The 212,141-nt window shown below is 41.0% G+C and overlaps 1 protein-coding gene across 2 annotated transcripts; it reads left to right on the top strand.

Annotated features, from left to right (window-relative positions):
• The first annotated feature begins 30,848 nt into the window (after positions 1 to 30,848).
• DAAM2 (dishevelled associated activator of morphogenesis 2) lies at positions 30,849 to 203,244 on the top strand. 2 transcript variants are annotated; one of them, XM_061470897.1, is made up of 26 exons: positions 30,849 to 31,182; positions 83,065 to 83,267; positions 104,691 to 104,780; positions 126,179 to 126,253; positions 132,668 to 132,762; positions 138,301 to 138,634; positions 145,080 to 145,190; positions 146,190 to 146,293; positions 148,439 to 148,505; positions 149,423 to 149,540; positions 150,807 to 150,945; positions 152,370 to 152,428; positions 152,825 to 153,009; positions 153,969 to 154,286; positions 160,940 to 161,047; positions 163,847 to 163,879; positions 168,060 to 168,166; positions 176,385 to 176,469; positions 177,871 to 177,977; positions 178,688 to 178,776; positions 179,527 to 179,695; positions 181,437 to 181,544; positions 182,579 to 182,639; positions 187,147 to 187,278; positions 195,306 to 195,476; positions 197,398 to 203,244. In XM_061470897.1, the coding sequence occupies exons 2-26, from the start codon at positions 83,094 to 83,096 to the stop codon at positions 197,611 to 197,613; spliced, it is 3,255 nt and encodes a 1,084-aa protein (XP_061326881.1). In that variant the 5' UTR covers positions 30,849 to 31,182; positions 83,065 to 83,093; the 3' UTR covers positions 197,614 to 203,244. The 2 variants fall into 2 exon arrangements, with proteins under 2 accessions (XP_061326881.1, XP_061326882.1); XM_061470898.1 differs by lacking the exon at positions 163,847 to 163,879.
• Positions 203,245 to 212,141: the final 8,897 nt, after the last annotated feature.

Below are 212,141 nucleotides of genomic sequence, written 5' to 3'. Positions count from 1 at the left end.
TGCCATCTAAAAATTGATCCTTCAAAGGAGAATTACATCTTCAAACTTTCTTTCATTTAGAAGACCAGGTTTCATTGTGTGTGGAAAGAAAAAAATAATGAAAGTATCTGCAGTCCAGTGGCTTTCTATTTTATCCTGGGAATTGACCAATTTCTGTAGGCTCTTGGGCAGGTGATAGAAGCATATGTTGACAGTAAATGTGTGTGTCACATGAGAATATTTCTTCATTTCTGGTATTTAATAAGTACAAAGGAGACAAAATACCTAGATGTTATAATTTATTTTTGTTTTGTTCACTTGTTTTGTTTCTTGTGTTATTAAGAGTATGAAATGCTTCTCAACATTTTCAGTCAAGATCCTGTGCTCTTAGCCTGTAGGCAGGTTGTCTTAATTCCTTCTTCTGCAGGTGAGATATCTTCCAAGAATACTTGTACCAAGTCTTTGTGCCTATGTCCATAATACCATACCATACTTCAGAAGCAGACTCAAGAACTTTCTTATGTTTTCCTGCCTAAGGAGAAACTTGTATATGTCATGGTCAAACTTCAGCTGCCATATCAAGCTTCACAAGAGGAGAGCAGTATGGTGACATGACTCTCTGTGTTCAGGAGACTTTAGGGACTATGCTGACATATCATAAATTCAGTAGGATTACATGTGCAAAGTTTTGAAACTGGTACTTTTTTCTTTGGTTAGCAAATAACACAGAATAAACAACAGTAAAGAGCATAAGCATTGGTAAACCAAAGCGCATGAAAGTTTGGAAGTGTAAATATTAAAGCACCAGCTCTGACTGTGTGCTGACATTTTATAGACATCCCATGGACCAGGCTCACATCAACTGTGGCCAGAGCTGCAAGGAAAAAGGGAGTTGTTTTGAGCTAAATATTTTGAACTGGCATGGCAATGCAGGTAGCTGGGTACCATCCTATCCACTGCCATATGGGTAGTGGATAAACATATCTGTATCATAATGTGTTCAATTTCTGTCATTTTTAGTAACATTTGATTTGACAACCTTGGTATCCTTTCAATGTTATTAAAAATGTAATGTAATTAGCTGTAGATCATTACTCCTTTCAGGTTAACTGGTTCAACGCTGTAGGCCAGTGCTGTATTTGCATCCATGCCCACAGGAGAGATTTTCTGAAAAGTTGTTTTAAACCATTCTAGGAAGTGACTCAGGATAATTGCCTGTCTAATAGGCTCTCTTGGCTTCCTGGAGTCTTTTAAAAATAAATCCTTTGCAAGAAGAGAGAATGTCTAGGAAAGAAAAGCAAAAGATTATACCAGTCAAGACACTTAAATCTGATACAGTCCACATAATTTACCTCTCCTTCCAACCCAGACTCCCCTGATGTTTTGTAACACATGATGATTGCTGTTAATATTATATCATTGGTGGCATTTCTGCTTGTATGATTGTCTACTGTATGCATGAGATTTTTCCTCTCCAAGTCATATCTCTGGCTTCTTCAAAGCATATGTGCTTTAACAGTTGTCAATCCAGTATGTATGTGAAAGAAGCTAAGAAACTGTTGTCCCACAAAGCTCTCAAAGGACCTTGGTTAACCTGAATTCACTATATAGTTTTTGGTGTAAAACAAAATAAATCTAAGTTAGCTCTGGGAATAGTTAGGCTGTGATATATTACAAAAATGTTTTTTTATTCTGATATTATATATCCACAGAATAATTTTAGTTTACAATTGTCCAAGTAGTCTGGCCTACTCAATTGTCTCTAGTCTAGCTGACTGCTGCAAAGGAGTCAGAGCCTAGCCACAACTCCTCATGTGGGACAGAACTCACTCTTTCCTACCTCTTCTTCTGCCAGTGGTGGATGCAGGGTGTCTTCAGCCTATATGCCTTCTGTCTACCCTTATCTATGAGTACTGTCCAGCAAGGCTAAGCCTGTTGCTAAATTTAGTTCAGTCTGTCCCTCAGTTTCTGAGTTCAGTCAGTGTACTGCAGAGATACTCACTTTGTAAGTCTTACTCTTTAACACCGCGCTACGGTTAATTGAAAGTGCTCCTTCATCTGTGTGAGGCTTTTTCTCACCTTTTATTAACTTTGATACTGGAGGAAACTGAGTTTAGAGTGCTGTCACTTCATTGCCTAGCTTAAAATACAGGTTTATCCAGTGACATCTACTGATTAAGATACTCAGACACCATCCTCTGCATGATCCTGTGTGGCCAAAGGGACATCGCAGGTACACTGTGATAGAGCACCAGAAATTGATTCCTCCCCCTTTCCTGTTATGCAGGGTACAAATGCTTGCATGGGAAAAAAATATGGCAGTGTCTTAGAATGATCAGGCTTGCTGGCACATGTATATCTGCAGCTGATCACCAGCTTGCCTTCCCATCACTTAAACCATTTACTAGCACTTGGTAAACCATGGTACTGCTTCAGGCCTCAGAAATGAAGCAAGCTGCGAGATCTGTAAGTGGTTTCACTCTGGTCAGTACAGTAGAGAATTCAATCTGGAGGCTAAAAGTCCACAGAGAATAGAATTCTGTCATGCAAAATGGAAAGAAAATCACTGGGTGCATTTTAAAACTATGCCCAAGGCTGTGTGCATCTGAGGACAAAGATAGGGACCTCTGCATGCTTTGGTGTGTATTATTCTTTTGAACATATGCCATAACTTTGCATTTTCTGACTTTAGTGGATTAGAAAAAATCCTGGCATGTTCCCAAAACTGAAATATATGCAGAAATAACATTCATAGCAATACCAGTGCAAGGGAAAAAAAAACCAGCATCTGAAACAACCTCATGCTTGAGGGTGTAAACTGATCAAGTGTGGGGTTCAAGGAAGAATTTCTCTTCCCTCTTTACCTCCCACTTCTTATATAATATTCCAGCCCACAGCTGGCTGAATGTAGTGTGTTTTCCGTTCTTCGTGCTCTGAATCATCAGGTATCTAACCACTGCTTGAGGCACTGTACTAGACTAGGGAGCTGAATGGTCTGCTCCACTATGGCAGCAAGAACAGTATTTTAATATGGTTTCATTTCCTTTACTTGATTATTTTGTTATGTAGCATTAAGGAAGTGACAACTGGGCTGCTATAGTTGCTCATGTAAATATGTGTTGAGACTGATTTGAATTGGAGGAGCACATATTCTCTTGTTTTGTCAGTCATGCACTAGTGATGCAGAGTCTCACTCTGTTCCCTGTTTTTTTGCTGAATACTGCGTATGCTTGTGTTGGTCCAGTGCACAAGGTTGATTTTCACCTTCCAAAAATGGCTGCCCCTAGTATCTTTTGGGAGAAGTACTGTTTTAAATAAATCATGTTTAAAATGGAGGAAATTGTGCTCCCACATACACACTCCCAGCCTAATGGAAAGGGTTCTCCTGTATAAGAAACAGGAGTACAGATTGCCCACAGATGGGTTCTTCATACTCTTCATATCGTGGTGGTGTGTTCTAAAAAGGGCTCCTGTTGCATCCTGTTGGAAGTGAGTCTTATGTGATTCAGTGCAGAGGTTATGAATATACAACAATGCAGCTGGCTATTCTCATTTCCATAAAGAAATGCAAAAAGTTCATAGTGAAACCATCTTAATCCATAGTAACTGGAAATGTATAGCACTTCTGACAGGATGGATGTTTCTATTTTAGTAACTACGTGTTAAGAGGCATATCCCTTCAGGACAGAAATTAAATGTGTTACTCTGGACACGGGCTAATAGCAGCTTTCACTGTCATTATCCCTGTCATATATGGGTAAAAAGAGCATTTGTCTTAGCATTTCATTCTTTCTGCATTTTTTTTTAAATGAAGGAATCCCATTTGTGCTTGGGCCACACTATTGTTATTTGCACTTTACTTCTGTGTGGTAATCAGGATGTCCATGTTCTTCTGTTTCCACTCTTCAGGGAGAAGGTCTAATATAATCTTTAAACAGAGAAAGCAGGAGTCATGGATAGCCATCTCATTTTCAATGAATACCAGGAGCCTTTACCATGCTTTAAAGAGTTTATTAACCACAGGAGCTTAGGCATTGAAAGCTGGTAGGAGCTGGAACTACCCATAAAGAACAGCTCTGCTATCTTACAAAGAAACCCTGAATCACTCTACCCTTCAGAGTCCCAGGCAGATATCTATGGGACAAGCTGCCAACAGGTAGCAATGTAGTGCCAGGGTTGGTCTTCAATAACAGTAGTATGCAGCATGGCAGGATGGGGCCTCACGCCCTGAATTATCGTTGTTGATCTTAAGTAGACAAGTGACAAATCTGTTAGCCAGATGGGCCAACATCACCACTTGTTCAGTGATTGGATTACCTTGTCAAGACTGGGTTCTTTTTGTTATTTTTCATTACATATGAAAACATTTTACTTCCTTTGCTGAACAGAATTACTGCTTTGGACCTGGGAATATTTTCTTGTTCCTGCATCTGCCAGATTCTTAGACCCATCTTTTAAGTATAAAAATGGAAACCTTTTCAAAGAGACACCATTTTCTTCTGGAATTTATATCAATCAAGGCTTTTGGCCATATTAGTGTTTATATGGCAATGTGTGGTGCTAGCTGCCATTAGAAAACTGTCAGAGCAAACTTTATTTTAAGCCTTTTGAATTTGATCAGATGATTATTATTGATTTCAAAGAGCCCTGGTTCATGGCCAAAGGGGATGATGGTAGAGCAGAAAAGAGAAAGTGTATGTATATGAAAAAACTAATCCACACAGCCCCAAATGGTATTTTTTTTTCTTCCAGTAAGTTGCACAGAAAAGAACCTTGGCTTTACATTTTGAAATAGCACTCGCACCTCCAAAAGTGGTACCAAGACATATACTTCTTATAATTGTTTACAAATGGAAATGATGGGGTATAAAAAAAACCCCAAACAACAGTTGCTTATAATAGCAGCACATTTGTAGACTCCTCCAGAATATGCTGAATGCGTTTTGAGCTTCGTAAAAAGGTATGTATTTGGGCAGGGCTCAGTCAAAGACTTTCAACCTACATCACTTCACCTTCAGACTTCAGTTTCCTCATCTCTTAGATGGGACTACTGATACAGGCTTCTAGGCAAGCTCAGCTCCTAAATGCAAAACAAAGAGGTCTTAGCAGTCCAAATTTATCATCACTTACCTCAGCAGGATTACACCATGAGAGCATTTCACTTTTAAAGTACTGTTTAACATTAATGCTAATACTCGTGCTTCAGTTTCTGTTCTAGCATCTCTTCTATGTAACACTGTAAGTGGCTTTCAGAGCATGTCAGACTGTACAGTACTAAAGAAATAATAGAGATGCAAATAGGCAGAACATAATGGAGGTTGAAGATCAGATTAATTTTCTGAGCTTGTATTCATCTGAGATAGACGCTTTTAGAAGGTATTTTGAAGTTAGGAGGGAAGCTGGCCCACATGCCTGAACAAACATTTCAGTTGGAAGGGGGTAGTGCAAAATGGAAAGAGGACATGGACAAGATGCTTGGAAGGGCTGTTTCACTCCTGTTATAGTTAAATCCAGTCAAAGCCTGGACACAGCAGAGGTCTGGGCTAGGAGTGCATGTGTGAGACCTCTTTGCCAGACTTGATTCAAACACTGTTTTGGCACAGCTGAGAGACTGGAAAATACAGCTTTCCAAATGGGGATTTTCATGACAGCTAGTTACATCCTGGGTGTGGATATAATATACCATGGGCAGAAAAGTACAGAGGTTCTCTTTTCCAGGGACTTACACAACCATATCTGTAGTTCCCCACCATTTCCTTTCTGCCCCCCCTTGGAGTAGTTTTCTATCCAAAAGTCTAAAAATTGCAAATCCCCCAAAACTGCAATCTGAGCTCTACCTAGAGAACTAGATTGTTCATTCCATAAATACCTCTTAGGGGATGTCTGACTTGGAGGGAGAGAGGCTGAAAACAGCAGCAGTTCCAGTCTCACTTCAATAGCACTGGCAGCTAGAGGAGCAGCGCCGGCATTTCTCTATGTGGATTACAGGACTGCAGAACAGGGTGGAGCTGTGCAGAGGCACAGCCACTATGGTGTAAGTGCAGCTGCAGCAGCCAATATTCTCATGTTTTTGCTTGTTTTCAAGAACAAATCCCTGCAAGTACCACTTGCCTTTCTTTTCTTTCTCCTCTGAAATATTGTGAAGCCAGCTTGGCAGCACTCTGATTCAGGTTTAGCAATAGCTTCTCCCAAAGCTGTGCAGAGGGACTGATGGTGCAGGCTTTTGCACTCTTCGATACGTGGATAGGGGTGACAGGGGATGAGTGAGGTAAAAGGAGAGGGAGGACAGGATGTATCTTTGAAAAACAATAAAATTAACTGAAATTCAGCTCCTTCATGTCCTGGTAGCAGGACAGCAAAATCCCAAATAAGCCCTAGGCAAAACCCAGCTTCCTTAGGCAACTCCACAAGGCAGGGATTTCTTTTTTAACCCTTTAGTCCCTTGTGCAGCCAGCAGTTCCTGTTTTATGAGGATGACAGGCAATTTCCTGGCTCCCTGAGAATGAAGTCCTGTTCTGCTCTGTTTGCTACACTGCTAACAGATCCTTGCAAAATCTGATGCATTTAACACCTTGAGCCTGTACTTGCTTAATATTAAGCACTCTCCAAAAAAACCACTTCTTTGGCAGAGGAAAGACATGTCTCTCACAGCCAAACCCTAGCTGTAATAGGGTCATACTTGAAGGAAGCAGCTACTATGAGGAGAATCTCCCCATGAAAAACCTGCAGAGGTACTGCTACAGACACATAGTGTAAGTCCCAATGATTCTTAATAATATCTTTTTGTTATTATTTTTATCTCAGCATTTCAGATATTCCCAAGCCCTATCCCTAAGAAGGCAGTGTTCCAGTGGGATGCTCAGCTGCATTTATTTACAATTAAAATTCAGTGCTGCATTCATGTAATTTACCTTATCTTCCCCCATCTCACACCTGGATGTCCCATCTTCCTTCCCCAAGCAGAGATGGGAGCAGTTCTGGGAGCAGCTGTGGAGGCAGCTGTCCTCTTCACTGGCATCTTTTCTAATGAGACCCATGACACAAACAGCTCATTTCCACAGGCAGGTGCAAGAGTTTAATGCCTCCTGTGTGAAACTTACCTACATAGCTAGCACTTGCAGCTTTAGAAAGTTCTTTGCCAGTGAGAGAGTGGTTGGTCCAATTGCAGTTAGGAGGGATGACGCCCTTGAACATAAACACGAATCTGGGCTGAGAAGCAGAAGCTATGTGAATTGCACAATATAATACTCTTAGTAATTGCTTTCAGCCAACAAGCAGTCACAAGAAAGACCATTGTAATTCAGCGCTCCCTGGGCTGAGTTCTTTTGCTAATGGAGTAAGTCTGCAAACGCTTTTCCTCTTGAGAGTGTCAGAGCAGGTTGCTGGGGCAGGGAAAGGGAAGTAAAGGAAGAAAGGTGAGGATTGGGAGGGAGTTGTGCAGCAAGCTCCCCTGCAAAATGAAGTAGAGCGAGTCTAGTTAGCTGTGCTGAGTGCAGCAGCAGGTTGATGTAACTACTGTGCTGGCTAACGTAATGGGGGTGGCCTTTACTGGGCAGATGTTCAAGATCTAATCCCCACTAAAAGATGCCACGCCATGCCATGTAAAGCAAGCTAGGCTGAGCTGGGGAAAAAGCAACCATACTGACTGCATGTGTAAGGGAGCATGTGTTCTCAGAGCTAGATCCTGCAGGAATGTACTTTGGAGGTGAAATCTCTAGACTTGGAAGGAATCATTTTGGATCTGATCTGCTTTACCATGACATATCAGAATCCTTTTTCTCTCCCCCATTCGTTTCTTATTATACTTTGTTTCCAGTAGCCTAACAGCTCCTTTCCCAAGAAACTGCTTTATTTTCTTAGCAACAGCCTAATCACATTGGCTGGCAATGTGAAAGAAAATAAATCCTTGAGAAATATAGTGACGTGTTAGAAACCTGTATGCTCCAATACAAGCTTAAGAGCTGTCAGCCAAGACAAGTGTCTGGAAGCCACAGACACTTTTACCTGCTTCAGCAGTTAGTCTGTCTAAAGTGCATGGGGCAATGCAAAAATAATACATACAGAACTGCTGAAAGCTGAGAGGGTGAGAAGAGGAGCTAAGGGAGGAGATAATTCCAGATTTTGGATGTTTTAAACTGCCTGCTTTCTTTCTGTCTCATGATTCCTCTCTCTATCCTCCCAGTAGTGAGCGATACTACCTGCAAGGGATTTGCAAGCCTGGCTTGCAAGGGCTCTTAGTCATGGTTCAGGAGGAAAGTTGCACACTGAGTGGAAGGGTGGGAGGAGGAATGGCGAAGGAGATAAATCTAGGGTTTCATGAGAGTGCATGGGTCATCTCTCAGCATCCTTGAGTTTGGATGAGGCTATACCAGCCAGAATATTGCTCGTTCTTTTGCTGGTGGATGCTGATCCTGGAAGCAAAAGAAACACACTATATGGACAAGACAAGCATCTTTTCACTTTTGCTTTGTGCAACAGAAAGCAATTCCCTGTTGGAGCTTATGACAGTCACAATGCAACCCTGAAGTTTTAAAAGTCTATATTATGTATTATGAAGTGCAATCTTATAGTTTCATAGAGCTGAGTAAGTAAATTCTCTAGATATCCTAGTGGTCTTACCACGCTGTATCACTTAGCTGCTGCTATTGCTCTGTTTATTTCAGTTGTGCTCCGTAGGTGTCACGGAGATCATTTGGTGCATCTTGAAATCAGTTGCAAAAATTTTTCTTACCAAGTCCAGACGTGGTGTGCACTGACTGTGTTTTATTGGCAGGGAGGCATGGCAAGACCTGAACAGCATCTTGAAGGCATCTCCCAGATAGTTTGGTTTTGCTCCATCTGCCTTAGTTGACATAAAATTCCCCCAAGGTCCAGTGGAATCCCAGAAACCCAGCTAATCCCTTCAGGCCAGCCATCTGACCTAGCAATTGGGCAATCAGGGGACACCATTTCCTGACACTTAGGGGAAGGATGTGTGGGAGGTTTGGCTCTCAGCACTTTAATCATTGTGAATTTTCAAACCTGGGTCAGTCCTATGGAGAGCTGACCTTCTCTCCCTTCCCTGCCCTTGAAGCCCCCAGGCAAGCACAGCATGTTCCTGAATTAAAAGAAAGCTGACTGCTCAAATTTTTATTGGATGAAAGAATTTACGTGTATTTTCCAGTGCTTTTTGATGTGTTAATGATTGACAGTAGTGTCTCTCATGGCTTTTCCATTTACTAGTTGTGTTCACACTCATTTGAACTGAGGCATTTGCAGAAAATTGGTGACAGTATGCAGTAGATCTGATTAATTTCTCATCTTTCTGCAGTTCAGTTTAACAGTGGAGTTACTTTGGTTTGGCACTACTCAGTCATTATCAATCAGTCTGAGGACTTGTCATCTTCCAAGCTCTCTGTAGGCATTAAATTTCATGATGCTATGTAAATTAGTTAAATGGGATTTATTGTGTTGGATTCTCAGCCAGATCAAATAGGAGTGAGGGGTCCACTGTAGCTATGACAAATGTATTCCAGCTGAGGATTTGGCCCAGTGTCTTCAGAGTTGTAATGAGTGACCTGAGGCACAGACAGTGCAAGTCTGCTCTCATCTGTACTAGCGAAAGTTTTTTGTAGCTTTGTATTGTTCAAGAAACTTATTCCAGGCTTCAATTACAAGTAAGCTCAAGTAGCATCAACATTTGGTCCAGAGAAACTGAGACCCAAGTTGTGCAAAGTAACCTGTAATTTTGGCTCTTTATTTTTAGTGTTTTGTTAAGGCACCAAGACACTCAAAAATTGAGACAGCCAAAATTATAAGCTGCTTTTGAAATGCTGGCTGACTTGAACAAATCTACATAGTGGATATGATTCTTCTCACATACTTTTTACAGCAGTGTGACCCTCTCTGAGGGTAAGTAAAGCTACTGCTGTTTTATAGCAGTAAAAGTCACAGAGGAATGCATCCTATGTTGCCGTAAGCTCCCATGAGCTTTGGTATATCTGTTCTGTACTCACATTCTGTTTCCCTTGACATGTCCAGAATGTACACAGCTTTGATTTGCTGAGAACCACATAGCCACATGCCCACAAACAGATCACATGCTGAGCAGTAGTGCAGCCTCAGGCTTTCTGAGTGTTGTGTGTTAAATGTGTACCTGCTGATGGTCAAACAGGCTTTTCCTTCCCTTAAGCTTTGTGCCCAGTTTTTATGTTGCCCACAGTCCATGTTCCATGTCAGATTTATATTTTCAGTGTTCCACCTCAACACTTGAGATTTTGGCTTCTCTTGTGATTTCTATGATGTCAAGTAATGTCTTGGGACAACATGGAGTAACATATCTGACAAGGAGAAGTTCATGAGTTTTACATTTTGTATAAAAGTTATTCTGAGAATATTACAGGCTTATTTGAGTAACAAGGTTTCTGTGGAGTTAGGAATTACAGAAACTTAAGGTGGAAAGAAGGAAGTAGATAAGAAAGGGAGGAGATCAGAAGGGTTGCAGGAATGCAAGGAGTGGGAGCTGGAGATCAGAAGGATGTGTTTAGACTGCATGAAAATGTTAATAGGGGTAACCTTGAGGAACCGAGTAAAACTTTGGCAGCAAGAAAGGAACAGTCTCCCTCCCTGAATAACAAGTGCTTGCTCACTTCCCAGTTTTGCTGGCTTTAAAGTAGTAATCACTGAAGTTGATATTTCTGCTCATGAGCTTTGAAGTTCACATTTGTTTTTGTTGAAGAGTATTTTTCTCTTCCCTGTGTCCTAAGATGACTTAAATTCAGGCAGTGCATGTGGAAGCCCAGCTCTTCTTTGAACTGGGGAAAAAGCTGATATGTGAGACCCAGCAACTCTATTCTGCTTCTTTGGTGTATTATCTTTTTTAAGGAGGCATAAACAAGGACTAATTTTTACTGTTATGGCTTTTATTATTCAAGATAGTGAACAAGCCTGATTTGGGGGACTTTGTATTTTGTTTGATGTTTGGAGGGACAATTATTTTATCTTCTTGAAAATTGAATTAATGAGCCGTGAAGTCTTAAGAGATGGAAATCTACACAGTGCTCTCTTCATCCTTGAAGAAAGTGCTCAGATCCAATTTAACTTTTTAGATCAGGTTGGAAGAGGTGTTCCCAGGACATTTTCATAAATTAAATACACACACACTAAAGGAGGAGGAATGTTTCTGCCAAGGAGCACAATCCAGGTTGGATTTCATTGTCAACAAGTCATGCAAAGATACATTTCAAGGGTTTCATTTCACGTGGCAAGATTCCCTTCTCCCAAGACAAATCTGTGGGAAGAAAAATCTTGGAGGATGGGTCTACTGGTAGCTATTAAACATGATAATTTGGCTGTACTCCCATCTCCAAGTCCTAAACAACTAAAAGGATTGAGCAGGGGTAGGATCAGACTATATATGGTATATTTATGTGCTTCCCCTAACCATCTGCAGCTGACCATTACTTGGAGATAGGGCACTGGTTTAGACAGGCTTCTGATCTGACTCTATGTGGTCATTTTTTTATTCCTGTGGTCTTCGAGAGAGAAAACACTGTAAAGATCCTCTGATGTTTCAGCTATTCTGCAAGAGAGAAACAGTTGTAAGATGTGGCCTGAAGAACCTGACGAGGTACATTAAAAAACTCCAGAGAATTATTCACATTTTACAGTCCTTTAAGTGTCAGAAATGCACATGAAGAAACTACCTTCATTTTTAGAACTGTCTGTCTCCTTGTCAGTGAAAAAAGTGACCAGCATCTCTCCTTGTTCCCCAGTTCAGAAGTAGATTACAGTGACTTTTTTTTCATAAATGATTTAATTTCTAGCTCCCTCCAGTTATTTTTAGAAATGTTTTGCGTTTTCCTTTGCGTTTAAATATTTCTCTAAATCTGAACATTTCAAGCAGGCTTACTCATCAATAATATCATTGCTGCTAATATTTTCATAAATAACAGATATTTTGAGTGCTTCAATTTTCCAGGAAAGCTCTGTGCTTTTAAAAAAGGGCTATTTTTAGGTGTTTCAGGCTGGTCTTGAAAAATCATTAATCTCTTTGCACGATCTTGGTCCTGCACTGTCATCTGTTTTCTTTCAAATCTCCAGAAGGCTGTGAGAGAAATACATGGGAATTCCATATTGCTCTGCATCTGCCTGCCAAATCTGCTCCTTTCCTTGTCAGGTTGAAGGGAGCAACCTTTCCAAGAAGAAATGAAACAACTGTGGAGCTGTATAAGCATCTTTGCTTCTGCTGATCTGTGAGTTGAAGTTTCCTGGACTCTTGTAGAACTGTAAGATTTCCTTCTAATATGGCTGTTTTTTTACCCAAGAATGTTGTAACAGTCCAGTCCCTCTGAAAACATGCAATCAATAAATCTTCAGCCTACAATACTGAAAATTCTGTACTTCCAGTGGTTTAAGATCAAGCCCTGATTACTGTGGGTATCATATGCTCATTAGACACATTGTTTCTGATAAAACTGGGGTGATCTCAATGGACAGTTCCTATTTAACTAGTAAGAGTTAAATGAGCAGAATATTTTCTAGTCTTCAATCATACACTGTATAGATATGTGAGGATAAGTCACATATATATAGTTAAAGTTAGCAATCTATTCTTTGCATCCAGTGCTTTCCTTTGGAAAATTTCCAAGCACTTTACAAATATTAATGGATTTAGCATTTGGGGAAACTGAGGCACAACTTTCTTAGATGCCTGCAACCTAATGGTCATCTGTACTGTCATATAAATAATCTCACTGCAGGTGGGCTAGAGACCTGTATTTTTGTTTTTAGCTATCTTTATGTCCTCTGAAGTGTTAGTTTACCAAAATCATAACAATTAAACTAAAATATTATAACAACATCTTTATAATTGGCACATGTAGCCTTGTGCCTGATAGAGAAGCCATATATTCACCAACATCATTCTTCTCCCAGAATGCAAGTATATGACCCTACTGCAGAGTGGGTACTCCTCCCATTTCTTTCTCCCTCCCCTGTATCTTCCCAGAGCCTGTAGTTATAATCCCCAATTCTTCCTACTCTCCACCTTCATTTAATTTTTTGTCTACATGGAGAATATGAAACTTCGGTACTGATGACAATGATTTTAAGAGATCTGCCCTAACCAGGTAGAATGGATTTATTTGCTAGATTAAACAGAAGACATCTCTAGAGAAGTTTTGCCAGGATATCATTCTTTCTTATGAATGTTGTCAGGAATGGGGACCATCCGCTAGTGCAGACAGTCTTGGTTTTCTCACTGAGTCACTGACCATTAAGATGGGATGTCTGGATTGTGAGTGCCCTGCTTGAATTCATTTGGCAGAATCCTGAGCCCCTCTAGGCAGGTGACCCCAATCAGCATCTGCACAACAGATGAAAGAAAGCAAAATCTTGCCCAAACATGAGGGGACTTCAGTCCTTTGCTACTTTTGCAGCCAAGTATACAGCGGGAACCAATTAAACTGTTTCTAACAAACAGCTGAATGCACAGAGAGGCGGTTTTGTTCTCGCCTGTGCTCTGATCTGTCAGCATCCTCCTGCACTGTTATGCAGGGATAGAGTAATAACCATGCTAGGGCCCTGCCAATATGAACTGTCTTCCAACTGTGCCCTACTGAGATATGAACTTGCCCTCATTGCTTGTTTCATACTTTTACTGCCCTGTAGGTCAGGCATCCCAATGAGTGAATCTCTCTAGTTCTGTTGTAGAGGCTCTGAAATGTGTTGCCAATGACAGAAGTACAAAGCTTGACCTTAGCCTTTCATCGTCAGCAGGTTTCAGGCAGTCTGTGAATGTTAAAAAGTCTTTGCCACTCATCATTACTAAGTTATAGGGAGAAAAACAGATGCATTTTCTGAGTAGGTGAAGTTTTCCTTGGGGGACCCATGAACTGTTTTCCAGCTGTGTCTGGGCTTATCTAGAATAGTTTCACGTACCTGCTGGGGGACATGTGTTAAGCTATAAATGTCCTACTGTGCCCTTCATGACACATTTTATGTTTAAACAGAGGCAAAATTTAGCAACCAACTCCTCACTGCCTTATCCCCTGCTTACTTGCAGTGGTGATGTTTAGTGCATTCACATCTATCAGGACATCTCCAGAGGCCCATAGTCTTTCTGATTTACACATCTGTTAGTGTAGCTGTGCTACTGAGAAATGGGAGCCTTATCTAAGAATATACTCACTGTAAATATAAGCTGAAGTTGACCTAATGTAATATATTAACATTTTCATGTGGTGTCACTGTACTTCAAATAAAAAACAGTTTAAGAATGCCACTTCATTTCTCTTGAGAGTCAATTTTTAAATTACCAACCTCTATTTTTGCAAGATATATCAACATACAATTCAGATTACATACATGTCAGTATTTTTTCTCACTTTGACTTTAAAGATGCTATCTATAGCTATATGTATTTTTATCTACAGAACATCAATATTCAAGTAAGAGTGGACTAAATTATAACTGAATTATGATCTCTAGAACCAGATATCAGAGGTCAGGGAGATTATATATTCTGTGCAATTAAGTAATTTGTCATTGTCAACTTCTTTAAGTGTAAAAATGGCTGCTTCACATCAGACTGGAAAATTTATCTAATTCTGCTTCCCACTGGTCCTTGAAAAGTCTGGTTTTCATGTGTGACAGTATTGCAATAAATGTGCTGTGGAGTCTACTGGACTATGTGTCTATTATGCAGTTGTCTGTGATTGTAGGAAACGGGACATGATGACCTTATAGTCCTATACTCCCATGAATGCACACGACACAGAATTCAATTGACCACCCTACAGGCTCTGGTGACATGTGAGAGTGCAGCAATTTAAAATGAAAGCAGATGGTGAAAAAGTCCCCTCTGTGTTTTGCCTTTTCTTTCGGTGTGCTGCCTTAAGTCTTTGATTCAAACAGCCTGCTGAGGAAATATGTCTCTGAGCTATGACGAAACAACACTAGGTGTGCTGTTTTCAATTCTGGTTGCTGAATGCTAAGTGGTTACACAGTGATGGGGAGAGATAGGCAACCTTCGTTTTTCCTTTGAGCACTCATTAGTCATGGTCTCTTGGGATTCTTTAGCTCTTTCAGGAATACACTTAATTCACAAAGAAGCTAGAGGGAGCTGGGCAGTTTGATGCCAGACTGGGCAATGCCTCCAAAGAATAGGAAATAATCTTTGACTTCCATTAGAAATTCTCCCATTGTTAACCTTGGGCTTGCTTCTGGAGGTTGGCCAGTGCCATTAACTATTTGCATGACTTGGGGTATGTGCTTTCCAGCGTGCTTCTGTCTGTCTATCTATTTACCTATCTACCTACCTGTTTGTTTGTTTGCTTGTAATGAAATGGCCCAGGTCATGTGGATGTATAAGCCTTTTTATTTTCTGTTTAGATTGTGTGACTGTAAGTCCATGAGCCTTCTAGGTTCATGCATTTGTGGTGTTTGGACTTATAAATCTGAAGTTCTCACTAGCATTTTGGAGGCTTTTGCCATTTGAGGTGGATCATACACACTGCATTTTGTGATGCTAATCTTGTGGGGAATAATGGGCTCTGTAGTCACAGTGAAGCTGCCTAAGAAATTCAGTCATAGTATGGAAGTAGTTTTCTCAGTTCTGTGATGTCTAGAAGCAGTCTAAAAAGTCTCCATGTAAAACAAGATACAATGCTGGATTTTTGTGTCTCTCAACTTCAGCTGTGTTCTGAGTGTCTCATGAAGCCTTAGGTCACAGTGAATGTGGTACTGCTCCCAGGCAAATGTACCCAGTCTTGAGTTTTTGCAGTGGTCATTCTGCATGGTTCTTAAAACAACAAGCTCATTTTTACCTACTCACTGAGCAGTGACATAGTAATCACTGCATTATATTAACATCTGTATATCTGACACACCCAATGATTTGTTTGCAGATTTTCCCACACACTGAGAGTTGCCACTTCTTAGTTTGGGTCATTTTTACCATGGCTGTGTCAGATGTCATTTTCCCTCCAAATATTTTTGGGTGTAGCTGATTGCAGTAGAGAGAGAGGACAACACAAGCCTGCCTTTTGCAGCTCACCTGAGTTGCCTCATTAGAGATCATTAAAACAGGCAGTTGGACTAGGTGATCATCATAGGTCCCTTCCAACTGAACTGTCCTATGCTATACATGTTTATGGGTGTCTGGTTTGCTTTCCTTTTTTCTGTGATGTACCTTCTATCCATATGGTTTTTGCTCCCCATTCTTTACCCAGCAGAGGAATACAATAGTCCTGGAATCTCATATGGTCCTAAGTAGATGTCACCACACTGAACCACTGGGCCAAAAGAGGCATTTCATTTTTTTATTGCCATTTGGCTCAGTAAGAGTATTTTGTTATGCTTCTGTTTCATCGGGCCTGTCGGATGTGTCAAAAAGCCTGTGGTTATGTTTATCAATGTTTCATGATTTTTTCTTTTGCCTGTGTCAACTATTGGAGGGCTTCTGCTGTAAAATTCATCAGAGCTAAGTGGCCCCTTTTCCTGCCCTCTTTGCTAATTGTGCTGAGCCAAGTAGGAGCTATTGAATACGCAGGCATAGAAGGTGAAGAAGAGTTTTGTTAACTCAAGGAAAAAAATGAGTTGTAGATAGGAGCTATTCTGATGGTTTGGGCAATAATTATAGGCTGTAGACTTCACAGGTTCCAAAAGCTAAGCAAGCTCTACCTTGCTTAATGCTTGGATAAGATAGATAGGCTTTAGCCTATAAAAAACTGTGCTGGTCATTCAAAGGCATGTATCAATTTTGATTTGAGCGCAAGACCAAAATCTGTGGAATTTGACATTATAGGGTATCAGAGTTTCTTGCCTGTGTTCCTCAGTGCTTTTGAGCACCTAACTAGTCTTAGAAGAAGGGATTCAAGAGTTCCCTTGAATCTTCAAGAAAATTCAAGAGTTTCCTGATAAGAAACATAACTTACAGAATAAAGTGGTGATTTTTGTCAGTACTTTACCTGGTTCAGTAAAATGCATCATCCTCAGATACTTATCATTAGCTGCACTGAGTATGGGACACAGCATAATATAGCTGTCTTTGATTTCTGGTTTCTCTCTGTCTTCTGGCTGCTTGCTTCTGACTCCACACAGACCCTTAGTAAACTGTCTTCTTCCTCAAAGTGTTAATATAGATGGTCCCTTGGACTGCAACCCCCTGTGTCTGAGAGTTATGTTGGGCCAATTACAGAACCCCATTTACAAAAATATTCATTAGCTGTGAATGCTTCAGTTTTTGTTTTCGAAATCTATATAATTTATGATGTGACCCAAAGCACCTCAGCTCTAGAGACTTTGGCTTTGACCTGTAGGGCTTGTTTATTCAGAATTGTTGAGCATCCACCCTACCAGTGGACTTCAAAAGCAGTTGTGGGTACAAAGGCATTCAGTCACTTGTCCAAGGTCACAGTGATGGTCATGATCAGAGCCCCACAGAGCAGTTCCTGGATCCAAGTAAATAAACACATATGACAAACTGGTAGAAAATTCTGAGCTGTGCAGGGATCCTGTGTAGCTGCATTTCCAGAAATGGGTCCTGCCTTTCTTAATAAAATTTAAACAGCTACAGCTGCATAATAAGTATCGCCACCTGTGCAGCAACAGTGACTACCAGTTGAATGGGAGCTATTGTCCACTACTGAATATATCTCTTCCATTATAGTGATTGTTTTTAAAATATCACAGCTTAGGAATTGCTTGGAATGTCCCTTCTAAGGGACTAAGCCAGTGCTTTTTGGTTTTATTTGACTTGACATGGTTGTCTTTTTGCCAAAGAGGTGGGTGAACAATGCAGCAAGCTCTGATTTTTCATACCCACTGCAGTAAGTTTAAGGTTGCCTGGAAGATTCAGCAGCCATAGAAAGCAGCAGGTTGGAGTGGTGCCACAGCCTCATCCTTCCTCACAGTGTCAGCTGAACTGGCTAGGGAGTTCTTGCTGCACCTTTTCACAAAACCAATAATTTCCCTGAGCTCTCATTAGCACATTTCAGTGATCAGGGTGCACCATGCTGTGCAAAACTTCCACATACCTCAGGAATAATGTAATCTAGGTTTTTGTCTAAGGTCTAAGCATGATTTGACTAATGGTGATTCAGAGCTGAAATAGAAGGAAGGCTGGAGAAGTGGGCTAAACATTGTTCTCATTTAGCTGAGTTGTCTAAACACTGGGTCTTAAAATGAGCTTATGCAGAGCCTTCTAACACTGATTCTGAGTCAGGTGTTATTATCCCTCTTTTAGAGACTACAGAATCAGAAACAAGAATTGGCTTGCCCATGCCCACACAGAAATGCACAGCTATTGTCAGCATTACAACTTGGTTACTCAGAAGCACACAGATGTTCAACATGTATCATACTTCCCACCTCTACTTGCTGTAAAGACTTCTTGCAAGGGATCAGATGCATACTCTTTGTTCTCTTGCTGTCTTTGGGAGTATAGTTGTTGTCTTCTGGTATAATTTCCTTTTTAATATAAAAGTCTTAATGAGTAAAGTAGTGCTTTTCAGTGACTATGGTTTCATGATGACTGTAAAAATACAGCTCTTTGAGTCTGAAAAAGTTTGTACCTTTCTGTTGTTGACTCTCATGGTTAAACTGCTACACACTGATGCAAAGCAAGAGAGGATATGAAGATTTCGAAAAGTGGCTGAAGGAAATTTTCCTGGACACAGCAAAGCACAACACTGAAAAACACAATCAATTTCACCAAAACCAGTAAGTTCTAAAAGGTTTAGAAAACTTCAGGTTGATGCTGAGGTTGAGACTTAGGTTTCCTCTCTGTTGACAATTTATGAATGCCTTTGCCCTCCGTAGATGCTGGGCACAACTGTGTCGGCTTCCCTGCGGCCTGGAGCAGAACCTGCAGGCCCTTTCCTTTAAAGCCTTTGGAATTTACATAACCCTGCAATTGTAGCAATGCAAAATGTGGCTCTGGTTACAATAACAAGGGTTTAGGGAACGCAGGGAGAGATTGTAGCAGCAGAGGCATAAAAGCAAAACAAAACAAAACCCTACATGCTGTTTCAATTTTCAGCAGCCACGTGAGAACTGTCCTGCAGTTCCTGGCTATAAATAAATCTCTGCCGTCATAGGAAGACAAAACCCAAAACAGTTCACATTCCTCCAAAATTTTCTTAAGGTTAAAAGCAGTGTGTGTCTTTGCTGAGGAATGTCAAGTTATTACTCAAGGGGGTTGATATTTGCATCAAGTGAAAGAATTTGGCATTAAGCCTCCCTTTCCCTGCTCTGTCTCTGCCAGCTCTTTTGAGAAAACCACTTAGGACTGCATACGGATAGTGTGCCTGGCAATGCTTCGTAAAGCCCCAGGGCCTTAGTGTCAGCTGAGGTGGGAACTTTCTTTGAGATGAGCAAGGACTACTCAGAAGCATGCCTGTTGCTTCTTGTCAGACGTTACATCCTAGTTCTCCTACAAGTTGTGTTGGGAAGATGGGGATGAGGATTGCTTCATTGAATAATGAGATGCTGTGGCACTGACAAATGCAGACATGAATGCAAGATCAAACAGCCAGTGCTCCATACCAAAAGTAGTGCTATAAAAATAAGCAGGCCTGATTGATAAGTAAGCTTATAGTTATACATGGGGCTAAATAAAGATTAGGTCAGCCATTCAAACCCAGTTTCAGTTGATCTGATTGAAAAATTGTTACAATTGCAAGTGCCATAGGATAAGCTACCTTATGTTTAAACTTAACGATGAGAAGATGCAGTGCCATGTGAACTGCATAACTAAAGATAGGTCTTTAGGGAATATAAGGACAAACTGAATAATGAAGTGGTAACATAGGGAATGAGTGGAGATAATCTTTACCAGAGAGCCCTAGGGTAACCAGGACCATGTGAGGGTTTCTCTACATTAATGAAATAGAAAGATTCAGTTAAAACTTCTTTCTGGGAAGGAAAGGTCCAAGTCTTAAAATGTGGCCTGTTGTGTCTGTGTGGTGAGATCCCAGGCCGCAGCACTGGAGATTGGGAAAGAAATATCAACACCAACAAACTGGGAAGGAACTGCAGTTTGCAGGGAAATGGATGGGTTTAAGTTGATCTTGTACTGTGGTGTTGCTTTGAATGGGCATGAGGCCTCCCCAAATGGGGTATCTTTGAATTTGTGAGTGTTCCCTGAAAAGCACAGGAAGGACAATCACACTCATATTTGGAGGCACCTCAACAGGAATCTCAAAATTCACCAAAAGGAAATGCCGAGGCCTGTTGATGGGGAGGAATAACTTCATGCACCAGTGCATGCTGAGGACAACTAGCTGGAAAGCAGCTTTGTGAAAGAGGACCCAGAGTTCTGGTAGGCAACAGGTTGAACAAATCTGAAATTTACCCTTGTGGTAAGGAAGGCCAACAGCATCTAGACTGTATTAGGTAAAACACTGCTAGCAGGTCAAGAGAGGTGATCCTTCCTCTCTTCTCAGTGTTGGTGGAACACAACTGGAATCCAGTTTTGGGGTTCCCCAGTGCAAGAGAGAGATGGACATATTGGAGAGAGAGGGCAATAAAGGGCCACAAAAGTCATTAAAGGGCTGGTACGTCTGACATATGAGGAGAGACTGAGAGACCTGGCACTGTTTATTCTGCAGAAGAGAAGGCCTGAGGGAATCTTATCAATATGTATAAATGCCTGACAGTGGGGAGAGTGAAGAAGATGGAGCCGGAAGCTTCTCAGTGGTGCTCAGTGGCAGGAAAAGAGTTTATGGGCACAAACTGAAACACAGGAAGTTCCATTTAAACGTAAGAAAAACTTTTCTAATGTGGGCATGATCAAATACTGGAAAAGGTTGCTCAGAAAGGTTGTGGAGGCTCCGTGTTCAGAGTTATGCAAAACCTGACTGGATGGGGCCCCAGGCAACCTTCTCTAGTTAGCCCTCCTTTGGGAAGTGGGTTTGGAGCAGGTGACTGCCAACAATCTCTCCCAGCCTTGACTGTTCTGTGTTCTATGGTATCTTAAGCTATTTTTTTTTTTTCATGACTGAGCCAAGAACACCTCAAGAACTGTGATCACAGCTGGCACTTACTATTCTGGGCCAAGCACTACTTGGGATGTGCTATCCCATGTGCTCTTAAAATAAATTATGCCAGGACAAAACTCAGGAGCTGTGGTGAAAGTTTTGAGGGGAGCAGTGGAATTGCTTCCTGTGTTATATATAATTTGAGGTTGGGTAGAAGGCTTCACTCTCTCCTGTTTCTAATGTGGTATCTTTCACTAGTAGCAAATTCTTACAGAAATGTTAAAAAAAAAAAAAAAAGAGGCCTGAATTTGCCCAGTGTTGGCAGACCTGTGTTAAAGTTAATATTGTTACTTCAGGGGAAAATGGGGTTAAGGAAGGGAAAACAAGGCCCTGTGTTTCTGTATCCCCAAAAGACTACAGTTTCTATGAATAATCTTAAGGCAACCAGGGAAGAACTGACAATTTTACTGATGTTTCTTTTAAAGCATCTTAGTTAAATGCCATGGGAAGAAAACAAGGTAAAGGTCACTTTAATGATATTTCCTATTTCCTAAAATGACAGTACAGCAGCATTTGTGGAATGTCCTGGAGCACAATCATTTGGCTTTAATAAAAAATAATGAAGTAACCCCAGCAACAAGAAAATTAGCTGAATGATAAAAGTAAATAATTCATAACAGATTTCCTCCTAAATCCTGGAAGTCATCTGTCTAGAGCAGCTGATAGAAAGAAGCCAAAGCCAATAGTTCTGTATCAGCTGAAAACCATTGTTGTATATGTTAATTACATGCTGTGCAGATGAATTAATTTCTTTTTCTCTGTCAGTGATCACTTATGATCCCTATACTCAAAGTTAATGTGTAAATAATCAACAATTTGTCTGCAATGCAGCTGCAATAAGTGTTGAAGGTGTATGTATATGTGAGAGATGAGTACATGTGAGATACACATATTGGGTTTGACTCTAGAGTATAGTAAGAGTTGACTGCTTCAGTACAGAAGCCTTTAAGTGTTTTCTTGTCTTTACATGCCCAAATAGTATCTACAACCTGCACCTTCTCTTGCTTTGTGTGCTTCATGCACACTAAGCGTGTACTTCAAATCATTCTGGTTTAAGACAAAGTAATTTCATTGAAACACTGTAAAACTCACAGAGACCCGCTCTGTTAACTTGTACTGAAGTTAACAGAGACCATACAGGAACCTTTGTACATATTTGTTCTGTAAGTTCTTTTGAAATTGAAAAAATATTGGAAATGCATTTTATACTGATAGAAAACTAACAGGAACTATTCATTTGAAGTTGTTTCCACAGAAGTCCACCTCTACAGTCAAAATAGCTGTACTAACTCATACATATGAAGGTGGGCTCTCTCTAGACAGTGAGGACCTGAACTGAACACAGAGACCTACACAGGAGAGAAGAGCAAATCAGAAACTATAGAGATCATCCACATTAGTTCTAATTTGCATGTGGGGAATGGGAGATGAATGGATTCTCAGGGAACAGCATTTTAGCTATCACTTTTGTTCTCTTAAAGTTCTGTGGTGTTACCTACATTCACCAGGCAAGAGGAATCTTCTACCTATTGAAAAGCAAAATAACTATAGAGCAAAATTACAGCAAGCAGGGCCTCCCTATACCCAAGACAGGTGTGTTTAGAAACAACATATATCCTTAATGGCATAAAAACTGTAACCTTTATTCCATCTGTTCCCTTTACCCCATCACCATTTCAATAGAACAGAACTTGTGTCCAGGCTGCACTACAAGTGTTAGTCATGCTGTTACTCACTTTAAGGGCCAGCATATTAACTTGGTTTTGATTATAATTGTAGTCTAAACTGGAGGCATTTCTTGTAAGCTAGTAAATATGCTTATTGGAAATGATAGTTTAGTAATGTTCTGGATTTTCTGTTCTATTTTTCCTCTTTCTTTCTTTATTCTTCCTTTACTCTTCTAGAGTGGCCACCAATTAGAAGAAAACCTAGTGTCAGCATCTTTCTCCTTTTTGCAATTTAGAATCCTTCAGGGTTTTAGTCTATTAAGAAGGCCTTGTGCATTCAATTTGTGCATGAAGCCTAATTACACCTGGTGTCTCATAATTTTTGGTGTCCTTACTATTTCTCCTGTAGTGCTTGCAGAAATCACTTACAGCAACAAAATAACGTGAAACCTTTTCTTCCTAGCATGGTAGTTCACTTTACAGGATCTGAAATGCTGTGAAGCCATGTGACCCAGCTCCCACTGCCGCACACTCTGCAGCATGAGTGCAGTGCAAGTGTAAAGTGTGGCTGGGTTAGGATGGTTTGTGCTTCATGCTGATGCAAATGAGTACACCAAGCTGCAGGGCAGTAGTGAATCAGTTGTTAGGGCTCAAGCTTAATTGTACGTCTGCTGAATTGAGCAGTAAGTTTCCTGTAATTGTCTCCATAGGCATGATTCTGCCCTTCTGTCCATATCCTAAATATTTCCCAGAGCTGTTAGAACCTCACAGACAGCCAATACACAACATACAAATGCTAAACTTCAGATTCTATTATGTGGAACAAAGGATGAAGTTTTGTTCACAGCTCCAGTTCTCTAGCTGTGTATAAATATGTATTCAAGAGGAACACATTTACTCCCCATAATTTTAAACAATTACCATTTTACATCTTTGAAGTCTTCTGGAAAACTGACTGATTTGTCCTTGATTAGCTACATTCCTTGAGGTGACCAGTTTCCTGTCCGGCATGTGCAGTGGTTCAGGAGCAAACAATGATTTTAGTGCCCAGTCTCTGTTCATGAATTATCTTGTGCAGAATCAGGGCCACTACCTAGTTAAATATGTCCTGCTCTCTTGGCATAGCCCAGGTCTCCTTCTGGCTCAGACTGCCACGATGGAATCAGGCCTTTCAGAATCTGGTGTGTCCCTCTTTGTATCCCAGTCAACTACTATGGAGAGAGAGTAATGTATTTTTTGCCTCCAGAACAACTCAGTCTTACTGGTAATCACACATCTACTACTTAGCACCCCACTGGAACATTGGTACTCTGCGTTCCCAGTGAACTGAACTGTCTTGCCAAGTACAACAAAGATGGCTTAAACATTTTTCTTCCCTCTCCTCACCCTCATGTCAAGCAGATTTCCAAGAGAGCAGTTCAGCATCCTTTGCTTAGAAGTAAGAAGCCACCTTTCCATAGGAACTTTGTCCCATTTCCAGGACTCCTAAGCATAGGAATTCCTGTAAATAAAGCCAAGTATTCTGCAGGAAAGCATGTGTCACAAAATAGGAAAGATTCTCTGTGATGGAAGTTACGTCTAAGAAAAGTCAGGGTGGGTTAACAGCGGTGTAATGGAGGGGAAAAAAACCGACAACAAAACACCAAAGCCCTAAAAGCCAGAGTTAAAGAGTTTGACTATCAAGTACTAAAACTAAATGTCATTTGCAATTAATTGCTATAATAGGGTCAGCTGTCTTCCTAATTGATTTCAGTTTTTAACTAAGAGATCAGTGCTGCTAGTTTGCATGTAAACTTCAGAGGACATGAATAATCCAAGTTTAGCAAGCCACACCAACTGTAACTAATCCTTCTAGCTCTTCTGCAAAGAATACACAGTAAGCAAACATTGTCCCCTGCCCAGCACCACAGATACAGCCAGGGCTTGTTGTTCCAGCTATTTTTTTCCACTGAGATGCTACAAAGCACTCAGAAGCATGGAGAACTGGCAACCTTGAAGTCACTTTTGAAGTAAATGGGTAGAATAGGAATAGTATGATAGCTCTATAACCAGTACTGTAAAGAAGTAAATATTTAGCTGGAGCTCCCTGCCTGCTAAGCAGCTGTTTCTTTATCCATGATAGCCAAGATTCATTTACAAAACCCCAAGGCTGTTCTAAGTTGGCATCAGTCTTAACATACCTTGAGCAGCTTATTGACCACAAAGTCACAAGGGCAGTTTAAAAACTGCCATTACTTCTTCATTCTGTTTTTGTGCTAACCAGAAGTCAACTAGAGTAAAACATCTAGCCTAGACTCTGTATCAGAGTAAGAGGGGGAACCGAGCCTTCCCCTTCGCCTTTCCCTCTTCCTTTGTACAGATGTTGCTTTGATTTTCCTGGAAGTCACTGAGGTCTGTGCATTCACAGCTAAAGACTAGGAACTGACTGTATTAGTAACCTACTCTTGGTTGGAACAAAGCATGCTGATTTAGATCATTGCTAATTAAATGGTGGTCAGTAGAAAATCAGGCGTTCCTTAAACACTTCCAGAACTTAAAAAGCCCATATGCCGCTCCCCACTATGCAGCTAAACAAATCCATGCACGTAAATCAGGGAAAGAAAAGGAAAAATCTCCCCAGACCATTTAGATCCCAACCTAATTTTAAAATTATTATTAGTGAAATCCTGTGTTACAGTGCAGCCCAAGGTGGTCTTTGGATTTTTTTCAAAGAGGAGGAAAAATCCTTGAAATGAAAAATGTTGAAGAATATCATTATACAGACTTTTGTTGGAACAGCTGCCTAAGGACAAGCTAACTCCAGCCCTCCCTACTTCAGATATGTAGTATATCTAGCCAAGAACACGTGGTTACTAATGTTTGTGATACAGATCATCTGTCTGCGTACTGCACCTTTCTGTAAGGTGACCGTTTATTGGAACATAGCTTTTTGTTGGTTGTTTTTTGTTTTATCTTTGAATGATTCCTTCTGAATATAAGAAGATATACACAGAAATAAGCATTAAAAATGATGGGGAAAGCAGAGAAGGACTCCATTTTACAAATCAGTGCCCTCTGTTTAGCTAACTGAAAAGCAGAAAGAAACAGAAAGAAGTTCAGCTGGTCTATTATCCCTGAGAAAGTATCATGAATAGGTTCAAAACATTCATAAGGTGTTAGTTGTGAACACAACCCAAGTTTCTTCAAGGCAGGCAAATGAAGTCACAGTGAAGTTGGTGGTTACAAATGTTTAGAGTAGTCAGAGACTGCCAACTGCCTTTAATTGCTGGCAGATGATTGATGTTTTAGTGGCAGAAAATTTAGTCTAATTCTGGTTGATTCTGTGTCCTTTGCCTTCAGGGATCTGGGTTTGAGCTGGGCTGTTATCTGAAAACATAGTTGCACTTTCAAGATGTTTGAGAAATACCAAACAAAGCTAAAGGGAGAAACAGGACAATTCCTGTAGAATTTCCACAATTTTTTCTTTTTTTCCTTCAGTTGGAGTAATCTCTGACTTTTGCATTCCAACACCTTGTAAAGCTTTTCTCCTTTCTGAATGGCAAATGCCTTTTTCCTCTTTCCATAGCTGTTGTCTGAGTTGCAGCAAATACTGATGGCTTTTCTTTCAGGCTTGCGTGTTCCCTTGTCAGCAAACAACCTGTGCAGACCACTCACTAAATCTTAACCAATACAGGAGAAAGAGTTATAATGGGCTTGGGAAGCCAATGAAAGAGAAGCAGCTGTATACAGGAAAAACACAGGGAAAAGGATGAAATTGGAATCTATCATCTCCAGGATAGTCCAAACTAACATCTTATATCTTATTTTGATGGATACAGATTTTAATGTAGTTGTAGTTGACTAAGTTCTGTGGCATGGACATTTTATAATGGGGGAAAAAAAACCTTTTAACTTAAAAACAATTGGCAGAAGTATTTTGAGAGCTAGTATATTGATTGAAGGCATTGCTGAGGAATGTTATCTTCATGTTGAAGGCTATAACTTTCATTACCTGCACAAATCCTACAGATCTGATAAGGCTTAAGTTTAAGGAACAAATTTATTTTCTTTCAACCAATTTGTTTCTTTTTGCTGAGAAAATAAGCCCACTAAAAATAAACATTTGTACTGGGTTTGTAGTGGCAGCTAACTAAACCATTTTTCCATGGTGTCAGGAATGCTGCAGAAAAAGTACACCAGCAATACATCAGATGCAAGCTAACCTCAACAACAGTAAATTCTGCTGCAGTTTCACTCAAACATCTGCATGCATGCACATGTATAAATGCATACACTCACATGCAGGTATGTACACACATTGTGATTCATCAGGTGGAAAACAATCTTGTGGCACTAATAGTTTTAATTTTTAATTAAGAATGAACATTATTTCAGATGAGCATTGTCCAGATCCCTACTTTTTTAAAGTTCAAAGCAATTTCGTTCTCAAGCTGCAGTACTAGCACATTAAAGATGTGGGTAAGGACTGAAAAGTTTTAATCTGAAATTTATATACCCCTGAATTGGAGTATGTTTTCATCCTTCTTCATCAGGAAGTCAGTGGGAGTGGAATCTAGCCCTTAGATCTGATGGTGTGGTTTGAGCCCAAAGATAGAAATAATTTTAGAAGAATTATATTACCTAAAGGAGCGTATATGCATGTCTGTGTTGAATTGACCATATATGCCTCATTTCAGCCCCTCAGCAACAGGGGACAGAATTTCTTGTGGCTCTTTGATATGTAAGGATAGTGATAAGTAAAGATAATGTTAGTATATAGTGGTAATACTGCTCTGCATGTCAGACTCAAGAGATGCTCAAAGTGTTGTGTGGTATTTTGGAGACTGGGAGACATGCAGAAACAATCTCTGTAAGGAGGCTGTGAAAGCCTTGCTAGTTCTGTAGCCTGTGGTGGCTGAGCTGCAGACACTATAGCTTCCCTGGCTGGTGGTGTCAGGCAAGGCATGTGGCCGAGTTCACAGAGCTGTGGTGTTTAATCTCATTGTCAGATGGACCAGGCAGCCTGGCACTGGGTCTCCTCTCACAATGGGCAGTTTTGTTGTTAGATTAATATACCCGTGTCCTTTTGTTTTGACAAGGGATTTGACAAACAGTTCATAGCTCCAGAGGTGGAGCAACATCTCACAGAAGCTTTTGCTTCTGCGGTCTATAAGGAACCTGGTTTTGAGCAGCAAATAATCTATTTGGTTTTGTATTTGCCTTTCCCCTTGTCTTTTCACTCTTTACTATTAGGCACCCTTATACACCAATAATACCCTAGCGTTTTGGTCTTGACCTTGGTCATCAGAGCCTAAAAATGCTTATAGAAATAAGCAGGTGATTTCTTTAATGGTCTTATTCCCAAACTCAGAAGGAGCTGCCTTTGTGGGTACGTTTATGCTGTCTTGGGATGTAGACCTTACATGATACACTGTCCAGAAAGAGAAACATACCTTCTATCTTTCTTGGTAGCTTTGGAATGACTTCTGGTTTGCTGCCCCACATAAGCTAAGACACCAAAATAGCTCCTATTAAATATCACATCTTGTGCAAGGGGATTGCTCTGCAGAATCAAACATTTTTGCAAACTTACAACACTTTCCAGTTTTCACTGAGGTATCTGCATTGCAGTATTTAATAACAAAAAGCTGGCTTCTCTGTCATCTTTTGGCCCAAGCTGTTACTAATACAAGTATTCAATTATATAACACCACAGTTTAATGGACTTTTTTTGTTATTGGGGAAACAGTCACAGAAAGAATCAGTGATTTATCTAGTTTCATTTACTGCTGACTAAATATTGAAGCATGCAGCAGAACCCAATTTCTATGTCCTTTATTTTATTTAATATACCACACATTTCTCCTACAGCCAGTAATAGAAACCAGGAGTTGTGCTGTAACCATTAGACAGTGCACTGTCAATGGAACATCCAGATGTTGCGGGGGTGGGGGTGTGTGTGTGGTGTGTGTGCAGCTTTCACAAGGGATTATGAGCAGAGTAAGGAGCAACGTATGTAAGGAACAGTAGATGCTCTTTTTTACCTTAATATTTATGGTGGTTAGATCATTCTGGTCCAGTGGCACAAGCCTGTTTCCTGCTGGGCATATTTTGGTATTCTGTATGTTCTTGTTTTGTGTACCTGCAGCAATGGAGCATGGCTTTAGCTACCCCAAATCCCCATTTCTCTCCATTATTGGTGTCTTTGCCATTCACTTCCCCATCCACTGTAGCACCTTACCCTGTTTTCTTGTAGGTAGACTCTGACTGTTTTGAACATACCAGAATAACTTTAGCTGAGGTATCAAATGGATGATCAGCTTTGTCTTAAAGACAAACATTCTTTTAACTTTTAACTAATGGACAAGATCCATTTGTCTTGGTTACACTGTATCGTAATAAATGGTACAGTGTGCTAAGGTGAGAAGGGAGATGGTGTCAGTAATGTGAGCCTATCTAACCCTTGTCCCTTGGCCTGCTGCTGCAGGTTAGTTAATTTCTAGGGCTTGATACAGGTCTTTGTCTCCAGAATCTTGGCTGGAGGAAGGAGAGGGAAGCAAGAGAAGGAACTGGTTAATCATTCTCACCTCTTCTTTCAGCTCTTCTTTCCTCTTCCAATGAGAAACTGAGAGGATGGTGGCAAAATGGGAGGACCAAGAATGTTAGGGGGAGCTCAAAAAATGGAGATCAGCTGCAGAAGTACCTGGCATGCAGAAGGGGCAAACAGGGAATAAAGGGACAGGGGCTTGGAGGTTAAGATGAAAAAAGTAAGCAGAGATGTGAGTGGAAAGTGAAGAGTAATAGACCAATGGAAACATGTGAACAGACGGAAGGATTGATGTAATTTAGAAGATCACTTCTATTGTGCATCACATATAGCTTGTATGTGTAAATCACAGAAAACTTTCCCAGGCTTTATGCTGAGAAAGGCAGGAGCACACTACAGCTCATGCTAGAGGAATATTTATGGGTCCCTGTGGTTTAACACAAGGTTAATAATGCTGAATATTATAATTCAGTAACGTGGCTAAATGGCTACTTAGCTTACAGGGTAAAATGCATACATGCTGGCAGTTAGCGGGTAGCTACTGAGCCAGCTTGTGAAGGACCATTAGCATCAAAAGGGCTGGATTCAGCTTCTGGTTTGTACCCATGTTGTTATACCAAAGGAACAAAGAAGCTGAAGGACATTATAGCTTGCTAACATTTGCACCCATTCCGTGCACCGGTGTGTGTGAAGGCAGAGAGGACAGGACAGTGTTGGCTCGGTCTCATCTTGTTTGGTTTGGCCTGCCAGTTTGAAGGCAATCTCTTTCCCCTGTAACTTACTTTCTCTGTTTGTGCCATTACATATATACATATTTGTGTATATGTATGACTTTCCCTTGTGATATGTGTTGATTGGTGTTGTCATCATGAAAGTTCAGTTATTGTAATGAAAACAAATGACTTACACATACAGAGAGCAAACCATATATTTCCATGAGTTAAAAAAACAGATGGTATTACTATCTCCAAATTTTAGCGTTACTGTTTGACATAAAATGTGGTTTCTTCCAGTGCAGACAGCAGCACATGAGTCAGGCAACTCCCCCATATTAATCTAGCTATTAATATTATTAGATACATTTGAAAGTGAAGTCAGAAAACAAGCTAGAAACAGGGGTTTACACGGGATTAAAGCTATCCAGAGAATGACTGAAGAGGAAAAACTGGGAAATTAGGGCTTTTATTCAGTTAAGTCAGACCCTCTCTGTTACGGGGAATAAAATCCATTCAGGTCGCAATGACCCGGGTTGCCAGGGGATATCCCTCACCCTAGTACCGCCGTGGGCTGTGGGAAGGGAGCGGTGCCCAATTGCAGCACCGGGCACGGGGCTGGAGGGATTGCACCAAGCCCCACAAGGGGCCCCGCACTCGCGGTCCAGGGAAAAATGCGGCCGCTCCCGCTGCTGCCGTCTCCTCCGCGGCGCGGTGATTCCCGCCTAGCTGCAGAAGGTGCGAAGGAAGCAGAACTAGCATAAAAAGTAAAACCAAAACCAACGCAACACCTGAGAGCCTTTAATGAAAACTCTATAGAGGAGCGTTGGCCCTGTTGCCAAGGCGCGTAGGAGCCAAGCCTATCCTGCAGTGGTTACGCCCGGGCTGGAAAGGGCAATTACCCCCGGCTCCAGGCGCCGGCCCGGGCAGCCCTGGTGGCTCCTGGCCGGCGGCGGGCCGGAGCTTGTCCCTTTAAGAAAACGCAGCACAGTAGCAGGGGCCGGCCCTGCCTCCCGAAGCCTACAGCGCCGAGTGGGGTTGGGGAATGGGAAGCAGTTCCTGATCTGGGGCCGAGAGAGCGCACACGGCAGCAGTAGGAGCAGCAGGAGCAGCAGCAGGAGCCGCCGGCACAGCCACCCCGACTCCACTCGCTCAGCAGCATCAGCGTGGGGATCAGCCCTCTGCCTGGCTCCCTCGCACGGGGTGGACGGTCCTGAGCACGGAGCTCGGCTGCTGTAAAAAAAGCAAGTAGGAAAGTATACAGCTGGATAAAACTGGTAAGTCAAACTAAAGTTACATCCTCCTCCTTGGGCTGCAGTTTCCCAGTCTCTGAATTTGTAATAGTTTTTTTTTTGTCTTTTTTTCAGTAGGTTTTTTTTGGTGGTTTTTTTTTTTTTTAATTGTCTTGTAAGCAGAGCAGCTGAGAAAACATGGAGGCAAAATAAAAGTGTAAAAAACCCTGAGGATTTGTCAGTGTTCGTGCTATTTTTAAATCGTCTTTCCACACTGACGCTTTGCTGCAGGAGTGGGGAAGGGGAAACCAGCAAGTGCTTTTGTATGTGGAGGGAAAGCAAGCTGCTAAGAGTTGTCATTGACTTTTTCAAGGAGAGGATTAAAGAAGGGGGAGCCCACAAAAAAAACTTTCAAGAAGACTGAAGTGACTTGTCATTTACTTTTCCAGAGTGAAAACAAATCTCGTGTTAAACAGTTTTAAAACCGACTGGAATGTGTGCAACAGGAATAAGAATCTGTTTAAAACTGTGCTATCAGTGAAAATCTGGATGCCAAAGTATTGCCGAGCGAGTGTCGTGTATGTTTGTTTAACTAAATACACGGGCAGCCCTGGACTAGCAGAGGCAGTAAATGCCATTTTATTTGCTTCGGACAGAGGGCGACGTTGCTGCACCTGGGATAACCCTCCCTGGGACAGGGAGCTGTTAAAAACTCAAGTGAAAGATCGACTAGCGATACTTTAAATCATTAAAGCAGAATTTGTTCACACATGCCGAATGCTGCAGCATTAGCATTAGCATCCAGTTAGTCGATGTCTTTAATTTATATCTCCTTAAGTTGTAGAGGTTGTTTGCTTAAGAGATTATCTGAATTATAAAGAAAAAAAATCTAAATAATATTAATCAGATCTAGAAATTAAAGCCTGGTGATGACCCTGTTATCTTTTCTGGAATGTGTTGTGGGGTCAGCATGGATAGAGAAAGGCAAGGAAAGCATGGAATTGCTTGACAGACACATTACTCGGTGTAGGAGGTGAAGAAAAACTCTCAATGTTGATCAAGTTGCAGGCAATCCAACTGTCAAGTTAGACATCTGATATGGGAACATATTCCTTGTATCCAGTATGGATATGTAGCAGAGATTGGAGATTTGTAAGCTGAATAGTAAAACCTGTAAACCCTAATGACTGAACAGAACATTGTGAAGTAGTTTGGGGAAAGGGAAGGGGCAGACATGCAGCTTTCTTCACGGAAATCCCAGTACCACTACTGGTACTGATAGAGGCTGATAGAGGCTGATAGTTGTGGCATATTTTGCCCATATATAAAAAAGAGTTAGAGAATACAGCAATAGACTGTCCTTACCTCTGCGTGTGTATTTTTGCTTATGCATACCCTGTTGGGTATAAGAACATTCTGCCACTTTGTGGAGTAGGAACTTAGGTTTCAAAGGCTTTGAAAGGAATGAAAGTATTATTTTAAGTGGTCCAGTTCTATTGTAAGTGGAGAAGGATCAGAGCTGTTAAGTTCCTGTCTGATACAACCACTACAGAACTTGTTTCTGTTCTGACTTGGGGCTCTGGTTGTGCCTTGAACAACAAGGTGTTTCTGTCTGGCTTTATTCCTGTAACTGACAAACCACATGCAGAAAGATTTGCAGGTTTTGGGCCCTTAATGGACATGCTGGGCAAAGCAGATTAGGAGAGCTGAATGGCCATATGGAATGTAGTCATTCAAACTCCCAATTATTGATAATTTTCCCACCTCATTGAAAAGTTTAGACTGCTACTATCTCTGCTGAATCAGTGGAGTATGTGAGCGGAAGTCAGCTTAGTTGCAAGAGTCAGTTACACAGTTATGAGGGAGTGCATCTTTGGGATATTAATAGGTTTTGAGGATAAAAATAGCCATTTCTTTGTACTCCTTATAGTCCATTTGACATCCAGGTATCAATGATCCTTTGAAATGATTTTCTAGATTAGAGGAAAGATTCCCCTCTTCAGTTCGTCTTTGAACTAGCAGGCACTAGACAGATGTCCAACTCCTGCTTCTGTAATTTACTGAGGACTCTCTTTCACTTTCCTATAAACAGACTACTTGGGATTACTTAGCTGTCCCCCGTGTGCTGTGCAGGACATGCTGAACCCCTGGGCAGTGGAGCAAGTGCATTGAGAATCATAGAGCTATCATCATCTATGTGCCCTGCAACAGTTTTGTACCTAGCAGATGATTGTCCTGGTTACAAGGCTAATTTATTTACTGAAAAGTGTGTCTCCTCCACTGTCACTGATGTTCAGCTAAGCTCTATCAGTTACATTTCCCAATCTATTTCATGTCTGCATGACATGTTTAATATGGTAGAGTGATTTTAGTTCAGTTCTACTTGCTGACGTTTCAAATTAAAAACTTTGCTTCACAAATGGAAGAGACAGTTTGATGTGTCTGATCCTATTTGTACTATGTTGTTTGGAAATTCACTTTAATATGCATTTTATTTTGCTCCTGAGTGTTTTTCTTTGAGTTACTTTGTACCTCAGAATCCACACTGTAAGTCTGTCTGTGGCTGATGCTGAGGTCATGCACTTAACTCCTGCAGAGTCTCCAAAATGTGAGCTTAATATGACATGTGTGTGATATTTAAAATGTGAAGAAATCCTCCATCTATATTTGTGTCAAGTTAAAGAAATGGAGCTTTCTTGAATAGCTTTTTTCATTAGAGACTGTTCTTTCTATCTGCCAGGAGATAACTTATGATGTTGGCAGTACTATTAATTCTGTGCATTGGAGCACTTGTCTACAACTTGCTTACACTGACACTGCCCTCTGAGAGAGTCTTGCTCTGGCAAGACTCATAGTTACTCAACAGATTACTGACAGGTCAGTTTCTAATGTTGTTTTTGGTCTTTTGCAGAACTTCACGTTCTTGTTAGTTCATCTTTGAGCATCTTATATAGTCTGCTTCATAAAGCCTATTGCAAAATCATTTCCCTGAGGAAGTTTCTGGCTTCATGTAGTGCAGGATGGCTTCATCAAGGGTTATGAAGGCCTGTGATACTCACATAGTTGAGCTGAATGTGGTCTTATTCTTTGTTGTATATAAGGCCTCTTTTTGCTTTATATAACAGAAGCAGAATTCCAACTTAAAACCTCAGTTTCATATCAAATGCTCACTGTGCTGACAGTATAGTAACCTGACTTGTTCTTTCATAACAGCTTTCATGGACAATTTTTTTACACTGAAAAGTGATAGATCTGTTTTTATGTCTGATTTATTTTCCTGTCTCTACTTTTGCAATCATTTGGAATGCCACATTTTCCATTACACAAAAGATATGTTTATCAGGATAAGTGGTGATCTCTCAAGTTGCTGTCCTGTGCAACATCAAAAAATGTTGACTTTCAGGGAAGGTGAAGAAGAGCAAATAAGACTTAATAGCTCTGAAGCTGGAAATGGAAATGAATTATTGCAGGAATGTGTTCCCCAAAGAACAATTTTGGTGGAGTACATCCCTGTATGCAGCTAGTCCCAACTCTTCCAGACTATTAGCCGATGCTCATTTGCATGAGCATCCTCCAAGGAATTAATTTCTTTCTGTCTTCACATATATACAGCTGTCATCTTGTATCTGAGAAAGTTGATGACTGAGTTGTTCCTTCATCTTACCTGTAGTTACAAAGTTCTTTTCTTAACCAGATTAATCAGAATCCGTGGAAAACTTCAGTCTGTCTCTGATCTCAATCCATTATTGAGAATATTATTTCTTAAATGTAAAAAATAATGAACAAGAAGGCTGTATAAAAAAAGCCTAAAACTTTTAGTCACTCTACCAGTTTAATTATACTTATAAAAACATGGTAGTGACCTAATATATCATTAAATAATCAAATTTAAATACTGCACTGACCTTGCCAGCCAGTAAATCAAAGCAATGGTGAAATCCCTTTTGTTCTCTGCTACACCCTGAAACCTGTGAAATAATCTTCTGAGCACTGAGCAAAAGTATGTATCAAGTTGCTGTGTTTTGGAGCATGAAATGGGGAAAAGAGGTAGGAATTTCTAGATTCTTAGGGACTAAAGAAGGCCCTGCTGAGATTCCCCCTTCTTTTTTTTTATGATTGGATAAATTCAAGAGGCCATGGATTTTAAATGTACCATATGAGAAGAAAAGACAGTGGCTGCTGGCAGCACTGTTATTTAGTATGGGCTGCACTTTTGTGTGCCTTCATTGGAAAGGTTAGGTTTTATACTCAGGTCTGCTGCTTACCATCCTGTCAAATATTCCTTTGGGGAGGCGTGGTAGGATAGTTGATTCACAGTGCAACTGCTGACTTTTAAAGTGGAGTATAGAGCAAAACCTGTTCTGAAGTCTGCATCATTTTTAGCTTCCTGCTCTCATGCATTGTTTTATTTGAGAAACCTGACATAGTGAGAAATGTGGATGAGCAGGAGCATCAAATAATGAACTTTTATGCCATGTGGTGTATAACACAACATCCAGGTGCACCAGGTAGGCTACGGACACCCTTTGCAACTGCCTTTTCAGTTCTTTTCGCTTACATTTCATGTTTGGTTTGGGGGTTTGTTTTTCTTTAGTGGGGTGTTGTGTCATTTTGCCAACATGAAGCATTAGCCAGATTGTGTGTCTAGCTCTGCAGGCTCTTTCTAGATGTATCAAGACCTATAACTTTACCTATATCTGTCTGCTAACTGGCATGATCATATAGTTGTTTTTATTTTGAAATCCACAGAAAGTATATGGAGAAACACTAATTTCATTTCTCCAAGAGAATCTTTTCCAGCAGTTCATGAAACCTGAGCTTGTGCCAAATGAAAAGCTTTTGTGTTACCATTTTCAGTTAATTAAACAAATAAACACCAAATCCCTTACAGCAGCAGTTTTATAAATATTGTGTATGTGCATGTATGTGCATGCCTACACTGGTGCTACACTGTCATGTTGACAGCTTGGGCCTTTTACAGAAGGCTGGGCATTAGTATACACTTTCAGCTACAGGATGGAAAGATGCAGGGATGCAGGGGATGAATGATGTTTTGTTTTTCTTTTTTTTAAATACATCTTAGTGCAGCTGAACTGACACAAAATAAACTAAAAGCTTCAGTATTTGCATCAAAATGATAATTTTTTGTTAGGGTACTTTTTTGAAGAAAACATGCTAAAGGCTCAATTTTTATCTTCTGGTAAGCAAAACCCCTGTTTTTCTGGCAATTTGGTACTTTCATAAAATGAACAGTAGTTTGATGAAATGTGCGCAATTTGCGTGTGCTAAAAGGCTGGGTTTTCATGAATAGAAAGGTACACTGGCAACTTGGGCTGAGCTACCTCTTGGCACCCACATCTCTTTATTAACCACAGATCTCAGTAAGCTGAAGGATTATTATCTTCTAAAAATCCTGGACAGCTTCCTTGATGCGTTGGATTTCTTTTGTTTTCATTTTAAAAAAGCCAAATTCATTTAGTTTGGGTGAAAGCTGTTAAACTGACAGCCCTGGAAGACCACAGTCCCTTTGTTCAGCCACAGAACAAGTGATGCCTTGGGCCATGGCTGAGTTGGCTTCCCCAGTGCTGCTCTCTAGCTGTGTGTTTTGGTTGGGTCAGAGGATCAAACCTCTGCAGTTTGTCCAGCATCTTTCTGTTAGACATCTCTTTTTTTTTTTTTTTTTTTGGACAGCATTGTCATATTACTGACAAGGGCCTGACTGGTTAGATTTGGGGTGGCGTATTCTGTAATCTGTTTATGCCAATAGAAGCCCTTGTGATGTTTTTTTTTTTTAAGTGACAAATAATAATATGGCAAATGTGCTCACTTGTTAGGACAGCCTTGATCAATTCAATTCACATGAGCAGCCATGAAATGGGAATGGTTTTGTTGGTTAACCAGAATGGATACAGCCTAGTGACCTGATGGGAAGGCATACTGTAGACTATTACCAGCCCTGTGAATCATTCAATCACCTGATGCGGTTTTCAGTACCCCACTTGCATTACACAAGTCCTGTGCTTTTAGGCTCTGCGTTCCTTGCCTGATTCACAGGCCCTTTGGAAAATTGCATGCTTAATTTGCATTAAGCTCATCCAGAAGTCAAAGACTGAACTGCAGATACTTCCTTTGAGAGTGGGAGGTGGAACAGAGGGACCATATGACAGCGGTACAGAGGTTGTGATAGTACCTGCAAGGATGTGTAATAACTTAAACGCAGACTAAACTCGTTTTGGCAGGATGTTGTATTTAAGAAAACGAATGAACAAAACAAAAAAACAGCTAAACAAACTGTTTTTAAACATTATACAAACTTGTATTTTCATGTTTGCATATATGTTTTTTCCTGAGATTTAAACTGTCTTTTAAGCAAATTCTGTAGAAAAAAAATCTTTTATTTCTGTCTATAGAGCACTTGGTTATAAAAGTATATATTTGTACTGGAAGCTGTTTTTCACTCTTTGTGCTGGCTATTTTTTAATGACACACTACTCAGGTTATAGAGTGAAACTTGGCAAGGTAGTTCTCACTTTCTGTTTCTTGTTCACTTCTCTAACAGTTCTTTCGTCGTCTAATACTGTGCAGCATTTGGGTTGGAAGCCCTTCAGGGAATTATTCATGTGGAACAACCTTTTATTTTTATTTTTTTTTTTCCCACTTAAGAAAACTCCTGAAAACAAATGGCGAGTTAGCTTTCAGTCAATAATATGCTCTTGCCAGCCATCCTGTGTCATGCTTAAGGTGGCTGACTGGTAGGTGAAATTAAAATGGAAAAATGCAAATATATATATATATATATATATATATATATATATATATATATATAAAATCCAGTCATGTTATTTTTTTCCTCTGATTCATTTATCTTTTCAAGACACCTTAATTAGCTGTAAAGAAGGCAACGACTGCAGAGCTTTGACTTTGAGAGTAATAGAGAAAGAAGAAGAAAGTGTGACTGTCAGGGTTTGGAGACTTAAGCCCATGCTTGCTACTTTGACTCCTTTCATGTCCCAAGGCCCAGACAGTCAAAATAGCTCAGAGCTGCATTTTCACTTTCTCAGACTGAGAACCAAATGGTATTAATAGCCAGGCATTCAATGTGCAAAATTCTTTAGGAAAATACAGCATCTCATACCTCAGCAATATTTGAACTCTCTTGAAGGACTTGTCTCTCATCTTTACTTGGCGGTTAACAGGAACCTTTCCATATTTCAAATAGATTTGCTAATCTGCACAGGGTGCTGTAAATGCTTTATTAAAGGAAGCTGTTTTTTAATGCCCTTGCACATTTTCAAAATATTTCTTTGGGAACCAGAGCAAAGATCAGACTCAGAACTGGAGTTCCAGTAAAGGCTACTTGCAATATGGCTAGTTTTCCAATCCAGCCTTTAAGTTGTGGGTTGTTATTTTTGCCCTTCAAAATATTTACTTAATTTATAAACTACTTTGACTCTAAAAATATGCTAGACCGACAGGGGAACCACTGTATCATTCTCAGCACTTAGAGTTTCTTGTGGGATAATGGTCACAGGGAACTGGTGGGTTACTAAATAGGTCTAGTGACTGCTTCCAAGGACCACCTTTTGTGGAGCACAGCTGAAAAACCACCAGAACAAGCCAGCACCAAAGGAATGTTTTTGCATTAAAAATTTGTGTTCTCTTCTGCTCCATCAAATGTAAGAGGTCAAGACTGATAAACAGTCTTGGTGTGTGTGTGGACAGGGTTAGATAGTATTACTGTACAACAGTATGTAGTAAACAATATAAAATATAAAATAAATATATATTTGTGTGAATAATGGTACATGGATACATGTAGGTAGGAGAGTGATCGTTGCTCTGTAGTTGTACGGTTTGAAGGGATTTGGTTCTTCACATGGCTATGTGTGTGGAAGGGATATATATGAACTATTCTATGATTCTATGAAGTTATCATGCTACTTGGTTTATCGAGTCCCTTATCCCACTGTCTGAAGCTGTGATTTGTAATGCTGTGATGTGATTCAAAATAGAACCACAACTCACTGTAGCAGGTTCTTTCTATCCTCTGGGAATGTTTGTCTGGCTTAAATGCATGAGAAGTGTAATACAGAGCTGCAGCTTATGGATCAACACTGACTCCATTTGTGGGAATGAATAACTGATATTTGATGTGCTATAGGAGAGTTCACAGATGACTTCTTATGTTATAGTACTATATTTTTCATGCTTTTTCAACTTCATGTGTTTTGCTTTTTCTTCTGTGTGTAGAATAGGGTGGTACTATCCTGGACTTTTTAATATAGAAATAGAATGTGAAAAGATTTCTCCCTCCTGACTCTTTTTAATGGTTTTGAGACTTCTTTTCAGTAAAACTTCAGTCAAGTCTGAAAAAGACACGATTGTTTCTATACCCACCTGCACATGTCAAATGAAACTTCTTTGTTTAACTTGGATTCTTCATGAATGATTTGCTGTTTTAATTTTCTCACTTATCTACCCCCTTTTACAGTTTCTTTTGACAGCTTTGCCCCTGGATACAGGTCTGTGAATATAACTTCTCACAGTCTAGTCTAATGATTGCGTGATCGGTGGGAGGTTTCACCTCCATACTGCTCATTGCAGGTGGTCATAGGTATATAGATTGTTCCTGATTCAGTCTTCCTTATGATCCAAATTTTCACCCAAAACTACCAAAGTCCCCACAGGTAGACAAACTCCATTTACAAAACCACCATCAGTTTGCTTAATAAAGAAAGCAGACTCACCTTGCTAAATAATCTGGCTTTATTGCACCTCGTCTCTGGATTCTATGTATTTATTTATTTATCCTGTCTTGGCTCAGCAGAAGATGAGCCGTGCAAGACTGAAAGAGATCTCCTGAGTCACGGAGTACAGCGTTTCTGTAGTTGCAGGAAATTATGTTGCAGGATAATTTACCTTTTGTAAATTTACCAATCTCTGCCTCAAAATTAAACGCCTTTGCTTCTGTTGCTTCCTATTGGGAAGCCATTCAATTACCATGATCCTGTGATGTTTAGAAATGTGCTCCAAATTTCCAAACTAAATTTGTTCGTAGCCAGTTCATGCCCATTTGGTTTTGTGCTAATACTGGTCTGTAACAGTTCTTCCCCTTTCTTACAATTTTCCTATGATCTGAGAAGATTCTTGACTTTCTCACCTTCTGTTTTTCCCTAAGAAGGGAAGATAATTAAAATTTTGCTCCTCTTCCCAATATTCTTCATCATCAGTGTCATTGTGCCTTGGATTGATAAATTCTTTAGACTCTGGAGCATTTTAGTCTTTCCAGTCAATTCTCAGACAGACAGAAGCAGGAAAAGGTGGCCATTCGCATTTTCTTAGATAGGCAGAGATTATGTGTAACTTTCCGGTAACTCTGGGGACAGGAAGGTGAGTTGGGGAGAAGGAGAAAGTAGCCTGCATGTTTATGTGTTTGCACCTGTAAAAAGCTTTCACTGAGGACTTTGTGAAGAATGACTTGAGTCTGAGGATATGGTGCCTGCGATAGCTAAAGGCATTCATCCTGTTCTTTCATCCAGTCCAGCTCTCCCATCCCTCTGTAAAAATCTGCTTTAAATGAGCCAGCTGATAAAGCTTTTGGAGGGAATGCAGCTCACAAATGAGTTTTTGAGGGCAACTTTGCAGCTGTTTCCTCAGAAGGAATGAGGCAAGCGGCTCCCAGAGCCCCAGGCAAATGCCTGGGATCTCTCTTCTTCAAAGTGCATGGAGGGTTCCTGAGAAGAGCTGAGAGTCCAGGGACTGATGGAGAGACGAAGTCAAAGGCCTGTCAGTGGGAACCTCCTGCTGTCAGGATCCCACGCTAAGCTGTAGTTGAGGGCAGGCATGGAGGGGAGAGAGAGCTGAGTAAGGTTTGCTGTGACCTTGATATGTTCCGATGCAGCTTCCCTCTCTGGGCAGTGCTCAGTGGCATAATTTACAAGATTCCTCAAATGCCCTTAAACTCAGTAGGAAAAAATGTAAGGTTCATTCAGCATGCTACTGTACTTTATGCTAGACTTATCAGCATGCTGCTGATTTAAAGTGGTATGATTAAGGTTGGATGTCTCTTATAAGACAGTTTTTTGTTTAACAGAGTGTATCAAAACCAGCACTTTTTGTAGAGAAGTACGAGTCTCAGGTAAGCTGTCTGAGGTTCAGGGTAGAATTCTGGGGCAGGAGGACAAAGGGTGGAGAGGAGGGAGAGCCAGCACTTTTGTGGTCTGGCTCCTGGATTAGAGTGGATGGTATGTAATAGATAGGTAGAGCAGATAGTGTGAGAAAAGCGGGAGTTCTGTTTGGATTCATCAACTTTTTTAAGGTTTTGAGCTCTTCTGAAGTTGGTGTCTGTATTTTACGATGCATATAGATTTCTTTTTGATTAGCAAAGAAATTTAAACATGTTTTTCTTTTATAAATATCCCCTCCTTCTCCCCCTTATACAAAGGCAGGGGAAAAAAAGTATTTGTCACCCAGTTTTAAGTACAGCAGCTACATTCCAAGAAAAAGGTGTTGCAATATACTTTTAAAATTCAGCAGGACTGTAGCTTTGATAGCTCTATCCAAAGCATTTTTACTTCTATATCCTGTTTGAACAGTTTTAATCATTTGTTGCATGAGGTGCTGCTGATTTGATGACTATAAGTAAATACATTTTAAATAACCTTTGTTTGACTCTATGCAAAGAAGCAGAACCAGTCTTTTTCTTTTCAGTTCCATCCTAATGATCTCCAGCAGGAAGAGCCTAAGCTTACACCTAAAGTATGTCTCTAGTCAGTGCCAGCAAAGACTAGCTGCATGTGCCTTGCACCTACTAGATTTTTCAGAATCCAGCATACTCTTCTGTTTTATGACAAGCCCCTTGTAGTCACTCATTGATTTTGTTTGTTTATGAAATATGAATGGTAATGATTGGCCTTACTTATCTAAGGAAATAGGCTTGCTGAAATTTTTTTTTTTTTTTTTTTTACTTGGAGTATATCTCTGGTATTGTGTTTTCATTTTGTGATGGTTCTCCTAAGAAGGAGGAGTGACATTAGTTGTACTGTACGTATACTTATGTTCTCTTGTTGGAAATGTGACAGGATTGGCAGAGGATGCCTGACTAGACTTCCTGTGTTATCTGGGCACTCCTCCCATGGAGGTAATGCAAGTTCTGTGTGGTTCAGTTCAGAAGGTGCGGTAAGGTCTCAGCCCTATGTGCAGGGAATAGGTGCTGAAGGAGTTCTCGGGACCCTAAAAAAGAGGAGGATCCGTATACTTGTTGGTGCTTGGTCAGCCCTCACAAGGACTTAGGAGGCTGAAGTTTGGCTGCATGCCCAAATGTGGCTTCCTTGGGACTCTAATCAAGCATTAATAAACAGTCCACCACTGTTTTCTTTTTGGTTCCTCTCTTGTACAGAAACTGAAGAAGAGGGTCATGACAAGCAAACGTTGCTCTTCAACTCCTGCTGGTGATTGTTGTTAGAGTTCTGCGATCAGGATCAGTTGTACAGAATCCTGGGGAGAGTGTTCATACAGGAGAGGCAGAGCCAGAAATAAATATACTTTTAAAAGGCCATATAATGTCCATAGAAGGAAACAAGTGGCTGGATTCAGCTTGCAGAACAACAAAATTCTTTGCTATTACCAACCCCCTCTGCAAATGTGATATTGAATACATTTAACAGGCTCAAACTTTGAGGGCCTGATGCTGAGCATTCCTCCCATGTTTTCTTTAATTTCTTAGTAAATATATACATTTGTGATACACTAAGCATACTGTGCATGGTACTGTAAGGCTCACTTGGTAATGCAGCTCACAGCTGCCAGTCATTCATAATGCCAATACGAATGACCAAAATTATCCTTTTCCAGTGAGGCAACACTTCCACAAAGAAAAGACATACCTGAAAGTTCCTAGGCAGCACTAATGCTGGAGTCTCTTTTCTCTCTTGAAAAAGTGGTAACAGACTGCAGACTGCTCCAGCACCTGGAGCACTTCCTCTCCTTTTTCACTGACCTTGGTTTCTGCAGAGCTGTTTTTGTTGCATATTCTCATTTCTCTCTTTGGCTGAAGTTGCTCTTTCCCCCCTCTTCTTAACTAAGTTATCCCAGAGGCTCTACCACCGACACTGGTGGGCTCAGACCAGCGGCAGGTCCCTCCTGGAGCCGGCTGGCATTGGCTCTGTCAGACACATGGTAAGCTTCTGGCACCTTCTTACAGAACCCCTCCTTGTGCCCCCCTGCTATCAAAACCTTGCCACACAAACCAAACACAGAGTCTGACATTCAGACCTTCTTTTGCTTGAATATATTTTTACAAGGAACCTTGAGTTTGCTGTAAGCACTTAATACCTAAGACAAGGATCTGGAAAATACATGGGCAACAGTGTTATGAAATGTCTCTAGCCTGGGCACTATTCTGATTTTTCTTGTGAAGTAGGAATATTGGTAATTCTGGAAACAAACATGATGCTATTTTAGCATTGTGCAGATGGGTACAATTTCCTTAATTAAGTTCTCTCATAATCAGCATGCAGTTCTGCCTTTGATCTTATTTTCCTCATTACCAAGTCTTAATTTGTAAAGAGTTTCCTTTTTAAGTGGTTTTAAATGGAGTTCAGCTTTCCTGAGGCGGGCTGCAGTGCCACTTTCTGGGCAATGTTTACTGGGTCTTTATCAACATGAACTATACCCTGCTCAATCTGTCTAAACATAGTTTGATTCTGGGTGTGTTCTGTAACAAGAGAAGTGAAAATTGATGGTACTTTAACCTTTCCTACAAATGAATAAATATCTCTTGGTGGCATCTCCTAGGCCCAACCAGGGGAAAAAGAAACAACCCTGTCTTATCCTAGTTCCTTTGAGCAGCCCAAAAGCAGCTCTTCTTAAGCCGCTTTTCTTCCTTCCCCCCTGTTTTAACTTCAAACGTAATTTAATTATGAACATGTTCTTTTATGCAGGCAGAGATAATGATAAGTAACAGATGGTAACCTAGTCTTCCCTTTCCAATACAACTTGCACAAGAAACTGTCTTACTGCACTTTAGTTATTCTCCAGGAGAACAGTAGAGTCTCTTGGGAATCATGACCTACTGACTGTATTCTTGGGTTTGGGATAAGGCAGGAAAAAATACAGTTTACCACTTACAGCAGAGGATGGATAATGGATTTCTGGATTATTAAGTGCTTGTCTGTGTGGTATGGAAGAGCAGTGTCTGATTCTGAAGACTGACTTGCTGCCAAACTTAGGTAATTTGCCAAGATGTTCTGGGTGGGATCCAGGCCTCATCACAGTTGGTGCCAGCACCCTTATTTTGGCTTCTCAGAAAGTCTGTTATTTCTCAGTGACATTGATTTCTATGTAATCATCTTTTTTGGGGGGCTAGATTTTTTTATGACTTGGTCGTCTTGGCCCTATGTGTCACAGATGCATGTGGTATTTTCCAAAATTTGTCAGTCTGTTAACATTTGTTTTTCTGTCTCCTTCTGGCTCCCTGCAAGGGTGGGTAGGCTTAAACTGTTGAACTCAATTGAATTAGGCAGAGTCCCTAGGATGAAAGAAATATAATACAGCAGTAGAAATGGTGAATGAGTTTGAAAGCTTCCTTCCTAATGAAAATAAATTAAATCCATCTCTCACATTCTTTTATGTAATGATAAGATTCTATGTTTAGGTTGGGAGATTCAAACTTTCATTCATCCTCACTTTTTTTTTTTGATGGATACACATGTTCACATGCACATACACACACAGATACACAGGCTTTCCCTCCTCACAGATCATGTACAATTACATAACCTCTTCAAACCATGCTGTACAGGAATGTGCTTCTCCTACTTTTCGCTGTGCACCTTAGCTAGAACTTAAGCAGCTGAGTTGTCCAAAATGAAAATTTTTGGGTAGTCAAAATATGCTCCTTGCTTTTTGATGTCTTCTAACAAAAAAAAAAAAATCAAATCAGAAAAGCTTCCATAAACCCCAGTGTCTCAGTATCACTTTTTCCTCCTTCACTTTTTTAAAATTTGATTTGTCAGGTTGATGGAATTGGTGCATGGAGTATGTAGAAGTGACCTGGGCAGACCTTTTCCTTCTCCGTTGACTTCTTTGTATATTCCCATTTCTGTTGGACTTAAGTTTCATTTAAAGTGACCTCACATTCTCTATAGCTTTGAAAAATCTTGAACTAGGTATTTTGCCTTGTCATGTCACAGACATCATTTTGCCTCTGTGGCATTTTTGTCTTGAGCTACCCTTTGCTGAAGTTTCACAGGTGTCAGATTCCCTGCCAAGTAATGGGAGAACGGTCTTTGGGAGCTCTCCCTCTGAATGGTACCACAGCCTTCTCAGACAATGCTGCTTGTCTGAATTTTGCAGCCTTAAAATTTATATGAATCTCCTGCATTTTTTTCTGCTGAACTGTTTTCTCTTGAGTTCCATATTTATCTTTTCCTGACTGACTCTGCCTGTCATTGCCTTATGGTTTGTCTTTGGTTTCATTCTCTACTTTGAGCTGTCTGTTCTTTTCCAGGGTTTGTCATTCATATGAACTTGAATAGCTACTGATTTTTGCTTTTCTACATTTAACCTTCTGATTGGGCCCTCTTGAAATATTTGTCCTCCCTGAATTTTTGGCTTTGGTTAGTCTTCTTTTATCACCTTTCTTCTTTTTCTTCCCTATTTGCTATTTTTCCCATCTTATTCTTATCTGTTTGTGTATTCAGGCCTCCTATCTCTACCTTCCATGTAGAGGAATAATACAGATTTCCCAGAAGTTCATTCTTCCACAGGAAGAAAATGCCCCTTCACAAGTCACCTTCACACTACAGTCTAAGGCAGTCTGTGATACAGCAGCTGAGAAATATCACTGCTTTGATGTCCTACCAAGAATGAGTTTGAATAACGAAGAACTCCTGAGAGCATTATTTGAGAGGATGAATTTACAAATCTTGACAATTTAGACAGGCACTAGTGAATAGCACTGTAACATAAGCAGTAATCTCACTCTTGGCCATTTACTTTTCATCCTGAGCTACTTTACAAACACCCAGTTAATGTGATAACATCACACTTTTTTCTGTGAGATGGTATTACTGCCACTGTACTGAGGCAACACATGTTGACTCTGTGTCATGACAAAGACTTACAGTACCTTACAGTCTCCTTTTTCTTCCATTTCTAACCATTAGTATGCATGTTAGCTGATGGTGAAATGAAATTATGGAAAGCAGCAGCAACATACCAGTGTAATGTTGCTGCACCACTGCTTAAGACAGAAAATGCATGATGCACACTGACAGGCCTGAACTAACTTTAGTCTGGGGAGTTTTGAAATAATTGGCAGCTGTGGTGCCTTGAACTTCAGAACATGCTAGCCACCTGGGTAATTAACCTGACTTTTAAGCAGGCTTAGATAGCTACTACAAAAACCTCTGCTGTGATCCCTCAGTGCTGTTTTACTCAAGAAATTTAAATTTAGAAGGCCATAGCTTCATGTGGCACAATCAGACCTTTAGTTAAGCTAGAAACAACAATGATTTCTCATATAGTAAGTGGGTTTAAAAATACCTCACTGCCCCATTTAGGTGTATGACATATTTCATATGTCTGTCCTCATATTCCCTTGCTTTTCCTCTGCACAAAGTCTAGTTCTTCCTCACCTCAGTTCTGTATACCAGTATTTGTGCACCTCTTTGTACCTTGAAGCTTCAGAGACATGAATGGCTATGGTCAGCTGGGGCATAACTCCTTTGCATTAGCCTAGCTACCATTTGCCAACACTTGACACCTTCATCTAATGACTCCAACCATCTCAGCTTCTCTGTTGACAGCAGGAAATGCGTGGAGGAGGGTTAGAAGTAAGTCACTAGAGGCCAGCAGAACAAAGGGGTGTTCTACATAAACTTCAGTGGTCTAGACTTAAAAACTGGCAACTGGAAAGCAATACATGAAATAACAAGTGTGCTTGTTTGGCTCCAACTGCAAAGCTAAAAATCATAATATTACAGATACTATTGCTGTGCAAGTAGAAGATCCAAAGCCAACAGTAAAGCTGAAAGAGCATGGACAGCACAGACATAAATGCCCAACCAGTCCTATAACCACTAAGTACTTCTGGTGTTACTGCTGGACAAATGTCACATTGAAATCCTAACAATGGCATAAAATCAACTGCATATCTTTTTGACAATGTTGGTCCATATAGGTGGCTTTCAGAAAGTAGAATCTAGAGTGCACTCAGCTGGATGTTAAACCTCAATTGCTTTAAACAAATCCTCAGTTGAATGGTCATAGATACATGACACAGCCCATGTTAGAAAGAACCTTGAAAAAAAAAAATCATCTGATCCAGCCTTTTATGGGAAAGGGAGACTAGATGACACTATCTAGTATCCTGTCCAGTTGCATCTTGGAAACCTGCAGTGATGGGGACTCTACTGCATCCCTGGGAAGTTTGTTCCCAGTAATTGTTTTCACCGTAAAAAAAAATTCTTTCATATATCAGAAAGTATGGGTCTTTTGTTTGTATTTAAGGTACGATTCTGGTAAACTTTAGGGATCTCAGTGAGTCTCTAGACATGTTCTTTTCTTCTTCTAAACATCTTTATTCCTGCACAGCTCCCTTTCGCTCTCCCTTTCGCTCTCCCTTTCGCTCTCCCTTTCGCTCTCCCTTTCGCTCTCCCTTTCGCTCTCCCTTTCGCTCTCCCTTTCGCTCTCCCTTTCGCTCTCCCTTTCGCTCTCCCTTTCGCTCTCCCTTTCGCTCTCCCTTTCGCTCTCCCTTTCGCTCTCCCTTTCGCTCTTCCCTCTTTCATTTTTTTTCTTTTCATTTCCCAGTACTAAGAGTACTGTTCCAAAGCTGCCATCCTCTGTAGAAGCTGCATGGAAGCGATTACATGGCAGGGGTACAAGCATTAAAAATAGCATGACCCAGGGATCATTCCTCTTTTTCTGCGGCATCTGAACTTGAAAAATTGTCTGGATTATTTGAAGTCCACAGGCTTCAGAATAAAAGGGAGTTGTGTGCTTTGTCCTGTAAGCAAAGCAAAAAACAAATGAAAGTGCCACTTGTGTGCCTGAAACCATTGCAGCAAGTTGGAAAATCTGGTGAAATTGTTCTTGTGTTTGGTGTTGCTCTCAGTCTCTTGATAATGTGTTCTTTGCCTCTCTGTACATGTGACTAAATCTATTTAAGAAGGAATATCTGTCATCAGTCTGCACTTTTATCTGAACATTTTGGTGGCACTGTAACCCTGACAATGAAAAAGTTTCCAATAACATATCTGCAAGACTGGTACAAGTATTATTTGATGCATCTTTGTTTCTCAGTGTTTGAGGCAATACATAGCGTTTCTTTTTGATTTCAGCCTATGCCACCAAAACCCATCAAAATACCAACCCAGTAAGCAGTGCTGATTGATAAATATCATCCTTTAGCTGGTTTGACAATAAGGAGTCATAGCTTCAGAGAACCTTTTCTTCCCAGCTTCTGAGGTATGCCAGTCTAATGCCCAGGGTGTAAGATGTATCAGTATTTGTCAGTGGTAGGGTTCTGTAACGTCCGATTTCTTCTGGTAGTTTCTTGCCTGGTCAGAATTGATAGAGATGACAAAGTCATTGTGTCTTCCCACTGCAGAACATTTGTTAGCTGGAATAATTTCTTGTGGCTACCAGCTTTTAATTCTCTGCCTGGAATTCCAGTGGCGCCTGCTGTCCACAGCTTTAATGCCTGAGGCTCCTGTCATGCTGTTGATGTGTTAGAAGCTGAAGGGACAGGATATGGATCCTGTGGCATGGCTTTGTGAAACTGGAGAAGATAGGTTCTGTGGTTTTAGAGTCACTGAAGATCTTATATTGGTAGCAGCAGTGAGCAGGCAGAGTAGCTGTTCACGTTTCTGATCCTTTGTTTTATTAGATGGTCTAGAAAGCTCTAGAAAATAATTAATGTCTGTGAAGGAAGACACATCACAGAAAAGCACTGTTTAGGTTCCAATTGAAGCAGTCAGTGGCTTAAGCATAGAGAAGCCATCCAAGACTCACAGCACTGCTTCAAAGCCTCAGTTGATGCTGTCATAAACAGGGAAATATACATAATCCTCCTGTTTTTATCAGAAATGACTGGATTTCATTATGAATGTCAGAAGTCCCAGCTTATTAATACAGTGCAGGCAAACTGGATAAGAGCCTGCAGAAGCCTCTGTCTTCTTCCACAGTCATCAAATGACCTCACTGTGGTTTTGACTCTGCTGGTGTTCACAGGAAAACAGATTCCCAAGATTTCTCTTGGAGGATGGTTGTCCTGCGATTAAAGCATCTACATATCTTTCAGGGTCTCAGTATTCATGTTTAAGCCAATTTTGGTAAACTTGCCATTTTTCCTTCTTTAAAAAAAAAAAAAAAGGAAGAAAAAAATCTCCTAGAGCTGTTCCTGGAATATGCTATGACTTCATGTCAGCATGAGGTGCCAACATGTACATGGAATGGAAGAGCAGCAAGAAAAATGTCTTTTGCAGCTTGGGTGGTATTTTCTACATGAGAAACATCACATTCTTCTGACTGCCAAGTTATTGCACTCAGGCTCTAAATCTGTGTTTTGTACACAGAGCTGCATATGTGCAAACTTGTGTTTCTGCCTTCATCCTGCCTGATCAACATGCGTATGCTTGAGTATGTAAGTAGGCATGCAATCGCATGCTTTTGTCCTGGGATACATGAACACATGCTCATGATCTTCATCACAGAACTGCAAGCTTCCTAGCATGATGCTGTGCATGCATGTCATTGTACAAATCCACAACCACATCCAACTCTCTCTCCTTCTAAACAGTGGGAACAGATACTTTTTATTTTGAGGAGAAATCATGTATCTGGGCCCTTACACACTTTGATGTTTTTTCTGTTTTTAAAAATCCTTACTCAGCTGCTGTGTTGTGAAATGCAGCTCTGTAAGAATCTCCTGACTGTGAAATATGAGGTTTTTTTTTTGTGCTGGTCAGCAGTGGGATTTTTTTGACCTCCAATTGATATCTGTACAGTACATCTTGTATGTGTGCATGAGTGAGACAGCACGGTGCCTCCAGGAAATGCATGCTTTTGCAGTGGGCCATATGAGTAGCTTTGCATTTTTATGATGAAGATGGGAAGATAAGGTTTGTTGCTTGCTTTTTTAACTTTCTTAAAACTCTTTTATTGTGTTTTGTCCCTGCACTTAGTTGAGGCATCCTAAAAAGCATGCCTGAGATAAAGCAGAGCTTAGCCCCTCAAGCAGCATTCACAACAGACTGCTACATTTTTCTGAGGTGGCTCCCTCAAAGACTAGTTCTTCAGTCTTGGCTATTGTTAAAAAATTAATAGCGAACATGCCAGCTTAACCTCAACAGGCAGGGAGTTGAAGTAGTTTTCAACTATATTAAGATGGTGCTAAAGCAAATATGAAAAACTCGCCCAAGTAGTCTTTCTATCCAAGTATATGCAGGCACTTGTCCTGTGTTTCTGGCATGATCTTAGGATATCAACATGAAAATTATAGGCTTCTGTTCCTTTAGATAAAGGAGGAACTTGGCTAGTTACTTCATCCTACTGAAACAAATCCAGGTGCTAGAAGGAGAGATATGTTCATGTGCTAAGCCATTATGTTTCAATAGGAAATGGGGAGCGTATGCAGAACTTGGACAGTCTTCCTCCAACTCGGGGGAAGTAATTAGTATTGTAATAGTGCAGAAGGCTGTTTCTGGCCTGTATCATACAGATACTATCAACTGTCATTTAAAGATAGGGAAAAGGACTACTCCATGAGCAGATAATACAGAGAGGATCAGGTTATACCAACTTTAAGAAGAAAAGAATCTGAGATCTTTGGTGCTGTTTCTAAAGTCTTCTTGCCTGACAGCTAGCTGCCCATCTTAAGCATACACCTGCATAATTTGGAGACCATTTTGTTCCTCAATTATTTCAGCCTCACTTTATTCTCCTTCAGATTTTATTTGCCACAGAGGAGCTGCTGTCCCCAAAGTAACAGTCAGGCTCTCAGTCTCCTACTTAAAGTTGGCTGAATAAGAGCTAAATAAAACCCTTCTTTATTTCTGTATCCTTGCTTTCCCATCCATGTCCCAAATGGTATTTTGCAGCCGTTCTCCTTAAAGGAGCAGTGTTTACATCTATCTCCAGCTACCTAGAAAAACAAGCTGTGACTTTGTTGTTTTAGGTTTTTTTTTTCTCCCCAGTTTTACAAAGAGAATCTTTTCAAACCATGCATGAAGTGAACACAAAAAAACAGAACTCCTAGTTCTCTAAGACATCCCTGTTTTCCTTATTGAGAGATTTTATTACAGTTGACAATACAGGACATTTCTTGAGACATATTCACAAGTTGCTTGTACAGCCAAGTACAGTAGTCTTCTCTGTGTTTTCCTTAACCCCTCCCTGGTTCCACTGTACCTTCTTTTCCTTCTGACTGTGATGGAGCGCCGTGTTTCAGGGCCTTGCGTTAGCAGCAGCTTCAACAGAAATCAACATTCAATGTGTGCAGACACAGCAAGGTTAGAAAGTCCTGTTGAAGTAGCAAAATGTAGCAGTTTAACAACTGTTGTGCCAAGAGGGACCAAATAATAATTCTGGATGGAATCTTGTCTCTAATGTAAGCCAGTGCATACCCCTCTGCGTTCTTTGCACAAAGTACAAGGGAAAATGTCCCTGCTCTCAACTTCTGATCAACTTACATCTTGAAGAGTAATGACTTGGGCAAGGCAAATAGAAAAGCATTATGCTGAGGGAAGTATGAGTGAAACTTCAGAGTGTTACATGTTCTTCATCATACACAAATCACATGGTTTGAGATTCCCGTATTTCATACTTATTGGTAGAGATAGTGTTTTCTGTGCTGTGTTCTGGAGCAATTCAACACAGTTCCAGTCTAAAGGAAACATTTCCTTTTTTTATTCCCTGCCTCCACCCTCCAAGTTAAGAAAGGTGATAAGAGAGGACATACTCTTCCTGACTCCTGTCAGAGGTTACCTTACATCCTGAAGGTTACAAATGCAGTTATTTGTAGTTTTTTATGCTAGTTACAGTGTCTATCTGATGTCTCTAGATATTCTTCTTTCCACTGTGTACCTGTAGTGCATGCAGGGTTTCCTTGACCCTGGAAATACTTGTCTGTGGTAGAGATCACAAACAGTTTGTACGAAGCACAGTGAAGAAGCCTACTTGCTGTTTCTAAGAGAAGAAACTACATCATTGCTTAATAGGATTCAGAAGGCTAGTACCAGAGTGCTTAGATTTATTCAAAAGCAAAGTGGAGGAAAAGACTGTACCTTTCTCAGAACATTGAATAGGGTGTTAGGATCAGCCTGGAAGATGAGAAGAATCACCTGAACAGATCAAAAGGAAAGCTACTGAGTTCAAGATGGGAACAAAATAATGGCATCATAAAAATTAATGGGAATTGTGGGTGGTAGTTGGGTCTTAGTAACTGTAGGCAATTTTGAGACAAGTTCTTGGCTTGTTTACATCTTGCATCCCACTGGAGGCCAAGGGTACCTTTGAAATACTAGGAAAATCCTGCTGAAGGCAGATATATCTTCTGTTCTATGACTTAGCAGAGAATTTGGCCAGAGGCATCAAACTTGTTTCTTAGCTTTGGGGTAGTGTATATGGTCTTTCTATTACCTCAGTCACAAATACTACTGGACTGGGATGAAAATTTTATTTGAGTAGGATTCCTAAATGTTTTTTTTCCCTGCAGCATTTAGGAATCACAGCTGTCTAGATCTGATCAACTGCAATTTGGTAATCTAAATCTACCAGTAGATGTTTGCTAGTCTGTAGAAAGAAGTCTTGAGGTGAAGCTTATATCCTACAGATTCGAGGCTGTGTTACCTTTACACAAAGGCAGGAGACATCTTAGAAGCACTAGAGTACAATGAAATTTGAAGTAGTATGGAGGGTTTCTTTGTTTGTTGGGTTTTTTTTAATTTTCACCTCACTGCTTCACCCTCTTCCCCTGCTCCTGAAAGAAAAGGAAAACCAACAAACACCAGCAAAACCAACCCTGACTTGACTCTTGGATCTTGTTTCTCCTTTAATGTTTAGAAGCTTTAGTGCCCCATGCTAAAAGACGTGCTACTTTCTTTATAACTCAGCAGTCCTACCACACAGTTATACATATTACTGGGTAAAACTCTGTAACCTTTTTCAGTGATGGACAAATTCTGGGTTTTAGGGAAGGATGTGGGAAGGCACTTGAGAGGGCAAGCTCTCTTTGTTGTTGTGCAGTGTAGCGTAGGTCACAGGCTGTCCCTTCTGGACTCTTTTATGGAAAAGAATAAAAGAATAGCTTTCTGCATTATCTGATTAATTTAAACGAAACTGCTGTACCACAAATGGAGTTGATCTTGAAAATAGGATGCTTACGTTCTGCTTGTAGCTCTACAAATACCACTGTGTACAACTGTAGTTTTCTGATTTCTAATTCTGTTTCTATATCTATGAAACAGGGAAAATAAGCTCCTTTAAGGCATAACCTGAGACTGAATTCACTGATGCTAGTAAAGCAGTTACTGCTCCTTGGGTAAGGAAGGTCAAATGGAAAGATTGATCCAGAATTCAAGTGATTATCAAACATAATTTGTTGAAGTGTCTTTCTTTGGCTGTTAAGAGACACATCCTGGACTTCTGTAGATGCTAGTTAGAAAAAGGAATAATTGTACCATGCAGTGCCAGATCTGTTTCCACCTCTATGAGAGATAGGATCATAGAATCATAGAATAGCTAGGGTTTGAAAGGACCTTAAGATCATATAGTTCCAACCCCCCTGCCATGGCCAGGGACACTTCACACTAAACCATGTCACCCAAGGCTCTGTCCAACCTGGCTTTGAACACTGTCACGGAGGAACGTTCACAGCTTCCCTGGGCAGCCCATTCCAGTGCCTCACCATCCTTACAGTAAAAAACTTCTTCCTTATATCTAGTCTAAACTTCCCCTGTTTAAGTTTTAACCCGTTACCCCTTGTCCTATCACTACAGTCCCTAATGAAGAGTCCCTCCCCAGCATCCCTACAGGCCCCCTTCAGATACTGGAAGGCTGCTATGAGGTCTCCACACAGCCTTCTCTTCTCCAAGCTGGACAGCCCCAACTTTCTCAGCCTGTCTTCATACAGGAGGTGCTCCAGTCCCCTGATCATCCTCATGGCCCTCCTCTGGACTTGTTCCAACAGTTCCATGTCTTTTTGATGTTGAGGACACCAGAACTGTACACAGGATAGTGAATGAGAAGTTATTACGTGAGATTCTGCAGTTTGTGCTCTGCAAAAGGTCAGGTTTGGTGATCATAATGGTCCATTCTAACCTTCATCTTACATGAGTATCTTTCCATTGAGTGCTAGGGAACGTGGGCTGTGCATTTATCCATAAAGCTTAGAGCTGTGTTGGTGTGTGAAACAATCTCCTGAACATTAATGAGAACACTTGAAGGGAACCTTTAGACTAGACTTGAGGGTGAAGAATGGGTTTTACAAGGGAGTCAAATCCAGAAGAGGAAGTACAGATATTTTTCTGTGCCTGGCTTTGCTCTGCTATCTGTGCTACAGTGTTTAGATTCGTGGAATGGAGGACCCTGTAGCATAAACCCCTGTGTGTGCTGATATTGTAACCAGTAAGTAGCAGTGCTAGTCTGGTTTGGTGAAGGTGGTGCCTAGTAATTGGTATGAATTAAGTTTGTTCATCCCATTATCTACTCGTTCACTGTGATACTATTCTCCGTGGTCCAGTGTGAGCAGTGTTTTGGAAAAGCATTGCTATGACTGTGTGATCATAATCAATGGGTTCAAAAGCAAACTCATCCCTCTGAAGTGAACTATGGCTGTAACTAAGAATGCAGAGCAAGCACAGGAGAATATATTTAAGGTCTGCAAATTTCTGACGCTTTCTCTGTGCTTGATACTTGGCTATCGAAGATGTTGCTAATGCAGATTTGACTATTATTCTTCGTAGCTAAGCTCTAATGAGGAGCAAGAGGAGAAGCTGCCACTCCTCCAAGGAACTTGAAGTATAAACAAGCTGAGGAACTGATACAGGAGAATTTGTGGGAACAGTACTAGTTCTGTTGCCTTTTATTCAGGGGATGTTAACACTGTTTTGAGGCTTGGAGGAGGAAAGGTCTAGTGTTTCACGAGCCTTGTCCAGGTGGGATTTCAGGCTGGACAAGGCATTACTGTGAGTTCCCCAAACACTTTCTATCTAAGAAGACTATCCTGGTGCATAACTGTTCCAAGACACTGCTTTGGTGGAACAGAAGGTTTAATTCCAAGGTAGACACTTGCTGGCTTCCACTTTCCTGAGGAAAATTTTTTTCATTCAACACTGAATTGCAGTTTACCCCTAAGTTCAATAGGAAGGTGGAGGGCAATACTTTGCCAGTCTCATTTGCCAGGGCTGAAGGCAGACATGCCACAAATGAATGCCTACCCTATCTTCTCAAACATACAGCCCTCTAACTGTAGAAACCAGGGATAAATGAAGCCTGAGTAGTTTCACTTTGGAATATGCATTAGGGCAGTGGCATGCAAACATAAGCATATATTCATTCAGGGGTAAACTCAAGATATATAGTTTTAGGATGTCTGAAGCAATGAGCTTTTGAATTGTCTTAATACCTGTTATTGGTGATCAATCCAGAATTTCAGTGGTTACCATGAAAGCACATGATATCAAAAGTCAATGTATTGCTGTGATACTTCAACCTGCACTCTTGTAGAAGAATCCACCAGAGGAGTGTGTGTGGGTTGCCTTGTGTAAGGTAGCTAGAAGGTAATTAAATAAGGACTATTTCCATTTGAAAACAATGGGAAACACAAGGAAGGGAGCCAGATGTTGAATCCATCTGCAGTTTTCTAAACGCCATCTGCCACTGCATTTTAAGAAATTAAAGGATCCCAAGCTACTATAAATGTTCTAGCACCCTAATCTTCCTCGCAGTTAGACGTGTTCTAGTTTACTCAGTCACTGCATGGACCTCTGGTGCACTTACCTTTGCCTGTGTCTCTACCTCCTGTACATATAGTGCTGGTTTTGGACAGCTTATTTTATTTGCTTTTCTCCTCTGTAAAATCTCAGTTCATAAAACAAGCTGAAGAATGTTAAGAAGGGATGCTTCTCTGACAGCTGTGTGATATGCTGCTATCTTACATGTGAGGTATATGCATAAAGTCCTTCAAAGTTTGCCTAGACACAATCCATGTGCTTTGTGAAGACACGGGGGAATTATGCTATATGCCTCACTTTCCAGGAAAAATAGGATATAAGACCAGGCTAAACTTCTGCCTTACTGGCTTTATGTTCTTCTCATGGCTTTCATCCTCATAATACCTAAAGGAGATCTTAACTGGAAGTTTTGGTCTGTACTTATTAAGCAGTTCCAGGGGAGAGATAAAGGAGCTGTAGCCTGAGAAGAGAGGGAGGAAAATAGTATCCAGCAAGTATGGCAAAACACATTTTGGTTACAATACATTGTGTTTATTTTGTAATTAGACTGGAATACTAATAGATTTGGGTTTGGATGTCCTCTGTTCAGACTTGGACAAACAGGGCACTAATCAGAAAACAGATAGGTGTTCTTTGTGCTATCTAAAAATGTTTTCAAGTTACTCTTCTGTTTACTTTGCATGAATCCATGAACTGCTAAAGCTTTCCCTGTAATCATACAGAAAGTGGGGGTTGGGTAGTCCGGTAGTCCAGGCTTAGTTGTTTAGGGAGCTGGAGAGAGCTGCATGTGGCTTTGACCCATGCTTGTGAAATGTATCTTATAATGCTGCTGGCCACAGGAATTTCTGTGAATAAATAAGATTTCTGTCTCAAGGGCTGTCCATATGACCCCTTTCACCAGCACTGATTCCACTTAGATTAACTACACAGCACGAATATGGGTCAAAGCCTGGATTGTTGGGAGAATGAGTTCCCACTTGCAAACTGCTTCCCACAGAAGTACTTGTCAGCAGCTGAGATCATAGTGCTCACACTCCTCACAATAACCTACTTTGAAATGTATTTAGAGAGGAGCCTTGGCAGTCTGCTTGCTGTTTTTTTCATACAAAGTGCAGGCCTTGGTTTGTAATCCCAAACAGCAAGTCAAGGCATTTGCTGCCGGGCCATCCTCTCCCCTCTGATTTTATGTAGCTCAAGGCATCTGCGTTTCAGCCAGCAATACTAATCGCTTTGGGTAGCACCTTTCACTCTTTAGCAAGAGGAGAGGAACTAGTCTTTGGAGTACTGCATTGTTTATTATAGAAAAGCTGCTGAGTTGTTTCTGTGAATGCTATGTCCTGACTGCAAGTGGTGAAAGGAGATAGAGACCTGAAGGAAAGGAAAAGATTTCACAGTGTCTTTGGCTCACATATGTCTGTTGTTCTAGTGAAACTTCTTTTTGCTTTTCTCCTTTGCCTACTCTTCTGGCCGCAAAGACCCTGCATTGTAGTCAGTCATGCCTGAGTCTGCATCTAGTTTGGTTGTCTCCTATTGTGCCAGGATGCCTTATGGGGGAAATACAAAACTTAGCCATAAATGGGCTGCCTCACAAAGTGGATCAAAGTGTAATTTTTTTGTTGTTGTTGTTTTTGTTTAGAGTTGGGCTTTTTTGTCATTTTTGTTGTTTTTTTGTTTATGTCTGAAGTGATCTTCAGAGCCCAGCTCTTTCTGATACATTACTGATTTTTTTTTTTTTTTTTTCCCCAAATTCACTCATACTATTCACAAAGATTCACTCGTACTATTCACCTTTGCCCCATACCTGGAGGTGCTTTAAGTGCAAGTTACCTTAAGCAGTTGGAAGTATAGGTTAGGGGCTAGAACCTGTCCATGCTGCAGTCAGTACAGAGGTAAGATTATTTCAGCACCATTAGCCCTCCCATGTTTATCACCAGTCTCTTTCCTTCCCCTCTGGATAGATGAGTTTTTGACAATTGACTGGGAAATGAGTATCAGTCATCACAAGACAGAAAACTGTGTCCCTTTAGATGTCGATGATGGTTTATGAGGACTCGGTAGCGTAGGCATAATTGTGATGTGAAGACGCTTACAGCTTGGTTAGCATAGGAAGTTTACATGCCTGTTTCTGGAGGTAATACTAATGCTACTAATACTGCAATATAGAAATAGAAGAGATGGTGATACTTTATTCACTGGAGTGAAGGATCTCATGGACAAAGAACACAAGATAGGTGTTTGCTCCTGGCCTCTGCTTCTGACTTGAGTTTGTATAAATCTCACAACCACATTCTGCTTGTATGTACAGTGCCCCACTCCTTCACCTTTGTGGACTTGAGCAATTATTGAGCAACTTAAAATGAAAGTGAACATAGCAAAGGTGGATACAGTTGAATAGATAGTGAAGCCCTCACCTTTTTACTGGCTTCATGCCCTCATGACAATGTGAGGATTCCTCCTATCCTCTGCTCCTTTCTATTTGGTAACACAAGGCAGGGTATCCACAGTGGAAGTGCACAGGCTCCAGCGTGCTTTGCTGTCCTACTGTTTAAGCAGCATAGACACAAAAGTCAACATACCTGAGAAAGTTTTGTTTACTTATTTTAGTACACACAGAAATGATGATGGCAGTTTGTGCTGCATGCAGTCACACTTGCAAAGGAATTCCTGGCATTTGTGAGAAATTGGGTATAAAGAGTTGTTCTAGGCCATGCAGACCATTCAGATTTTTAGAAGATGAGCAGAGTTACAAAATAATGTATTTCCTGTGCATGGTTGTAAAACACTTTAGGATCATTAAAGAACAAATATTTTGGGCTAGTTTCATTTTGCCTTCTTTATGGGAGTGCACTTTTTTTTTTTTTTTTTTAATGCCTTCTGCTGCTGTTTCAAGACCACCATACTAGGAACTTTCTTCAGTATTTTCCCATCTCTTTCTCCTTATGAATGCAGGAAACACAAAATATTCTTCTGGCATTTGAGCTGCAGTTATTTTGAGTGGCTCCAAACAGAGGGAAATGTGTTTCTGCTGTAGTTGCTGCAGAGAAAGAATTTTGCTGAAAACTCTCTCCCCCACCGCCTTTGGTGGCTGCAGAAAAGAAGCCAGTGTTTGAGGCCCCAGCTCTGTGCATCTGCTGGATGAGTTTAGGCCAATTTCCCCCCCCACTTCCCCATCCCCTCTTTCCATTAGCAAACTAGATATAAAACAGAAGCCATTGGATAAATAGGAAAAATGTGTAGCAGAGGAAGCCCTTGTGATTAGGGAGCTGTTAACCAGTTATTTCATGTCCGGCTTTCAGTGTATTTATAAAACTGATGCTATTCAGTGACACGTTGAATTACTATAAATGGCATTGGCTCAGTTGCTTTCTCATGGAAGCCAACTTGCACTTTATTTTTAACTTCGGCCCACTGATTATTTTTAAAGCTAGTGTAGTATTTGTTAAAGACGCTAAAATGGCAGGCAAAGTGCAGGCAATGTACATCAAATTTGCTCACACCCTGTCTTGCCAGTGCATTCCACAGTCCTGCAGAAGCACGTTGGGGAGAGAGCAGCTTGGGCAGTGGCTGTTCATTTGCCACTTGGCTGTTCTGGGCTGATTGATGTGATTAGTGGCAGCTGCAGTGTTTGGTTTTGTGATGTGGAGGTTGTCCATTAGGATCTGCCCAAAGACACAGTAAACTCCTTCCCCCCCCCCCCCCCCCCTTTTTTTCTTTTTCCCCATTGATTGCCAGCAGCTGTCACATTGTTACATGCATTTATAATGCCCTTGTTGAGACTTCACTGCATGCACATGATTTAAATTAATGGCTTCCCTAATAGGGGGAGCAAAAGCACCAGTACTCTCTACCTGTCTCTTACAATGTGCTTGTAAACTTCAGGGACAGAGAGCAAGAAAAAGTGCAGCTGATGGAAAAGCACCAGGGGGTTCTGAGTCTACAGTTCATGCTGTGCTTTGGACAAAGAGATGAGTCTTGCATCATGGTCTAGATGTGGTGAGGCTTTGGCTTCCATACAGTTCTTCTGCAACAAACGTCATAGAACATGCCCTGTGGCACCTGAGGCAGATTCTCCAGGCTGTTCTTGTCACATGGAGGTATCTGGCAGGTCTAGTCCACTTGATAAATGGTGGCTAATCGACACTTAGAAGTGAGGAAGGAGACTGTAGTAAGCCTGGGGCAGAGGTCTTATCCCCCTTGCTTTATTTAGGGGATAGACTGCAGCTCTCATCACACTTGCCAGAGCTTCCAGATAGTCTCAGGGCTATTATTCTTAGTAAATGAAATACCTGTAGGATTAATTATTGTACAAAACTGTCTTAAAGTCAGCTTTAGCCTGGGCTGCCACTGGGAGAATCTTAAGCAAGTGCTAGGGAGCCATTTCCATGCCAATTCAATCCCAAACAACCAGCATTCATTCCAATGGCACAACCTTCTGGTTTCCAGTTCTATTCCCTCAATACCTGTACAGTAGGTTCTACTGTGTATAAAATGTCAGTGCTTGAAATCTGTATTACACTGAGCACTCAACAAAACACTGTTCAGCACACTGTTTTTTGTCTGTGACAAATAGAATATACAACCTTGGCACATCTTTCTCGTCTTTGTTTTCTCTGATTCTGAGAGATACAATGCATCATAGAAAATGACATTTTCAGAGCATTTGGCCTGTCTTTGGTGGAAATCCAGTTTGTGTGTCTCAAGAGATGCTTCTTCATAATATTTACTTTTAATAGTCTGATTGGAATGGAGAAGACAGCATTTGTTTGTGCATTGCTGGGGTGAGAAAGAGTTTTAAATAATACCACAGGACAGCCTATTTGCTAACAGGCTGTTTTCTGGTCTGGAGATTTTTTAACCTACTTAAAAAGAAGTCTCTCTTGGCTGAGATTTAATAGCATATGTATTTGTGATGCCTCCTCTGATTATTCAAATATTACTACTTAAGTAGGTGAAATGTAATTAGGAATAATTGAGATAAATTAATTTTGGCTTATCTTTAGTTTTCCTGCTACCGTATTGACAGGAGAATTTAGTCCTTACAAACATCTAACCAGGAAATGACTTTGTCTTGTCTATATCTCAATTTTGTCATCTGCCAGATGGAGGGATGATAATGTTGCTTTGAAATTCTGCTTCCTAAAGAAATAAAATTCTTTTTTGTGGTCTTTATTTGCTTCCTTTCTAATTCCCTTAATTTGGTAACTTTGTGATTCTAAAGACCCCTCTTGTGCGTTCACTACTTGCATGGACTGACTCACTAGAAGGCATCCTCTGGTATTTCAGTTAGGTAATGGAAGTATAAGGAAGAGGAAAGAAGATAAAAACTCAGACCATACTTGGTTCAGCATCTTGCTCACAGCCCAGCATGGTTGCTCTGGAATCCTGCTGATGGAATGTCCTGACATTATGGTGTTTATTTCCACCACAACCCTGAAATGTAAACAGGACATTGTTGGATGCTAATCCAAGGGACAGGAAATGACTGAGAATCCTGAACTTTTGGGCTGTTGGTAGGACACAAGGATGTAAATTTTACAAGAGGATTGGCATATAGTATCAGCAGCACACTGGACCATGCGTCGGAGGAAGTGTTTTCAGGAAGGATATCTGATGTACTTTTACATGGAAGAACAAAACATAGCACTAGTGTCAAAAGAAGTGCATCAATATATGCAGCAACTTGCAGGACATTTGGCATGTTAGGATACTCTGTGTAACCTATCCTAACAGGATGAAAGATATAGGGAGACTTTGCCTTGAGCTTAAAATGTATGCAGAATAAATGGCAGCTTTTCACTGTGGTATTCATTTTCCCCTGTGCCTTATATCTCAAGAATGAAATCAGCTGAGGAACGTGAAAGCAGCAGAGAGGGACCCATGTGGCATTTCTTGCTCTACCCTAAAGCACAGAGGGCATTGATGAGAGGTAGCGCAGTCAGCAAAGTGCTGGTATAAGTGGTTTGCACTAGAAAGCCATCTGTGCTTCTCTTAGGCAGACTTAAATAAATTAATAGCATGAGTACAGCATTGAACTTTCAGTTATAGCTCTCTCCCCAGTGAAATGGAAAGGGGCACACACAATTTGCAAAGGATGGAGCCTGCTGTGCTGTGTCTGGGGAAGAAGGAGGTGACAAAGCCATAACCACGTGCTGTGGAGCACTTGAGACTCACATTGCTGGAAGGAGGGTTGCATCCCACTTTTATCCTACTGGAAGACCTTGACTCATCCAAAGAGTGGCTGCTGATGCCTTCTCTGTAGTACCCCTTGTAGCAGCAAAGACAGAACTGTGTTGTAATGAATACAAAAAGGGTCCTTTATTGAAGTTGCTAAATGCATACAGATGCTGTAATTCACACTGGCTCTCTAGCTTCCAGACTTGCTGCATGATGTTGCCACACAAGGTCTCCCTAAGTCTTGGTCTGGCGTCTGTAGCAAGAAAAAGACTAGCTAAAGAGAAAATAAATTAAGTTTTCTTTGCTGTGAACACTATACACTGTTCTTTCTAGTAACTCTTCACACACTGTGCTGGATGCATTTTGCAGCAAGGTATAACTTCATGGAATTCGTCTTCTGACTGTTTTCATGAACATCTTGCTGGCATGGTTGCCAGTATTGATATCTTTTGAATGAAGTGCTCTGAGTCATGCCTCTGCTATACTTCTTGGGCTGGGTTTCCATCCTAATCTGAAATTGGAAATTTATTACTTGGAACTGTTTTTTAAAGGTGAAACTGACACCGGTTTCTCATTACTTACCAAGTCCTCAGGGCAGCATTACGTTCCTGACGCTGCTGTAGGTGTTAATGATTTCATCAACTCAAGGACAGAGCCCTGAACTCTGCTTTTGGCAGCTAGTAAAGAAGAGAAACTGACCGTCAAATATTTTGGTTTTAAAGTCTGGGTTTTTTTTTCTTTTTTTTTATTTCTTAACGGTGTTTACATTTACAAACTGGAATTTGTTGGACAGACAATTGGAACTAGGAGAATTTGTTGACTACTTAGTTCTCGGAAATCAAATTGATAGTAAAGCCTCAGTAGGCTATTGAAACTGGTCTTGCCAAGCACCTTTGAAGGTGAGTGGCCCTGCGGTGGGTGCAAGCCAAAGAGTTTCTTTTGCTTGCTATATTTTCTATGCCTCACGATAATCAGGAAGGACACTATTATGCAGAAAGCAAGTTTTTTTTTTTTTAATATTACTTTCAGTTGCATGTGAATAGCTCTAAAACCTTGCTTTAAGACTGGAGAGATTACAGATGTGGTTTTTGTTTTGTTTTTAGTATAGCTTCTGTCTTATGTTGTGCAGGAAGATGGCATTGTGAACAAGGACCAGGATTTAAAATCAGGATTAACTGGCATTACTCTGGGCTCTATCACTTACTTGCTATATGATTGTAAGCGGACCATCATTCTCTTCATACCTATATTGTGATATCCTTGTGTTTTTCCAGGTTGCCATGGGACATAGGTTTTTTTGTTTTAAACTTGAATAACTCTTTTGATCCAAGAAATAGCTGGTTTTTAAGTGACCATTGTATATGTGACAGACTGCCGAAGAGGTCATAAATGGAAGGTTACAGATTTAACATTGATTAATCCTGGGTATTGACAGAGGAGACTCAAAAGCTTATCCTATTTATAGAGGTGCTTAAAAGGTGACTTGTTGATCACCATTTATAATTAGCTATATAGAAAACATTTGGCTGTAACATTCTTCACTCTAGGAAAAGTAAGTCAGGGCCCAGGCTCTGGAAGTTGAAACTTGGCAGGTGAAACACACATTTCTGAAGTGAGATGCGGTTTACTGAGGGTTGTGGTAGATTTTTCTACTGCTGGAAATCTTTAAATCAAATGAGATGCCTATTGAAAAGTTATATTTTACTTCAGTCAGGAATTAGTTTGTCAATCCTGTGGCTTGTGCTGTACATGAGGTCAGACTAGCTGATTGGTACAACACTTTCAGCTTTATCATTCATAAGATTGTCTGTCAGATTTGGGAATGTAAGTCTTACTGAGGCCGGTGGAAGCCAGGTAAACCTGAGGCCAGAGTTTTACACTGCCTTCTTTCACATCCTTCATGCTTCCAACCTGTATTCACTTGTTGCCCACCTAACATGTGGAAATATCCTCCTGTTTTGCTTTTATGACTCCACAGTGCCACTTAGCTTGCCATGTTCCGATCTGCAGTACCTTCCACACATGCTTTAAAACTGTGGGATGTTTCCTTTTTTGTTTTATTTGTGGTTTTTCTGTGGTGTTTTTTTTGTTTGTTTGTTTGGTTTTTTTTAAATGGGAATTGGAAAGTGAGAAGTTTTGAGCAGATCTAAAAGGCAGCATATCAGGCTGTAGACACAGCTGGACATTCCTGCTTTGCTGTCCCTTTGGCAATGATTGATATAGGGCATTCATGTGTATTTATATTTATGATTTTTTTAATTATATTTCTTCAAACATTGTACCATTCAGAATTTCTCAGCAAACAAGGGATTCTTGATTCCTGAGTTGTTATCCATGCTTCACACATTTGTCCAGCATGTCAGATGGAGATCCACTGTTACTTTTGCCCTGTACATTTTGGCAACTAGCCTAGTGGGTTTTGTTCATTTTGTCTTCTACTGTTGTGCTGTACTGCCTGTTCAGAGAAGATGAGGCAGCTCAAGGGCAAGGTAGAGCTCCATATTCCTGACCAAAACAGCAGCTAAATAATGAATGTTACAGAAGGACTGCAGCTGCTAACAGCCTATAGGTGCTGAAGTTGGAGAGTTTGAGTTGGCTGTTTGAGTGGCTATTCTCAGAAGACAGACTAGATCTTGGTAAGCGTTCATCTCCCTTACTAACACTGGTGGTTGGACTAGAAGATGAGTATCCTGAACAGATCAAGCAGCTGCATAGTAAAGGGTTGCCTGAAGAGAAAGAACACCCATCTTGTAGTCCTTGGCATAGAGGTGCACGCAGCCCTGTTTTAAGATAACCTGAAATGTAAGGATAAATGTAACGGTTTCATTCACCTTCAAGTCTTTTGCATCTTTAGAGATAAAAATCAAGCTGTCTTGAGGGGAAGCCCTTCTGATTTTGACACAGTTATGAAAAAGACGTCAGTTGAGGTTTTATTAGAGGCTTATCTGAGAGATATGCAGTGTGGTATGGTGGCAAGCCAGGGCCAAGTGTATACTCACTTGGCCCATGATGTTTTGGTGAATGGGAGAGTGTATTTCAGGACCCCATGGGGAGTGGCTTTATCTGCAGTGCTAGTGCATTGGTGTGGATATTAATACCCTTCAGACCTGGTTGGGAGGAGGTGTGTGGTACCTGGTGTGCTTTGGAAAAACCACAGGCAAGAGAATAAAGTTAGAAAGTAGTACGGGACGGAGAGTGTGAGGGAGAGAAGATGAGCTGCTTGCTGCTGGAAAGCAGTCATTTTCATCATTATGGTCTTTTTAGCCAGGTTTCTGTGGAGACAGTCCCTTGTACATAAACTGTCAGATGTTTGGGGAGCTACATGCTGCTAAGCAGGAAATCCTTCAAATTCCTTATCTTCCACACAACAGGCTGAGGAGAAGTCCACCAGAAAGCATGCACCCAGACCCCAGGGAACCAGGCTTGACCTCCGGGAAAGGGTTTTTCTGGGATTTTACTTACAAAAACTGGATTCAACTACTTTCTAAGCATTTGCCCTGAAATGCTTCTGAAGGGCAAAAACAAGATGGTAGTGGTTAGCAGTCCTGCTGTGGCTAAAATCCTATCCTGTTCCCACAGAAATCAATGGTCAACATCCACTGACTTCAGTGCAAGCAGCAGAGGCATACAAGGGGAACAATTCTGCAAAGCCCTAAACCTCTGGAGAATTCAAAGCCAAACCCAATGTTGGGTTGTTTTTTCTTTTGGTTTTCATGTGGTTTTTTTTTTTTGTTGTTGTTTTGTTTGGGTCATCTCCATTTACAAAGACTTATTCCCAAGCATTGAAATAATGAAACTGTAGACTAGCATGTCTAGGGAATGTCTTGGAGCAAGCCAGTATGATAGCAGTGGTCTTACCTTACCTGGTATGTGAACCAGTAGACATACAATTCCACTGTGTTTGTCACTGTGCTAATGCAGGGACAGTGTCTCTGCTGTAAATGGTATTAGCACTGGGAAACAGTAGTTTGATAAATGTTATGAATCAGGAACTTTTCTTTAAGCCTGCCTCTATTTGTTAAAACCTCTGGGGAACCACAGCTTTTAATGTTAGTGATAGTTTTGTCATTAATAAAGTTTTATAAGCTTTACCAGTCAAGAGCTTTCCTTTAAAGCTGCTTCTGTTGGTATTAAATTGTCTGGGGAATCACAGCTTTTAATATTAATGACAAAATTGTGTTGGCATTAACATCTGGTTTTGAGAAAGAATGGGTCGAAGGCTTAATGCAGTGGAGTAACAATCTGTGAAGGCTCACCTTCTACAAATATGGAGACTGTCTGGCTAAATGACACCCTGACTGTGAATTTTTGTGGTGTGAGAATCCATGAGTTTGACTTATGGGAAAATGTATAGGTGTGTTTATTCCTAACATACCTCTTCAGTGCATGGATCTTTGTTCTTCAGCTTGAGCTTGTGTCTCATCAGCAGGTGTTGGCTTAGGAGAGAATCTCTGTGATCTGTCATGCAGCCAATCTAGATCTGTACACAGGAGTAAGTCCCCATAACATTTACAGCAGGGGCTTTGCTGGTAAGAGGACTTCTGGGAAATTTGACTCTTCTTAAGATAGCTGCACTCTTTTTAGTGGCCCAATGACAGGACAGACACAATAAGTATAAACTGAAGCACAGGGAATTCCATCTGAATGTAAGAAACTTTCACTGTGATGGTGGCTGAACATTGGCACAGGCTGTCCAGAGAAGTTGTGTCTCCATCCTTGGAAATACTCAAAACCCAATTGACACAGTCCTGGGCATCTTGCCTCAGCTAACCCTGCTTGAGGTTGTGGGGTTGTACTAGACAATCTTGAGAGGCCCCCTCCAACCTCAATTGCTGAAATCAATATTGCAGCATTTTCTTAAGAGCTGGCTACCTGCCTGGCCCAACCTTATCTCAAAGGCAGCAGCAGTCATGAGGATTTATTCATCCAGCCTATGAAACACTTCCTTGTGCTTTCCCTTTCCTCAGCTCCACAAGGTGTGTGGCATGTGTTTTTTGGCTTTTTACCATGTGAAAGTTTTCAGCATGTGGCTTCTGGGACACATTGGAAGTTGGGCCTCCCTTCTTGGTAGTACACATTGCTTCTGAATGTCCTCTTTAACCCCCCTTGCAGACCAAAACTATACCCCTTCCTTGAAGGGGATATGTGGCTCATTATTTCACATTTTCCTTTTCTTTCTTTTTATCTCCCTCAAAACTCGTTTATCAACTTCTGAAGGAAAGGTGTGTCATGGCTCAACCCACCTCTAACTGCTCCAGGAGTTGTTCATTCTGCCTCTTAAAGAAAACCTGTCAGATCTTTTTTGTTAATCTGGGTGTTGTTTGCTTTTAGTTTTACAGTGGAGTGTTTGCAAAGAAAGTTCTCTTTATAAGTGCATAAAAAAAAATTGTTCCTTGAGAAAGACATACATTTTCCTCAGTGACGCTGAAGGCAGTGTTTTTACTTTTTCTTTTTGCTTTCCCTTCAACCATTTTTTTTCCTACCTTTTCTTACATGCATTTCATATAAATTAGCTGCCTGGTAAAATAATGTGGATTCACAATTATTTTACCTTTCTGAGATAGACAGAATAAAACACGTAGTTTAGAATTCTGATGTCCTCTGAATGGAAAAATGTGGATTCAAGCATAAAATGAGGTATTGGAGCCCTGTGAGATGGGGCTCTCTGTGTGTAAAGCCATTGTGGGATGTAATACTTGAGGAAACCCTCCACTTTCAGGGTCTCATCTCACCTAGGCTTTGAGGGGACCAGGATGCTCTAGCTAGTCTGCTGAGCTTGTTTCAAAACTCTCATGTTGCATTCCCACTAACTTTTGGATGTCATGAGCCAAAGAGGTTAGTCTTTTTTGCGGCTTTATACAAATACTCTCCCCATGGAGCACTTGCGAAACTGCACTGATGACTGAAGGTATGGTGTAGCACAGCCAAGCTAGGATAGGCCTTGGTAAGAGGGATGTACATACACATCATCATCCTTCTCTGCAGTGGATAAATTCAGCTTCTTTTCCAGTAGCGTTGGGATGCAGGTGGTATTATGGAGAGAGAAAAAGAGGTCTGGACCTTCAAGTGAGACTTGTTTAAGGAAAATTTTAGCACTGTGGCCCTAGTGGAGCTGTGCATCCAAAATGCTGGAGGAAAGCCATGAAACAAACTGCCATAAAACAAACTTGCTGTGCATGTTTTCATAATTATGTCCCAAGCTACTTTTGGTGTGTTCATCAAAACGTTGTGGGCTTATGAGTCTGTCTGGTGGTGGAAATGAGAACAAGGAGATCATAGAGATTATATATATGGTTATATATATATACATATATATATATATGGACCAAGTAAAGCTTTGGTTTAGGCCCTCTATCTTTAAATATCCTCACTGAAGTCTTCCTTGGCTGGAAAAAGAAAACAGGTGTTGCAAAAACCTGTGTTCTCCCGGTAGAAGGCAGCTCCTTCTAGCAGGTTATTTGAGACGGATTGCAAATCCTTTTGCTTTATCTAGAGGGCACAGAGAGCTTGAACTAGCGTGGAGCATTTGACACAATAACAGTCAGTTTGAAAGAGGATGCAGAAATCTGGACTGAGACTGTTTAATTATCTTCAGATAGAGAAGGAAGACTTACATGAAAGTTGTCTGTGTTTATCTTTTAAAACTGCATGGGGGTGTGTGCATGTTTAGGTTTTTGATCCTGGAAGCATTTACTGCATAAAAGCACCTTCCACTGAAAACCAGGGATATATGACGAAAGCAGTGAAAGAAGCTGAGGAATTTGGCTCATATTTCAATAGCTGGGTTTAAAGTATGTGTTCCACCAGCCACACTTGTTACCCATTTTTAACATGTTTATTAACAAGTTACTTGTGGGAGTTTAACTGACCAGCAGAACAGGAAGACATTGTTTTACTATTCACCAATAGTCTGACAGTGCCTTAGGTGTGAATACATGTATGTTGTATGTGGATGGCTGATGCTGAATATCTTACGTGATTTTTGAGCAGTTCTTGGATGTTAGTGTGCTGGCATTAGTTTATTTCCATGGGGTTGTCTCAGAAGTGATATTCAGGTGAGAGGAATTTTATTTTATGTGCTCCAAAGCTATAGTTGGTGAAGAGAATCTGCAAGTAGAAGTAAGAAAACATAAAATGTTCCTTTGAAACCAACTAAGAGACATGCAGACCACTGGCATATCCCAACAAATTCTTCAGTCGGTATGGGGAAAAATTCTGCATCTAATGTAACTTTCCCCTGTGTTAGTTATACTCTGCAGAATGAATGCTGTTTATCAGCTGCTTCTGTGATGCATTGAACATCTGTGGGTAAGGAGGAGCAGTGAGCAAACTACATCTAGGTCTTTGCTGGCAGTGGTTGATGGGGGCACAGAATGGAGAGAGCTGAAGGTTGTTGCAGTAAATTCCATGATGGGCATCTCTGCCCTCTGGCACTGGTGGTGAAGGTGCAGAGGTCATAGAGGGGAAGAGAAACTTTGACTTTCTGCACAGTTTGAAAGCCACTCCTGCTTACGGGCATCAAAGCAGTGACAACTCTACCCTCACTTTCTTTCTAATTTGAGGCAAGCTGGCTGAGCTGTTACAACCAGCATGGAAGAGTATTTCTGGGCAAGGAAGGTTTAAGGGGAGGTGTGGAAGAGAAGCTGAAGCATAAAACTACTCATGATGTATGGCACATGTTGCTTTTCTGACTCTGTAGTCAGGCACTTTCACAGAATTGGGATTAATGTTGAAAACTAAACCTTTTTTGAGTACATCCAGCCTGTCAATAGGTCTGTGCAACATTAACCAAGTACATGTACACTTTCTTATTTCAGTGTGAGGTACTACCTCCAATTTAAATTTAGATTTCTGCCTCACTGCATTGCCCAGTTCTTGAGCAGTTTGAAAGTGCAAATGAAAAGGTGTTTCACCTTTAATAATTTTAAATCTGAATCATTAAAAGAAAGTTTATCAACTCTGCCCCTAGCACCAACAGCTTTTCTTTGCCTCTTTAAATGATAGAATTTGCATGAGTGAATGCAGTTAAAGAGGCATTCATAGTGGCTCCTACTGAAGTCTGTATATGACTTGGAATACATTCCCCATAAGTCAGGAAATGATAATTTGGATGCTCTACTTTGTTAAATTTAGCCCAAAGAACCTTTGGAGAAAGTGAAATATTTGGGGGACTAAAATAAAAAAATAATCTCAGGTGCCCATCTGGCACAATTCCAGTGAGGGACATTTCACTAGAAATGAATTGAGTCCAAGTTCTGTTTGGAAGAGTCAGTCTCTCATTCTGCAAGGTTACGTGTTTCCATCAGAATTAATACGAGTCTGTTATACATTCCCTATGTAGTTTCCTCTGCATAGGTATGTTGCTCACTCATCTGAGGAATGAAAGGCTCCTGTAAAGTCTCTATAACCTAATTTCAATTCACCCTGAATTTACTGCCTTGATAAGATGAACAGAATTTTGACTATACTTTCCAATATCCTTCTGAAGAGAAGGATAAAATGCTTCCCTCTTTTTCTTTTTGCCACTTTTTTTTTTCCTGCTGACTTTGCATGTACAAATATGGGTTTTTTGGGATTTCCCTGGTCAAGGTCTGAAATAATTCACTTTACACAATATGAGACTCATAGTATTCAATAAAAAAAGATATTTCATCTGGAGTAATATCAGCCTCAATATTTGAAGAAATGAATACAAAAGCATAAATTTATTTTCTTGACTGAACTATTGGCTATTTGACCCACAGGCATTACCTCCACACCACAGTCCTTCCAGGGACAAGCCTTGCTATAGTATCCCATAGAGCATAGCATCCTTCCAGCTAGAAAACTGTTTTTTCTTCTTGCCCTTTGCTCCATTTCCTGTGATAAGTGGCTTCCCTCTATTCAGTTATTTAGTAACTCAAAGCTCAAACTTTGGTCCTTAGAGACACTCCTTCCGACTTGGAGAAATACTTTCTTTGGTCTAGAGTGGTTGGTTAGAAGGGACAGAGAGATCTCATTTCCAAGATATTGTCAGTGTTTGTTTCTCTCTATTAACATATGAGACAAAACTGCTTCTCAAGGTGGATCCAGTCCCAGTATTAAAGATTTTTGTTTCATTTTGTTTTTCACTTGGGCCCTGTTATGTTTCATCCTTTTTTGCATAGAGGCATTTTTTTTGGAGGCAGTTCTACTATGAGCAGCTTTCTGGGACACAGGTGACTTAGTCATCATGCTAGGATTTGATGATTGAGAACTGTTCACCATGTAAATGCACAGCTGCAATTTAAATGGGGAGACTCTTACTGTAGGGGTATTCCAGTAGATGCTGGAAATGTCCTGCAGTATTGATAGGGATATGAAATATGCTCTGGAAATTAATGAGAGTTAGTGCTGCTCGTAGTAGGCCCTGTAGGAGATGAATTGTTTCCTTACCATGTATGACCTCATAAAAATGTAGAAAATTTTTGCCTGTGTTTGAAATCTCAGCATGAACGGGATATTCTAGAGTCCTTGTGGACTTGCTTCTGTCTAAAGAACCTTTTTATTCTTGGAAAAAAATAACGTTCCTTAAAACTACTTCCCACACCAACTCCCCTCTCTAGACTTGTGTTGCTTAATTTAATTCTGGGGTTATCCCAGTGGAGCTTTTTGTGATTAATAGCTGATACCACTGTGAACCCATCGCTAAGAATATTTCCTGGGCAGTAATTGTGCTTCTTACAGGCTGTGTTTGACTGATGTGAGGGTATGGACAGAACAAGGACTAGGGAAAAGGTCACTCTGAAGAGTGTCTCAGTGGTATGGGTTCAGTGTCTGCATTAAACATCTGCTAGTTTATCTTTTTTTTTCAGAGATTTGGAGATGGAGCCACTTCTCAGTACAATTTTCTGTGTATTAAGCATTTCCAGGCACCACTGTAGTGTGGTGCTCCCTTTGCTTGCAATATGAATGACTATAGGAGGGCAGGGGGAAGTAAAACATGGGGATTCAGTAGTGTTAGTGCCATTTTCATTTCATATTTACTCGTCCAAGAGCCAATAGTTTAAAATTAATGATAAGCTGGCAGCTTGCATGTAAATTGTTGGATTTCTGCTTGGATTTGCCATCCAATCCAACTACATAGGTCTTGAAGTTTCAGAGCTTTTGGCATTTTGCAGTTTCCACTTATTTTGCTGGGAAGTAGGTGAAAATTTTGTGAAAATTGAGAGTGCTTCCTTGTTCGAATGGGTTTCTGGGCAGGAGAATGGTAAAATGCAGCAGGTACTTCTTGTTGCTCAAAAGATTTTGATATGCATTTTGCCACACTGGGTATGTCTTCTTTACAGCAAGTAGCAAATGGGGATTACAGGAAATTCAGTCATCCTTGCAGTGGGTAATATTCTTTCATACTGTGTATTTATTTTATAAATATCCCTGCCTGACCAGGGCAGCAGAGCCAAGACCTGAGGTGGTTGTAGGAGGCAATGTACAACTGCTTACTGTCTTTAACCATATGTATTCCATCCCTAAATTTAAGCCATAAGATGCAAGAAAAATCAATTATATAAATAAGTTTTAAATATGCTTCTAAAGGGTGAGACAATACAAACTGCAGCAGGTGATGATTTGGATAAACTCCTGTACAATCTATCAAATAAGTGCTGTGTAGAACTAGAGACAACAAGCAGTGATATTGGCACACATTCTGCAAAGACATACTTCAGTGAACATAATAATAATAATGTTTGCAGCCCTAAGGGAATAAGGCAGATGTTTCTTCTATAAGAGAGGGTAGGCTTCTGTTGTATTTGTATACAGATTGGCTTTCTTTTTGAATCATGCCTAAGGACTGTGTACCCAGATCTAGTGGCAACCCAAGCAGGGTTGGATTTGTTTGTTTTTGTTTGCTTGTTTTTCCTTTAGTGGGAAGCTGTGCTGGGTAGCAGAGGGGATTTTATAAGTCAGTCTGTTTTTCTGTAGAGTGTGCTTAAATCTTTGCCAACAAGATGCAAGCAGGTTGGGCTCAAAAGCTGAAAGAACTTGCTGTATCTTCAGGCAGGTTGTTGGCTTGCTGTAGGTACTTAGAAATTATCCACTGCATGCTACTTCTCTGCAGTTTTCTTTGGTTATCTGAGCACACATTTAAGCAAATGACCTATCCTTGAGGAAGAAGAGTGTGTTGGTCAGTTACTGTTCTTGGAAATCTTCCCTAGATATACCTTAGTACTTAAACTTCTCTTTTAATCATGAACAAGAAAAAGCCTCGACATGAACATGACCTCTTACCATGAGAATCCAGGAGCCTAGAACTAGCTATTGGCAGCCCAGAGAAGGCAGTAGAATAGAGTTGGTAGCAACTGGCACAGCCACCACTCCCTTGTGTATCACATGCTCTAGACCACAGGGGTATGTATTGTTTTGTAGAGCAGATTCTCTCGTTTGGGTATTTTAGGGGGGTTCTCACTGTCCCTCCTTTTATGCAGTCTTTGTTGCATACTGCTGTTTGCCAAAAGCACCCACTGACCATGAAAGGAAGGTGTCTGAGTGTAGATAAGCTCTTACTTTTCAGACCCTCATAATTGATCACTGCCTGCATTACTCAGAGCATCAGCTCTGTGGAATTTGACCTAAATATAGATGAAGACTTGTTCACCCTCATGCCATGAAATGCTTAACAGCCCCAAAGCCTAACACTATAAGTCACAGCTCTGAAACCAGCTTTCTGTGTTGGTGTAAAGTCTCCTGTAAATATTACAGCAGCCAGAAAACATATTTTAACTGGATGCCACTTAAAAATACACACAGAAGATGACCCAGAATCTTTGAGCAGAACTCTTTCCAAATATCTATTCTTCATGAAGACACTTCAGGTTAAAAGTTCAACAGCTTCACTAAGCTGCTGGCTTAGAGTTCAAACCTACTTGCGTAATGTTGAAGTTTTGGGGAACTGAACCCAGAGTATCCCTTGTCAGAATGTTGAACAAAAATAAAAATGCTGAAATAAAATGCTGTATATGACCTTTTCTTAACTTAATTTTCTAGGGTGAATTTATTTCCAGTGCCAAATTGACAGCTATGGAATCTGAGTAGTGTGAAAAATAGATACATAAAATGACACTTTGACCCTATCGGTGCCTTGACGTACAGAAACCGTCTCCAAGAGAGCATCAAAATCCTCTAGACCTGTTCTCTTTGCGATGCATCTACTTGACTGTTTCTTCCATCACTAAAGAAGTCTTTCAACTATCATCCCCATCAGTTGCTTTTCAGTATGTGGAATTGAACTGAGAACTACCATTTAACTTTATTTACAGGTTTTCAGTGACATGTAGAAATACACTGCACTTTGGCTGAGGTATCAAGTAGTAAAGTGGTAGATCTGCAACCTGGAACCTGGGTGTTGATGAACACTAGGTTTGAAGATACTCAGTGCCATCCATGAAAGCCATGCAAAAGTCCAAATGGTGTTTGTGTTTGGTTTCTCCCAGTTATACCCATCTGCTGTAAAGACTGAGTTGGTTTCTCCCAGTTATACCCATCTGCTGTAAAGACTGAGTTGCTTTGCCCAATGAGAGAACTTCAGGAAGATTTTACCAGTGTAGGCAATTGATTTGCCTGTCAATAGTGAAGACAGCACTTGTACACCTGCATCTGTGGCTAGTTTCCATTGGTTGTAACCAAGGCATATTTCTAGTCAAGTTGAGCTTTACTGTCCTGTAGTGGTCCTGAACACAGTGTTAGAATGGAAATCGTGTTTTGTATGCTGTGATAACATTGGACAACAGATGAAACATTCTTCTACTAATTGTCTGAATAAGAACACATCATTTCACATGGACATGAGCTGGAATTTGGGAAGATGTAATTGGAGCTCTACCGTTTGTTTGTTTTTCTTGGAACACACTGGCAATTCTTACAGATTATTTCTCCCTCATCAGAGGCACTCTAATGCCCTCAGCAGCTTATTTTGTCTGGAAAATTCAGGCACCCAGGATAATGATGACAACAAAAGCAACATTTTGACTCCCAAATCCCCTGGCAAAATAGTTACATCATGTCTGGAAATAATTGGGCAATGACAGAATGGAAAAATTACAATGACTCAAACAAGAGAGGATGCTCCTAGTAATGGGTTTTTGTGTGATCATTCTTCTGAACGTAGCAGTTCTTAGTGCTACTGTGAAATTCTGGATTGACATCCCTTATAACTAAACTCTACTATTCCCAGTGGAAATGTTGCAGAGATTTCAAGTCTGTAGACCAAGCTCTAGTATTAATCTGCCTTACCAGTATTCCTGGTCTTTTGGCTTAGAGAGGTTGACTGGGATAGCTTGTTCTCCATGTCAGCCTGCTCTTGGCTTCTTTCTTGAGGTGATCAGGGACTCAGCACTAGGGTGCATGTCTCATCCTTGGGAGCTGGTCTTAAGGACAGAACTGGCAGATGTTGCCAATTAGGGCTAGTTTCAAACCAGTGACGTTCTTAGAGGCATTTCATACCATAAGACTTGTAAAAGGCATGGGACTTCATCTTCCTGTAGGGGAAAACACTTCTTCAATACGAAAACAGAACACTAATATGCTGGTTCTGGCTTTTAAAGTGTGTGTCTGCTTGACTAACATTATCATGGTCTATTTCATCTTCAGTCTGTTAATTCTTATGCTGAATATGGGTTTCATCTCAGACTCCATCTTTCAAGACACTCTTTCCTGTGAAACTGCATCACAGCATTGTACTCACCACCAAAAAAGAAGTTTAGAGTCTAACCTGGGTCTGCTGTCTAGACAGCAGACTGGGGTGTGTCTGTAGCTTGCAGAAAAGGCAGTTCAGACTTACTCTGGTAGGTAGCGCAGACACAACTCGGACTGTAGCCTTCTCCTGAAGTCAGGGACTTGAGATTACAGTATATTCTTGGCAAGTTCTAAAAATAACATCTTTAACACCTGAATTCTCTCAAGAATAAAATGTGGGGATTGTAGAAAGTGTTTGAAAAGACTTAGTGCTGGATGGTTTTATCCTCATTTATGATTGGGTCCAGGGGTGGCATCCATGGAATTCTTTCCCTGTGTTTGTTTTTATGTAGCTTATTTCCCACAGGTCTTACTATCCCAGTAATTTGAAGAAGAGCAACGACATAACTAGCCAACCTATCTAGTGAAGAAGATGATGCTGTAGGGGAAATCATTGCGTAAATACCATTATTTCATAAAGCATAAATTTATGCATGCTGAATTTGTGAACACTGCTAAATGCTGCCTCTGCAGCAGCTTCATTATTGGGAGGTGAACCACTGTGTCCTGGAAAGATTCCAGCTGGGTGACTATATTTGCTGACCTGTTGTTTTCATGACTATTTGTATAGTACTGTAAGTTTACTTGGCACTGTACAGTAACTGACTTAAGCAGATAGATTAAATCCTACACTGGAAAACCTATAACCTCAGTGCCACACCTAGGACAATGGGGTACAATGCAACAAAATTGAAACATACTGATGGAATATAATACAACAAAAATAAAACATACATCTTAGAAAAATTGTAAAATCTACACCTTGTGTAATTTTACACAAGGGTGTAGATTTACACCCTGTGTCATGTAGTAGATGTCTCTTCAGAGGTCTTTTTTTGTCTGTAGTATCCGCTTAAAGAATAAAGAGTTTTGCAGTTTGAGGCATAGGAAGTAGCTACTACTAAGCTACTAATTAGAAAATATTTCAAATCTAAGAGTTATGAAGGAAAGTGAGGATATTACTATGGAGCAGTGGAAAAAAAATAGAGAATGGAGCTAAAGCTGGTAGACAGAGGACTAAGGCGAAAACTGGAAAGTGTTCATCCTTGCCTGAAGGAATTTTTTGTTGTGGGTTTTTTGTTTTTATTTATTTATTTATTTTAATAGTAGGGAATGGAGTAATCTTTAGGGAGGTTTATTAATAGAACAAATGTGGTTCATGGTGACAAAGACAGGAAAGTTGATTTTGGTAGCAATCCAGACTTTCTGACTGAGAAGAGGTAAATGTTGCTGAAACTGTAGTGCTGCAACACTAGAAAACTCAGAAGTAAGAACAGGGAGAAGTCAAGGAAAGAAAATCAGGACACCAGACTACTGCGCTCAAACCAGAAAGGTTGCTTATATTTTGGGGGTATGCAGTCCTGTTGGATCCACCAATGTGTTGGTTGGAATTGTTGCCAAACTTGCCTAAGTGTGGAATTGATAAATAGGAGTGGGAACCAATGGTACAATAAGCACTAAGTAAAAGTATGGTACAATACTAAGTAAAATGGTACAATAAGCACTGTGTTCCTGCCTCCAGAGTTGCTGTTTAGCAGGACATCTTGGCCTATGCTCTTGGCCAAGTATCTTGTGTGCTTAGACACTGAGGAGATGAGGAACACATGTATTCTGGGTGAACACTTGTATTGTGTGTTGTGTATTTTACTTGTTTTGTTTGCAGGTGAAGCTGTGGTGATCACATCGCCATTCACAAATGTTAAGGATGTGTAGGCTTACTTGCATTTAAATGAGATGTAAGATTATAATTATGACTCAGTTTTTGGTGTCTAGGAGGACAGATTAGTTTTTGACCCCGCAAATTTTTGTCTGGAGTCAGAGTTATAGTAAATCAATACGTTTGTGAAAATAAAACTTCTTAGCAGGTAAAAAGATGAATGGATTGTTCAGTCAGCTAAGTCAGGTATAGAAAATTATTAACCTCTACTCGATTAAAAGGTAGACAAAAAGGTGTAAAGAAAATAAATAATTACTAGCCAGATTTATGATACTGACTCTTCTTTGTTGCTCTTTCCACTTTTTATTTTGAATCTTGATTTGACTGTTGTTTTAGTGTTGCTTTTCTATGAATGCAATTTTGATGGATAAATGGATTGGGAAGAAGGAGCCTGCTGGTGTCTTTTTCTTTCTGTTTTCTTTTGTTGTTCAGTTTTTTGGGTTTGTTTGGGTTTTTTTTTTTGTAGTGCTTTCCCCTCTCTCCCCTCATTCCCAAGTGAGGACAGTGAGAGTGTTACAAGTTCATCTCTTGAAAAGGAAAGAGCTCTTACAGTACTTTAGCTTTTTTTTTTGTGCTGGTAAGATGGTATAAGGTGAGAGGTATTGGATTTGTGGGCATTAACAGACTAACATTAGTGGTCGTTAGCCATCCAGCACATCCTTGATCATCCTTAAAGTATTAAAAATAAACACATTTTTGACAGACATGTTGCTTTAAGTATTTCTTCTAATAACCCTACCCTTTTCTCTCAGGACATACTTCCTAGGCAATAGGTGAATAAATAAATAAATAAAGTGTGAATAAAAAAATAAAGAATAAAGTATTAATAATATATAATACTATGTGTATACCAGGATTTTCTTTCCTGTGATCTATTGATCCATTTTGGGCCTCTCCCTCATGCTGCAATTGCTTTATGTAGCATCTGCCATCTGTCATGTTACATGCAATATACATGGAGAATTCCCATGGCAGTTGGAACATGGTGTGAAGCTCATAGTTTCGCTGTCTGTGTACTGAAGAAGCAATGTGGTCTAGGGAGCTGAGCATAGATCAGTATGGAGCTCTTTAGCTTTACCCAGTGTATATATTTTGACAATTTTTAGGCCAGTGCTTATTTTCTCCATTTTATCATCAGTAAGTGATGATGAAGGTAGCTATTATAATGCCATGAAGTTCTCATGGTTTATTATTTAATAGCTGAATGACATAGAGATTCAATATTGGATTTGGGGGTGGAAAGCAAGTTGGTTTATGCTTCAAACCAATCGAAGTTCAGGTTTCTTTCTACTTGTGTTATAATACATCACATTTATATGTTTTATCTTGCCATAGAAAAAAATACAGATTTGAAGGAAAATGGAAGTGATTTACTTTGTTTCCTCTTCTGTTAGCGTAAACCAGTGTGGACAGTGATTCTGCATCATACATTGAGTCCCATGCGTCCCACTCAGGTGGGAACTGTGCCTACATCCACCAAAAAATGTGTGTCTGTTGATGATCAGTAAAGATTCAGCTCTGGAAATGAGTGTCAGTTTTTTCCATTAATGCTTCCTTTCATTACAAACTAGTTTTGCAGGGCTGCATGTGTTTGGTTAACCCACAGAGTTCTCTTTCTTCTGTTTTTCCAAAGGTGATGATGCATAAATAGTTTTCTCTGTTTTAGTTGTAGTTGTGCTCTGGCTGTTCACTGTGCAGAAGGACAGGACAGTGAGGTAAGAATTAGGTTAATCAGGTGTCTTGCACAGGAGAGCTGCTGGCACCTGTTTCAGGTGTCTTGTTTGTGGAACGTTGCTTATTCAGGATATGTTCACATAAAAATTATAATTTCTGAGATGTGAATGAAGAAAAGAAATTGAAGAAACCATTTAGAACCTCCAATTGAAAGAGGATCTTGGCATGCAGTTAGCATGGATCCCATTCCATGTAGCTAAACCTTCTGATAAGACTTAAAAATTGCATTAGCTTAATTGTGTTTGGTCACTGTACCAAATGGTTTAGAAATGAACACATATGCCCTGTTAGAGGAAGCGGACGTTGTTATAATTAGACCTCGGCAGTGTTCCAGACTGTGACTCCTGACCTGAGCTGAACCACAGATGGGGCTGGGAAGCAGGAGGGGGATCGCTATGAGGAGCGGGTGTGCGGTTAGCTGTTGAAATGACAACAACATGTTTGTGTTTTGCAAAAGGATAAAACAGTACAACCGAGAAGAGCTGTGGGAGGGAGATATGTGTAATAGTGGGATTCTCTCCAGAGAGAGATTTCCCATTGATTCTGCTGGAGGTATATTGAACGTGTTTCATTTTTACAATTGCTTTACTTGCAAGAAGTTAAAGGCGATAGAGCTTTTATTAGAATAAAAAAAAAACACCCACTTTTTGTTGTCTCCATACTTATTATTTTTGACAGCTTTGCTATCAATTACCAATCAAAGATGAAAGATGTAATTTTTAAATTTTCTTTGTTGCCTTCTGCCCTACACCCACCCTATCCTTTGGAAGCACATTTCCCCCAGATTTTGGTTCTTAAGTAAATGCCCTTCAGCATCTGGTGAGTGGCAGGGTTAATCTTTAGAAAGATAGTGCTCCCACTTAGAAATATTATTCATTCATTCAGTGATTAATTTCTGAAATACCTATGCTGGATTCCTCTCAAAGTGTTCAATTATTCTTATTTTAAAAGCATCTAGACACCTCACCTATCTACAGCTATGGTATTGTAGCAATACAAAAGTACCATTTAACCCCTCTGTGTCAGTATGAATTTCCTGCATGGACAGACCTGGAAAGTGCCAGTGCCAGTGTTAAGAGTACAAGTTGTGCAATGGCATGTTGCTTTATGAAAGTGAGGCACTACAAGGTTACTATTATGTGAGCTGTGCATGCTTTTGCAGAGTAGTAAAAGCTGAGTAGCTTTTGTTGAGTTTCTCAAGTATAGATCCCAAGGACCGGATGCTGATTTTGTAAAAACACTGCAGGAACAAGCACTAGGTTGTGCATTTTTTTTGCATTATGGGTGAAGAAGGCTTGGAGACTGTTCACCTCTTAGGTGAGCCTGCTCAAGACGGATACTGAGTGATGAAATGTCAGTACAGGACAACCACAGGTACTGCACCACAGTACTTGCTCTGTAGAAAATGTTGATCTTCTTATCCATTTATATCATACTCCTTTCCTGGGAAAGTACCTTTTTTAGAGGAGTTCTTACCAAAGTCTTGTCCTCAACTCGTGAAGGAAAATGTTACGGTCCGATCAATTCAATCTCTCAGCCATTTGTTCCAAGAATCATGCACTTTCCATGCCCCAGGGAATGCTGTTCCTTTTGGTGGTTGGTGAAGAAGCCTCTAGGAAGTGGGCCAGAGCTTGGTTACAACTGAATTAAGTGTAGTTATATAGTACTTAAATCAGGTCTCATTGATCTGAGTTCCTTCCAAACAAAAATTTGTCAAACCTCATCCATGATCAGATTACCATCAAGGACATTCTGCTCAGAGTAGTCCCTGAGAAGATGGTCTGTGGTGGACAAGTTCGACTTCTTCTGAGGCTCTTTTGTGAAATCTTTTAAGAACTGAATCTCTTAAGTCCCCACCACTGAGGGGAAACAGAAGTTGTTGTGCATGCCATTGTGGTAGGTTTGAGAGCATTTTGGTGATGCTGACAGTGTCAGAGAACCGTTCCAGGGTTAAATTGACCTTTGGCATCTCCTAATGAGGATATTCTTATGAATGTGCTTTTGAAGCCAGCATCATGCTACCCTAGTGTCCTGCTGAGACAAACCACCCCTTGCAGGGTTGGCATGCAGAGCAAAGGAAAGTGGACATTCCAGAAGACGGTGCTTGGTACCAGCTCACTTTCAGCTGTGTGAGAGTTGCAGCTGATGCCCTTCCAGTGCATAAGAGAAGGTGATACATAAATTAATCCTAGCACAAAGTAGGGCAGGTGCCTGTCAAATACATAGTGCTGCAAGGGTGGAGGTTTGGGTGCTTTGTTTTTTTGTTTTGTTGTTGTTTGTTGCTTAGGGTTTTCTTTTTTCTTAAGCAAGCATGCTGATGTCTATACAAGATGTCCCTGGAGAGCCTCTGGCTGTGTGCAGTATTTTAAGACCCACCATGCAACTGCTGTCCTAAAGGTGCTTTTCCTAGCACAGCTACTGTGAGAGCTCAAAGCAGCCTTGTTCTGGCAAGCAGACTAAAGCATTGTGGGGCAGGTTAGGGCAGCAGCTGCTCTGATGACAAAGCTCAGCTGTGTTGCTGCTGATACAGCATCCAGCATCCTGTGGTTTGGTTTACCTGCCACCTCCCTCCCTGCTCTCCTGCCCTGTGCCCAGGAGCAGGGCTTTACAACAGGCTTTAATTATTTACTCTCTAAGGATGTGGTGTATTCTGCAGATTAAGTGAAAAAGTGAAGTGCTTCAAAAATATAACACAAATAAGCCCCTGAGCTGTCAAACAAGTCCCTTAAAAGGGCAAAATATGTGTCTCTCTGTGGACTGCACAGATCCCTCCTTTCCAACTGCTGGCAGGAGACTTCCTGTTTGGATAGGCTGCTCACAAATGGTGTTGTGTGGTGAAATTAGTGACTCCTTGCTCCTCCTTCAGGCCTCCTTTTGCCTCCCTTTACACTCCTGATACTAAAGCTCCTCAAGCCTGGGTCCTGTCAAGATGGGGTAGCTCAAATATACCTCTGAAAGCATGCATTAGCACTGCACATTTTCTCCCCTGGATACATAAAGCAGCCCAAACTAGTTATGTGTATTTGAAAGTGGGATAGACAAAATGGTCCTACTGCAATACTCCTGGACATAGAGACATAGTGTTGGTGGTCTGGCTCTGGGGAGTGGGGGGTGTGTGTGTTGATTTCTGCTTTAATGTTTCATTCTTCATTTTATCTTGACCAAATGGCATGCCTCTGGAGGATTCTTCCAGTTATTCTGGGTAAATTCTCCAGTGTATGCTTTTTGCTTCTGATACTTTGGTTCCTTTACTATAGTGGTGAGAGAAAGGGCGATGGCATTCAATGGTAGCATTCAACCTTGGCTACTGGGTATTGCTGATAAATCTGCCTCCTGGGAAATCCCACACTGAATTTGTAAAACCTCTTTAGAAACTTTGGGAGAAGTGGTTTACACTGCCATACAGGAACATGTTAATACCGTATTAAAGCCTAGCTCCCTTATCTATCTTGTTTGTTTTGCTCTTTTGTGTCTTGGATCCTTCTGTTCTGTTTCAGTTGTTACACCTGTGACTTGTAACTACAGAGTGCTGCACAGGTCCAACAGAGTCTTGTTTATCAACTAATGTCTGGTTTGTTTTCTTTTTTCTTCCTGTAGAACATGATCAGAAGATAGCACCATACACCATGACCATGGCACCCCGGAAGAGGAATCGTCATGCATTGGGGTTTCTTTGCTGTTTTGGGGGTAGCGACCTCCCTGAAATCAATCTCAAGGACAATAACCCCCTCCAGTTCCTTGAATTTTCTGTCCCAATCCCACCAGCAGAAGAGCTCAATGCCAGATTCTCTGAACTTGTGGTAAGTTTCTGCTGGCAGATTGATATATTTTAGGGGGTGGATGAACTCCTCCTCTCAGAGAAAGGAGTAAAGGGACTTAGGGAACTTATTAAGGATAGGATAAATACTTATGTTGAGGCTTCTCCCTCCCCCTCATTCTTTTATGACCAATTCCTTGGTGGGAGAAAGGAGACAAATGATGGGGTGGATGACAGTGGCACTCTGTGAGTAAGTACAAGAAGATACTTAAATATGCTTATTTATTCTTGCAGCATTATGCAATCCTCCAGATGCAGAATTGGGCATATTAGAAGGAACCTCATAAGTTTTGTAGAGAATCCCTGACAGCTGATTTCTTGTTAGCAACTTTGGTATGAAATCTGCTGCATGATATAGCACAGTAGGGGTTTCGGGCCTATAAAATAAGGACTATACTGTTTGCTGATTGGTAGCATACTTCTGGTGAGGTACAAAAAGCAGGTGACCATGCCAATTGTTTCATCATCCAGCTGCCTTTGAACCATGAAATTCCTTCCTGTTCATAATGTCTGTAATAGCACAGACATGAACAGGAAGGGAAGGACATATTTCAGGTGAACTTTGTTGTTTGTTTTTGTGGTAAATGTCAAAGATTCCAGTAGCAGGCACTGCACTTACTGTTCATTCTTGGTATTAAATGACTTCACTGTCTTTGCCCTCTTGTTCAAAAACACGGGCAGAAGGCATAGGGCTGTGATATTTTGCAGTCTGCATTGTAGAGGTGATGCCCATTTGATGCAGTTGATCAGCTATCTCATTACTACTCTGAGATCGGAGGTTATGTAAATTGAGTATATATATAAGCCTGAGTGCTGGCACTGAGAAGAGGAATAGGACAGAAAATACTGGATCTCAGAATTAGAGGAATTTGACAATAACCTTCCTACATTACACTTACAACATTAGCCCAGTAAGTTCTTGTCCATTACCATGGCTTCAGAGTGCTGTGAAAATAACCACATAATTTAGGTATGTAAGTGGAGGTTAACATGTGGACAACTATACTAAGTCATAGTAAACATAGGGACAGCTATAGTTTGTCAGATCAGTGGTCTGACAACCTAGCCTAGGCTTCCATTACAAGATGGGGTCCAAAGTAGATGCCTAGAGTGTTTAGGCCTAGGCCACATTTAAGATGTGGCCCTAGGGTGGTCTTTTCCATGGTACTCTCCAACCCTCTAACAATTTTCAGCTCAAGGGCTTCCTCAGCCAAAGTTTCCTTCTGTGTACATAGTAATTTAGTATTGATTTATTTTCCATTAACTGTTTCCATGTCCCCTAGCACCCATGACAATTTTTTAGCATTTACAATTTTCTATGACAGGACTGTGAGAATGAGAAGATTTGCAGTGGTTTCAGGACAGCAAAAAGAGAGTCTACTGCTTCTAAGTAGCAAATGAGGAATCTTCTCTTAATAGAGAGATTTCACAAAATCCTGGTCTATGTTTAAGTCAGTTTATCTTTTATGTGAGACTACTTGAATTTCTCTCTGAAAGCGCAGCTGACTGACTGGAGAATTCTGCTTGGTGACAGGTATCTCTCATGAGTAAGAGTGTAATTTGCTGTTAGTTTAATTCTGGGTGCTGTTTTAAGTATTGATTTTCACATGCAAAGCTTTAATTGCTGTATCAAAGTTCACCAGTACTGAGATCCATTGAAACATTCAAATCGTCTTTTATGAAGGTGTCACCAACAGATACACTTTGCTTCTGAGCTTGGTATATGAAAGCTTGAACTTGTTTACCTTTGGGTCATTGTGAAAGACTTGGTTTAGCTGCTGCTGGGCTTTTGCTCACTGAGAAGGGCATTGGTTTCTATGAGGAGTTTTGAGAGTTTATGGTAATATTAAGCTTTCTGTTTTATGCCTGGCAAATACTGGGTTTCATGGGCTTGTGGCAAAACAGCTCACAGCTGCTTTCTGGAAGTCTATTAAACAGTGTAATTTATAATGGTTTTGGTGCAGAATTTAATGACAAGCATACATGATGATCTGTAAAAGTTTTTGGCCCCAGAAGTTTGAGAGTTGTTGGTCTATGCTATAACTTACTAAACGTGCTGGTGCTGACAGCCTGTAACTGGCACATGCATTTCAAATAAATGAAGCTATTGAAATGAAAATAGATCATATTCATGTTCTTACATTTAATGATAGTAACTTAGCCATCATTATGTGAGAAGTGAGCTGGGAGAGAAAAGTGCTGTTTTTCAGAAGGCCAGTGGTGTGCATCGTACATTTTTATAAAGTACTTGGATAGGATAGGTATACATGTCCAGGAGTTCCTGGGTAGGCAAGTAACATGGGAGCAGTTAAGGCCTTTGAGTGAGAGAACCTGGGTGAAAAAACAGACTGGCCAAATACAGAATTTGCCTAGAAGGGCTAGTTTGTCCACGGGTCTGGATTAATGCATGTTCTATGAGACACTACTATAAAACAGACTGCATCGGTATTGACAGGTCAGATGAGATTTTAATTGGATTAGAAAGATTCAGTCTAAATGCACCAGTGTAAATCAGCAACCTGGAAGTGCCTGAGAGGGCTCTGTGTGTGTATTACTCTCCCTGTTGCTTATCCGTTAGTCTAGTCTGGGTGCACTTGTACTACATAAAAACGAGATTTGAGTGTAAAGCCTGACCCAAATCCCCGAGTGAAATGATGACACCAACATCATCTGAGATCTGTTTTGAGAAGAGCATTTGTGTTAGATCCCTGAAGCAGGCCCAGGGGGTATAGCTTCATCTTGCCATCTGCTTTACAAAAGGGTATAAAAAAACCCATTGGTGTGCTTGAATGAATTTTTAAAAGCCGTATTTTCTCCCTTGTTGCAGTTAAAATCTGGGGCATTTTCCCACATAAGAGTTAATGACAAAAAGAGCTAAGCCTAGCCATGCTGGAAAAGCCTCCCTTGTGATGAGTTTTCCAGTCCAATAAATATTCAGTGTATTTCTACATGCCTTTCTGAGAAAAATGGTCATTTTGAGGGCCAGAGCATGTGTTCTCTTGTTCTTGTGGTCCCTATATTAATATATCATGAGAAGTGAATTTGGAGATGTCCGTTTTGCAAGAGGAGGAATTGGGAATGTGTTGGGATTGTTTATTTCTGATGGAGTCCCAAGACACCTCCAGAGTTTGCAAGCTTGTGTAAATGCCAGACTAAGGTGAATAAACATGTATGGGCTGCTCTGTCTGAGGGATGCACCCAGACCAACCAGCTGAGTAACAGCAGCTCCTTAACTGGACTCTGACCAAGGCAATGGTTGTCAAATGACAAGTTGATGCTGATTTCAGCAGAAATATCTGCTCTTGATGCTGCCCAACCAGAAAACCAGTTCTAGGAAAGATCCCAAGATTTTGTGTTACTTGAAGCTGCATGCTATGATGAGGCCTTTCCTCTTGGATTAGAAAATTAAACCAGAAAGGATTACTCCTATTATGGGTCAAATTCAATCTTTATTTATTCCATTGGGAGTGTGCACAGAGAGTAGATATGAATGAAGACAATGCTCAGATTTTGCTTGGGCTAAGTTAGGAAAAGATGTAGTAGCTCTCAGGCTGTCTGCTGACAGTAATTGCCTTGGGACTAATGCAATGGTGACAGTACTGGTAAGTCCTTATAAGAAGTCTAGATGCAGAAGAAACAAAGCAAACAAAAATGCTTGTGACCACAAGCTTTACCCCTCGAAGGTCCACTTTTGTGCACCCAACTGAAAGAGTGCAGAACAGCTGGCATCGGCAGCCCTCTTTCAATGAGCAGGCAAGGAAGAGAAGCTCTTGAGAGTAGGGTATGTGGTGTGGTCCTGTACCTCATAAATTACAAAACTGGCCCTACCTGACCATCAAGGCTGTTCTAGCCAGCATCACTTCTGCTTTTTGCTTCAGTCTCTCTTCTCAGCTGTCACTGTGTATATTACCATGGAGTAAAGTGCTACTGCACATGGTGGTCTTATTGGCAGGCCCCAAGCTGGTTTTGTGCCTGCTGGCAAAAATGGCTGTGCTAAGCACATGTGTTTTTGCTTGTACAGGTTTATTGACTGAACAGGAACTGCAGAAGAATCTGGAAGAACTATTGCAAGGCAAATAATTTTTTTCATGAAACAAGTTCTCCGTGTCCTTGTTCATATTTCTTAGCAGCAGTGTGTTCCTGTCACAGTGGATTCTGATTCCTTTTGCTCAGTATTAGAGCCCTGGACTCTTCTTGTTGGTTAAGGGTGGTGTGCTGCTTGATGCTTAAGATATTGCCGTCTATATCGCTCTTAGATGAGCAACCTGATCCCAGATGTGAACATGGACCATGCCAAGAAATGTAACTTCAATGTTAGCAATTCAGTGAAAGTAATAAAATGTAAAGAATGATAGCACAGAGGAAAGAGGTGAAAGTTCTTTACAAAAAGTTCTTTACAAAAGAACTTGTGCTTTTGTTGTTTCTCTTTTCGTTTCTTTTGTTAGTGGCTCTGTTGAGGTGATCATGGTATTTCAGAAGGTGGAAATCAAGACTGTCTACTTTAGTATGCACTGTTCCACAGGGAAGAAGTGGAATTGTCTTTTGAATTGCTGCTTTCAAAACTGATCATGTTATTACAGCCTTCAAGCCTGGATCAGTTACTTACTCCACATTAGATTCTTACGCAGGGAAAGAGTTGAGAAATGATTACTTTTATCCCCTCTTAGCCTTGGCTGCCTTTGAAGCATTCTGCTGTTTCGCTCAGGTGGGACATTGACTGGATTCTTCTCTCATAGTTTGTTTCTCTTATGTTGCATCTGAACCTGTTTTATCATAAATTTTTTTCCTTCTTTTTTTTTTTTCCTCAGAGTCCCTATATAATATGTTTTGTTGACTTTATAGATTCAGAAAAGCTTTTATCCATATTACAATTTACCATCTTCCCAGGCTTTTCCAGAGCAAAACTTTGGACCTTATGCCAGCAAAAGCGCCTACTGAGTTACATTATTTACAGTTGAGGAGCAGCATAAATACTTATTAATTCTCTGTATTTGAAAATTTCAGAATTATCCAGCATCCTTTTTGTCCTGCCATTATATTTCTTTTCATCCGCTGAAATGACAATTTCATGTTCCCGTCATTCTTTAATTGCTGAAAGAGCTTGCTGATTGGGTGAGGCACCATGCATTCTTCTTCTCTCCCCCTCCCTCTCTTTGAAGAGATCTAGGACACATTTCTAGTAGCATTGAAAGAAGTGATCAATAACAAGGTTTGGGAAAAATCTGGTCTTTGCTTACTCTGTGACATTTCTCCACGTCTGTTCCTCTTCTACCTTCACAGAGATTAAAATTCAGTGATTACGGACAGTCTCTCTTCCCAGAGGAAAGTTGAGGAAAAAAGAAAGAAAAAGGAATTTTATGTTGAAGGAGATAAAGGTACAGCATGGAAGTGTCTGAGAAAACTTTTATTTCATTAGAGGAAGCAAAACAATTTCTGAGCAAGGTATCAATTTGGCACATGACACATAATACACCTTCCTCAAGGGAGATGAGATCCAAACCTAAATAACTGTAGTACCTTTTCCCATTGCAAACAGCTGACTTGGAAGTAGCAAGTTTCCTTCATGCTTAGCTCTCCCATGCGGGCCATTTAACGTAATGGATACAACATAAACCTTAGATGAAAACTAGGTTTCACCACATTGAATAAGTACTCCCATATATCACCTGTCCCACTCAAGCTTGCCAAGTCATAGCTGTGGTAGTGTTCGTGAGGCCCCTCTTTGGCTCTGCAACCTGCAAGAGTATTCATGATGTAAAGTACAAGAAATGCCTCTGTTGTGGGCTTTCATGTGAACATGGACAATATATGTCAGTGTATGTATGCATAAGAAGGCAACAGGTGTGTTTGTTTGTTGACGGGCCTGGAGAACAAAGTTCTCTATTTCTCAACCAGCTCCCTCGGAATGCTTCTAGGGAGCAGATATGCAGAGCTGCCTGATCTGTTTCTTGGCTCCCAGAGTTGAGCAACACCTTCCCAGAAATTATCCTCCATGTCTGAAGCTTGTTTAGTCCTTACTTTCTCACTAAAAGTTTGTGGCTTAGAAAGACATGCATTTTAGGTCCTCACTACAAACCCCAAGCATATCATATGTATTGATAACAGTATTTACTCATATTTAAATTCAGACATGTTACCAAGATTTGAGTATTTCAGCTTCAAATTACCTGTCTTTTGAGTCATTGTATCCTCTTGCTGGATTCTTTTGAATACAGGGATTTACTTTCTGTGTCACTTGCCCTGCGTGTAAATCATAGTTTCAGATTACACCTCTGACAGGCCCGTGGCTTTGAGTTCTTGATCAATGCAAATTTCTCTGCAACTATAATTTAAGAGTGCCTCTATGCTGTTTTGCCCATAAGAACTTCTTTTATTCTCTGTGCCCATCCCCAGTGTACTTTTCTGTAACGAGTGATTGTACCTAATCAGTTAGGAAAGTTGTGTAATGCCATATGCAATCAAGATCTGGAGAGGTTCTTCATTTTTCTTTGCCTATGATGAGCTCTGACTCCAGCAAGCTAAGTAGGCTTTGCTGGTCTTGGCTCAGTGGAGACTCCCCACCCCAATTATTTCTTCCTTTCTTGCACTTAATGAGAATGCCTCAGTGGAGGCTGTAAGAAAATACTGATGATGAGACTAGGCTGTTTTTTTTTTCATGACCAGAAGCTCATATCCAGGAAGAAGGCTTGGCATCTCCATCTGAGTAGAAGACATTGACTCTGAAGGAATAAAAAAGCAAAGCTTTGAGGCAGCAGATTGCTTTCCTCACTGATGGGGGCCAGGCCACAAAAACTTCCCTTTCTCTTGGGTTAGTTTATAGTTGTAAGATTAACATTTTTTCATGTGCTTAGATGCACTTGTCTTCCATTATAATAATAGCAAAAGTACTGGGTGGTTTAAGTTTTCTGAAGCAATTAGGAGACTGAGGCTTGGGAGGCAAAAGCTCTTTGTGGTATTATAGTCTGCCTAGTTATGCGCAGATGTTCACATATGTCCAGCACAGTTCTTCAGTCCAAGATTGTATATACCCAGGATACCTTTTTTGTTTTTAATTGTCCATATCTGGGATACCTTTTTTCTTCTTGCTCTTCAAAGAGAATTTTTCATAATGTTGTGTCAGTTTTACATGTGTCCCATATACTATACGTGAATACAAGTCCCCGATTTGAATGCATGCATTGCTACTTGCAGCTTTCTATAGTTGAATTCAAGTTCAAGTACAGAAGAGGTATTACTTTTCAGGCTTTGTGGTAGAGACGGCTTCCCCCTTCAGGCACTTACCTGCATATGGAGTCCTGAGATAGGAACAGGCTTGTGGCACTGAGTGCAGCACAATCACTTTCATTCTCTAGGCTCCCTTCCAGTAGGTGCAGCTGGTTGGCAGCTCCCTGACCAGCTGTGTAAGAAGCAGCAGTTACTATGCTGCAAATGTGTGAGACCCAGATGCCATGAGAAGAGCATGAAATGGGAACCTGGTCTCACATTCTGTGTCTGAAAATCAATAGGGTTGTGTAAACAAATGTAAATCCAGACCCAGCCTTACGTGCCAGATTTGGGGTGGGAAGAAGCTGGGGGTGTTACCAAAGTACCTGTAGTTATAAGGCTTCTGTGCAGGGATACACAGTTTTGTAGATCTTGTTGCTTTACTACAAGACTTATGGACTGATAGTTATCTGATATAAAACAGTTCAGTTCTATTGGAGACAGTAGCAGAGTTGTATCCTTCTAAATTGCCTGAAATTTTGGCCTATGTGATATTTTCTGTGTCTGTGGTGATTGTTGGCTGCTGACTATCCCAAGCAGACAATACTGGTCACCTTTATGAAAGGTGGGGAAAGTTGTGGTCATGGTTGAAATATCTGGAGGGAATGTTTGAGTGTGTTCTGAGTATGATTTACTTAACAGTAGACATGAAACATCCAAGAAAGACTTACTGGACTACATGTTTTTAACAGGGAAATCCTAATGTTCCTTAAGAGAGCACTGGATTTTGGAAGCACAACAGATATGTAGCTTGAGATGCAAAAAGAGGGGAAAGAACAGATCCTGCCACTGAAGAATGGATGTGCTAAAATGTTAATCTAGTGTCTTCCCCCTCCTGAATGCCTGTGTGCTGTCATGATGTCCTATTCCTTAAGCCATGGATGGCTTACTATTAAAAAAACTTTTGTCCACATGTTTCTAATACCTTATCAGCTGATTTGACATCACTATCTTGTTTTAGCATAGCTGCAGTTGTTAAGCAGCATTACTTAAGAAGAAGAAATAAAAAACATAACATAAAGCTCTACTGTGTCATTTTCCTTAGGACATCATTAATGTTTGAATGTTTTTTGTGTTCCATTATGTCTATAACAAAGAGTCAGGAACTTTCTGGATTAAGTCTCAAGGCTGCTGAAGGGATAAAACACTAAGATTATATTGATAGTAGGAAGGATCAAATTAATTTACTTTTATTTCAGCTTTCCAGGGCATTTCCAGCTCTACTTGCATGGATACAGAGTAGACAATTTCCTACCTTCCTCCTAGAATTGAATCAGTGTTCTTTTATAGTTCCTGTCACTTTGATGCCTGCTGACTTAGAGCAGCAGCCTCTGCAATTTCCAGTAGAAATAGAGCCAGCAGCAGCAGTACAGGGACGTCCTATTGCTCCACTTCTCTGACTATGATTCTTGCCCTTCTGCAGTTTCTGTCCTTTCTTTACTTCTCTTTATTAGTGTCTTACGTTGTTCAGAGCTGTGTAGGCGACGTACAAATCTATTAATTCCTTGTTCCTCACCCTTTAGAGAGGATGTTTGAATCTAGATTTGGTCTGCTAAGGAGAGGCAGGACGCTGTTATGAATAAGTTCAGAAAGATAATTTGGGATGAGAAGGTGCCACCTTAAGATGCATCTGGGAGAAATGGCAGAGGAAAATACTACATCATGCAAAGAGCATGGTGGACAGATCATAATTCAATAGGAGATTCTGATAAGGAAGGATAGAGTTTTCCAAAGCATTGAAGAAAATGACACAACAAATGAAGTACCTATGGTGCTGAAGGGAGAGCAAAGACAGGTTGCAAAGATGAGAGTGACATGAGATGAATGGTAGGCCAAGATGATCTTCTGGCTGTGCTTTTGGAGAGAAAGAGCTTGCATGGTGATGGAAGGAGGTTGAATGTCAGATGTCTGCTTCTTCTACATCTCACAGAAGAATAACCACATCTGAAATGTTGTAGGAGGTATGATTTATCATTTAGCCTGATTTGAGCAAGAAAGGGAAGCCAGGTGCCTGTGATGATGAATACCTTATAAAATTTATATGTAAAAGTAACCACCTGAAGCTGGGAAAGCAGTGAAATTTTCCAGAGGAGGAAAAGTTGTGAAAGATGATGGGATGCAAGTGTTTTGCAAGATAAGAGTTACCCCTATGGAGGTACAGTGTAAACGGTGCTTGGGAGCAACTATTAACAAAATAAAGTAATAGAATGGAAAAGTAGGTAACAGTCATGAAGGATCACGTGTTTAATGTGTTGATTCAAATTAGTTTCTGTACTTTCTTATCTAGCAGCAATTTATTTCAGATGTAATCACCGCTCAGACAATATATCATATAGCCTGAAGGAGAATTGGGGGAAAGGGTTTATAATTATGTCATGCCTCTTTGTCTTTCTGTAGGTAGATTGTGTCCTCAGTGTTCAAGGTTATCATTCAGGGGACCTGTAAAGGTCCTCTAGGAAGGCTTTTCCATTGTTGGAGAGAAATGTCCTTTTGTCATTTGCCCTGGTCTGTAAGACACCGAACTGGGGAACACAAGGTTTCATAGGTGAGGCTGGGTGGATACAGTAGCACCTTTTTAGGGTACAAAGTTTTCAGATCAGCAGCTTCCTTGCACCTTCCTCCACACTGGGTAAGGAGCAGCTTTTGGTTTCACTAAATACAGAAGTAGTCCTTTTGCTCATCCCTTCAGCACCATTGGGAGCAGCACATGGAAGGCAAGTGTCACAAGGTGCTTTTTCTGTCACTCAATACACTGGGCCCTCTCCACAGCTGCTCTGTCTTTGGCATGTTTTGTTCAGAGGAAGTACAGGTGCCTTCCACCTGGCACTGGAACACCACTGAGCCAGAGCTTTTAATGCTAAATACCTCATTTTCTGTAAGTTAAAAAGTCAGAAAGCTTGCTGGAGGAAAAACATTTCAAGAACATTGTGTCTTTTTCCTAGCTACCTCTGCAAGTTTATGCAACTCCTTTCATGTGTTTGTGAGCGTGTTTCCATGGTATGAAACAGAGAAAGAGTAGTGCTTCTTAACCAGTTATAGTATAGAATTATAACTACATTGAAAATGTGCTCAAAAGATCAGCATGTGCATGTTGTAGGCAGTACAGGAGTCTTCCAGTGGCAAAACGTACTGTATTTGAAGATCTTGGAAGCAGATCTCTACCACTGCCTCCTGTGCACGACAGTGTTATGCAATGGTTTACTAGGTGGAGGTTTGAAGAATAACTTCTCCAAAGGAAATTACAAGGGGAAAGCAGATTGCAGTTTCCCAGTTTGGAAGGTGTCCAGGGAGATCCTCGAGTCATGGAAAATCCATTGGGTTTGCTTTAGTGGCTGTGTTTCAGCATTACGTCTTGTGTAGAGAGCAACAGCTGGATGAGTTTGTCAGTCAGTGTAAAGTTGTTGGCTTCTACATTAATGATGTGAGAGAGCTTTTGGATTATGATTGCTTAACCAGACAGTAAATGTAATTATAACTTCTTGTTAGGAGATTAGTTCATTCTGCAAGGCAAATGCTCATCCTTCTCTTTTTCCTTTTGCTGTATTTTGTGAAAGTTTCTGTTAATCTCCTTCTTAGAAATACTTGGAGAAAAACATCTTGGCTGGTATTTTCTTAAACCCAGTGATGACAGTGCAGTTCTGATTATCAGAATATTTGAACAGAATACTCTTCTGATTATCAGAATACTTGAACAATGAGACAGGACTGGGTATGAGTAAATAACCAAACACTATCATGCCTTCAATTCCATGCTTGGCTATGGAAATACTTCGTTTATATGTGTGAAGAGCATTGTGGAATTGCCTTCCATCTCATCCCAGAGGAGATAACAGAAGCCTCATATGGGGGTGTTCTTCTAGCTGGTCCAGACTGATTTGTAGTAAATGCAGCTCATCTCCATTTATTGAAGTTCACAATTAGTAAAAAGGGGCCTGATAGTCTGCTCAGCCCATTCTGTGATGGTCTATTTCAGATATAGTCTGTGTCTGATATCTGTGTTGTAGACTATAGAACAAGCCTGTGTTATAGGTTGTCTAGCAGAGAGGTTTAGTCTCTGTTACAATTTAAAGCAGGCAATTTGATTAATATTTTTGCACTGGTGTAAATCCAGAGCAAGTCCACTCAGTTTAATGGAATTAGGAACATTCTGATCTCTGGTTTCCACTACTAAATTGGGATAAATAATTCAGAGAGCAAGAGAGGAACAAAAGGCTTCTGGTTTCACTTCTATCTGTGTAAACCTGAATTCATGCCAGAAATTAATGGTGATTTATCTGAGTTCCTTTGAGTTTAGCTTGCATGTAAGTTGTGTGCGTGAGCTGCACAACCAAAGCTCACTAAGAAGTTAGTTTTTCCCATTAAGTTCTTAACTAACCTCTCAGTTCCTCCTGCCCTTTTATGTAATATTTTATCAGAGATTTAAAGGTCAGCCAAGCTCTGACTTACCCTTGTTTTCCTCCATAGGGGCATATGGCAAATAAGATGCACACAAGAGGGTAAAGCTGGGAGGAGAGGAGTAGGTGGCACCAACACCCCTGGAAATTCAGCCAGCCTTTGGCATGGGGCCACAGCAGCAATTCCCAGAGCACATTTGGAGGGTTGAGCCAGCAGGACTGTGTTTGGGCAGGAAGGGATCAGAGAGGTGTGTGCCTGTGTGCTTTGGCAGTCCAAACTGTGAATTGCTCGAGCCTAGGAACCTCTTTTGAACTCATTAACATTAAAACAGAACAGAGGAGACTTTGTAGGGAGGGAAAGGTGGGGAAGCCGGAAAGGTAGCAGTTTAGATGGCAGTTTCCTCATAACCATTCCCACACCTACCTTCCCATGCAGGGTCTCATCTAAAGGACCTTGGCATGAAAAACAAACCCTGGCAAGGGTTCCCTGAAAGGGAGGAGGAAATGAGGAGAGGAGAAAGAAAGGAAATGAGGGGTGGGGAATGGGCACTGTGCTGAAACAGCAGTCTTTATTGTTATTTAGTGGTATATATGCTGATACTAGAAGCTCTGTTTGAGAGATATTTGATGTATAATCAGAATGTGGAGGTAAATGTGGTGCTTGTCCTAGAGGGCTTGCCACCTGTCACAGTGGACTGTGCAAAGCTTGGTAATCTCTCCATGACATCCCAGATACAAGACCCTGGTGATCAGAATGCCTCTCCAGAGAGTGCATCACTAGGCTGTAAACACTGGGGATATGTTAAAAGACAAGCTTAAAAGAAGATGGTGAAATTCTGTGAGAAAGGATGGGATTCAATGGGGACAATAAAACGTACAATTTTACTGTAAGTCTGGTAATTCAGGATGGGAAGCAGCCAGGTGGGTACACTTCTTCAGAGAGGAAACTCAGGATTACAGTAGATCATGAGTGAGCAGAAGTCATGCAGAGTTTGGTCTTTTTGTTAAAAATAAAATAAAAAGTCATTGTCTTAATGGAATACGTAACCAGGAATGCAGTATAGAAGCATGAAGTCATCTTTGTACACAGCATTGATGAGGTCTCAGCTAGAACACTGTCCCCACTTTTGAACAGATGTACTTTGACTGGGAAGAGCCCGGAAGTCAATTAGAGGAGGAATGAGGGGTCCAGAGGACATGACCTCTAAGGAAGACTGAAAGAGCTGGGCTTGTTTAGCCTCAAGAAAGATGACTGAGAAGGGGACATTACAACAGCCTTTAATAGACTTGAAAACTGTTATCAAGAGGAAGGACGAAATCTGCTCACCATGTCTGTGGTTGAGGGGGACAGAAATAATAGGCTTAAATTGCAGCAGCTGGGGTTTAGATTAGACATGAGCCTGACTATTCAGTTTTCATCCCTATCCCTCTCACTGGGCTCATTCCAATTCACTGCATGCATGCCACCTTAACAGAAAAGCAAGTGCTTGCGTTATTGTCCTCATATGCCCATGCATATCCCTCTTGCTCTACCCATATTGTAGCCCTGCACATGAAAATGCATATCTAAGCTATGACCTCTCTCTAAACGTCTATGTGTATTGTTTCATAAACAGGTACTGGTTTTCCTCATTCTTCCTCTTTCTATTTGGCTCAGCAGATTGTTGTCCAATGCACATAGTTTGCCTGTGAAGGGCAATAAAACAAACAGTAGGTGCCATTTCTAGTGGCCTGTGAAAGGGGACTGCCCACAACAGGCCTTGCTAGTCACAGGTACTTGTATGCTGTCAAGTCAAAAAGCTTTGAGGAATGGGAGAGACAGGGTTTAGCAGTTCTCCAGGAAGCAAAGAAGCAATTAGGAAAAAGGAAGCGCTATAGTATTGGTGGTGGTGTTGAGGAATGAGAGGGGAGTTGTTTAGCTGACTTTCTGTGAGATAATTTTTTTCCACCAAAAAGCAGTATGAGATGGATGAGAGTCTTATTCTGCTGCTGAACCTTAAGAATGGGTAGCTTCTGTGTTGGCAGGATAGTAGTAGAGAAACACATCTTCCACTTCATAAACATCAGGTGCTTTCTGTCTTGTACTGTGATGACTGAGAATCAAGTTATTTTGGCCCCTACTACTGAAGGAGTTTTAAAGCTGCAACTTGCTTGAAAAGCAAGAAGGAAGAAGTGTATGAAGGAAATTACAGACTTTTGTTTGTCTGCTTTACAGTCACATCTATGTCAGCAGCTGAAATGTAAACATTATTACCTATGTCAGCAGGCTGTGTGAGCAACTCAAGTGCACACAGTGGTTTCATCATGCACAAATGTAATGATAAAATGTTGTAGGTATGGGCAGATACTGTGTCATATGTCTTATGTTTGTAGTTGTGGTGTATGTAAGGTGTGAGTGGCATACGTATCTTCACGTACATACATCATGTGTCTGCAAATGCATGGAAACCCAGTGATGTTTTGCAGTGATCCACCTAATTATTATCAATTGGGAAGCTGGTCAGAGTCTTACTCCACAGCCTCATATGGTGTGTTGTTTCTGTGTGCTTTACAACAGCTGCTTTTAATTCCAAGAGTTAGGATGAGATGGAAGAGTTTGAGGGAAAGGAAAAGTTTGTTTTGGGGTCTGTTTTTCTTCACGGGTTATTGGTGGACCTGGGACTTTTAACCCACGTGCAGCATCTGGAGCTGTGCTAGCTGTATGGGTGGTAGTGATGTTGCCTGTTGAAAGAGCATCTGCCATCAGTCTCTGCTGTGGGAACAGCCATGCACTTGTGGCCAGGCAAAGCCTTGAGAAGGTAGGAATGGGCATTGGTTGCTATCTAAAAATGGAAGCTCTGTTTCTCTTCTCTAAATATTGGTCTCAATCACACTCCAGTGTTTGCAGTTGCACATTAGGCAAAGCCTGTGAAATGTTTCTCTTTTTTAGGGAGCTTTGCTGAATATTTTTTTTGCACTGCTCATTGCTCCTGGTTGTACATGAGAGTAGGCATTTCTGCAGTCCGATGACCTTCATTCACGGACAGTTCAGACAAGCAGTCTTTCAGAATGCCTTATCGACCTCCTCAGTATTGGAAATGTGCATTCTTCCAGCAGGCTGCCTCTCGCATGTCAGCCTGGTGAGCTGGATTGATCAAAGTAATGGAAGGAAGACTGCAGGGGGACAATCCTATACTGTCCCCTGGAGGTGGACACAGTGAATAAATAGGGAAAGATTTGTCTATTCTACTTGAAGGATTCATAAGCCGTTTGCAAAGAGAATGAAAGCTGAGGATGTTTTTATTTTATTTTTTTTATTATTATATTCACTCACTGCAGTTTTCTCTGAAGCAGCGTTTTGGACAGTTGCCTCTGGACCTCAGATGAGAAAGTCCCCACTCCTCCCCAGCCTTGCACCCCGGTGGGCAGAGGCACAGCTTGAATGTGATCCACTAGACTGACCTGTTTGTTATTTGCCAACAGAATCTGGCATAGGTAGTGTGAACTGAAAAGTACCAGTTCCTGGGACCGTTGTTAATGTAAAAGTGTAGCTTTCAGGCGATATAAGTCATGTGTTAGCAGTGTGGTCCTACTCAGGTCACTTGTTAAAGCTTGCAATAGTTATGCTGGATTGGATTTTCTATTGCAAAAGTTTGTAGTGTGCTGCTGACAACCTTCTCCCTGATCTACTTCCACTGCTTCCCCTTCCTCTACAGTCCCAGACATGTCAGTGCCATTTATCTCATGTCAGCTTGAGTCGTACTTCAGCATTGATTAATCCACCATCAACTACTCACTCAAGGTGACTGCACATGAACATGAACCTTTTCTGGGGTCTGCCAGTGGATGCTGGATGGGATCCCATGGTGTGTCATAATCACTGTTTACTTTGTAGAAGATTGAAATAAATTCATCCAGGGCATAAGGCCATCAGCTGTGCTGTGCCAATTGGGAGCATCAGTGGAACTGAAATATAGCCTTTTTGGGGACATAGTAACAGACGTGTTTATACATGACGTTGGGGATCCTGAAGCATGAGGTATTATTCTGTACAGGAAATTTATTGTAGTGGCAACGGTGTATTATACTTCATTTGTAACTTGGGTGGGGTTGATGCTACTAGGAGACTGAGAGAGAATGATTGATGAGGGAGGGTGCGTTTGTGCATGACAGGAGAAAAGGGTCTATGGGGATGAGCAGGGATCTGGGAAGCGTTTAACCATGTACAGAGTTTGCTCTATGGCTTTGTACTTGCAGGGCTTTTCCACAGCCCTCTGAAGCTTTTGGTGCTGGTCACAGGTCAGGTAGCTGCCAGTCTAATCTGTTCTGGAAGTTCTTAAGTTTTCATTCTGATTTTAACACAGGAGAGTGAAGTTTAACCTTCCTAGGGAGCTTTGCCAGTTTGTGCACTCTAAATATTTGATTCCCATGGTGCTTAGCAATTCTAAGACCTGGCTGTCATTTTGCTTGATTACCCATCTGCTGCTAAAGAGCCAAAAAGTGCAATAAATCTGTAATCAGAAAGTCAAAATGGGTATCTCTGAATAGCAGAAGTGATGAAACCTACTTGCAAATATATTGCTTAGTGTTACATTCTGTGGTGTCAAATAAGGATTGATTTAATGCCAAAGCCCTCTGGGGATGGTAAAAGGATTTCATTCTTTAATAATTCTTTAATAATTGCCCAAATGAATTTCTAAGCAGAATTAAACATTTAGGAAATGAGAATATGCTTTTAGAAGTCATTAACTTCTTTCAGTCAAAAAAATGCTGTTAAGTATGAAACACAGGTCTGGGATGGGTACTTACGGAAAGGATGTGATTTCAAGAGCACTATGAGTATGAGAGACCATGACCTGTGGACAAAACTCAACTACCTGTAGCTGAAATTATAAGAAATTGATGAAACAATACAGATATCCAACTAAACATAAGAAAATCAGCAAAATCTCCTTTTCCTCCTGGCAGGATCTGTTATGCCCGTATTAATCAAGTTATTGCCTGCAGTAAACAAAACGTGACAGAATTCTGTGCTTCATCACACTGGAAATGCTATGCAGGTTCATTAAATCCCCCAAACCATTTCCAACAGCCTCTGAAGGTTTGTTGGTTGGTCGTTTTGGGTTGTTGTATTTTGCCTTTGACAAAAATGAAGCAGCTGTCTGACCTTAAGTCAGGGGGAAGCTCCCTGGTGACCAGGAAGTCCAGCAGTCCAGCACCAGTGGAACTGGGACAAGTAGAATGAGAAACTAGAACTAAGGAAATATCCTGTGAGTGTCCAAATATCTCTGGAGAAGCAAGTTTGGGGCTCTTGTTCTCCAACATCCTGACTTGAAGCCAAGAGGTGCTGGAGCCTGGAAGCCTTCATGCTCTCTGTGCACTGAGTGTTAAGGTTTCCATCCTATGTCTACCGTGACTTCAGTATTATTATGTTGGGAATGGGAAGTCTCATTGTGTCTGTGAGTGTTTTACTAAGCTTGTCTTTCAAACAATTTAAAGTTTTCCTCATTTAAATTCCAAAATTCCTATGGACTGTATAAGTCTTCTTGCAAGGCCAAGTAAAGTAGACTCATGAAGGAGCAGCTACCATGTGGTTATGTCCCACCTGAATGGTGGAGATGCAATATACATTTCAGTACAAAGATGCTGGCAGGATTTAAAGGTTCTCCTTTAGGGAAGCAAGCATGTTGGTAGGCATTAAATGTTCTCCTTTAGTGGTTCTCTCTCCAAGTGATTCGCTCTTCTGCATTCCCCAAATACTAATTTTTCTCTATGTTTATTTCATTTTATCTCACTAGGAAAAGTTCTGTCCAGTCTAGGTGGGGAAGTATTTGTCTGTTCAGCTCTTCTGGGGCTCTGAGTGATATCATTATTGAGCTGCATCATATCTAGATTTTACACTTTGATGAATGTTCTCAAAGACAAGGGACATAATGTGGTTTTAAATCCCACAGAATCTTAGTTTTATGTTTCCTACCCATTCCTCACTCTTGTTCTCTTTCTTTGTCTATTTCCTTGGATTGTAGCCATTTTGAATTAAGGCCATCTTCCCTTTTGGCCTAAGAACTGGACTTGGAAATACTTGAACCTCAAATCCAGCTCCAGCACATTTTAAATGTTTTATCATTGAAATTCAATCTGTGTAAGTTAAAAAGAATGCCTGAATTTAACTGAATGTTTAGCTGAATGTTCAACTGAATTTAACTGAAATTAACTGAATGTATCCCTCTCAGTAAATAAAATAGGAAATAGACAAAGGAGAGAAAGGTAAGGAATACTAACTGGAGGTACTTTACATCTCTCTCAGGCCAGCCTGGCAAATATCTTTTTAATCAGTGTTTCACAAGAACAATTTCAAGTATTTTTAAGAGCCAGAAGGCTGAGCTCCATTGTGCAGGGTCATGCTGGCATGAATTGCTGGATCTAAGCCACCCATCCAAGGCACAGAAAAGGAGTTACTACGTTTCTGCTGGCACAGGTGATGAAGGAGGGTGTTCTCCCTGCTTTGTTCTGACTGACCCTTTTTTCTCGCCGTTTACATTTGCTCCCTGGGCATTTGATCATGTCGCGTTCCTTAGCCTGGCTCCAACTCCAGTTGTAATGAATGCATCCAGAATTTGTAGCTCCCCTTTCCTGCCAACCTTTGCAATTCCTTTTTCCTTCAATAGCTGTTTACTGTCACCGAGCTAACTCTAGGGTCTGAATTTCTACGCAGTGACACATCTACCTCTGTCACTGGGTCAGAATGACCTATTCATGGACCACATTACCCTTCCAAGATTTATTCTTTCTGTTTTTCCTCCTGTTTACCTCCAGGGAAGCAAGTTTCCTTATGTGCCATCTGTTGGTATCCCGAGTCAGAATAGGAAAATGGGCTGCCTGTTCCACGATCATCTTTCTTAGCTAGATCCAGGGGGTTCTTGTGCAGTCACAGTGGTCTTCTGTTTTTCTATAGAGAAGGGATGGGAGAGGTAATATGATTTGGAGGGTTCCAGAAGAAGGGTTCACATCTCTTGTATCTTGCAGGGTTTTCTTGATTCTTTATATGGTAGGACTTGATTAATGTTATAGGTAGAGGAGTTATGCAGGCTCCTTCACTTCCTACTACTCCTTTCTTCCTCTCAGAGGAAGAGAACACCTAATGAAGGCTAACTTCAGGAAAAGATATTGAAAAACTTGACTGCTGCTTTGCATATTGGAGAAGGTGTCTCTCCCTGTTGAATATTCATGCTTGCTACCTGCCCATTTGACCTGGGGGTTAGAACCTGGGGTTAGGTTTGCCTCCTAACAAACACTAGCTGTTTCAACAGGAAATGTGCCATTTTGCAGTCAGGTGTGTTGTGGTGTGTCTTGGGTGATCATCTGGACCTGATTATGCCTGGAACCCTGAGCAATTTCCTTGTTACTACATTACCTGAGCTAATATGGTAATCACTCTAATGTTCTTCTGGCTTAATCTACCCTCCTGAGCCACAATCAAGTGGGGTGTGGATGCACTTTGTTCTCACTGTATCTTCCATCCTTTCAAGCTACCTTTCCAGGCTTCTGTTCTGAAAAGATTGTCATACTATCAGCATGCAAAATTATATGACTGGAAATTGCAAATTCTTATTGTCCCATTAAAAGCAGAGTCTCTGTGTGTCCCTGATGGTGCCAGTGTCCAGGGCAGTGTCTAGAAGCTATGAAGTGTCAGCATCCTGCCCTTTGGTTGTTTTTAGTCAATAGGCATGTTCAGCTGATTAAATGGTTGTCTTGATCTATGTTGGTTGAGATCATTATTTGGTTTTGTGCACAGCTTCTAGGAAGAGCTTTTGCTGCTTCTCTGATCTGCCACGAGTCCAGAGAGAGCAGAAGGGACTAAAAAACCCAGTTAGCTGCTCTGTGTTAAAAACAAACAAAAAAAAGAAGTAAAAAAAAAAAAGAAAAAAAAAAGAAAGAAAAAAACCCCACAACCAACAAACAAAACCCTAACAAAACCCCCCAAATAATGCTAAGATTATTAAGCAGATCAATAAAGCGATCAGAATTTTTCTAAGTGTTTAGCTGAGCCCAGGCAGCTTATATCAGATGTCTATTCTGGCCTCTTTGATGGTTCTTCCAAACCTGGCATTTCTGATGCCCTGTCTGCCCCTCCTTTCCCTCCCACATGCTTGACCTCCAACAGCTTCATTTCCCTTGTCTTAAGACCTTGCATGTCATCTCACTCTTCCCCCAAGAATGTGATCCTGGCCTGAGCTATCTAATTGTGTGTAGCAAGGATAAAACTCTTTGTCTCACTTGGCTGCCCACTTGTTTGGAAACTCACCCTAAACATTTCCACATGATTTGCACTCTTTTTGCACATCTAAAAATTTGTGGGTTTTTTTTTTTGCCTTTAAACTTTTTCTTATTTAAAAAAACCTCCTCAAGCTGCTTCTACCTCGGGCTGCTGGCACTGACCTCACCTTGTTACTGTTTGCATTTCTTTTGTACCTTTTTGCAGCTAAAATCTCAATGGGCTTTTAAATCTGTCAGCAGCCGCTACCAGGCTCAGTGTGCAATTTAGCTCATTGTTTTCACAAGTTTCCCAGCTCTGAATGCTTTCCAAATGAGCCATTGCTGGGCTGAGTTAAAGAGGTATTGTCTCTGCTTGGGATAGTTTAGTGTGGGTGCCAGAATCTGCATGTGCAGTATTCATAATGCTGCAATGTCATCTTGATATGGGATCCCTGGACACTTCCTTCTCCAAACACTTTCAAATATATAGGAGAAAGAAAACCTTGCCAAAATTAACTCATTGAAACACTATTGGAAGCTTGTCTTTTATTGCTGAAACTCTCATTTAGACCTCTTTGTCCCTACTCAAGCTGGCTACTTGCTAGGAAGATAATTTTTATTTGCTTAATTCCCATTAGCACCTGAAACTGACAGCTAGGGGACTGTTCTGGCTAGTGCTGAATAAACACAGAGCAAGTAGCAGTCTTTGCTTTGAAGTTTTTAGAGACACATTCAGCAGGAAGACAGTCTATTGTTATCCACCCTTTCCAGAAAAGAAATGGAAGTGGGGAATCTGGGAGTCAGTTCCAGATCACAGCATTATCCATCATTTTACAAATGCAAGGTTGGCTTAGGCTCTAAAAGAGTGTGTTCCACTGAACTTGCTTTTCTTAGCAGAGAGAATTTGCTGGTCTCTTCAATCTGATGTGACACTGAGTGGATGTATATTCTCTGTCTGGAACACTGGTTGTCTTTTGCTGGGGACTGCGGTTCAGAGACCAAACATCTGGAGAAGCATTTCCTTGTCCAACCTGTAGGTTGCTGTTGACATTACTGCCACTAGGCAAGTATCTTGTGACCTCTTCTTAAAAGATACAGTTATTTCACTGATCTTCTATGGAAGACCAAGCTGGTACTGCAGGCCAGGAAAAAGATGTATTGAATTTTCTCTAGGCGTCCTGAGGAGTGAATGTGTCACATAAACCAGTGCTTTGGGTTTTTCACTTCATGCCTTTCATGTGCTCTTTCCCATCCTGGACGTTAGTAATGGAAGTTTGACACTGGAGTTATTTAGGCTGCCTCTCTTCATAGCTTCTGCTTTGACAGGAGGAACCCACAGTAGCAAGGTAAAAATTATGAAACCAATAATCTTTGGAGTCTTTGGGAGCCACTATGTCCTCTGCCCTTTGATTGAGGGCTAGTCAACATAGCTGATCCACATTCTTCTGTACCTATTACAAGTTACAATGCAGGTGCTGACTGTTTTTTTCCTCTCGCTTTTTCACAATCTCCAGGATGAACTGGATCTCACAGACAAGAACAGAGAGGCTATGTTTGCACTCCCTCCAGAGAAGAAATGGCAGATTTACTGCAGCAAAAAGAAGGTACTACGGTTGTCCTGATTGAAGTAGCTCACCAATAAATTCTGTGTGGATATATCTAATTACTGATATAAATCTAGATTTGAACTACATGTTTATCTACTGTTTACTCAAGAGCATGATACTTTATCACTTAGATGTAAGGATTTTTATCAGCATGAATATGGTACAACTTTCTTATAAGTAGTGCATACATGTGTAATTTCTGAAAAGAATGTTAACAAGGTAAAATAATACATTGTCCCATATTGAATCTTTCACGTGTTTGGGTTTGTCTTTCTTTTTTTTTTTTTTTTTTTGAGCTGGAAGAAAAGCTATAATGGAAATGGAATTTTTAAGACATTTTTGTAGGTTTTTAGAACAGAAAATGTATTGCTTGAAATCTTTCAGGATGTCTTCAAATATGTCTAAAATGCAAAGTAATAGCGGTATTTTAAAACTTGGTAGTTCAAGACCTTGCAGGGCCTTTTTCAGTAGAAAAATGTGCCATATGGCCCTGGAAATTGAAGACCACCTGCTCCTACAAATTTCAGTGTAACACTTCTTTTAAGGTCTTCAAATTTCTGACAAACTGATGAGAAGGGCAGTAAATCAGAGGCTGATGTATCACACTGGGTATTTTGTCACTGCCAGAATGATGGCCAAGGGAGTTGACAAGTTGTGTGGCTGTTGTAAAGGGAGGATTCCTGCAGGAGCAGTCTAGTGGGAAAGTTTTGCTGCTCTAGGAAGGGAACAGAAGCAAAGGTAGCCCCAATAGCATGTATTTATTGACAATAAATATTAGGGAAAAAAGGTGCAAGTTTGTTGGTTAGTTTTATTTCCAAATGTGCAAGTCATGCTGTGAGAGCATCAGTTTGTATATTTAAGTCTGCATAACAGAAGCTGAAAGAGAAGGTTTAGATTTCAGTACTGAAGATGGGATACTGAAACCCTGCTGATGGTCCTTCTGAGCTTGTGTTTGCTGCATTTCTTTCCTCCGTGAGGGTGGAGGGAATTAGCTTTCTTTCCATGTAATTAAAGAAAATCTCAGTCAAACCAATCAGATGGGTGCTTTGCATGTGTGTTGATTAACACAAGGAAGTTAATAGTTACAAATTAGTTACAGTGCCTCTGAGCTAGCAATAATTCAGGAAGTGCGTAAGAGCAGTCTAAGCTCAGTTGTCTTTGTGCTCTCTCCATTCTTCTTCCTGCCGGTACAGAACGCTTGGAAGAGAAGGGAAGGTGCAGGCTGCTGTGATCAATGTCTGCTTTACACTTTTGCTGGCTGGCCCAGTTGGCTCTCTCAGCTCTGGTGGGAGAGGATCTATTTGTAGCCATTTTAGAGAACCACACATTCCACTTCTGGACCTTCAGAGTTAAAGAAGCTACATACTGGAAAATCTTTATAAGGCACGTATACTGCAACCTCAGTTAGCTGAACTCAAGCTATCCAAAATGATGTACTAACTGGAACAGGATATTGTTGCCAGATGGGTATTCATTACATTGTTGATACTTTCAAGTACTTGAAACCTTAACGATCCAGTATTATTTATTGTTTCACTCACAGGCAGTCAGCCGATGGGTGATGACATATCTTTTTCTCTAGTTTACTACCTAATCCACCTGTCATTGTTGTCTTAGAGTGACAGAGAAGCTTAGTGCAGGCTTCCTTTTTAGAGAAAAGTTGTCTTTTCCCTGAAAGTTTTATAATCAAACTTTATCCACAAAGGGCCAAATTCCTCACTTGGCAGAAAACTGCAGCCATGCAGGACCCAGGCCTGGCTGATATTGGGGTCTTTGAGTTTCCTGGGAAGCAAGGGCTCTATGCTTTGTAATGTGGCACGTAAAATCACTATGAAGAGTGCAGGTTGAAGCAACTGTTTGCAATTGTTACTCTTAGATGCCTTTGCTTGTCTAAAAGTAACAGGTCAGAGCTTCCTGATCTGCTCTAAAGGTGGCAAAATTAGTGGATTGTCTTAAGTCAATAAACATCACTTGCAAAAATTGTTGTAGGCACACTGTCTGTTTATCTTGGCAGTTAGACTTTGGATGTTTGGTTGATATGCTGGAGGGAAGGAATGCCATCCAGAGGGACCCTGACACACTTGTGAGGCGGGCTGATGCCAGCCTTATGAAGTTTAACCATGACAAGTGCAAGGTCCTACACCTGGGTCGGAGCAATCCCAGGCACAGCTACAGGTTGGGCAGAGAAGAGATTCAGAGCAGCCCTGCGGAGAAGGACTTAGGGGTGCTGGTCGATGAGAAAATGAACATGAGTTGGCTTCAGGGTGCACTTGCAGCCCAGAAAGCCAACCGTGTCCTGGGCCGCATCAAAAGGAGCATGACCAGCAGGGCGAAGGAGGTGATCCTGCCCCACTACTCTGCTCTTGTGAGACCTCACCTGGAGTATTGTGTGCAGTTCTGGTGTCCTCAACATAAAAAGGACATGGAACTCTTGAAAAAAGTCCAGAGAAGGGGCACAAGGATCAGGGGGCTGGAGCACGTCCCGTATGAAGACAGGCTGAAAAAGTTGGGGCTGTTCAGCCTGGGGAAGAGAAGGCTGTGTGGAGACCTCAGAGCAGCTTCCAGTATCTGAAGGGGGCCTGTAGGGATGCTGGGGATGGACTCTTCATTAGGGACTGTAGTGACAGGACAAGGGGTAACGGGTTAAAACTTAAACAGGGGAAGTTTAGATTGGATATAAGGAAGAAGCTCTTTACTGTGAGGGCAGTGAGGCTCTGGAATGTGTTGCCCAGGGAGGTTGTGAATGCTCCATCCCTGAAGGTGTTCAGGTCCAGGTTGAACAGATCCTTGGGTGGCATGGTTTAGTGTGAGATGTCCCTGCCCATGGCAGGGGGTTTGGATGTAGATGATCTTGAGGTCCTTTCCAATCCTAACTATTCTATGATTCTATGATTCTATGGTACTTATTCCTAATGTAGTAGCAGAAAATCACTGTTGTATTGAAAAAATTATTCCACCTGCTTATGATACCAAGCCTTTCTGAAGAAATGGAGGAAGACATGTATGTCTGTGCATAAAAAGTTATAAACCAAGGGCACTGCTTGCCAGCCAACATTCCACAGAACTCAAAGGAGGTTCAGCTGTGCATTGAAATTTCATTATTGTCTACAGAGGAGTGTTCACACAGTGTTATACAGCCATGCTTGCTTTTGTTACTTTTGGCCATTCTAAGTTTGTAGCTGAAATCATTAGTACTAAAAACAAATCACCAATTTTTTGATCTAAAGCAGCTATAGGGAATACTTAATTTCCATTTGAGGAGGAGCAATTCACAAGGAGTAAAGGCTGCTCTGTTGAAAAATGTTCATGTATTCTCAGTTTCAGCTGTCCTCTACCTTGTTGTTAATCAGTACAGGGTAGACAATTACAGAGGCAGTTAATTTGCATCACAAGAATCATTAATCAATCACCAGTGATGCCACTTCTACTCAAAATATTGATACTACCTGTTTTATAATGCCTCTTTCTCTCTAGAATGAACTTTACCATATTGAGTAATAAAGAAAGCTGTATGTAGACAAAATGAAAATGATGACATCCTTCCCCAGTTCAAGGTCTTTATTCTGGTTTTGTGTGGGATAAGCTTCATGTCTCGCCATCAGTTGAAATGTATACTTACATAAAACATAGTCCACTTCTGTAATTCCTTCATGTAAATTATCTCTAGATTTCCTACTAGTTATATGTTTTGCAGAAATTAGAAGAAGCACCAGAGCAAGCTTTCAGGTGTATTTATTCATAAATTCCTGATGTCAAGGTTTAGAAAACTACTGTTATGCAGTACTGTTTTACCAGAATATGGTATTAGAGTACATAATCTCATTAATTACTGGCCAAATAATGATATTTGACCAGTCAGTTCAGTTATTTCACCTGTAAATGAGCTCATGTTAGGATCCCAAAAAGGGTTGAAAATGCAGGTATTGCACTGCTTTGGATGCAGCCTGTGTTTCTAAGAATGAGAACTCACTGTGCAGGCAATAGCTTATTGCCTTATAAGCTCCTTACACTTATTACTACTGGAAGGCAAATCAAGTTGTTTTCTTTTTATGGCCTTTTTCACCTCCAGAGACTAATTTGTAAGCCTTCAGTTGAGAAGATTTTAGTAGGAATCACACACGTTTGCAGAGTTAAACAAGTTAGGGGGTTTTTTTTTACTTTTGTGTTTGAGGGAAAATTTGTTAACAAATCTCTTTTCAAAGTACAGTCAAACTGGACTAACTGTATTGTACAGCTTCTCTACAAACAAACCCAACAGAACTCTCAATCCTAATAAATATGTTGAGCTGTCGGAGATATTTTTGGGTTATTTTGTACTCTTCTGACTTTAGTTAAACCCTGGAAAAGCTGCTTTGTGTTGATTGTGCTTTACCTACTCAAGTGAGATCATTCAAACTCAAACAGTGAAGCAATAATTAGCACACTGCGACATTCTGGAAAGAGGCATTTATGGTATCTGAAAAAAGAGTACATGCTTATAATCCTTAAATTGACTATACTTTTTCTATTATGGAAAACAGGTCTAGAGAAAGGCTTCTCTACAATAACAAAATAGGGGCTTAAATTTTCTGAGGAAAATTTATCTGAACCATATGCATAACAGCAGATATGCAAAAAAGAGAGTTTCCTGATGATTACATCCCCCACAATTTTTTTTGTTATTGTCTGTTACTTAGAGTTTTCATCTACCTGATGATTAAAAATACCCCTAGTGAACTGAATATGAGAACAGGAGTTAGGAAACTCCTTAGTTCTAAAAGTCTTTGATCTAAATTGGTTTATGATTTCAAGGAACTTCTAATTAATATGTTTACATATAAATGCATTTCTCTGTACGTGAAAGAAAGAGTAACAAAGTTAGGAAACTCTGGCAATGTTCTCACCATACCATCCTCTTACACCTTTTCCCTGTACTATATGCACATCTCCTGGCTGCATACTGCATTCCTTTTCCTAGATAAAGATCTGAATAAATTTTCAGTTTAAGCACTGTTCATTCTTTTTCCTTGCTACACCTATCTATCTACCTTCTAAGGTATTCTTGTAGGAATGGATTTTGTGGTGAAGTCTCTAGACTTAGGAGAGCACACTGCAAGGAGCAGGAAGGATGAAGTGGAAGGCACTTCTGTGCCTTACACAATCACAAAGGAGTCCAAGTCCCTTGGACTGAGGCCACGAGTCAGTGCTGAAATCAGTGAAACTGAAACCTATGTGCAAAGTGCCCCAGATGCCATTCTAGAGAAGGTTCATACCTCTTGTACACAGAAGCACCAGATACTGCTACATCACCTTGTGTTCAGTTCTTTTTTTCTAATGTGAGTGCTGCATGTAGACCTACATTAGACTTAGAATGCTGTGGGGAATCCTAGTTTTAGTCAGACTTTTAGTAGTTTTACTGCAGTCTTTCTATACCATTTGCAGTTTAATGTCACAAATTCCCACTTTGGTCCTGTGCTGACTGTCTCATGTTAATGAAGATAATGTCTACATGCCAGGTTTGGGTTCTTTTTTGTTGTTGTTTTTTTTTTGTTTGTTTGTTTGTTTTTGGCGGGGGGGGGGGGGGGGTGGCTTTGTTTTTCTATTTGTTGGCTTGTTTTTTTTCTCTTTGAGAATTTCTCTTTTAACTTTGCCCTTGAGATTTGCATTGTCAGCAAAATATCACCATAAAAAGTACAGCTTGATATTCTGCAGCTGTATATAATTTAAGGTATCTCTGTCCTCCACCCCCATGCCTACACCTGCCTTCAGAGTCCTGCAGAGCTCTAAGCAAAATTGAAGATGGATGCAAATATAAAACCCAGAGTCCCCCTTACCTTTGGGGAAAACTTTCTGAAGTGAGTGGTGGAAGTTCCTGAACCTGCTGTTTGTTCCTGGGTTGCTTTATTTTGTGTTTTTGCACTGTAAAGTGTAGTTTCAGCTTGGTCACAATGGAGAGGCAGTTATTTCTCAGGTAAAGTGAACTGACAGGGCTTTTCTTCCAAAACAATGAGGTCTTTTCTTTGCGTTTAAGGCCTTATGTGGAGCAGCTAAGAGCAGGAGCCTGCATTACATCTGTTGTATTTAGATAGGAGTTCTGCAGTTCTTGCTGTAGGAAAAGTGTTCTTTGGGCTCCTACTATAAAGATATACATGAAGATATTCAGAGGAAGATATGCCCTGAGACAAAATGGATCTTCATCTGGTCTCATTTAGTGATACAATATACCAGATGAAGATCACATCATTGTGTTGTCTGAGTGTGGGGTTTTGGTTTTATATTGTCTGTTCTGAGCTATGAAAGCCCTTTGGGGTTCATCCTTTCTGTATGAAGAGTGCCAAGCACATGGTTGTCTCCTAATAAATGAAGTGGGTGGTTTGAAGTTGCATTGTTTTCCATTCTATGTTCTTGCAGTATTTTTTCCTCTTTGAAATACACTTAGAGTCTGTTACTGACCTGGAATATTAAGCTGTTTTGGTTATGTACTTATAGCTATAAGGAGCATTTAATGTGTCCCTTATAAGTTCGCTTATTTAGAGTTGTTATTCCACACGCTGTGTCTGGGAGAAGCAAACATGAACACAATGATTTCCTGTAGTATTTGAGAAGCCATTTGTGAGGAGTCCCAGTTTGATGAGGCTTGGATGTGACTTCACGACAGTTTTTCTCCCAGCATCAAGTGTGTAGGGGGGGATATGGTTCTTCTATTCTCTCTCCCCCTGGGAAGTCTGAGAAATGCACATTAAACCTTACAGCATGTGTGACAGTCTAAAAGCAAAAGCAGTATGAGGTTGACAGTATAAGGCTGAAGAATCTGTGAGGGACTTAAGAGTGCTTAGTGGAACTGTATTGCTGGCTAAAGGATGAGGTTATCTGGTGACCACAGGGCAAAGCTCACCCAAACTGATATTGAAGCTGGGAAATTAGACTATCTTTGGTGCATCAGAAATATGTTTCTTTTCCTAGCAATGCTTTAGAAGTTTGTGGCAGGAAGTTTAGTCAACATTTTAGTTTAGCTCATTATTGAAACATTGCGAATGACCTGAACAACCTGTGCTAACTTTGAAACTAGCTTTTCTTTGATCAGGTCCCTTCTGCCAGAGGTCACTTCAATCCTAAGTTGTTTTGTGATTCTTTGAGCTGACCATAAATGAAACCAGGAAAACAGCTGCATGGCCCTATTAAAAAAAAAGAAGGCTGCAACAATAAGGCTCTGTGCAACCTATTATCTCCTGTATTGTTGCTATGACATCAACTCCTTAAAATAGGCCGTAGCAGAAGATGTTATTTGGTTCTCTCCCACTGCCTGGGATCCATGGTTGCTTTTGGTCTGAGAGACTGCGTGACATCCTTAGTTCAGGAGGCTGCTGCTGAAACAGTCTGAAATGTAGAATTTCTCAAGCGAATTCTCTGAAAATAGACTTGCTTTCAGTTAGCCTATGGCTCAGTGGAAATCTCATAACACTGCTAAGTCACAGTGGGAGGATGTTGCCCTTTGCAAGCTACAACATTCCTGTAGATGGTTGTTTGGAAGATGCCAGCAGTTGTGGAGTTAACTTGCTTTTTCCCCACCAGCTTCTGTTCCTTTTTCTGTTAACAGAATGACTTCATGCTCAGATGTTTTGGATAATTTGTTAGCTTGATGCTGACATTGAGTCATTCCAGTATGTCTAGTCTAGGTATGGAAGACAGGCACATGGCTTTAAAACTTACTCTGTTATAAATGAGTGCTGGCTTTGGAGCAGTGTATTCAGAACCTTTGGCCTGTGACAAGCAAGGACATAATTAGAAACAACAAAATGCAACAAGAGTGCCACTAATGCAGCAAATGCACAAATCTCCTCATTAATGACGTACTTGGTCTTTCCAGTGTGAAAGAGCTCTTTGATTAATGGCACCTGTTAATGTGTATTGTAGGCTGAAGAATTAGTTCCCAAATTTGGGCAACACAGTTAATACAGTGTACAATAAAGTCTAAAATTATATACATTTCCTTCTACGTCATTTAATGCAGAGAATGTGTTCTCACTAGAAGAGTAGGACTTAAGATTCATACCTGTCATTCTGTTATACTTCCATAAAATGAGCATTCTCTTTTTTCCCATCTCACATAAGTATAAATTTGTTGACATTGACCCCATTATTCCTTGTGTAGGTCAGCATACCTGAGAAGAAATATTGACTGTTTTGTATGTTTTACCATTAAGTTCCTGTAACTGCGTCTTCATGGTTTTTCTCCTTGATGTTTTCCCTTCTATAGCAAGTACCCTGAAGGGGTTACTTGAGAAACAATATAGTAGGCTTAATGATGTAAGACTTTTTAAAAAAAAAAATATATATATAGTGTGTATATATATATTCCCTCTTGGAGTCACTTTCATAGTGATTTTAAAGGGTTAATTTGCTGTCAAAGAGTTAAAAATGCTTGCACAATTCAGCTGATATGCTATTATTACAGCTTGGCATTGTGTTACCTAAAAGGCCACGTTGTAGCAGATAGAGGAGTTAAGGAGTTTTCTTAATCGTTCATTTTACTTCATTCCACGCTTCAAGCTAACAGATGCATTTATTTATACTGGTATAAGAGGTTATTTTGGGCCAGGGTCTTGAAATTATATATTTATTTTTGTATAATTGAAAAGTCTTCTCTTCCCTGGCACCCTTGGGAACAGTATGGAATATTTTTAGTTTCTCCCTCCCTCTCTCTCTCCAGCAAGAAAGGTTAGCTGTTGCTTACAAAATGCTTTCCCAGCTCTTTTGTTAAGACTATTGAAGATACAAATGCCATAAACTTGCCATGGTATTTGCTATAGATATTCTGAGCATGTAGAATCTGGGTGTCCATCTTGCAGTTCAGCATTTTTCAGGTGTGTTAGTAGTGCTCCGGTTGAAGTTAGCACTCAACACTTCTTAAAAATCAGGCCCAAAATAATCCTGAGTTTATGCAGTGATAGTTGGAAAATTGTCATCATCATGCCTAATGCTGTGTTTCACATTTGGCTTGCATTCTGTGGGAGAATGGGAGAGCTCAGTGGGAGCAGATTTGACCCTACCATGGGAAAAAAAAAAAAGGAGGAAGAAAGAAAAAAGGAGAGAGGGGAAAAAATAAAAATAAAAAAAAAAATACCCAAAACAACAAAAAAAATTTATCCAGCTGTCATCTTCCTAAAATGGTGTAATTTGCTGTACTTAAGAACAAACATAATGGTGAGAAATCCAATTCTCCTGCATAGAAAGTACCTGTAAATGCCGATTGTGTGATTTAGTTGCTGCCACTGGATTGTGTTCTGTCTTTATCTGTTGTCTTGCAAAAGTTCTGTGTCTCCACAATCCAAATATGAGTCAGACTTGCTGATGGCATGCAATAGTAATATATACTTGCATACAATGCAGTTCTCACCATTCAGATTAGTCTTAGGTGGATAAGCAAGCAAAGAATATGTAAAATAACTGGCCTATTTCTCTGGCACATGAGAAGCAGATCTGGTACAGACCAGGGCTCACTCTTTTTTGTATCCTGAATTTCACTGGATGCTCACCAGCCTTTCAAAAGCAAGTGAATATTGAGCAAGAAGAGTTGTTGAATTCCCTATCATTTCAGTGAAAAGATTAGAAACAGGCACAGTAGGGAAATGTTGTCAGGATTTAGTAGTAGCAATGAAGAAGAAGACAGAAATTTCCTTCTACTGTACTGTGGTATTGTTTAGTTTTAATTACTGTCAGATGTGACAGTTTTAGCTACACACTTGTATCAAGGTGAAAATCACATTGTCTTCCATTGCTATTCAGTCACCTGTTGAAAGGCATCTGGTATCCCAAATATTTTGCAAATGTAATAGGCAACACAAATGAAGAGTGGGAGAAAAGAAACAGTTTGACCTGTGTTTATGGTAAAGGGAGAGAGAGAGCAACTGGAAAATACACTCAAATATTGGGTTAGCAACTTAAAAGCCATGGGCCTCTCAGGCTGTATTTATTCCCTTTATTCAACTGTCCAACAGGTCCTAACTTTAGCATTTTTCCAGTAGTGGCTGGAGTTAAATAATGGAGACTGATAGAAAATACACAGCTGCTCTAACCATGCAAACTGTTATCACTCTTAGTAAAGGGCTCGGAGTAGACATAACCCGGAACAAGCATCAGTATTACTGGAAAAACAGATAGTAGACATGTTTTGGACAATGAAATCTTTTAGTGTGACATTAAGGAATACTGTGTGTGCTCCCTGGACTTGTCCTGGATAACTGTGCTGGCCCTAGGTAGTTCCATGCATGTGTCCTAGGTAGCACCATGCGTCTGGGAGAACAATTAGTGACATTTCATTCCCATCATCACGCAACATGCAAGGTGATTTTCATGAATAGTAGGTGACTTCATTTTATTTGCAAAAGATTGTAAGTGGTTACTTGCTGCAGATAAACAGTATGAGAAAAAGATAAACTTGCAGTGCAGGCAAGTTTATCTTGGCAGACAGGAGGCTGTTATGCAGGCTGGGCTCTTCTGTGGCTTTTCACATTGCCTAAAGAATGCCAGGAGAAGGGGGGGAAGAAAATGAGGAAGCAGACAGCCTAAATGACATAAATAGTAGTGGGGAAGTGATACAGTTGAAAACAGAGATGTTGGAAAGGTAACAAGCTGGATGGGTGAGGAAAAGGTCCCTTTCTGTATCCACAGGATATTGACTGTAAACTGAAGGTTAATGCTAGAATGAAAATGTACACACAATACCTTTACATAACACAGAATAAAAAGTAGTAGGGACAATGCAGAGCTTGGGTGCTAATGAAACAATGTACTACTGCTCTGGCTGTTTAGGATTTACCCAGGGAATTACAGACCAGTCAGTCTGACCTCTGTGCCTTCCAAAATCTTGGAGCAGATTCTCCTGGAAGGCATATTAAGGCACATGAAAAACAACAAGGTGCTTGGTGACAGCCAGCATGTCTTCACTAAGGGGAAATCCTGCCTGACCAATTTTGACGGCCTTCTATGATGGGGCTACAGAACTGATGGACAGGGGTAGAGCAGTTGATGTCATCTCCCTGGACTTGTGTAAAGCGTTCAACACTGTCCCACACGACATCCTTGTCTCTAAACCAGAGAGACGTCAATTTGATGGATGGACCACTCGGTGGATAAAGAACTGGCTGGATGGCCGTACACAAAGAGTTGTGGTCAATGGCTCAATGTCCAGCTGGAGACCAGTAATGAGTGGTGTCCCTCAGGGATCGGTGTTGGGACCAGTGTTGTTTAACATCTTCGTCGCTGACATGGACAGTGGGATTGAGTGCGTCCTCAGCAAGTTTGCCGATGACACCAAGCTGTGTGGTTCAGTTGATACCCTGGAGGGAAGGAATGCCATCCAGAGGGACCTCGACACGCTTGTGAGGTGGGCTGATGCCAACCTCATTAAGTTTAACCATGCCAAGTGCGAGGTCCTACACCTGGGTCGGAGCAATCCCAGGCACAGCTACAGGTTGGGCAGAGAAGAGATTCAGAGCAGCCCTGCGGAGAAGGACTTGGGGGTGTTGGTCAATGAGAAAATGAACATGAGCCACCTTCAGTGTGCGCTTGCAGCCCAGAAAGCCAACCATATCCTGGGCTGCATCAAAAGGAGCGTGACCAGCAGGGCGAAGGAGGTGATCCCGCCCCTCTACTCTGCTCTTGTGAGACCTCACCTGGAGTATTGTGTGCAGTTTTGGTGTCCTCAACATAAAAAGGACATGGAACTGTTGGAACAAGTGCAGAGGAGGGCCACGAGGATGATCAGGGGCCTGGAGCACGTCCCGTATGAAGACAGGCTGAGAAAGTTGGGGCTGTTCAGCATGGGGAAGAGAAGGCTGCGTGGAGACCTCATAGCAGCCTTCCAGTATCAGAAGGAGGCCTATAGGGATGCTGGGGATGGACTCTTCATTAGGGACTGTAGTGACAGGACAAGGGGTAACAGGTTAAAACTTAAACAGGGGAAGTTTAGATTGGATATAAGGAAGAAATTCTTTACTGTGAGGGCAGTGAGGCACTGGAATACGTTGCGCAGGGAGGTTGTGAATGCTCCATCCCTGGCGGTGTTCAAGGCCAGGTTGGACAGAACCTTGGGTGACATGGTTTATTGTGAGGTGTCCCTGCCCATGGCAGGGGGTTTGGACCTAGATGATCTTAAGGTCCTTTCCAACCCTACCTATTCCGTGATTCTGTGATTTGTTGAGATAGTGATAGTGGCTCTACGTGCCAGTAGAATTACAGCAGAACCTTGACCTCAACATTGCTGCAAGATTGTGGGGACAGAGCTGTGGTTTCAGAAGTGCAGTCTAAGTCCACAGTCAAGTACCTGGAGATCTGGCTGTGTCCATGAGAAACTTTTTTTCTCCTGAAGCCCCCCTGAGTAGGAGGATCATAAAGTAACCTCCTGACTTGTAGTATCCTCCACAGTGGACCTCTCCCTTCACCTCCAAAAGAATTATGCAGAATGGGCTGAGGGAAGGTAGGCTCCTGAGAACTTCCTCATTGGAAGTGCAGGGAAGGCATGAATAGCCTTATCTGTCAGCTCATTATTTAGGTTATACAGTTATCAGCTTTGAAATATCACTTGATTGATTTGGGGCTTGTGAAAAGTAGTGTGGAAGAGATTTTAAACATGAGTATGGAGTTCAGTTAATAGGACGGAAGGTTCCTACAGCAACAAAAGTCAGGGAAGCATATCCAAAATCATATCCAACAAGAGACAAACTTCCATGACAAAGGTAAAACATTCACTGGGAGGAACAACGTATAATACCAGTAGACTTAAATTTGGTGAGTAAGCTTTGTTCTGAGGGTTGAAGGCACTGCGTATTTCAGTGTAGCCTCAGCTGTACATTTAAATTGTCCTGTAAATATAGGGACAGGTTTTCCTCTTGGTTACTGTGCTATATGCATAAATTAATGCCTGGTGATGGCAGGATCCCCAGACTACAGCAGGGCTAAATACATTTGAAGAGGGACAAGCACACTTGCATGACCTTAAATGGTAAGAGGAGGCTGATGCAGTCAGTTCTGGCAGCAAGTTTAAAACTGTCTGTATTGAAGAGGAGAATAGAAAGCTAATAGAAGGGGAAGAGAAGAGAAGAGAAGAGAAGAGAAGAGAAGAGAAGAGAAGAGAAGAGAAGAGAAGAGAAGAGAAGAGAAGAGAAGAGAAGAGAAGAGAAGAGAAGAGAAGAGAAGGAAGGTTGTTAAAACTAAAAGTGTACTATGCAACCCTGCTATAATTCAAAGTTCCTTAAACTGGGATTCCCTCCATCAGTAATCTGTAGCAAGTCTTGTGCCAGACATGTTTATTGTAGAACTTAATCTTGGTTTAAAAAATGCAATTATGCAGGTCATTAAAATCAGTGGTTGAAACTTCTGAGGTTTCAGAAAAAAGCGTAATTCTTACCTTCAGCTCATAACATGGCACCCGCAATGTTTCCACCTACCAGGTACGCCATTCCACTCTGTTTGCAGTGAGAATCTGTGGATCTCTCAGCATGTATGCAGTGGATCTGGCATGTTTTATGGAAGATAGAAATAGAAGTGTGGGTTTCATCTCCATTAGACTCACACCAATTAGAATTAATTAATCTGAAGTGGATTCGAGTGGTAGGTGAGGTTGGAAACAGCACATTGTGTGTATACAATATACATCTTTTAGAGTTGCTGTATCTGTGAGTGCTTGGAAAGCAAAACAAAGTCATGGAAGGAATAAGCAGTTCAAAACAAAGCACACATTAAACTTTATTGGAAAGCTTTTCAGCTTGTGGTGTAGTGCAAACCATCTTTCAGAAACGACTGATAGTCTCTTTTAACCTCTAAAGGCTGGTGAATTTCAGCAGCATTGAAACTTCTCTTGGTATTACAAAAAGATTGCTAAGAAAAAATCCTCATCCTTCATAATTTTATTCCTTTTTCCCTTTTCTTATTTTAGACTTTATTCTGTGGCAGTGAGTTCCACAGTTTGTCAGTATAAAGCATTTTGTGATATAAATAATAATATGAAGCCTTTAATTCTTCCTTTGACAGGCTGGTTCATAACTGGCATCAGAGGTTATTATTAGATCCATCCTGTTACTGGCAGCAGGACAAAGATCAGGCTAAATGAAGAAAAAGAAAAATCAGAAAAAAACCCTGTGGTCTCTTAGGTAAATTATTCCTGTGTCATAATGCAGTGGACTGGAATCACATATGGTTATACCTGACTGTTATGACAGGCAATTAGAACTTTGTAGTTACATGCTGCAGCTGGTAATTACTGAATATTCCCTTTTAATAAGTTACACAGTAGACTGCTTTTGTGGCAGACTGGTTATTATCTGCACACCAATAGGTTAATTCCAGGGAGAAAAGTAATGTTTGTTTTTCTCACTCTGGATAAATTGTGCGTAAAAGGCTTGGATATAGCTCTCTCTCCAAACCCTGAGAAAATTTGTGTAAATACTAGTCATGGAGTCTGAGAAATGGAGCAGTGACCATGTCTGTTTAGTGAATGGCTCAGTCCTGTGGTGTCTCCTGTTTCAAAATTAGCATCTCTTGGGACATGGTTGTTTTTTTTGGAGGTGTAAACTGTCTAAAAAGCTTAGATGTATCTTAGCTCCACTTCTGAATTAGTATTCATCTCACAGCAGGTCAAACACTTTTGTGTCTTTTAATGAAAATGCTTTTTATTTATGCAACTTTGCCTGCTCTGAACTCAGACATAGCCAATAGGATGGACAGTGTGTTAATGAACAGGCAAATGTTTCTTTGAAGGCTGAACTTATCCATAAAATGATGAAAAGTTGATTCCATAAAATGATGAAAAGTTGGTAAGTCAGTCGTGGAAAAAAAGGGAGAAGTGATTTAGATGAGAGTGCAATACAACTTCAGTGTGAATTGCTTCTTGCCTGTGCTACAGATTTCCTGTGTAACTGGGAGCTGTGTAATTGTCTGCATCCCATTTTCCCTGTTTCTGCTGATCTCACTGAAAAGGAGACTGAAAAACCTGATATGTGAATTTTGTTAAGGACCTTTGGCAGTGTAGAATGCAAGGTGTTACAAGACTGTATTGTATTCATCATTAATAACAGATGTTGCAATAAGCGGATTCTTTTTTAAAAGTATCTGAAGGGAGAAAAGTAGCATTTGTGGGAAATGAAGCACAAGTGATAACCATCTTCCACCTTCCAAGCAAACAAAAACCACACAGTTTATAGTGGCCAGAATATTCATGTGGAGAGCAAGGGTCATGCGCCTCACTTTGAAACAGAACAGGGACACAATCCTTCACATCTCGGATGAATTTTTTACCAGCTAAGTTGTCATTCTGAAGAATTTGAAGGTATTATATATATATTTCTTAATATATATATTTCTTCTATATATTATATATATATTTCTTGAAATTACTTGAACTCCATGTTTATATTTTCTGAACTGTATGTGATAATGCTGACCCTTCACACCAGGTGAAATAGCCTCTTTCAGTGCTGTGAGGTACCAGAATGATGTGTGCAGCCTGTTGAGAGGAGAAACCACACTAACTTTCACATGGCTTTTGCAAAAAAAATGCAATTCTTTGTGACCCATGTATAAACGGGCATGCAGTGACATGATACAGCGAACAGACTGGAACAGGAATTTACATTACAGTAGCCTCATTTCACATTTTTCATCTGTGTTTATGCACTGGTTTTATTGATATAAGGGAGGAGTTCAATTAATGGCATCATGGTTCCTTACCCAAGAAAGGTTTTTAAACCCTCATTTTGCGGCACCAGGTAAGTGGCTTGTTCCCATTCTGTTCTAAACAGTGCAAGGCAGTAAGGTCAACTGTCTGCAGCTCTGAAGAGATTGGTTTGAGAAGGAAGTCATGATGCCAATGAGTAGATGTTGTCACAGTAGCATTCATGCTTGTTGTATGACATCCATAAAATATGGTGTGTTTCTTGGTGCATCTGTTCAAGGAGGAAGTGTTATTTCAGTTTGCTTATTAAAAGGTTTCATGAGTCATTAGCCTTGGCAAGTTATCACAGGGGGGTGTGTGCAGGTAGTGTCAAAGTCCGTATAATGTTTGGTCATGCAGGGATGCCAGGCACATGCTGTTCCCAGGGAGTTAGGATTTGTCTATACGGCACAAAACTAATGTGATATAAATGATGGTGGAAATAAGAGTCTGTTAAATTCAGTGTCAAATTGGTGTCTGTTCCTAACTCTGCCAGGGATTTCCTGGATAAGTTTTAATTGTCATGTCACCATATATGTCTCCCTGTCTCCATCTGCAGGAAAGGAGCCTTGTAAAGTTGCTGATTTTGTGGATGCATTTGTTGTTTTGACATGCTCAGGTTTCCAGGACATGCTCTAGAGAAATGCTTAACATTGTTTGGGGTCTGTTGCTGCAGTAAAATACCAATGTACCATCACTGGAAACTGAAAGCCAATGCTCACCACCAAAGAGCTTCAATGCAGGCAGTAACTGTTCAGGCTTTCCCTGTGCTGTTTCTTTCAAGGCTGAAACCATCTTGAAAGAAGCACCCACCATATAATCAGTGTCTTTCATTTTCATGATCCACTCAGCCATGATTGTCTGGCATTTCCTCATGATTTCTGTAACACTAGTGTTCAGTACTTCTTTGTAGAAAGTTTCACAACCAAGGCAGTGGTCTATAATTCCTGACTATGTCTGTTATCGCAGTCTGTGTATTGCAAATGCATGCCCTACTAACATGGCATCTATTAAAGGTCTCTGCTCACTAGAGAACATCTTGCTCAATGGATCAGGTCTCCCAGGATTTGCAAAAAGGCTTTTAGGATCAGCTGAGCTGTATGCACAGTACTTTGCTTTATTTTGTTCCATTTTGATTGGTTCAGATGGTCCAGATATTTGTAGAACTCCATTAGGTCCTATCTAGTATGAAGTCAGAAGTTCCACTTTCCACCAAGGCATGGAGCCTGTCCAAATTAGTGTCAAAGCCTATATAATACCTTGGCTATATTGCAGGCTCGTATAGTATCAAGACCCTGTTTTCACAGCAGTTACATAGCTGTTACTCCAGTGAAGAATGATATGGCCTCTTATAAAGTCCACAAGCTGACGCCTGTTTTTTAATGTGATATTTACACTATTCAAGGAGCTAAAAGAAGGCTTTGCTTTAATAAATTCCTTCAGCTAATGTTTTCCCTTATACAGATGGGTTATTGTTTCCAGGTTTTTTATACCTATGCGGCTTTTTATATTAGGGCCTCATTTTTTTGTTTGGCTTTATTATTTTCTTTTTTTTTTTTCCTTCTTTCTCTGTGCCTCCTGGAGGAAGGGAAAGGGCTGCCATTATCATCAAGTTGCCTTGCAGTTTTCTCTGAGGTTTTATTTGAGGGTCAAAATCCTGAAGACATTAAAACAAAACCAAACAGCACCCTGTTGTTGCTCCCCCGCATACACAGAGACCCCCCACACCCAGAATTGCTTTCTGTTTTCAGCTTATCTCCGCTGTCTGAGAGGAAACATGGTATAGCATTTGCTTACCATGGACAGAAATCACGTAATTAAGGCAATGAAATATATTTTTTTTTCCCTCAGTGGCCCTGATGCTACACTTGTGAACTCATCTTTCTTTCAAAAATGTTGCCCAGCCATTGGTATAAATAACACTCTGCCACCTAATGATGTCATGGGCTGCATAAAAATCTGTATGTTCATCTCAAGTAGGTTTCTGGTGCTTCATAGTGGAAATAGAGTGCCAGGGTTTAAGTACATAATCACTTTTATTCCAGCTAAGTAAAAAACCAAATTCTGGTCTGAGCAGGGAGTCTGAAAGACCACTGAAATTAGAGGGACTATCCTGCTTAATATGCTTCTGGGCTGAAACAACTTCAGAAAGAAGGGATGGTATAGTGGAGTATGTGCTAAAACTTTTTTAACCTCAGCAATATGCAGCTTACGTGTGGGCTTTAGTTCCAGAGAAAAAAGATTACATCCACTGAAACAAATTTTCTCCCAGTTTTAATTAAAACCAAATGTAAGACTTACTTACACACTCAGAGTTCAGATCAATTTGTAGTGGATGGAGAATGGTCAAATGCAGGATACATCAAGGAGCTTATACCATTTGCCAAGCTAATCACTTATGCAGATATACTTTAGGGGATCAGAATATTCTTACCCCTGTACACACAGAATTTAAAGGGGAAAAGGTATTGTAGCTTATTTTGGGATAGAAGGGATGGATCCAGATAGTCCTTAATTTACAGGCATTTGTTTCTTTACTTGAAGTTCAAAACAGAGGCAGGAGAAGTATAGAGAACATATGTATTCCCTCCTCTGGTGATGTTCTTGTCACCTGTACTCTGCAAACAATTATAGGTGTTACTTGGACTTTTATAGTTCTATGGAGAGAAAAATTTCAGAAAGGCATATGAGCACACCTAGCATTTCAGATTGGTGGCTCAACCTGGTTCCCTGCAGAATGACCTTCCTTCACTACCCCTAGATTACCTCTCAATCTCTATAGTTCTCTTTGGTGGATAAGATTATCTTATAATGCTGTATTTATCTATTGTATGTTTTAATTTATTTTTCCATCAGCAAGGTCATATATTGACTTTTGCATGAGAGATTAAGGTCTGCTGAGGGTTATGATTCCCACTGGATATTCTACACAGAAAAGGGGCAGCAAAAGGCAATCTACCCATTGCATGGGGTGTGGCAATTCTGGCTGGCTGTTGGTAGGGAGTTGCTTATTCCTATAATGTGGCATATGATATGAATTAGGGTTCATCGGATTCCTGTTGATTGTGGCCAGGAGAAGGAAGCGAGGAAAAGCAGCAGAACTTCTCACTTAATTTGAGAAAGGTCACCTTGTTCTTAATTGTACCATTTATTATCATGAGGTGGTGTGTGCATAGAAACTGTGGGTGTAATTGGTATCTCTTGCCACTCTGCCAGCCTCTCATACTTTTCATACAGCGGTAGCTCTCATACTTTTCATACAGCAGTAGTCTACTATATGAATGTGCAGCTGGAGACCAGTAACGAGTGGTGTCCCTCAGGGATCGGTGTTGGGACCGGTCTTGTTCAACATCTTCATTGCTGACATGAACAGTGGGATTGAGTGCGCCCTCAGCAAGTTTGCCAATGACACCGAGCTGTGTGGTTCGGTTGATACGTTGGAGGGAAGGAATGCCATCCAGAGGGACCTTGACACACTTGTGAGGTGGGCTGATGCCAGCCTCATGAAGTTTAACCATGCCAAGTGCAAGGTCCTACACCTGGGTCGGAGCAATCCCAGGCACAGCTACAGGTCAGGCAGAGAAGAGATTCAGAGCAGCCCTGCGGAGAAGGACTTGGGGGTGTTGGTCAATGAGAAAATGAACATGAGCCACCTTCAGTGTGCGCTTGCAGCCCAGAAAGCCAACCGTATCCTGGGCTGCATCAAGAGGAGCGTGACCAGCAGGTCGAAGGAGGTGATCCTGCCCCTCTACTCTGCTCTTGTGAGACCTCACCTGGAGTATTGTGTGCAGTTCTGGTGTCCTCAACATAAAAAGGACATGGAACTGTTGGAACAAGTGCAGAGGAGGGCCGCGAGGATGATCAGGGGCCTGGAGCACGTCCCGTATGAAGACAGGCTGAGAAAGTTGGGGCTGTTCAGCCTGGAGAAGAGAAGGCTGTGTGGAGACCTCATAGCAGCCTTCCAGTATCTGAAGGGGGCCTATAGGGATGCTGGGGATGGACTCTTCATTAGGGACTGTAGTGACAGGACAAGGGGTAACGGGTTAAAACTTAAACAGGGGAAGTTTAGATTGGATATAAGGACGAAATTCTGTTCTGTAAGGTTGGTGAGGCACTGGAATGTGTTGCTCAGGGAGGTTGTGAATGCTCCATCCCTAGCAGTGTTCAAGACCAGGTTGGACGAAGCCTAGGGTGATATGGTTTAGTGTGAGGTTAGGGGTGGAACTTGATGATCTTCAGATCCTTTCCAACCCTAACTATTCTATGATTCTATGATGCTTTATTTAAATCTTTTGCACTTCTTAATTGTTTATTTGGATACAAGGGCTGAATAAAGAGTTGTGATCTGTGTAGAATATGTCTGTACTGTATTCCTTAGCTAGATGGGGACAAAGCTCTTTTGATGGTATTGTAAATGGAGATACCTTTTTGCTACCTGTTGAAAGACCGATGGGATGAAGAGATGGGAAGGAAAGATCATAATCCCAGTCATTACTTTGTTTTTAAATCTAAATATGAAGATTTTGATTTGTGCAGACTTTGCTGCTAGTATTGGTTTTAGTGGTGTTAGTATGTAGCCTGGCAGGAACCTGCCAGGTAGCAAGATGTTTTATGAATGTGGCTCAATAGGGAGCATGTAGGGCTCTTTCTGATCTCTAAACCAGACAGTTCTGGAATATCTGAGGTACTCCAAGAGACCTACAGGTGTAGTATTTTTCATAGAGAACATTGGTGAGATCCATGCACTCGTCCTGCATCTTTGTGCATCCTTAGGATGATTCAAGTGGTTCAATCTCTTACCATATGCTAGGAGTCTTAATAAGAGTTATTTGTAGTTCACAATAGGAGAATAGGATCCTAGAAACCAATCCTCATTTTGTCAGTGACCATTACACCTATCTGAAAACAAATAGACCCATTACAATGAAATCTAATTTTCATTGAGTGGCCAAGGAAAAAAAAGACTTGGTTCCTGAGTAGGGGTAGGTCTCCTTTTAGAAGCTGAGCTTTGTGGTGTTTAGTCTAGTGAAGATATCAGGTGGATTTTTTGGGAGATAGAGACAGATTAATGTTGCTTTGACTGTATTTAAGGGGATGCTGTTCTGTTCCTTTAGATGCTTTGATGTTGTGCTGAGTGGAATGGACTGGACAGGATGGGAATGGAATAAAGTAGTCTAAATCTCTTTTTTGGTTTATCACATCAAAATGAAGCATTCCTTTGGTTTCCTTTCAGGTTTCTTGATTTATTTTATTTTTTCCTCCATAGCAGATGTTAAACTCCTTTGTTGGTGAATCCCACCATCACTCTAGCAGTAGAGGCAAAATAATTTATACAGTCTCTCAGTATAAAGCAACAAAATTTAAACCTGGTATCTGTAAATGGGCTATCCTTCTACTTGGAAAAATAGTATGTTTAAAGGACTGAGGTTTTGCTGCTTAGATGCCAGAAATAACTGTGTCTTCATCAAACTTTATCATTCTGTGTTTAATAACTGTAGCTGAAGGGGATTCTTTTTATCTGGCACACCATGCTAACATTACACTTTCAAAAAAGTTTTTAATAAATGTGGCACATCTATGTGCATTGTACAAGAGTATGCGGGGAGATATCACAAGAGCAGTGCAGTGAAGAATCACAGGTGGTTCTACTGTGGTATGTAATCCTGTAAAGGCTCCTTTTGTAACCTTGTTTAACTTTCTGTTTCAGGAACAAGAAGATCCTAATAAGCTTGCTACCAGCTGGCCTGATTACTACATTGACCGCATCAATTCCATGGCAGCAGTAAGTTACCTCTCTTGCAAAGCAGGGAAGATTTCCTACCATAGAGAAGTGTTTCTTTAGGAAGAAGTCTCCAAAGAAGAAGTACATTAGCCCAAATGCATGACTAATTTAAAATAGGGCTTCTCAAAGAAGACAAATATGTGTATTAAGAAAGACCCCTCCTCCAGCAGAAGAAGAGATTAGAAAATACCGTAAGCATTTCCAGGTTTTATTTCTAAAATACTGAGCACTGAAGACAGTCACATTAGATTCTGGAATGAAAATTCAAGAGAATATCTGATGAGAAAAGTAACTATTTGAAAACTAGGTGTATGTTTTCAAATTGATTCCTAACTACAAAATAGCACTGGGGTTATTAGTTTAGTAAAAGAATTAAAGAAAATATAGTTGTTTATGATAATATCTACTTATTACCTAAGAGCAGGTAAATAGAGGAATGTAAGGCTGTAACATCTTAGACATCAGATACAAGCCAACAAAATGTTTGAGGAAATCTTTTTTCAGTTGTCTCATTCAATAGTTTATAGTATGTCTCTTCTGCTGAAGCATGCAGTAGAACTGGTCACCAGCAGAACACCACCTGCAGATAATCCATTGATCTCCTTTTTATATGGTAACTATGCAGTCAAATCTTGCCTCCAGTTATTCATAAGCAATGCCTACTCAGCTTTCTTTGGCAGTTGTGCAGAAATGATGATAGAATTCCATTCTTATCATCTTAAGTATGACACTTTGTTTACATATGCTGTCATGTTTGATTTCTAAAGGCTTTTCTGCACGTATTGTATTGGGTTATGAGCTATAAAATAATTCCGTAAAAATAATGTCTTATTGGATGCTAAATGTATCAATACTGATGCATTTCTCATGCTGAAATATGTCTTGCTTAGTAAAAATATTAATCAAGATTTACAAGTTGTTATAACTTATTGTAAAAGGATAAAAGAAAAGCTGCTTTCTTCTGTTAGTCATGAATAAACAAAATGGTTACCTTTCTTCATGGCACATTTTTTTATGGACTGATTTTGAGAAAAAAGATTGAGCTTTTGTGACTGGCATGGCACTATGCTTTTATTTCCTGACTGAACAAATTTGCTCTACAAAAGCCATTAAGGAAAATAATGAGTCTGAAACCTTGCATTCTCACTGAGCCAAATACTTCTGGTAGGATTTGATCCAAGGCATCTTGAATCCACTACAAATTTTTCCAGTGATTTCAGTGACTTTTGGATCGCTCTTTAAATGGTCTTGATGTAAACCTGGATTGAATATGTACATGCCACTATTGTAAATGTGGAGCAGTTCCATGGAATGAGACTATACTTTGGCCTATGTTTCTAATTTTAAACATGTTTTAAGAGCACCAATAAACACCAGCCCTAGTAATGTTGTTTGCGTGCCTCGGCACTGAATGATTTGTAACCTTTTATTTGGCTTAAAGCCTCATGATTTACTCTTATGGTTGAAGTATTGAGAAGACACACTGGGGTTAAAAACCCTGCTTCTGATTTAGCGCTTAGTTGCTTCACTTTTAGGCAGGTGAAACTTAGTTGAGTTGATTTCACAGGAATTGTATCAGTGGAAAATTGGAGTAATACAGCTGAGAACCAGCTCCAACACACATTAAAAGACATGTTCTATTCATTATTATTTAGACCTCTGAGATTCTTACCTTCCAAACTGTTATTTTGGGTCCCTCATAATTTCAGATCTAAATTTAGTGCCAGGGTTTTTTTAAATACTTTTAAAAAAAAAAACAACAAAACCAAAACTAAACAAAACTGCATCCAAGTTTAGTTGGCTCAGAAGTGGTGAAAGAAAAACATGTTTCATGTTGCTTCCTGACACTGTCTAATCTATGTCAGTTTGTGTCTCCTGGGCACTATCAGGTATTACAATATTTTAATTAGAAATACTGCAAGAAGTATTAGAGTTGAAGTGGTAGCAAAAATCACAAAAGTGTTAGTTTAAAATTCCTTAAGTCCTGTTTTTTAAATAAAATTTAATCTTTGCATCTCCTGTGAATTAACTGCATGAGAATCTTTGTACACGCAGATTTTACATCTATATCCTTTTGTTTAATATATGAAGACCTTTCTTTAGATATTAGCTTGGCAAAAATGTTCTTCCTACCTGCTGATAATATGGAAATGGCACCTTTATCCTGCTGATATCATGAAGCATGTTTCTGTGGATTTCAGCAGGCCAAGCCCCCTGAGCTCAAGGATCATTTTCTCAGAAGATCCTCTGCAGTGTTACCTATCATATCTGTCCCTCATAGATTATGCTTGAGAGGAATGTTGTGATGCCTGACATGTTTGACATTCCCTACTTGTAACCTTAGACCACTATGTTAGGAAGCACTTCAGGAACTGTTAGGAGCCACTATGTCAGGAATCACAGATTCCTCATCCAGTTCAAAAAGCCATGCATTTTAAGCACAGTCCTGTTCCCACATTTTTTTTCTGTTTCTGTGGTTGCTAAGATGTTAATAGTTTTTAAACCCAGTTCTCAGGAAAGTGTATGACAATAAAGCTGAATCTCTTTACTAGTCAGAGGTGTGCAATTCATTTGGAGGGACTGTCCAATCCTTCAGGTACCCTCACTGAAAGGAAGGAAGGGGACAGGTACATCATTGGTAGACTGTCTTCTAGACTAGTCCTTAAGAGGAAGGGACAGCTGCTAACGATGTCTGATTTAGAAAGAGGAGCCTCCAAATTTGCTCAGGTCTCTGATGTCTACATGCTATAAATAATACTGTTGAGAGTGGACAGGTTGCACACCCACAGTTAGAGACCATTTCCATTATCAAGGTCATTGTCATCTTCTGCTGATTCATCAATACACAAAACTTCTTTTCTTAAAAATGAAGCAGCTGCCCTGTTAGTCACATGTAAAGAAACCTCCCTGTGCTCCTGCCCTCTTCACCCCATGATACTGTCTGCTTGGCAGCACAAATAAACACAGCCTTCACTTCACTGGGGAGGAAAACTTCTGACAGCACTGTGTTAACTTTTGTGAGCGTGGCTGCATACACATTTCCACAGAGAGACTTTCAGGTGAACAGTAGTTGCAGGTCCAGCTTTTCTGGAGAGATGGCTCGGTCAAGAGTATGAAACAAGGGTCAAGATTAATAAATATAGCTGTAACCAGGCACTTTTCCTTGACTCAGAAGGCATTTGTTCAGGGCAGAGCAGCTTCACAGGATGTTAAAATGTGTATTTTTCAGCAGAATTGAACAGGTGGATGGCAATTCTCTTCCTCCATCTGGGTTAGGTGACATCTATGTTACTTTAAACTTATTTGCTTAAAGTTCAGGTTTTCTAAATTACATCTACTTGTAGTTTCTGATTCATAGTTTATTCTTTTAGTTCAGTCTTAGTGTAGTTAGAGATGTGGTGTACCTTGAATTTCAACTGTCTTGTTTTCTTTGAAGAAATGTGTTAAAGAAAAGGTATTATCCAGATATATCATAAGAGGCATGCAATACAATATTTTTTCCTCAAATTTTGATCTTAATTTTACTTGCATTTGTTTATGATCTGGAAGTAATTTCAGTAATGAGAACACTGTTAGTTATGATATTAGATAAGATTTAAAGAGCGAGCTTGAGTTATAATGAGAAATCAGAACATCTGGGTTGCTTTTCCACTATTTATTTTATTTGCTTTTTTCTTTTTTTTCGTTTCATATATGTGAGACTGTTAAGTAAAACTAGGCCCATCATAGAGTGTATTGCTGATGCTAGCTCTTGCCCCTTTTTTCCTTTTTTTCTTTTTTTTTTCCCCCCCCTCTCTGTTTCTCACATGTACTATCATCATAGTCCTGTATTTTCCTTCCCAGCACTTTAGGGGAATGATTAGCCATTAGGATAAGGTGTGGGAATTAATATATGCTTTTAATAAAACTAAAATATTTCATTGTAAATGGAACCAAATTTTCAAAAATAATTTCTTGGACTACCTGAAGTTTTACCCATTAAATTCCATGTGAATGATTGTTTTCATAAATTCATTAATTTCTCTGAGCTGGTGAATCAAGCAGTGGGATCATCTGCCTTCCTGGGTGATGGACTTACAACTTTAAATATGCAAAATGTCTTTTTAAAATATAATTTTAAAAAAGCCTTATGTATACTGTTTTTTAGGGACCAGGTAAGGGCCTCACACTATTTTGTTTCCTATCCCTAGTATGTTTGGTTAAGTTCTAGTAACTAGCTGCATCCTAGCACAGCAGACGTTAGCCCTCAAGTGCAGTTTGTAGTTCAGGAAAGCGATTCATCAGTCAGCCACATTAATGAAATCCAGTCATGTTTTCTATAATTCTTGCCAAGAAAGCTATTTCATAATGCAAACGCGTGACCAGTCTGTCTTTAGAGAGGGCAAGAGGATTTGAGTTCCTGGCCATGCACAGGAGTGAGAAATGAATGGCTCTTGGCTGCCTGCAGCTTAAGAAAAGGGTTTTCTGTAATAACCTTCTGTTGTAAAGGCAGGATTATTTGTATTTGTTTCATTTGGAAATGAGCCTTTTTCACTCTGAACAAAATACTGTTGAGGACCTTCCTACCATCCATCTGCTTTCCCCCCACAATGGCTCAGAGGAGAAATTAAGCCATTGGAGGAAGGGGGAGCCTTTCAAAGGAGCATTTATGGGCCAAAGGAAAGATGACCAGATGGGCTGTCACCCAAGAAAATACAAATCAAGCCCCAGATCACACCCCAGGACTCTGCCACTGAGATTCCATAATGCTTGTTCAGGATTTCTGTTTATTTTTCAAAGAGAGGGATCATATATGGCTTGGCTTAAGCATTTCAATTTATGTTTCTGGCTGTTGGGGGATGCTGGCAAAAGATAAAACATCATCAGCTCGTTTTCCATCAGTAGCACTCTGTCATTCCATTAGGGCAGGAAATAGCTTGCTTTATTACTGAGTGAATTTGACTTCAGCGTGGATCAGAGAGAGGACTCCTAGAGTTAAACACATCTCCCCATGCCAGCTGTTCAGCATAAGGCTGCAACAGCATGTAGCCACATGACCACCCTCAGGATCGGACATGTGTTGGCACCACATACTTTGCAAAAGCAAGCAACATGGGAGCACTTCCAAGGGAAGTGAGGTGTTGGGCTGGTGGCAGGGGGAGGGTTAAAGGAAGTTCCAGCGAGAGAGAGGTTTTCTTTGGTGCTTGCTAAATAGTAAAAAAAAGACTTAAATATTTTGCTGTAATGGGCCATAATTGTAGCTACTTAGATTCCACCACAAAGATGTATAATATCAAATATCTGAGAGATGATACTAATTTAACTGGGTTATTCATTTGAGAAGGGGTTCAGAGCTGCTTTCCAGACACCACTGAGTGATATCCCCAGGGAGTCCTGCCAATAAAAGTCATTTAACATCTCTATTTTACAATTAAAGTGACTAGAAGACACTATATAGGCTGAGAATTTCCAGGATTGAGTCTTGACTTTCTACAGTCACACATTAAAGTTGTGAGCCTGAATGGTATATATGATGGACACCGAATAGTCTTGCCTCACATCGCAAAGTTGCAGTGGTGCTGAGAGGAGATCTGGATCCCTGATTTCCCAATACACCACTTTTTTTAATGGCATTGTCTGAAAACTGTATTTTTTTTTTTTGCAAGTATTCCACTCACCATCTCTCACCCCAATTTACCCCCAGCATCTTCAGTTCCAGTTGACTGCAAGCTCTAATTATCTCTGACTTCATAATGGGGGGTAATCTAGTTTCCGTGTGCTTCAGTTTGCTAGATAAAAACCAGCAATTTTATGATGCTCTTAACTTTTTGTAGTAAATGTTCCTAATTAGCCAGGCCAAAGTGTATAGGGAGAATCAGTATCTTAAAACAAGTGACAGCACAGGGAAGGAAAGTCAAACTTGTATGTACACAAACTGTAATTACAGGTATGTACAGGCTGTTTAGTCACTTGAAGAAAAAAGCTTTTATGCTTTGAAATCTGACACACAAGTCTAGGATTCTTTTTCTTTTCTTTTTTTTTGTTTTCCTTCCAAATCCCTTCAGCCATGTCAGTCTGATAAAAGATATTATGTCTTTCTACCGACTTTGCCTCACATATCCATAGATCACCATAGCTGATCACTGTTCTAAATTAGGTGCTGTTTTCTGATGGCATACTGGCAAGTACGTTTTTTGGGGGGGTAATCTGAGAACCCTAGTTTGGCCAGTGTGACAAAGCAGTATACTGCTGCCAGTCCACATGACCAGTCTCATCTGGATTCAGTTTTGCAGCTGAGGCGCTGCTTTCCTGGTGAGAGCTCAGCAGGCACCTCTGCCTGGGTTGATGGGATGGTTGTTTTTCATAATTCCTGGCTTGTCTCTTAGCTTCCAGGCAGCCTGAGCTTTCCTGATTGTCATCTTCTTTTCTGAACAGATGCAGACTCTCTATGCTTTCGATGAAGAAGAAACAGAAATGAAAAATAAAATAGTTGAAGACTTGAAGACAGCTCTGCGGACTCAGCCTATGAGGTAATGTTGTTTGTCTTTCATCACAATTCACTGCTTCCCTATGGTCTGATGTGATACAGGAAAGAGTGGCAAGGACAGAAACCTCACTGTCTTACCTCACACAAGCCTCTCTGATATTTCAGACAATTCAAAAAGAGCCTTATAGACCGTGGTCTGAACCTGCCTAATTGGGAGGGCACACTAATGTTGAAGCATGTAGCTTCAGGAAAATAAAACACAGTCTTCTATGAAAAACCACATATCTGTGGCAGATACGTGTGAACACGTAATGATTATGAAGATCAGATTGTAGACTTCATATCTGAAGTCTGAACATCCTGAAAATCCCATGTACATCCCATGTAATTTAACTTCAGGCAAAATCTGCTCTGAACTTTGAATTCAGTCTTCCCCTTATCTTTATGTAATGTGAACTGTTTGGTACAAAGCAGCTAATCCATCTGACATCACCTGGTTTGGCATCCTTCCTGTTCTATATGTAACTGTGCTGTAGAGAAATGGCAAGAGAATTTATTGTGTACTGTGTCTTAGAAGGTAAGGTCATCTTTGTTTATCTGCGAACAAAGCTCTGAACGTTAGCTAGCTAACGTAGAAACTTCTTCCATTGAGAAGATCATTGTGCAGAAGCAGTAACTAGTTAATATGATCTCAGGAAACACTTGGTCAAAAAGTGTCTGGATGCCTTTGATTAGGCCAAAATAGGCCAAATGCATTTGCATCCACACTGTACTGAAGTCATAGTTTCAAAGAGCTTCACTGATGTCTAAGCATTAGGAACCTAACCAACCAAATAATTAAATAAAATTATATCAAAAAATTTGCATTGCAGTAACTTTGACTTGAAGTAAAGATATATTCTGAGACTTCTTGAAGAGCCAAGTGCTGATAGGGCATCCCCCCCTTCCTGATGGTGAAAAAGTTAGCTGCATGCAGCTTCTCACCTCGCAGCGAGAGGTAGAACACATCAGCTTAAACCTCAGGTTTTTTTACCTCCTGTTATGATGGCCTGTAAGAGAGCACAAAGCCAGGTTGTGATGCTCCTGAGGCATAAATATTCATCAGGCTTTGGTAACTTTAGTATGTGGGTAGGGTGAGTGCTTTTAACGTGGAAGTGGAGAAACAGTGGCCTATATGGAGACCTAGCCCAAGGGGATAAGTGACTCTTTGATCCTGTCTATCACTGCCCTGAATCAGAGAACACAGTAAAATGCAGCTGGACTTTATGTTAAAATGGAAGCTGTCAAACTCCCAACTCACACAAGGATTTTAAAACAAAGTTCTTTGCTGCTGAGACTTGCTGTAGCAACTCTGTTACGTTAAAGTGGAGCTGATTTGATGCTTACTCTGTGAAAGCAATAGCTTTCCTTGGGCATAGCCATGGCAGCAAAGCCTCTCCGCTGTGTCCATTTGAAACATTTTGGTGGCCACCACTGGTTGTTCTGCTGTCATTTTGAATAGGACAGCCCAGCCTCCTTATTGAGAGCAAGGCAATAGAGAAGAAGAAAGAGCAATGTCTTTTGCTCAAAGCCTTGTAAGATTTTCTTTCTCAGACCTGTATGGCTTCTGCTGGATCCCCTTGACAACAGCCTGTTGCTTCATCTGTTTATAATAACTCTAACTAGCTTCAGTACAAGCATCTATGAGCTGCCCTATAAAGTGTTTGCTGCTCAATCGCTGGCGATGGTTAAGGGGCTCTCTTTTTTTTTTTTTTTTTTTAATAGTTAAGCCAAGCCAAATTTTGAGTTAAGTACTATGTCTCAACTAATTTCCAGTGACTCAATTCGTTAGCTGCCAAATGGGCTGCGTGCCACTGCCTGATCAACAAGCCAATTTCTTCTTGATGGAAAGGTTGCAGTCGGGAGGCCCTCAGCTCCATCAAATACCTCTCATAAGCACTACAATACCCAAGCCTTCAAAATACTAGTCTTTCTAGTTGAATTTGGACATCAAATCATATTTTTCTTGCCATTTCTGTTCATCAGGCCTCTGATGAAAATAAGAGACCTAAATTCACATGGGATGAGCTGTCTGGAATCCATTTGTGATGGTAGGGTATACAGGGGCTCTGATCAAGGATCCTCTGCTTGAATTCTCTGATCTAGAGAAATTAAAAGAAGAAAAAAAGCATATGTTTGGCTGTTTTATTTTACTGTAGAACCATGACACTTTCAGTAGAAAATGCAGAGTAATGGTATTAATCTGTGCCTCTACTCCAACACCTGAGTTCTAACAGCAACAAAAATTAAGCAGACCAATCCAAAATCAAGTTCCTCTTGTCTTTGGAGAAAAGTGATAAAAACATCCCTGGGCAACTAGTTGACTCCCTCTGAGCAAGTGCGTTTTGTTCTGGTGTTTAAAAGCTGCCCTGAAATAACAAAGCCAGTTTACATCTCAACATGCAGGAGCAACCCCAGCCTTAGAGAAGAAAAAACACACATCTGCATCTTGTAAGGAAACACACTTTCTTTTAGGTTTGTAAGAACTTATGAATATAAACAAATGTGATGACAAACTGTTGGACAGAAGCAGTGAAAGAAGAGCTTTACTTTTGGTATTTTAGTGCCCCAAAATGAAAGTTCAGAAGTGTAGTAAAAGTAAAAACTTACAAGGGACTGGAAAAAAAAAAAAAGATCAGTTTTTGGAACCCCAGAAAAATACCTCCTTTAGTTTGATTCATCACTAACTCCCTTTGCTCTCTGCTTTTCTCCTTTTGTTTAATTTGGATTTGCCTCCTGTTATTTTTGTTTGATTTAGCCATCTTGCATTAAGCGCATACTGGGCATGATCATCTATGCATCCAGCAAGCAAAATCCATTATGCTGAATTTGTCAGCAATTCAGTAGTTGTCAGGATTATGCATGCCCTCTGATTCAAAAATTGATGCTGCAAAGAAATGTAGCCTTGGCTGTTAACTGGGTGGGAAAATCCTGCTGTCTGCGCACCCATAGCATATGATCTTTCTGAGCTGGACCTACACTCTCAGGGGGGCTTTTCCGCTTCTACATTTGATCATTACCTCTTAGGCTGCCGCAACTGCATTTGAATGAAAAGTTTGTTACTGGAGCTAGCTAACCCATTCTGATCAGCACTCCCTAAAATTTGACAGGCTAAGAGATACCCTGACTTTTAAAGTGTTCTAAACTCGTCAAGTGAGAGTCTGAGGTGAGGTTAGGCTTTAATTCGTTTGTTTAGCACCTATTAAAACACACCCTGCTTTATTTAAAACTTGAGCTTTTGGATGTGTTAGCCAGAATCATTGGCAAACATGTGTAACTTTACACCTTCCAGTCTAGAACAAGACCTTACTTTGCAACATACAGGATGTATACGATGTCTGTTAGCTATACATGTGTATATTGTGAGGAAGAAGGTACTTTATGTGTATGAGTTGGGTTTGCTTTCACACATGAACACACACACACGTCCCTGCTTACAGTCATACAGATACACAAACACCAGTGTGAAGATTGTGGCTCTGAGCCTGTCAGCTAAACTCCTTTTTCTCTGCTGTACACACATTTATGCACACACCTTCCCACACTGAGCAAATCCTCATCCTGAGTGTGTCTGTCGGCCCAGTAACTCCTGCTGCCATTTGTTTATCTCTTCCATGATTTCTGACTTTTCTGGAGAATAGGAAACTTGAGTGGTTTCAAAAAGAAAGATTAAAATCATCATTTGGTTCCTGCTTCTGATATCAGCTGAAATGGAGAGGTAGTTGGATTTGCTTCCTATTGAGTAATGCAGATTAGTGTTTGTACAGGCAAATCCCAACATTGTTTTAACTTATGTCGTTAATCAAGGTCTATGACACACACCACTTTCCTTTTTTAAATGACTTCACTCAGACAGTACTAGAAAAATTGCTTTGCAGTGAATTTAGTACGGGATTGTACTTAATTGGGACAATGTGACTTTTGTGTATTTACCATTTTTCTTTCACATTTTCATCAGAGCAGGCTAAAATACCTGAAGGTTAGATTGTAGTAGCTTACATGTCTTAGCATCAGACCAGGTGTTCCGTCCAAAAGTATGTTTAAGGGAACTGTTGTTCAGCTTCTTCTTAAGGATGTTTTCTTCCATCAGTAGATGGCATGCATCGTAAGTCTTCCTTCAGCTCTGGAAGTGAAAAGAACAGCAAAACATCTGCTTTTTGGGGGTTGTTGGGTTTTCTTCTTGTTTTTTTTTTTTTTTCTGCTTCCACCCTCCTTTTTTTTCTTTTTTTTTTTACTGTCCCCTGAAAGATGGAAGGAATAGCTAAGGTATAGGATGTATTCATGGAACTGTATTTTGGAGGTGAGGAGGAGTAGGAGAATTTAAAGAAGTCCTTCCATAGTGGAGGCAGAGAGTAACTCTGCTCTTTACGCCAAAGGATAGAGAAATGCTCAGAAGCCATTGGCATCCCATTGTTTGGTAACATATTGAGTTTGTGCTTATTTTGGTTACAAATGCATCCTTCGCAGCAACTCTTTTAGCAGTGAATGTACTTATTTCAGTTGTCTTTGTCATGGTAGCAGCTAAATGCATTACAGAAACTGAAACTACGTTTTAATCTTTCTATAACTGGTTTAAATAACAAACTGCTTTGAGTGACTTACCAAATTCCTGGTGCACAATGCTGATCCCACTCTCTGGCCTGTAGGCAGAAGGGGCTTTTACTCCTATGCTTTGCTAGAGAGATAAGATGACGCATCCAATTAAAGTGTAATCAGACCTGTGTGAAACTTGGCAGGTTGTCTTAGGTTCAACTAAATCTTGTTTTCATTTTTGGTGCACATGTGTTCCTGTATGTGCTTGCCCTTACTCTGATATTCACTTTGAAATCCAATTTTGAGCAATACCCAAACCTCAGACTGAAACTTTGTTGAAAGCACCAGGCTTTGCCGTATTTCTGGTCAACCTGCTGGCCCAAACAAGCTGAAACTTGGCAAACCAATCAGCATAGTGAGCATAACTTTGAGGTGGGCCCTGAAAATTCCTGTGTGATGTGGGGTGTAACCACCAGAAGACCATACATAAGCCAAGACAATTTTTCCAGTAGATGCGTAAGTATGGCTCAGGTTTGTTTTGCTGGTGCAGAGACATGAATAGAGACCAGTGAAATTCAGTCTTTCACTGTGGTGTTTCCTTTACTGATTCATGTTAGCAACAGCATCTCACTCAAGGACAGAAGGTGGAAACCTATAAGCAGTATTGGCTAAGTCTGACCAAAGTCTAAATATGTTTTTCAAGATAGTCTGAACTCAAAAGTGTGGTGATGAGTCTGTATGAAAATATATCTTGTGTGGATTAGTGTATATGTAAGATGTAGCAACTTGAAAGAATCTCTTCCACCTTGAAAATGCAGCAACTGTTGGGGTGGACTACAGCAGGTGGTGCTGGTAACTGCAACAAAGAACACAGCAATGGAATGGGAGGGTCATGGTGATAGGATATAATTACCCTGAAACTGTGACGCACCATTATTAGCTAGTCTGCTTTCCTTATTTTTCCTGGGGTTTATGGTTTGGTTGTTTGTTGTTTGTTTTTTTTTTCCAGGTTTGTGACCCGGTTTATTGAGCTGGATGGCCTGAGCTGTTTGCTAAACTTCCTGAAGAGCATGGACTATGAGACCTCAGAGAGCCGTATCCACACATCCGTTATAGGGTGTATCAAGGCACTGATGAACAACTCCCAAGGACGAGCTCACGTCCTGGCTCATCCAGAGAGTATTAACATAATTTCCCAGAGTTTACGGACTGAGAACATTAAGACTAAGATTGCTGTGCTGGAGATCCTAGGAGCTGTCTGCTTGGTACCAGATGGTCACAAGAAAGTCTTGCAAGCCATGCTTCACTACCAAGTCTATGCTGCAGAAAGGACAAGATTCCAGGTACAAGAAGGATACTTTGCCAGAAATACTCAGTATGATGAATCTCTGTAGTGAGTAATTTTTTCAGTGCATACATTGCAAACTTACTAGGTAGTAAAAAGCAAAGATTTCTCATTTTTCCTTAGGAAAGGCACTTCCTCAAATAGATTATCAGCATTTTTTTTTTCTCAAAGACCTGATTGCTTGTCATTAATGCTAACTTAAAATTTATCAAAAAACGGGGGTTCTCTGTGTTAAATGAAAGCTGCTAATCTGTTCGCACTATAACCAGATGGCATTTCTGGGTGGTAATGATTGATTCTGCTCTGGAAGCCAAAGCCACAGAATTCCAGGATCCTCTGTCTTGGTTTTAAAGACCTTAATTTAGTAATAAAGGAGTTTCTGATTAAATAACGGACAGTGGATTAAATAACATACAGTAGAGGCACTTCAATTGCCACTTAGCAATCAACGTATGAATTGTCACCACTTAGCAATTATTAGCTCAGATAACTCCCATTCAGAACACAGAAGGGAAACTCCATCTCAGAGACCTCGAGATATGCCAGTAGGTCATTGGCAGGCTTTTATTATGGATAGTTGGCAACTATTATAACATTCCTCTTCCTAGTGAACTGGGTACCTTTACAAAAAATGTAACAGAATATGTTGCTGTGTATGAAGCTGTAGTTCCTAAACTCTGGGGTAACCTCACCAATTCACCATTCTTCCATAGGTGAAACGATAAGAGTAGTGTCGAGCCAACACCCGCTGACTGTGGCTCACACCTGAGACTGGGGTGCAGGAGATCTTGGCTGGGTTTTCACCCATATCTGGCATTGTCAGGTCACTCCTCTGTGTGCACTGCTGCATTTGCATTCAGATTTGATGCATGTCTTCAATATGCAATATGACACATATGATATATGACTCCAGAAAGGGGGACAGAGGGGATTTCAATCTCTGTTGAAAGCTCTTCAGAGCTTTCAAGAAAGAAAATAATAATTACAGTAAAAGTTGCAAGGTGAAGAGATTACAGCTGCAATCATAAGAATTTCACCATTCCCTAGTTACAGGAGTAGGATAAGAATGACCAATGCAGAAGGAGAAAATTAAGCTATGTACAGAGTTATGATGTACAGGTTTATGTGGACTGCATATGGAAGAGAGAAGGAAAAGCTTTTAAACCAGCTTATTCTCTCTAAATTAGCTGAAATAAGGATTCCTTCCTGAATTGACATTCTTGTATACCTGAGAGACAGGTGCAGATAACCTTCAGTGCTTAGCAAAAAGCAGTGGTAACTCATGGCCCTGACACTTCTAGTACTGTGTTAACTTATCCTTGATGAAGGGACCCTGCTTAATAAGCTCATATGGGACAGATGCTGAGTTTACTTAGAGTCTCCTATTTGAGTGTTCTCCCTCTTTTTGTATTAGCTTAAAATTGTTTGAATAACTGATGTAATTAATTGCTGGGCAAAGCGTGCACAGATCTTGTACAACTGAGCTTTTGAGGAATCTGGTTTAATGATTTGCAGATCTTTACAAGCTCTCATGTTCATGTAAGTACTTTGCATAAATGCCTGTTTTTGTCAAAATGCTTTCCACTGGGGACAAATTGAAAGATAAATGGATACTATTTCTTTTTTCTTTCTTAACACAAAAAAAATAACCCCACCCAAACCCCAAAATTATTTAGCAGAAGGGAAGTGTTCTTGTATGCAATTTCTAATGCTTGTGTCTAGATGATAGAATGGGATTTTTGTCTAACAGAGAGATGAGTAATTTTTAATTTGAATAAATTCAAATAAATGTGTTCGTGGTCTTCCTTACATTTTAATTGAAGATTCTCTGATACTCCAGGACTTGTCAGTTAAGAGACTGTTATATCTCTTTGCCTCTTGCCCTCCTATGTCTGTGCTTCAGACCAGTCTTGCAGTTTATTATCAAGGAAAGTAAAAAGTGTAGGGCTTTCTGGAAACTGTACTAGGTCACCTTGATCAGAATGTCCAATAAAGGACTTACAGATAGCGCTAACCTCGACAACATAAGTGCAATTGTGCTTTTACTTAAGTTGTCTTCCTGACAACAGAGGTTGATAATATTCTTCAGCATTTCAGCCACCTCACTGTCAATTTATCCTTCCTCATCTATGAAAGCTGGTACTTTGTATACTATGTGTTTGGATTTATTTTCCCCTCTTGCATATTGCAGTAAATATAAGTGTCCCACTCTTCCCATATCATCTGCAGTGACCACCACTACATACTTTGAGGAATCAGGAGGTACATATAAGAAACACTGTTCCAGATGTGTTACTGTGCTGCTTGCAGAGGAATATCATCATGATGAATAAAAATTTGGGGTGCACAGTTCTCCTTTCACTCCTCTTTATAAGAAGGGAGGATCAGAATTTACTGGCAACCACCTAAAACCTGAACAAGTGCATAACTTCCTGCTGAAAACATTAGATTGGAACATTGGTTATTTTGAATTTGCACGTGTTCAGGTGTAGTGGAGTGATGTAGAGATCATGTATTTGACATAGTAACATAAAACGTGGCATGTTTTGTTGAATGTCAGAAATTATTGCTGGTCATTGTTCTAAGCAAAACCCTTGCTACCTGGCACAGCTAGTCAAAAGTAGTCAGAGGACCCAGCAACCAGTGGATTAGTACAGAAAGAAGGCTGAAACTTCAGACATGGTTCTTGCTAAACTTGCATTGGCTCTGTGCTGCTATAGCTCTTACTATTTGGAAAAGATTTCTTTGCTTTTTATGTGTTCTTGTTGGTTTTGTTTTTGTTTTTTTTAATTGAAGTTAATGTAAAATATAGGTGGAACTTTTATGAATATGAAGGAATATCTCCTTAACAAAATTTCATCTTTTGCTCTGAGTGGAAATGCTGATTTAAATACTGTTGTTTTCTATATTGTCAGCATTGCATCTACTGATTGCAATTATCAATCTAATCCTTAACTTCAGAGAGGAGTCACTTTAATGCTATGAGAGATTCTCCAGAACTTACCCTTCTTTGTTGAGACTTCAGTCTTCACTCAAATTCCTTTTAGCACTCAGCTACAACCTGTATCTCCACTGGTCAGTGTGTTCACAGGTCTATCAGGATCATCTTTGTCTTGACACTTGCAACTAGAGTTTATGCATTATGTTTGTATGTGAATATATATCGTGACTATTCCAATTCTCTCACATTTGTCACAGCTTCTTGCCTGAACTGATCGCTTTTCCTGCTGCTGCCCTTCTGCCTGGAATAACTCTCACTTTAATGTCCAACAGGCAGTCTTCAGTTCCTCTTTTAAGATATTCCTTGGAAACTGCCCTCTCCAGAGCAGTATTCCATCTTTACTCAAATACCACAATAACATAAAGGCGTGCCTTCAGTCTTCTTCCTCAGGTAGTCTGGAAAAGCTGTCTTTTTTTCATTCAGTTTTTCTTTGAAATATGCTTCTGTGCCTACAAATTCTACTCTACTCCTCACAGAAGAGAAATGAAAGCAAACATAGGAAAGCCAGGCAATAAACCCTCAAAGCAGGAATGTGGAATTAGGAAGATGAGCCTTTGGTGTCCTTGCTGGGATTCTTTTCCACCTGATGTATTCAAAACCAGTACTAGCGTAATTCCGTCACTGATTTACTGCATGACCATCCAAAAGTCCAAGAAATTGCTTTATCTTGAATTTCTCAGGTTCTATTCTTGTGAAAGTGGAGGTTTCTAAAAAAAAAATAACCGACCCAAACAAAACAAAACAAAACACCACCCCCCCCCCCCCCAAAACAGTGAGAAAGAAGAATCATTGATTTCTATTCTCATATTCTCATTTGCATCTAATTATCCCATTTATGACTGGTTTTCTTTGTGAAAGGGGCACAATCTTACTCTTCCCTAAGCTGATGCCTTTCTAATTATTATTATGCTTGCTGCCTCCCCTCACTTCTCCTATGGAGCGAAGGCATTGTGTTATCGTAACGCATTGTGCTTTTTAACATTCCGCATTTTGAGTCAAACTCATGTGGCAAAGTCATAATGCTGTGTACTAGCCCAGAAAATTTTATCAGGATGTTCCAGTGCCCTTCTTCTAGCCTAGTCTGTGATATAAGACACCTACCTGGTTGGGGACCCCTGGGGGGAGAAAAAAATTTTCTTTTAGTCTTGGGGGAACCTAGGTGTTAAATATTGTCTGAAAGGAGCTGATTTAAATTGCTGATGTAAATATTAATTGGGCTTCTTTGGGTAGAACTCTTGTTTTCCTCCTTAATGATACTGGGAATTTTAATACTTGAAGTGAAGGAATAAAGGAAGCTTGATATCATCCGTTGTAAAGGTGATTAGCAGCATGCCTTTCAAAGCCTTCTTGCCTGTTTTGTGTTAAGCATGCTCAGTACCTACATAATCTATAGGAAGAAATCTGATTAATTTGGAATTGTAGTAGGGGAGCTAACAAGGAACAAATTAAAATCCTGTATTCCAAATTGATTTGCTTCTTCCCTTCAACACTTAAACAAAGCCTTTTGAGGGTTGCTGCAGATTGAACAAAACCCTACTAGATGTTAGTGATGAGGAATAATGGGATTAAGTGAGGAAAGTTTTGCTTAAATAATAGGAAAAACTTTTACAACTATAAGATCAATTGGGCCACAGAGCTGGCTGCCAAGAGGTGTGGTGAAATCTTCTTCACAGAAAATGTTCAAGTGAAGACTTGAACCTCAGCCATTTGCAAAGGGTTGGCAATATTGGAGTTCAGCCACAGTGTGTGGGTGTAGACTCTGATCTTTAGGAATAGCATGAATTTACAGTGTTTCTTTCTAGGGCTGAACAATCGCATGAAGATGTGCTGCTCTTCAGTTAGCTTAGTGCAAATTTGGCCCCCACTGCTTTCTGCTCCTAGTCCAGCCTTCTAAGATGGGGGATAGAAAATTTTTGCATCCTTTATCCTGTCTCGGCACTGTATCTGCTGTTGTTTCATAGATTTTAGCATATTACCAAAAGTTTCTGAGAATATATGGTAGGAATGAGGCCTCTGAAGAAAACTAGCAAAGCTATCCTTGGTTTTGATGCTTCTGTAATGTTGGCTACTTAAATTATTCCAAGAAGACACAGGTGCTTTGGATTTCAATGTCAGATCTGACAGCAAGAGAATTAAATTATCATTTACTTCTGTTTATTTGTCACATTGAAGACAGAGCTTTGTTGGTGAATTTAAAGACTTCTTAGATAATCTTCTATGATTGTTAGAGATAGAATGTTGGACTGGACTGGCCATCAATCTGGCTCAGTAGGACATTTCATGTGTTTTTTTGTAAGACTCATTTCTAACAGAATGGGGGAAGAGCTGGTATTCATTCACTACTGGGAAATCACGGATGTGATGGACCTTCAAATACCAGAAGTAGTATATTTGCAAATACCAGCTGGGCAATTAAGAAGATGCAAGAAAATGAGTTTATGAAACTGAGCTTGCTTGATATTGCGCATACAATGCTCAAATATAAGAAAAGCTGTCAGTAGCAGTGCATGATAGATCAAAATACTTTTTTACACAAACCCAAGCAAATTGTTTGCATGAAGGCATGGGAGTATTCTTTCCCCTGGGGAAAGCACAGGAGGATATATTCCCCCTGTTTCTTGAGACGTATCTCCATGGTGATCTCCATTTTCCAGACCTATGAAACCCATGACTGTCGCAGGGAAGATTTTGCTATGAATGAGCACTTTCAGTAGCTAAGGAGAGAAGACTGACTAAAGGAAAACTAACTTGCTTATTCAGCATTATAGCTTCAAAATATTTAGATGGTCTGCTGAGCTCAACACTAGAAAGCTACTTTTATCTCCATTCTCGCTTTATGGCCAAAACTTCTTGGGAAGAGTAAAAAGAATTCTGTCTTTTCTAGTGCGTCAGCAAAACAAATATATGAGTTTATTATTAATGCTGGAGTGAGATACATACAATTGAACTGGCAAATCTCAAGTGGAATTTGTTACTTTTCCAGTAAGGAAAATCGCCCTTGGAATTATGAGCTGATCAGAGAAGATCTTCAAGAGAAGATTCAATGTCATCAGCAGAAAGCTAAAAGTAGAATTGCTTTCATGGCTAATCAGTTTCTACATATAACCTCTATGGTAAATATTCAAGTGGAATTAGTGGAATTAATCCTCAATAGACCATATAAACAAAGGCTACCAACAGTATTGGTCTATTTTTTTTTTTTCTCGTTCGTCTCCTAATGTTCTCAAAATTATGGCAAAATATCTATATGTATGTTAGTGATTAGACCATAGAGTCACAGAATGGTTAGGGTTGGAAAGGACCTTAAGATCATTTAGTTCCAGCCCCCCTGCAAATATATAACAAATCAAAAGAAGACTCTGTGCATATCCCTTGAACAGTATGCACAATGGTGCAAGAAATCAATTTATGTCATCTAACGCAGACTACTATTCTGTTTTAGACATTGCTGAATGAGCTAGACAGAAGTATGGGGCGATACCGAGATGAAGTAAATCTCAAAACAGCCATCATGTCCTTTATAAATGCTGTTCTGAATGCTGGTGCTGGTGAGGTGAGTCACTGTCCTGGAAATTCCTTCTGAAATGTTGCACTTGTTTTAATTTGCCTTGGAAATAGTTAGTAGATTAAGTCACGTATCTTGTATTATTGAGAAGATATAGTTTGTGGAAAATAATGCTTAATTTTTAATATCAGTCTTATAATGTCTTCCGTATTATTTAATTCCCAGACTCTTCTAATACAACATAAACTACTGAAATGATTGTTTTGGGGTCTTTTGTTGTTTTATTTCAAGGATTGCAAAGCATTTACCTCTTGATTTCAGCCTTTTGGAAAATATTTTGCTTTATCTTCAGAAATGTTTTGAAATTTTGTTTTGTTTCAAAACCAAATTCAAAACATTTAGATTTAAAAATGTCAAAGGGAGAAATTTCAGAAAAGATAGTTTGTTGTTTTTTTGTTCATTAACAGGACTTTCTGTTGAGTCTGGAGGATAGTTTAAACTGATATTGTTTCATTAAAATTGTTAATTTTGTTACCCTGGCTTTTCTTTTTTTTGTTAAACCACAACAGACAACAGGCCCATAAGAGCTCTGTCTGGCACTACATTTGTGCCTGTATGTCCTGTAACATCCTGCTGAATAAGTTCAAAGTTTGCTAGAGTATGTGGTGATTTTATGACAAATAAACATAAAAGCTAGGAGAAAGAATGCAGTACTTTTCATCTGTAAGCAGCAGGTGGACCTCTAATGGATTAGCAGGGCAAACACTAATAACTTCTGTTCTCTATGGAACAGCATGGTGTGTGTCCTGTTCTGACAGGGTATGCAGAACTCACTGTAAGTAAGCAAGGACTGTATTTTTAAGTGAAATGGATGTAAAGGCATTAGTTTTTTTTACTTTACTGGAATTAGTTGCTCTGTGAATTTAGTGTCAGGATAGAAGATACTAAAAAGGGAAGAACTGAGGTTTTAAGTAATTTTTCTCTTTTATAATGTGATTAATTAAAAGCTTTTGAAATCCAGTAACTTGTTTTCCCCCGCTTCTTAAGGATAATTTGGAGTTCCGATTACACCTACGATATGAGTTTCTAATGCTGGGAATTCAACCTGTCATTGACAAGCTAAGAGGACACGAGAATGCCACACTGGACAGGTAAGACATGTTCTCTGAGAACAGTTGTTGACCCACAGAAAGAGTTCTTAGAAACTCTCCTCCATTTGGGTTTCAGATTTGAGCATTAAGCTGTCTCTGTCACTTCCTAAATCTGACTTTCTTTAAAGACAAAAAGGAGATTTGTCCTTAAAATCAGCAGATGAAGTAGGAAACGTACATACTGAATTAGCAGTGGCTGTGGCAAGGAGTTCCTGAATTGCTTTTTTTTCAAAGGTGGGATGGCAATTGGAATGAAAAAAATAAAAAATACATTAAAAATTTTCTTTTTTTTTTTCTTGTAGCAAAACTTGTAACAAAAGCCAGTTCTGGTAGGAGGGAGGGAAGGCAGTAGTTAATTGACTTCACTGAGACTGAGTATGTGTGGTTATATTATATATGTGCATATATATATTATATGCACAGGTTTTGAGTTTCCATGTTTTTTCTTTAAGCTCAGTCTTTTTTGTGATCTAGTTGTATCACAACCTCCAAACAGCATCACTAGCACGACTATGAGAGAAGGTGGGTAAAGGGGTAGAGATGCCAAGGGGGCAAGCGAGAAAAGTAAGGAGCATCTTCAAACAGCTCTGCAACTGCACAAAACCTAACACCTGCGTCAAAGCAATCCCAGGCACAGCTACAGGTTGGGAAGAGAAGAGATTCAGAGCAGCCCTGTGGAGAAGGACTTGGGGGTGCTGGTCAATGAGAAAATGAACATGAGCCGGTTTCAGTGTGAGCTCGCAGCCCAGAAAGCCAACCGTATCCTGGGCTGCATCAAAAGGAGCGTGACCAGCAGGTTGAAGGAGGTGATCCTGCCCCACTACTCTGCTCTTGTGAGACCTCACCTGGAGTATTGTGTGCAGTTCTGGTGTCCTCAACATAAAAAGGACATGGAACTCTTGAAACAAGTCCAGAGAAGGGGCACAAGGATCAGGGGGCTGGAGCACGTCTCGTATGAAGACAGGCTGAAAAAGTTGGGGCTGTTCAGCCTGGGGAAGAGAAGGCTGTGTGGAGACCTCATAGCAGCCTTCCAGTATCTGAAGGGGGCCTATAGGGATGCTGGGGATGGACTCTTCATTAGGGACTGTAGTGACAGGACAAGGGGTAACGGGTTAAAACTTAAACAGGGGAAGTTTAGATTGGATATAAGGACGAAATTCTGTTCTGTAAGGTTGGTGAGCCACTGGAATGGGTTGCCCAGCGAAGTTGTGAATGCTTCATCCCTGGCAGTGTTCAAGGCCAGGTTGGACAGATCGTTGGGTGACATGGTTTATTGTGAGGTGTCCCTGCCCATGGCAGGAGGGTTGGAACTAGATGATCTTAAGGTCCGTTCAAACCCTAAATGTTCTATGATTCTATGTTACTTTTGATCTACAACATAATAACCAAGAAGACAATCTGTCCTATAGGCAATCTGTGTTCCTTCTGTCTGTAACCAGGAGGTGCTTAGGGGCATGTTTGGATCTTACACGTTAGTCATGAGAATAACAGTGGTCTGAGACTACCCCAGATGCCTGGATTACACAGTTTATATGCCAAGTCTGTATACAGGGGGATGTGCCACAGCCTTTCTCCACATCATCTTCTGTGCTCTAGTCTTGGTGTAAGAGAAATCCAGTTGCCATGGTCTTTCACCAGGACCCCAGATCCCACAAAGGCATGCTGCTGTGCTCATCAATAGGCAAATGTAGACAATTATGAGCTCTGCTGTTCAACTAATCCATTGAATGCATCTCTGCTCCACCATGTGAAAGAAACAACTTGTTAGTGGTCTAATATTCGGTGAACAAGTATGGCATGGACTTCTTAGAAATCTATTGTCACTGCCGGCACAGCATTCACCACATATAGAATATCCCTTTCCTGTTCTAGGTTTACTTTCAGCAGCCTTACCTCAACACAGTGACCTAGCACAAGGGTTAAAGAGCATGTATAACTCAGCCAGCCATTCCTTCTGGCTTGTCGCTGACCCCCCTGAGTTGCCTTGCATACGTGTCTCAGCACTTCATGTGAGAAGTGCTTGCTAATTTCCAGGTGTTCTAACTGGAAACGTGGTGTTGCTTCTTCTGTAGTGACGTGCTTAGTTTCAGTCTGAATTGTGCTATTGGCAGGTTTTGTTTGGTTTGTTTTTCTGTTTTCTTTTAGGCACTTAGATTTCTTTGAGATGGTCAGAAATGAAGATGACCTGGAACTTGCCAAGCGGTTTGACCTGGTAAGTTTTTCTCTGGAGTACCTGAACTTGCCAAAATTGAACCTCCACTTTGGATGCTTAGTGCAACTTCCCTTTGTGTTCCCTGAAAACAGTGATTGACTTTGGTACTGAGAGTGGCTGGTGCTTTTGTTTTAATTGTTTCTCATTTAACAAATAGCGGGTTTGTGATGTGTGAATAATGATCACAGGGCTTCTGCCAACTGTCTTTGACAAAGACTTCTTTCTTTTGTTTGGCTGAAGGTTCAGAAGTGCAGAGGGTCTCAGCCCTGCTCTCATGTTCTCAGTCCTGATGATCCAGGTGCATTCTAGATTCAGAAATCTCCTTTACAGGACTACGGGTGAAGCTTGGGCTCTTCTCTGATAACTCTTCCCAAGATTACAGGAAACTCTCCTGAAGACTGTCATCTCAGAGCCTGGGGAGAGGATCAATATTTTAGATGGGGTTGATTTTAAACACAAGCCTAAAACAAGGGTGGTTTCCACAACCTCTAGCAACAACAAGAGGCTGTAGGGTCTAGAATAGTTAGATTCCTTTTTCTTCATGACCAGTTCTGGCCATACACAGTACAGTTCAACTAGCCCTTTTCTGCTCAGCTTTTACAATTTGTGTCAGCACTTTCTATGACCCAAATGTTTTACTTGCTGCAGAACAGTTCTTCGTGGCTTTGCCTACCTCCTACCTTTGTAACCCTTTACTTTGGGGATCTTTTCCATACTGGAGTGGTGATGGCAATGATGGTCTCAAAGACACGTATGCCTGCTCCTCACTGGAACTTGTAGCTGGACACTGCAGGAGGCTCTGCAGAGGTCCAGTCACTGTAAATTTGCCTGTGTCTATGTTGATCAGATCTTTCACAGTCAGGCTTTCACTATGCATGGTTTTTCTCTTATTCTTTCATTACCTTCTCTTACTTCAGATCCACATTGATACAAAAAGTGCCTCTCAGATGTTTGAGTTGATCAAGAAGAGATTGAAGCACACAGATGCCTATCCCTATTTGTTATCCATCCTCCAGCACTGTTTGCAGTTGCCATGTGAGTACATAACAGTTTTCCAGAGCAAGGGATGTTGAAGAACTAGGTGAAGCTTTGGTGTAGGTACAGGGTCAGAGATACCAGAACACACATCGCCCCTGTCTTTCACTCAGAACTTGGCAGTGGCAAAGGGCCATGGTATCTTACACTGACTCCATCCAGTAGATTTTTGTAGCAATACTTAAAGCAGCAGCTTGACCTCTCTGCACTTGTAAATAAAATGAAGTAGCTGAGACATCCCAGTTGGTCACTGACAGAGCTTGTAATGATTTTAAATTAGAAGTCTTAAAAAAGAAAGAGCTCTTGTGCTGTGAAGCAGGGAATTCCCAGAAATAGATACCATTTTGAATATTAACAAAATGCAGTGAGGAATGTTTCTGGTGAAACAACGCAGTACTGAAAGCTGTTCTGTCACTGGGAAATTCCACAGTTAAGTCTTCAGGCTTCTGCCTCATGGCAGTGCATCAGTGGAGGGCTTCTGAACTGTAACTGAAAAAAGAAGTTGGTATTTGTTTTCAACAGAAGTGATAGGAATCTTTTTGTTAACTGTAATAAAATAATTCAGTTATGCTTCCAGAGTGTAGCAGCTGATCAAAGGCATACCAAGATCACTAAAGAACTGCCTGCCTTGGTCCTGTTAGGTATCAGGTGCTGATCTTTATTACAGCTGTACTTGAGCAGTCAAACTGTTTTAAAGAATCTAAAGGTCTAGGTTGTGCAACTCAGGGAGCTTAGATGAACTTTGTTTCTCTGGCTCCATGGGATCAGTCTCTTTGGTTCAATCTCTGCTTTCTCTCTGCACTTTTTGGTCATGTTTGTATAAAATTCTCATGCCATTTGAGTTTCACTGACCTTCAGATAACCAAGCGTGCAGTAGAACACCTGACTGTTTTTACAGTGCTCAGCCCCAGTGTTACCTTGGTACCAAAAAAACTCCCAACATCAAGCCTCAGAAAATACTGAGTAACAGCTATCACAAAGAAGTCTCTTTGACTTGCAAGTTTGAGTTAATCTGTCAAATGGTTGCACAGCCCAAATGTGCAAATCAGGTGTGGAGTTGCTTATGCCTGTTATGTGTTGTTCCAGTATGCCAGGGGTTTGTAAATAATCTGCTAGCAACAGTTTGGGATTTGGCTTTGTGTTCTAACACTACTACATACAGGATTGAGATGGAAGGTGGAAAGGAAGGAATGCCAGTCTGTTGGCAGGTGTGTGCATTTTGGCATAGAAATGAAAGTTCTCATGAGTTGGTCTCTTTCCATGCAGATAAGAGGAATGCAGGAAACTTCCAGCAATGGCAGCTGTTGGACAGAATACTACAACAAATTGTTCTTCAGGATGAGCGAGGAGAAGATCCAGACATAGCTCCACTGGAAAACTTCAATGTCAAAAATATCATTAAAATGTAAGCTGCGTAATTATTGTTTATTTCTGTGTTGCAGGTATATGATAAATATGCAGGTGCTTAGGAAATATAATACCTGAGGAGCTTCTTATTTTAATTTATAGCTCCTCATTGTCTTGTTAGCATTCTAGTTGCCTTTGAATGACAACTAGATAGCATTTTCTAGTGGCTTCTAATTTTTATTATACTAAGCTGGTTAGAAGAGCAGAAGAAATACCCATGATTTTATAGCAAGGCTTCCTCATGTACCTTTTTCTATTCAGAATGTTGATGACAGCTTTCATTGATATTCACAAAAAAAAAAAAAGTGATCATCTCTATTTAGATCTCATTCCTCACTAATGAGCACATGGTTTAGAAAGATTTCAAACAGAGGAAAGCAGCCTCCACCTAGCACACAAAACCTTTTACCTCTTCATGAAATGTCTGTGTGCTCTTACCCACAGACTTGGCTAAGGGCATTATAATTATTTTTTCCTATAGGATGCATCATTTGAGAAGTCTAGCTACATGAGCTGGCTCTTATTTCAACTTCCTTGTTTTTCAATCCTTTTTTAGCCAAACTTTTGGACTTTTTATTCCATCCATATGCCTTTGCAGGTAATTCCTGGCCCATTACCCTTCTGAATTATCCATTGAAAAGAGCATTTTATAGAACATAAGCCACATATGAAACCAAATTCTCCTGTACTAAAATTCTTACAGTCCCTCCTGTTACAGGCATAAGCCAAAATCAAAAGTGATTTTTTTGTCATGGAAAAATACACTGGTGTTGATCTCTTTCTGTCTATCTGGATATCAGACTTTACTGTAGACCTTGTGCCTGATCTTCCCTTTCTGCTTTTATGGCTACTCCTCATTCTGCATATCTAATCAATCTCCAGCATGCCCTGCATATTTTCTGTCAGTAATAGGAAATAGTAATGTGAAATGCTCATATCTCAAGATATTGCCTTGTTAGTGGTATTTTTCCCCAATAGATATGCATCCTCTCTCCTTATAAGAAAGGAAAAAGAGAACCACAGAAAGCAAAAAAAAAGATGGCCATATGGTCTTGTATTAAGGGTGAGGTAATTTGTAACCCACAGCAGCTATGATTATTTTAGTGATGACTTCTCTCTTTCAAGATAAGTAGACTTGGCACTTTGAGGGCTTTACCTGAAACACAGGAATGTATCAGGATTTTTTTCACCAGGCATTTGTTTATCCCTTTTCAGCACCTGGAGCAACAAGCCATCACATTTATATTAGTTGTTGGCTACAATAACGATCAGGATCTGGAACCAGACTGACCACTTTTATGATCCTGTATAAATATATAAATTCACCAGGTTGCCTTTTGCTGATCGCTGTATAGAGTGGCCACTTGCCTTTTGGCCTGGGTAGCTCAGAACAGGATTAAATTATCTGATATCATCTTTCAGGCTGGTGAATGAAAATGAAGTCAAGCAGTGGAGGGACCAGGCAGAGAAGTTTCGGAAAGGTGAGTGCATCCTCTGTGCTTGGGGAGGCCAAAGAGGAGGGAAGATGCCAATTCCATCACAGAGCAGCAGAGCTGGACACAGCTTTTCCTTTTGTGGACAAACCCTGCTTTATTCCCTCGAATAATTGTGTGTTATGGTGGTCAGTTTATGTGTTTTATAGGATGGAGCTTCTCTCAATCCACACGTAAAGTGATTTGACACTCCAGGTGAAACTTAGGCATCGCTGTTTTGATCACTGAAGATCACTGTCAAGACGGACTGTTTTCTTTTTCTTACTCTCATACATCCTCAATTGAACTGACAGATTTGTCAGCTTTATTTCAGCATAAATTGCATCTCTCTGGGGACTCTTCATGTGCTGTACTTCATCATCCCCACTTGCCTGTTCCTCCTAGACCATGCCGAGCTGATGAGCAGGTTAGAGAAGAAGGAGCGGGAATGTGAGACAAAGACCCAGGAGAAAGATGAAATGATGAAGACACTGAACAAAATGAAGGACAAGCTGCAGAAGGAATCATTGGAGCTGCGCCAAACTCGGGACCAGATGAATGACCTGGTGGCTCAACTTAATGAGTTCTCGGTATGAGACTGTGACTTTTCCCATCCTTGTTTAAGGCCTGCTAACTAATGAATGACAAACAAAAGCACATTATGAGTTAAATACTTTCTATGATCAGTACAGAGAGAGTCTGTCTAGCCAGCTCCAAAGATGAGTACTTAAGAAGCTGCTTGACTTTTACCTGAGACTGAAATCCCTGGGGTGGTGGTATAGAATGGATAATGCATGGGCTGTCCCATTTGTTCTCCTCAGCCACCTTCCTAGCAGAAGCTACTGAGGCACATGTGTCCTCCTTCAGCCATAATTTTTACTGTTGAGTGGGGTGGCCCTGATTTTTATTTCAGTGCAATAGAGATAAACCTCCCAGACACAAAAGTAAATTTAGTGAAGGATTCAGTGAAGACTGTCATGTTCCAACAGTATCTGTACTGCCTCGGAGCCCTGCAGAAGTGACATTTGCAGCTGCTTCCTCCTGCTTGGTGCTCCTTCCATCCCTGCAGTGTGCCTGAGCCTCAACTTGCCAGGACACAGCCCTGAGAAGTTAGACACTGCAGAAAGCAGACTCATTCCCTCTTCCCTTCTCCCACTTTGTATTAGTGGGGCCTAATGACAGGCATTCTGTATTTCAAACCCTAAAGTTTAAAACCCAGGAGTTCAAAAGTTCATAAGACCGAACTTTTCTTTTTATTCATACATAAGGAGAAAATAATACTTTTTGGCTTTTGATAGCTTTCTGTTTCTCTGAGCCATTTATGGTCCCTTTTTTCAAGCTCTTCTCCATAACTTCAAGGGCTTGAAACTTTCTCTTAAACGAAAGCTGAGATTCCTCCCTTTATTGCCTGACTTTGAGTGCAGGAGGCTTTAAAGAAAACATCAAATATTTTGAGTCTCATAACAAAATCATATCAGCTGGCAACATGGAGTTACTGTGCCTTTTAAATGGTTTGCTTTCTTTTTCTATGTGTTTTTTTGTTTTCCAGCAAGGAAGCAGCATTTCCTTCCCACCCCCACCTCCACCCCCTCCAGGTGGCCCATTAGCTTTGTCCTCTTCTCACATGTCTGAGAATCTGCCACCACTGCCACCTCCTCTGCCTTTCTCTAGTTGTCCCCCTCCTCCTGCTCCACCACCCCCTCCAGGAGGACCTCCTCCTCCACCAGGAGCACCACCTTTCTTCAGCATGGGAATTCCACCTCCTTCAACAACCACCTTCAGCAGCAGTGGCACCAGCCTGAAGAAGAAATCTGTCCCACAGCCTTCGCACCCACTGAAGTCATTCAACTGGGCTAAGCTGAGTGAGGTAAGACATTGCAGCAATTAATTTCCTAAGTATAACTCAGTGTTCATTAATGCCATGAAGTGCAACGTGACAGAAGCAAGGGATATTGTGACTTTCTGCGGGCTGAGGTCAGTAGGAGACAGTAACTGTCTTGAGGGAGTCCCCAGTGCAGCACATATCCTGTGATGACCAAGGTTCTGGTTAGGTTGAGCTGCAGTAGATCTGGGCATGCTATCAGTTAGGCAAAGCTGTAGTGGAACTGAATATGTAAGCCAGAGCTAGACATCTCCAGGACTGGTGTGCCAGAGCTGCCTTCACTTGTGTGTCAGGGAAAAGGGTGGACAGAGCCAGTGTGGACAAAGCATGGTGAGAACCAGCTCCAGAAACAGCTCCCCTTGTGGGAGCTGTCACCAGGGAGAGAAAGGTAGCCACTTTTTCATGGCCACAGAGGAGGCTGCTCTTCTTGCATGGTTACAACTCTGTCTCTTGGTGATAAAACTCCACATAGGCAATAAAAATGGAGAACTTGGTTTCTTCTGTTGCATTCTTTTTCTGCTACCTTGGTTGCCTCTCCTTTCCCTCCACTTCTTTCTCTTCCTTCACTCTCTCTGACTTCTCTGTGCCCTTCCCCCCCACCCCTGCCTTGTCTTTAGGTCTAAATTTTTTTTTAAACTGATTTAGAAAGGAAAAAAAGTGTCTGTGTTGAGTTTGGATGGCTTCCTAGAAACTCAGGTTCTCTTTTAGACTGAAACTCACCCAGGGCCCTACTCCAGCATTTGGAATGAGTGTCCAGGGACCTCTGGAATGCTGCAAAAATTCTCTCTCCCCCTCTCTCCTTTTCTTTAAAATAAAGTGAAATAAAATATTTGCTGCACCTTCTGTGCTTCTCTGTCAAGGACACATCGGGGGTGTGGCAGAGAATGTAAGGACGGGGATTTATTTTCCTTTGTAGAACATGTGACTTAGTGCTCTGAAGAAAAGAAATAATAACTAATACATGTATATATATGAATGCATATGAAAAAGAGAGAGTCACAGGTGTTTCTGTTTAGTGTACAGTAACTGTAGGCTTATCCTGCCCTCTGGTTGGGAGTGAAGGCAGCTGTGCTAATAAAATTGAAGACCTGGGTGGTGAGGTGGGTAAAAGATGCTATTTTGAGGAAGGCAAACTAGGTGGAAAAAGAGGGCATAAGAGGGTGGGGCTTCATTTTTAAGTGTTTGCCAGTGTTTTGACCTGGTAAGGTCTCTGCAAAACTGCAGAGGTTGTGTTGCAGACACAAATGGCTTTACTTGTTATTTGGGTTGCACTGGCTGCTGGAGGAGGATATACCTTTTGGTCATCTTCAGCAGTTACCCTAGATTCCTGCTTCAGTAACAGGCACTTTCTGTTCACATGCCTATGAATCCTCTGAATGCAATGTCACAAGTGGGTCACATGGCCTCATCTTGCTTTTCATTGCCTTTGTGGCACTTCCATGGTGTTCTCCTGAACTGTCAAAGTAGCCATACTTGAATAAATGAATGAATGCTCACAACAAGCACACTGGCTGGGATTCTCTCTCCTAAGGTTTCTTCCAGTAAGTGAAGATGATGTCAGGACTTGAGCAGTCCATATGAGAGCAAATCCCTTTCTGTCCATGCAGCCTGTCTCAAGAGAGTGAGAGAAAACCAACAAGAGGCTGAATGTGATGAACAGAGATGGCCGAGAGATATGTCTGCAATATACTTTCTCAGTAACGGAGTCAAGGCTGTTCTCCAGAGCAATTCATATGACACCTTTTTTCCCAATGCTAATACTGTCTTTGGAGTGAGAGGGCTGAGCTGTTGGGTGTTAGGAAAATGACCAAATATATTCAAACTCTTGGCAGTTGACAGTAACAGATTGTTCACAGTTCCCATGGGCACCATGAAAAAAGGTTTGACTGGAAAGTATTCATTCTTCTAATAAGGAAGCTCCAACAACCTGCTAATTTCCTTTGAAAATTACTAGCTTTGATGTGAGCTGATGATCAGCGGCAAAGCCATTTAGACGCATGGATGGGCTGAGTTCTGATGAAGCCCTTCCACATCACAGCTCCATTCATACAGTGTCGTAGCATCATCTGTGAATTCCATTCATAAGCGCTTCAGTAGTGCTGGTGCCAAGGTTCTCTGTTTTTTTAAGAAAAAAGGTACTGCAGTGTAACCACTGTAATGTCCTGGAAAGATTCCTTCCTTTGTTTCTGGAAAGCAAGTGGAGTTTGCTCTCTCACTGCATTTTACACAACACCCAAGGTCAAATAGGGACCAGACACTTACAGTTAATCCAAATGATGGACTCGTTTCAAGCACACTGGAAATATTAATATTTAATAATGAGTATTAATAATTATCTCTTTAATAAATATAAACATATTGATTTGGAGCTATCAGAGTAAATCAAGTCAACCTTCAACTGCACTGCTTGTTATCTCATGCCTGGAGGAGCAGCTTCCCATTACAAGTCAGGCTGCTAATGTCTAGTCAGTAGTCTGAAAGGGGCTTTCTTTAGCCAGCCGTAAATAGATCTGGCTGAAATTGCTTCACAAGAAGCAATTCTACATACTATGTAGGATTAAGAAACAGACCAAACCAAATAAACAAAAAACACGCAACAAAACATCACCAGAACAAAAAAACTCCAACAATCACGTAAATAGAAAATGTTCATTTTGAAACTACTTTAAAAACAAAACAAAACAAAAACCTATATTTCTGTAATGTTATTGATGATTCTGATTTCTGGAACTTTCTTCTTAAAAGCAGCCAGAGTATCATGGCAAACGATGAAAAACTGCTGCCAGCGATTCAGAATGAATGGAAAAATTTCTACAAAATCTCAGTGTGAAGCTACTCATAACATCTTTTGTGGTGCCTCTTCTTACAGTGAGATGAAAGAGCTGTCTCAATTAACAAACATGCCAGAAATACAATTTTTGCTCCAAGTGGACTTTTCTTACACTGAGGAAAGGATCTGATATCAAGAGAGAAATTTGAAAAGCACTTTCTGTTTATATCCCTTTTTCAGATTCATACTGGAATTATTAATTAAAATTTTAAGATGCTTCATTTTTTGATGATTAATATTGTGGAAATATAACCTACTAATAAGTAGGGTTGCCTGCTCCAGTATTCACAGGACACTCAGTTTCTGTGGTTTATCTGGGTCTGCAGGACAAACAATAGGCTTTCCTAAAGTACAGTAAGTTTTCACTCATGCTGTGAGGTTATTGAGGCATGATGAACTTTAGTGTCTTGCAGAGTATCACTGTTTATCTTTCAGGATAAATAAAATCATCTGTTAGATATAGCAGAGGGCAGCTTCATGTGATTTGTAGCTCCATAAAACACTGTCATTCTCTAATCTTGGTAGGTCTCAGCAAGTTGGGCTTCCACAAAGGCGATCCCCTGGTGATGTTCAAGGCTAGGTTGGATGGAGTTTGGGGTGACATGGTTTAGTGTGAGGTATCCCTGCCCATGGCAGGGGGTTGGAACTAGATGATCTTAAGGTCCTTTCCAACCCTAATTATTCTATGATTCTATGATTCTGTGAAATGACAAAGCTGCAGCAGCTACAGTGAGCCAGGATATTAAACGTAACATACCGAAAACCTCAGTTGAGTTTATCAGCTCAGCCTGATTGAGCAAATGCCTTGTCAATACTTGATCTGACAATAAGAGAATGTTTCCTTACCTAGTACATACCACCATTTTGCTACAGAACACTGGGAAATGTGGTTCATAGGATTTGCTTCCCAAAGGGGGGCAAGGGTTCGCAAAGCAGAGGAACTACAGATCTTGGAAGACTTGTAGAATGAATAAATGAATAACTTTTTTATCTTTTTTCATTAGGACACAGAAAAAAGGAAAGAATAAATAAATTATTTACTTTATTTTTAAATTATTAGTTAGGGACCATAAATATTTTTTGTGATGCTGAGGGAATCCTTTACCATAGCAGCCACATTACGCAAGTCTGTTTCTCTTAAAATGTTCAGTCCCCCTGGCTGATGACAAGGAACTATCAGCCAGTTAATCCATAATGGAGTAGCAAGAGCTCAGTGTAGGAAATTATCTTTCAGCAGCATAAAAGTTTTAAAGGGAAGAGCTTAAGTAGAAATAGAAAGGACAGCTCCATTGCAGATGTTTTGTGTAACAAAGGTTGTTTATACCTCTGCCTCCCTTGTTTGTTCTTTGTATTAGCCCATTTGGGTTTTAAGCGCTCAAATTGGGTTGATTGGGTTGAAGTTCTGTTTGTGCACACCACTGCAATAGGTGCTGCTCTGGAATTTGTCTTTCTCTACAAGTAGCATATAAACTATCCTCTACAGGGCCAGATTCAACCTGGGTCATAAAATGAATCTGAATTGAGAATAATTTTCGTTTCCTTGGGTTCTTCTTTCTCTGGTAAAGTATGGATGAGAACTACTCTCCACAATCCTGTTGTAAGTCTTGAAACTGCCTGTTCTGGCACCTCTGCAGTTCATTCAGACTAACCCATTATGTAGCACGTTTTCACTGGTTTTGCCATTTGTGAGGAAACTTCACTCCCGTGAGGGATTTATAGCTGGACAAGTAAATGGCAAGACTCTCATGAGTAGCTGTCTCCTGAGTCACATCCAGCCTTCTGCCAAACACAGAGTGTAGTTTTTGGCATCCTCAGGGCTCTAGCCTGATGATGATTCTAAGGACTGCTCCTTCATGTCCCCTGACTCCTGTCAAGAAATATTATTTCCATTTCAGTGTTTGATGGGACAACCTGAAACAGTGAGCCACTCAGAGAACTGCTCTGCTGTTCAAATACATCCCTCAGGATTTATAATTAAAGGTTTATAAAGCCAGCCTGGAAAATGAATGTGAATGAACACTCTGCCTGGATGTTTCTGGCTAAGATTGGCACTAGAGTCCAGGGTTAGGATAAAATGAAAATTAACTTTGTCTCCTATTCCTTTGGCTGAGATGAGCCTCCCAAGCTCGTTCATCCTATTACAGTCACAGGGTCATGATGTTTTTCCTGCTGTGGAAAGAAAATCCACACTTATTGCAAGGAACAATACAATGATACTGGTGAGACTGTTCAGGGATAGGTGCTGTTCCCATCTAGTGTATGCTCTCACTGCACATGGCAGTGCAGCACTGCAAACAGCCATCTTTCCCCTCAGGCGCTCAGGCTGCTTCTGGAGAGAGGGTGTTGGTTTTCCACCACAGTTTCTCCCCTGCCAGGAATTTCCTCCAGAACACTTCACACTTCTATTTCCCCCTCATTTCATCCTCCCATCAGTTTTTTTTCCTTGCTCCTTGAGTTTTGTGGCTTAGCACATTTCCCTGATTCCTTTGATGACTGTGAATAGGAAGTAAAGCCTGTTCCTAATTAGTTCTGATAATTAAGTGTTAACACACTTTGCTGTGTAGGTACAAGTCAGGTACTCCAGAGCTGGAACCTGCGTGAGGATTTCATTGCTATTGCTTGCTATCCCTTGGCTTTCTCTGCATCAGTGTTTTGCTGGCTTTTCATCTCCTGAGGTTTGCTTAGGTCTTTTTACAATCCTTTCTGTCCATTTCGTTTTTTTTTTTAAATCAATACCTTCCTTATTTTTCCAGTTAATAAAGTGCAATAAATGTACACTTCATTAACTACACGAACTGAAAGACAGGGTTGTCAAGTCTGAAGGGCAGCTTTTCCTTTTCTAAATCAGTAATCGCCCAAAGCTTGTCCCACACAACATGCATCTTAACAGTCAGTAGGGAGGAGAAGGTAGTTCAATTTTTGAGTTCTCTTTGTCAGCAAGGACATCTGTCCTGAGAATATCAGCAGGACATCCTAAGGCCTTCTCCTAGTTTAGGATGACTGCTGATTAGCTAATTTGTGTACTGCAAGGGCTTATTTGGTCCAGGGTTGGTGGACAGCAAAGTTGAAGGACTGTCTGTCTCCCTCCATGCTAGAATTCCCTGGCATTCAGGATAACATATCACCTGGGCTGTGACCATTTCCAGTTACTGTGGATAATGCTCTTTCAGAGATCTGGATCTAGTTTGTGTCTATGGGAGTCAGCAAAGAGCTCGTGTAGACAGGGGAGATCATTTAATAAGAAATAATTAGACTTCAAAGTCTCAGGGCCTTAAAAGTAAAATAAAATAAAATCTTAAACTACTTTCATAGGCAGGCAGGATGAAAACCACACACCCTTTGGGCTTTAAAACAGAACCTGCAAAATTTGTAGAAGGGAAGATGTGTCTGGGGTTTGTCATGCATCATTGCCCTTCCTAAGCTTCTTTCTCATAATGATAACACTTCCTTCAGTGTGACCACAATGATTGTCATAGACAGATAGACTCTCTTGAAAGGGAATGTACTGTGGGATCATGGATATTGCATGATATGTGGTCTGCTAGTCTTGGAATGTGCCCTTTCTTCAGAGGTTTGCTGTGATGAAAAATACAAAATACTGAGTATGTTTAAAATTTAAAAAAAAAAAAAAGACACCACTATTTTTTTTCTCCTTTGACTCTTGAAACAAAATGTGCCCTCTAAAATGACAGGAGTATTACATAGGAATATGGCCAGTGACCAGGAGAGAATAAGCTGTCCAAATGGGATTGGATGTTCTTAGCTAAAAGCTTTTGCTGTCTCATTGAAATATGACCTTTTCCTTCAGGACAGGATCCATGGCACAATCTGGAATGAGATTGATGATTTAAAAGCATTCAAGGTGCTGGATCTAGAAGATTTTGAAAAGATGTTCTCCGCATATCAGAGACACCAGGTAGGGGTGAACTCGTGCACAACTTGTCTTCCATGAATTTCTAGAGGAGGAAAGAACATGTGACAGTGGTCTGCGTCCTTGTCCACCTGCAGTCAGGCTGCATCATTTGCTGCTGTGCCACTGTTCAAAAAAAATCACAAAAGAACTGGGAAGGACATATAGGGCAGAGCATAACCTGTTATCAACATACTTCATGCTAACGGGCAGCTCTCAGAGACAACAGCTCCCAACAGATAATGCTCTATTTGATCTTAGCAGCCCCTGGCTTCCAAAAGCTCCTGAGTTTTACGTTCATGCCTGATACCTATCTTTCTATTTCTCTCATTCATCCAGAGAAAAAAATCTGTAGCTGCCCAAGTACTGAGCAAGGTGACTGAGTTCTCTGCCTTTGGCTTTGTCTATTTTTATTCAAACAGCCAACTGACCCTGCTGGCTAAGTGACAGAAACTGTCTAAATTACAAATTATAACACAAACAGCATATTTAAAAGCAGTCATTTATTAGAATGTCTTTTCCCTCCTCCTCTTTTTCTTGGAAAGCAAATCACCTTCAATCTGTCTGTCTCCGTTGAATGAGATTTAGCAGGAGAGGGATTGTACTTTCACACTCTGAACTCCCCCAGCTTTCCTTTGCTTTTGGAATATGTTTGGAGAAATCAGTCTTTCATAATCTGCAGAATTGGGTCATTGCTCTGAAGTTTTAGGAAAAGACACAGACATGATTGCTATAAGCAGCCTTTATGATTAAGTATTAATGTGATGATAACTACTTTGCTAACTTATTCAGTACCTTAAAATTAACAAATATCTTGCCATTGGGCTTTTCATCTGTTCCCTTCTCTCTCTCATTTTTCTATTTAATCCAGTAAGCATAATTAATAACTCTTTGGATTTACTAGCTCACAGCCACATAGATAAGCATCCCAACTTGAACTGTGAAGAATGCGATGTTGCCAGTTGCATGAGAGATTTCATTTCTCGTTTTGCTCCTACAAATAGCTCCTGCCATTTCAGTGGGTCCCTCTTTCTTCCTGAAACAGAACTTAGTTCTCAGAGGGAAGAAAAGCACATGAAACTTCAGTGCTGTTACAAGGACAGATTTAGACCCTGTGCCAACAGCTTAGCTTAGCTATGGTGGTGATCTGTCATTTGTCTTTTAAGTAGCCAGACTGTCATCTGTGCGTGTGAGTAGCCACTGCAGCATCAAGTTGCCATTCCAATGTTTCAGCTGCAAAGAATGCAGCTTCTTCACTAGAAGCTTTGCTTCCTTTGGGCTCCAAAATCCAAAGCCAAAGCTGTCCTTGTCTGCTGACTGTCAGTTGGAATCATAATATTTATGGCAGCTTTACCAGTCACTGACAAACAGCCTGGCCTGTTCAACTGTAAGCTAACTTGACCCTTATCCCTACCCACTGGAATGGAGCCATCATCTTGGAGTGACCTCCATGTGTCTCAGAACAGTTCTCTTCCATCCTCATTGAACACATTTTATGACAGTGGCTCCAGACACTAGAGTATCACTTATTTAAGCTATTCATATTTTTGTGTAGTTAAGTATATTGCTGCCCTTCCATCTTCTGTTAAGGATTTTGTTGGTTTGGATTTTTTGGTGGGTTTTGTCATGTGTATGTCTTCTCTCCCCCGCTTCAGTATTCCATTATTATTACTTTACATGATAATTTATTTTTCATCCATACTCCATGTGAAGAGGATTCCAATCAACAAGCCCTTATCAATTTTCTTTATTTTTACTTTTTAAGGGAGAGGACACCAAAATTGCTTTTGAATCAAAAGCTAATCAGAACTTCTGCAGTTGGTTCACACTTTATCTTTTCTCTTTTTTTTTTTTTTTGGATATACTCCATTCTGGCCAAGTATGTGTTTACCCTGGGTTTGTGAATTTTATACTTCATCTAAATGTCTGTAAAGAAAAATGTCAGTGCAAAGCCCTGATCTTTTGCTTTTGCAACATTGAATGAGTACTGATAAAGACATTTCTTTCTTTGCTGCTAATAACATGATCTTCATATAAATTAACTTTTTTCCAGTTTAATTTATATTAAAACAGCTTTTCTTTCTTCTTCATTTTGTTAATGACAAAGGGTCTCTTCTTCTCTCTCGAGCCCAGTATATCACTTTTAGTGGTTATGAGGGAAAGCAGAATTGTCCAGTGTACAGAATGCTGGAGCAGGAATTCTTACGTTTGTCTTTTGAGCTTGCTCCAACCTTAATGTGTAATATTGACCTTTTGATTCAATATATCTGATGTTTTCCTGGAGTATGGAATATGTTGTGAAATAGTTGGTGTCTGTCACCCAACAGTGCTGTAAGGCTGCTTTTGGTTACAGAGTGCTTTCAAAATACTTGGATATAAATTGTTAAAGGATATAATTTGTTATTGAAATAAGTCATTACTAACAGTGGCAAACTATGCCTGTGCATCAGGAGACGAGAACTGACCCTCAAGTTTTAACCTTGGCAGGTTAAACCTCCAGCCTAGGTTTATAAAGGTATTTAAGCATTATACTAGTAAACATTTAAAGACCTAAGAGATTAATGTTTAGAGACTGAAATTATTCTTTTCAAAAAGGACCTAGAACTTAGTTCCCCAGCATCTGCTGATATAAAATATGCAAAGAAATGCTGAAATACCTTTGAACCACCTGGGTCAGTATTACTTGCTCAGCATTTTATTCTCTTAGTATTTGTCTAAATTCAGCTGCCTTGTTAAACTGGATATCTTTCTATGTGACTGATTTTGGCATGTTTCCTTCTTTATCTGTGGCTGCTGCCTGCATAGGACCTGCTAACTAACCCCTCCTCCTGTAAGCAGGTGAGTATCATTGTCTGCTTCCTGATCTTGCAGGGTGTGGGAAGGGGAAGTCCTGCACCATGCCATTATGGAGTCATCACTCATCTCATGCTACTCTTTCATATGCTCTTGCACTTCTCCTTTCTGGGTGAAGAAGGTGGTACAAAAAATTCCTTTAGTTGTGTTAGCTCTGAGATAGGAAGTAGTTCCTGTTTTTCACTATAACCTTACTATGGTTAATGCTGGTGTCTGTAGTTCCCTTTTTGGTGATCCAGAGGACAAAGACCAGGGACAAAGTATAATGTGAATATGGACTCTTAACCAAAGTAATAGTCTCTTTAGTGGAGAATAAAAAGGGAGTCTCAAGGAGCCTTCACTCCCACTGTTCCCATCTGTGGTCCATCTGCTTTGCACAGTATTGAAGTCTCCAGATGTATTCACTAGTCATAGACTTTCTGATAAAGAAAACCTTCCTTTCTGTAAAACTGGCCTTTGTTTGGGTAGAAGGATTTGTGTCAGCTGAGGAGCAGAAGGCTTAGACTGCAGGAAAACCTACTTCATTTCAGACTTCTGAAACCTTCAGAAAGTTCAGCAAAAGGCTGAAATGACGTTTAGATGAGGTAGAAATATCAGACTGCCTACATCTCTTCAAACTGCCTGCCTCTATGCAAAACTCTTGGCAACACTTTCGGGAAGAGCGATGCTATCAGATGAGAGTTTTGCAAATGTCGTCACAAGTGTCTCTGGTGGCTTAAGAAGGAAGTAGTCCTCACCGTGAGTGCTCAGAGAACTGTATTTGGAAAACCTAGTCACAGGATGTGGTTAATACCTGGCTCTGGGACATTTACTTTCTTTACTTTTTATCTTACTACTTTACTTTTTATCTGCTTTCATGATGGCAACACGTACCATGACTAGGTGCACCAATAAGGTAGAAATATTTCCCTAAAGTATTGATAATTACTATAACCTAAGGTGCTGCCATGGTACCAGACCACAACTTCTGCAGCTGACCAAAATCAAACTGCATTTGAAAGAGGGCAGCAAAATTTTGAACACATTCCACATGTCTAGTCATTCCAGCACTGAAATTTTAGTTGCTTTTTTTTTTTTCAGTTAAAGTCTCAAATCTGAAATACTCTTTGAAGCACATAACATAATGCTATCCCAGATAGAAAGGAACAATGGGATACAACTTGGGTATCTTGCCTGTCAGGTTGACAAGAGGTCCAACTACTCTTGCTTTGTATGCCTGGCCTATCTCACTTAGGCTAATCACTACTGCCCCCTTGCTCCTCTTTTTTCTGTGTCTACAAAACTGCAGATAGTCCATATGCAATCTGTTTTCCTTCAGCTAAGCTTGGAATCTGGCTCTGGTAATACCTGAGGCTTCTTCATCTGCTTTTGCTTACATATAATTCCAAGTATCTGTAAATATCTCTCTCTTCGAGTTGAAGAGACTTATGACCAAGGAATGGGCCATGTCTGAATAGTTCAAGTTATTAATTTGTGTTGAACCTTGTGGGTTAGGGAGTTGGAAATGGCATGGAGACTATTATACCAATCCCTGCTACATGGCTTTAGGGGAAGCCGTCTAAAGCCCCACACCACAGCAGCAGCCAGACCCTGAAACAACTTGTTTTTTGCCTTGGGATGGGTGCTGGTTAACACTAACCAGGTGTCCTTGTTTGCAAACATTAACTACTGAGGAGGGACAAGAGCACAGACCAACAAGTGTCTTTCTTACCTTCAACAGCTGCCTATCTCCCTGTTCCCCCTGTCTTCCTCCCCACAAACTGAGGAAACTCAGAAGGACTGACATCTGTACATGTCAGATTATTCTGGGAGTGTTTGCTTTTTGCTATTATTAGTTATTCTCTTATAAATAATAAACTTACCCACTACTCGATTTCTCCTTTTTTGGGGATACTTTTGAAGGGACCTTAGAACTTATCCAGTTCCAACTCCCCTGCCATGGGCAGGGACACCTTCTACTAGACCAGGTTGCTCCAAGCCCTGTTCAACCTGGCCTTGGACACTGCCAGGGATGGGGCAGCCACAACTTCTCTGGGCAGACTGTTCCAGTATCTCACCACCCACATAGTGAATAATTTCTTCCTTTTATCTAATCTAAATCTCCTCTCTTTCAGTTTAAAACCATTCCCCTTTGTCTTGTCACTAAATGCCCTTGTAAAAAGTCTCTCTCCAGATTTCTTGTAGCCCCTTTTTAGGCACTGAAAGCTGCTCTACAGTCTCCCTAGACCCTTCTCCAGGCTGAACAAGCCCAGCTCTCTCAGCCTGTCTCCATAGGAGAGGTGCTCCAGCCCTCTGAGCATCTTCATGGCCCTTCTCTGGACTTTCTCAAGCAGGTCCATGTCCCTCTTGTGCTGGGGGTCCCAGAGCTGAACACAGGACTCCAGGTGGGGTCTCATGAGAGTGGAGGGGGAGAATCACCTGCATTAACCTGCTGGTCACAGTCCTTTTGATGCAGCCGAGGATACATGGTTTCTGGGCTGCAGGCGCATACTGCTGGATTGTGTCAAGCTTTTTGTCAACCAACACCTCCAAGTCTTTCTCCTCAGGGCTTTTCTCAATTCATTATTTGTGCAGCCTGTAGCTGTCATTGGGATTGCCCCAGTCTAGGTGCAGGACCTTGTACTTAGCCTTTTCTGTCAAGCTAGACATTTTGGACACATTCAGCAGAACTGTCATGTTCGTTTCTTCAGCTGGTGCATTGTACCTGCTTATAAATGCCACTTAGTATTGGTAGTGGCTCACTGCAGAACATTTGGATATGGTTGTATGAATCCTTTGAATAGCCAGGAACAACACAGGCATGTTATAGCTAATTGTACCTGGAGCTTAAATGGCAACTAGCAATGTGAATCTACGATTTAAATTTAACTCTCAAATACTTGGGTGTCAATATCTCTTGGAGCGGATTAGTCTTGCTGATATAAGTAAACCTTGAGCCGCAGAAATTTGAGTCCTGGGAGAGAATTCTGGGAAGCACTGCAATATGCTTGTCCTGATCTTACACCTTTTCCTGGGTGTCTGCGGTTAACCACCCTTACAGACAGGATAGGGGGGTAGATGGGCCTTTTGATCTAACTCAGCATGCTTGCTGTTATGTCCTAAGAAAGAAGTCACGTTGCTAATTTGATAGGTGCATTCAGAGCTATATTATACTTGTAAATCTCAAAATCTCCAGGCATGACAATATGGATATCCTGGAAAGGTATTTTTTTACCAGAAGGTAGGTGGGAAAATAAAAACCTGTCCTGTTTCCAGTTCCCTCTTTTCTGTTGGCAACTAGAGTGCTATTATCCAGGATTGACACCTTTTATCATTACCTCTACTTCCCTTTAAGGAATGGTGTTAAAAGATACTCAAACTAACTACAGAATTCCAATCTCTGGAAGTAAAATAAATCTCGTTGCTCTGAAGTGTAGGCAGGACAAGGAGACAGACAATTCTGGATGGTCAGACTGGATTTGCAAATAGTTTCTCTCTGTGTGCTGTGACAAACATTTTGATGGACTTTTCCTTTTTTTTCCCCCCAGGTGATGAGTTTGTCAATGGGGATATGCAGAGAACTTTGAAAAAGAGTGGTTTCTATATGCTTTAAAGTATTAATTATTTTTTTTTTAAAAAGCTAGTTCAGATGTAGATATTGACCATTTAGTAAGATATATTTAGTAAGAGAGATGCCATCTTGCCTTACTGTTGTATCTCTCATATAATATGATATGGACTGGTCCAGTGGCAGCCTTCAGAGGTGATTGCAGGATTTTTCCTGATTGTGCTGCAGTCTTTAAGAATGCTGTGTAACCCTTAACAGGAGGCATCTGCTGAAGGATATATGCTGTGACACCAGTGGGCTTTACTGTAATGTGCCCAATTTTCTTGTTATGCCAGTTTTGTACATTAACATAATAACATAACTGTTTATAGAGAGTCCAGTAGGTCAGAATCAGATCCAGTACTTCTTATCAAAGATGATCTCATAGGTGGTAATGAATGGCTTCTGTTTCTCTAGTAATACAGGATCTACCTACATGTTTTCTGCCCTTCTCTCATTTTCTTACCATGTGGGTAGATTTTCCAAGGTTGGGATGGATTTTGTTCATTGCACTCAGCTACGTCTTGGGTGAAATATAATACTGATTGTTTTCCCTCCCTTTTGAATTTTTATATGCAGAAAGAGATGGGTTCAACTGAAGACCTTTACCTCTCTACACGAAAAGTGAAAGAGCTCTCTGTGATTGATGGCAGGAGAGCCCAGAACTGTGTCATTCTCCTTTCCAAGTAAGTGTGCTAAGCCTTAGCTCATAGGAAATGCCATGGTCATAGAGGGGATGGAATCAAACAAACATAGAGGCAAGAGGGGATGGAATTAAACAAACAGACATGCTTGTTTTCCAAACTAGAACCACTTTCTAATACCTGCAGAACTTCAGAGAAACCTCTCTTGCAGTGTCATAAAAGCATGTCTTTCTCAAGAATTAGCTCACTTAATAAACATATGCAAACACACATTTTGTGCTTTAAACAGATAAGCATCAAGATTTGTCTGAAGACTCATCACCAGAAAAATATCAGAACTCATAGGCAAATGAAAGCAGCTCTTTGGCATTGCTTGCTCTTTACTCTTAAGTGATATGCCCCCCCATGTTGTTTGTCTCTGTCATGTATGTTTCTTTCTAATGCTCTGAGCACCTCCCTGGAATACAGCAGAGCTGAGGGTGATGTTCATCTTTGTTGGTTTTGACTTTTGATGGGAAAAGTGGTAAATGTAAGAAGATATGTTCAAGAATCAGGTCTTGTATTTGTAAATAAGGTTTTGGAAGCCAGGAGTTGCCTTTACATGCTCCTGCAATGACTAATGCCTTCAAATGCTGTGACATCAGGGCCCTCTATATGCTTTTCGTGTCTTTCTGCCAACATGAGTACTAGGCCAGATGTCTGTCACTAAATACCAGATTTGTGCAGACAATGATCCACCAGAGAGAGCTGCCATGTGAGCAGATGGGACATTTCCTAGAGGTGGTAATATAGTGTGTGCAGGTGGCTAGGCTGAGGAGGATTCAGGAAGGTGGTCCATAACTTGGTATGACACTAGATATTTATTAAAATCTTCCATCTTCAAAACAAAAGGAGTGTGGACAGCAGCAGTACATGTTTTTCACCTTTCACCTCTTCTGCCATGCAAGTCTGGCCCATTCTTGCCTGAGAGGAATCCTCTTTAAATAGTGAGAGAGAAAGGACAGTCTCTGTGGTTTGCCTTCCCTTCTGCTGGCTCCAGCAAAGTGGCATGAACTTGCACTTCAGGGTACACAGCATGTGTTCGCTCTAGGTATGCCATAAAGCCAGTCCACTTCAAGCTGCTAGTCTGGGCTCAAATCAGAGTTGAAAAGCTGTGGTTTGTGATTGCCAATTTCTCCACCAGGAAATATCCTGGTCTTACTGGTAGCAGGCATAACAGGGATGTTAGCGACTTGGGAAATGAGCTTGCTGTCCCTAAGAAGCACACCAGTTTACATTGTGCCCTGTTAACTTCACTGCACTGTGCTATGGGAAACACCAGTCAGCATAGCTATCGCTGCCTTACATCATTTAATGTTTGTAGCAGATAGTGTTACACCCAGTGTATCAGAAATACATAACAGCTTGACCCAGGGTTGCTATTCCTCCAAAACTTACCTTTTAAACTAGGGAAGCAGAAATCTTTGGGAGCGAAAATGGCACCTCTACATTGATGCCTTTTTCTGCTCTTTTTGCTGATATGGTTCTATTATTAAAGAGAGCAATTGGGCTGCTTGGCTACAGACAATAACTGAAAGGGTTTTACAACCCCTTTGCAGTTCTTTTTCATTACCCCACTTCTTCCTCCTTCAGGTGAGAAGCTCCCAGCTAAATCAGCCCTAGCTTCTGCCATGCCCTTGCTGCTGCAGCACACCTTACATGTGTGTGCATGTGAGTGTGCACACATGTGCAGTTGAGAGAGGATTTAAAACCAGTGATGAACAAAGAGAGTTTGTGCAACCCTGAGCTGCAGCCCCAGCCTTCAGGTTGCCACAGTATCTGCCAACAGCTGTTTCCAATTGACTCTTAACTGTGCATGTATCCCTGTAGTTTATTCCCCCTTTGTTTACACTAAACTGTCATGTCCTTTAAAGTAAAATAGCTGCATGGGTTGGGTTTTCTTTCCCTCCACTACTGAAATGTTTTCGTTTTACTAACACTGTGTTAGCAGGGGTCAGGCAGAGCTCATATTTCGTATGGTCCAACAAGCCAAAACCTAGCTAGAGTGAGAAATTGATGTCTCTTGCTTTCTTTTGCGGAGAGACTGGAGCATGGTAGGCTGAGAAGAGATGGAAATTGAATTGCTAGTTGATTTTTGCTGACAGTTAACAGATTTGTAAAACTTCCTCCCCATTGTAATCTCTATTTTCATTCAAAAAAAGCTGTATTTCAAGTAGTTGATAGCAGCATCTTTCAGATTTCCTGCAGTAGAAGGATGCAGTTTTCCTTGTTTAATGGAGTCTGGCAGATACAAAGAGAAGCTCTGTTCCCTAAGCCAACTGTGAAGGTTTGAATAAGCACAAGATCAGTTTTTCTCACAGTATTTCCAGTAGATCATTATTCAGCCAGGACATGGAAGAATATGTGGTGAGTCCAGGTAAACAGGTGAGACCAGCTTCAAATCTGGCTTTCTTAATGGTGTTCCCAACATACAGTTATTTCTGTCACACTGGAAATCTGCTGTCTCTCATGGTTTTCCTGATGCCTTTAGTTTCTACCAGGCTGGAGATTTACTGTCAGACTTGTGTAGTCTGGAAGAACCATCCCACATCCCTGCTTTTGCCTAGAAGCTGGAAATGTCTCTGACCTTTTTCACCAGGATGGCTACTTCCTGCCTCCGTTACTTAAGTAATGGATAGTATTTCCACTGTTCTAGTGTTTTTATCTTTAAATACTCTTGCATAACATGCCTAAGATGTATTGCTTAATGTCTTGCTCTGTGAAATGCTCCGGAGGGGTGCAGTTCTGTGAGAGACATTGCTGAAAAGAAAGCTCAGTGTATCCTTATGGAACATTTTTGTGCAAGTTATTGTGCATGAATTCCAGCAAAATCATTATGTCAGTGTTCTCATGAGATGTGTTTGTTATTCCTGTAGCCCAGCTAGTCAGCAGTAACCCTCTCAAGAGGCTTGAAACAGTAGGAGTGCTAGCTAAATGTCATAAAACCAGTAGTAGCAAAAGGCCACAGAAAACCATTTTTGTTTGTCAGTAGATAGACACTTTACCAAATGTGGTTTTCATGTTTCAAACATGTATCAATTAGGAAGAAGAAAATGGATTCGTGCAATGTTTCCAACCAGAATATTAGAGACCAAGTATTTCTCTCACTTAGCTGTGGCTCCTCAGTGCTTCTAAACCTGCTCAGTTCAGGCATTAAGAGGAATGTCAGTCAATGTCAGTCTCAGTGTACTGACAGTGCTGTGCCTTTCTGCCATGTGCCAATAGAGTGTTCACCCTTATTTCAAGGTAGATTCCAGGCAACATGATTTTGGGGTATAGATTGTATCTTGATACAGAAACAGCTCATTGGACTTAGCAGTTCAGTTCCTCGGTGTGCTGTCTTGAAAAACACTATGCAATAAACAGTGTCTCCTGGGTTCCTAGAGCAATTTTCTAATTTTAAATGAAGGCCTACAATAAATGGCTTTATCTGCTATTCTGAGTATAATGAACCCCAAGGTTAAACTGAACACATCAGTCAGTACCATCCTGCCTTAGATCACAACTAGGAACTGATAGGTAGGGTTCTGGTAAGGGATAAACCATTGGCTTATCAATATGTTATTGTAATTTCAGGATTCCCAAGTTTGGCCCTGCTTTGCCTGGCATAGAAAGACAGCCATCCGCAGACCCTTCTTAGTAGAAAATTGAGTATATTTGGATGCAAAGTCTTGGTCATTCATGAGCTTTTGCTGATGGAAAAAAAAAAGCCTGTTTCTTTATGCACTTGGCAGAATACTTTCACAGTGAAGTGCTGAAAAGGCACTGGTGGATTTCTTTTCCCAATGTGTTGCTATAATAGTGGAAGATGTACCTGGTAAAATGTCCCAGCTGTTGTCCCGCAAAGGTTAAGGCACTGTGTTTTTCACAGGCAAGATGAGTTGGCAGCTGAGATAAGAGGATGTGAAAAGACTGACTGCATCTTTCTGCCTTCTTAGTGAATGCACAGTTAGACCAGCCTGACTACTGAATGCTTCTTCTCAGAACAGGGAAACATCTTTCCTGCCTTTATGGGATAGTGACAATGAGTATTCCCAAAACACAGATATTTAACAGCCCCCAGATTGGCAGTGGTACAGAGCTTTGGGGGATGTCAGGAGTTAAAGAAGCCTTATGTCCCAGTCACAAAGTTTGGGAGTGAAATAACTAGTAGCCTTTGTGAAATGGGTTATGGAGGTGGAAAGTTCTGCAGTCAGTAAAAGCTAAGATTTGTGTGAGCTACACAAACTAGCTGAGTATCAGTTAATGCCTCTTGGTGTCACATCTACTACTGTTGGCATCTTTTGGAAGCACTGTGGTTCAGTTTAGTTTGAATTAGAAAATGGCCTCGATACACGATAATCAGTTCTCTTCTCCAAGTTAAAAGGAAGAGTGGGATTGTGATCCCTGTGGTATGGGAGCTTAATGTAGCTGCAACAATGCTCCAGGTTCGCTGGTAGTAGGCAAGCATGCTTCTTTATCAAGAGCTAAGCAAGATCGAAGGAACAAGCCCATGAAATAACTCACTTTTTCTTCTGAGGGGGAGATGGTTAGTGAGCAACAAGTATTCTGCTTTCATCCATGGGAAGGAGAAATAGAAGAGGGGAGGTTACTGTGAATTAAATCAATGGGTATATTTAAGGAGGAAAAATGAGCAAGCACTGCATGTCTTTAAGGGAAGTTGGTGTAAAACTGCGACATCTCCCAGGCATGTTCAGAGTCAGGCCACCATCTTTCTCCAAGGGAGAACAATAAACCACTTGATGTCTGTAAGTGAAGCTGGTGTTAAATCAGCCGAGGTGTCCTGGGGAGATTAGTGATGAATTACTCTGCAGAGTCCATAGAGATTATTTATGGAGCCAGAGGGGATAGAGGGAGGCAGACTAAGTACCATATTAGAAGTTATTTGGTACATGTTGATCTTTAAGATTGCTTGAAAATGACTCAAGCAGTTGGACTTCCATATGCTGCCATCAGATGTACAGCCGAGGGAAGAAGGAGGGACTACTCTCAGTAAAGATCCTTTTCCTTCCTCATCTGACCAGCATCAGGCTGCTGTTGAACAAAACCAGTCAATATCTGTGCTATGAATGAATGTGCTGCAGCTGAGGAAAGGGGGAGTGCACTTCCTTCTGGTCACGTTTACTTCCTGAGTTCTGATGGCAGGATCTGTGAGTTAGTGAGGTGTCATGCAGGGCAAATACAGCTTGAATTGTATGCTGCTCTGAATTGAGTTGTCTCCAGCAGCTGGAGGAAAAGTGCCTGGATCTGCGAAGCCTGTAGGAAAGTCATTGCAGGCTTTCCACTAGACACTGATATGCAATTTCTGTAGTGTAAATTTTTGGACCGTAATTCCACTTTAATTTGCTGTCTGTCCCATATGAATTTTAGGCTTCAAGCCATGCCTCTGTTCAGTTCTAAATGGAAAGATTTTACACATCTGCCTCAGGTTCCTCTTTAATCAGTTCACCTGTTTCTATTTAAAAGCAGCACATCTGTTTCATGTTACTCCTGGCCATCTTTAAGATCTACTGCATGGCTTGCGCATGAGTTTTGAAAATACAAGAAGAATCACTTGATTAACAATTCTTTAGCCAGTTATTCATCCAGTTTTTAAGTGGGAAGATCCCTGTTTTGTGCTGTTGGAGCACAGTTCTTGAAATACATCCTGCCCCAGAAGAGGAACAAGCCCACTTTGGAACAGTAAGATTGTTTTGCTGTAAATCCTTCTGTACTTGTAATTGGATTGGTAATAATCTAGGATGCACACCTGCAGGCATTGTGACCCTGTTACAGGCCTGTAAGTCACTAAGTTAAAATGCTTCTTGGCAAGGGGCTGGCAAGCTTTCTGCTCCTCTCTACTGTGGGCTAAACCAGTCCACCAGAAGCTTTCCTGCTGATGGCAGGGGACAGGCTCATCCAAGAAATCCAAGTGTTTGTGTAAGTATCTGTCCTTGGGGCTCTCAATTATTTTTGAATGGAAGATGTTTTGAAGTGTATTTAGTGCTGGTAAATGGCAGCAAACAGAGGAGCTTGGAATCTGATGTCCTTGAGCTCCTGAACAGAACAGCAAATCAGCAATAATGTGTGTTGCACCTTCTGTTGATGTACCTCAAACCTGTTTGTTTGGTCCTGTTTCCTGCCTCCCCAGACACAGACAGAGGTACTTGTACTGTGCAGTGGAGTGGTCAGTTTAGTAATTGCTCAAGTTATTTGCATAGAAAAAAAAAATTAAACTTGCTCTCACTGTTTTTATCCTCAGCAAAAGTACCAACAAAATTTACCCACTCCTTGGTGTTCATGGGTTGGCTTCTTGCATCTGACAGACTGTGTGTCTGTGTTACAAGGCTCAGCTAATCTGCAGGCTCCCTACTGTGGAAAATGTAAAGTGTTCTCTAAAGGAAAAGTAACCAACAAAACACAGCACTTTGAAAACTGCTGGCACCAAATTTTCTGGGCATGTGTGTATGTGTCTGCTAGGAGCCAGGCCCACACCCACTAATATGCTTCTCAGCCCTCATGTGGTCAGTTTTTTTGATCAGTTCCGGGTCACACAGCCGTGGGCTTTACAATTCGTTATTATTAAAGCCAAAAGAAACCCTTCAATTTTGTGACTGAGATTGTAGAGCTTTATGCGGAACCCCGTGTTTTGAGGTTTGTTGTTTTGATCCTCAATCAAACTGATGATCTAAATAAAAAGTTTTCAGCCTTTTCACTGTAAAACATCTAATCCTTGTATCTCATACATGCGTGGCCCAATTATGTAGCTTTTCTGGAAATTCAGTAGCTTTATCTTAGCTGGTATCACTTTGGCCTCCTTGTCAAAAATAGACACAATGACCAGCTAGGAACAGAGCAAGAACAATTAGTTCAGAGGTGTAATATGTAAAAGCTTTTGAATGTCTGCTGATTCGTATTTTAGTTTCCAGGTGTTGATTACATTGAGTAATATTAAAATGGTTTAAGTCTCTTAGATTTAGTAATATTAGTCTGTAAAAATAAAACTTGCTCTTTTGCTTTTGCCTAGTTTCAAAAATACGATTCTATTCAAATGGCAGTAGCAATGTGAAATTTCAACATGGAATTTCTTAGCACTGAAGACAAAAACATTCTGCCTCATGCATCAGCCCATCTCTTACTCACATTTGCATTTTCTCTTTCTTCTGTCAATTAATTATATTGATTGTAAAAGGTCCATGGAGACTGCAGACTTCACTCCTCAAATACTTCTTTTCACACTTTCCTGGCTTAGTCACAAAATTGAGATTTTCTTGTGGATAGCCTTTCCTTTATGGTTCATTTGGTCCTCCTCTACTCTCCTGAAATGACTAATGAAGGTGTCGTGGCTAGGGGTGGTGGGGTAGAATTTGTCAGTTGTGCATTTCCTCAATGACATCTGTGCTGAGAACCATCAAGTTCATTTCATATAATCTATCAAGGAATCTCTCAATAATCACAAATGTTGATGACTCCTGTCTGCCCTGGGTTTCAAGTGGAGACCTTGAGAGGCTTTTTTTTTTTTATGCTGTGTTTTGTTGTAACTGATGACCCCTGTTCATTGCACACAGATGGACAGGGGTAGGTGGGAAGGAGAGTGTAATTTTAATACCTCAGATAATATTAATAAGCTATTGTTTTCAGAGCACTTTGTTATTGGATGCAAAACATGGATATGTAGAGGCTGTTAATTCCTTCTTCAGCTGTGACTGCTAACAGAGCAAACTTACCTAACACAACCAGTCTTCTTACAAGAAACTCTGTTCTCAGATCTCTAAGGGAAAGAACAGTCCCATTACTTGTTACTTGGGAGATACTTTAATACCTCAGGGTATTACATGGGCTTACAGTCACTTACAAGTCACATAGATTCAAGGGGTTTCTTGTTAAAGAACTTAATGAGGGAGGTATCTGATACGGGGGGAAGTTGGAAGTTGATCTTTGAGGATCTGATTGTTCTTAATAATCTAATTTTTGACATCGAATGTTTAATTATCTGAAGAGGATAAAATATATGATCTATAAAATCTCTGCTTTGGAACTGATTCATTCATCTTACTGAATACGCTAGAACAGCAGTTTCATACTAGAGCTTTCCATGGTTCTTTTAACAGCAGTTTCATACTAGAGCTTTCCATGGTTCTTTTGTAACTTTTTAGTGCAGTTTTTCGGGCTTCCTACTTCCTGAAAGTGTCAGAGGCACTTAAGCTTTGCACTAATGGTCCAATGTTGATACTGTTGAAAGGCTGAAGCTGACTAATGAAGAAATCAGACAAGCAATCTTGAAGATGGATGAACAAGAAGATCTAGCAAAAGATATGCTTGAGCAGGTGAGAAAGTTTGCAATTGGATATATCTTATTCTTAAGTCCCTCACTGCCCTTTTTTCACCTAAAGTGGATAGATGTACTGGCTCTGCTGGCATGTCTGCAGATCTGAACTTGGCCCCATCATGTCAGTGGAGCACATGAGAGCACAAGGGAAGTCTTTCTCCCAGTATTGTCAGATATACCTTCCTTGTGTAACTCTGTATCGGGTTGACTTTGTAAGTTTTCTCTTCTTGATCCAAAATATGCATGGTTACTGTTGGTATGAGGTTTCCTTTCATGTCCTCTCTTCTCACCTGTGATTTTTCCATAATTTTCCCCATCTATTCTTTATACTGCTGATTATTTTTTTATCATTCTTTTTTCTTTTTCTTAATTTCCCTTCCCTATCTGCAGCTTTTCCATTGTGAAATGCCATGAACCAGGTCTTTTAAGTCAATGGTTAGAGCTGAGACTAGAAGAGATCTCACATTCTAACTAGAAGGGTTAGGAATGGAGTCAGGGTCTCCTATCTTCTGCAGCTGGTTCGCCCAACAAATGTGATTCCTTCTTTGTGTGCAGCCATGGTATTTAATCATGTGCAAAGAAGATCTTCCATTTTAAATTTATAGCCTACTTGTTATCTGAATGTTCACAGCTGTTCTAGAAGTCACTGCAAGATTATGATGCTCCACACCTTTGAATATCACATTTTGTGGGAGTAGGATAAAATATTAAAAAGGAAAGTGCTTGATATGCCTTGTGAGCAGTTTTTGTGGTTGTGTGTTGAGGCTGTGTGCATGGCAATATTTATAACCATACTAAAGCACAACTACCACCAGATATGTCAAAAATCCATCAAACTATGCTTTTAAGGTCAGCATATGAATAGCAGTCAGTGTCAGACACATATCTAGTCACTTGGTTGTTGTTTATTGTTTCAGCAGAGTAGGGCAGACCCAAGAGAGAGATAGATGAGGCTTTGTGTGTACTCTAGGATAGGCACGATGGGTACTTCACACTGAATAGGACACATCCTGCTCTTTTTGCATAAATCTAAACTCCAGGTAATGCTGTGGGAATCAAAGTTCTCTCGGTACTTCCCCTTGGATAAGTTGCAGTAGCAGTTGGCCTTTAGGATGTAAAACTGGGAAATTCCCCATAGAGTTAAGAATCAATCTAATGGGGTCAGTGAGGGATAAAGACAGAATGGCAAGCAGGGGTTTAAAAAAGGTCAGTTTTGTATCTGCAGCTGTGCTATTTTGAAGTTACGGTCACATGGGTGAGTCAACCTAATGTTTCCCCATGGTAGCAGAGAAATCTGAGGGCCCTCTGTCTCTCCATCAGGGTGTTTTGTGCTTCACTGTCCCTCTCTCCTTTTCACTGGACCACTTATCTCCATGTTGGTTTGTCTGTGTCACTCCAGCTGCTGAAGTTTGTTCCTGAAAAAAGCGACACTGACCTGTTGGAGGAGCATAAACACGAAATTGAGCGCATGGCCCGGGCAGATCGTTTCCTCTTTGAAATGAGCAGGTCTGTTTGATACATTATGGGAAAGTGCTCAAAGGGCTTCTTGGAAGCAGCAGTAATAGTTATTGAAAATGGATCATCTGGCACTGAAGGGGAATGTGCAAGAGATTGTGGGCCAGCATTATACCCTGCATTTGATAGAAGCCCGCAAATGTTACAAGTATTTCCATTCATTACACAAACTTTTTATTGATGATAAGGACTTTCCGTGCTGTCATTTAAGGCCATGTCCCCTGATGACAAGCAGAAATTTGCCTCCTCTGACTAAACTTGTTCACTAAAAGGAATTCAGATCCAACTATCAGATGTACCATAGTCAGGGGTCATGATTTCATGTAGATCCCTTTTTCCACTCAGCTATCTCATCTTCTGACCACCTTTCTTATTCCAACTTTGCTGCACCCGTGATCAGGATTAACATCTTTTTCTGCTAATTGAGATGCAGCTGGCATCTCCCATGAGTCTCGTATTTTGAGAGTAATGGGAATTCCTCCAGCTGCTTTTCAGTTGTAATCAAAATATGCCTTGAGTTCCTCCATTTTTATAACAAGGTTAATTATGTAGTGTCAGATGTTTGAACTATGTCTGTAATCCCATGCATAGGCCTTATGGGACTGAACATCCAACCATTAGATTACATAGGCAGTATACTGGCTCTGTGCTCAGAAGTACAATTCCAGTTCAGTGTTGGCTTTCCTCTGCCCTTCATGCAGAATTGACCACTATCAGCAGCGGCTGCAAGCATTATTCTTTAAGAAGAAGTTTCCAGAGAGGCTGGCAGAAGCAAAACCAAAAGTGGAAGGTATGGTTAAAGCTTTTGCTAAGAGTTGGGTTAAGAGAGGCTTGTCTCCAAAGGAGGTGCTGTTACATGTGTGGTATGATTGTGGAGTCAGTGAGTCTGAGGCATGTCATGTGCTAAGAAATTAATTCTGTCTAACGATCTTCTTTCACCCATTGAATTAATGAAGTCATCTTCATGACTGCTACACTGTAAATATGAACTGTCAGATGTGGCAATGTGCTGCCAGGCTGTCCTGAGCTGCCAAAAGGTTTCATGGCCTCTCTGTGCAGGTCAGCCTTCCCTTCTCACCCTCAAGTTCTTGCACCTTACCTCTCCTTGGGGTAGTCAGAATAGATGCCTCAGGTCATTGGTATTCCGGGAATGCCTAACTTACACAGAGGGAGGTGTATGGCTTCTTCTGCACCACGTCCATGGTTATTGCAGGGAGGAGGTGAGTGTATCCAGTTCTGCTCAAGCGTTTCCCCTGTTCTTGCTAGCTATGATTTTAGAGTGTGAGGTCCAGCAGCACAGCCTTGCTCCTGGATTCAGATGAGCATCTTGCAGTCTAGATGTAGTTCATCTTCCTTCCCATTCTTCTGGTTCTGGGCATGTGGGTGCAGGAAGGACAATACACATACAGACTGTGTTGCAGCATTTGCTGGGCAATAGTGAGATGAGCATTTTAAGGTACTTCGAATTACAGGGCCCAGCATGTTAAAAACAGCCACTGTGCACAATAACCTGTTCTTCTTTTTATTTCCTCTTTTCAAGCCATTCTTCTGGCATCCAAAGAACTCATCCGAAGCAAGCGTTTGAGGCAACTCCTGGAGGTAGTTCTGGCCTTTGGGAATTTTATGAACAAGGGCCAAAGGGGAAGTGCTTATGGCTTCAAAGTCTCCAGCCTGAACAAAATTGCAGATACCAAATCCAGCATAGACAGGTATGCTAGAAGGCTGTGAATGAGTTAGTTACTGTGCTGCTGTATTTCTTGCCATAGTAATGAAAACAGGTTTTGTTTTGTTTTTTTGTAACTCTGTAGACCATTTAAAATAATGTCAGATTTGGCATTTAAACAGTGTTTTTCACTCTAAAAGATCCTGCAGTAGTTAAGACCAGCTATTAACACAGCACTCAAGTTCTGCTGTTTCTTTGGATATTGCACATCTGTTGCTGGATTGTTTCTGCAGCACTACGCAAAGATGACAAAAGTAGTATTTCACAAATAACTGAAATAAGATTTTGGGGGAGGGAGGATTTCTATGGAATTTGCCCTTTATACCAAAGTTTTATGGCCATGGTTTTCCTAAAAAAGAAAACAAAAAATTCTGACCACAGTTTTATGTCTCCTGTGAAACATGGCACACGTTTCTGATGCAGGACTGTCATAAACTGGCTCTCTACCTGCACCAGTAGGGGAACCACAGTGCATAGCTTTGGGAGACTGAGCCAGGTTGTATCTAGAGCAGTTAAGGAAAATAGCTGGTTTTGGAAAGGAAAGTGGAATTTACTATTTATGGACATGGGCTATCCCATGTTTTACCCCACATCCCCATACTGGTTCTGGAAATTAACTGAGCTATGACTGGTGAGAAAATACTGGTTTTGTGCTCCTGCAGCATTAAGATTTTCCTTGTAGGTCTTCTATATTATTTCTTACTAACTAACACCTTCCTTGGCTTGTGAGACCTGCTGAGACCATAGTTGTGGTGAAATGATTGAAGGCTGTGACAGAATGAGTGATGGCAGTAAGTAGCCATGGGAAATTCATCCCTACCTAACAGAGTCCTGTTTTGACTACCATGATGTCCTTTCTGTATTCCAAGGCTAACACTTGTGTTGCTAGTCTTGAACATTTTTTGCCTTAATGTAGCCTGGCTTGATTTTTCATATATTGAATGTCCTGTGCAAATTCTGTTCTCACAAGCTCCCAGCACCCAGGCTCTAGTCTGTGTGAAGCAGTGGCCATCTGCTGTCTTGCCTATCAGTTAACCACATAACACCCACCTCAAGTAGCTGTTATGGCTGGCTGTTCTCTCTACATGCAAAATTCACTACTGTAAAATTCATCATTTACTTCACAAAATTTCTTAAACCTTCTCCTGCATCCCCCATACACCTCATTTTTAACCACTCCTGCCTGAGCTGCCATTGTTCTTAGTGAGCCTGACCACTACTCGTAAGTATAGCTGTTTCATTTCTGCAGTTTTCTTTTCAGTTTCTTCAGTCCTCAAGAACCTTTTCCTCTTCTTAGTTAACTCTTATGTTTTATTCACATAGAATCTGAGAACAACTCACTTTTCCCTTATGAGTTAATGTCACTTTAGTAGTATTAGTTGCTTATTCCCTGAAGTATCTGGGGACAAATATTATGTTTTACACAATTCTCTTTTCTGTTACACTATTTACACAGATGGATGGAAGCATGCTGGTACTTCCAGAATAAATCAAGGCACAATATATTGCTTGAGGTTTTAGGAAGGATGTGTCATAAAGAGCTAATTCATTTCAGTCTGTGATACTTTTCTTTCAGTTACAGAGCTGCTAATTGCTGATATATTGTCTGTTTTGATCATTCAAGCACATTTCCTACCCAAATATTTTTCACTGATTTGTCACAATCCTCCCACCATCCTTTTCCTTCTTCTTTCTCATTTCTCCCTTTTTTTTTTTTTTTTCTTTAGAAACATTACACTTTTGCACTACTTAATTATGATCTTTGAAAAGAGTTATCCAGATATCCTGGATATTCAGTCTGAGCTGCAGCATCTTCCAGAAGCAGCAAAAGTCAAGTAAGTCCAGTGCTGTTGCTTGCTTCCAGAGCTGGAGTTTCTAGTGATTTCTGTTAACTCAATGATCATTATTTTTTTCATTGCTGTTTTCAGTCTTACAGGGGAAATGCCTTTGCTCACATCCTTGATGTGATTAACAATCCGTTATTGTTAATAATCAACAATTATTGTTATTGATTAATTATTATTAATAATTAATAAAATTATCAGAGATTTTGGCTAGGGAACTACTCCAGGTAATGAAAGACAAGTGAAAAAAATAAAAGTAGGTTCAAACTTAGAGGAATTTATTAAGGCTTTAGTGGTGTTTTTGAGATGTAAACTACTACTCACCAACTACTTGGAGGAGATACCTGCCTATTCACAAATGGGTACTACCTAGTTTGGGTTTTTTTTCTTTAAAGTCCTAGAAAAAAACTTGTTTCTATATGATGAGCAGAAATTCAGTAGAACACTTGTGTCTAGAGAAGCATGTATTAACAGAGTTCTATGCTCATTTAAAATGTAAGCTTGCAAGGACTACCATATGGTAGAAATGCAGATGGAAAAAACAATGTTTGGACTCTGAGGAGTAAAAAATCACAAGTAAGTGTACTGCTAATGGGATTTAGTAGTTAAGTAGTTCAAGAATCATATGTAGAGATAATCTGAGACTCCAATAATGTGTCTGGTAAAGCTGGGGTCCTTGCTTGTGCTTATTATTGCAAGCTGGCCTTGTGGCATACACTCCTTGCTGGTGGGTCAGGCTCAGCAGAGCAGGTGTTCTGACAGCAACCCCTTCTCTTCTTCCCAGGAATATCCTGATCTTCAGTATGAACACAGGCGAGCAGGGTCTGCCTCATATCTCATACAAAAAGCAGCATAGATCATTAACCAGGCCCCTTCCCCTCACTCCTAATCATTTGGCATGGCTGGTGCCAAAGGCCAGATACCAGACTTGATGGGCCAATGGTCTGTTCTGCCTCACAGTTCCTGTATTCTTGAGTAACACTGCTCTTTTTGTTCTGTCTGCCCTGTGTCTGTCTCCTGTGCAGCCTGGTGGAGCTGGAGAAGGAAGTTAACAACATAAAGAACGGATTGAAAGCTGTTGAAGCTGTAAGTATCTGAAGGTTTGCAAAGAGCCATACTTAAAATATCTCACTCAGAATCAGGAGCACTATATGTTTTATGATAAGAGAAAGTGGGCTTTCTCTTCCCATTCCTTTCCATTCTGGTCCAGAATGCATTAACCAAGTAAAAACAAATAAAAGCTTCTCATGTGGACCTCCTGCTGATGATCTTAGCAGAGTTAAGCCTAATGAAAAGCTTGTTTGATCTCAGCCTGGAAAGTAAATGAACAATTTGACAAATGGTATGGACTGAAAGAAAAAATAAAATTCTTGCTCCTTCTTACTAAGGGATGTCTGGCTGCTGAGCAGGTGTTTCATGTGGCTGTTGGAGTAGTAGTAAACAGGTAGTGGACTTCTAACTGCAGCCCTAATCTATCCTAAGCACTCCTTGGTAAGGCAAAGGAAAAGATAAACTAGTTAAAGATGAGGGAGCTGAGCTGACAAGCAAAGCAGCAGTGGTGTTTTTTCCTGCTGTTAATGAAAGTCTTTTAAGCTGGACTTAGCTTGCCTGTGTTCTGTTTATACTTACATAGTGCAGAGCCTTACATCTGAACACAAAACAGTACAAATGGTGCACTGGCACAGTTGTGTGTACTGAATTACAAGGGTTAAAGCTGAGGGATGGGCCCAAATGCTCCCTGGAGCCACAAGTTCATGTGTCAGCTGTGGTTCCCCTCCCTGGAAGCCTGCATTAGTTAAGCTCTTGATTTTGTTCCTGGGGAAAGACTCCAGCCTAACTGAGACAGGAGAGCATACAGCATGACACCATGTTTGGTGGAAGGAAGTAGGAACTCTCATACGTGCCTCTTGCTCATGTCATTGACATGTGTATGGCTTTGAACAACCCCATGCTTTCCAAACCTAACTACTCTGATTCTGTGATTTGCCTCCTCTTTGTGAAATGGCAGCTACAAATAGCTGCCATTCTTAGAAGGCCTGATGTGAGAAATGTCAAATTAGCGTCTGCACAGCAGTTGAAATAGTAAACATTAACACTGAAGTCATTCTGTTGTCTCTGTCCCTCAACGTCTCCCATCATCTGCACAGATAAATACATTCTGATCCTAAGAACATCATTCTGTCTCTCTGCAAATATAGAAACAAAATCCTACATTTAGGTTGGTGCTGGCATCTCTTGCCTGTTGGATATACTAAGGGAACAGTACTGCTGAGAGGCAAGGCAGAGGTCTTCAGAGCTCTAGAAAGTCCCTGATGTGTTTAACTTTCTTTGCCCTTTCACACAGGGTTTTATTAGACACACTTTTCAGAATCCCTTTGTCTTCAAGTGTTTCACCTGTCTTTTTCAACTCGTGTCAGTTTAATGCTAGTTTAATGCTCTAGTGGTGCATTTGAGATGGGGAACATTCTGCACTGGGACTGCTGGAAAAGGGATCAGTTGCTGGGAATTGCATTGGGTGGTTTCTGCACAAGGATTACCTGTGTACAAGTAACTAACTCAGGACCCTCCCATCCTCCTCATTCACTGACTTAATTTTCCTTTTATCTGGCCTGAGTTTGGTTGGGCTCTGGGGGTAGAGGAAGGGATATTTGGCCTGTCAGCAACAACAATCTCCAAGAGTTCATCATGTAATTAGCCAGTGATCTTCCCACAAAAAAAAAAAAAAAACAAAAAAACTTTCTAAAGCTTATTTCTGGGTTGTTGGGGTAAGAGACAGCACAGCCATGAGAAAAGATACTTACACATCCATGGAGTACAGTGCTTGAGGATTAAAAATCTCCTGTAAGGGAAGGCTGACATGGAGTTCATGTCACGAAGAGAGGCCAAGTTTTGACTGGGACCCACAGTTCCCCCCATTGAAATATGAGTGCCTACTTCTGTTTTCCTTTATGTGACTGGGTTATTTGTTTTGCCTTTACAGCCAATTTTTCTTCTCTTTCCCATACATGGGTTCCATGGACAACCTTTTCTCCCCATTCAATCACCATCTTCCAACCTCACTGTTCTCCCTGCCATGGTATTTTTCGACTGGGGCTGCCAGCACCTCCCAGTCTGCTTGCTCAATTCATGTTTTTTTGGTGTGTAAAAAGCAGCACTATAGCAACAATGGAAGATCAGTGTCAGGTGGAAGGTGGAGGAGGGGAAGGTGTGATTCTTGATTCCATTCCAGTGTGTTCTCACCACAGCCTTGGCTCCAGTGACTGAGAAGTTTCTTCAAAGCCCCTTAAGAATAGAAAGCTAAAAATAGTTTCACAGTCAGATGATCTTAAAGGTACTGTTAACCCTTTGCCTTCCTGAGCTGGAAGCTTCTTTGTAAAAATAAGACACAGTCATTTTCAAGAGGTGCATGCAGCTGTCGCCTTTGAGTAGGATGGTCCCAGAAGGACAACTAAGTAGTTCTTGGTCTTCTCCAAATCAGGAAGTGAATTCTGTCAGCAGAGCCCTTCTCTCATGTGGCAAGAAGATCATAACAATTGCTTGAGAAGCCAGTGCTATGCCTGTATGTTTAATCTCTCTAGAGAATCAGCAGCCCACCCCACAGGAGCTTTTCCTAGCTTCTCCAGTTGTGCTGTTATGATTAGTATATACCATTTCTAGAAGATACAGATGAGTTTCTTATACTCTGGAATCACTCTTGGGCTGATTACATAATCATGCTGGTTACTTGTCTTTTGTTGGTTTTTATTTTGGAAGAATTATTCTGCAGGGGAGGACTGAATTTGAAACGGAAGGGCAGACCACCTAATCTTAGTTTGCCCTCCAGTAACATCCCAAGTGCCATGGCTTTCAACAATGTGTAAGATGACAGAACTGTTTTACCCACCTGCTTAAGGAGAGGGGAAGAGAGGGTAGAGCAACTTTCAGCTAAAATTAACTTATAAATTACAGTGGGAAATAGTGTCTGAGGAAAAAAAATATGAATGATTCTTAGAAGCACTTGAAGTGACATTTATTGTATGCATAAAGTCCAATTCAAAGTAATTGTAACATAGAGACAATTCATTGCAAAGTAATGTAAATGAGTCGTGCTCCCGGCACCATCCCTTGTGATGTGTTCGGAAAAGAAGTGGAGAAGAGAATGTAATATAAAGCATGGGAAGTAGCACTTCTTTAATATGGATTTTTCTCTGGCCATCTGCTCATTTCTTTTCTTTTCTCTTTTCTGCCTTGTGGTCTTTCCTTGTAGTGGTTACATTCTCTTTCCAATTCACATCAGACCAGATAGATATATCACATTTGATTTTAGATTGTTGATGGCCAAAGCTATTCTTTGCATTCAGCAGCACTGTGGAGCAAATCCCAAGGGGCTTCTCAGCATAGATGCTTACAAACCTGTCCATTTGGCTCTGTGAACCAATATTTTGATGACTAGTAACACAGAGCACCAAACATGGATGTAGCTGGAGTTGGAGCCAGCACAAAAACATTCTTTTTCCAAAGGGAACAGTGGGTCAGATTGCAACTTGACCTGCTGTTTCATGCTGATTTTCTCTACACAGGAAGTAAGGCTTTATCATTCCCACTGATTATTCAGCTGAGAATAAAGATGAGGCCCAGATCATGATTTCCTTGTCCTCATGAGACTGTCAACAGCATGCAAGCCAAGCACAGGCATAGGAGACTGCCATTCTTACTATAACTTGGTCATTTTGATGAGCTCTGTAGCTCTTTCTGTGCCACAAGTATGGTGAATAGAGTAAGGGAAGAGATAGAATGAGTAATCTTGACTTAAAACTAAAAAACTTGAGCCAGAAAGAAAGAATCTTACAATTTTTTTTTCTCTTCTTTCTGTAGGTAGTGGACAAATAGAGCTTAGTTTTCTGTGGTTTTATGTGGGTTTTTTTTCCTTCTTCATAAAACTTCTTATCATAATAGCCCCAGTTTATAAGTGTGAATTTTATGATTCCAAGCTAATGCTTATTGGTTAGCAGGGTTCTAGCAAATGTTGCACCTGACATCTGTCTGCTTGTTCTTCAGTGGGAGAACTAATTTTGATGTCTTTTTGCTGCCTACCTAGTGCTTTTCAGAGAACTAAAGGGGAGATCCAGAGCTAGGAACTATACAGATTATTCACACATATATGCATTTCCCCAAGAATACAGCTTTTGAGTCACCATGGGAAGAGAAGATGAGGGAAATTCACTATTAAAAATTCCAAAATCACTTGCTACGCAATCTGAATTCTCTATTGTTTGTCATTTTGCACAGGAAAAAAAAAAATGCAGCATTTAATATTCTTGATGCTTAGATTATAAAGTTGCCTTAGAAATTCAACATATTGATGGTTTTCTTGGGAGTGGTTGGTTGAGGATAAAGGAAACCATAACTTCATCCCACCTTAACTTTCCATCTCATACTGAAAAGGCAAAACCTTTGACTAAGTGGGTGGTTTCTAAGTAATAGCTCTGGATGAATGTGTGAGGAGCGGGAGCACAGCATGCTCTGCACTAAGATGGGCTTCCCTACTCCCTTCCTTGTCAGCAAAGAGTCTTTGATGCTTGCCTGTCTATATCTCTTACTTCTTCTCTTTCAGGAACTCGATTATCAGAAGAGACGCATGTGGGAATCAGGGGACAGGTTTGTTCCCGTCATGAGCGATTTCATCACTGTGGCCAGTTTTAGCTTCTCGGAATTAGAAGACCTTCTCAATGAGGCTAGAGACAAGGTAAGAATACTTTTTGAGTGTCTAGGGTTTTTCACTGGCTCAGTCAAAAGCCTGATCGAAACAGAAGCAGTAATGCTGGATGCTGAGACTGTAGTGAAAACTGTAATAGACACTGAAAATGGTTTAGGTTGAAGCTTCTTACTTTTCCTAATCTAGTGTGTAGCCATTTAGAATAAATTTTAGGTTTAAAAGAGTGCTCTTGCCCACTTCTTGCTAATCTTTCTTAGTATTATCCATGTGTGCCATAGAATTGCGATGGCAACATGGTATCACACCATGTGGTTGTGTTGAAGGGACTGCTTTTGAGAAGTCTCTCAAAAAGAGTTCCTTTAGTGATAGTGACTTCATAACTTTTACCTTCTTCTTTTGACTTCATCCCACTGTGCTTATTCAGCTGGGGACATTTGTGTTTAATTTTCTTAAAAAATACACCTCTGGGTAGTTTGGTAACCCTGAATACCTGATCTTTTCCATGTATACTTCTCTGTTACTTCCTGTATTTCATTGCAAGGATAGAAATCCCAAACATGCATGGTTTGTCTGACATTATTGGTTCCTTTTTATACAGTCAGCACCACGTGCATGTTACTTTTCAGGTGCTGCTCTGATCATTTTGTCCTTTCACTGTCTGCATCTCCACTACCAGATTTGTACAACTAAAGAGGTGCTTGTTCTTTGCTGATGATTGGGGTCTGGCACTAATCCCTCTGTCTCTCAGCTGAATGAGAGTATTTATATGAAAAGATCATAAGCATATGAAAGTCTTTAGAGAAGAGCAAGTTCTAAAGTAAATGATAAGTAATGGCAAATCTGCCCTTCTTGGCTGGCATGTTAAAAGTGCTTTTGGCTTTATGAAGCAAACGTGTTATTTGGTTTGCATTGAATTGTTTCCACAGCTGGTGTCAGTCCTTGTATCGCTAAGGGACCTATTGCATTATTAACAAAACCTGTGTTGTGCCAATGGATTGGTAAGCCTTAAATTTTGAAGGATAGGCAGAACAGAGGCTGAGGATCTGAACAGTAAGACTCCTCACTTATCCAGTCTCTCTGCCGTAATGTCATTCTGCATTTCCTTGCTATGGAGATAATGTTGGTAATATGGACTTGCACAAAACAAATATTTAATATTCTGTATCTTCACAAAATTTACTGAGAAAAGCTCAGTTTTCTTTAGTTTGGGGGCTTCTGTTTTATGACTAGATAAATATTTCAACTTCATTATAGTTACATGCACATTTCTGAAAGTGAATTCACTCTGTCTTTGGTTTAGACTACCTGCTTTTGGTTTAGTATTAAGATGGTGGTGGTCCTTTCTTTTGGCACTAGGACAAAAGTCCAATGCAGATTCTTTACAAGGTCAGTCAGGGGTTAAAAACCAGAAAGTGGTACGTGTCCAGCCCAGCAATGCAACTTTTCTTGATCAGGCAGTTGCAGGAAAAATGTCATTCTTTTGCTTTAATAATAACCAAGAATCTCCTTACAGACAGACCAATATGTCTGGAAGTTGCTGCATGCTTTTTTAGACATAGCCAACATAAAGCACTCAACATAAAGAGACTTTTTATTTTAATGACTATAACATGCTTAGGAAACGTTTCTTTACCTTCTCCTCACACACCCTTACTATGTTTGAACACACGCCATTCCAGCTTCTGCTCAACCTATGGCTTTGGTTCTTCCACTGGCAAAAAAGTGTCTTCCACTGGCTGCTTTTGGGCTTCTAAAAGGGGTCTGTCTGTCCTTACAAGTGCTCCAGTACTGAGCTATTTCTCATGTTTGCCTCATTGTTTTTCCCTTTTCTTCTTCCTCTTTTTCCTCTTTTTTTTTTTTCCTTAAAAAAAAAAAGCTGAGAATTTTCAACAAACCAGATGTGCTTTGCAAAGCCTACAACATCCTCCAACCTCAGTGGGCTCTCTGTGCTTCTTGAATCACGAGCTCTTCCTTACTATGGAAACCTACTATAACCCCAAATTAAAGGAAGAGAGGGACCAAGACAACAGATTATCCTGTACTTTTTTTTATTTCTCAAAGCAAGTTGAAAAAAAAGGTAGTGAAAGAGGGAGGACTTTGAAAAATATCCTAATGAGCCCAGGAAGAATTGGTCTGGTTCATAGTTTTGTTAATAATAATGAAGCTCTAGTTTTAACAGCTGGAGTTGGATATCATTCTAAATATAGATGTGGATAATTGATTGCCAGGAGGTAATCAGAGCCATGTTTCCTCAGCTGGGATTTAAAACAATACAACTTATCTTTTCAAACCTGGGAATTTTTTTATTTTTTAAAATGCCTTTAGTATTAACAAAAGGCATTTCTTCATTCCTTTTATTTATGGAAACAATCCATTACAAACGTGTGATGCTGACCTGACATTTTTCACAATCCCAAGCAGTACTTTTTTTGGCCTTTTTGCTTAAACCAGGACCATTTACAGTTAGTGACCATGGGGAGGAATTGATATTTTAAACTGAAAGGGCCACATTGTCAGATGCAGGCATCCATGTTTGCAGAGGAAGCCTTGTAACTATACTTATCTTCATGCAGCAAACAGATGGCTTGGTTAAGAACTGATTGAAAACTTAGACTGACTCTTTAAACAGGCTCCCTAGTACAGCTGGTTCTTGTTCTTTTTGTGTTTTTCTCACTTTCAATGCCACTTTATAAGGGAATATATAGATTAGATCAAGGGATAATGTTTTCTGCCATTTCCCATAAACTGGAAGGTGGGGCAGGAGAAAGCGAAATTCTGCCCTAGAATCCTTCATTAGTTGTTACATGGTTGAATAGATGACAAAAAGCTTTTTTTTTTTTCACATCAGAAAGAACAAAATGGGGTTGAATTTTGTCTGTGAACATTTTTCCCTGTGTTTCCTGTGGGGAAATAATGAAAATGCCCAGGCAGAGGAACAGTGACCTCCCATGGTATGAATTTCATTTTCCTATTTGAACAAGGTAACATTTGCTCTATATGAAGTTTTACAACATACTTAAATGCTGAGAGGTATGAACTTAGATTGCTAGACTGCTTCGTAGCTGTTCTACTTTGTGCTTGGTTTATAACAAACTTGTTTTTAAGAAATTTTGGATATTCCTAGAAGAACAAAGTCTGCTCAATCAGGCATTGCCACTCCTGTGATCATAGAATCATAGAATGGTTTTGGCTGGAAGGTACCTTCCAAGTTCCTTCTGGATCTAGTTCCAACCCCCCTGCCATGGACAGGGAACTTTCCACTAGACCAGGTTGCTCAGAGCAACATACAACCTGGCCTTGAACACTAAGCCTCTCTATAGAGGCACAACAGAGGCCACTGCCTGGGCAAGACTGACGAGGTGGGTAGGAAAAGTGTCCATCCCCAGTCTTTCTCATGACAGCTCCTCTCAAACAGTGTTCATCATCATGGAGAAAGGAGTTCAGACTCTGCACATGCATTTAATAAGCTTAGCACATATAGTAATTGTTTTGAAGAACAGAAAGGCAATGAAAGCCAAAATCCATTTAAGAAACTAGTAATTAATGGCAGAATGCTGTAAAGCACACAGAAATACTGTACTCCAAGTCCCAGTTACAGGCTGTGCACTTCAGTCATTCATTTTGGGGGATTGGTATTTTCTGTCAGCCACTGGGGCTAATGAATAAGGAATGGATCAGGATGGAGACTGAGGAAGTCAAGACAATGTACATTACAAAGGGCATGAGCTGGCACCACAGTCGGCTATCAGGAACAGCCTTTTGTTAAATGAATTACGAGCTATGTCTGGTAACTTGGAACTGCAGATGCTTTAGGCCAAGTTGGCATCTAACATATCAGAAATGTTTATAGTGCCTGTATCTCGATTTTGGGGCTGCCAGAGTCATTGTTGAACTCCTGGGAGAATTCTTTAAGAGCATGTAGGCACAAGGAGTGCTGAGCCCAGCCCTGCCTGAAATTGGCTGGGCTCTTTCCATTGACTATTCTGAATCTGTTCCATAAAAAAACAGACATTTATTTGAACTACCTCACTATAGGATTGGAGTCTTCATAACAGCAAACACAAGAGTACTTCTCTGGGGAAAACAATTCATGTTGCATGGCTACATGGTATAATTCATCATACATTGGCTCCTCTGGCAATAGCAGACAGCACAGACAGTTGGAAATTTTTATCATGGCTGTTTTTCCTCCTCCTCATAGAGGCCTGTTCCTGCCATTTCTAGAGCTTGCCACTGTTTAACATTTCGTTGGCAAGCACAGCAGCGAGCGTGTGTGCTGCTGTCCCGTTTTCCCTCTCCCTGCTAAAATGGCTTTTTAAAATAAACAACTGTCTAAACGATTTGCTTTGGCAAGAGGATGAATTCAGTGGAAAGTTTGGCAGAGGAAGCATAGCTGGCACTGAGCTTGTGGACCTGTTGTATCATGGAGCATGGGGGCCCTTATGGTGTGGAAATTAATGTTTTAATGAAAAGAAAAAAAATATATACAGTCCTGTATTACAGTGGAAAACCTGCTGAAACAGTTTTCCATCTCGCTTTTGCTCATGTCATCTGTCCCCAAATGACTTTAGGAACAATCAGGTTTCAGCCCTTGTTCTGCACTATTACAGTACGTCACAAAATTCTGGGAAGCGTTTCGCATGCATGAGGTCTTAGCTACAGATTTCACAGTTGTGGCAAGAGCAGGTACTGCTTGGCAGGGAATCTGCCCATGGAGCAGTGCAGTGATTAGTACAGGGTGACACAGATCCTGTGGCAGAGAGCAGAAGAGAGGGCTGGAGTCCAGAGCACCTAGGTCTGTGCTGCGCTGCCTCTTACGCTCTGAGTGAAGCATGCAGTGTGGTTTTAGCCACTGTGAGGATGTAGGAGCCTGGGCTTCATACCAGGGTTGGGAAGGCTGCCTCCAGCAGCTTGCTGACCTTCATCCAGGCACTAGTGCTTTAAAAAAGCACACATGATAGAAGGACCAGAGCTATGGGGAAACAGAAGTAATAAAAAAGAGGGGTCTGTTGCAATTTAAACAGTGAAAATACAGTGAGGGTCTGTTTACAGTAGTGCACTGAGTTGATGCAGTGCCCTACAGATGTGAGCAACTGATATTTTTTGCTGTTTCTTATACCACATTAGTGGGCAGCACTTGCCTTTCTGTAACAAATGGAGAAAGGAAGACTTAAGAGAGGGAGCCTGAGTTCCCAAGCCACATTATGTGCAGAGCTGGCAGCAGAAGCTGGAACTCCTGACTTGCCTTCCTCTGATCAGTCAACTTTTTTTTCCGGAGAGGGTAGAGAAAGAAGGAAAATGTTTACTTCAGTGAAGTGCAGATTTCTCTTTTGTAGTTATTTTAGTACATCCAGTGCTCAGAGTCTTGCTTTTCATCTTTCACTGCTTTACTGTAAATGATTGTGAGCTAGTAAGCCATTTTTACAGGGCACCAAAGACAGGCTGTTCTCAGCCTCTGATTTGCTGCTGCTTAGAGACCACAACACCTTACACTCATGAGTGTCTTTGGAAGGGTCCCAGGCTGCTGGGGCTTTCCAGCACAGCAACACTTGCTCCTTTGAGTAGCAGTGGGGAGGCAGTGGCAAAAGCCCCTCTGCCAGTGTGAGGAGCTGGTGTTGGTAGGTGGGTGACAGGCCATGTGCAGAACATTTGCAGGCAACACCTCCCTCTAATGGAGAATTCCATATATGGAGGATCCAAGAGCCCCAGGCAAGGACCCCCTCCTTTTCAACCCCCAGCCTCCCTAAGAGTCCAGGAAATCCCTGGGGGCATTCTTGGGCTCAAACCAGCTCAGTTTCTGCGTGCCCCCTCATTCACATTGGCTGTACACAGGAGGGATGCAGGGCATGGAGGCAGTGCATCACTAGGTACAACAACCATCTCCTGTGGGCTGCTCCTGAGCTCCACTTCACAGGGGGTTGACAAGTCTTCCTTCTGGCTGGCAGCTCTACTTGCTGCTCTTAATTTGCACCTTATCTTCAGTTGTCACAGGAGTTAACCACAAGCCGGAAGAGATTCAAGGTAGCACATCTCCTGTGAGCAATGCGCTTCAAGCGCTCTATGTGTTCAAGGTGGCAATGCCTGTGCTGAAGTCTTTCTCTTGCACTCCTGCTTCTCTGGCTCATTGGCACGCTGAGGCAGGCATGCCAAGAATATGTAGAACATGGAGGTGATTTATCTCCTCCTGTGGTATTGACAGCCTGTATTTTCTCTACTGAACAGCTGGTGTTGGTTGATTTGGATTACTGTGAGACCGCTGCACTTTACTAATATTCAAGCAGATATGTGTATGTTATATACAGAGAAAATACATATATACAGATGGGGAAGGAGAGAGAAGTAGGTGTACATACTTGTGTGTGTGTGTCTTCAGAGGTTGCAGAGAAAAGGAGTTAAACCAGAGAAGTGATCTATTGCTGTTTCCATACTCTGAAGTCCCTCCCTGACATTGCTGCTATAGTGCTTCCTTCAGCTCCTGACATGTTTGGTAGCTCAAAGCAACTTGCATTTCTTCCAACACTTTCTTTTTTTTCCTCCCAGATACTTTGAGTTTCTTTGTTTGTTTCTGGCTGAGAATGAAGCCTTTTTTAAGAAAAAAGAATCTATTGCTTCAAACTGCTTTGTGGGCCTGGCAGGGAAAGCAAAATGTCGAATCAGGCTGAGCCAGAAGGAAGCTGCTTTCCCTGGAGATTGGTTCCCCCTGCAGTTGACTCGGAGACGTTTTTTATGCTTTACCTGGTACATGGCCAGAGGGGTTCCTAAGACCTGCTTCCAAACTCATTTTGTGCTTGGGATTGGAGCCTGAACTGTCCTTACTGTCTTTTCCATTCTACAAGATCACTGAGCTGAGTACACACACAAGAGAGTTTGAAAGCAGTCTATAGCTTGGGAGAGTCTGGGTTTGGTAAACGTTGAGGTCTGTGAGGATGCTCTGCTGCTCAGTGTGGGTGTATGACATGCAGGCAGGGAATGCCAGGGGAGCTGTGTACCAGGGCAGCAGTGCCATGGAGGAAGCGTTGCTAGTGCTGCCTGTTGTGATACAAAAGTGTGTGAAAGAAGCTGTTTGGACAATGAAGCTTTTAGATGTGTACAGTTATATAGGACTTTGGACATATGTGAACATGCTGTCGATAGACTATATGTGCATGTATTTGAGTGCATTTTGGTGAGTAGAAGGGCGTGCTTGTGAGTGTGAGAGAGCAAAGAAGAGAGTACAACTACTGCAAGACTGATGTCCAAGAGCCAGGGGATGCTGTGAATTTACCATATCCCAATCAGGACAGCTCTGTGACTGAAGTCCTGCCAGTTGGCTGCCTTCACATGTGTTCTGCAGCCTCAACATTTGCCTTTTAAAATAAAAGCCATTTGTGATGTATTCATGCTCTTTTTAGTCTGCCTGGGAGCCCTGGCTGCTTTCCTTGACCCACTCTCATGCCTTGTCTGTCCATAGTCTCCTCTCTCCCAGGCAACACCCTGACTCAGACAGGGTGGTGGATGACACAGCAAAAGGCTCCTGAGAGGACATAATGTAATGTTGCTGCAAAAATACCTCTAACTGCAGCCATTCAAAAAGTAATTTGAGGGGAATGTGAAAGGGGAAAGGATGGGCTAAAACTATTTATTTGGTAGTCAGGATGGGCTATAACTACATGTTTCCCCACTAGCTCACTGTTTTCCATGCCCCTGCTGTCCCACAGCTGCAGCTGAGATGTGGCTAGGCAATCAACTTCTGAACTTACTCCGTCACCCTCAGGCACTGAACATAGTTTTTTTTGTATAAGTGGACAGAATAAGTGGACAGCTAGTGCTCTCCAGCACCATTGGCCCAGGTTGCCTAAAGGATATCCAGGAATGCAGATTCTTCTGGGACACAGGCACCTGCCTTAAGGGAGGGCACTTCTGTTGATGGGGGGGGGGGGGGGGCAAGTTTCTGCTCTCACTGCATGAGTGGTAAGAGGGTATTGAATTATATGTGTGGTTACTCATAAGCTTTCCTCGCTGTCTTCACCAAACTGCTTGCCTAATTATTGTTCTTGTGTTTTCTGCCCCCTTGACAGTATGCCAAGGCACTGAAGCATTTTGGAGAGAGTGAGGGCAAGATGCAGCCAGATGAATTTTTTGGCATCTTCGACACTTTCTTACAGTCATTTGCAGAGGCCAAGCAAGATCTGGAGAATATGAGGAAGAAAAAGGAAGAAGAGGAGCGCAGGGCACGTATGGAGGCCATGGTGAGGACCTGTGCACAGGAAGGCTTTTCCTTCCATCGCCTTTTCATGTCTCAAGTGAGAAAGGTTAAGGAAGCCAGTTCTAATGCTCATGTCCTGTCACTGTTTTATGTCCCCCTCCATGCCACCTCTCTTTGGCATCATTCCTTTCTCAAATGATGTCATCTTTTCCTGCTGGCTATCCTGCCAGCTTTCAAGGCCTGTTTGGCTCCTACATTACTCTTTTGGATTCAGATACCAAATCTAGCCCTGCCTGTTCTGGCCCAGCACTTTGCAGGATGGTGCTGCCCCTGCCCAGTGCCAGACTACCCTGATTTCACACTGCAGGCTCTGTGCAAAAGCTCTGGGAGCTTTATCCCCCTTGGTCCTGCCAGCTGGTCAGCTTCCACTCAGACTTCGTCATCACCTGCTGCATGCCTGTCACCTGACAGTGCACAGTGACACAGGAAATGCCCTGGCACCTGCTACAGCCCACACTGTCAGTGTTTCTGGCCAGTCCTAGTGCCTTGATTACTGGGGCTGTCTCTGTCCTTGACATGGTGAGAGAGATTTTGTGCACTGTTGATTTTGCTCCTGGAAGACAGTCGTATGCCCCTGGGATTCATGTGAATGAGCTTCTGCCTACAAACTCAGCCTTTCCGGAGGCCTGAGAACAGTTCAGCCGTCCCCTGCCTCCTTCCCCCCTGCTGTGGCCTCACTGTGGGGAAGTGCTGCTTTAAATGTTTGCTGTGCCAGAAGCACTGGTTTGTATCCTTTAGAAGAGGAGAGAGGTAAAACTCTGGGATGCCAGCAGGCATACTGTTGGACAAAGGGCCAGGACATCCAGTCCTAAGATAGGACTTACATTTAAGCTTCCTTTAATGGCTGGGCTTGATCTTAATAGTTCTTTCCCAGCCTTGTTGATTCTATAATTCCTCTCAGCCAGCCTGGAAAGTGCAGGAGCCTGCTGTTAAAGTCCTTGGATGGTTTTATAGTCCTAATACACCATGAGACAGGTTGCAGTTTGCTTATGGGAAGAGTCTTCCTGCAACATGCAGGAGCGAGTGACCTGCTTCCTGACAGCTGCATCCATCCCTTGTTATTTCCACTAATCTTGGAGATGAGCAGTGGAGGGGAAAATGAGCTCCCTGGAGCTACCCAAGGGAGATCAAGGGCATCATGTTGACAGCTGGACCTATCCAATGATTTGTAAAGTCTACAGTCCTGTTTCAGTGCTGTTTGTATTTATAAGCTATTTCTCTTTCCAGAGTTGAGACAATGTGCCTTCCTTTTCCCATCACTGCAACGCACAGCCTCCATCCAAACATGAACTGTTTGGTGGATAGGGATTATGTTCATGTTTTGATACCTCACACGATTTTCATTCTCCAGGATGTTTACCTTGTGGTTTTCTGGGGTTTTTCCTTCCTTCTTTTCCTCCTTCTGTGGGACTGCAGCCTTTCTGCCTGTCAGTGTAGCTAGCTATGCCCCAAGTGCAAAGCTGTTTCACTATACTAGTGATTGTGGTTTGTACAGACACATTCAAACTAACTTTTAGCTCACTAGGTTAGGTATTGTCAGCACAGTGGTGCCGCCACACTAAGGTCGCTACAAGCCTGGCCCCAGAAGCTGCGTAATTACTCATGCCAGCACCACTTGTAGAGTGTCATTTGTCACAGCTATTTTGGCTGGCACTATCTTACTGTAAAATTAGTGCAAAACAGCAGCAGTATGCACATCCCATGTGTTCTTTTTGCTCCAGGTAACACTTTGTGAGGCAAACATAACAATGCTACTCATTCCTCATCTCTCCTGCTCTTTGCTTATCTGTGCAGAAGAAGGGAAACCCAGCATAGTTGCCTGTTACTCTGGCACAGGTGATGCCCTTATGGATGGTCTGGCACCTTGGTTAGCTAATCCTAAAGCTCTGTGTCTTTCTCCACAGCTAAAAGAGCAAAGGGAAAAAGAGAAGCGACAAAAGAAAGCAAAAGCTGGAAGCATCTCTGAAGAGAGTGGGGAGTTTGATGACCTGGTGTCAGCATTAAGGTCTGGTGAAGTCTTTGACAAAGACTTATCCAAGCTCAAGCGTAACCGCAAGCGCTTGGGGAACCAAGGCTTAGAGACAAGCCGGGAGCGGGTGGTGACAAAGCTAAATTATTAATTACAAGAGGAAGAAAAAAATAACCAGAAGAAGGTGACGAAAAAGTGCAAAACAAGGAAGATGAATGTGTGCGATGGTGCCTGACTGACAGCTGCCCCAAAGGATTTCTTTGGTCTTTGGCTAGAGATGTTACCTTTCCATGATCAGCTTTTCTCTCATCCCTCTTCTGTGCTCCTATTTTGAACCATTATAAAAGTGCCTCTGCGGACCCAGCCGGGCCTGTGACTGGGCCATGCAGAGCTGACAGATTTGCTTCTGGGAGTTTATTGTGTCATCAGAGGCCTCGTGGTGATGACACAGAATACTTGGGCCTTGCAGACTGCCTCACAGCTGGAGAAAGATAACTTTCTGTGTGCCAAAGTGAAAACTAGTCACCATCTCCATCTTGCTGATAACAAGCAAGACTAATTTCAGAGCAGCTCTATAAACACCTGTCACATCTTCAAGATCTAGACTGGCCTCCAGGGGCTTATCAAAATGTGGTTCTCAATGTTTCCAATTCCTTTCCAGAATTGGATTTTATAAGCCATTGATTAGTACAGGAAAAAATGCTTTTGATCTCATGTTCTGTATAGTATTTTTGTGTGGCCTACACTGTCCAAGGCAAGTGATGCTCAGAAGGAAGCAATCAAGTTCTGGAAGAGGTTGAAATTCAAGACTCAGGATCAACATAAAATGCTTTGCAAAAGTCTTTTGGATTCTGATTTTCTAGAAGCAGTTTTCTGGAGTTTATTGATGGTTGAGCCTTGAAGCTATGAAATGCAAACATAGGAAAGAAGCTCTGGCTTCTCTTTAGAAAACTAAGCCACTGCCAGGTTGCGATTACAGGTAGATGACTGTGGAGCCTGTTGTCATTGCTGGAGGGTGGGAGGAAAACAGCAGAACATTTCTTACCTGTTTGTGCAAGATTTCTTAGTGCAGCCCAATGGAAATCAGGAGCTCCGTAGTATCATCCACAGGTCACAAGCAGCAAAAAGCAGTCACTGGCTGCAAGAAATGAGATTTCCATTTGATGTTAGCTGTAATTTCTGTTGACATGAACTCGTCTTTCTGTCTAACAGGCTGACCTTCACTGCACACACCCACTCCCACCTAAAGAGAATCACATAACTCAGTAAGTTATGAATGGTGTCAAAGGAGAGCCCACAGCCTGATTTATTTTGAATAAATCACTTGGAATGAATCAACAGAAGGTCCCATAATGAAAACTGAGAATTTTTCCAGGAACACATAGAATTGTGTATGCCAAGCAGGCTTTGGAGATGGGTTTTCATAAACAAAGAACAAATCTGTATTTAAGCTACATGTATGAAGCACACAGTTGAAAGCAAAGAACACTAAGAGGCATGAATTCTGAATTCTGTGTGGCTACGGCTCTAGGAAAAGGATTGGACTGTGTGGGCTGTTGTGGACTGCTTTTTGTATAAAAAAAAAATAATCTTGTCTTCCTTTTAATTATTTTCCCTGGAGAAAGAAGAGAGTCAAAAAAAAAAAAAAAAGAAATTGTGATGGATTCTTCCTCATAGACAGGAAGAAAAGAGAGAACATTTGAGAAGAGGGACCCACCATCTACAAACTTTGCATCAATAGTCAACAGCACAAAATGCCAAGGAATCCCAGGGAAGTGAAAAAAGCTCTATTTGTGATTTTAGTCATTTGGTTTGATTTTTCTCTGAATGTCACTTAACCTCAGGCTCTGCACCGAGTCTGCAGAACAGAACTTCCTCTGCTATGCACGCTGCCTGATCAGTATTACACACTACCAATATTGGAGAAGCAAACTGTGGTGGTTTTCTGAACACTTTGCAAGTAAAATAATTATGTAAACTACAGAAAGAAGAAGAAGAAGAAAAAAAAGTCAGAATTGTTAAACTCTATTGTTTACTGAATTTTGAGTCTTCCACCCCAGAATTTCCCTATTTACAACATTCCAGACTGCCGCGCCTCTGTATAATACTCATCGTAAAGAGCTGGTATCTTACAAGAGCTGGGTGCATTCTCCTCCCTTACTATCCCACTCCCCTCCTGGGATTAGCTATTAACAGCAATGCCCATTGCAGCAGACACAAGCACCTTGTAGAAGAAATACTGTATTTCATAAAGGTTTTGAAAGTTTAAGAAACACATTCACTTTTTAAAGCATTTTTATTTTAAATTACAAAATGGATTTTTAGAAATGTCTCTTGTAAATTATATTAATAAGCTCCTTGCTGCTCCCTGAAGTAGACATGCTATATCCCAGCCCTTTTTGTTTGTCTTTTTTTAAAGCATGCCATATAACCTACGCCACATAAGCCATATGAGAGGTAGTAATATGTGCCAAATTGGTATACAGTTGAGTTTAGATTTGGATAATCCCTGAATTCCAAAGATCATACTTTTAAGGATTAGAACATTGTAGGTTTTTTGCTGTCTTTGTTCTTCCTGGGTTTAGGACTCACCCAGAAATTCAGGTGTAGTGCCAAGGTCAGCCCTGGTGCAAGATGATGTGATTCATGGTTCTGTCCAATTTACAACTGCTTGCTGCTCACCAGGTACTTGTTTGGTAAGGCAGACTCTCAGCATGGCAGTGCTGTCAAAGAACACCTCAGGACAAAAACCTTAACTATAAATACAGCATTATCCCCACCTCAGTATTTGTTAAATCAGGTTTATGCTGTGCTTTTTGAAACTGAAGTCACTTTGCCAGGCCACAGATGTAGCAAATACAGAGAGAACGATAAGCCCTCTGTCCATTTGTGTACACAGTTCAACTCTGTGTTGATTTCAAGAGATCCTGTATGATGGTACTCAGTGCTCCAGCCCCACTGACAGAGTCAAAGGAAGCTGCTGTAGTTTTGTCACCTCCTTAACTCATATGGAAATAATAAGATTGTGCAACTCCTGTAAATCAGTTGTGGGATATTTATGGGGACAGACAGAAAGCTCAGAGTCATGTCCCCTGATTCATTACAGCTCAACTTTCTCAGCACCCCAGTGCCCCAGACTCCAGTTTTGAATCTGTGGTGGTGGCTGAAGGCTTTGTTCAGTGTGTTGGGAAGTGTTCCCCCTGGCTCTTGGCTCTATGGTCAGTGTTCATAAAGAAGGTTGTGAAAAAGCTCAGTTACACACTGAGGCAAGCAGTGATTTCATACAAGCGGTGACAAGTGGAGAGGCCCATTAATAGGCCTACTGTATGAGATGAGGTTAGCCGCACAGATGATAAGGAAAAAAATGGGACCTGTTCTAGGGCCTGGTGTCACATTCTTGCTGAAGCCAAGTGTGTCTTTGCTTCTCATCTTTTGGGTACAGCAAGCGCATCTACACTCTGTTCTTCATCAGCAGTTGCAGTACAGTTGCTGAGTGCTGAAAGAGAAAGGAAAATCTTATTTTCTTGTCCTGTACTGCTAGCAGAGCCAGAGCAGGTATAGCAAGCAGTCATGACTTTGTATAACGTAGAGGTGTAATCTCTTCACTGCACTGAGAGCGGGAGAAAAGCTAGGGTCTGCTGTTGTACTTACATCTGTGCCTAGCACCAGCATTTTAAGTTAAATCACTCTGCCTTTGGAAATAAGTGGAGGAAGAGGAGATCAGAGAAAAAAGGGTGTAACTGAGGGCTTGTTCTGCTTCCTGCAGAAATGTAGTTATTGCTAACTTTATGATGAAGTTTTTCACACATTGAAAAGGAGGTACTTTCTAACTTTCCAGACTTTGACCCTAGAGGTCTAGTGCTCATTTACTTGCCTCTGTGTCTCTGCATTGTTCTTAAGCAGGTTGCATTAGGATGATCCCAGAAAAGACTGAAGAACTCCCTCTTATTGCCTTTGGTCTGGGTCACTCAGTCGGTCTCTGGAAGTGCTACAAGGTAAAGTGACTTTAGGGCAGGCCCTTCCATGCCCTGCAGCACACCTATGTCAGGGCACTGTTCCCCTACAACAGTAGAAATAGCACTAGTGTTCAGGGGTGAGAGACTCCCTGCTTAGGAGTCAGCCTGGGAGTCCTTCAGAAGCATTTCTGTAATGTGTTTACAATGTCTGAGGAAGGGAAAGGAATTGCAAAGGGCCCTGGTAGGAGACTGTGGAGCAGGTATTTCCATAATGATCAGCTCCATTGGCTGAATCTTTCCTCTTCTTTAGGAGAGCTCACAGTCTGGGCTGGGTTGCATGGGAAAAGCTTGTGTCAGAAGTTTCTGTGAGGAGAAAGGAGATCAGTTGTACAGTTGATGATGTACATGATATATGCAGTTTTGTTTCTGGGTTGGTTGTTTTGGTTTTTTTGTTTGTTTGTTTGTGGCTTAAATGATTTAAATAAAAAAGGTTTTAGGAATCTCTAATGGGAACTTGTAAATCTGACACCTCTATTTATTTTGCCTCATTTTAGTTTGCTATGTTTGTATGTATACACCGCCTTACAGCAAAGACTATTGAGACCATGCCAGGGCATTACACCAGCTAGACAGCTGACTTGGCTATTGTGCAGCAAGCTGGGCTAGGCAAGGGGATACATGTGAGCAGTCTTGATGTGGGAAGGGAGGGCAAGAAATAGCTTTCTTTTTGCTTTGGGCATAATCACTCTTCACCTGGTTCTTTCCATAATGCCAGAGAAACTTTGGTAGATGGGCAAAAGTGGTTCATGCCCTGTAACTTCTCACCAGAGTTAACATGCTGGTGAGACAAATCAGGACAGTTCTCCTTCCTTCACATAGGAGATTTCTGGTTTCTTGCAGTCCAGACAGGTAGCCTCCACTGGCTACCTTCATTTCTGTTATCAGAGATTGAAGAGGCCAATGTGGGTAACACAATTTGACCAACTGAAAATATAGAATTTATATATGTATAAATAAAAAGCTATCTACTGCTCTAAGTAGTAGGCTTGATGATCAGTATCCCCTGAAGCTGGCCAGATTTTGTTCACTGTGCCTGCTGAGAAGGATGCCATTAGTCTAACATTATGTTTTGACACCTTGTTTCTTGAAGAGAGTCTGGATGCTTCCAAATCAGAGTCTTCTGTTCCAGGTGGTAATGTAGAATAGATCCACTGTAACCAGGACAAGTTGGTCTGGGTTTACACTAGCATAATTCAAAGAAGCATCTGGATCAAAACTTTCTTTCAAGCAATCCCATCCGTTTACAAGATGTCCCACAGAGCTCATGAAGGGCTTGGTCCTTTCAGCTGTCCATCACTAGGAGCTCTCACCCAAGTGATCTAGAAAAACCCCTATGATAAGCTATTCCCCGCCACCACCTCCATACTTGCTCTTAAACAGGCTTTTTAAAAACCTTTGCAGTTTTTAGGAGAATTGTAAGGGGAAGACAGGTACCTGAGCAGCTCTGTGCTCAACACGTCTCTTCCAAACCATCCCCATCTTCAGTTTTCTTCCCCCCTGCAAGCCTGCTCACCTTGAAACTCACAGGTCACTTTGGAAGGTGCCCCTGCCCACCAAGCTAGAAAGTACAGTGCTGCTTACTGAAGTGGAAGGTCGTTCTGTGCTGCTGTAATGCCTTGGCGTATCCTCAGTTCTTAGTCAGTTTAAGACTATAAGTGAATTAAATGTACAAATCCTGTAGTGTCCTTTTTACCTGTATCTTTTTATAAGAATATACTGTAATACTAAAAAACAAAAGAAAAAAAATTAAAGATATATTGCCCCCACTGCGTCTCAGTAGATTATTTTTTTGTTGTTGTTGCATTTTCTGTGCATTTTGCTGGAAAGACTTAAAGGTGAGCTGGAGTCTGGATGCACTTTTTTGCTAAACTATAGGTCTCTTCGGTAAAGAGCACACAGCTCCTTGGATGATACTGTCACTGCATAGCTGGTGAGGAACTTCACAGGTTGTTGTGGGGGAACAAGCAACATGTTGGAACACAAGCACATCCTCCCCACAATGGTGGGGAGGTAAATGGTAATGGTAATGGAGCCTCCACGTTACCAGGTATCCAAAGGTCCTCTTAAAAAGACTATAAAGCACTCCTTCATTGCTTTTTCAGAACAATGTAGGAGGTCACTTACAGAAAAAAACAAAATTAAGACAGTCTTGCTATCTAAGGGTTTATAATCCACGTCTGGACCTAACTAGTCCAAGAGAGGAAGGGAGCGCATGGCTACAACACTGGCCATAAACTCACTTGCTGTCAGGATATTGCTCAGTTAAGAGGTGACTCAAAGGAGGAGGGGGCAGGAGAGGTTTGCTTCAAAGGAAGGAGTTAAATAAGACCAGCTGAAAAGAAGCCAAGAAAACCAGCATGAGGAATGAAGACTTCAGGGGTGTGGGAGGGAAGACGTGAGAGAAGTTGGACACAGGGCAAGCAGGAGGCACACAAAGGCTAGGGCTAATTTGTAGCTGAATCAAGGGATGTGCTGAGGAATTCCTTGCAGCTCAGGGGCAGAACCTTGTTTTCATCTTAGATGCAATGTATACAGCTGTTTCATTTACACATGGATCTCCCTGTCTCTGTTAATGGAAATAGCATGCTGACAAAATTCATCCTTAAGCCACAACTTCTCATGTTTACCTTCAGCCCATCAAAGGGCAATGTTTTAACTGTGAGCTCCTGAGAAGCTCATGCCTAGTTTACAGTGGGAGCCTTGCTGGCTGTGCAGTACATGCCTGCAGTACCTGGGTTCCCAGGAACCACAAAGCAGACCTCAGCAGGTTGGTTCTGGCTCTCAGGTGGGAAGGGCATTACAAACGAGCAGAAGTAATCAGGGGATAATTGCTTGCACAGACTGAGGACCAACAGGTGGCAGATGGGAGTCTTAAGTGCTGAGTGGGAAAATTCTTGGTTTCTATTTGTTAAAAGGGCTCTTAGTTTCCCTTTGGTTCAGATTTCACTAAAAGTCTGGTTATGAGGTTGTTGCTTTACAGAGGCAAATGGATGTTTCTGAAATCCACTTGTGGAGAGGAGACCAAACCATCGCTTTTCCTCCTTTTAGAGATGAAATGCAGTGGCATTTGAATTCTGTCTGCTCTGAACAACAAGAGAGGTGTCTTGCCTGACTTCTATCAGGATTTTTCTGTCTTTAATGTTCTGAGTGGGGCTGAAGCATGCAGCGAGGGAATAGTGTTCTGCCCTGTGTGGTGGGTCCAGCGCAGAAGCCTTTTTGCATCTTCCCACTTGGCATCTTCCCTGTGGTCGTTGTCACTGCTGGAGAGAAGCAAGGTAAGTACCTCATGGCTTTTTCTGAGCAAAAACTAGTGTTGGGGTTTAGCTGCTCTGAACGACTGGGATTGAGGAGGAGAGTAAGGGGAGCTCTTTGCTCTTGTTGGGAAGAGCTGAGCATCTATTATTCATTGGGTTTTGCTTTCTTTAACCTTTGGCTTCTGCTTAAACAAAGATTACTTTTATCTCTGCCATAGCAGACATGGTGCTTTCTGGGAGAAATCTGCTTGGCCCTTTGGGGATTTCCACTGCTAGGTGTCCTGGTTTCAGCAGTAGCAGGCATTTTTCTCCTTCTTAGTAGCTGATGCAGTGCTGTAGCTGGGGACATTTACCCAGAAGGGCTAGATCACTGCTCAGGTTGGGCTGGATATCGTTTGGTGGAAGGTAAGCGGTTGTATTCTCTCCCCTTGTTATTTCCCTTATCGTTCTTATTATTGGTGGTAGCAGCTGTGGTTTTGTGTTATACCTTAGTTACTGGACTGTTCTTATCTCAACCTGTGGGAGTTACATTCTTTCAATTCTCCTCCCCATTCCTCTGGGAGCAGGGGGAAGAAAGACAGGAGGGGGAGTGAGAGAGCAGCTGTGTGGTTCTGATTTACCGGCTGGGCTTAAACCAGTTCTTTGCAGCACCCAACTAGGGGGACAAAGGGTTGAGATAACGACAGATCTGACCAGAGTGTGTCTAATCCTATTTGTGATAAGCATTTATTGTTTCGGATTAGTAGTCACTTGTCACAATGCTGATTTATTGGCTCTCAGAGTTGTTGCTCTTGATCTCGGAGTTTCAGCATGTTGTACCTTACTTACAGCCGTATCTGCTATTTTAGTTTTTATCAGCTGAGGGGCCTGGGCTAAGGATCTTGTTTCACTGTACTCTATGGCAATGACTTGTAATACAATAGACTCATTGATCATGAAACTGATCTCTGGCTTGTGTTCCCAGTGTGGTCATCAACTCTATACATTGGGAGGTATATAATGGAAGGGTTTAGCAATTACACATCTTTTTTCCCCTCCTCGGATTGTCAACCTATGAAGGAGACATTCCCAGCTCCCCCAACACACTATTTACAGCATTGTTTGAAAGTTCTGAAAGTTCTGAATGGCCTTTGGATACCCTTGAGACCTGCCGGCTGATTGTAATGGGGATCACCATGCTGGTACACATACAGAGTGTGTTTTTACCCACAACCATTTCTTCTGATCTGAAAAGTTAAGAAGAGTCAGGTTTGGGTTTTCTCTAGGGTTAGACAATGATGTAGGAGGACTAAGAGATTTTCCTTGAGGCTGGACAGCCATGAGTGGCAGGGTGTGTGGGATAATATGGGCAAGTGTCTAGGCTAGTGGGCCCCTCCAGTGCTTTGGAACTTCACCACTGAACAAGTGCAAAATCCAGAAAAACTGGTAAAACACTTGAATGAGGTGTGTTGTCATCCTGGTCATACCAGAGAGGGACAAATCACGGCAACGTGCTGAGGCTTAGCCTGTGCTTACAGAGCCCTGTTCAACACTATCCAGCACCTTCCAAGGGAAAAAAGTATCTCTGGATCTGATGGCAAAGCAACAGAGAACGCAGCTACCCCAGCTCCAAACACAGCAGCTACACCAACGCCAGCAACAAGTACAGCAGCTACTCAGACTCTGACTACAACAGATAACACAGCTACTCCAACTCCACCAACCCCAGGGACAAGTACAGCAGCTACTCAGACTCTGACTACAACAAATAACACAGCTACTCCAACTCCAAGTACAGCAGCTACACCAACCCCAGTGACGAGTACAGCAGCTACACAAATCCCGACAGCAACAAACAGCACAGCTGCTGGTGCTACTCAAACCCCAAGCACAGCGGCTGCAGCAACCTCGAGAACAGATATTGCAGCCACTCCAACCACAGTGATAATCACTGCAGCTGATCCAGAGGACCAGTTTGTGCCAATATCAGTTGCCCCTGTGTGCAAGGGGAAAAGCAAAAAAGAGGCACAAAAAGCAACCCATACAGTGAAGAAAGATGAAGAACCGATGCACTTACTACATGGGACAGCATCTGATCAAGAGTTATTATTACATTAATCAGAGAAAGAGGAAGAAGAAGAGGTGACTTCTTGACCCGGGACCTCAACCAAGCTACAGAATATGCAAAAAGTTTTTATCTGTCAACCAAGGGAGCACATCATCACCTGGATGCTCCGATGCTGGGACAATGGGGCTGAGAGTCACGAACTAGAAGGTAGGGAAGCTGAGCAGGTGGGATCACTTGCTAGGGAAGGGGGAATTGACAAAGCAATTGCAAAAGAGAAATGGTCCCTCAGCCTTTGGAAGTGGCTCTTGGCAGCTGTGAAAGAAAGGTTTCCATACAAGGACGATGTTAGGCCATGTGGACTACACTAGAGAAAGGCATCCAGTCTTGGGGGAATCAGCCATTGTAGAGATGATCTATCACAGGCAAGATGCCAGGGATGCACCCGCAGATCCAGATGAAGTCGAATGTACAAGACCCATGTGGTGGAAATTTACATGGAGTGCACCATCATCATATGCACACTCATTGGCAGCAATAACCTGGAATGACGTAGCACCACCACCACTGGATGAAATTATTTGTCAACTCTGACAGTTTGAAGATAGTCTCACCTTTTCCATCATTTCATCTGTGGAAAAACTGTCCCAGGAGTTCAAACAATTGAGAGATGATCTGTCTGGTCTATCCAGCTCCCCACGTGTACCAACACGTCTCAGCTATTAACAAAAGGCGTCCTATTGCTCAAGAGAGAAGATATAGGATGTATAAGGCCAACCTATGGTTTTACCTGTGGGATCACAGAGAAGACACAAAGAAGTGGGATGGAAAACCTACCTCAGCTCTGGAGGAACAGGTGTGTGAATTGAAGAGGAGAGCAAAGGACAAGGATGATCATCCCATGAAAGCTACAGCTTCAGTCTCTGGTGAGCAGGTTCCCAGAGGGAGTAGAAAAGCTGATTTTACTCCAGCGCCTGTGATAAAGAAGACTAATCCCTGTCTACAAGATGTAAGTGACCAATATTGTGATCACTGTTAGAGGGGCCCTGCCTTCAGCGAGGTGGAGGTAAGGGACAATCAGATTTACTGGACTGTGTGGATCAGATGGCCTGGCGCATCAGTCCCACAGAAGTATAAGGCTCTAGTAGATGCCAGTGCACAGTGTACCCTGATGCCATCAAGCTGTCAAGGGGTGGAATCCATTTCTATTTCTGGAGTGACAGGAGGATCCCAAAAGTTGACTGATCCGTAGACTGGAGAGCCAAGGAGTGACCAGTAGGACCCGCTCTCTGTTTAATAGCCTCATATGGCTAGTGCGAGAGTCTAACAGAGTGGAGACTAACAGTAGACTATCACGGCCTGAATGAAGTCACACCACCATTGAGTGCTGCCGTACCGGACATGCTAGAACTTAAGTACGAACTGGAGTCAAAGGCAGCCAAGTGGGATGCCACAACAGATACTGCCAATGCATCTTTCTCAATTCCTCAGCAGAGTGCAGGTCACAGTTCGCTTTTACTTGGAGGAGCGTCCAGTACACTTGGAACCAATTGCCCCAGGGGTGGAAACACAGCCCTACCATTTGCCATGGGCTGATCCAGACTGCACTGGAACAGGGGCAAGCTCCAGAACACCTGCAATACATTGATGACATTATCGTGTGAGGCGATACAGCAGAAAAAGTCTTTGATAAAGCGAGGAAAATAATGCAAATCCTGCTGAAAGCCAGTTTTGCCATAAAACGGAGTAAGGTCAAGGGATCTACACAGGAAATTCAATTTTGGGGAATAAAATGGCAAGCAGGACGTTGCCAGATCCCCACAGATGTGATCAACAAGATAACAGCAATGTCTCCACCAACTAATAAGAAAGAAACACAAGCTTTCTTGGGTGCAGTGGGGTTCTGGAGAATGCACATCTCAAATTACAGTTCAATTGTAAGCCCTCTCTATCATGTGACCCGGAAGAAGCATGATTTCAAATGTGTCCCTGAGCAACAACAAGCCTTCCAACAAATTAAACGCGAGATAGTTCATGCAGTAGCCCTTGGACCAGTCTGGACCCGGCCAGATGTAAAAAATGTGCTCTACACTGCAACCAGGAGAACAGTCCTACCTGGAGCCTCTGGCAGAAAGCTCCAGGGGAGACTCGAGGTCGACCCCTCAGCTTTTGAAGCTGGGGATACAAAGGATCCATGGCCAGTTATACCCCAACTGAAAAAGAGGTACTGGCAGCCTATGAAGGGGTTTGAGCTGCTTCAGAAGTGATTGGCACAGAAGCACAGCTCCTCCTGGCACCCTGGTTGCCCGTGCTGGGCTGGATGTTCAAAGGTGGGGTCTCTTCTACACATCATGCAGCCGATGCTACATGGAGCAAGTGGGCTGCACTAACTACACAATGAGCTCGAATAGGAAATCCCAGTCACCCAGGAATTCTAGAAGTCATCATGGACTGGCTAGAGGGCACATAAATAATTTGCTGGGGAAGACAGTCTGGGTTATTCCTGCTTCAGGTAAAGGCAAACTCACCTGTGGGATTGCTTTTGCTCAGGGACCTGGATATACTTGGTGGGTAATGCGGGAAGATGGGGAAGTCTGGTGTGTACCTCAAGGGGATTTGATTTTAGGAGAAAACAGCCAATGAACTCAATTCTATGCTATTGCCTGCTATGCAGCACTTTTATAGCCCACCAACTAGATGTCTTCAGGTCACCAGCAACTGGCCTTGACTTCCCTTCGATCATCATCCCAACAAAGAATGATGAAACCAGAGGAGCTCAGCAGTGACCAGATGAGTTCCCCGGTGTCATCAGCAGGCAATGATCCAACACTGCACACGGCCTCTTCTGCTCTGAAAGGCTGTTCCAAGAGATGGAGCCCGACAGCATGGACTGGATGAACTGAGTGGCTTTATAGGGATTGGTCCATGCACTAAGGAATGATATCTCTCTCTTTGTGTGTGTGTGTATGTGTGTGTATATATATATATATGCATATATATATATATGAGACCAGAGTGATGGTATATTGAAAAATGTGGGATCTGAGCATGACATGAATGGGGTTCAGCTGTAGCAGTCACTTTTCTCCTTCTTAGTAGCTGATGCAGTGCTGTGGTTTTGACTTTCAGCCTAGGAACAATGCTGATAACACTGATGTTTTAGTTGTTGCTAAGTAATGTTTACTCCAACCAAGGACTTTCTGAGTCTCATGCTCTGCCAGGAAGGAGGGGAAGTTGGGAGGAAGCAGAGGCAGGACAACTGACCCAAACTAACCAAGGGGGTGTTCCATACCACAGCACGTCATGCCCAGTATATAAACTGGGGGCAGTTACCCAGAAGGGCTAGATCACTGCTCGGGTCGGGTTGGGTATCATTCAGTGGGTGGTGAGTGGTTGTATTCTCTTCCCTTGTTGTTTCCCTTATCATCATTATTACTGGTGGTAGCAGTAGTGATTTGTGTTACACCTTAGTTACTGGACTGTTCTTATCTCAGCCCATGGAAGTTACATTCTTTTGATTCTCTTCCCCATCCTTCCGGATGTTTGTCTGATGTTTCTTTAGCTAATGGACTTCTTGCTGTTTTCTCTGAGACATAGTCACTGTTTATCTCTACTCAGACTCATCAGGAGTAGGGTCTTTTTTTTCTTCTTTTTTTCCCTCTTTTCCTTTTCCCCCTCTCCTTTTATGTTTTTCCTTCTCCTTTTTTCCTAACTCTCCCCCTCTGTCTTGGCACAGATTATCTAGGAGAGATGAGGGTATTGATGCCTGTGGAGCCACGTAATTCTGCTAAAATGTTGGATTTTATCCATTTTTGTAGATCTGGTCTGTATGAGCACCAGCCTGGCAGATTAAATTTTGATATATGATAGTGATGTAAAGATGCATTAAGAAAGCAAAATGTCCTGCTCATATGTGCCTTGTGAGGAAATAAAGCAGAGGAGGAATAAACCAGGGTATGACATTAGTTTGGGGTGCTTGGTTTTAATCTTTTTGTTGTTTCCTGGCAAGGTATGTTTCTGCTGTTTTTTAAAATGCCTAAAGTGTCTTTGAAAGGAAATGCAACTAGGATTCTTCTAGAGGGTTAACCTTTGCTTTCTAAGGACAAGTGTTAGTCCTCTTCTCCCAAAGCTGAGCTCCCCTCTTCCTTCCTATGCTTAATTAATGAGGAGGAGTTGTCTGACTAAAAAATACCTTTCCAGCCCTGATCAAAGAATGAAAAATGACATAGATGTATTGAGGAGGATTTCCAGCTCATTTACTACCTCCGTGTGGGATGCTGGCTGAGGGTGAGATGGGCACCCTTGGCTCTGGGTGGGACGGGGAGCTGCAGGCAGGTTCCACTGCACAGGCTAAGGAAACCTATTGAGGGATGGGAACATTCCTAAGGTTACGTGGGGCAAGGAAGCGCCAGACATCCCCTAGCAGCTGGTTTGCCTGAGTGAATGGAGCACCTTAATGTCTGGTCTCATCCCCAGCCTCTGCAGTCTCTCCTTCAGGTGAGCTGTTGCCTGCTCTGTTCACGGGGGCTGCTGTGTGGTAGTGGGGATGGGAGCTTAGAACATGCTGGGCTAAATTTTGCTGGCTTATGCACTCACTTGTATGCTATGCATATCAGTCTCTTCCTAGAGACACAATGTCAGGTAGCTACTAGTATCTGTAGACTGCCCTTTTTTTGTTCATATGGAATTTTAAATGAGGAATTATTTGTGCTGCTGTCTCTCTCCCTCCATGCCATCATTTCTTCTTGCTTGGTCTTGGAGAATCTTTGTGGGAGTTGGAGGGTTTGCGTTGAAGCTGGAGGCTTGCCTTGAGAGAGCTGCTGCAGCTTTCCTGCCATGGCAGCACTGAAGCCTGGGGGTCCAGAGGGGTCTGAAATGCTGTGATTAATTTAATGTGTGAAGCCAGAGAGCATTCTTTGCCCACCTTATTTTAGATGTGGGGTGCAATGGTGCTGAGCCAGTTCTTTGCAGTACTCATGAAAGGAGAATATGTTTCTAATTACGTTAGCTAAGAAAAATAACCAGAAAATGGTGGTGAGGAGGGAATGGAGAAAAGGACTTCATAATTTATTGCATAGTGTGAGATGTGGAAAAAGGCTTTTGTCTGGCTGAGATTTCTATGACCAATGGTGGTTGGGTCTGTTGTGTTATAGCAAGATTTTTGCTGTCCTCTCCCTTCATGGAGATAAAATGGAAATGGCCCTTCAGAGCAGTCCCACTGAAAACAGAGGCAGCTGCTAAGCAGGGAAAGCACATAAAGTCATGCAGGGGCAGCGGAGGTCTGGGGAGCCGGACATATATTGGTCCTGGACACCCTTTCCATGGGGAGAGTGCATTATGAACTATGTGATGTAGCTGCCTGTCC

The sequence above is a fragment of the Pezoporus flaviventris genome, unplaced genomic scaffold, assembly GCF_033815535.1.
Source record: "Pezoporus flaviventris isolate CSIRO_AGI_PZ_B2104156 unplaced genomic scaffold, CSIRO_AGI_Pfla_v1 ptg000066l, whole genome shotgun sequence".
NCBI classification, from domain to species: domain Eukaryota; kingdom Metazoa; phylum Chordata; class Aves; order Psittaciformes; family Psittacidae; genus Pezoporus; species Pezoporus flaviventris.
The sequence above is the reverse complement of the archived record's forward strand: the minus strand, read 5'-3'. Positions and strand labels throughout refer to the sequence as shown.

Coding starts and splice junctions, on each gene's coding strand:
- DAAM2 (XM_061470897.1), top strand. CDS start 83,094: ATGACCATGGCACCCCGGAAGAGGAATCGTCATGCATTGGGGTTTCTT. Junction 146,294..148,438: donor GAGAATGCCACACTGGACAG/GTAAGACATGTT, acceptor GTTTTCTTTTAG/GCACTTAGATTTCTTTGAGA. Junction 168,167..176,384: donor TGTGTCATTCTCCTTTCCAA/GTAAGTGTGCTA, acceptor TACTGTTGAAAG/GCTGAAGCTGACTAATGAAG.